Genomic DNA, 228,762 nt, shown 5'->3' with positions numbered 1-228,762 from the left:
AATTGTAAATTAACGTATGTAAATGTTATAAGCGCATGGAAAAATCCAATTTATAATGGGTCAGTTTTCATATAAATTAATTTTTTTATTGGTTTTACCTATTATGATTCCCCAGTTTGAGCAAAGTCGCTAAACCCTGACTTTTTACTCTGTGTGATTCTTCATTTCTCAACAATTTTGCAGTCTCGTCGACTATTCTTGTTTTTTCAAGAAGATCGTCAGTTATTTCACCAAGTTCTGCCAGAACCCAGAGAATTTTAGCTCTGACAGCAGCTTCCGATTCAATGGAAAATCTCTCTAAGAGTTTTGTCACTGCAACCGGCACATCTTCGGTTGCCATGCGAGTAACGGTATCAGATATTCTGACGAGCAATTGGAGAGAATCATTACCACCCTTGCATTTTTCAAGACACTCGATGAATGCCAAAGCTGAACTCCCGTCACTCCCAACTCCATTTCTGCTACTTCCACTCGACGGAAGTCGCAATAAACGCTGCCTCTTTATAGGAGGTTCACCTATAACCTGAAATTTAACAAAAACAGAAAATCACGAATTAATATTTTGTGGACTCACTTTTTTAGAAATATCTATGGTTATATTTTTTAGAAATATATATGGTTAATTCTACAATGATTATTGAATAAAAGTATGTTTAACCTACTTGTGTTTGACTGAATTCTGCTAAAACCCTTTTTTTAATGAGAGCCATTGTGCTGTAATTGTTCGTTGCTTACAATTTACAGTGCAGGGCAATTAGTATTTCATTTGGATATTTGGTTGAACGAAATATTGGAAAAACGTTTATTCAGCATAAAATAACTGAATGAAAACGTTGAGGTTATGCATGTACAACAGAGCGGGCTCGTCACTTTTACAAATAGCAAAATTAATTTCCCTCTACTGCAAAACAAACTTAGACCATCGTTAATCATGCAAAACCATTTTAATGGAAATTGGAGTGGTGGGCCGCTTTAAAAAATGCTCCAAAATGAACATGAGAAAATGTCCAATATGCGATCTGCCATCCAAAAATATTTTTTTGCTGTAATTTTACGCCATCTTCTGGTACAATCCGCAATATTACAACACCGGGTTATTTTTCAGTATCATTTTATTAAAGCGGTTATATAACCCTGCTCTATGAAACATAACATTAAAAATCAACACGATAATAAATCTCTTAAATTTAATTAAAAACTACAATTTTTATGCTAAAATTTAATGACAGTTGTTGAAATTGAAAATAATTCGGAGATAGTTTCACATGCGACATTCAAGTTTCGAGTACTACGTACTACGGGACACGCGTAAAAAATAACAGAAATTCGGCCTGTGTAACGGGGGAACGGGTTCGACGTAAACGGTCTGCGAGAGACGCGATTTTCACTGTCAAAATCAGCTGACCCTCGACAAGAAATTGACAAGTTCGAAACTCAGTGAAAATGTTTTCTATAGTGCTAAAATTGGCACGGATCAAAGGAAGATTGCGTTCCCATGTACAACGTTAAGTTACGGGGATAAAAGAAGAGAAAGTATCATTGATAAGTGACAAAACCTCGTTACATCGGCACCCGTGTTAAAATATTATAACATCAATATGGCTGCTGGGATCGATAGAAAAGTGTCACAATACCGTTTATTACGGAGACACGAGAGCACCGTGTCGAAAATACGGCACAATGTGCGACATTATTGCGGTTCGATTGTTGCATATTTATAAAAAAAAGCAGCATCAGCTCCACTCGCAATGTTGAAAGTTTGGTTGAGCGTTAGGCAGACGAAAGTCCCACACGAGGTTTTTTAAGGGTTGTGCTATAATTTTTACTCTGACAGCGTTGAGAGCAGGATTGAAGAAACAAAAAAAAATTATTGATCAAATTGAGTCAACTAAAATATGTTATGATTTCAAAAAACCGGGGGGGCTTTTTTACAACTTTTTGTGATGCTTTCATGGACAAAGGTTCCTAATTATTTTCATACTTTTTTTTGGCTTTGCCACATCCCCTGCCTATTTTAAGATTTTTGTAAACACTTTTTTGATTTTATTCATTTTTTTTCTACGCGTACTTCGTATTATTCATACACGAAAAAGAGTTTTTGTGAAATAAAACGAACGGGAAACCCAAAAAAGGTTTCCTCTCGTCATTACCTCTTTTAATATGGACTTTTTCGTGACGCTATTTTTGGCTGTGATTACCTTCGTATGTGGTATAATATGCTCTCTTGCCGTCGAATTGTACATACTGAAAAAGTATTTAGAAGCAGCACCGGAGGCCAGCCCTCCGAACAAACCCATACCTCATGGAAAAGCTGTTTTCCCTGAAGAATTGCTTGGGAAATTAAAGGATGAAAAATCCAGTCCCATGAGACAAAACCTGTCTCAGGGCAATGAAAATTTGGCCATCAACTTAACCCTCCAGTTTCTTTTTAATGAGCTTAGAAATGCCGAAAGAGTTCGGTTATGGCTGTACAGAAAATTAAACAACGAATTCAAGGAACTTCTGACTCAAACTACCACGGGCCGCTTGTTCGACAGTGTACAGGTGTGAACTTAGCACAAATCAAAATAAATAAATTATAATGTAGCTGAAATAAATCAGGAGCACAAGGTTCTCGTTCTTGATCATTTCAGAATTATAACTTTTTATTATAACTAAATTCATTATAATCTAAAATGAGAAGCAGACTTTAAAAAATTTATTGTCACAGTTAAAAACTCTGGAACAGTTATCTATTTTGGGTGGAACAAATCTTTATAAATTGGATTGCAGAAGAATATCTGCAATACAAAGCAAACAGAGAGTAATTACTGTTTTGTTTGGATGCAAATTTTGCGACAAGGAAAATTTTAGTATACAATTCACAGAAAATAAGACAAATGAAAATTCATTGATTCGTTTATGTAATATTCCAGCTTCGAGATTTGCATCTCGGGACTCAATTTCCAACGATAAAGGGCCTGGAAGTTGCGGATTCAAAAATCGATCCTGACACAGGATTACTCGAGACCCTTGATCTTTCCCTGGATCTTCATTATTCTGGAAACTTTCAGATGTCCATAGACGTTAAAATGCTATTGGGAAAGACAGCATATTTGGCTCTGCAAGGTAAGTTTTACAGATATAATTGAAAATGGCATTTGAAACACTTTCAATTGCCCTTTTCAGCTTATTTATTGATATTTGATTAAACTTCGTTTATTTTTTCAGTGAAACGAGTAACAGGAAGAGCGAGACTGCAGTTCACTCGCGTCCCGTATACTCATTGGTCCCTCAGTTTTTATTCCGAGCCGATTCTCGAACTGGAAGTACAATCACAGTTTCAGGGAAGACAACTCCAACCTCAAATCGTATCTTTGATAACTGGTCAAATAAGACGTGCTGTAAGACGGAAGCACACCCTACCGCGTTACAAAATGCGTTACAAACCATTCTTCCGTCGTCTCAATGACGAGGACATTGACTTATCCGAAGTAAGTCTCCCAAAACTCTTGAGCTTGAGTGTTTCAGGAATGAAGGCATTGCTCTCACACAAATCACTCTTCATCGTCATACGATATCTTCTGTTTTGAAAACCTTTCAATTTTCTGTAAACGCAATCTTTTTTGTGGCATCTCGTTTTATTTTTGGTACCAATTATTTCGAATTTTTTAAAATTGAGAATCGTTGATAAATATTTGTAATCGCGTTTTTATAAAGTTCGCTACCTGATAATTAAAAATAACGAAGCCAAAATCTTGCTCAAAGTGAAAATAAGAATCGATTTACTTCTGCTGAATATTTGTCAATGAAATTTGGAATGCTTTCAGGTTGCTTCGTCCCAATTAACTCCTGGTTTATTAGAAGTCATAGTAGTGGAAGTAAGTCGTCTGAATCTCGGACAAAGTGGACTTCCGTTGGAGGATCTTTCGCAAATCGAGATATACTGCACAGTGAGTGTGGATGCAACGCCTTGGGTTTATTTGACGCAATATGGTGGAGTACCATACATGGTATTGGATTTGATAATAAGTAAAACGAGTTCTCACCAATTGGGAGTGGTATTTAAGCAAGAGGTAGTCTCGGAAATTGGTCAAAATTGCGTGCTCGTAGAGACGATAGTGAACGGAAGTCCAGCGGCGATAGCAGAAATGCGAAAAGGCGACATACTCTCGGCAGTGGATGGGAAACGAGTATCGAACATGAGCCAAGTTGCAAAATTAGTGAAAAGTGCAGCGCAGCGACGGTTCATAATAAGGGTTGAAAGGAAATACTCCAAAGGGGAGACGGATAGGCAGAATTCGTTGAAGCCCGAAATTGAAAAATCAGCGATGGACAGATTGTTCGATAGAAAAACTGCGAGGAGTGACTCGACAGCGAGTCGAGGAGATCCAGGCAACCTCGAGGATAATGCCAAATCAAAATTCGAGGGGCAAATTAAATTCTCTGATTTGAGAGACTCCGAGTGCGAAACTCTAGAAAAACCGGATACCGGAATACGGCTTTTCAGAAGACGAAAAAGCAGCATTCACGTCGGGGACGGCGATTATTCCCAAGCTCCGGAAACACCATCGAGAAGAATTTCCATCGCGTCCAATCATTCCAACGCCTCGAGCAACGCTACTTCTTATTACACCGAAGACAATTGTTCAACTTGCATCTCAGATTTGTATTCGACTACGCGCGAAAAACCTTACGCCTCTCTCGTTACCTTCGAAGAAACTAAAAATTTTCATATCGACTCAGAACTTCAGTATCTCAATATCGGAGTCTGGGCGCGCGTCAAAGGTGGCGAAGTACCTCAAAAAATCATTGGATACATCAATGCACCCATGAAACTCGTTCTCGCTCAGTGCTCCACATCCACCACTGGACATTACCTCAAATTACATCCACTTCTGCCGCCTGACACTGGTAAAAAAAACAATTTTTTCACACCTTTGCACCGGCATAATTGAAATACTCTACAATTTGATCTGCGCATTGAGCAATTTGAAAAAATTTACAAATTTTGTCCCAGCTTCCCACACTGCGTCGAACGCTAAACTTCAAGGTTACTCAGGTTTCGATCCAATGCTCTGTTACGGTGACATTTTGCTCTCATACGGTTGGATCTCTAATCGTCCCAGTCCACGTCACACCAGTGATTCTGGAAAAAAAGAAAATACCGAAACAACCAGAGTCCAGCCGATAATAAGTGCGGAAAATGCTGACAAAAAGATGCACGATTTCATCAGAACGCACTTCCACAGGGCGACGCATTGCGATTTTTGCTCGAAAAAAGTACGTTCTCTATAAGTAGTAATTACACCGTTTAGTTCCATTCGAATGAATTCACACAAATTTATTCAATTCGCACGAAATAAATTTTACAATCTGAAAACGAAAACCAAAATTAATGAGTTGACAATACACTGTCAATTTTTCAGCCTAACTATTGATAGTTTCTGATACAAAAATTCTTCATTTCCAGATCTGGTTGAAAGACGCAGTGCAATGTAGAGACTGCGGAATGGTGTGTCACAAAAAGTGTGAGGCACGTTGTCAGTCCTCGGGTAGTTGTGGTGCAGAGACGTTAACAACGATGGCATACGAAGCCGACGAGATAGAAGCGAGCGTAATGGCGGGTGACACCGGTCCAGAGATATCCCTGACGGGTTGTGAGGAGAACGTTCAGGTACTGAACACGTAGTACAAGCTTCCAATATTTCATCCAAATAATCTAGAACCAAAAGAAAAGAAAATGAAAAACAAAAAAAAGCAATAACAACTAATGACTATTAATTGTACTAATCGCATTAAGAAAGAACAAGCAGAAAAATTAGCAAGCAACAATAAACAAGAGACTTCGTTGACTCTTGCTGAGTCGGAACGAAAAAAAATTCAATCTCTTGGCTAACAAAAAAGCTTTGCAGTCGACAGTTGGAGACATGTATTTGTCGAAAAATTCCTGAAAGCATGCGCTTTGCCAGTGTCTTAAACATAAATGCAATAATTATACTTCGAGAGTGAGAAAGAAAGAAAAAAAAACACGAATTACTTGGTTTCTTTCATTTCTTACTGATATATCATTGCGAATTTCTAGTCATTTATTTAATACGACCGAACGAGTATAAGGAAAGTCATATTTTACAAGAGTAGATAAAACATACATTTATATATAAATATTTAAAAAAAATACACACACACACATATCGGTGAAACAGTGGCGAACTGATGATTTTAAGATAACCATATATCAATATCATTATCCAAGAAGATACGAGATAATCGATAGAGAATGAAAGAAATGAAAAATAAAAATAACCTCAAAAAATCATCCAAAAAGAAAATTTGATGAACTTGTAAATAAATGAAGGAAGATACTATAAAAAGAATAATTGTTAAGCACGAATCACCATGTTATTTCAAATAAATGAGAAATGAACGTTCGCACTCGGGATATGGTGAAAAGGTTTATTCGTAGGTTTGCACCTCGTATATATCCTTCGATCAATTGCGTTTAATATATCTTAATCCGTATGCGTGAATTATTAACGAATGTTTGTACGTACGTGAAATTGTGATATGATTGAAACAAAAACAAAGAAGAAAACTAAACAAAATAAACAAAATAGTGAACAAAAGATAAAATTATTAATTAAATAAATATACAAAGGATATTGAAAGGAATTAACCGAATTGGAATGCGTTGATCGATCCAATTAGGGTATGATGGCCGTCAAGGCAAGTATAGCTAACACGCTGCTGGGTCTCAAGAAAGCTGGAAGTACAAGTTGCCTCGCACCCCCAGCATCCGGTGGTGGTTTGGCCTCGAGAAGTCTGCCCCCAAGTCCCTGCGCATCTCGCAAGGTACAAATAAATATCGTTGTTTTTGTTGCAGCACAATGATGAGCATTATCCAAAAGAAATTTTGAAACAGCGTTGCATCTTTTCTAAGGATTCTACTCATAGTCAAAGAAAATTTGAAAAGATCGTTGAATGTTGTTTTCGCTTTTAGTTCAGTGAGTTTCATTGTGGGATTTAAATGAAACCCACTCTGCTCAGATTTTGAATGAATTTTATGTTGAAAACATTATAAAAAGTTTTCCCACTTGGATGTTTTGCAATATCAATAACGAGTCTCTGCGTTGTTGTTTTTTGTATTATCAATTTTGATCCTAGGAAATAAGAATTACGAAATACATGTCGATAGCTTTATTTAACGATTCACCATTTAAGTAACTCTCACCACGAAATCGTTATTTGTATGCACTGTGAAATTTTTCGTCTATCTCTTTTTTTTTTTTTTTTCATTCTTCGTTGTACTCTGCATCATCTAACTTTTGGGCAGGGTCGATGTACCAATCACCGATCACTTTGAACAGCTCTTCATTAGACCTGCTGGGGAATAATTTATTGATCAATCGATACGAAAAACATTGTTGAAAATATGACAAAGAATTGGAAGAGTGATCGGTTATTGCAACGAATTTATGATCAATGGGGACGTTTCTTTGAAGTATTATTACCATAATGTGGCTTGCAATGTGCTTGGCTTGCGACACAAGAAAAAAAAACATTTCGAAGAAGAAATATATGGGGAAAACGCTTGGCAATAACGAACTTGAAAAATCGCCTCACTCTCACGCAACACACCATCTCATTTTCTCGTTGCGAAAATGAACAAATGAACATTTCTTTTTGAGTTCATTTATCGTGCTCCCAAAAAATCCCGAACAATAAACCAAGTCGTCAGTGAACGACCATCTGAAACAGAAAAGAGAGAATTAAAATGAAAAAAATGTCAAATCGATGCTTGGTAAGTGAGGCTTTTTGTAACATTTTTCCTAGAATTTTTGCAATTTTTCGAATATTGTAAATGAATTTTGTTATTAATATGAGCATGCGTCAATGATTGCTACCAGTGAAATGCTGATTGTCTTAAAATAATTTTATTCCTTCCGCATCGTCTTAATTGAACAAATTTTGATAATTTTCTTGGAGCGATTACCAAACTTTGAAATACGTTTTTTTAAAACAACAATCGTACGTAGAATTCCCTCGTCGGTGGATTGGGAATAAGTCCAGAGCTGCTCGAAGGCACGGAGCCGAGTGTCGCGGCACCGTTACTCGCTGGCGACTTGGACGACGGTTTGATGTCGAGGGCTAAGGAGACTGGAAAATTTTTGTACAATTATTTGGAGCCTCAGGAACGAGTCGACAAAATCAATTTGATGGTAACTTTATTTTGAAAGTGAAGAAAATTTCTTTTTACCTTTCAAGATGAACAAATTTTCATTGACGATATGATCTAATCGGTTCAAATTATTTGAACATTTTTTCTAAATCTCAAAAATATTGGTTAAACACTCGCTTGGAGTTGGAACGAAAAATTAATTCAATGTTTTTTCCCCAGATGACAAAACTGAAGGCATCATTGGATGGTGAAACTACCTCAAGGTTAGAGTTATCGCAAAGTGGTGAACACGACAGTGTCAAATTGATAGCCCAAAGTGATCTCCGTGTGCAAGCATTGAGCGTTCTCTTGCTGCATTATTGCGCCGGTTTGCAGCACGCTCAGGAAGCTTTAGAACGGCCTAAAAAAACCACTGAAGACTCGTAGTTCAATGTCCAAATGAGGCATATTAAACGGATAAAAAAAACACCCCAATTTTTCGACAATTTTCACATTTTTTCTGCGATTTTTTCGATCGATTTTCGCTACGATATAGTCAATATTAAGGGGATTTTTGGAAACTAGATGCCCACGGTATTAATGCGTAATAACGTTGTAGAAACTCGTATTCGTCATACGCGACAACTCTGATATCAAAAATTAAGATATATAAAAAAGTAAAAAAAAAAAACGAAACAAACCCCAAAAAAAGAATAATTCAATACGTAAACGTTGGAAATTTGAATAGTTCGCCAAATGATACTCGAAACGTGTTAGTTATCGATTTACTGTTGGAAAACACCAAACACGAATTTTATCTCAAATATAAATATTATATATTCATAGATTGTTTATTTATAGAATAAAAAAGAGTGAAGCACTTGAGTGTTTAGTGAAAATATACCGATATATTGAAAATAAATTGAAAGATAATTTAAAAAATTCATTGTTTTTGCTTGAACTGGTGTGGGGTACTAGCAATGTTAGAAAATTCGTACCATCGATTCAATGTGTCCGAAATACTTCAAAAAGTTCGCAGGGTTCGTAAAGCTATCAAAGATATTTAAATAAAAATTCAGGCGTTGAAAATATACGAAACGCCGTTTCTGCACAATTATCGTCAAATTTATTGGCGAACGTGAGATTATCTTGGAACGAAAATTCTACTCGATTACATCACCCGATATATTTATGATTGATTGTTGAAATTTGTGATTCTAGAATTTTAAGTAACAAATAAAACGTCGATTATGACGACTCGATTAATGGTCCATACATTGAATTCAATGCGACACAGAGCCTAAAACAAGTGAACGTCATAAGCGAAAATAAAAAATGAATAAATAAGCTCGAGTGAGTACATACGATCCAAGAATTTCAACGAATGTATCAACAATGTTTAATTGTTATGAAATTTCAAATATATTTGCGCCGCGTCCAAGCGTTGGTGTTTTTTCATTGTGTTTCTTTTTTTTTCATTCTACGTTGGCATATTCTTCGAAAGGAAAGAGAATTTTGTGATAAATCATTTGACGACGTCGTTTCACAAACGCTTAACCTTGAAAAAGCGCTAATTTTAGCAACGGGAAATATGAATTTCCAAATATTGGAACTGTCACACGTGAGTAATAATAATAAGAGTTTTCATACCAATAGAAAAAATACTAATCAGTCATCGGAAGTCAAAGCGATCGTGCGGAAAAAACGAGGAACGAAATAATGAATTCTCTTCTTTTCACTCGTCACAGTGGATGCGCGAAAAATGAATTTCTTCTTTTTTTTACCAACGCGAATCAACGTTTCCCGGAAAATATACGAAAATATACGCGTATCCGTTGCTCCGGGGAGAATTGGAAACGAAACGCAGAAACGTGTTTCGTACAAAGAAATTGTCCATCTGCGAACGTTAAGTCTCACACGTACAAACACACGCGTGTGCTCTCGATGTCGTCGCACCAGCCAAGGTTTTCCTATTTCCTTACGGAAATTCGTGATAAATATACAGACTCTCTCGTTGTCAACGATTTTCGTTTGTTTGTGTACGAGCCGTTTTATGCCAACTCGACCTGCGTCACGCTTTCCGAAATGCTGCTTCGCAAATTCGTGGCATCTTTTCGATCGAACGAACTTTTTTTCACAAATCACTTTTCAAACATTTTCCTCGGGATTACAGAGCCTATACGATTCCGAAAATTCATTTACGTTTATTCGCACCACAAATTCTAAGATTTGCATGAAAAAAAAAAAAAAAAATGGTCATTAAAATGTTCCTGCTTTAAAAAATGTGCTTCCAAAGCGATTTTTTGACGGAAATCCAAATTATTTTGTTCTTTCGTTCGAATCCTGAGAACAGATTGAAAAAGAATTTGATTTTCGAACGTTCCACCCATATGGAAAATGAGGAAACGTTTTGGGGGTGATTCAAGCTCGTACGAAATTGTCGATGACTTTTGAGAAGCTGGAAATCTCACTCGAGACAAATAGGACTCGGACGCTCCTCTCCATCAACGTATATATCAATCCTCCAACATCTTTTTACACTTATATCGACGACTTGCGTTTCACTTTATCGTCAGAGAGCTTCGAAAGCCAAAATGATGAAGAGGAATAAAAAGAAGAAGATGAAGAAGTCATGGGGGATTTTGGTCGCGGTTCTATTTTCGTGCTGAAAATGCACGCGCAGTATTCTCTGGCCAGCGGCCAAGCGTATACTGAACTCCCTCTGTATATATAAACATTTTGTCCCTGTTCGGAAAAAAGACCCGAATTTTCGGTCTCTCTGTTTTGCTAACCGGCAATGAAGTTTCGTTCCTTCGCTTTGCTCTCATCAGAAACAATGAATGGATCTTCGAGGCGAAGGAAACAAAAAAAATCACATTGAAATTCATTAAAATTTTTTCCTCTCTATTAAACGAATTCATGAATTAATTAAAATCAATTATTCGTTCAACTAAAATTGGCAAATTCATCGATAATGATGCACGTTACGTTTCAAACGCGAATGACTTTCAACGACACAAAGAACTGAAAAATGGCAGGAACGATTCATTCGACGTTTATTCATTTTTTTTATCGCGTGTTTCCTGTGATCGAAGGCCTAAAGTTTTGCCTGTTTAGACTGTTTGTTCCCTGTTCGATGATCGGAAGACTAGCACGAAGCGTTGATTTCGTCCTGACACCACGGAGCAAACAGAATTTTCTTTCTATCTTCAAAACGTCGCGAACGTTGGTGGGCTTCGGAACAGCGTGTGCGTATTTTTCGAGAGTTCCGTTTTATGACTGTAGAGGCGCGAGTGTTCCGCGCAACGGTAGCGTCGAGCAGAAGCTCGACTTTGAATTTCTTTGTTAGATCGTCAAGAGACGCGGCGAAAAATTTCTTTGTGTCGGTCGAAAGAGGCAGGAGTAAGGGGGGAGAGAATTTTTTGGCAATTTCGCAAAATATTCCAGAGTGTAACGTCGACCAATCCGTTGTGCGGGATTCGAAGAAGAGAAAGAGAGATCTGATTGAAAAAGCAAGAGCAGAAAGAGGAATAAGCGTAATTACCCAAAAAAACCAACGCGACTCGCGCATTAACTTCTCGTTTTTGGCATATGGCCTTAAGAAATCTCGTGACGGCTTTTCTTCGTTTTATTTACTCGGTGGAAATTTCCACGGAACACTTACCGAACGCTTACGTCGACATACGTTTTAAAGAGATTGACGTACTTTCCGAGATCATCGATATTTTCAAGCCCCTAAATAATAAACGCTGCTAAATAAATAACGAATCCATTATTCTTACGATTTCGACCAATCGCGCTGTTGCTCTGTATTTTATGTCTGCTCGAACGATTTGTTACCGGACTTCAAACTGCGAGCAATCAATTATTTACAACTCGAAACTCTCCATTTGCAAATTTCACATCGAAAATACAAACGAAATTTAAGGAAACAACTGTCAATTATGAAGGGCAAGAGCATTACCGAATGGCTCCAATCACGCCCATAAAAATGGCTCGTAATTTGACAGAAATTGAAACGAAAAAAATTTATTTTATTTTTCGTTTCAATAAAAAATCTGTTTCCAATTTGACGAATTTGTGAAAAAATGGCTCAAAATTGTTTGTGGACTGACGAATTTCGGACGTCGTACGACGAATCGAATTCCGCTCAAGAAAACTGTGTGTTACCGGGGTGCTGTAATAGAGGAAAAAAAAGAAAACATTGCGCCACGTACGCGCTGAGCCGAAATGTGGTCGAAACACGGAAAAGAATTAATTACGGTCGAATGATTAGGCGGAGCGTGCCACGCTCCTGGTTCGTGTACATAAAAGTGATTTCTATGATACTCGTTCGCGTTGAAGTTTCGCAACCCGCAGTCCGTAAAAATATTGAGGATTTTAAGCACACCTAATTACTTGCCGGTAAACACAATCATGGAAAACCGATTCGCCGCGTTTCAATTTTATCTTCACCGTCGCTTTCGAGAAATGGTGAAATTTAAATGTTCCAAAAATCTATCTTGCTCTCGCTCTCTCCCCCCTCTCTCATTCCCAAGTTTTCAGAAAATGGCGACGTTCATCGTTTGCGCATTGGGCATTGTGCCTGACTCGAAAAACACGATATTGAGAGATCCCACGTAATTTTTTTTCTAATAAAAAAACACGAGATCAACATTTTTCATCCAGAATTTCACGGTGGGAAATAATCAAGGTCGAAGTATTCGTTAGTCAAAAAAATGTTTTCTTCTGTCTGACTAAACCGAGGAATTTCCACTGACACGGTAGGCCCGAATCGACATCATTCGAAATACTTTTCGTCGATTCATCACTGAAAATTAGTCGACCCATCTGTCTCAACATTTGAAAGATTCTTATTTTTGACACATTTTCAAAAACTTCTCATCACTTCTATGAAATAAAACGTTCAAATAAAAAAAATGGCAGTGGAGAAATTTGGTGGAATTGAGGTAAAAAAAAAACTTTCCTACGACTATAAATGATCGGAATTGTGAAAAATGCTCGAAGAATTGAAACGTTTGTTTTCAAATAACGCTTAATTGATTATTATTAAAACTGATGGATGCTCATCGATAAATTCCAAAAATTCAAACACCAATTTTCAAACCATCACCAAAGAACTAAAATTCAAAAGAAACAACAAAAACAATGTCAATAGACCGTGGCGACTCGTTCATCAAATTATCAACGTTCAAAATCCACTTTTAACCTACCGCGTAATGAAAAAGTGCCCAAAAATTCGATATAATAAAATGCCGATTTGGAGCTCGATAAAGTTTTCCGTTGCGAGGAGAGCCGAGAGAGCGAAATATCTGGAGAGTAAAAAACCTTCGGCAGTATCGAGAGGAACAAAAGCACGTGGCGAGTGCGAAGATGCAGCGTATTCCTCGGCGCACTTCTACACGTCCGAGCTGTGCAGCACTCCGGTGATCTACGATTGTTTTCAAACAAAGATGGGGGGAGGGGGGCGAAACCGTCGTTTGCCGGGGCGATGTGTGCGCGGAGGAGGGAGGAGGCGAAAAATGAAACGGAGAGGAAGAGCGAAAGAGCGGAAAAGCGAGGGACGCAGAAAAGGAAGGTAACAAAGTCAGCTGATCACCGAGATGAATCTTAACAAGGTTGAGTTGTACATATAACGATAAAATACGTATATACGCTTGTAAATGATGTATACAGAGGGTTCGGACTCACATGTATGTGAAAAATGTACGTATAGAGCGAGCAAAACGGTGGAAAGAGGAGAGAGAAGGGAATGAAACTTTGTGGGGGGAGAGCGAAGGCGGTGCTGGTACACAGCTTCTTGAGTGAAGGCTTAAATAGCACCGTGTTGCTTTGTAACGGGCCAGTGCCAGACGGCGACTCTCACCGGTGTGACAATCGCCGTCGTCCTTCCCACAATTTTGACAAAAGCTCGGCAGAGCGCGTGTTCGCAACCGCGAAAACAATAACATTATAACTTCGGTAAAAGCGAGGATAAAAGAGTCCGAAAAAGGGCCCGGCGGATTTCCTGGTTTTCACTTTCCTTCTGCGGGCTGAACAATACATCGCGTGTGTGTTCGAGGACTACAAAAAAGCCTGAAATAAAGGAAGGATTGAATTGCAGAGGAATTTTGCGAGGCAGCTTGCTTCTCGGATTCTCACGCGCTCGCTCTTCATCGCACCCCGCACCCCCTCCCCGGAACCCTACGACACTTCGAACTTTATTTAACGTTCGATCGAACGCGGTGCGCTTTTTTTTTGTTAGTTCCCCTTTGTTTTCGTTTCCGAACGATTATCAGTGAGCAGACTGTGAAAGTAGTTTTTTTACTTGTGTGCGTTTGCTCCTGCCGTCATCATCGAAACGAATTGAAGTTTTTTCGCAACGAGGATTTTCAAACGAATTCATTATTTTCTGTGCTGGAGATAATATATCCGTTGTCGAACTACTCGCTCGGTGCTTCTTTTATCAAGCTACGAAAATGAAACCGCCCGCGTACAATAACGAGGGAGAGGTTCAACAAATCTCCCAGGAACAGGGAGAACGGAATGTCGCCAATGCTATTTGCGTACAACTCGCGGGAAGAGCGATCATCAGGGTCGTTTCGCGATGCGAGGAAGCGCAGGACAATTGTAACTTGGGTAAGACCGCTCGGCGTATTTTTTGCTCTCTCGTGTATTCAGCGTGTTTCAGTTTCTCTCTTAAATACTCGCGCACTCCGTAAAAGTTGATTTTTTTCGAGGTTTTCGTTCTTTTGGAACTATTCTTCACGGAACTTTCCGAAATTCCCGGGAAAAATGGGCTTGACACTTTTTTCAAGTGAATTCTCGTGTTTTTGTTTACTGAAGATAAACTCGCGTGAATATCATTTCAAAATATGACCGATTGTCTTCGGTTTTTATTGGTCTCTTCCATTTTTATGTTCAATTCGGAAAAGATCGTTCATTTCTTTTCTCCGAATTCTGTTATTGTTTTTGTTCGCCTTTCTTCTTGACGACTCTGAATAACGGTGCATCGCCCTCGAGAATGCCCTTGCGTTGTCGCGTGATTCAGTCGTCCGTGTCTCAAAGACGACCACGACAATCGTCGTACTTCTTATTTTATAGGATCTTTTATGTCTCACCCAAGATTCTTATTATTATTTTTAAATCTCGGTGAATCGAATACCCCTTAATAAAACATAAAATAAAATGCGTCTGACGAGTGTTTGCGGTTTTTTCTTCGAATCACTGACTTCGTATTTTTTTTCGAATTATTGTCTTCAAAGAAAAATAACTGAACCCATTAATTGAAAGTGAAGTTGGAATATTTATTAAAAACAATTAAAATTAAACTGACAGAGACGTGAAGTAAAATTTTTCAATTTTTTTCTATCGAACATTTTAAGATCAATTTCGAGGGAGAATGATTTCGATTTTTTTTTCATAAAAAGAAAATTTTTAGTCAAAAAAGATTTTCAGATTGACTTTAAACGAGCATCGCATTATTTGGGTTTTATTTTTAGGAGAAATAATATTCTTAAACAAATAAAAGTCCAATATTGACAGCGAAGAATGAGAGACAATAATAGAATTTGAAAAAACGCTGCGATCGATTGATAAGATAAGACGATTCGTAAAACGGGGGAGATTTCGAGATATCGGAACAATCGTTCGATTGTTCAATAAATTATAAAATTTTGCTTTTTTTATATGCAAGGTTACAAAATTGCGAATCGTTGTACCACCTTAACACAGTGTTATCGAGCGAGGCTGAAAGATCCGTCAAATCGAGAGGGTTTTCTTACACGTGCTCATCGTTATGAACGTCTGTTTGGCACGACGAATGAAGAAAAAAAACGAAGGAAGGATGCGATTATAATCTTGTGTGTGTGTGTGTGTGTGAGAGAAAGAGAGAGAAAGCGAGCGAGTTCGCGACGAAGGAACGATTGCCTGACTCAACATTGGCACAGTCTACTTACCTTTTATTAGTCGTTGTTTCTCTCCAATGTCGCAACCCTTCGTATTCACAAGTGTGTGTTTGTGTTCGTGTACGTATTTTAATTATGATCATTGAGCGATTTCTCAATTTTCATTACGAATCCTGAGACATAATTATTTGCATAATTCGTCGATTCATCAAACACTTACTAATCGTTGCTCGCGCGGCGTTTATTATCTCCGATTAGTAGGTTTTCAGGGCATTGAGTCGTAAGATTATTTGATGATTAATTCCATCCCATGAGAACAATGCTTAATCGATTATCGCTAGTGGAGAGAATCTTTCGTGCACTTGAATTGGTTTCGATCTAAAAAGATGAAGATCCAGTCCTTGAAAAATTATCGTTAGAGCTCATTTTCAAAATAATTATGATTTTCGACATACGAGTGCGTAATGTAAATTTTGGAGGACACTGTTGTCCGTTGTCCCGCGATCGCAGCGCCACTGATTCTCCGTTCCCGCGTTTCTACAAAATTGCGCAGTGCCGCAGTGCGCAGTGATCAAAAGCTATCCTAACAACGAACTTGACGGCGAGTCGAAAAACACAGAAAACACTTACGAAACGAATTTCATGGCGATCACCTTTACTTAAAAAAATGAATAACCTTCGTTCAGAGTAGTCGAAAGACCAACGAAGTGTTTCACGAAGATTTTTATCACGACGTTTATTTGATGGAAGTAAATGGAAAGTTGTGCATTCGAATGCTGATTTGATTTCAGTCTGTGACGTCACATTGGAAAAGTGTAGTTTTTTAGAGGTTAGATCGTAGCTCGGGGCTAACGAATCGTCTATTCAAAGTTTCCGATTGCTTCATCGAGTGTCCAGTGGCTTCTTTTTCAAAGGCACGTGTTAAATCTGGCGGCACGTGATACTCATTGTTCCGCTTCCAACAGTACCGTTCAATTTGAAAAAAAAAAAAAATCTGAAATACATAAAATATGGGGAGAGAAGCGTCGGTTTACGAAAAGTATTGGGATAATATTCTTTGTGTACTTTTCAGTTGATTTTCACTCTCATTGACGTAGAAAATTTCGCGTACACACGTGCACGATCGAAAATTATTTTTATATGCACGGGTCCCTCAACTCGCTGGCCGTGATACAAAAGTAACAGACGCGGGCAAGTATCCAACGTTTCAATACACGAACAGAAAAAAAAACAACGCAACAATCTAACGAGGTCTGCTGCGCGTAGTTCAGGGTCAACGATCCAAGTATACACTTTCGCGGCTAATGACAAAGATCATATTTTTCATGTTTTAACCTTCGCTCGTTTGACACTCGATTTCCGTTAATCGTGACTGAACACTTATCGTAAATCTACTTCCTATTTGTACGATCTTGCAAAGAAAAATTTAGCGAAAAATATAAGACTTTGGATTTCCTGCTCCCTATTCTTCACCCGCGACGCGCGTTCTCAAAGACCTTGCTGAAGTCTGAACGCCATTCCTGCCACTCTCCTATGTATACCATTGATGCTGCTCTTTATAAACACGCACGCATCACGAATGCTCACTGACTCACGATCCCGCGAATAAAAACTACTTGGTGAATCTCCGCGAAAGAGCATGAGGAAATGCGTCTCAACGAATTGGTTGTAAAAAATTGAGAAATGTTTACTTTCTCAAATTCCTCAACATTTTTTTGCTTGATTTTTCTATCGTCAGAATCTCGCGTTTGTTTATAAATCGCAAAAAATTATTTTTGACTCACGGAAGCAGCCACGGAAAACAGCGTTTCTCGTTCGAAACGTCCGACCCTCAATCCCCGTGGTTGCCGCAACGGCGAAAGTCTTTTCTCTAATAAAAAGAAGTCTCAAGAGAAAGAACGGATGTCTCTCGAGAGCGGAGAAAAGAAACGATCGCTTGCGGGATCAAGTGTCGTGAAGGAGTGCGCGCGTTGCGTGTGTCCGTGAAGAGCGCATCGACGACCGTGGCGCCCTCGGTCGGTGATTCATTTAAAACGCGCACGTGTTTCCGGTACTTGCCAAAGTGCGGCCGTGTGGCGTATCGAAGTAAACACGACGGGAACGACGTAGCAGATGGAAAATTGCGACTTTGGATATTTGGGAATCAAATACGTTTCTCAACTCTCTTTGGCTTCGTTTATTGCCGAGAAAAATATGATTTAAATCATTTTGTTCCCTTGCTCAACCTGCGACGTTTATTAATAATAAAAGTCGAGACAAGTTTTTCACTACGCAGTAAAAATATTTTTTTCATTTCTTTGTACCAAAAGATCGTCACTGGTTCGAGAGATGTTTTCATTACTTCATAACGTGATTTTTACCAGCCGATTTCGTTTTACGCAAAGATTGTAAAATACTCATAATTGTAGAAATAAGAGCATCAAACGGGAGCGGGGACTCGCGCTCATCAACGGAGAATAAAAGTGAAAAGTTTCTCGGTATCCTTGTCGCACACGTTTTGACGTCCTATAGATGCTGCGCTCGTTCGTAGATAATTGCCCGGATAAACATTGAGTGTTGCGTAACGCATCCGGTCTTTGTTAAACCTCTCGGCGTATTTACGTGTCTGTTCTCTTCCATCTCGCATTTGTACTATATATGAACATTGAGAAACAAAAATCTCCACCGTGAGGGACGCTAGTGTCGCCAATAATGGCCGCCAAAGATACGAAACTCGCGTCATCCTTTTTCCTTGTGTTACGAAAAGAAGGCATTGAATTTCGGGAGCGGAAACGGAAGTTTATGATTTGTTGACTTCTCGTATTCTTAGAATTAATTTTCACATCCTGACAATTTTTAATCAAAAATGTGCAAGGTTGAGAAGATTGAATAATTTTTTTCCATTTCTAACCTATCTCGTGTCTAATAGATTTTGAAAATGAATTTCTGCGTCTTTGATTTTTGACCCCGACTTCGGATCCTCGACAACACCGACCGTCGGATTATCCCGCGTTCGATCTTTGTTATTCGTGTTCCGACAAAATGGAGTTGAGAGTCACATGCACGAGTATATGAGAGAAAACTGGTCGGCTCTTGGCACGTAGTGCAGGGGGTTCTCGGAGCTGTGTATGGGCACATAACCATAAACGGCAGGTTGTTCGGTATCCTCCCAAGGCTGGAAGGATAACTCGACAATCCGTTGCAAAAAAGCATCCTCCGGTGAAAATATGCGGTCCGAGTGTCGCGTCATTTTTCGAGAATAAAAATATCGTACTTTGTTCGATGCGATCGTCAATGCGAATATAAAAAATTCGAACGGCTGTCGGTGCGGTACCGTTGATTCGTCGTGCGTAATGAGGCGTCCTTGAACGCTGTGTCATTACACATAGCCACAAGTGAACGATTTCTGGCTCGACGAGTGGAGGCAATCGTTTCCGGATGCGAGAGCGAGCGTCGCGTTTCCGGAAGTCCCGGAGAATGTATTCGAGCCTCGAGCACAGAGGTGCGTCATTTATTTTTAGGTTAAAACGAAAATAAACACAGTTCAAAAAAAAGATGGGAGAATGCAGAAAGAAAAGGAGAGGGGGAGAGAAGGAGCGACGGTGAGTTTCTCGAAAACTAAGGGAGCGTCGAACGGCGTTCGGGCACTTTCGTCGTTCTACGCGTTTACAGAGAGTCGTCGCTTTATATATAACGTTCGAGAATATGAGTCAGTCTAGCCGCAGTAAAGATGGCGAACGCCGTAACCAGGGTTATTTTACGCTGCGAGGAAGCTCAGGAAAACGAGAACCTCGGTAAATAAAAAAACAAACGAAAAATCGTTTTGCTCATCAGTAATAATAAGCAATCTCGAACTACACAAAAATACATACGAATTCAAAATAACTTGATAAAGTAACGAAATAACGACATTTGAGCTTGGAGATCGGATCGTTCGGAAGCTTTCCCCGACCTATTTCGTTCGCGTCATTATGCCGCCAAAATTCAAATGTTTTTCCGAACTCTCGTGACAGGTTAGGATTCAACGATAATAAGATTGCAAAATATCTATTCGAACGAGGGACGTTTTGATTATTTTTATAACTGACCTACTGTGTCGTTGCTTGACGCAACAGCTGATCGATCTTCGTTTACGATGCACGCGATTGTGAGAGCGTTCGGTTTCGTTGTTCGACAGTGTTACGGTAGTGCAGGAAAATATATCGATCGTGTACAATGAGTGCGTGACGTTCTCTTCGGGTCATTGACCTTTCCTACACGAACAGACGCTTTATGTTTCGAGCTTACAGCAACATATTTGTGTCCAACATAACTACGTTGATGCGCGTAGACGTAAACACGTAAATACGTTTACAACTAAAAAATATGGCGAAGCATATTGTATATATACATACTTTATCGTGTAATTAGCTTCTAGACTAAGTTACCGTATAGTAATAGTGGTTATAGTGATTCTAGATCGTGCATATAGCCAATGTGTGTTCGTATTCAAAGTCGAGGCTCTTGTAATTGCATTTCCGTGGTGGAAATCGAGCGGGAGAAAGCGTGAACTGAACGCTGCTTCACCTGGCGTCTCACTTACGCTAAATTCACTTTCCTGCAGATATATAATACGTGATTCAACTGCTCTCCAACTAGGAAATAATGAATTAAGAATTTTCTTCCGAATACGTACAGCTTTGGTTGCTGTTGAATTGAATTTTGAACAAATTTTTTTGAATATTTATTTTCAAATACAGTGTATTCCTATTGATCTTTTTTTTTTTTTTTTTTTTTTTTCAAAATCCTCGCCGTACTTTGACAAGAGAATCTTTTCACTATTCTTAATATTTGAAGGATTCATGGGCTTATTAAAAATCTTGATTTTTATTGATTTCAGATCTGTCGGAATGTCAGCTCATGCAAGTACCAGACGCGGTCTATCATCTAATGAGACACACGGAATTAAAAAGGTGCGATCTATCCGGGAATGTAATAACGAAAATACCAGCGAAATTCGCCTTCAAATTCTCACTCATAACAGGTAAATTTAACTGTCAAAAATTTGAGTTTTTCACAATCTTGTGAAATATTGCATAATTTTTGTCTACCCTCAATAATTCGGTCGAAAGTAGTGGCGGGAATTCTTATTCGATCGTGATTTTACGATTTGGTTTTTAACGAATGACTCGAATCACGTCAGTCGATAAATTTTCAAAATCTTTTCCCTCCTTGCCAGCACTTAAGTTTGGATCCACGATCCAACCGCGTCATCTTGTACGATAAATTATATTTTTCATTTGATTTTTTATAGAATTGAATCTGAGCCACAATCAAATGAGCAAACTACCTGAAGAATTGGCGGAACTCCAGGAACTGGAGAGTCTCGATATTTCTCACAACACGTTTATAGCCCTGCCAACGGTCGCATGTCGGATACCACAGCTCAAAAGACTCCTTGCGAACAACAATTCCATCATTGGTAAGCATCGGTAGACGTAACCTTTCATTAAAAAGAAAAGAAAAAAAAACTAGCGATTGTTTATCAGCAACGTGAAAACGTTGATAATGAAAATAATAATAATAATAATAATAAATCATAGTGTAAATAATTGATAATATCATCGAGGATTAAAAACCGCGATGTCTAAATAAACGAGCGATAATTTGATGGCTGTGACTCATGCGAACCTCACTTCCGTCTTTTTCGCAAATAATTATAGTAATAACTACTGAAGAACTGAATTTTCATTCTTCCACGTTTGAAATAATTTTGCTCAATTTTTTTTCGCTCAAAAAACAATTCGTTGATTATTGTTTTTTTTGTAATAATTTTCTTTCACTTAAATCGTGTACTAAAACTTGTACATTATTTTGTGAGTCTCTGAAGTTTTTGCTTTATAAATCAACTCGAATTTTCGAAATGAAATGAGTTTAATTTAAATGTGTACACTAATGAGAATTTTTGTTTTCTGCGAAGCCGTGGATATCGAGCAAGTGAGACGTTCGCCGGTGCTCGAGTTCATCGATCTCCAACAGAATCCTCTGCCACCGCGGGTGCACGATCTTCTGGGTACCCTCACAGAGATCCGAGTAGAAATAACACCTCGCGAGGTGGAAGAATGGGAGGATCTGACGGTTTGATAAGCTCCGAAAAAGTGGATTCATCGTTTGACGTCGGCCAAAAAGAAGAAAAAACGAATCGATCGTGACTTTTGACGTTCGAGGAGTCCATAATTTTTTTCCAGGAGAAAAACGCCCCGTGACGAGATCTTTTATTGAGATGGCCAGCTCATGGACTCCGTCGGGACGAAAACTGATTCAAAATCTGCAAAAAAAACAATAATGAACGGAAAGAAGTAAAAAAGGCAAAAATAGAAAAAAAAATAACACGAAAGGAATATATTGGAACGGGGCGAAATGAATTCATGATAGAATAGTATTTTGTACAGTGATAATAGACTGATGCGCCTTTGTATAAAAAAAAAAGAAAAGGAAAAACGAACTAAAAAGAAAAGCGTGCGGCGTGGTCGACGGTGAACAACGCCAAAGTGATCCTACGTATCTCTATTAATTAATTTAGGGATTAAAGTGAAAAAACGAAGCGACAAATAATCATTGGAATCGTTATATTATTATACAACGTACTTAATCGTGTGAAGGGCGACCACGAAACGAGAATTTTGCACTCCCCTATTTTTACCGCAAGCGATTAATGAAACTGTGATTGATTTTTCTTTCAACTCTGACTCGCATCGAATAAGAAAAGTTCAATTATTGAAAAGCAGGCGTAAGTTGTTGAGAGATGTTTCTTTTAAAGTTTCTAGTGGGCTCTCGAAGCACGATTCTCGCAGCAAACGTGATCCTCCGGCATGCTTAAACGCGGGCGATACAATTTTTTTTTTAATTTGTTAGTCAAGTGGAACCAAAAAATAACGAAATCCAGTTTTTCCTTTGCTACATTTTACAGGTCTCTGAAATTATTTCATTCCGTTTTCAATCTCGGATAGAAATTTTCATATTACGAAGAATTGTACAGAGTGAAATGTCAAAACATTGATTTGATTTTAAGCGCATCTCAAGCCGGTTTTAGACAAATTTTAGTGAAATTTTTGTCGATCTTTCAATTGTGCTTTTCGGTTTTCCTCAAAAAGTTTGCACCCCAAAATTCTTTAAAATTTGAATGTTGATGTATGAAATAATGAAGAAAAAGTTCGTTGCAACTTTTTCGGTGCCCCACTGACGTATGAAATCGATTAGGGCAATTTGACGCTTTTTACCTTTCCTTTTCAACTGTAAAAAAAAATCAAGCACGCCAAGAATTCTATACCTACTGCCAATATCGAACGAGAAAGAAGACTCGTCTTTTTTCCCCCTTTTTTACTGTTATAAAATGCAACAATCCGGAACGAGCATTTTTGTATCCGCGACTGGGAGTTACGATAAGCAAAGCTTGTACATTTAATAGTGATTCTCTGTTTTTCAAGGGTCTCCAGAAGCTACGGTGCGTATCTCGTGGATTTCTCAATACCGAAATCCCTGAAGATGCCTTGTATTTACCACTGTATTGTTCGATCTAGTCAATTGTCCTCGGGACGTTGCAATACACAATATACGAAAATGTTACATTTTCGTATTATAGACTCTAATGAAAACTCTTCGAAATCGGCGAAGCCAATTTTTTAATTGAAAATAAAAATACTGACGCACATCAAGGCAAAGCACATTGTGACAATTCGCAAAAATCCTACTATCCGAAAATGTAAAATAAGTTTTTTTTTCTTTCATTTCATTCGAAAAAATAGAACCTGTGAAACAGCCAATCGTTTTTTTCCTACGAAATATATTGCCGAAAAATTCGAATTCGACGAAAAAAATATTTTTAAATTTGAACCAAAAATCCGAATTTCCAAACATAATTGGAACAAAAGTTCAATGTTTCTCATTACTCGATTGGGAAATATGAAGGAGACAATTAATTGATTCACCATCTTCGTGTTTTGCTTGTAAATGAGTTATATTGGTTTAGTACCTGTATTTTCTCAATATTAATAAAATAATAATAATAATAATAATAATAATAATAATAATATGTATAATGAGTCGCAGAGTTAATTATCTACAATACTTGTCAATGGATATAAAATCACAAAATATACATAGAGTGGACACGTTCGATATCTGAGAGATATAATACAAGAATTTGTCTATCTCTCTTTTTTTCTCTTATTATTCCCTCCATCTTTCTTTTCCCTATAATCAGTCGATCCATCTCTCATCGAATTTCTGTTATTTTTTTCCTTTTTACGTATTGCAATAACGCTTTGTTTTCACTGCAATACGAGTAATCTCGTTCAGTGAGTCAATGACAAAATCGTTGCGATTCGACGTTTCAATAAATTATAAAAAAAAAAAAAAACAATTTCAATTAATAAAAAAATAATCATTCATACAACCATTGTATTTTTTTTAAATAAACAATTTTTTTCGAACAATTGATCGCAAGTATCTAGTCAGAAACATTTTGTCAACGAAGGACACACGATCCGAGTAGCTTCAAATTGGACGCCGCTAATTTGTTTGTTCTTAATGGAATGAAATAAATGGAGCTAATGGACAATCTTTTGTTCGACGAAACTAAGCATGTAGTAGAAAAATTTTCAAAAACGTAAGATTTTATTAAGAATATTCGTAAATAAACGAATTCGGTGGCAAAGGATTTTTAAACGCACGCGCAGGATGGTGTGCCTCATAAAAAAACTTCGTTTGACACTGGCTAATTATAAAAACAAAGTAATAACAACGAACTAAAAAATGGTCGTCGTGACATATAAAAGACGATGGAGATTTTCGAAAGACCAGCGATATTAGTTTTTTTTTTCTTTTAAATTAAACTCTCGGGTTCTCTCGACACATTTTCTTTATATTTCTCTTATTCTACAATCGCGTTTAAACATTTTTAGTTTAATAGGGAAAAGCTACGCTTTGACGATCGAATACTAATAATAATATGGTATATACACGGTACAGAGTTCGTACAGGTTTTGTTTTTCTTGTTTAACACACGACTAAGCGATTTATAAGCGCCTCGGGATTCGAAGCACAAAAACGGGAACGAAACAAGGCTCGTTACGCGTTTCGTTCAGGGAGGAGGGAGAAGGGAGGGAATTATACAGATGTGGGATTCCTCCCACGTGGAAAAAAAAGAATTTGGAGAGTCTTAAAATATGTGTGACCGAAATACGCAGATCGTTCTCCGTTCTGATTCGTGTCTTTCTGTTTCGATTTCTTTTCGTATTTTTTTGTCTCCATCAAACACGTGGGAAGAACCTGCATCCCGCGCGCCTTAATTTCACTTCTTCATTTTCCTTTTGTCTTCTTTTCTTTCAATCTGGCACTGCCGCGCATCTTAAGTTCTAAGTAATTTATCTCACCGCGTGCTAATCTCGCGAAATCCTGTTGACTTCCACCCGACGAATATTTACAACGACGAAACTCTAAAATAAAAACTAAATTCACAATATCGTTTTGCTATTTTGTGTGTTTTTTTTCTTCTCTATCGTTATTCCTTGTATTTTGTCCTTCCTTGTTGTCCTGGAAACGAGTGAATCTACATGCACACACACGCACACGACGTAAGCGCAAACGCGAAAAATTCTCGGGTTTCCTTGCTAATCAGTCCATTTCGCGTTTTCTTTTTTGAAGCCGCAAATCCCCTCCGCAGAACTGTCATTTCAAGCACGAAAATCTCGCGATCATTCATACCTTCTTCCTCGTTTACCAGCGACAAAACAACAAGCCGGAAACGCACGAGCTTTTACACACACGCACACGCACATATACACACATACAAGGCGTACATACACTGAGTAATTTGTTTTTGTTTTACTTTCAGCAAATATTACGATCTGTCTGAGGAAATTGACGAATATGCGTCATGACCGATCGTTGGAGTCGTGACGCCGCTTTTAAAAATTACGCGATTCGTGAGGTCGAAGAGTGTATCTAAGAGAAAGAGAGAGAAAGAGAGAGGTGAAAACGCTGCACGCAAAAATTACAGAACGCCGAGCGTCTTTTTCGCGGTGCTTTGTTTCTTTTTTTTTTTTTTATCGAAATTACGTAATTCTTCCTCCTCCCGTATACACTTGTACGTATCAAATAAAAAATAAGATTGCACAAAGTTCTTTCCGCACTTGCAACGTCGCGTTATACTCTACGTCACTCAAAAAAAGCTAAGAAATGAAAAATCTAAAATTCTCTTTTTGTTCCGAGCTGGCATTAATCAAATCGACTTGATTTTCGTAGAAAAATAAACAGGAAAAGAAGTAAATAATGTACAGTAGAGCACGTAAGTTTCTAGAGACTATTTCGTTTTTATACTTTCTTCTTCCACAACGTTTTTGGAAGAGGTTTCAAGTTTTTTCATTCGCCATTTACCCAGATTAAAGAAAACTTGAGCCCTCTACAATTTATGCTCGTGCTCACGTGTACGTTTTGTGTGTGTGTGTGTGTGTGGGTGTGTGTAGCTTTTTTTCTTGGACGCAGGACCAAAGGTTTTTTTCAAGCTTTAGTCAGCCGTTTTTTCTCAGCTGTTCGGCGTAAGTTGCTAAGTGTTGTAAAGCTGGTATTCGATGTACGATGTCGGTACGAAACCCTCTATTGGCTGCGACATTCGACGAACCCTCGTCCAACCGTCGCCCTGATCCAACTCTATCATGTACAGCTCCTCGCCATCGTACATCGGTATCGACCCTTCACTTGTAGCTGGAAAACAAATTTTAGGTTATTTTCAACTGGTCAAAATACCAGTGGTTTGATTATTCCATCAGAATGACACAATATCTTTCTAATCGTTCAAAGTCTGTCGTTGGGATTTGATACCAATGAATAATGAACAAATGAGAGAAAACTCACCATCGAACGGATAAAGTGCTCGACAAGTTCCAAGGGGAGGTTGAGCATCCAATTCATCGACATAATATTCTTCGCCAGTGCTACCAGGTAACGACGTACGTGACGTACCGAGGCCAGATTCCGGGCTGTTCGTGGAACTGTGCATGAGTATGGTAAAGCGAGCGCCATTTCTATTTGCCTACATTCGAAATTTCTAACTTGCCAAAACTACGACGAATTACTAATGCATCAACTTTTTTTTTTCGTTAAAATGGACACAAATTCATCTCTTACAAATTGTAGAAGATCTCGTGGGCATAAAAATGAAAAGTAATGTTTGAATTCCTGGCGACACATGCCAAAAGTGGAGATTAAAGTATCGAGGTGTTCAAGATTATAGAAAATTCCCATTCGAAAGCTGGGGAAAAAATACGAAACTCACTCGTGAGTCGGTTGTGGTGTTCCCGGAGCACTCTTTTTATGAACCGGTTGATTCGCATTTGCATTACTGACGCTAGAATCCGACGCCGACCTCGAGAGACTCTCTTCGCCACCCGAGTGACTCGATCTCCTCGAATTGATCGATCTCGTTGTGGATCCGTTGCTCGTAGGTTTTCGTGGCGTTTGACTTGGACTGAAACACGAGAAGCATTTTCAAATTAAGATTTGAAAATATGTTGAACTTCTTCTTGTCAACTGCGATAAAAAATTATTTTTCGAACGTAACAATCATTGGAATGTTTTCAGCAAATTTTTGCAAATTTTTTTCGATTGAAGCTAATGGTCAATGTGAAAACGGAAGTAATTTCACCTGGAAAGACTGACACCGGCTTTCATCGCCTCCTCGAGATACCCTTGGAATTTGATAAGTTCAGCTCCAAGTTTATCCAATTTGTGACTCGATTGATTTAGTTGGCCTTCTATACTCATGGGATCCCCGAGTGCTGGGTTTTGTTCGTAAACCCCCTTCATTTTCATGAGGCCGTCCCTCGCCGCTGTTTCTTGTTGTATCTTGGCCTGAATCTCGTCTAGTCTCTGCTGCAATCTTTTTCTTCTCTGATTCGGTGGTAGATCGCTACAGTCCTCCTTCGCACCGTCACCGTATCCAGGTACATTGTTCTATGGTGTACAGATAATTCTATTGAAATACTCGCAAACGTGTGCGCCGGCCCTGAACATCCCCCATACACATGACAAATACATTGAAATAAAAAAGTACAACGTTTTCAATAGACACTACCACCACCACCGTTCCTGTTAAGTAGAGCAGCTCGACGATTCATAAAGCGTGTTAGAAAAAGCACCAAGACTTTTAAGATTCCTCAGTCTCGTGAAGCTTATTTACCGTTTCTTGAATAATTTACAACGATTATGTAACTTTCGTAAATCTTGAAGACCCTTGTCGATATTTTTAAATCATTTTTGTTAGTTTTTGATTATTGAAATTATTTATCGGATTCCTGTCAATATTTTTGATTCTACATGGCTGATATTTTTCAAAGATTGCAGCAATTGAAACGTGAAGAGAGAATTTGCAACAATTGGGTAAAGTTTAGCTGCAATAAACAACGAAATTTTTGTTTATAAGAATTTTTCGTTCCTCGTCATTGTCTCTCCTGTGAAAAATGTTCATTTTTTGAAATTCGTTCAGTCAATGAATCACGAGACATTCTGGTTGAAGCGAAAGTAGGAAAGACGATCGAAAAAAAGCTTCGAAGCCATAATATTAGAAATGGAGGTAGGAGTGAAAGGTTCGAGAAGTGAATACTCATTTGATTTAAAAATTCAATGTTGAAGTTAGTTTTTAATGAAAAACGTCACAATTTCATTGCAAATTTACAGAAATGAGACTTGGACAATGAAAATATTGGAAGAAGGTGTTATGAGTGCAAGAAAAGCTGCTGTTTACATTCAAAGTTCATCAGAAAGTAACAAGTCTATAATAAAACCATATCGAATTCAAATTCGATTTCAAGAGTATATAAAATCCCGCATAAAATGAGAATATTAGAAAAAATATGGCTGCAGTAAGGACACATAAGATGAGATTGGATAAAAGAAAAATGACTCTGAAAAAATGGAAGTTACCAAAAAAAAGGAAAAATCATTGCTGCTTCGAGACAGAATCGGTGAGGTACGAAAAACAAACATGACGAATACGGCGTACAAGACACACAATCACAATTTTCATATTCGTGAATTGTTGGTTGTTTCAATATGCAAGGAGTAAAAAATTATATTTAGATAGAGAAAAAAAAGACAAAAAAATGCATAAGTAGTAAATGAGAAAAGGACAGACCTTTAAAGCTATGCACACCTCGATCAACTTCTGTCGTTTGCATGAAACAAATCACATAAGCGCGTCATTCAGCGTGTACATATATATATTTTTATATTTATATACGTACATATATATACAAGAAAGTAGGCCAGTGAGCAAAAGCTGGTTGATAGAAAAACACAAACTCGGCAGAAAAGTCGTATTTACTTGTTTTTTCTTTGCTCTGGTCATATAGAGAATGGAATTGAACACAGAGGTGATTCAACGCGATGAAAAGTTCATCAGCTCTCGCAGTCTATCGAATGAAAAAAGTACTAAGCTCTGTTTTCTTTTCCAATGGTATAATAAGCCCTTAAATTAGTGGCTGTTAATCAATATTGAGATCACGCAATACATTAAGATTTTCTAACAATCGATTTTCTACTCGATTTTTTGACATTCCAGGAATGAAATCGAGTCTGCCGAATTTGTATTTCCATCGAAATCGTTGTCCGGACCTTGTGATCGTCGTTGGATCTTTGTGAAAGGTCATTTCGCCTGGTGCTTCATTAAGCAATATTAGTTTGCATTATTTTCAGCGTATTTCGCGGAGGCTTATTTAATGGCGAACATAATACATATGGACGATGTGTGCTAATTGCGAGCAATAAAACGAGCGAGCAGAAAGCGTTCAACCGGGGATACTTACTAAAAGAAAAGGGGGAAAGGGACATAGTATCCAAAATCGAATCCGGTTGTTTGTTGATAAAACAAGAGATCGAACCATCCACCAAATTAATAGAAAGTACAAAATTACAAGTTAGATTTGTTGATTGAGAAAAGATAATGAGTTTTGATGATTGATTTATGGCTGTGTTTGCTCGGATGATCGATCAACTTTGATTTTTTTCGATTTAAGTTTTCACGATCGTTTTGAGTGTAAAATGAAGTTTGATGGAGTTTAAATATCGTTTGATGCTTCAATATATTCGGAGATTCGAATCTATCGTAAGAAATAGTGAATTTTTATCTTGGAATCTTGCATCTCCATTATGAAGAGTTAGCATCTAAAAATTGATTCGTTTTGTACGAACGTCAAGATGAATGTTTGGTTTGAGATTTAAACCAAAAAGCCTTATTTCGTTATCTTTGAACATTTGTGAGTTTTGAATCTCAAAATTTGTAAAATGACGTATTAAAATCTTTTTCAAAGTGGAAGATTGTATTTTTAATTACGAAATAAATAAGATATTAAATGAGGAATTAGAACAGGGGTGGTTTTTGGTCATGCCGAGGCTCGGTGCATCGCAAATTTTGTGGTGCATAATGTTAAAGAATTTATGTAAATAAATGAAGAAGAAAATATGGAAATCGTTCTGAATGAATGATTGAAAATAAACGAGTTTATCGAAATATTAAACAAAAATGCTGCTAGCTCGGCGATAAGAACATCGAGGGCACTAATGATGTCTGTTTCGCATGATACGATAAATGTACGTCGAGCAAATCGATCAATTGATACGATACCTTGTTGCTACTGAAAATGCCAAATATGCCGACGCGTTTTTTCATTTTCCCACCGGAAACGGTGCCCTTGACCGTTAAATGATTGTGAATCGGTTGCATAACCGGTTGTGACAATTGACTATTGCTGTCATAAGATTTGGCGACGGACAAATCCTCAAAAGGGAAATCACCGGGCGGCGTGAAACCGCTTTTGTAACGCTCGATTACCATCGATGTGTCTTCCTTCTCGTTTATTTCGTTCGCTGCTTTTTCTATGCCATCCAAACATTGAGCTATTATCGGTGCAACGGCTCGTTCTATTTCTACCGATTTCATCATGTAATTTCGCATATTTTTTATCCTCTTTTCATCCAATTCCTGCAAAAAAAATTTTACAGATTATTTTCCTTAATTTTTCTATTATCGTCGTATTTGCTACTGTTATCACAATAATTATAAGCATGACGATTTGGGAGATACAAATTTTTCACCATTTTCTCAAATTCTGTAAATTTATAATAAAACAATCAACAGACCAGAGAATAAAATTCGTTTCGAGCTTTTGTTTGGTGCATGATTGTAAAGAAGTTTTGAAAACAAAAAATAAAATGACAGTCACATAACAAGTAATAAAAGGCGAACGTACATTTGTGACGAAACGTTCTATTGTTTCTTTCTCTACAGAGCGTAAAAAGATTAAAAGAGAAATCAACATTGTACCTGTAGATGCTGAAAAACTTCCGGCATCGCCGTGTGATAATGCAACGTTTGCATTTCGTTCGTCTTTTGCAACTGATTCGCGTACTCGGTCTTGGCCTCCTCGCTCTGTTGGGTTTTCAGAGTCATGTTCATTCGTTGTTTCTCAACCTGTGAACACGATCGGACGAGAGACACATTAGGAAAGCACCATAACAAACCAGTACGGTCATTTCGGTCTTTTTTTCTAGACGATGATATAAATAGGAATTTACGTCCTCCTACAGTGAATAGCGTGAGCGTTGAAAACGTTAAAAATTCTGAATAAAAATCAGTTTCAGCTGCAGAAATTTTTGGTAAAAATAAATTTCTCGTTTTACTGTTTCTCATATTTGAATCAATTTCATAAGGAGCTAAAAATTTCGTGATAATGAAATTGGAGTGAGCACTTAATTACTGCTACCGAGTTTCACAGGGCGAGAGATGAAATTATTGGCAATTTTTAGATGGAGCTTTTCCTCGAATCTACATTTCAATTTATTTGAATATTCGATGAATCCTTGAATAAACGAATGTAGGTCAAGACTCTTCATTCCTATTCGCAATTCAAATATCTCAGTCTCGTTTGTCACAGTTACCAATAAAGATTCGATTTCCCCTGGACTGTTGTCCAATTTTGGTATAACTCCAGACAACTTTAGATATTCATTGACAAAGACTCAACACGAAGTTACAATGGCGGTTTGGTACAAAGCTAACAAACCAAAGAAAGTAATCAAAGATCAAATATTTTTTCTCGATTTTGTCTTTGGACCAGGAGCTCTTAAAATGATGGAAGAATTTTATAAAATTAAACAAATTGACTGGACGTTAATGACAGAGAAATTTTTTCGATCCCTTGTCCAGTTGTTCGTTCAAATTTCCCTGCTTTAAGAAAGATCCAAAAAAATTGATGAAGGGCGAAATGAGAGATACCTCAGCTCTCGATAGATTCAAATCGGCATCGGCTCTCTGATAATTTTCGAGTGCTTTTTCCGCCTCGCGAAATGCCTTCTCGTAGGCTTTTCTCGCCCTTTCAAGATTTCCAATTTGTGATGCAAGGTTGGTCATTAATCGGGCGCCTTCCTGCAGATGTTTTTTCCGATCTTCCTTGAAGTCCTTGACGAGAAGATTGAGCTCGCGTAGAACATTGGCCTGTAGATTTTCGGCAATAACTTCCCGTTGACCGGCTTGGTCGTTGACCTCGTTGAGCTCCAATTTGAAAGCTCGACACGGGCTGTACCTTTGGACAAAAGACAAATAACGAGTTAGAAACACAGCAAAATAATCAATTTTACAAAACGAAACTCCTTAAACATGAAACGTTGAAATAAAATGAGAAAAATATTCTATAAACATTCTTCCACGTTTATCAACGACGAAAAGTGAAACAAAAAAGGGGGTAAGGATTTTTCACATGATTTGCTTCGGGTCGTAATAGTGCGGGAGAAATTAATCCGCTCGAGAGGGTTTGCCGAGGTCAAACGGGGCAAAATTCTTCCCACATGTGGAACGAGCCTGGTAAATATATCCCGACATAGTTTTCTGACCCTCTTGTAGGCAAACGTACCCGAGAGATAATAATCGATTTTACAAAAGTGCTACTGTTTAATAAATCGCTCGAGGGTTGCTTTTTTAATGACGTTGTATTTGTAGTCCCTTTCACTCCCTCTCTCTCTCTTGCTCCTTTTCATCTGCGTATTTCTGAGGCTCTTCGTAAATTTCTGGAGTGCCTCCCACGCGTCCCGACGAGCAGAGAGCTTCTGTTTTGTGTCGACGGAAAGTGAGAGAGCGAGAGAGAGAGAATTACGAGGCGCAGTAAGTCAAGCCGCACTCGCGAATGAGCCACCCGCACTCGAGGCATTTCCTCATCTTCCTTTTTCGTCTCCCAGCTCGTAATTTTAGAACAACCAACAAACTGGGAGTTTCCAATGTCAAAATGTACCGAAACGTACGAATTTATGCCAGAATGCATTAACAAGCTTTCGGAAAAAAAAGGAATTTATCCAACACTTGAGGCATCAAATGAAAATTTGATCGGACACATTTCAACGATTCGAAATGCGTGCTGAGGGGCAAAAAATTTTTGATACGTTTCCAACGACCCGGAGTGCAAAGCCGCAGAAAAAAGTCGGGAATAATCGGATGGCACGGTGCACCACGTAGAAAAATTTGACTCCCACGAGACTCGCTTTCACCGAGCACAAACGATACGTGCATTCGTCGACGAGTTTCCCGATTCAGAAATCACTTTTTGTACTACGATCCCCTGTCTACGTAAGAATGGAATAAAGAAACTCGATTTTTTTTTCTTTCCAAGCGTCATTCATTTGCTTCAGGAGGCGCCGTGCGCGTCGTAGAGTACGTGAACTATTTACTTAATAGCGAAAAAAAGTAACGGGGCGTGCTACGCAGAATATTTTTAAATTCATCAAAATACTTTCGATTTTTATTTCAGTTTATTTTTTTCTATTTTTCATAATCAGTCGAGATTTTTTTCAATGTTCTTTCGTTCGGATTATTTCGATATGAAATTCGACAACTGATGTGACTCGGATGCGAATCTGAGCTAGAAAACTGTGTTGATTCTCTCTTGAAGAGGAACGAAAAAAATCGTCTCTTTCATGCACAAAATTCATTCAAAATTCGAGTTTCAAAACGTCAGTAAATTTGGTCTAGGAATTCGTGTACTCACTGGTGATCCTCTTCCTCCTTTTTCTTCGGTTGATAATTCTTTACTAGCCTCCTGAAATGTCAAAAAAATCATCATTATTGTGCTCACAAGAAATGCGATTGATTAAGGAGGGTGGATCGCGACGATACAATGTTGCCACGCTAAAGCATGTTAAAAATATGAAAAATTTCAAAATGATAAGAATTTCATAAAATTCGATAACCATGTGGTAAAAAAATTTGAAAAAAATTGTATTTCTATGCTTCATGCCAAAGAATGTTATCACCAAATTTTATCAAATTCTGATTATTTTTATTTCGTGATCCACCCTCCTTAAGGAGGAGCATGCGTTACTTGTGATTGAAAAAGGCAACTGAACTTTTTTCCTCTTTTCATAATCAAAGAAACGATTAAAATTTATTCTCGCAATTATCAAAATTATGTGCAACTTATTTGTTGAGATTGATCCATTTTTAATATAATGATAGCGGTTTTAATACTTTCGTAGTTAAATCGTCGAGCAAAATGTGACTACAGCCATTTTCTATTTATATGCGTATGCATGTCTATATTTTAAAGCAGCTGGCTCACGGTGTTGTCAAACCTTCCTTCGTTTATGTCGTTATTGCTCGTTAACCTCAAATAAGTGTTTTTCTTTTTCTATTTCCAAGTGATTTTCACCGGTAGCAAGAGTTTCTCAAGAAATCATAGACATTTAAAAATATTCTATTTTCTTATTCTCGTTTTTGACTCTTTAAAGTTGGAAGGATCTTATTTCGTGAAATCGAGATCGTCGCACAGGAAGACTTAAAAAATGGGATTTTCGTTAATTGTTTTCTCGACAACTGGACGAGAGATCCTATAAAAATTCCGGGAATAGATGCACGCTGTATATTTCTAACATATTTCCAAATGTCAACTCTTAAAGTTGGAATTTTCGAGTTCTATTAGATTCGCGTGATCTTCCTTAAGGTATTCGACGAGGCAGCTCGCGAATTACCGACTCTTATGACACAAAATTATCCAAAAATCGTAATTTTTCGAAGGTAACAACTCTAATGAAGTTGCAATTTGAGCCGAGTGTACAAAAAATTAAAGTGAGAAATCTCTTATCGACTGTACGTCAGTTCGTGGGTGGCTCTCGTGTTTGGGTTTACTTATTTGGTGAGTTCGCCCGAATTGAGTGAGTCTCGAGTTATTTTGTTCCGTTTATTTTTTCTTCTTTATTAAACATCGATGCCAAGACGTTTGGCGATGAAATCATCACTGCGCAGGAGGAACATTGCTGAAGTTTGCAACGTTGGAGTCCAACCAAATGGTGTAAAAAAATCCTCCAATAATTCCAGTAATTCTCCAATTTCGTTCCCTGTCGAATTCGCAATTCGTAGTTTTTCAATCTGCGTTGATGCTTTGTGAAATAAAAAATTGGTGATTTACAAATGTTTTTTTCTTTCATTTCGTTGGACTCCAACGTTGCAAACTTCAGCGAGAAAATAAAAATATTGACAATGTTGGGAACGGAAAAAATTCGAAGGAAAGTAAAAAACGTTGGAAGTGCCGACTCGCTTATTCGTTCCATTTTCATTTTTCCATTTCCCCGATTCATTTGGAGTGTTGAAGAAAAAAAATGAAGAAAAATTCAAATTTTTATGGTTTCTGTGTCATTGCAAAAGCCTTGCGATAAACCTTTTCTTTCTTCGCGTAGGTTCGAAATAATGCGAGCTAGAAAGTACGAGTTTCGATGTACGTGAGAATGCTCGGTGTTTAAACGAGCATATCGTAGTTTACTGAGTCACCGACAGAGGGATAAAGCAACGCACCGAGGAGAGAGAGAGAGAGAAAAAAAGAAGTAGTAACGAGTATAATTGGTAACAGTGCACGTTCCAACGTCGTATTCGTCGTCGAAGGTGAAAAGAAACGTGCAAGAGAGAGGGAGAAAGCGAGATAGACGATTCACTCGCGTCGTTGAACGTGCATGGAATTGTGCAATTTACGACAAATTTATAAATCTACAAGAGCTACAAAGTAGACCGGAGAATTTCGTAGTCTGATTTCTTCGATCTGAGTTCATTGGGATTCCGATAGAAGATTGAAAAGTAAAACGTATACACGCTATTGACACACAGTCATGACTCTCGAGATTCTTAATCGAAGAGTCTCCAAGATTTTCTCCAATTCGAGAATTCCAAGCATTCGACAATTTGTATGATATAATTGTGGTTCAAGAAAATGCTCGTGATTCGATAATGGAAAAAAAATTGGATTCATCGGACCCTGAAAATGGTGAAGATCCAAGAAGATTTTATTTCCGTTTTTCGAAATCTTGCTCTCCAAGTAAACGCGAAACGAATTTCATTGACAACCAACCCATCGAGCTCGGGAACGGGCCACCGTGGATAAGAAAATTTTAATAAAATCGATCGATTAAGGGGCCCATCCTAATAGACGACCAAAAAAAAGACTATTTTCACGAATTTTTTTGACCGGTATAAATTATAAATATGGATATAAAAAGTGCCAGGCCTAAAAATACACAAAACAAATTTTTTTAAACTTATTTTACTCAGTTTTCGTACGGAAAAATGGGGAAGAAGACAGGTCCAAAAAAAACATGGGTGTGCGCTGTTGATAAAATCTCCGGAATGGATGATCGGAAAAAAAAATGATTTTAGATTCAGTAAGTAAATGGCGTATCACACGATTTTTGATTTTTCCAAAAATTACAGAATGGTAGCCATTTTTCCAAAAACTACGAAAAAGCACGTTTTTTTCATAGTTTTTTGCAGAAAAAAAAAATAGTTTCACTAAAAATTTCAAAATTCCTGTGATCTGCGCTACAGCTTTAGTCACGAAGCACACGTGGTCAAATTTTGGTAAGGGTCGGTTGAATAGTTTCGGAGATTTGATCAACGAGCCGTCGAAAAACGTAATTTTGAGAAAAAAGCGTTCAAACAAAGGTAGGGAGGACGCCGTGCCGCACTGGGCGGTGCGTATCAGCGCGTTCAAACCGCCAAGTAAACATCGCTCAAAAGTACACTCGGACTGCTCAGATCTGTATAAAATTTTAGTCCGACACTTAAAAATGTATCCTTTCGAAAAATGCAATAAAAAAATCGGTTTTTCGAAAATTCTAATTACAGTAGACCCCTTAATCAAAATGAGACGAAACTTACGATCCCATCGGACACCCCAAAGACACCCGTTGCAAAGAAACGTACCGGCGCAGCTACAGTAGACGTCATTCACAAGAGACAAACAAGGGGGGCCTTTAATGCGGTATTACCGGCAGTTTGTGTCCCTGAACTCACTCGGTACATGATTATACGTATATACATTAATATACGAAAGCGCGTGTCCGTATACGGTGTGTGCTCCGACGCGGCTCAATTTCTGCACGAGCTCAATCTCCCAAAAGTCATTGATTCTCAAGAAAAATGACGTCGAGTATTCGTCGCTCAAAACAAAAGTAATTTCTGCATACCAATTCGTCGAAGTTATTTACGAAAAATTACGAGCAATTTTTCCAGACACGTTTCAGACCATTTAAATTTTCGTCAATGAAAGATTATACTAACAAGGAAAGGTACTTTAGTGTCCGCCTCCGATTTTGATAATTTTTTTCTATGTTATAGTCCATCCAAAAATAAGAGACACGTATTTTTTTTTATCGGCCGAAAGTTATTTTTAAGGGGTGAAATCAACCCTCAAAGTTCGGCATGTTTTGCGTCTGGTAGAGTGTTTCATATAGAAGCACTCAACCGATCGAAACGAAACCAATTGCAAAATGTTTGGCATGTCAAATAACCCATATGACATGTCCATCTTCTTATGCACCCTTACGGCCAAGGGATGAACCACCCCCGAATGTTCAGAATTTTTTCGTATAACAAAAACTTACAATCCGATTTTAATAAAACAAACGCCATTTTGCAGAGCAAAAAAAAATAAAATCGACGTGTTTTCGGGTTTTCCTCAGACCAAAAAAATTAAGGGGGTAAAACACCCTTAAAATATCAAATTTTGTTTTGAGCACTGGCCCCTTCCAGTTTTAGTATTCTTTTCATAGAATGTAGCTTATCAAAAAATAAGAAACACGTATTTTTTTTTATCGGCCGAAAGTTATTTTTAAGGGGTGAAATCAACCCCCAAAGTTGGGCATGTTTTGCATCTGGTAGAGTGTTTCATATGGAAGCACCCAACCGATCGAAACAAAACCCATTGCAAAATGTTCTGCATGTCAAATAACCTATATGACATGTCCAACTTCTTATGCACCCTTACTGCAAAGGGGTAAACCACCTCCGAATATTCAGAATTTTTTCGTATAATAAAAACTTACAATCCGATTTTAATAAAAGAAATGCCAATTTGCAGAACAAAAAAAAATGGACGTGTTTTTTGGTTTTCCTCGGATCAAAAAAATTAAGGGGGTAAACCAGTCCTAAAATCTTGAATTTCACTTTGCGAATCGAAATGTTTACAATCCAATTCATATGGTTCCTTTATCATTGCGTATCGACTTATATGTTGAATAATATTTATTTCACATATTCATTGGCTGACATCATAATCGTATAGGGAATCGAATACTTTGACATGCTTTACGTGAGAAGTGTTAGTTTTCGTTCTATTTATATAAGTTTCTATTTTGAATGATTTACGAAAACAAAATAAAACTCAAATATCGAGAGCCGCATTGACAATTCCCCGCCCAGAAGGCAAACAAATCTGACTCAAGCCTTGCCATATTCTTATCCATATCAAGAATCGCTATAGCGGCTCGTAGCCATGTATTCTTAAAAAAGCCAGCTCGCTCAGCCTAATGCTTGAGAGATATCCGAAAAAATAAAAAAATCTGTTTTTGTGATGATGTCAGATTAAGCCACCCACTCAAGATGAAGAAGCTAAAACTGACTTTATATTACTCCAGAAGTTTAGTTGCTGTTTAATTATTTATCTATCACTATCCTGTCCGCTATTGTGAATAACGTATTGTCATGAACATGTCTATCAACCCAATGAACGTAATAAGACTGTTGCTTCTTATATTTGAAGTAATGAACATTCCTAACAGTCCTGTTAACAATAATGAAGTGGAATTGAAAGAAAGTTTCGAGAGAATTCTGAAGGCTTCTATGGCAGAGTTCAATCGGTTAGAAATCGTGGAAGATACGACATTAGATTTTCAAGAACCGTTTAAAGATGTCATAGTAGAACCTGTAGAACGAAAACTAACACTTCTCACGTAAAGCATGTCAAAGTATTCGATTCTCTATACGATTATGATGTCAGCCAATGAATATGTGAAATAAATATTATTAAACATATAAGTCGATACGCAATGATAAAGGAACCATATGAATTGAATGTCAACATTTCGATGCGCAAAGTGAAATTCAAGATTTTAGGACTGGTTTACCCCCTTAATTTTTTTGATCCGAGGAAAACCAAAAAACACGTCCATTTTTTTTGCTCTGCAAAATGGCATTTCTTTTATTAAAATCGGATTGTAAGTTTTTATTATACGAAAAAATTCTGAATATTCGGGGGTGGTTCACCCCTTTGCAGTAAGGGTGCATAAGAAGTTGGACATGTCATATAGGTTATTTGAAATGCAGAACATTTTGCAATGGGTTTTGTTTCGATCGGTTGAGTGCTTCCATATGAAACGCTCTACCAGATGCCAAACATGCCCAACTTTGGGGGTTGATTTCACCCCTTAAAAATAACTTTCGGCCGATAAAAAAGAATACGTGTTTCTTATTTTTTGATAAGCTACATTCTATGAAAAGAATACTAAAACTGGAAGGGGCCAGTGCTCAAAACAAAATTTGATATTTTAAGGGTGTTTTACCCCCTTAATTTTTTTGATCTGAGGAAAACCCGAAAACACGTCGATTTTATTTTTTTTTGCTCTGCAAAATGGCGTTTGTTTTATTAAAATCGGATTGTAAGTTTTTGTTATACGAAAAAATTCTGAACAATCGGGGGTGGTTCACCCCTTTGCCGTAAGGGTGCATAAGAAGATGGACATGTCATATGGGTTATTTGACATGCCAAACATTTTGCAATTGGTTTCGTTTCGATCGGTTGAGTGCTTCTATATGAAACACTCTACCAGACGCAAAACATGCCGAACTTTGAGGGTTGATTTCACCCCTTAAAAATAACTTTCGGCCGATAAAAAAAAATACGTGTCTCTTATTTTTGGATGGACTATAACATAGAAAAAAATTATCAAAATCAGAGGCGGACACTAAAGTACCTTTCCTTGTAAGTGGGAGAAAATCGCCTACGACGAAGAGTCTCATGAATGGCGAGCGTAAATGAGGCTCCGATAAGATTGCGGCCATTTTCGGAGTTCGATTCATCGGTAACGCGTCGAATGAATCATGCGAAAAAAAACAGAGAGCGAGACTCTACGAAGATACGAGAGCGGAGGCTTGGCTCGGAACTGGAGTTTAAAAATTTGTCAAATTTCTGTGAAGCGTTGAATTTTAATCAAATAAATGCTCGTTTTTATCGTTGATTTCAACGGTTCAGGATTTGATGAAGATTTGGTGTTGAGCGAGCAGGGCGAGCGATGAAAATTAGGTCAAAATCGTGAGAAATTGAATCGTTGATTGAAAATGAAACTTTGTTGAAATTTTCGAACTTTGAATAGCTTCAACGAAATGTTTTGACCACGCAAGAAAATTTTGATTCGATAGAAAGGAACTGGGTCGCGATATTCGGAATTTCGATGACGAACGAAATTTCACAGAGTTCAACGAGGGTCCGGGCAACTAAAAGTTTGAGCGTTCGAACAAAGTTCCTTTTCGGTACAAACTTTGTTGTAATTTTTGAAATTTCGTTGGCTGGAGGGTGCTGAAATTTCTGTTGGGTGCTCGCGACAAAATATTCGAATATTTCAACGTTTCGTTTTCGGTGCTCGAAGTAAATAAAAAATCCTTCTGAATGGAGTTCGGACACCCGGTACGTTTGCAAAGTTGCCTCTCGTTGCACTCGTTCACCATTTCGGTCTCACGTACACGCGATACAATGTGCTTTACATATTAAAAGTGCTCGCACACAGAAGTGGGCACATTTATTTTTACAAGCCCGCTCTCGGAGCGTTCCCTTCTAACTTCGTTCCCCGGATAGCAGAGAGAATATTACTCCGAATCTCATTAATCCAATAGAATTTATAATGTTGAATTGGGCACCGATAAATCCACGAACCTAATCGATTTCGAATGGCCGATTGCTCGATGTGTCGGTTCGTTAGTTTTCGTCTCATTCTGAATGAAAAATCGGGAAAAAAATTTTATTTTCAAGGGCAAAAGAATTTTTAATTAAGCTCCATTAATCGTCGAACTTTCTGTTTGAATTTTTCTCAAACTTTCTCATTCCCACACGAAGCATCTTCATCGAGGAAATCCATTTGATATCGAGCAAGTTAAAATATAAAACTGATGCGACTGACGTTCTCTCGGTATCTTTCCAGTGATTCTAAAGGTTAAATCCCTTTAAGGAGGAGCATGCGTTACTTGTGATTGAAAAAGGCAACTGAACTTTTTTCCTCTTTTCATAATCAAAGAAACGATTAAAATTTATTCTCCCAATTATCAAAATTATGTGTAACTTATTTTTTGAGATTGATCAATTTTTAATATAATGGTAGCGGTTTTAATACTTTCGTAGTTAAATCGTCGAGCAAAATGTGACAACAGCCATTTTCTATTTACATGCGTATGCATATCTATATTTTAAAGCAGCTGGCTCACGGTGTTGTCAAACCTTCCACCGTTTATGTCGTTATTGCTCGTTAAACTCAAATAAGTGTTTTTCTTTTTTTCCATTTTCAAGTGATTTTCACCGGTAACAAAAGTTTCTCAAGACATCATTGATATTTAAAAACATTCTATTTTCTTATTCTCGTTGTTGACTCTTTAAAGTTGGACGAATCTTATTTCGTTAAATCGAGATCGTCGCACAGGAAGACTTAAAAAAATGGGATTTTCGTTAATTGTTTTCTCGACAACTGGACGGGAGATCCTATAAAAATTCCGGGAATAGATGCACGCTGTATATTTCTAGCATATTTCCAAATGTCAACTCTTAATGTTGGAATTTTCGTTTTCTGTTAGATTCGCGCAAACTTCTTTAAAACAAATGTTTTCTTTGAATCTCATGAGCTTTAAGCCATTTTTCTGGGGGCGTACAAACGTTTTCTGACAATTTTTTAAGCGAACTCTGTCAATATTTAAGCCATTACCAGCCAATTTAATGGGCGAGCAATTTTATGGTTCACTTTACCTAAGATTGCCGGCGTATTCCACTTCGATTTTACACCTGTCTCGTATGAAGTGGCCATACCTCTCGAGAAATTCTATCCCCTTCTGCGTGTGCAGCGACAAATTGTCGAACTGGTCCTGAAATCATAGAAATCGAATTCCAACGGTTATGAAATAAAATCTCAGCGTGTATTAGAATATTGTGAAAAATTTCGTTGGAATAATGATCACCGTGTCGTGTTCGGATATACTAGCAATGAAAGCAAAACTGAATACTCTGGGAATAACGAATTTTTATTCACATGTAGAAGCCTCGACAGCAGGCAGATAAAAAGTAACAAAAAATTGAAAATTCTACACTCGGAAGAGGCTTGAATTCCACTAAGAGGCTGAATTCCAAAAATCTATATTAAAACGTAGAAACGTTGAAAATGAACAAGCCAATGTCGCTGTGAGGAGAGAATTTTTCTAAACCAGGAATTGGGAAAGAGCTGCGAGGATGGAGGACAATTTTGGGAGAATCTTCGATCCCCGATCTCTCTTTGCTTCCCAGAGTCCCTCGCATTATTCTTTATTCTCATGTGTTGGGATGGCACGACGATCGGTAAAACCGGATCGTGCCAAATATGGCTCGTCGGGTCTCGTACGTCGTTTATGTATTCGTGTGCACGCACACAAAGGAGAAAGAGATATTTAACATGGAGAGTTATTCGTACAGTCACCGCGTGTGGATCGCGTCGAGAAAGTCACGCGTTTTATCCCTGCGTTATACGGCTGCGTAACAAATTGACAAAAATGAAAACACGAAGTAGACGCGGGAGACAAAATGTCAAAATAGCTGTGAAAATCGACAAAACGCGCTTCGATTCGTCATTCATTCGGTGCTCGGAGCCTCTGAAATCCTCGGAGAATGTGCGAGCGAGGAAAGTTGTTTGAAAAGCGATTGTTGCTCCACTCGTTTCGAAATTTTGTCATTTTGAGAGGATTTTATGAAATTGAAAATATAAAAAACTCGTCAATTCTTTCGTCAGAAGCTCCAAGGGCGTTCGTCTGGTTGAAGGGCCTCGAAAGATCGTGGCTTGGGTCAACGACACGGGAATGTGTGTGACACACATTTCCGAGTGCACTCTCTCACGAGACAATGAGAAATTTCGCAAGACTCGCGCGAAGTTCGCTTAAACTCTGTAACACTCACGAGCTCGTGTATCACCTCGGCAGATTCACTGCGTAACGTACCGAGTGGAAGCGTGTACGTGTGAAAAAGGGATAATAATGTTGTGGGGAGAGAAAAAAATTGAGGGTTTAGCGGCTCGGTGTGAAAAGTGAAACTGGTCGAAGAGAGTCCCCCGCAGGACCGTTAGAAAAGGAGCTGCTGCAACTACGAGCTTAAGGAGAATAAAAGTGCGAAAAAAAGAGCTCAAGCGCAAAAGAGCTTCTGTATAATCGAAGGACACCCGACCAATCGATAAGAACTTGTTTTTTACGGATATTTAAGTTACGTCATTCAATTTTATCCTTTCAAAACTTTAAGGAGTTTCGATACCTGTTAACAAATGTTAAGAAATCGATAAAACTTGGCGATAATGTTCTTCAACATAACGTGCAAAAGCTCAATTTTTTTTTTTAATTTTCTTCTACATAGTTGTCGAACAATAAAGCATTAAAGCAAAGTTCTTATGCCCGGAATGCATACTTGTGTATGCGCTATGCTTATACACGTGATCTTTCGAGTTCAATTACTCGATAACGGTGTAGAAGAAAAATCTAAAAAAAATATGTATTGTCGAACTTGGTACTAAAGAATATGTTCACCAAATTTTATAAAATTCTGAACCTTTTGAATTTTTTAATGTTCTTAACATGGCTTAGGATGACAACATTGTATCGACTGTACCGAAACTCCTTAAACGCGCTTTTCTCGAAAGCATGTTTTTGGTTGACGACAGCATAACTCTGTCAAATTTTGTCGAATCGACTTCATTCAAAAAGGATTCTCTTCAAAAAACTTATCGCTACGTCGCATCGTAGAGTTTTTTTAAAAATTGTTTACTTTTGCTTTTTATTAACAGTTTACTGCAAAATTTTCACATTTCCTGCGATGCTGCGATAACTTTACTATTGTAATTGAATAATCTTTTTGGATATTTCATTTCAGATGCTTGCTGCGGCACTTGTGTTGTCAACCGTCTGAGTTTTTTTTTTTTGAGACACCATTTTGCGAGCGCTCCTCTGCTTAATAAAATGTACTAAAAATTGAAAAAAAAGATCCTCGTATACTTCATTACTTCAATAATTAATACACAAATTTTCAAATAATTTGGTCGAGCCGTGTTTTCAAAAGAATAATCCCAAAAAATCGCATAACTTTGAAGAGATTTTGATGAAAGATTCGAATGATCAGACTTTTTGGGATCCGATCCCTAAAATTTGTACCAGTCAATGAATTCAAATGAATAATCAAAGCCCAAGAAAGTGATGGGAATTCGATGGATTAATTGGCTTCTTTTGGAGGCACGAATGGGATGAGGGAAGGCTAATAAACGGCGGTAAATCGAGGAGTGAAACTTCCATCGATTTCGATTGCCTCGAAGATATTCCACGATCGTTCCCACTTTTTGAATGGGCACGACAGCGATCTCCTGGCACCGGCTTAACGGTATAACGAACGAGGCTACGAGTTTGCTTGCAGTTTCGAGCAAAAGCACTCGAATAAAATGAGAGTTTGAACGAGCTCTCGAATGCGTGGCTTGCATATAACTATATTCGCATCCATGCTCGTTGTATCTCTCCACAAATCACTCGCCACGACCCCTGAAAAAATCGTTCGAATGATTTCTCCACAACTCAAAACCCTCACAAAAACGGAGTAAAAATTCTTCTAACCGAATTAGCGAGCCCTTTCGAAACAGCGAGTGAGATTCCGACCGAAAAACTCTCAAAAACGATTCTCCATCGAGCGAGCATCGTTCGTGCAGTCAGAATTTATCGAGTACCGAGGAAAATGGAAGTGAAACATTCACTAAAAAAAGAGAAGCAGCGCGATAGTGTCCTTTTCCTTTTTGAGACGAGCGACGAGGTCCCGGCCTTGGACGTTGGTACGAAAAGGGGCAAGATCGCGAGTGACGCATTCCCGACAGTCGCGCGTGCACACGCGCGAATGCGGGACTGAAAGATTGTTCGCAATACGTGCAAATACTTCATGTCACTTTATCATCAAGTTTTTGTTTTCACGAAAATACGCAATGAACGCGATGCGAGGAATAGTGAAGAAATCGAGAAGTCTACATACGAAATAAACGAATTTTGGGGGACGTTGAACGAGCGGAGAATTCGAGGGTTGAGAAAGCCTCGGAAGCGTTGCACGCTCGCTTTAAATCGTCTTTTTCCCTTCTGGGACTCGTCGATTCGACGAACAATCGCACTCAAATCGAATACTCGTTTTTCGTGTTGGAGAGTCGCAAGCCTGATGCAGGGGGCGGCGAATATATTCGGTAAAATCGAAACAAAAAGGGCGGAGAGACGATCCGACCAATCGCAATTTTTCCGTTTCCTGTCGACCTTACTTCGCTCACCCCGAACTCGATGGGAGGAAAATCCGCGTCATAGCCGCCTGTGCAGGAAGAAAGAGAGAGAAAACGAGGGAGACCGAGGCACCCCGGTCGCCGAGGTGAGTCACCGGAATCTCTCCTTCTCTCTTTCTCTCTCTCTCTTTCTCGGTACGCACTTTAATCCCCAAAAAAAGGTTTGTTCGTTGAACTAAGCCCGCGGTTGTATTGGACGTGAATCGCGGATCCAAAAATTTCATTTGCTTAACGCTAAATGATCTGGTCCGTTGACCTGAACGCGAAGATTTCGTGTTGATGAATCACGCCAATGGCCGCAAAGCCAGATGATGATTTTGCTCGGAAAAAACTCGTGCCATCAATTTTGCTTATGCCCACGACTTGGTTAGTTCAACGAAATGTTTGTTGGCATCTCAACGATCGAATTGGACGACGGTAATCGTGAGGAATAAATTAGAGATGGCTTGGAAGACATTTCGGAATAAATATTGTGATTTGAAGAAAAGTAATTGCTGCAAAATAATTTAAATTGTTGTTACTCAAGTGAATGATATGGAATTTATAATCAATATAATTTTCATTGTTTTGGAGTTTTTTTAATTACGATGTTTACTCAGGAATATATGAAACCAAGTATTCGTAAGCTGAGACTAAATCATTTCGATTCCAATATTGAGACGAATCGTTGGACGAACGAACCGAAATGTGGAGCAGCAACTTTAGATCTCATTTCAATAAAAAATTTGTATAACAAAAATTGTAAATTAATATAGTCGAAGAAAAACGTTCACTAAAGCGTGAATGAAAAAACCCCTTAACGAATCATAATAAAAAATGAATTCCAAACGAAAGGAACGACATTGTAACGTTGTTATTTGTTTCTCATTTTTTGACATTTACAATACAAATTTTCGTTGCTTCCGAGCGAGAATTTCTCTCAATCGAAATCCACAAATGATGTGAAAGTTTCTCGACCAATTCACTGCTTCCATGTCGGAAAAATCCGGAGTTCCGAAACGAAAAATTTCATTGTTTCGACACGATTAAATGCACGAGAAAATTGACTTAAATTTTCCACCTTTTGAAAGTGTCCAGTCTACCTACGCTGCGTTGTTCAAGCGAATCTTTGAGCTTTGTCGAGTACCTATGAAAGTAGTAACAAGCCGAGTGTATTGTCGAGCCAGTTTTTCGCTATATATATGTAACAAATGCACTTGTCCCTCTGGTCGAGCCGGGTTTTTGCCCCTGGAAGGGGGGCGAGGAGGTCGCGAAACGAATGCCACACGACAATGGGATCGTTCGTGTGTCCACAGAAAGACACACTCTCCGCGATATCTTCTTCTTTTCTCTTCTCCGTATCTCGATCTTTTATGAATAGAAACGAGTGTTCTATAGACCACTGAAACTTGGCCTACCGGAATAAATTTACTGGGACGGAGGAAAGGAGGGGGGGGGGGGGGGAGGGAGAGAAAAAAAGATCGGTGAAAATCGAGACCGCATACTTCGGAATGCAGGCTAAAGTTTCGAGTGCATTTGTCCTTGATGCACCTGTTGGGTAGAATTTACTGGAACGTGCTACGAAAGGTCGAGTAGGATCTCTGGGGAATAAACCTCTCGAGTTTATTGGGCTTCGACATTTGTTATTGTTCGGTTATTTTTATCATCGGTGTCTCGAATATTTTAGGGAATTGAGCGAAACGTCAATTGGCAGGAGTTTTTCGTTGATTAGGAAATTATTGATTTCGTCGGTGAAAGCGAAGTTTTTTTAAATGTCAAAGTATTTGAAACGCTGCATCGTTTCAACGAATTTTTATCTCAAAGTGAGAACGAAATTTCGTTGAAATACTCGAATATTTCGGTGCTCGTATTGAACAATTGACAAAAAATTTGGAACCCTTCAACATAATTTCGTCGTCGTTGTCAGGAAACTTTGTTATGAATTCATAGTATTTCAAGCTGCACCTTAGTGAAATGAAAAACTGGTGAATTACGAATGTTTTTTCCTCCATTTCGTTGGACTCCAACGCTGCAAACTTCAGCGTCGAACTTTGTTGCAACATTCGAAACTTCGTTTCGTCATAAAAACAATTTCAGTTGAACCAAAGCAGCACCAAAGCAGCTCGGGAGGTTTCTCAACCGAATTTTCGGCCTCCGACAAATTCATTTCTCGCCTAAATTTGAGATTTGAAATTCATCTCCGCCAACAATCGGCCAATTTATCCACCAAATTCATCGACACTCGGCAGATATAATTCGTCGATAAAATAAAGTTTCGTGACAACAGATATGGGAAGAGCCCTCGAGGCTCGGCGTACTTCGCTCCCGTTTAGCACCGCGAGGTACGGGAATTCCAAAGAGTTTAAGCTCCGATATCGATTGGCGAGATGCACAATCGAGGCTAAGAAGTGCAGCAGACGGAAAAAGATGAGAGTACCGAAGGACGAGGGAGGAAATTTGGTCGATGAAAAGAAAACGCGGATGAAACGGAGGGGGATTCGAGGCAGAGGCGTGGGTGGCTGACTCGAGCAAGTGTGCATTATGAGTCACGTAATCGAGTCGAGGGGGCGAGTCTCACCCTCGTCCCTCTCGCTTTCTCTCTCTCTCCCACTTTCTATCGATTTTCCGCCGTTTCTGTGTGCGCGTGAACATACAAAGACAGGAAAGGGCGTCATCGCGTGGAGCGTATGTTCGAAATAGTATTTCCAGAGAGACTGATGCGGTCACCGAGGATTTCGTGACTGAACAGTCCGTCTGTTCAACTTCCCTTTCATCCTCCTCATTTTCCTCTCTCCCACTTTCCTTCTCTTCGAGGTACTTTCACGAGATTGAGGGAAGAAAAAATCGACAGTGTGGTCTGACAAAAAAGGGTTTTCCAACAAAAATCTCTGATCGAATCAGCTCCCGATTCTTTGGAGTGAAAAATTCCTTTTTTCTCCCCGATTTTATCGCCCTCCTGAAATCCCACATTTCTGGAAAAAGTTAACCAAAAAAACAGAAGGAAACGAGGAATTTTTTGGGATAAACTCGCCCAAATCATTTTTCAATAAAATTCTATGCAGTTTCTCCCTCAAGGAAAGTGGAGAGTTGCGACGAGAAACTGTGCACCGAAAAAAAACCTTAATGACCGACAAAAACACGCGGATACTTTGACGGTGTCGCTTCGAGAGCTGCATGGTCAATGACACTCCTAAAGTGCTCGTAATGCTCACTCGAGCCTCGTGAGCTTTTTCATTGTGACTAATATCCGACGAATATAGACATACACGTAGAAAAACGCGGATCTGGTAAATCGCGTTTCGGAGTCAATTTTTATTTGCTTTTATGACACTTGGAGCCCTCCATAAGTTTCAACGCATCGATGTCCAACGAGCACTCACGTTGCTCATGAATCAAGTGCTTTTCGAACAAGTGGAAAAAATCGACGGTGGTTTCTGTCAAATTTTTCAGTGGAATTGCACTCCGTCGAATCTCAGTCGCGATCCATGCGTTAAGGTCGTCGCAGCAGCTAGTCAAGAGACACCCCCTATTATTTTGAAAACTTGAAGGTATTCCTTTCGCAAGAGCGTATTTTTTGGTGGCGCAAATCTGAGAAGTCACGGTCGTACAGGAAAGCTTCTCTTCTGCAATTTTTCCAACTTCTATCGTTAATATATTTTTCAAGAATTCGATAACCCTTTATTTTTATCAACGTTATAGATTCCTTACATTTTTTTCCATCTGTGAGACAATTTGTGTCAGGAATTTAGAATTATTTAGTATCAAGAGACTCGGTAGAGTCTCGGGACAAGTACATTGTATGAATTATTGAATAGAAATTTAGTGATGATGGAATCTCCGTAAGCTCCAGTAAAAATTTCAACGACGCTGAAGTTTGCAACGTTGGAGTCCAACGAAATGAACGAAGAAAACATCTGTAGTTCACCAATTTTTGACTTAACGAAGTATCAGTGCACATTGAAAATCTACGAATTGCGAATTCGACAGGAAATGAAATTGGAGAATTACTCGAATTATTGGAGGGATTTTTTAAATCATTTCGTTGGACTCCAACGTTGTAAACGTCAGCGTCATAAATTTCACGATTTTTGAAGCTTCAATTTTTATTAAATGTTTGGTAACCTGACCCGAAATTTCTCCAATCTACTCGCATGCACTTTTACTTTACTGTAATTTACAATAAATTATTGGTTTCGTGAGAGGAATACCTTAAATTACCTGTAAATGATGGATTTATATATTATTTAATTAGTATTACGAAAGTCCATGATTTTTAAAGTGTGTGTCGTGACGGTTTATGGAACATAATTTATTATGAAGTTTTTTAATGCCATTTTTATTTGACTGACATCGTCCAGTCAGTCGTACTCCTAACACATGTGGCAACGCTGTCTCGTTTCCTTACCATTTACCATCGTTTTGAGCGAGGAGTTTGAGCAGAAACATTTTCTTCGAAGAAGTTGATTTTTCCTGGCATTTTGTTTCTCGGATAAGAACCCTCGTCTCCACTATTCGATGAAAACAGTTTGATAGTTCACATATTCGAATCCGTTCTGTGTTATTCGAGGTTATGCAGCGCTGCCAGCTCTGCGCAGGCGAGCGTTGATAGCAGAAGACGACGAGAGACCACTCGACTAAATCGAAGATTTTTATTTTTATTGTTCGGCAAACCTCTTTTTTTTTATTCAAAATTGATCTTTATTATTCTGTTAACATTTGAGAATATTTTTTAAAAACATATGTAATCGGGAAAATTATTTATTCGGGGCTCAAATCTCCGTTGGAGCGCGGTCTTCGTAAGCTGTGTGTTAAATTTCTAAAGTTTATCGATTATTTATTGTTATGACTAGTCGACGATGGGACCAAAAATTTTGCAGGCGTTTTCCTGTGCACTTTAACAATCAAATAAAAATATAACGTTTGCGATGGGTCAACCTTAACCGGAAAGCAAAAAACGAGCATTGATATGGCGCCCTCAAAATTGGAGAAAGAGGGAATAAAATCGAATAGAAATTGAAAGGAGCGTGGCGACTGTAAAGCGAGAAATTATCATAAACCGTAACGCCATATTTTCGTGACTTACGACGTACGCCGCGTATTTATTCTTTCTTTTCAAGTAAAAAGATAAAATTATTTTGATTTATGGATACTTCGAGTCTGGAAGATATCCGCGCACAAATATTTATGTTTCGTGGAGTTTTACAGCGTTGAGGAAAGGTCTTTCGCGAGGCGAGTCGCGATCGAGACGGATCGGGGCGATCTATAAAAAAAACGCAGCTCGTAAAAGGCGCTTATCAAAATATTGAGCGATCTCGATTTGAGCGCGGTTAATCATTTTTTTTGTTAGTTCCTCGAAGCACGAGACGACGACGATTCGAAATTGGTGCGGTTTTGACGGTCAAAGTTTCATTTTTTTTTTCAGAAAACGCAAAGTAAACGAAAGTTGCTGAAGCTTCTTTGCTCATTCGAAACGAAGATGAAATCGCGCCACGACAAACCTCGATGATTGGAAAGTGAAATGAATGAAAGAAAAAAAAAAAAAAAAAAAAAGAAACGACCGCAGAACAAAACACGTTCGATGCCTTAAAATAGAATCGTGAGGGGGAGGGAGATAAATAAAAATGAAAATAAAATGTATGAAAGAAAGAGTACGAGCCAAAAATTTCTGTGGCCCTGCCCTTGGATCTTGCCACGCCTTGGTACGAGAGCCATATGAGAAGAGAGGGAGAGATCACATCTGCATTCCTCGTAAATGCGGAGGAGTACGTTATAGCTCGAGATACTACATTACGTTCACCGCCACGTTTGTATCCATAAATATATAAGTATACGAATCCCCAAGCTGCTTTGGTTTAATTCAAAGTTCCTTGTATCACGTGATTGTCCAAAAATGATATTGAAAAAATTTGTTTGAGCCACGAGCTTCATTAGTTGAGGGTTTAAAAATCTTTTCCGAAAACAGTTTTGGAGTCCGACGACGAAATGATATTAAAAAAACTCTACAATAAATTCCAGTAATTCTCCAACTTGGTTTTCGCCGAATTTGCAATTCGTAGTTTTTCAGTCTGCACCAATGATTCGTGCATGAAATAAATAATTGGTGAATTACAAATGTTTTTTTCGTTCATTTCGTTGGACTCTAACGTTGCCAACTTCAGCGTCGCATTTTTTCAAGAATTTGCTACTCATAAAAAAAGCAGTTTCTTGTTTATAAATTTTATGAAACTTCGTTTTGGATTACGGTTTTTTAGTTTCATGTAAATTATAAATTTGTTAAATTATTTTGAAATTATGAAAAAAACCGGATCGACCAGTTTTGAAATGGTTGCTTTTTATGGGGAGTGAAATACAGAAAAATGTGAAGTAAAAATTTTTTTTTTAAATATTCGAAATTGTTTTCTCCGTAGTCTGTCGAGTCGGATTTTTGATATTGTGATTAAAAAATTTTATAAACACAATTAATGCGTGACAACAAAATGCACCCTTTTTTTTTTAGATTGCCGTGAGTTGCTAAATTTTTTGAATTTCGAAAATCCGGCTCGACAGACTGTAACTACAACTTTATTTTGCAAGAATTTTTTCACGTTTTGAAAATCTATCAACATTTCATGAAGAAATAATGCAGACCGTGGAGCAACTTTTTTTTTAGTGCTTCGGGAAACGTGATTTTTTATGTTGTAATTTTTGAAAAAACAAAACGTAATAAATTTTTCTATATAGTTTAAATTCTCATAAACAATGTGTAAAAATTATTTTCATTAATTCCTACTGTTATCTCTTCTAAAAACAGTTTTTATTTTAGTGGGTTTCAGGCACTGCTGGACGTATCTAAGGCGTTAAGATTATTTTGAGAGCGTTGAATTTTTCGATTGTTTTCATTGGGAATCCAAAGTCTGCGTTATTTAATATTCCACTCCAAATGAAATCTCTGTTTAAAGATTTTGTGTGTAGCTGCACGTGCACACGAGTAAAATTGATCAAATTCGAGGTAAAGATTGATTGAATAATTAGAATGAAAGCGTGTAGTAGTTCGATTGGTATGCAAAATATGAATGTGGATTGAAAGGTTTGGTTGCCGCCTGGCTGGCGCCTGGTACATAAGCAGCCCACATGCTTTCTCGCTCGAAAGATTTGTTCTTAAAAAAGCTCGAAAGATTTCTGCTCCCCGTATCTATCTCGAGGGCTGGTGAACCTCGCGAATCTCAGAATCTTACAAACAGTGAGAGGGTAGCAGGAGCATCACAGCTCAGAGGAGCGCGGCTCCACACAACGTTTTTTCTTTATCTTTTATGTGCAGACGAGGACACGTTGTCCGGGGTCCGGGACGCGATTCGTTCTCATTTTAGTTAGAAGTCAAAGTACTATCGTCGAGAGAGAGAGAGAGAAAGGTGGTTTCCTTCGTAGCTAATTGCCCACGTACGAAGTTACACGTCGTCGCGAGCACATCTTTGTACCTCTTAAAGTATCTTACGTATGCATATTTATACGTTTAAAAACGTCTTGAGTGTCGTCGCAGTCGGTCTGTTCTCTCGAGTAACAGTGGAGACGAAAAATCTAACGAAGAGTGTAAGCACTCCAAGAATTTTGCTCTTCTTAAATTTTAATTGGTTTACATGGTGAATGAAATATTGAAAAAAGCATAAACAGTGGAATAAAAATAAAAATCGAGAATGAAAATAAACGTGGGCGAGAGAAATAATTTTGTCAATCGTTGATTTTGGGAAGGGAAAGAAATAGAAAGAATTTTTCACGAGAATGATAAAATAATAGATTTCTATAAAAATCAGAATCGAACGAGTCCAAAGATTCGAGAGGTCGAAAAGGCAGAGCCGAGGATATTTAAGAAATGTGATCGAGAGCCCGGAAGGACCGAACAGAAAAAAGGATGAACCGCAAGAGCGAATATTTCTCGCGAGGCGAAAGGAGAGACGTCGAAAAATCGGCAAAAAGTGGGTCAAAGCGAGCGCCGCGCGCGAACGAACCCGATACGCACAAGCATTCGAAAATAAGCCACGAGCGAATGTAAAGAAAAATGGAGTGTGAGGAACGGTAAATGGAAGAAGAGGAATTAATCAAAAGCTAGAAGAATAAACGCGTGTAATTATATCGAAGAAACGTGTATTTTATAAAACGAGATCGAGGAAAAAAAAGTAGCTCGCATCCGACGAATGAGAATGCAAAAAAATGTGACAGGAAAAAAAAATCAAGAAAAGTTTTAAAATAAAAAGGAAAAACAGAACAACAAAATCAAGAAAAAAACAATCAGTAAATAAAACCATGAGAAAAAAAAATGTTTCAATAAAACTACACGAAAAATAATGAGTGAAAAGAAGAAAAAAATCAAGAAAAACGGAATAAAAGAAAAGGGAAAAAAAACGAGGGAAAAGACCAGAGAGAAGAGCAGTGAAGAGACGAGATTGTTCAACTCTTTCCCTTCCTCAGACGGACAATAATGAGGACAGTGACACCGTTATAAGAATCTCGTGTACGAAGGAGCGAGTGAGAATTATATGGCCTCAGGTCCGCCCCCCCCCCCCCCGCCGTCCCTCCTGCCTTTAGGTTCTTTTCTGTAACTCTTGTGCCTGCGTCCGTAGTATTTCGCTTCGTTTGCGGGACGCTACATCGAGAGGATTCCCCTCGTTGACACGTCACACTGGTACGAAAGTAGAAAATTCAGAGAGGCTTTTAGGATAGAAAGAAAAATGATAAAATAAACGAGAATTGCGTCGGTGAGGAAACAAAGTAGTACAGCGAAATTGGCCGAGTGGCCTTTTTTTCAGTAATTTGTGTGGAAGCCCCGCTCGCGATAAGAGTGCGAAAGACCTTCGACGAATGAACTAACCGCCTCTCGCTTCGTTGAGTTTTTTTTGGACACTCGAATCCGTATCATCGACCCGGGGAATCCCAGAAAAAAGCTGCCTTCGGTCCATCATTTTCTGAGGAATTTCATCATTTCTAAGGCCCCTGGAATAGCCCCCATCGAAATAATTGAGCTGCATCGATTCTTCTTATCTACAGCGATCATTATTCAAAATCATTTAGTAATTACTGTCGTGAAAGGTTGCTCTCGAACGACTTTATTTTCTCAACTTTGCTCACTGGACAGCTCTGCGAGGGAGAAAAAATGGAGTCCCCTATCCTCGTTGTACTCGGGCGCGTAGTGATTCATCGGAGATCCTAATTTCGTTAGCGTACCGCCTCCGTGAATCACGATTCTTTGTATGTTTTTCATGTACGAGCTAAGGAATGAGTAGTTTCATGCGAGCGTGTGTACAAACGTTGGAGAGGGAGCAGGCCGGAAAATGTCGTATAAAGGAGCGCGGAGTGAGGCTCTGGAAGAAAAAGGAATGTGAAAAGTGTACGCGAGCGTGAAGTGGCCGAAAATTTTTCGACATTCTCCGTCGCTGAGGCTTCGGCAACCTCGGAAAGCACTCCCAAGCCTCGAACTTTCAGTGGGAAACTTTTGAAAAGTCCTGTCGACCGGTCGCCGGAGGAGAATTATTCTCGAACAGAGTGACGAGAGCACGACCGCGATACGGAAAAGCAGCGAGGCTACTTATCGGGAGAAAAAGAAACGAAGAAAAATCGTCGAACAAAGTGAGACGGGGAGGAACAAAAAGGAGGAAAAATTTTGGCGACAGAAAAAAACGCACTGCGAAATGGAACTCGAGCACGGGGCGTTCCAGTCCAAAAGCATCCAGCTAACGAACCTTCGAATACGATTTACTAGCTTTTAATACTAACAAACTTTCAAAGCCAGAAGCAGCCCAAATAATGATGCTGAAGTTTCCAACGTTGGAGTCCAACGAAATGATCTAAAAAATTGTTCAATAATTCCAGCAATCCTCCAATTTATTTCCTTCCGAATTTATACTTCGTAGTTTTTCAATCTACACAATTATGATTTGTGAAATAAAAAACTGATGAATGTATCATTTTGTTTTCATTCATTTCGTTGGACTCCAACGTTGGAAACTTCAGCGTCGTCCCAAATATCAGCACATGGAGAAAACGAGGCTGAAAATTTTAGAGGAATACGACCCTGGAGCTCGCAACGTTGGAGCCCAACGAAACGAACGAAAAAAATATTTGTAATTCACTATTTTTTTCACGAGTCATTGATGTGGGTTGAAAAATTACAAATTGCAAATTTGGCAAGAAACAAAATTAGAGATTTACTGGAATTATTCGACTGTTTTTTTTTACATCGTTTCGTTGGACTCCAACGTTGCAAAATCCAGCGTCATAGAGGGGACAATATACGTACTGGATTGCAGCATTAATTTGAACAGCAGTTACAAAATCGTTCTATCCACCACAGTAAAAAGACCAATACTTTTTATTCAAAAGACTCAAGAGCCTTTTTATCTCTAAGCGCATAGCAAAAAATCTTTTCAGTGCACTTCAAATGTTTATATTGTAAAGGATGTTCGGCTTTGAAAAAGTGAAAATTTGTGATTTGCAATAATTTGTGATTGCAAAGTCTGTCACGATGAATAACACTCGGAAATAAAACGAAATTCGGTTCTCACGTGCATCACTTTTTGCTGTCCACATGAAGCTGTTAAGAATTGAAGGGACGGAAAATGGACAAATTGAAAAAATACTATGCTGCTTGTAATCGGTGCGCAAATACTTTGAAAATTCTTGATGAATCATATACATTCCTCGGTATACAAAACGAATCCGTTTTGTAAATCCAACGAAGAAGCTGACTGTGAAACTCACTCGTCGATTGGAAAAGTAATTCAATTATCTCGGAAGACGATTCGATTCCGTTGAGAGAAGCCATCAAGAAAAGCGATTCCAAAGGCCTCGTTAAGTATTTTTAACAGAAATGACACTGGGCCGATTGTCAAATAAATCACCATTTGACATTGAGCCCAGTGCAGCATGCGCCAAAGATAAGAGAACAAAACGGGCAATTATCCATTTTTATTTGACCCCAAGTGACTCGTTCGTACGAGATAACAAAAATATTCTCTTGAAATGTTATATCTGCAATTGTTGAACTCTTTTTGTTTTCTACGCGGGAACAGGGAAAAAGGAGAGAGAAGATATCGTTCGAGGATGTGGTCGGGGAGAGATAAAAGCCACGGAACAAAGATACTCGAGTGTGGCGGCATCGCGAAGCTGCTCGTTCTCTCTCTCTCTCGACATTATCACTCTCATGATTGTTATTTCATTCCAATTTTTCTTCCTTTGTCAAAGTCTAACGATTCATCAACTCGATGGAACGTTCTCGTTCTCGCATCTCTGGCTGGCACTCTCCGGATGAATTTATGCAAATATCTGAGTCCCATATCCGTGTCCAATGACATTGGAGACGGATTCGCACTTTTTCATTCATCTTCGCGCGAGGAAAAATCGCAATGATGGAAATTGATTGATTTTTTGAAGGGAAAATCTTTAGTTCAAACATTTGAGATTCGATTGCTTCGACTCTGAATCGTCGCACCGAGCGATTCCGGTTGAATTTTTCGGCTGCTGCAACGAAACATTAGTCGAAATTTCAACGGCCGAATGCCTCGGGCCAAGTGAATGTGGGTCGGCGAATCGATGACTCCTTCGACCGCTGCACCGCACTTTAGTTCTTTCGACTAAAAAATTGTTGGAGGATTCCGGAATAATTGAGTTACGCGCCTGAAAATATATTGTGATCGAGGCAAAATATTGAGCTTGCGAGTTGCGAGAACTAAAATGATTCGGCTCCCACAACATAGTTTCTTCACAGCAGACGATTTCGTGCTGCACAGTTCGAATATTTAGTGGTCAGCAACATGCTTTTTAGAGCGCTCTTCTGGAATAGATTCGGAGATTGTGTGTGTGTGGGTCTATAACCAGCCGAGCTCGTCCGCTCGAACGAACGCGCAACGATCCTTTACGTAAGACCACTACGAACGTATAACAGTCTTTATAACAGAGTTACAACGCGTATACAGATATAAAACGATGACGAAAAAATTCGCCGCACACACAGCTGTCGTCTATGTGCACGATTTTTATACTTTTTCGTCTTATTAAATTCAGCCGTGCGGTAGAAAATTGGAGTTACGTGAGGGCGTGAAACTCTTTGCCACTTTCTTGTCTATCTGGTACCGCTCTCTTGATATTCGTTTATTCGAACACGCTACGAACGTGGATATTGTTGAGGAGCTGAATGGGAAGTGAGAAGAAGTGGTTCATTTTGCTGCTTAACTTCGAGCTTTTTTTTATTTCAACAACTTTTTTCTTCTTACTGTGAGCTTGGAGATTTTTACTGTAGTAGTAGCAGTAATGAGTTTTATTTGCACGACCTTTGTGGCCTTTTACTAAATTTACGTTGTTTGCATATGCCTTGATAATAAATTAAATCTCCTTCTCTTCATTTCTTTTTTTTCTACACATTAGTTTTCTATTTCTCTGAAAAACTGGCACAGTCGCACATCAAGGAGGGTGGATCGCGACGATACAGTGTTGCCATGCTAAACCATGCTAAAAACATAGAAAATTTCAAAAAGTTCAGAATTTTATAAAATTTCATGAACATACTCTTCAGTGCCAAATTTGAGAATACACATTTTTTAAGATTTTTCTTCTACACAGTTATCGAGTAATTGATCACTAAAGTTCACGCGTACAAGCATAGCGTTTCCATATATATAAGTATACATTCCGGGCATAAGAAATCTGCTTTAATGCGTAATTACTCGATAGCTAAGTAGAAGAAAATTTTGAAAAAATTTGTGCTGGCGCACTTGATGTTGAAGAACATTATCACCAAATTTGATAAATTTCTTAATATTTAGACTTCTGTACCGAAACTCCTTAAGAACTTCAAAATGATAAGAATTTAATAAAATTTTGTATTTGGTATTCTTTAAAAATATATAAGACAATAGAAATTTTTTTACATTTTTCTACCACATAGCTCTCGAGTAATGGAACACTAAAGTTAACGTGTATAAGCATAGAGTTTACATATATACAGTTATACGTCTCGTGCATGAGAAGTTCGATTTAACGCTCAATTATTCGATAACCATGTGGTAAAAAAATTTGAAAAAAATAGTATTTGTATGCTTGATGCCAAAGAATGTTATCACGAAATTTTATAAAATTCTGATTATTTTGATTTCGTGATCCACTCTCCTTAAGGTGTTCTTTTGGCATAAGTGTATTTATAGGGCACTCGAAATTTGAGTGATTTCTCAAGTGAAACGCTTCTGCTTGTGCCATTTTTCCAACTTCCATCGTTGATATATTTTTTAACCAGTGGACACAAATTTGCACCCAGGAAATTTCAAGTGTCAGGAACTCCGAAATTCCTTTCTTCAATCTCGCCATTTTTTTATAATAAAACTTTATTTCTCAATGTTTTAAATGATTGTAATCGATTACCAAGGAATTGTTACCCCTAAAAAGTCTCGCTGTAAGATTAATTCCATACGATCATAGATGAAATAAAAACGTTTTGAAAAATCCAAGTGCAAATTGCACCAGTGTGGTGAGTCCGTGACCTCAAAGGGAGTGTGGTCTCCGCGGGTTAAACATTCGGTAACAAGTTTTTCTAACTGTGAGACACTTTGTATCGGGAATGTAGAATTAATTAGTACATTAATTATTTAATAGAAATTTGGTGACGATCGAATCTCCTCAAATTCCCATATAAATTTTAAAATTTTTCAAATTTTCATTTTTTATTAAATTTTCGATAATGACCTGAAATTTCGACAATCGATTCGCATGTACTTTTAATTTACTGAAATTACAAATCAGTTATTTCTTTTCATCTTTTCTCCTTCAATATTTTTCGCCTCCCAATACTTCCGAGTTTTTTCTTCATTTTCGATTATTTTTTCCTTATTGTACGTTGAGCTTTGTATCTGTTTTTTTTTTCTGTCGCCATGGTTTTCGTTATTAAATGCTTTCAAAATTTTTACAATTGGATTATTCCATTATTTATCTATTTTCTTTCGACGATCAAATTCTCGATTTCTACTTCTCTTAGCACTCTTATGAAAGATTTTTATCGTAATAAATCGCAAAAAATTACTGAAAAAAGAAAACAAAACAATTTATTTGATAAATTTGTGGAGAAAGTAAATTCGGGAAAATCTGAACGCAAAAAAAAACGAAACGAGCCTTCAATTGTTCGTTACCAAACGTTTTTTAGCGTTCGAGAAAAATTTCGCGCCGGAATTGAGAGTGTCGTTAAAAAATTATAACCTCGAAGCATCTCGACAATGCAGATCGAACCTACTGCGTTTTTTTTTTACTATTTTGAGATAAAAGACGAAGAAGAAAAAAAATACTGGAACGTTGCATGGCCGAAGGAGCACGAGGGCGCCTGCAATCTTATCGGAAGAAAACGAGCGATGCAATCACAGTCCGTGACGGAAAGGAACTGTGTGAAAGAGCACTCGGCTCTGGAGCTTTACTTCACTGCGGTTCATTCCTCCCCGCTCGTTCCTTTTCTACGTGTACGAAAAAAATGTGTGGCTAGTCGGAATGTGTGCGTATCAGGGAAACAAAAAATAAACGAAAGAAAGGAGAAGGCGATCGTTAGTTTGGACTTCGAAAAACCGGGTTAACCCGACTATTTACGCGTTACGTGACCCGCCAACAAGTTTTCTCCAACTCTTTTTATATTTGTACGTTGTGATATATTGATATAGAAATACGATCGCGTTCCCGGTGGCGATTTCATTGGTTTTACGACGGGGAAAGAGAAAATAGAAAAATCGTTAACCGCGAAAGCGACTTTTATTTTTGTCAGCGATAATAATACCGGAGAAATTTCGTTCGGAGAGTCAGATTTGCGGCATTTTTCGAGCTCGAAGTTTCTTCGTCGCAATCGATGATCGCTTTGCCGACGAGATATTTCCGCAGCCGATAAAAATGGATCCGTTTGAAATGCATGAGTCACTGTCCTTTGATAAAAAGCTCAATTTGAGCGAACTTCGGGGAAGGGAATGAGCGATTTTTCGGAGTATTCGAGCGATAGCCAATGTGTGCACGGACGAGAAGGATCAACTCGGTTCTAAATAAACTTGGGGTCGTTTGGGACGAGCGTGCGCGCGTTACTCACGGTCAGGGAAACGAGCCATTAAACTTTTCGAGTAATTGTTCACGACGCATCGGCAAATGCGTGCGCGTTGGTGTTTGAAGAAACGAGGAAAAGAGAGCGAAAATGAGGAGAACAGGGAAGCGGCTGATGTGCGAGCCGCTCCTGCGTTTGGCTCGATGAAAAGCACTCCCACGTTTTGAAATCCCATCGATCCGAGGCGTCGACCTATTTTTAGGATCCTCATGACCTGTTTCTCCACAAATAGGTGCTTTATAATGCTTCGTCACGATGACAAAAAAATACGTTTTTACGCACAATTCTCTCGGTGAATGAAAGAAAATTTGGAGATTCGAGGCGAGTCTGGAAACTGGCTGGAAGAAGTGAGAAAAATGCTTTCCGGCTCGTCGTATGATTCGACGTCGCGTAAAAGCTGATGGCGTTGAAGTTTGCAACGTCGGAGTCCAACGAAACGGTGTAAAAAAGCCTCCAACGATTCCAGTGATTCTCCAATTTCGTTCGAATTTGCAAATTTGAGTTTTCTAACCTGAACATTTGTGAAATAAAAAATGGCTCGATTGCAAAAGTTTTTTCCTCCATTTCGTTGGACTCGAGCGTTGCAAGCTTCGCAGCGTCACAAAAGCTCGCGTTTTAAAAGCACGCCGCAGCCGATGGCCAACCGACTTTAAGGTATTACCGGATGGATAGCCCAGCCGATAAATTGTACCTGATCGGAATTTCCGTACTTCGTGATGCAATTAAAATCTGAAAAAATTCAGCAACATTTGGAAAGTTATGAACTACAACTAATTTTTTAACAATTTTACAGTAAACCCTTGTTTTTTTTTTACGAATCGAATGTGCGCATTTTTTTGAGTGCTCATGATTTTTTTCAGAATTTTCGTGGATTTTTGAAATTCCCTTTTTTAAATTTTTTAACTGACTATATTTTGTACATTTTTGATCCAGTAACCTCGAGACTTTTCAAAACTGATGGTAAATATGTCTTCTAAAACATATCCAAAATTCAAATTGTTTAAAATTTTTTTCAAAAATTTTTCAAGAAATTTCAAAAATCCACGAAAATTCGGAAAAAATTCATGAGCATTCGGAAAAATACACACATTTTATTCGTAAAAAAAAAACAATAGGTCACCGCAAAATTATTGAATAATTAATTGTTTAAACAATTTGTTATTAACTTTTGGGCAATATTATTATTGATAATTGTTGGTCATAGCTTTCCAAATGTTGTTGAATTTTTTCAGATTTTTATTTCATCACGAAGTACGGTAATTTCAATCAGATATAATTGTTGGTCGAGCTATCCATCCAGTTATACCTTAAAAATATGGTAACCCGAGAAGTGGATATTGAACGTCCAGGCGCGCGTCATCGGCTCGAGAAAAACGCGTCGTCCGTAAGAGCGCTCGTTTGGCGGGAGCGTTGGAAGAGTCGATCGCGCGAAACGAGGAAGAAAACGTGCTCGTCTATTCTCACGTACGTTTTTAAACGACGGCGACGACGTGGGTAGCCGCGAGAGCGAGAAAAACCGACGAAGAGATTGTTCAGCATGGCAAATACTCATCCCCGCACGATGATGACTCTTACGGCGGCGTTACTTATAACTGAAACACGCAATTAAAGTGCCTTTCATCATCGAGTTCTTTTCAAGATTGAGATCTTTCGTTGCGAGCATATGCGCGCGCGCGCGGCCACCGAACACTCGTTCTACACGAAGATTAAGAAAGTGCGGCGCATTAGATCACTAAAAAAGGAGAGAAAAAGAAACGAGAGACGTCGCAGAATATCAATAATCGATCGACCGTTCACACCATTTTTTTCATCTTATCGCGGGTTTAAGGGGGAACATCAGCTTCGCGTAAAGTAAGGTTATGTAAATACGAATTTCATTGTGTTTTTATCTAAATTATCTAGGTTGTGTGAACCCTCTTTGCTTTGTTTATACGGGATTAACCCCCCCAAAAACGCCATTTTTGGGTGGAATTTATGTGGTATATCAAAAAAAATGGCAGAATTAAGGAGTTTCGGTACAGAAGTCTAAATATTAAGAAATTGATCAAATTTGGTGATAATGTTCTTCAACATCAAGTGCGAAAACACAAATATTTTCAAAATTTTCTTCTACCTAGTTATCGAGTAATTACGCATTAAAGCAGATTTCTTATACCCGGAATGTATACTTATATATATGGAAAGGCTATGCTTATACACGTGAACTTCAGTGATTAATTACTCGATAACTGTGTAGAAGAAAAATCTTAAAAAATTTGTATAGTCAAATTTGGCACTAAAGAATATGTTCACCAAATTTTATAAAATTCTAAACTTTTTGAAATTTTTTATGTTTATAGCATGGTTTAGCATGGCAACATTGTATCGCCTGTACCGAAACTCCTTAAACGACCTCGAATTTTGCACACATGTTATTTAGAGTTCGAACTGTGCATGGAATAGCACTTTTTTTCTAAACTGTCACCATTTTTTATTTGTTTTTGAGTATGAAAAGATGGGGACTGTGGAGTTATTTACTATTCGTAGGTGTCAAATATTCCAAGTTTGGAAATGATTTATTAAAAAATGGCTGAATGAAATGGATTAAAAATTGGAGAGGCTATAGAAAATATATCCAAAAATGTATTCTAAAAGTTCCATTGAGCTATCACGACTTTTCTCAAGCTGATGTTAGTCCTTAAAAGTCACAATCGTTGAAGCAAAGAGCTTCGAGCTTTTTGTCGGGATTCTCGTTTTTTTAGGAATTTTTTCTCATGGTTGCTTCATTGAAACTTACGTAAAAGAAAAATAAAGCTTCGTGCTCAATTTTTTAATAAGCAGCATAAATAAAAAGCGTCGTTCTTAATTTTTTGTGTTTTCATTTGACAAAACCTTCACTCCTCTTCCCTCAAAGCTTTTTGTGGCCTTCTCTTGTCAGTGTTTTCTCGTTCAAAGTCTCCACTTTTCTCCGACTTTGCAGCTCCGTTCGATCTTTTCCAGACCCGCGGTCCAGGGCGGGCTCGGGGTGTCCGCTCGTACGTGCTGGGTCTTGGGATTTCGCACGTGACAAGAGTCCCCATTTATTACATTGTGCTCTGACGCGAACGCACTTAAAGCAGAGTCCAAAAACCGAGGTCCGGAATTCTCAAAATTCAAAAATCCTCAATTTTATTCCTCACAGTTCGATTAGGAATTGGAAAAAAAACATAAATTTAGGGATTCGATGATCACAGAATTTTCGGAAGACCAAAATTCCGAATGATTTCGCAATTTTTCTCGGACACGTTACTGCAGCTTGGGATTTAAAAAACTCCGCGAGTCTAGTTACCAGAGAAGTATAGCCAATCGGATGATCTTCGACCACAACGATGGACCGATAAAACGTTCCCATTTAAGGTCGCCTCGTTGGAACGAATGGCCACACTGACTCGTATCTTCCGGCCTCGCGATCAATGCTTCCATTGTTTTATCGTAACGTTAGAAAAATAATGTTTCTCCACACATTCTCGAGCGAGGTTCCCCTGATTTTCTTCATCAAAGGCTTTCGTACCGCCATAAAACGACGTAACGACCCGAGAGCGGAGTTCCCGAAATATTTCCAGCGAAATTGATCGACTGATGAGATACGAACGAATTTTATTGGCCATCGAGAAACCATTGGGAATAAAAAATCAACAAAATCGTACATGAGATTATTTATTACGTTGATACTCGAGAGAAAACGACGGGATACAGGTGCACCGATTAGAGAGCCGATAAGATACGTAAGTGTAAAAACGTGACTCACCGCATCGATATAATAGAGAAATTGAGTCGACGTTTTGTTCAGTTGCACGAACCCCTCGATCATTTTACCGTGGAAAAGAATTTTCGGAATCACGGATTAATAGGTTGGAAAAGTCTCGGGACTCCTTAAAAAATCAACTTCGATGATCAAGACCACCGGAATTGAAAGATTTTTTCTCAAACGAGAAATAATATTTTTCCAGAATTTCTATCGAATCGTTGAGAAGCAGATTGTCGAATGACGTGGCCATTTTCACTATTTAGACTCCTCGCCTAAAGAGAGCTGTCGAAGAAATGATCGACGGAGTGACCGCGGAAACTCGAACTCTGAGAACGTCCCGTTTCTCGATCCCTAATTTCTAAAAAAATTTGTATATTTAGAACAAATGTGTTTGATGCTCTTTCATGAGCGTTTTACGTCCACCATCATTTTTCAGTTTATTCTTCCAAACTCAAGAAACATTTTTTTTCCTAAAAACTAAAAACCCAGGCACTCCTCGACTCGAGAGCTTTAGAGCGATCTCCAAATTGATCGGTTCGTTGGTCCATCGATATTTTCATAATACCGATGAATATTAAGGAGGGTGGATCGCGACGATACAATGTTGCCATGCTAAAGCATGTTAAAAATATGAAGAATTTCAAAATGATAAGAATTCAATAAAATTTGATAAATTAATTATTTAATTTAAAATGTGGTAAAAAAATTTGAAAAAAATTGTATTTGTGTATTCGATACCAAAGAATGTTATCACCAAATTTTATCAAATTCGTGATTCACCCTCCTTAAAAAGCGGAACAAAATTTTTCAACTTTTTTTACATTCTCGTAAAAGAAAACAAAATTTTGTAAAACCACAAAAAAACGGTTTCCGATACTTCGATTCCGTAGAAATTTCATAGCACCAAATGCACCGATTTCTAATTGAGAAGCAGCCAATATTTTCAAGCGCGACTATTATTTTAAGATTCGAAAAATATTTTACCATAATCCGTTCCGTAGTTGGCGGGCAATGGTAATCGGAGAATGAATATGAAGAAGTCACGCTGTCGGAATGCACGATGGTTTACCGTATGAAATCACTGCGAACCACACACCGAACGCTGAGAAGCGCCTGTGCGATGATTTTCGAGGTGACGATTGTTGGCAGTTTTGAAAAGAGTGGAGCGCGTACATCGAGAGAGAAAAACGGAGATAAAAGTATGCCAACGACTGTTTCGTGATCGAAGTGCTCTCCGGAGGCGAGGACGACGCTGCACTCTATTTTATTCGATCGTGACGTAGCCTGCATATGATAGGCGTTGTATATTCGAAGCTCAAATTAATTTCCGCCTGCGTAAGGCAGCCGGAGAGGCTTGCGAGCGATCGTCATCGGGACGAGCGGCGATTTACAATTGGAGCGTTTAACAGGAGGCTGAATCGAGCTGAAAGTGATTTTTTTGTTGCTTTTTCTAGCGAGCTAAATTCTCAATTTTCCAAGTTTACGGATTTTTGGTTTTTGGGAAGAGGATCTCGAGCTCCCACTGATTATTATTTGAGAATAATTCTTCGGTTTGTTTGAGCGACCTTCGGGACGTGCGAGGCTTTCTTTATTTGAACTTATCCTCAGACTTTGCTCGCCGTGTTTGTCTCCGGACTTCCGGCACGCCCCGAACTCTCAGCCGAACAGAGCGAAGCGTCAACGCATCGCTGTGTATACAAACGACCGCAACGTACCCAGCGAACGGTCGCGCCGGTTCTCGTCGTTTGTTCCAAAAATGAAAACAAATCAAATCGGAGGGAAAAAAATGTAAATATGAGCACGGAGCACGTGTGGCCTTATCTTTTTACAAATGGAACTTTCACCGAGCACAGTTGAGTGAGGAGCGCGTGTTCAAACGGCGATATAATCGATGCACAATAACTCGTAGGCATAGCGCGTGGAAAATAACAAAAATAACGGCCAGAAAGTTCGTTTTGTCTTGTTGTTGTTCCGGAGGGAGCCCGAGGTCACACGGTGCGGACACGAAGCTCGAGCACAGGCCGAAACATCGGGGCGAGGGCTCACTGCAACGGAATTCAGTGGGGACTTTGAAATATTTTGTTGAGTACGTTCACAACAGAATGGTTTTAAGGACAAATAAATGTTTATCCCCACACGGAGAAAAATGTTTTTTAAAACTATATATAGAAATTCTGGATAAATTTTATGTGTTTTTGTAAAGCCAGCACGATTTTCAGGCACTATAAAAAATGTACGTAGGACAGTAAATTTGTCGATCTTCATGGCAAAGTTTCGGTAGTTTTTTTTATTTTTTACAAGAACATCGAATTTCGATAAAGAGCATTTTTTTCTGTCATACCAGAAATTTCACTGTGCTACATCATAAATATAAACATTCGAAATTTGAAATTTGTAAAATAGTTATCATTCGTCCCAATTTCGCCTGATATCTTCAACGGTAAACGCGATTTGCACTTTGTTTGCACTAATTCTTATAAAGAATTTTTCTGCGTGCACAGAGTTTCCTTCCGGTGCGGAGAGGCTTTTTCGTAATTCGAAATTTCGTTGCTTGAACAAAAGTGTAGCAACAAAGTAATCGAACGTTTCAAAAAATATTCGTTTCTGTTCGGCAGTGAGAAAAAAAAATGAGAAAAATCTTCACAGGGCTCGATTAGTCCAACGAAACGAACGAAAAAAAACATTTGTAATTCATCAATTTTTTATTTCACAAATCATTGACGTGGGTTGAAAAACTCCAAATTTGAAATTCGGCAGGCACCAAAATTGGAGGTTTACTCGAATAATTCGAGAGTTTTTTCAGACCATTTCGCTAGACTCCAACGTCGTTGCAAACTTCGGCGTCGTTAAGCCCTTGGGAATGTGAGGGAAAGAAAAAAGCGGGAAAAAAGCTTTGAAAAAAAGATTTGCCGTAAGAATGCACGGAGAGGAGGAGTGGCGTGAAAATGACGAGGGGAAAAAATGCGAGCTGGACCGCCGACGAGAACTGTGTCACGACTCCAATAAAACGGCGATCTTGAATTACACAGCTCCCGGTCGAACGCGCGTCTACACGGATGAGCTTCTCCTCGCCGCGCCGGGGCAACCGTTCTATTTCATTGACCGCAACGGGAATACACAGCGCGCGATAACAAAGTCGCAGAGAAAGAGAGAGGAAAAGAAGAAATAAAAAGTACGCTCGGTCGGTAGTAATTTTGCGTTCGACATAGTAAAACGCTAAGAATGCCTGGGCCACGGTACTAGCTACGCGAGTTCAGTGATGCAAGATGATTGTAGTTAAAGAACGAGAAGAACCGGACGCGAGTTTACCGGAAGGATCAGCGTTGGAATGCGCTTTAGCAAATTTTTTTCTCCTTCCTCTTTTCGTTATTTATACTCTTTCTTATTTTTATATTTTTTGAGCTACGCGTGTGTACGCGAATGTATAAAAGTGTTAACACAATAAATTAGCGATTGGACACGCGTGCTTAATTCTGCTTTATGCACCGGTAAATCCCGCCGGAAAAATCCATTTTTTCTCCAGAACGAGTTTTCTCATCCTCGATCATTTTATATTCTATTCCGAATTAAAAGAGGGGTTAACACGCATAACGATTAACGCGGGATTGTGTGACCACGTTCCGCGAAAGTTTTTTCTTCCCCCACTTTTCTTCACATTCCAACTCGTTCAAGGAACATTGGTTCAATACTTTTACTTGAAGGGCGCTCCATGAAGATTGCAAAGATTTAAATAAATATTTTATTTTTCCTCATAAACATAGGCACTTTGCAAAATTCACGAGAAATGGCTCTCGTCTCCAGCGACCCACGATACCCTAATCGGGTTAAGGTAGTTGAGGCATTAGAATGAACATGATGTCATCGCTTTTAAACCGATCTTATAAAGTGAAGTGTAAAAAAATCAGTTAAATTTTCAAGCGTCGTTGCTGAGAAAAATCAATAACAATTTGGGCCAAATAACATGTAACCTTATGGAAGTCAAGACACATTCGGTGATATCTCCGTTAAAAATGATGCCAAAATTATGAATTTTTTGGGCAACATGAGCAAGGCTTGCCGAATAATGTCAATTTTTTTTCAGTTTTATTAGGGGACTTGCTGAGATTATATTAATAATAATCTGTTTTACGTGCAGTTTTTTGAGGCTAGGATCGTCACCACCGTGCGTGGTTTCGACTGAGCTTTCACCAATTTTTCGTCTTTTTTTGCCAACTCTTCTTTAAAGTGTATGCAACATTGACAAACTGTAAACTGGCCTAACTTTTGTTAGGTACATAACAGGCGATAACTTTTGGGTAAAAAAAATGACTGTACGGCCTCAAGTTCCTTAATCGTCAAATATTTGTAAAAGCACGAATAATTCGATCGTTTTATAACTTTGGTGCACAAGGTGAAATTTTTCTTAATTATAACGATTACAGAAGCATTTCGAACCGTTGTTCCATCGACTATTTTAATCTGACAATTTTATAATTAAACTTCAACTTCATTGTGGTCGGATATCAAAAAAAAAAATGAAAGATTTTAATTGTGCAGTTCAATAATAACGAAAAATCTATTTCAATGACGCCGCGCGAATGCAATTTTCTTCGCTGTGAAAAAGTGCGAGTCGTAAACGCAAAAAAACTGCACGACAAGTAGAATGGAAGAAAAATAATAAATCTTGCAAAGCGACTTTCGCACTGGCTCGCGCAAAAGGTTCCAACGATGATGATCCATATCTCAATTTCGACTGTCCGATTTGCCTCAGCCGCGTCCGACACGTCCGGGTTTATAAAATACGTGAGGAGCGCGAGGGCTTTGGAAGCGCGTGATAAAAGGGGCACAAGTACAGTTGAGCGCGTGTAGGTACGCGAGCCAGTGCGCACACCGATAAATAACGCGATATGAATACGCGCGTCGGTGCCTCGGGTACGTGAGAAAAAACCCATTCGAATGTGCGATCGAATGGAACGAAATAAAAATATCAAGTGTTTTTCACACCCCGTTATTTCTCCGTGCGTCCTCGCATGTGTGTTGAGAAAATAAAATTTCCGGTTGAAATTCAACGCCAACGAAACGAAACTGCGTTTAACCTCTAGAGGACCGGAAAGCCGATATATCGGCTCGCCTTGTGATATTATGAACTTTGTATATAGTTGATACGTGATGCCGGACACTAATTTGGGCACTGAAGGGCGATTTAAACTCTCAAATTCCGGGCGTCTTAAGGCGATCTATCACTTGTTCAGTCGGTAAAAATCCTGTTGCACGGTTTATTCCAAGTAGCTTGATATTTTAAAGAAAATATGAGTTGCACGCTATTCTTATTTTATTAGAGAACGAGGTGTAACTTTTATTTTTCTCAAACAATCAAGGGTGTCTGAGCAAACCGTGCAACCATTTTGAAGCTATCGCTCTCGCACTCGCGCAAGTGATAGACCACCTTAACGATGTATGGTACGAAAGTCTAAATAATTAGAGATTTATCAAATTTGGTGATAATGTTCTTCAACATCATGTGCGGAAACACAATTTTTTTCCAAAATTTACTTCTGCTTAGTTATCGAGTAATTAATGACGCTGAAGTTTCCAACGTTGGAGTCCAACGAAATGGTCTAAAAAAAACTCAAATAATTTCAGTAAATCTCCAACATTGTTCCCTGCCGAATTTCCAATTCGTCATATTTCAAGCCACATCAATAATTCGTGAAATAAAAAAATAATGAATTATAAATCTTTTTTTCGTTCATTTCGTTGAACTCCAACGTTGCAAACTTCAGCGTCGTAGTAATTAAGCATTAATGCAGATTTCTTATACCTATATATGTATATGGAAACGCTATGCTTATAGACGTGAACTTCAGTGATCAACAACTCGATAACTGTACAGAAGAAAAATGTTAAAAAATTTGCATTGTCAAATTTGGCACTAAAGAATATGTTCACCAAATTTCATAAAATTCTTATCATTTTGAAATTTTTTACGTTTTTAGCATAGTTTAGCATGGCAACATTGTAAGCCTGTACCAAATATCCTTAAGGTAACTCCTGTACTGCATGCTAGTCAAACGAGTGCTAAATTTTCAAAACGCTTTTAGACCAAGTTTAACGTACCGATTAAATGTATTGTTAGTGAATTTGTACTACAGCATATCTCATTAAGAAGTAAAAATATTAAAAACGCTAGTTTTGCAAAACCATCAACAACTGATAAACGCAAATTTCCACGCTGACACATTTTCACTGGTATTTTTCAAAGAATTATCTGCGTTTTTTCATCGATTTTATTGCAACAAGTCTCATTTTGTTCGTCAACTGGTCCTCCGTGAATCCACCATGTAGCTGTTTTTTTAACTTGATGGTTTCACTGTTGTAGCTAATTGTTGATTAAGTGAAAATACTTTTTCATTCACAATTTAATAATACTTGCTGCAATAAAATCGGTTAAAAAATACTACAAATGATTCTTTGAAAAATACCTGTGAAAATGTGTCATCTTGGAAATTTGCATCTATCAGTTGATAGTTTTGCAAAACTATCATTTTAAATATTTTTTCACGTTAATAAGATATGCTTGAATACATATCTACTAACAATAACTTTAATCGGTTCGTTGAACTTGGTCTAAAAGCGTTTTGAAAATTTACCACTCATTTGACTAGCATGCAGTACAGGAGTTACCTTAAGTTTAACTTCTACTGAGAATACAAAAAGTTTCAAGCGTGCCGTTCAAAGTTTGCGACGTCGGAGTCCAACGAAATAAAGCAAAAAGAAATTTCTAATTTTTCGATATTCCTTCCTCCCAAAATAGCAATTCGAAATTTTTCCATTCGCACACTCGACACGTGCAATAAAAAATGTATTCAACAAAAAATCTTGCTTTTCCTTCACCCCGTTGGTCTCCGAAGTCGCAAAAAAAAAAAAAAAAAACTTCAAAATCACTAAAACGTTGCTTAAATATTCGATAGCAACGAAAGAAAAAAGTGAGACACGAATAGAAATATGATCGAGCGTCAAGTGGTTTAAAACGGACGAGATCACAAAACACCGTTTAAACATAAACGCGTCCTGTGTGTCACGATTCATGAGAGCGTCGTCGACATCCGTGTACATACGAAACGAACGAGTGTCAATGAATCGTAATGTGAATACTGTCGGTAGGTAATTAAATGCAAGGACGTGGCCCATAATAATACGATATGCCGCGACGAGAAAGAGACGAGTAGAGAAACGAAATGAAACGAAAAAAAGGGGGGGGGGGGAAGCTCACGTGAATCTCCGGAACGCCGGGTTTCGTCGTCGGCAAACCGGACGGCAAGCTTTACGGTATCCACGCGTACATGTCCATTCCATTTTGACACGCGCAATCCCGTTAATGACAGTAGTAACAGTTATTCCGAAAAGGAAAAAAAATCTTGCGCCAAAAAGGGGGAAAAAAAGATTTTTAACGAATAATCTTGCTAATGAAGATCGCCGATCATTTCCTGCTTCCAAGGTCATTAGTGGCTTCGGCGTCGTTAACAAATGGGTTTAGTTTTAGCTCTACGCTGTTGTAATTGGGATGTAAAAAGCGTCGATTTAGGCACCGGATCGACGAGCAAACTTTCTTCGATCGCCCGGACGTTTCCGAACTTTCCTTTTTTAATATTCGATAAATATTAAGCAAAAAACAAAAAGAAGGGGAAACACTTAATCAAGAAAATAACGATGATGATTCGTAGTGTTTATTGACTCTCGTTAAGAGTGACAGGAGCACACGAATAATTAATGGAGTCATTCTCCTCAATTTCTCCAGAAAAAATGGAGGAAAAAAGTACGAAACAAACGAAAAGAGAGAAAAATAAAAAATTTCACGGTTCGAACGAATTTTAGCGATACGAGCACGAATCTGTCCGTGACAGACGCTGCTGCTGCTGCTGCTGCTGCTGCTTCCAGCTCGTCCGATAATTACCGTAGACGCTTAATGAGCGAGACTCACCGAGATTAAACGCGTGCCCGTGTTTGTTAAAAACGTACGTACCTACGTAAATACGTATATACACATGTAAACAAAAACGTCACGAGGGCTCGTACAGGCGTGTGCGAATGAATTATTTATAGATGGATAAGAAGACACAACGACAATTCGAGTGTGGCAAGAGTCAAGAGAGAAACGAGGGAGAGAGGAGAGGGGGAAAAAGCAGCGGGGCAGAGTGTCGCTAATTGCGGTAGCTTCACCGAGGCAAAATACCCAGTGGCAGAAACGAGCGAGCATACGTAATTATACACAGAGTCAATTGTCCTGTGAGAATAACTTCGGGATTGAGCTAACCAAGAAACCCTCTTCGAGAGCGAGGGAGAGAGAACGTTACGAAAAATTGTTGCGTGTCGAGTGTATTGGATGAAATAATAAGCAGCATGGGATAGCATCTCGAGAAACGAGCAACGACGGGACTCGAGTATTCATAATTCAATTTACTTTGTGTTTTTATTTGTCAGTAATTAAATACAAAATTTACGTGTTAAACGAGCTTTTGACTTTCCTAATAATAAAAAGGAGGAATAATAAAAAACGTCAAAAAGTTTTTAATCAACCGACAGAATTTGTCGACTCGGACCAAAGCGACGGACAAATTTCTATAAAATATCAAGACACTCGCGGTATCAATGTTCTCGTCTCGTCGAAGTGAAATTCCTCATTTTTTCAAACGAATGGAAACATTCTCGACGAAAAGTTAGAACCAGTAGAACTTTCATTCTCATTTTACACGAGCGAAAAGCGCCTTGAAAACTATTTTTTATTTACTACTTTGAATTTTTGCGCGGAAACGCGAACAGCGGTTTGTGACGTCACTCCGTTAGTAAACAATACGACTGCGAAAGAGCAAGTAACAAGATTTGTGAAAATAATGAGTTATGGAGTGCCTGAATGCAATAATACAAGTGTAAAAACAGCACAAAAATTGTGGATTCGTCGCCACCATCGGTGTCTTTAAGGATATATTGCACAGGCGATACAATGTTGCCATGCTAAACCATGCTAAAAACATAAAAAAATTCAAAATGATCAGAATTTTATAAAATTTGGTGAACATATTCTTTAGTGCCAAATTTGACAATACAAATTTTTTAAGATTTTTCTTCTGTACAGTTATCGAGTAATTGATCACTAAAGTTCACGTGTATAAGCATAGCGTTTCCATATATATAGGTATACATTCCGGGCATAAGAAATCTGCTTTAATGCGTAATTACTTGATAACTAAGTAGAAGAAAATTTTGAAAAAATTTGTGTTTTCGCACTTGATGTTGAAGAACATTATCACCAAATTTGATCAATTTCTAATTATTTCGACTTTTGTATCATTCATCCTTAACATTGGTAGATTTGTACTTTCTGCTTCAAGGAGGGGGTGGATCTCACGAAATCAAAATAATCAGAATTTTATCAAATTTCGTGATAACATTCTTTGGCATCAAGCATACAAATACAATTTTTTTCAAATTTTTTTACCACATGGTTATCGAATGATTGAGCGTTTAATCGAAGTTTTTATGCACGAGATGTACAACTGTATATATGTAAACTCTATGCTTATACACGTTAACTTTAGTGTTCAATTACTCGAGAGCTATGTGGTAGAAAAATGTAAAAAAATGTCTATTGTCTTATATATTTTTAAAGAATACCAAATACGAAATTTTATTAAACTCTTATCATTTTGAAATTCTTAATATTTTTAACGTGGTTTAGCATGGCAACATTGTAAGGTCGCGATCCACCCTCTCCTTAACAAAAGCGTCTTCCATGAGGCGATATTAATAAAATAAATGAAAAAATTCAACAAGCGTGACGACTTGTAAAATTTGAAATTAACCCTACACCTCATGTGCCTTTTTTCATACCCTCAACCTCATGACCGGGGTTTGAACGCACCCCACTCTTTTTCTGCTTATAAATCCGGTCCTACGATGCTAAACTGACTTTATCCTACACCATTTTCTTCGTTTTTTTATAACGAAAAGAATGATGTACGATAAAACTAATTTCAATTGAATTTATATATAAAAAAATCCGTCGATAATCAGTCGATAATGTCGCTTGTTGGAACGGGAGCGTAGTTTGAAGTTCGCGTGGGGTGAGCTCACACCCCAGTCATGCGTTCTAGGGTTAATACAGAGCGCACGATAAAAATCTAGATTGTTTACAATCGGAGTGACGTCACGTTGAAATCCAATATAGCCGATGGCGTTTCAAAGATTTGAAAAATAGCTGAAAAGACGATTTTTAAAATAACGTTCCAAAATTTGCATTGCATTTTTGTGAATAAATATTAACGTTTCTCGTTCACTTTCTACGAAATCTTTCATAAACATGACGACGCTGAAGTTTCCAACGTTGGAGTCCAACGAAATGAATGAAAATAAAATGATTTATCCATCAGTTTTTTATTTCACGAATCATAGTTGTGTAGATTGAAAAAATACAAAGTACAAATTCGACTGGAAATAAATTGGAGAATTACTGGAATTATTGGACAGTTTTTTAGATCATTTCGTTGGACTCCAACGTTGGAAACTTCAGCATCGTATAAACACGCGCATTTTAATATTTTTTCTTACATCCCGTAAAGTACGCTACTAAAAAATGTGTTTTTCTTACAAATAAATTTCCTCGTCACCGAAATGTGATGCTCGTTTTTCAGTGGGACGGAGCGCCTCGAACGAATTTGAAAATAAGAGTACGCATCATGAGAAAATACGTTTCTGAAGCCCCTCGATGAAATAGAAAAACAATGCCAACGTCTTTGTCACACCACGAAAATATGATCGACAGATCCGTCGTGGTGGGCCAATGGCCAATGCGAGAGAATATCTGTCCTTAGAATCAGCCACTCCAACACTTTGTTATTCGAAAACACACACACGGACGCAGACTACGTCGGCGGACGTAGCGGGACGACAAGGAGAGACGATGAGCAACGGTGGTCCGTCGACGTTCCACGGGCGCGCACCGGAGAGCCCCGACACGTAGAGGAATTCGACCCGGCGCTCTCAACCTTGAGTGGAGGGTGTCTCTCTCGCCTTTTCGCTTCTCCATATTTTCACATACACGCGCGCACTGCGCACGAGGATTCGGAATTTTCTGCACACATTCGCGTCAGGGCCTTACTAAGAGCTTGCACATCCGCGCGCCCCCTTTGATAACTCCGTATTCTCACGTGCATCGCACATACATAGATATAAAAAACGTATGTAAATACGTATGCAATACGCGTGAGAAGAGGAACCGCTCGCTCATCGGCTCGATTTTCTCTCCCTCTCCTTCGACGCGCCCGCTCGACGGGTTACGTACCCGCATTCCCTCGGATGTGTAACGTATAACGGAAGGCGGGAGAGTGATGATGCGCGAAATTTGCAAATGAATTATTTATGCCAGGAGGAGAGCGACGGAAAAGAGAAAGGGAGAGAGATTCGAGGGAAAATCTTTCACTCGAATTCCATGGAGCATTTAACGATGTATGGTACGAAAGTCTAAATAATTAGAAATTTATCAAATTTGGTGATAATGCTCTTCAAGTGCGTAAACACAAATTTTTTCAAAATTTTCTTTTACTTAGTTATTGAGTAATTACGCATTAAAGCAGATTTCTTATGCCCGGAATGTGTATCTATCTATATACACGGAAAAAACGGATTCGTTTTGCATGGTTAGAAATATATGATTTTTCAGGAATATTCAAAGTATTTGGGCACCGATTACAAACGGCATAGTATTTTTTGAATTTTCCAATTTTTCATCCCTACAACTGTAAACAGCTTTATGTGGATAGCAAAAAGTGATGCACGTCCGAGAACTATATTTCGTTTTGTTTTCGAGTCTTATTCGTTATGTCAGACTAACACTTACTGATAAGTCGAAATTTATTGTAAGTCACAATTTGGACTGTCAGCATAGTAAATTCTATGATAAATACACGAATGTACACCGAATACGTATGACATTTTACCATACATATAGTTTTTTTTTTCAGGGTTGCCCGAGCAGCATACTTTACAATATAAACATTTCAAGTGGCTGAAAACATTTTTTACTATGCTTATAGAGAAAAACACTCTTGGGAGTTTCGGTACAGAAGTCAAAATATTAAGAAATTGATCAAATTTGGTGATAATGTTCTTCAACATCAAGTGCGAAAGCACAAATTTTTTCAAAATTTTCTTCTACTTAGTTATCGAGTAATTACGCATTAAAGTAGATTTCTCATGCCCGGAAATGTATACCTTGGAAACGCTATGCTTGTACGCGTGAACTTTAGTGATCCAATTACTCGACAACTGTGTAGAAGAAAAATCTTAAAAAATGTGTATCGTCAAATTTGGCACTAAAGAATATGTTCACGAAATTTTATTAAATTCCGAACTTTTTGAAATTTATTATGTTTTTAGCATGGCTCAGCATGGCAACACTGTATCGCCTGTACCGAAACTCCTTAAATGTAGAGAAAGAGAAAAGGAAAGAAAAAAGAATATTGGGGGAGGAATTGCAATGGATTTTGATTCAGGGAAAATGCGTTTTTTAACTACAAGAGAGAAAATTTTGTCGAGGGATGAATGTGACGTGAAAATGATTGACGAAAATATATTTTCGTTGCTTTGCTTTTTCGTTTTCAGGCGAAAAACTGAGGACTCTGATGACGGGGAGTGTGACACGTATAACGAGACGCCGAGCCTCCGGAAGACCGAGAGAAAGTCGTGAATTTTCGGGAAAGTTTTCACTCGGAGCATATCTTGATAATTACACTTGAAAAATGGCCGGGACACCGACCAACGAGTTCCATGGTGACATTGGAAATTTTAAATGTTACGAAAAAAAGAATTTCTTCATTTTCAGTCAACGTTTTTTCGGTCGACACTCGTTTGAGCATGGGAAAAAAATTCGATTTCCAAACTCATTATATTTGTGAACAAAAACTTTTGATAATTAAACAACAAAATGAAAGTAGCGGTGAGAGCACACCAAAGTCAATTTGTAAAGGCTTGTTGCACTTTAGTTGCATAAAGATCATCTGCCAAGTTACATATTGCACAGGGCTTTTGAATCATGCGGTGACCGGGAAAATGCGGTTCGAAGGTCAATTATGCGTGACGAACGTACACACCTTAGAAAAAAAAAAGTCGAGAAAAAAGAACGACCTCGCAACAAACACGAAGCGGAGATCGAAGTGAGAGGCAAAGATAAAAACCAAAAATGAGAAAAAAGAACTGTTTTTCACACGTTTTCCATACTCGAGAAAATGGAAAGCGACTAAAAGAAAGATAAAGATGAAAGATGAAGATAAAGAAAGATAAAAACACCGAATTCCGGAAAAAAGTAACAATTAATAGTTGCGACGGTTTGCGAGAACTAATGAGATAAAATATAATTGGTCACGATGAAGAAATCGACGAATTGAAAAAATATGATTCATTAAAGAAATAAAAATGATTTACACCTTTGAAAAGTCGTAATTCAACTTTATTAACAGCGAGACTGCACAGCGTACCGACATTGCGAAGAACTGTCAAACGACCATAACCTCAAATGATTGCAACACGCACCGTACCAGTGAAAAGAGGTCAAAATCATAACCTCAAAAAATGCGAGAAATTTTGTGGTTAAACGTGAAAACAATTGTGTGAAAATGCACGTTACTCGTGTACGAAACTATTCTCGGGATTGTCAGTGTCATAAAAAAAAAAAAAAGCAGTCAACTATAACCTCCAAATGGCACGAAAAAATCGTAGCTAGATGTCAAATAAAAAGACAAGACGATAATAAAAAAACGACGTGAAAAATGAAAACTCTTTCGTTAACAATTCGTGCGACGAGAGTATTCTCTCGATGTATTTTGCGAGACTAGGGGATAACGTTGAAAGCACGTTGAGAGAGAATGGTCGCGGCACGCCAGTTTGTCTTGGTCGTCGCGTCACGCAGCAATGCCATCCATACGGCCGCAGGGCGGCTCGTTCTCTCACGTACCCGGTATTACACACTATAGTCGGATACTCGAGAATATGAGAGTAGAATACGTATATACGACGTGCATACATATATCTATATATATATTTATAGTTTGATGTACGAAGAAAACGCAGGGTCTGATACTCCGTACATACTACGATGGGAGTGAGGCCGATAGGGTGAGACGTGGGCAGAGGAAAAAGGAAGACAGAAAGAGAGAGAAGAGTGGGGGGAAGTGCAAAGAGGGCGCAGACGACCGGAGCGACAATACGAAACGCAAACTTGATGTGTGTATATATATATATATACATATATGCATTTTTTGATATCTTTACGTACGTACACAAGTGGAGAAAAAAAACGTTCAAAGAAAATGGTCTCGTTGTAAAGGATCGCAAAGATGAATGGGAGGCTAAGCGAATGACACGAGATTTGATAACTCGATCATGAAATTGTGAAGCTGGGTGACTTTCATGTTGAAATTTAACGTGATTAATAAGTCTGACGTATCGTATCTGTCTCGATTCAACGATAGGAGTGTGTCGATATTTTTGTCGGGAGGAAGTTTTATGGATGAATTTTTGTTACCTTGAATACCTAGGGAAGATAGATAAGAGAAATAGAAGAGGAGGAGGAAACGTGGCTACGAAGCGAGATCAAGAGAAATCTCGAGAGAGGGAAAAAGAAAGAGAAAAAGGATGAGGGAGAGGCAAAGACGGTGGCTGCCCTGCGGCTAGCAACCGAAAAGGCAAAACTCTTGATCCCAGGAGAGGAAAGAACGGTCACCAGGAGACTCTCCTCTTTTCTCTCTGTCTCTCGCTCTCTTATTCTCTCGGCGGTATCGCGAACTGGTTTTTTTCGGGAGGTCCTTCCTTCGGCTCACTCGTCGCCTGTTACCTCTTTTGGCTCTCCCGTCTCTCCTTCTCTCTCCTCTTTCTCTCATGTCCTCACTTACTCGCGCACACGCATACGTATTTACACGCTCGGTGAAAATTTCGAGGTATGATTTTGCGAAGGGAAAATGGTTTTACATTGTTTCACATTGTAGTGTCAAATTTGATAGTTACATTTTTTTTTCTTAACTTACCCAAAGTTCGGTGCCCCAGCTCATCTTTGCAGCCGGGCTAAACCAGGCAGCCAGATATTTATGTTGTTTTACGTTTCCGTTTTAATATTTTTCTCCCCTACGTTTCCTCACTTCACTTTCCACATGTACGTCGCCGTTGCGACGCTCTGCGCGCACTTATCAACAAACAGAAGTAAAAAAACGCGACAAATCCTTGTCTCCACGACCTCTTATTTTTTTGTGACGCAAACGAAGCACGCTTAGAAATAAAAACCAAAACAAAACTATTTTATTATATACACACGGTCACACTGCTCTGGACACGTACTCGATTATGAGTATACAAACTCTCGCCGCCGCACCATTAAACGAGCGATAGATTTCAGACGAAAAAAAAAAATATACCTACAACATGTCCGCCCGTAACCACTGACTGGCCGGACCCGACTGCGCTCGAAATCTACGTTACTATAAACGCCCCGGAATGCTTGGGTGGCGCCCTGCGCAAAAGCGCGGAACGCGACGACACTTGCCGAACGGCCAACACCAACGCCAACACCGTAGAACGCTGGCGCCCCAAGTCGACCAAACCTTCAACTCATTGGATGCGCGCGCAGCATCCGTAATTTTGTCAAATCTCCCAATTTGTTATATATTTCTATGAAATTAGTATTGTTTTATTATTCATCTTACTCGTTGAAAGTACCGAGTTAATATTTCGACGATAATAATTTTTCAATACATTGATAGTTCTAACATCATACTATTGACAGTTCGCAAATCTATTCCGTTCCAATTTTCGTGCTCCAAACTCACCACCAATACGAACTTCGACTGATAGCGTATTCGACGGGCTGCGCTCGTATTTTTTATTCGTCGTTTTCTCTCATTAATATACCGACAGAATAGTTTTGTGACGTGACGCCTGTTCTTGAAACAATCATAAAAACTTATTAGGAGAAAATTATGGCGCCCGTGGATAACTCTGCAGCCACTAATATGGCAGGTTTTGAGCTCGTTTGCTCCATTAAATCGAACGATACGATACCTGTGCATAAATACAAATCTACCAATACCGGTATTAATGTGTACATCGCTGAAGTTGAAGGACCCGTCGTCGGAGGGTATTTTTGTCTCGGTACGTCAATCTTTGTTTCACAGAAACCCAAAAAACACCATGACGAAGTACAGATTTTCTCGTTTTTTCAATTTTGTAAAGATCTCGACGACAAATCATATTTTCTGACCACAAAAATTATCCATATTTCCATCGAAAAAATACGAGTGGTTTCAAATCCATCCGTTAATTCTTTTCATTTCGTATTTCGATGTTCAAAATATTGACTGAATTTATTGAATGCCCTTTATTTTGAATAATCTCTAATTTACCATTTTTATTATTCTATCGGAAACATACTTCCTGTGTATCAAAATAGCAACGGAAGCCTACGACGACGATGGATTGCCGCACACTCTCGAGCATCTTGTATTCCTTGGCAGTGAAAAATATCCATACAAAGGTGTATTGGATCTCTTGAGTAATCGGTGTCTCGCTTCGGGCACAAATGCATGGACGGACAAAGATCACACCGTCTACACAATGACAACGGTTGGCAGCGAAGGATTTTTATGTCTGATGCCGATCTACTTGGAGCACATTTTGTACCCTACTTTAACGGTACGCAGACAAGAATGATCCACTGATTGATGATTATGCATTCCTTCGTAGCAATCGACAGATGCTGAATTTCATTTTCATTGCCATCAATGTTTTTGAATAATATTTATAGCAGCATTTCAATGTCCGTAGTATCATTCAATTTATGAAAAATTTCAACTTACTTTCCAAGTTTTGAGCTGCACATGGATGGATACTAGAAATCATTTTCACCAGTAATTCGATTCAGCTATTGAATATAATCGTTATGAGACGATATGATTCAAGATATGAAAAATCATTCCTAAAAAACTAAATAAGATTGTGAGCAAGAATTATCTGACATTTCGTTGATCGAGTGTATCCTGATTTAGAGTACTTTTTGACTTTCTTCATTGAAACAAGCAAACTTTTGTATGATGACAGGATTGTGGTTACTTGACGGAAGTACACCACATAACGGGTGAAGGTGACGATGCCGGGGTTGTTTATTGCGAAATGCAAAATAAGGAAAACAACGGAGATTATTTGGCGCATAACGAAATGATCAACGCTCTTTATCCAGGAAAATGTGGTTACAAAGCCAATACCGGAGGTATTTCATTAATCCAACGTATCTTTTACTTTCTTATGATACAATATTGAAGACTCAAGGTTCGAATAGTCATTCACTTATTCTTTGATAACCATATAGCTGAAAATTCATGACAATTTCAGGAGCCTTGAAAAATCTTCGTGAGAGCACAAGCAATGAGAAAGTCAGAAATTATCACAAAGAATTTTATAGGCCAGAAAATTTGACAATTATTATCACGGGTCAAGTGAAACACACTGATGTTTTCAAAGCTCTGCGGCCGTTGGAGGAAAACATTGTTTCCAAGGTAAGCTACGTTACGAAATCATGATAATCAAGTGATTAAAATTCTTCGGAATATCGCCTGTGGTGTCATTGACTTTAGAAAATTTGTTTCCCAATATTTCATACGATTAGGCTTCATTACACCATAATTCTGTTTCCCGCAATTTCAATTTCGCAATATTTTCAAGTAAAAATATAAGACACTAGGTCATACAATTCTGGTAACAGACAAGATTCGGATTTTGCTAAAGAAAAATGATTTTTAGGGAGATCGAGGTCCGTTCACACGACCGTGGCAGAGTCCTGTGCCACCGTTGAAAGAGAGGGTGGTGAAGAATGTCTATTACCCATGCGGTGAGGAGGACAACGGTTTGGTGAACGTTGGCTGGCGAGGACCATCGGCTGTTACCGAACTGTACGATTTGACCGGTTGCTCGTTGTTGCTGAAATATCTAACGGACAATTCGGTCAGCCCGTTGCAAAAAGAATTCGTAGAAATTGACGATCCCTACGCGAGTAACGTCGCTTACTCATTGTGCGAGAACTCTATATCCATCATTTATCTGATGTTCGGCGGAGTACCCATGGATAAAATTTCTCTCATCAAAGATCGCTTGGTTAAGATTATCAAGGACGTCCACGGGTCCAAAGGAATTGACATGAAGAGAATGAAAACCGTTATCAAGCGTCATCTTCTCGAGACTCTGGGCAATCTTGAGACTATGCCGCAACACGCTGTCGCTTTCATGCTTATCGGCGACATTCTTTATGGCAACACAAAGGAAGATGTCAGTATTTTTGACAAAAAAAAATGAAAATACGAGTCGTCATTCAGGCCTTGAGTCAGTCGTACTATTTTTTTTTCAATTTTCTTTCACGCAGTTGAACCAGAGGCTAAATCAAATTGAAGACTTTAAGAAACTCGCCGAAGAACCAGAATCTTATTGGTTGAATTTGATGAATCGTTATCTCATCGAAGCTCCTATGGTCGTTATAAATGGCATACCGAGCTGCGAGAAGCAAAAGGAACTCTCGGACATCGAGAAGAAACGCGTCGCCAAGCAAATCGAGACCCTGGGCAAAGAGGGCCTTGAAAAAAAAGCTCAGGAGTTGCAAAACGCAACGATGAAAAATAAGGTACGAATTTCCAATCAAGCAAGAAAAAACAAAGGAATTTCTTTTATCAAAAATTTAAGAATTTTAAATAAAAATGGGAAATTATCGAAATCAAAAAATTGAACTGCAAAACTGACTTTCTTTCAATCAACGTAGTATGATTGAACGAAAAAATTATTGAATGCAATATTGATTGAAAAAAAGTCACCAATTTTAATCAATTCTTCAAGAAATATTAGCAAACCGAAGATTTTCAACATAAAAACAAATTTAGACTTACGACTACTGAAGGTAAATCTAAATGGCAAAAAAAAATTGAAGACTTGAAATTTTCGGAGATGCTAACTCAAATTGCTTCTTGCAAAACGTGATACCAAACTTGACATTTCAAAATAACCTTTTCCAATGCAGGCTCCAATACCGGACGAAATGTTGAGTTCGGTGCCAATCCCTGGTACTGACAGCATAAATTATCATCCGATCAAGAGTTACAACAGCGAAACATCCGAGCAACATCCTCGTTTCGACGTCAAAAAATTGCCGATCTACACTTATCTCGATCACGTCAACACGAATTTTATATACGTACGTTGATCACTTTACAGAAACGAAAAAAATGATTGTTAACACGATTCATTTTGAACGTTTTTAAACATTGCTCAACGAGTTTTAACGAACAAAATGATTAAATTTTAGATGTCTGTTTTGATGGACACGGCCCCGATCAACCGAGAATCGAGACCGTATCTTCCGCTTCTCCTCGAGGCTATGACGGAATCATCAATCATGAGAAATGGAAAAATTATTCCGTACGAAGAGGTCGTTGCTGAACTCGAAGAAGACACGATCGCTGAAAGCACAGGACTCGGACTTTTCACAGCAAATCGATTTTCTTGTGGTGATTACAGTCACACTGCACATTTGATGCTGCAGGTACAAACGCTTATACTTCAAATAATTGATTCTCCTATTTTAACGAAAATTCCTGTCACTTACAAACTGAATCATGTTCCTTTGCTTATTTCCTGATTTCATCGAAAATCCTGATCGTTTGTCCTCATTGTTTTCGTGGTCACCTATCATCTTGGCACAAACTCGGAGAAATTATAAATTTTCATCTCCACTATTTTTTTCACATTATCCTCTGTTTATCAATTCTGAAAAAATTATTTGAATGTTTTGACACGCAGCTTGAAGTTTCGAAATACTCGAAAGGCGTGCAGTGGATTAAGGAACTCTTGTACGACACGAAATTCACGGCTGATCGTTTGAAAATCATTGCATCGAAAATGATAAACGATGTAGCACAATTTAAGAAGAAGGGAAGCAAAGTTACGGGATATTTGATGAAAGGATTGTTGTACAACAAAGGTAACAATGAGACTCTTTTCCAACTTAAAAAATGTGAAATTTCGCTATTTCGAAATGAAAATCTTGGTGATTTCCGATGGAACAATTCTGAATAAAATAATTGTACGAAACTATCGCGTTAATGAGATTTTGTGCTTACAGACAGCAACCATTACAATACGAGCTTGTTGCGACAACACAAATTCCTCGTGAAAATGGTCGAGCGGTTAAATACTGAGGAAGGACAGAGAGAAGTACTCGAAGAAATAGAATCAGTGAGAAAAATGTTGACAGCACCAAAAAGTTTGACTCTAGCGATGGCGGTGAACGTGGACAAATTAACGACTCAAGTGTGTGACGTGTACGAACCTTGGAAAATCATGAAGGACTTTGACAACGAAATCAAGCAAAAGTGAGTCGTTATTTGGAGTCGACACTATTCAGATGGAAATTTTGTGAACGGTGCTCAATTTTGTGAACTAAAATTTATGTAAAATAGTTTTCCTTGTTTTCTAACAACAAGAATGGCAAAGCAGACTGTTGACACTTAAAAACGGTTGCTTCATGGTTTGAATATTTCTTTAAGGCTCCACGTAACGAGAGCGTGGGAATTGATGAACAAACCCGAGGAAGTTCCGGTTCAAGGATGCGTTTTAGGTCTCGGTGGAATAGACTCCGCTTATTTCGCTCAATGCACCAAAGCTATCAACGATTATGATCATCCCGATCTCGCGCCGTTGCTCGTTTGCTTGCAATATCTTGCACAATTGGAAGTAAGTTACACTTGAGAGAAGTACGAGGCTTTAGAAGCGATAAAAAATTCTAAATAATTCGAATTCCAGGGTCCAATGTGGAAGCAAATTCGTGGTCTGGGCTTATCCTACAGCTACGACGTTTCTTGCAAAATTGACGAAGGTCTCATGTATCTGGCCTTCTTCGGAGCTACGAACATCGTCGGCGCCTACAAGGAAGCTAAAGCCATCGTCGTAAGTTTTTATCCTTTTCATTGACTGATCTCAAAAGTCTTGAGTACATGAATTATTCAATGCAGACGAATTCTTGTAAAAAGCTTCTCCGCATCTGAATAATGAGAAAAGTTTTCTAGGAATATTTCAATTTTCATGATTTTTCCAATTGCTGCATTTATTTCTCACGATTACAAAAATTCTCTCAATTATCTCAAAGGAACATCACTTGAAAGAAAACAAGTGGGACCAACTTTTGTACGAGTCTGCGAAATCGTCTTTGATCTTCAAGATAATCGAAGATGAGAAAAGCGTGGGTGATTTAGTGTCTCAATCGTTGGCGTTTTACTTCAAGAACGTTTCTCACGACTATAATCATCAAATGGTTCAACGTGTTTATGCCGTTACGATCGACGACATGAGCCGCGTGGGTGCTAAATATCTCAAAGATCTCTTCAACCCTAAAAAATGTCACACTACGCTTGTCTGCCATCCGATGAAAGCTCCGGAAGTTGCACAAGCTCTGAAAACGTGAGTTACGTTTCAATATAACTATTCTCTATGTCATATTGTATTGAAACATGAGCAAGAGAATTGCTATTTACTCGCTGTCGAAAAGTGACGCACACGGTTGAGAAAAATCGATCATTTCTTAATCATATACACCTATGGAATTATGAAGTTGAAAATTTCAAAGTTAGACAAACTTGAATCACCCCTTAAGATGATGGATCAGTCGGTAATCACACCTCGAATTTTTGAAATTGAAACTCTTTGACATCGTTCGTCCGATTAAAATAATAAAAATGTCATCGTACGCAGCACGATCGCAAAAATCCGATGACATTTTTATTTTTTCGATCAGACGAACGATGTGGAAAAATTTCCTTTTCAAAATTTGCAGCTATCTCTCTCGCACTCACGGTTGTGATTACCGACTGATCCATCATCTTAAGAGGATCGATCAGTCGGTATATCGCAACTGTGAGTGCGAGAGAGATAGCTGTAAATTTCGAAATCGAAATTCTATATTCAAAGATCGGATACGTAGGATCTTCAGAATAGTTTTCATTGTTTCTATAATTTCACGTTTGGAGGTCACTGATCTCAGAAAAGGTTACAAATAAAGAGGAACAACTTGGCTCGAATGAAATGGAAACTTAAAATATTGATTCCTCATTATTTATTGATTATGTTGTAAATAAAACTTGTTAAATTTTTATGTTAATATTGTGTCTTATTTTTTTCAATGACAGATGCGACCACGATTTGAAAGTATTCACTGGTTTGAAAACGACTTATCTGAACGATTGGTGATTTCGAGAATTAAGACCAGCTGATAAAAGTGCAGGAGAGCAGAATAAAACAGCGACTGCCCAGTGACAATTTGAACGAAAAAAAAACTTCGAATTTTTCCATGTTTTCAATTGATATTTTATACGATTAATGGCCTTCTATTACTTCGTCATTCAAGCGAATTGCTGTCGTTGAATCCTTCTTTTTTACCGATTTAATTGTTTTAACACTCTTTAAATAAAAATATTAATCAGGACTATTGTTTCGAATAGTTCATTGCAAAAATCACGGGACCTACTGTCGAATAGTAATTGCGTAAAATCACTCTTACTAAATTACTCCATCACTTCACTCTTATTTCGCTAAATAAATAATTTATCTGACACGATCGCGATCGAATGTGTTGCAATTGTTTCCTCCTTTTTTCTACGATCTGATATACGCACATGAACGAACGAACTCCGAGCATAACATCGACAATCAATCAAAGTACGTCAATAGCAGCTTCAAAAATAACTCGCATTTCGAGATTTCGTGACAACTCTTCTTTTATGAATGGATTGAAGATTCATGAGATTCTTGACGAGAGAAGATAATTGAAGTTCGCGAGGAAATGTTCGTGTTGGTTGGATCATCAATTTAAAAAAAAAAAAAAAAACAAACGGAGACAACGGAACAGTTGCCTGCCGTTTGGAAATTTCTCGGAGTTTATTGACAGATTTCAGCGTTTTACTGCCCATTCGTCCATTTGATAATAAAGTTGGTTATTTTTAAAAATCGAACGGTTAAGATTCGGGTGAAAAAATTAATGGCCAAGCATTTCGGCGATGCGATGCAAAACTACAATTCGGAACTCGTCAAATGTCAGTTATGAACTTTTCTCATTGCTTCATAAATAATGTACAAACCATTTTGCCTGAGATAATATTTCAGAGACTCGTTGAATTCTCGATTCGATCATCTCGAAAATGATTGCTCATGTTTATCGTAACGTATCAAGGCATAGAAGAACTGAAGCTGACAAGAACGAGGATACAGGACGAGATCGAGTCCGAAGAGATCGAAAGAAACACACTGCAAAAAGAAATAGAAAGAATGTCGTACAAGATCAATCACCTTAGCGAGGGATTGGCGAAAAAAGCTGCAGTAAGAAACGATTACGATCGAACGATACAGGAGGCTGAGTCAGCTTGCACAAAGGTCAGTGAAAAAAAAATTTTTAGAAAAAATGATGAAACGTCGCTGGAGTAATAATAGAACAAAATTCATAAACCATCGTTATTGTCATGATTTGAGCGAGAAAATGAGCAAAAACGTATACAAACGACAAATAGCATTTTTATCGTTCAAATTCCATTAACACTTTTTTTTTACATATTTCCTCATTCTTCACGGCTGAAGATTCTCGAAAGTTCACAACTGTTGCTCAACATGGTGAAGAGAGAAGCGGCAGATCTCGTGGAGACTCTGCAAAGCACCGAGAGGACTGAGACCGCTTAAGCATCGTACGATGATGGCAAATTAAATAAATGACCGAAACGTGCGGAGAAAACAGTCAGGAAATGTTTTGAAAATTTCAAACGTCCCCGAATAGAAAGCTCGGAAATGAATACGGGACAAAATTAAATTAAATGTCAATTATGACAGATGATGATAGACGGCGTGATTATGCTATTTAAAAGTCAGTGAGCCACTCGTTCACCCAAATTTATACGATTTTTCTTTATTTTTTCAATAAACGAAGAAATTCATGTCAAAACTTAAACTCCGCAATTGCATTCTTTCGATTTTTCATTGGAACGAAGTAGTTTCGAAAACCGATTCTCATCATTATCAAGCAAGTATTACCAGCAGTGAGATAGCCATGTCAATTGCACAAACTGTTAGCAGCCTTCTTACTAAATTGCGCTCAGCGTAAACAGAAATAGCAAAATGTGTTTATTTATGAAAAACGAATTAAAAAATTGCTCATGCGTAAATTTTCGCAATTGCGAATCGATCGAAGTTTAAAAGTATAGAAAAATACAGAAAAAATACGTCGATTTTTATACCCATACTATTTTACGTCGAATCTAACCTAGTCGCATTTCGCGAACTCCGAGCGAAGAGAGCAAGACACCGAGAAAAGAGAGAGAATGGGTCATTCAATCACCCGAGTTGGTGGCCCTGATGTTTCTCTAGCGTGGAAACCACCTCGCGTACATTCGTTGGCCTGTTTCGATATAAAAACCATCTAATTTATATTTATAGATACATACGTAAATACACATACGGGGTGTCCTTTAATTCAATGTTTAACTGTAGAAACTTTAGTCATGGAGCCTATTTTATGTCGAAAGACTTCTTATTTATGGGGATGTGTTGATGGGGATGCTGTCGAGCATCAAATTTTCTAAAGGAATTGATGTTATTTTCATTTGATATTTGATAGAATTTTTCAGTCTGTCATCCTAACCTCGAAAGTCGATTGATAAAGGGAATTCTCAAATCTGAGAAACTCTGGGTTTTGCAGTTGTTCTCGAAGCTAAAGATGAATAAAACGGGTCGAGAAGAATCTTATTCGTAAAAAATTCGATGCTTTGCAAGATTGTGAAAGCGTTACTTCGTAAAAGTCCGTGGAACGAGCAATCTTTCGTTGCTCGCGAAATTAGATACAGAACTCGAGTCAATATTTTTGGTAGGCAAAAATGAACACGTACTGGATAGATTTGCAAAATTTCGACGCTAGTTACCGTGTAGTTTAACAGCAAATTAATTATTGAATATCGACTTTCTTCTGACACTTATCACTCTAGCATATGAAAGCCGTACACACATCAAAAGTTATTGAATTTTTTCGTTAGTTATATCCAAGATTTCGCAAAAAAAGTCGATCGTTGTATTTCATGGATATTCAAGAATACATAAGTATTTTAGTTTTTAAACCTTACCATTGAAAATCGGCTGAAATATGAAAAAATATCTGATGAAAAATCATTCGAATTACACGACAAATGGATCAGTAACGTTTGACAACGCTGCATTCAATATACGTTCGCATATGTGACGTCAGTTCGACCTTTTGGTCATATTTTGTCGTTCGTTAGCTTCGCCACATTTTTTTGTAAATTTTTACAAACCGACGATTTTTATCCTGATAAACTTTTTGATCGTTCATTTTTTCATTTTCCTCCACGGCAATACTACTTTGGACAGTAAACTCACTTCATAACCTATAAAATTTGTAAACAAAACTGACAGCGTGACATCAACAGCAGCGGCGCAGCTGCTGCACCACACTAGTCAAAATGAACTCTTCAAACGTTTTTTAAATAATAAAATTGTATAAAAATGTTGGTTCTTTATCAATTATATTTCTAAAATAATAAAATTATTGTTTTCAAGTAAGTTTCGTCTTATGAAATTTTCGAAAAATATAGTTGTTGCAAAAATCACGTAGCCGTCACCCATCAACCTTAAGATGATGGATCAGTCGGTAATCACACCTCGAATTTTTGAAATTGAAACTCTTTGACATCGTTCGTCCGATTAAAATAATAAAAATGTCATCGTACGCAGCACGATCGCAAAAATCCGATGACATTTTTATTTTTTCGATCAGACGAACGATGTGGAAAAATTTCCTTTTCAAAATTTTCAGCTATCTCTCTCGCACTCACGGTTGCATGATTACCGACTGATCCATCATCTTAAGAGTAAGGATCAGTCGACTATAACCTCACTTGGAATTTTTGAAATTGAAATTCTCTGACACGGTTTGACCGATTAAAAAAAGGCTCAGTCAGCCTACGCAGAACGATGGCAAAAATCGACTGACAGAGCCTTTTTTTAATCGGTCAAACTGTGTCAAAGAATTTCGATTTCGAAAATTCCAAGCGAGGTTACCGACTGACCCATCCTCTTAATATTCGGCCATTGAATTTGGCACACCCGGTGTTCTCAAATGAATTTTTTGCCATTTCTCGAGAATAAGTTTTTGTCCCTCCTTCTTCGATAAGTATCGTCGATGTTGTCCATTTAGTAAGCAGAAACATCAAACAGGTTTCTTCCAAAATACGTAGAGCGCGAGACAAAGTGTGAGGCGAAGAATGTCAAGGGCTCCAGTGCTTAGTTTTCCTCTGTCACGTCACGTACTGGGGCCAGTAGACTTTGGAAGCTTCGGAACGTTCTCCGCTCCCCTCGCTCCTCATTCTTCTCTCCTTTTTTTTTTCTTTTGTTAAGAGAACGAAATCTCCGGTGTTTTTCAATCTCGCTTTTCGTTGAGTTCTTCTCTTTCTTGGAACGCTTGTTTATCTGAATACCGACACAACATCACCGACTCGAATGCTTAGAAACTCTCAAAGGTGTTTGCCTTCATTTCTACGTACATAATCACAGTACGTATGAGCTCATATGTGTAACGATGACTTTAGCGCTCGCAACACACGTGCGAGGTTTTCGCACGACAGCATTTGAATGAAAAATCAATTACGGTCTCTTTACGTAATAATCTTCGCGTTACGGAATATTTCACAACGAATCGTTGAACTTAGCCTAAGTTCCGTTTTTTAATTATTCCTAAATCGAAGCCAAAAGGCATCCAGCATTACTATTTTTCTTGATCCCCTAGCCGAAAGCACGTTGAAAATTATAACTGCAAGCGTGTGTGTTTACTCTCAGTCGTGAGAGTACTCTCGCGAGAGAGCAACTTTCAGAATTTGCTCTCACGTGGACAGGCACCTTTAATGTACAAAAACACACGAGCATGCGACAACTCATGCATTTTTGACGATATTCATTTTTCTCGACAGTCTCGCGAAGTGGAGTGACGCTGTAGTTCTTGCCGGCGCGAATGGGGGGGGGGGGGTCGCCCGTCCGACTTTTGCAAGCCGAGAGACGAAGCCGAGGTTTTCCTGGTCGGGGCGGGTATTAAAAACATCAACAATATTAATATAAAAGCAATTTTATAATTTACGATTTATTTTCTTTATTACGATTACATAAAGTGATGTTGAATACACAATTGTTGAAAGCACAACTGGAAAATACTAAATGATCTTTCGTGAGTGCTGAACTTATATCGTTGTGATTTTGATTGTCCGAATTTTCATTGTTTTTTATTTCTCTTCCTGGTCTAAAATGCAGCCGAAAAGTGCGTATATACTTTCGGGTAGGGGAGCGAGAAAAATAATTTTTTGACGCTCTTCTTACACGATTGGTTCATAAAATACCGTTTTTTAATTCATGGACACGAAGCATCGCAACGATGATTGCGTACGCAATTTTTCATACTCACGTGTAGCTCACGTCTTTTTAGACATGAGACGCGTTTCAGACGGTTACAACGTACCGATAATTTTTGTTGATATACGTCATTAAATATTGGGTTTGTTCAGTTACCAAAAAGTTTCTCGTCACTGTTTCATACATCGATACACTGCTTTAGAACAAAAGTAAAAGAGCATTCGTATTGGGCAGGTATAAAAATCAATTTATTCACGTTTTTATATGGACTAGGAAGTGATAATTTGATGAAAAGTTTAAGCAACCTGGCGAGAAGTAGCGAAGTATTCACCTTGACCTGGCCAAGAAACAAACGTGACTGAAGAATGACGACAGTATTTTAATAGTACCTCAAACGTTCGTCACTGTTTCGTGTCACTCCAGTCGACCGATAATCGACGTCTTTCGGCGGAATATTTTCTCAAATATTTTCTTTGTTACATTAGCTCTTTGTATTCAGTTGTATAGAAATGACATGCCGATAAATCAACCTCAATCGACACGTTTCTGAACCGATGTAAAAAATAAAACTTGTTGAAAACTGAAGTCTTAAGGAGTTGAGGCCGTACAGTCATTTTTTTGACCCAAAAGTTATAACCTTTCAAAAGTTAGGCCAGTTTACAGTTTGGCAATGTTGCATACACTTTAAAGAAGAGTTGGGGAAATAAAGACGAAAAACTGGTGAAAGCTCAGTCGAAAACACGCACGGTGACGATCCTAGCCTCAAAAAATTGCCCGGGAAAAAAATTATTATTAATATAATTTCAGCAAATCTCCTAATAAATCTGAAAAAAAATGCTGCAAATTAAAATTAGCAAATTGCTTCTTCAAGATGGTCAAGATGCACGATGCTCAAAGCTTACTCTATGAGGTGCTATATTTTTCATTGAGGAAGCTTCGAGCATCGTGCATCTTGACCATTTTGAGGAAGCAATTTGCAAATTTTAATTTGCAGCATTTTTTTTTTGCATACAAGGAAATAATGTATTATCTCTACCTTCTTTTACGAACTTTAATTTATCTCTTTGTTTAAATTCATTTAAAAAAAACTAAATGACGAGCCATCAGAAAAAACAGTTTGCAACTTCCATTTTTCATCGTTTTTCTATTTACATTGAAATTAAATAATTCAGACAACTTTGCTGGAAAGTATAGAGGAAGTACAGACTTATACACGATATTTTACAAAATTTCCAAAAATTGAAGCGGTTAGACGATTTTTTAAAAAACCCATATTTTCGTAAAATTCAAAAAATCATAAAGTTTAAACCTCTCAACCGATATTCCCCAAATTCAATACCAACCTTCCTATTATGATAGTCTATTTATAAAAAAAAAAAAAAATTATTAATAAATCGTAAAATTTTCGAAAGTTAGAGCGTCGACACCCTTTTTATGAAAATTTCAAAACGTCGTCAGATTCGTAATTTTTTACAAATTCTGACAAAATTATCAGAGAATGAAGAGCTTGTGTAGTTTAACATCTGTGCAAAACGGTAGCCCTGTATCTTAAACCGTTTCCGAGTTATAAGCGTTTGAATTTTGCAGTGACACAACACACACACACGCACGCACACACACACACACGCACGCACACACACACACACAAGTTTTGGAACATTTTGAGAACATTGACATTGAAAACTGGAAAAAAAAAATTTTATCGTCACAAAGCTTCCTCGATGAGGAAGCAAAATTGTCATTATTCAGCAAGCCTTGCTCGTGTTGCCCAAAAAATTTCATATTTTTAGCATCATTTTTAACGGAGATATCTTGACTTCCATAAGATTACATGTTATTTGGCCCAAATTGTTATTGATTTTTCTCAGCAACGACGCTCCTAAACTGTCTGAAAATTTAACTGATTTTTTTTTTTACACTTCACTTTACAAGATTCAATCGGTTTAAAAGCGATGACATCATTTTCGTTCTAATGGCTCAACTTCCTTAAATACGAAAAATGTCGTAGCTCAGTGTCGATGGCTCGTAACTTTTTCGAGATCTCATGAATTAAAGAGAATTTCATATCAATATACAATCCTTGTGACCCCGACTATATACACTGTTGTTCGTGACTTACGTGCGTCCGACCAACAGAACGCATTTTACGATATTTAATCGTGGACTTGATATGGGACTTATTTTTCTGGAACATTTGTAACGTGATTTATCAGCAGAGATTGCAATATTCAAGCGACGACCGACATTATTATTTTGTTTAAATTTCTCTTTTTCTCGTAACTGTTTTCCGAAATATCGAATCATCAAATAAATAATACTCGAATATTTCCATTTTAAAAACTTCCGACAAACACTCTTTATCGCAATGAAAATCCTTGAAAAACCGAAATAACGAGCTTATCAAGATCGAAAATCAATGGAATTTTAAGAATTCTCATATAATATTTTCGTTCGTTGCATTTAACAATTGTGGAATCGACGATAATTCTTGCAACGCTGATTACTGGCTGCCTGTACATAAATATATAAATAAATATATTCGAAGATAGATGTGTTCATATTCGGACTCGTCAAAGACAGCCTCAATCCCGTTACCGCACTTAACAGTACGTAACGAGGTTAGCAACGAGTCCCGGAGAAAATTGCATCCTAGAAAACGCCACAATTTCTCATTCGTGGTGCTCGTCGACGAAAAGAACGGATATACGTTTTCTAATTCGTCCTTCCTGTGCGCGCTCAACATTTTTTTTTCCACGAAACTTAACATTTTTCAGCATCTCCAAATTTGCCCATTTCAACTAAAAAAACTATCAAACTTTCTCAACTTTAATCAAAGTGCGAAAAATTCAAGTGAATTTTCACAATTCTACCGATTTTCACGGCGGAACGACATTTGGCCTTCAATGGCCGAATAATCGCTGTCAAGGAATGACAAAAACATCGACAAATTCTGGATATTCTTCCCAAAATACCATGCTTCAATTTGACAGTTTTTGTCCGAAACTGTGCATCATTTTTTTACGAGTACGATACTTGAATTCAGGAAATATAAAAACCTCGTTGTATTATCGATAAATTGCAGCTTGTATATCGAAAATGAAATGTAAACTATTGAAAATTCAATGAATTAAAAAATCAGCACACTCGCAAATGATCTATTGATATTATTTTATGTTTTTTCGTACGGATTCGAAACAGCACGAACTTTGATACCAATTTCTTGTACAAACGTTGGAGGAGTAGCTTAATATATTAGATAGGAAAGAATCGAAATAACGGAGGGAGGAATGATGTTAAAGTCGCGAAGTATCTGAAGTGAGTGGTGCTCACTGCTAGCAAGTGTTTTAGTCTCGACCGAGACCCTTTCCCGGCAGTACACACGCCGTTGTGGTCTCTCGACTGGCGGTACGCGTGTTCTTCTAACTTCATAAAATATCGAACGAGAAAACGTGCTTAAAGAGATCATTAAAAATCGCCGTTTTCAAGTGCCAGTGTTCAAAGAGTGCGTAAGGCTATTGAAAAGATAAATTACATTTTCGTGCGATCTTTGGAGTTGGAAACTTCAATCGGTAATCCATTGCAATATGAGTATTTGTAAACTTGGTTCCGTGGTTTTGTAGACGAAATATTGCCAAGTAATTTATTTATTTTCACAAATTAACTGCATATTACAAGCTCGGCTGAAAAATTCGACGATTCTGCGTAGCGGCAACTGATTTGAGTTTTTGACAATTTTGACACTTTTTCGAGTATTTTAAAAAGAATTTATTAGAAAATATGGTTTTTATAAGAATGTCCGGGGAATTATTTTATTCGAATTATAAAGACTAAAAAAGTATTTTTCAATTTCAGTATTCAATTTTCAACGTTTTTCGTTCTTTTAATCTCGAACGTATTTTTATTTACGCGTTCCTGCTGATTATGATCTTGATTCGCGTAACAACGCGTGCATCTCGATGATAACAAAAAAGTTAAATGTACCGAACGGTTTTTGCATCGCCATCGTTTGAATCAGCGACTTATCAATCAACACAGGAAAAAAAGAGAAGATAATTAAGTGCTTCAAACAAAAAAAAGAGAATAATGTCGGACACTATAGCAAAAGGAGGCTCAAACAATATCACGAATGGCAATGGCGTTCCGGATAAAGCAGTCAACAAAGATCGCGTAAGTCTAAAGTTTTTGGGAATTGCTGATGAATCACTTAACTGTCACTTCACTAATATTTATTCAGTATTCACGTCCGAATGTTCCGAAAATAATAGACTGAGCATTAGTAATTTTCACGTCGTAAATTTACGGTTGAAGAGCCCACTTGATAAAATTTCATAACACACAATTTTTAACGATAATATGATAATATGCTCGTCGTGTGATACAAACAATTTCGATGGAACGTATTTCGGCGGAACAGCGGGAAGAAAACTAGAATTTTTAGGGCTGCAACTTTCACACGAGTCCGGACAATCCACGGTCGAACAGAAAGGGTTAGCATCAAAATCATTTGAAAGTATAAACCGCAGAAATATATGATGTCTAACACGAAGTTTTCTTCTCATAAGCGTGTCAGTTTTAACGCTTAGGCTACTCGGTGAAAGCTTTCTGCAGAAAAAAAGAGGGAGAGAGAGAGAGAAGGATTTTATCTCAAAAAATGTTCAGGTGCACTGAGACGTGCCGGTACTTGGCGCGCTGTTCTCTGCCCCTCCCCTCCCCCCGCCCCTCAACAAGCGCCCCCGTGCGTTGCTATAGAACACGCAGTGCGCGCCAATTTAGTTGGTCACTGGGTCGATCATTCCGCTTTCGTATTTTTTTATTTCTCTTTTCTCATCCTATCTATTAATTCTGTGAGGATGCACACATTATTCTCGGCATTCTCACTCGTTCATGCACGTTCGTATATTTCGTAGCAATCAATTGCGTGAGAACGTTTCCTGGCGCTTTTTGTTGTAAGACTTCCGGTTACGAAAACCAACGGTTGGGGACGTTCTCGGGTCGGACTTTCCGCGCGCGGAAATTGGAACGATAGATAATTGAACATAAATTAACGTTAATTGGATAGAATCCTATTGTAAGTTGATTATTATTTTCGTACTCGTAAAAGTTTCAATAAATCACACGTTTTCTAAGTATTGTGATATTGTAGGTGTATTCGAGAGTAAGAATAAAAAGTGGGGAAAAAGAAAAAGGGATAGCGCGGGAGGCTGCGTCGGAACGAGCTTCCAAAAACGCCCGCTAGTTAGCGTCGCACGTACCTCTAATATCGATTGTTCATTTTATCCCTTATTGCTTACAGTGACAGAAAATTGTAGTATACGAGGGAATATCGCGCGCGCGTCTTTTGCAACCCCGCGTGTGTCGAGTAGAAATAAAAGCAAAGAATTAACTTCAATAAAGCCACTATTGTGAGGTAATACGAATTCGTTTAATTTTTCGACCCGGAAAACTCGTGTTCAATCGCTTCAACAGAAAAAAAACGATTTTTCGAGATGAAAGAAAGTCACGATGAGATGTTGATTTCCCGTCGATTTAGAATGGTGCCGCCACCTGTTCCCCCCTCTCGGTTGAGCTAGTCGTTATTGTTTAAGCGTTGATTAACTGTTTGTGAGACCCGCGGTGGGTTTAACGCTTCAATCACGGGGTTGAAACGTATCATCCGGAAATGTGTCCTCGTCACACTTGAGTCCGCAGGTCACGTGACTAACCTTGCTGTCGTGAGTACCCCTTTTTGTTGTTTCCAATTTTCGTAGACCACGTGGTGTCCTGAAGAACGTGAAAATGGAATGAAGAATCGTATACACCAAAAATTCGATCATCTTGTTCTCACCTCAACACTCATTTTCACGCTTTCACGGCCAAAATATAATTGCAATAACCGAAATTCGAAGCCATATGAAAACACACTTTTGAGCCACAAGGTTAAATTAATACGAAAATAATTGAAAATTCAAGTAGGTTTTACATTTGAGAAAAAATAATGGATAATAGAGTCAATTACGCGTGTAGACAGTTACAAACGTGCAACAAATTGAAATAACAATCAACCATAATCGGGGTCACGATTTTTGTTCATTACAGAGGATGAAAAAAAAACAATGAGGAAGAATGCATTCAATGTGGAAAACACGCGATACCACTTGATCGTTGATCACCACCGATCGTCCCTCGCGTGTAATCAATGAAAAATTCAATAACAAGCGCGTCAACGATATACTGTCATTTTTAAGGGCCATTTTCTCAAGCAGATTCTTATTCGACGTTGACTTATGAAATTTACCTATTTAACATTAAACGAGAGTCGAAAAATAAAAAAATTACGAGCTAAAAATAAGCCCAGTGAAAAAAATCGACGCTGTCAAAAACGTCATTGACTTAGTGGTCGTTTGATCGTTATTAATAATTGGTGAGAAAAACAAAATATTTTTGCCAACGAAAAACGTTTTATCCTGCAATAAATTTTCGACTTTGTACGTAAAATTACGTGCTAGAAGTCGAGGTTGAATAAAGCGCAATCTGACGAAAAAGAGGAGAAAAAGACGAACTTTATCGAAGTCAAGTACGCGACGATGATTGGGATAATAACGAATCGCACATAAATCCAAAGTTTTATTCACGAACGTAGCAAGCGTGTACGCTCGGGAAGCGTGAAAGTGCTGCGATGTGAAAAACTGGTCGAGCAAGAGTCAAAGAGTATGCGGTTGCGTTGATTTTTTGTATTGGTTTCTTTTCATGTATGCCTTTCGTGGGTATAACATTGACGAATGATAGAGCTGGAGGAGCTACCGCGTCGCCATTTTATCGCGTGTGTGTGTCTCTTCGTGTATTGCAGGACGTTGAAAGAGGGGAGGAGAAGAAGACTAGCCGAGAAAGAAATAACCGTCGCGCATCGACGGTAACAGCCGAGACGGTTTCGTCGGTGCTCGAAAACGAACTGGAGGGGGGAACCGCCAACTCCAACAGCACAGTATTACCTGGGCCAGTACCACGTGGACGTGGCCGCCTTCAAACAGTCGCTCGTTTGCTACGAAACTTGTTCATTGCTATGTTACTCCTTGCTTTTGTCGCCGCTCTTCTCGCACTGGTATGGATCTTTATGGGACCTATGTTCGTCCTTCAACTCGGTCTTGTTGCCCTTGTCGCTTACTTCGTCGCCGGTGGACGTCTCCGATGGTTCTACGTTGCACTTCGAACAGCGCCTCGTGATTTACGGTACGTTTTATAAGTCTGTACATTCTTATACTTTTTTCCTCGTTCCAACGTCGAGGAACGTTGTTTTTTTCTTTTTTCTTTTTTCTTTTTTTTTTCAATCCTTTTTCCTTCCTTCAATTGACCTGTTTTTTCTCGTACCACTTCTCCGTTCGACGCTGTCAATATTCGTTTTCTTTTACGAGTTTTGACGTCTTTTGTTTCGATATCAGTGTACTCAATTGTTTTTGCTCTCCTCGCGCGGTCGTGCAACGAATTGACATGGATAAATACGAAGAACGTCGATAACTTCCAATAATTCGAATAACACACGGAATTTTGAATACTTCGTCTCATTCGGTGCAACGATGACTCGACTCGATCTACAAAATGCAACTGAATTGAGCTTATTAACGATGAATAATATTGACGATTAATCGGGTTCAAACTTTATTGAGATTTTTCACGAATCGAAATAATTTGTTGGGACTCGCGATCGCTGGTATGCTGTCGAAATTTATTTCTTTGCCTCCTCAGAACATTTGAAACATTGTGTCAGCACTTACGAAACGTCGAATCAGCTTCGATCTATTTATGACTTTTTTTAATTGACACTGCCATCCCGAGAATTTTTCTGAGCCCATAAATGAGGCTGCAGGTCTATCCGACTCACTGAATTTCTCATTTTCTTCATTTTAGAGAGACTTTATTTGATCCGTTGAAATTTTGACGTCATTTATTACGACGTTTCTGCAGACGATTTGTTTACGAGGGACTTTGCGAGTGTCGAAGGCTCGACGAGCAAATGAAGAATCGAACGAGAACATAATTAACGTGGAAGAAAACGATGGAGAATGCCTTTTACGTTTGACCAACTCAAACGAGACTTCAAACTCTCGACGTGAAAGTTTCCTGATAAGACACCCAGGCCAAGGTCACTGGATCTGAATTTTTAACTCCCGATCTATTTTCTACACGTGAGGGGACAGTTTTCTTAGACAGAGTTTGTTGAAATCGCTTAGAAAATTAATATTTTGAAAAACGAGCCTCCCCTCTGACAATGAGTCGGAGAATCAGCGATTTTCGAAGCATCAAAGTCCATTTACATCGATCCAATTAATAATCGAATATTCAATAAATAAAAAAATGAGCGATTAATTTTTTTCCAGGGGCTCACGAATTGCACGTACGAAGGAACAATTTTCCAACGATTCGAACATAATTTATACCGGCGTGTACGAACGAAGAAATCTCTATTTGGCTTTTCATACTTTCGTCGTTTTCAATATTTTGTTTTTACAGATTTCGTGGAATTTGTATTCTTTGCTCAATCCGAAGGAACAAACGAGCGTGTGTAAATACCGTAGCAAGCGCAGTTGGAAGTAACGGGAATGGCGTCACGTTCAAAAGAGTCACGTGTGGTTCACCGCACGCATATGACTGTACAGCATTTTTGTACCTCTTATCATTCGGCGCTCACGGACCAGGAATAACAAACACAAAAGAAGCCAGAGAAACAGTTTTCACGGAAATTCGAGAGAAATAATTTTTTGTTTTCAATTTTTTTTCTTTACACCGCGATGACACGGTTCTCTCGTGTGTATCATTAATGACGGTGGTTAGTTAATCCATCTACGCGGTGGTGAAAGTCACGGAACGAAAGTTACCTCGAGTCTAAACTCGATTCTCTTGTTTCTGTCGGTCAGGAAGCGGCTGCAGAGACACTCTCGATATCCAGTTTCTATGCTTCCTGTGTACAAATTTTTTCATTATTCTAAACCGCACAATCATTTCATTCGTTTGCCTGATTTATAAGATTAAAATATTTCTTGCCTACTCGTAGAAAGCCCTTTTGCTCTCGCGTACTTCCGGTGCGATGTCACATTTCAAAGGGCTCCCCAGAAGAAACTCCAGCCTCTTCAAAATCTAATAATCGCTCCGGAATTCAGTTCTGAGGCAATTATTGTTCTTTCCATTCACGAGCCTTCCGTATACAATTTTGAAAGATCATTTGTTCTTTTGTTGTCAATAACTCTTCCTGGTGGATAATGAAAAACACTTAAATTCACGGATATTTGTGACAACCGATAATATCAGAATATTTAGAAATTTTCGTTGTTTTTCTAAACAAATGAAACCGCCGAATTTCATTTATTGAGTGAAATTCTTTTTATTCGCTGATTTATTGATTGGTGGAACGTGTTTTGATAATTATTCGAATTTCAACTGCCCGGGCTCGTTTGGTTGTAACGAATGATTATAGATGGTGAAATGAATGTTCATAAAATGATGATTTTTCAAAATTTTCATTTTCCGATTGAATTTAATGAAACTGAGGAAAAAAATTGGTTGAAATAATTTAAATTTTGCAATGATTTATTTGTTAAATCGAATAATTTAAGAGTTTATCGACGAGAATGATGCGAGCATAGCTCGAACGAGCATTTTAAGATGAACGTTTGAATGGAAGTTCGCGCGTTTAATAGCAGGAAGTAAATAACAGCTGCGGTAGTCTAATTCGGCGGGATGCTCACGCGTGAGTTCGGAGTCTGAGCTGTGCTCGCGTTAAATCGACTCAATTCGATTACTTCGTGAGCCTTCCCCACGCATCAGACTGTATTTCCTTTCACATTAATTTTCGCTCCCGTCGCCGACACATTTTCCTCCCTCCGCTTCAATCTCATCTCTCAAGAGAATTAATCAGTCGCCCAACTCCATCTCCAATTTTCCAAGTTGAAATTCCCTCGCCACCGCGTTCGACTGATTGACACGAAAAATTTTCCCAACTCATGTTGAACGACGCCAAAAATGGGCTTCCAGAGTTCCGCATAGACAATTTTAATGAATAATTGAAACTATTTATGCAACCATTAGATTGAGTAACTCGAGCAAATCAAATGTAATTCATTAATGAGTGACGTCGGAAACAATGACTGATTAAGTTGACACGCGAAACACGTAAATCGTACAGAGTTACGCATCCGATTGCCTTTGTTCCTTTTAAATGACGTCCGTTTATTTTTTCGTTTCATTTTTCTGCCTAAATAAAAATCTCATTTTTATACTCGATCTAAATGTAAAAGTGGATTTTTATTCCAATTTTATCTCATTCGGTAAAGTGATTTTTGAAAAATTACAATATTTCCTGCTTTTTTTTTGGATTCTCATGTTTGACTGTTTTTTGTTTCAGTGCTTTGATTCGTTACGCGAGGCTCCTTCTAACGATAAAAGGTCACGAGAAAAAAAATCGCAGCGTCGCCGACATTTTCCAGCAGCATGTCGCTCGTCATCCAAACAAACCGTGTCTCATTTGCGAGGACAAGGAGTGGTCTTTTCAAGAGGTACTTCACCAGGAACGATTCATCGTTTAGACAAATGAAAATGAATTTTCGTCATTTTGAAACGAAAAAAGAAGCTGGACCGTTCTTACTTTTTCACATTTAACGCAACGCTTCCCCCCCCCCCCCCCCTTCAACCTTAATTGGCATCTTACACAGTGCACACTCTCTTTCGAACAAAATTAATTACCGTAATTTCGAAGCAGGCTTTCATTATTGGGAGAGTTGAAAAATAATTGTGTCGTTTTTCGAGCTTCCCTTTTTATCTCAAGGTCAGTGAACCTGGAATATCGCAAACTCTCTCATAGGTCGTTGAGCATCCTGTCAAGCCAAAACCGTTTCGCATTTGAGACTCATTTTTTTCCAACGCACTGTTTTACGACGTCAAACGACGCCGATGCAAAATCTTCTCTGTAATCTTCAGGCAATTCGATTTTATCCTTGAAACTCGCACTTCATGAATATTCATACACGTTGGAATACTAAAAATTAACCGACTTTCAGTTTTGTATGAATTTTTTTCTTACTTCATCCGTAAAGAAGTCAAGTAACGATACAACAAATCACATTTTATTTCGCAATGAGCAATAAAATGTTGATAAGAACTCGAGAGTATTAAAAAACAGGAGAAAAAAGCGAATTTTTAACAAGGATTTTCAAGATATACAAATACTCGTAACATTACATCTTTGCCAAGAGCCATTTACACTATTTGTTTGCACACAAAAACCGCAATATCGCTTCAACTCTGGATGCGGTGTGAATGCAGCATTGTAAAAAAGCAATCTATGAACATGTGAGAAGTTTGAAAGGCAAGAAGTTGCTGGCACATTGCGCAATGAAAAAAATTTACAAGTATCCGTGTAAATATTAATACGTACAAGAAACTACTTTCCGTCTTTATGAATAAGTGTTTGGAAAAAAATGTTGACACTGAAGCATGTCTCGACAGTAAAAAGAAGAGAGAGCGCGCCTTCGCCGATCCGATCGAACAAGACATAAAATAAAAATGTCCTCGCATATGCGCGCGTGAAGGAAAAAATCAAATCTTATTTCCTGTTCTTCAGAGCAATTGCACCGCTGCAGATTCGATTTTTCGTGAATCACAAAAATTAATTTTATTTGTTTTCTTTCACCAGGTTGAAGATTTCAGCAACAGGATCGCAACCGTTTTCAAAAATCATGGATACCGGAAAGGTGATACTGTCGCTCTCCTTATGGAGAACAAACCGGAATACGTGGCAACGTGGATCGGACTCAGTAAATTGGGAATTATCGTTCCCCTCATAAACACAAATTTGCGAAAATCTACGCTCCTCCATAGCCTCAATGTTGCTAATTGTCAGGCCCTCATTTATGGCAGCGAATTATCCGAAGGTATTTCTTCTATTTCTATCGGGAGACACAAAGATTTAAAAAACAGTGGGCAAAATTGCGGTTAAGAGAAAAATATTTTCATTGTCGAGTCTTCGCGTTTCGATATTTCGGCATTTTGGATTTAATCGACTGTAAAGATTCGCGCGGTCAATACATTCAAATATTTCATTGTAGGAATCTTTTTGAATTTTTTCAATTTTTTGCCACATCGTCTAGCCTGAGAAACAACAAATAAAAAGTACACTTGGATTAAGCATTTTCGAGATTTCAATCGAATTATTTTTGTGCCCTTTGTACCTCGAACCGTTATGATCGATGAAGTTAATCGAAACTCGAAAAAAGGTGATTCGATCGATGAGATGAAAATAGAACCTCATTCGAGTTTCCTTTTTTCGAGCTCGTTATTGTCACGCGATGGCAATCAGAAGCACTCAAAGAACTGTCCTCTCATATCTTCACGGTTATCGGTTTAATATTCTTATCTCACGATTCATGATTATTTTTCAAATCATTTGTTAACCCCTAATTAAATGCATTTTAACGATTTCACCCATTTTTCTATGCGTCATTTTCTAATGATTGCGATAATTTTTGTCCTTCGTAGGTTCGTTAACCTCCTCAAGACGATTCTTTTGTAATGAAGAAATCTCACATTTCTTCCTAATTCACTAGACACATGAGTTTTCGTGATTTTGTTTTTTCGAACTAAAACGACAAACGAAGAGCTGGAAAGGGTTTTGCACGACGCAATATTTGTTATTTTTGGTTTCGAAAGTTTTAACGATATGTATTTTTCGAATAATTGCACGCGAGATTTCGATCAGAATTTGAACTGTAAAAAATGGTGGAACTACTTTCTTATATCTCGTATTTGGAAACCAATGGGAAAAATTTGCATAAAAAGTGCTGGGAATTCGAAGCGATCTATCGGTCATTAATTTAGTTAAAATCTTAAATATGAGAGGAACTAATAAATAACTCGTTTCTAAGAAAAATCACAGTTTCATTCTTAGCTGTCTCTCTCTTGCAATGATGCACATCCCGAGCAACTGATTAATGTCCATTAAGAAGTGAGAAATAAAAGTTCGAGCTGCAGTATATTTTTTGTGATTCCTCGTCATTTTTTAAGCCCGATATTAGTGTACGAAATCTTTTCCTTTTATATTTGCAGCTATCAAAGACATCGCATCATCGTTGAATGCAAAATTAGCGTTGTACAGATATGGAAACGAGCTCGAGTCGAATTCGTCGGGCCTGAAGGAGAAGGATTTGACGTCAATGTTGGCCGAGGCGACTGCAGTTCCACCAGTTATTCAGGAGAAGGGAAATTATTGTGACAAATTGATTTATATCTACACGAGCGGTACGACGGGTCTGCCTAAGGCTGCGGTCATCACAAACTCGAGGTGATAATCAAAATCGCCTTCTACGATTAAGGAAGTGATGATAGAAAAACGCAAATATCCCTCGGACGAGTTCTGCCATGACCTTGCGCGCTCGAAATGAAACGGATGCTCCTCGTACACTATTAAATTTTCCATCGAGTCAATCTCTGGTGCTCTATTGTACTTTCCGCTCGACGTTTTTTGTCTCCTTTTTCAAGGTCTTTTATCCGAACTGCTATTAACATGGCTCCAAGCATGGGTGCGATCTCTCGTAAGCCAAGGTGGGCCAAAGTCCTGCGTGTAATTGCTCACAAAACTGTGAGCTCGTGAAAAACTGTTTACTCCAAAATCGAAAGAGTTATTGCGAGAAGCTTGGACCTTTCGTCAATTCTGAAACTGCGCCTCGTTCTTATACTCGATCAGTTTTTATATAAATTATTTGTTTCTCCAAATGATTTTGTTTTCAATACAAGTTTCAATTTTAGTTTGATGACTCTAATATGTGAATCGTATTGACCAATTACACTTTTTTTTTTGGTATTAATTTTGACTTGAAAAGAGTTTGTACGAATATTTTCAATCGGAAGGTCGAAAAACGAAGAAAAAAAACGAAATATTTCGATCCATGAGACGAAGAAATTTAATGGGAAAGTGCAATTTTTTGTCGAGATTCGATTTACGGAAATTCTGTATTAATTATTTATTTCACATATTTCAGGTTTATGTTCATCGCAAGTGCTATTCATTATCTTGCGGCTTTCCGAGACAACGACAGATTTTATACACCTCTGCCGTTATATCATACAGCTGGAGGTATTATGTCGGTTGGACAAGCGTTGCTCCACGGTTCGACGGTCGTGATTAGGAAAAAGTTTTCAGCCAGTTCATACTTTCCGGATTGTGTCAAGTACAAATGCACGGTAAGGAAAAAACAATTAAAAAATCCAGGATACCCTGGATGACGTCGCAAACGATACTTTCGTAGATTTTTCGAGGGATCGAAAACGATCAAAATTTATTCGTGAGTGAAAAATTTTTTCCATTTTTTAAACACTCTCCGTATATAATACCGAATGCTCGTTAAAAAACGAAAAGGATAAACTTTATTATTGCACACTGAAAATTAATATTGAAATATAAAAATTTTTGAAACTTGGTGCTTTTGGGCATTGGCAACGAGTGAAAATCCATTATTTTTCTTCAGGTCGCTCAGTACATCGGTGAAATGTGTCGTTACATTTTGGCAAGTCCCGTAAAGCCGGAATCAACGCAACACAATCTGCGGCTCATTTTTGGAAACGGTTTGAGACCTCAAATTTGGCGTGAATTCGTCGATCGTTTCAAAATACCCAACGTCGCTGAGTTCTATGGAGCAACTGAGGGAAACGCTAATATCGGTTAGAAATTTCGTTCGATTCGGTCGATCAAAAATCTTTTGTGCAACAATTGAATGAAATTTCGATCGTAAAATCGATTTGAAAATCCATAACTTGATTTTGCAGTGAATGTCGATAACACCGTGGGAGCGATTGGCTTTATATCGCGAATAATCTCAGCAATTTATCCAATATCTATCATCAGAGTGAATGCCGATGGTGAACCGATCCGAAATTCAAAAGGATTGTGTCAAGTTTGCAAACCAGGTTTGTTTACCAAAATATCGTCAGAATTATCGTTATGAATTCAATAAGTTCGAATGATCATTCATCTTTTCATTTTGTTTTTAGACGAACCTGGTGTATTCATTGGAAAAATTATTCGCAATAATCCTGCTCGAGCTTTCCTCGGATACGTCGATGAGAAAGCGTCAAAATCCAAAATCGTTTACGACGTTTTTACGCACGGTGATTCTGCGTTTTTATCGGGTACGCTAACACAAAAACGAATTAACTTCAATTTCTCCCGGAAATCTGTTTAAATGAGAATAAAATATAAACGCGTGTTTTCAGGTGACATCCTTGTATCTGACGAACTCGGTTACCTTTATTTCAAAGACAGAACTGGTGACACGTTCAGATGGAAAGGAGAGAACGTTTCGACTACCGAAATTGAGGCTGTTGTCAGTAATCTCGTTAATTATCGAGATTGCATTGTTTATGGAGTGGAGGTAATTTTATTAAAAATTTAAAAGTGCTGGAAAAATGAAACCAATTGATCGGGGTCGTAGAAATTTGTAGCTTCGATTTTCATTTAGCATATTTTATCCCTCGCCATTGTCAACGTTGCCGTTTCGCATTATTTATCTTGACAACAACAATAATACGTAAAAATCCTGTTGCAGATCCGGGGATCGGAGGGTCGTGCGGGAATGGCAGCGATTTACGACGAAGATAGCAGCGTTGACATGAATCGTTTGAGTTCGATGATACGAGAACAACTTCCGTCATACGCGAGACCGTTGTTCGTGAGAACACTCACGAAGATCGACATGACGGGTACGTTCAAATTGAAGAAAAAAGATCTGCAAGAAGAAGCTTACGATCCTCGAAAAATCACCGACAAACTGTACTATCTCGATCCAAAATTGGGCTACCAATTATTAACGCCGGAGATTTACGATCAGATACAAGCAGGAAAAATACGTTTCTGAGAGTTTCCAATAATCTAAGATATTTTGCACTATCGGTACAGTGAGGTTCACTCAAATTCATCTTGTCAACGACGAGATTCGAAATAAAGTTGTACAAGGCGAGACAATAACTATCAACACTTTGAATATCTTTGCACCTGGAGGCTTTCATGCGAACGGGGGGGGCCTCCCTGGCATCTTTAGCTCGTTTTCTCAATCATTGAATTCGATTCAATGATTGAATCGGAGCGGTAAACGATGAACTTTTTGCTTTCGATGAATTTTCATTTGTCCTATTCGAAATCTTTCTAAGCATCCAAAGATATTCTGTGTGATAATAATTATTACTCCACTTCTGTACTCGGGGTGTTCTCCGTGGAAAGGGGCGAATACTAAATTGTGGCTCTGATTTCGTGGATAGATATTTTCGTCTAACCTCGGCTCACAAACGTATTCACTTCCATCTTACAATGTACCAAAACTATTAGAGATAAAGGAAAAGTGCATTAGATCCGTACTATGGAACTCATATTGCCTACAATGAAGGCCTTCAACCGAATTGTCCTTTCTTCTGTATCGTTCAGCTCGAAACGTGGTTTTTCAGTGATATGCGTGTTGAAGGTCTTTCTCCAATCGGAATTCAGAACAAAAAAGTACTGAAAATTGAAGAATTCAATTGTACAGCTATTTGTAGAAATGTTGGTACCCTCAAAAATGGATTCGATGCATTTATGCTTTATTTCTGAACGTTTTAACAGAGTTCGATAGGTGCAAAAATGTACAAACAATTAGTGAATAATCCATCGAAAGGCATTCTGATAGAAAATGAAACATGGGAAACTGTTCTATTGAAAATTTCTTACGAGAACACCCTGTAAATAGTTATTATAAATCAAAATTCGAAAAATGGCGATAAAATTATTCGAGTTGATTGCTTGTTCGACGAGTATAGAGGGGTTTCGTCGAAGCCTGGAAGAGAAAAGCAGAAGTCGCTCGAGCTATTTCAGTATAAAATCTGCCAATATTTTTCTATCGCACAATCAATGAATTTAGAGGGGCTTCGGTTGAACTTTTTCATCATTATTTGTAAATAAGTTACGTCGACGTATTCCCCTCGATTGTTGAGCATTTTGTGCAAAAAGTGTTAGAAGAAAATCAGCTGCGCCATTGTTTGGGGAATAGTTCCATATGATATAGCGATCTCTTGTCTTCTCGAGTTTCTTATTTATAGCTTTGTTATTAACATTTTTTTTGCAAAAAATCGCTGTTTTTTTGGTTTTTTTGCTTATAAAATGAAAACTATCAGGGTGATCGTGATGGTGTTAATAGACAAGTTGTAGACTTTGGTAAATTGAAATCGGACCGTACCAGTCGCATTGAGGGCCGCGAGAAAATTGTATAGAAAAAAATTCAAATGGCCACAGATCCAAAACTACATCGATAGATCAGACAAATGTCTGCTTTCCACACAAATGTAGTTTATGTTAATAACTAATACTGGCCTGATGATCTACGCTACAACTCGAAAAATAACCGAGATATTAATTTTTTTAAAAACTGCATTTTCGTCGGTTTTTACCGATTTTCTCCTAAACTAACGGTCCGATCGAGTCGTTCGACCTCTCATTTTTTTCGTATTTTTATTTTCTACAATTTGTGCATTGACATCACCACGATCATCCTGATGGTTTCCATTTTATAAACAAAAAACTAAAAAAAAGCGATTTTTTGCATAAAATTGTTAATAACAAAGCTATAAATAAGAAACTCGAGTAGATAACAGATCATATGGAACTGTTCCCCGAACAATGGCGCAGGTGGTTTTCTTCTGATACTTTTTACATGAAAAAATCTTTGTAGCTCGGCCTATTTGATTAGTCGAGGAGTCTCGATCGCAGTGAACTCAAATTTTTCGTGAAAAACATTCGTTTTCATTATTTCTCGTTGAACGAGATTCCTCGAGTGAAAATCTGGGGAATATTTTTCTTTTTTTCATTCGTCGAAAAAGTTTTTTTATATCAAGTTTTGCTTCGAAGCGTAAGAGCGCGCTGGTGCTCGCGTTTGTTCTTTATTGCCGAGCTGAGGACGTCGCGGCTCCGTAAATGGAAAAATATCGCATTCGGTAGAACGAATTTGTACATTGGGTCGTTGGTGTCGATGGAGAATGTTGTCAAGTTTGTGGAAACGTTTCCTCGTGCGCTCCGTTCTTAGTAAATTCAGTTTAAATCAACGAATCGAAAATGAATTCGACGAAAAAACGAAATCAATAAATTTCGAGTATGTTTCACAACAAATCTGGCAAAAGCTCGGAAAATTCCTGAACTCGATTAAAACTGTTTTTTAAAATATACGAAAATGAATCGAAATTTCTAATAACTGGAAGTGTTACTGAAATAGAGTCCTGGGGGCTCGGAGCAGCGCTACCCTCCCTTTTGAATGCACCAAAATCATTGAAGTTTCTCCAGGGAACAGGAAATGTCAGTAAAATAAAAGAAAGTAGGAAAAAATCTTTCAAAATATTGAAATATTCGCTTTGTACGAAGCAGCGGCCATTTTTTTGAGGATTTCGAATATTTATCGGATTTTCGTATCTCAAAATCTCAGCCTAGCCCTGTAAAAAACGTTTCTGCATACGAGACTTGAATCTTTTCGCTTCCACTGAACAAACTTCAACGTTGTTATTTGTTAATGTATGTGTGTGTTTTTTTTTGGAATAAAACATTTTGCTATTTTCTAACCGTTGTTTCTTCCGATTTCCAAAACAAACAAACACCGTGTTGAAATAATAACACGAGTTCGAAATCATTTTTGTTGAATTATCTTTAGATGTTTTTCAAGTTTTTTTTTTTGCAATAGGATCGTTATATCGAACATTTTCAGTATCCAATTTTAAGGAGGGTGGATCACGAAATCAAAATAATCAGAATTTGATATAATTTCGTGATAACATTCTTTGGCATCGAGTATACAAACACAATTTTTTTCAAATTTTTTAACGCATGGTTATCGCATAATTGAGCGTTAAATCGAAGTTTTTATGCACCAGATGTATAACTGTATATATGTAAACTCTATGCTTATACACGTTAACTTTAGTGTTCAATTACTCGAGAGCTATGTGGTAGAAAAATGTAAAAAAATGTATATTGTCTTATATATTTTTAAAGAATACATTTACCAAATTTTATTAAATTCTTATCATTTTAAAATTTTTAATATTTTTAACATGGTTTAGCATGGCAACATTGTATATCGTCGCGATCCACTCTCCTTAATTGCTTCACAATATTTCTTCATTTGAGACAATTTTTTATTCACAATTACAACTCTTAAGATCCTGATTCGTTGGTAAACTCGAAGGTTGGTAAGCGTGAAAGTTATGCTAACAATGCTCGAAGTAAAAACGGTATTTGGAAGCTTTGACCTTTCTTACAGTACGAATTCTCCTATAGTTTGACATGAAAATTCTAGCTTATCGGCCGGTTGGAACTGTGCTCTGGAACGATGATCGGTAGAGTGGTAAGAAAAAAAGTTTGCAGTATCAAGAACTTCAAATAAATGAAACGCTGTTTGCGATTAAAAAAAAGTTTCATTTCGATGTTATTTCAATACTTGTTGTCGCGTAAAATTTCGTAAAAAGTTTTCGACGGCTTCATCATTTTTGCGACGACGCAACTGTACGCCCTGGAAATTATCAACTGGTGGGGGAAACGGTGAAGTCTAATTAAACGAAATAATACTATACATGAATATTCAGCTGCGCTTCCTACTTCCTACCATATGCACTGCTAGGATACAAATGGCGGACACCGACAACCTCGCCATAACTTTTCTATTTATAACCTCAGTCTCGCGTCCAGACTCTCAACACTTCGAATCACAACGGTATTTTCGCGTACTCAAGAGAACCCGGCAAATTTCTTGTCTGACAGCAACGAGAGTCACAGTAAAAGAATCTGCATTTATTTGAATGTTCTTTCGGTGTTATCAATTCCTATGATTCGTGTTTGGATTTTAACCCGTTTCATTATTGTTTTAACCCACGCGACACACGGCTTTCTAATATTTTGTAGAGTTCACGTATTATTTCTAACACACGCTCCGTTGCAAACGACGAAAAGAAAAATCCCACGTGGTCGTTAAAAGTTAGTTGGCACATGCAACCGAAAAGACGTCGAGATTGAGTTGTATGAACACGTTTCGATGGAATTTAAACTGTGTATCACGATGAGCGTCGCGGGCGTGTGATTGGAGAAACTTTCAGCAAAAAAAGTAGGGTTAAGTAACCGAAAAAATTTTAGCGACTCGAAATTTCCGTTTGAACGTAACTAACGAATGTAAATTTTCAAAGGCGGGCTCCTCTCGAAAATATTAAATTAATATTTTCGAGAGAAAAAAAAATTAAAATATTAAAGTAAAAATGATTAAAATTTCAGTGCTCAATAAACGGCAGTTTGATGAATCACGATCTGTTATTAAATAATTGCAGAGTGTGTGTATAGAAAGTACTTTTTCTGTCCTCCGGGCCGAAAGAAAAATCGTATACACACCTCGGGCAGGAAAAAGTAAAGCCTCAGACCACATGTTTGTTTTAAACATTTACATGTGATCTGAGACTTTCCTTATTTTTCTGCCCTAGGTGTGTAATATACTATTTTTGTTTAAAAGCTTTTTTTTGAATGTATACATGAAGAAAAAACAAAGCTTGTACATATGCGATAAATGTCGCCGATATGAGAGTGCAAACAAATAGCGGTATATAAAAGCCGCAACCGCCGTTCTTGATATGGCGCTACATACATCAACTGTGGCGCACTGCACTTTGCACTTCAAACCCAATGTGTCATGTTTGAAATTACGATAGACTCCAAGTTGTGTCGCTTTATCGCAACTACTAATTATTATCTGGGGACCTGCGATTCGTGGGGAACCAGCGATGAATCTCCCCCTCCTCGTATAAATATAACTTCGTTATTTTTATAAAAACTTTGATTTGTTAATGCGGTGCAAGTTTATATTAACAGAAAATAATTCACTTTGTTTTTATAAAATAGAGAGACCACGGTACGTACACACAGATATTAAAAATGAAATTTTTATTGACATGGAAGTGCGAGAATGATAGTATACTATATATTTGAATAGTGTACGGGTTTATCTACGCGCGTGTTTTCGTCGAGCGGAGAATCGTGAACGAAGTTGTAATTTCTTTCTTCTCATTTTCATCATAGGTGCACAATAAAACGTCGTAAGAAATGAAAAAAATAAAAATTTCGAAGTTTTTTCACGTGATCGAAGGATTATAAATTTTCGAAAAGGCAATTCAGTAAAAATGTTTATCGCGACATTTTCTTTTTCATGACAACCTGTCCATCACATAATGATTGGATTCTAGCATATTTCACTTGCACTCGATTTCTTTAGTAATGGAATAATAAAAAACTTCACTGGACTTTAATTTGTGTAGAGGCGCATGATGATTTTTTTTCTTTGCATGATATGCTGGAAGGGTTCGCCGCAAATCCGCCAGAGGTACGGCAAGGTGGAAGTGTACGCGAAAGGGGGTTGAGGGAGAGACACATATGCGCGAACGCCGTCTGTACGCGACCCGTAGTGTTAAGTCGCTCGTCGTCGCGGAGTAACGTATTTTTATGGTCCCGGCAGTTGTCGCAACGAATCTCGTATATCTACGTTTTATACGTACATAAAAAACAGCTTCACGGTCGTGGGAATATTTAGTTAATCCACCGCGTACGAGTAAGTTTCAATAAGATTAATATTATTTTTCATTTTTGTGATCGCATTAAAACTAATCGGGAAGGCATTGTGAGGCTACACCAAACGCTCGACCTTCGTGAAACACATTACGAAAGGTTACGCGGAAGGAACCGCGCGCGTTGAATATTAAAATCCATTTCTCGTATATCCTTATGAAGGAGGTATCTGAAGTTTTCAAAAAACGTCGCTCCAACCCGAGAAACGTGGGCAAACACACGTACACGCTTCCGTCCAAAAGTACAATTATACGAACAGAAAAAAATTTTAGAATAAATTCACAATGTATCGATAAGCAACGTCCTTTTTCGGTGAATCGGAACAGTGAACATTCGCGATGTGAATTTAACTTCGCCGTCTTAGGTCCTTTCCGTTATTTTTATTCTTTCAATTGATCCATCCGAAAATTTTCAAGGTTCTGTTTCGATCCCCGGTAACGAGGAACCGCAAACTAAGAGAAAAAATGAGTTCTATGTATCGTGAAAGTTCGTTTATGATCAAAAGTTGGTGAAGAGCGTGCAATTGCGGGCATAAAAATTCGTAATTTGTAATCATTACTAAAAAAAAAAAAATAATAATAACAAAGCAAGAAAATTTATGAAGAGTGTGGAAAGTTAAATCACATAAAGCTACTGGAGGATAATGCTGATCGTCCCGACGTTTTTTTCATGCATTCACGAAATTGACGACCCGTGGGAGACCGTGCAAGCGTGAGCTGCGATCGATATGAGGTCCTCGGCAATGCGTAACAGTTTTATGTCGCGTAGGAAAAAGTCTGCCGAATGGAAAAACGTAGGATCGTTACAAATAAGTTTTTGAAAAGAAAAAAAAATTACGAAATTAAACATCATTTCTTTTCACCGAGCGAAACGACGCGTTGCGAAAGTGCGCGCTACGAAAATTCGCAACCTTGCTTAATTCGTTTCTTGGGGAGGCTAACCGTATTCGACGTTAATAATTCGCAATTCATTATTTGCCAAAAAAACTTGGATCAAGTGACAAATTTATTCATCATTTACCCTTGTTTATGTCATTTTATTCAGGTATTCGTTTGATTGCATCATTATTATTATTTATTCAATAGATTCAAGCCTATTCCAACGGCAGGTGGCGTGTCACCCGTTTCATGAGGCCGCTCTCTGGAACTCGGTATTTTTTATTTCTCAAGATTATCTATCCTCCGAATTCCCTTTTGAAAAAATACGCGAATCGGGAACAGAATTTTGGGAACAGATGACGTTTGCCGGCGTTCGTTCCCCCTCGAGCAGACGAATTTTCGTGATTCACCGCATATACGTTCATGTATCAGTATACTAGAAAAAACTACCGGTAGAGAGCGCGCTGCTTCTCCCCCTCTGATAACTGCGCGCGCACTTCTCCAAATCGCACATATGTCCAGTAGAGAATCATCTATCTGAAAAATGCTAGCGAATCCTCGGAACAAATTCGCCTCAAAAAAATTTCAATTTTTTTCCCACCCCAAACAATTCTATTTTATTAACGAATAACACCAAAAAGCACAACTTTTTTACCGCATTTTTCGCTTTTATAATCGGGGCACCATTCTTTATTTATCGCTTGAGAAAGCGCATGCGCCGATCGTTATAGGTTGTGAAACGTTTTTTCGTATAATGTACTTATTCGCTCACGACTTCAACACGTTTTTATGCATATATATTTGTGAATATATGAAATATGTATTGAGACTGGCTGAGAAATAGTATAAATTTTGAAAATTTTCAATCGCAGCCCCATCGACGTATTTCATTTCGTCAATAAAAGTTCCGATGCCGAGGTATATAAATTTGAATTAAGAAACTGTTACAGAACCGACAAACTGTCGAGCCAAAGCGCGTTTTTACGATTATTGGAAATATGCAATAATTCCATCCATAAAAAAAAACTTGGAAATCGATGCCTCATTCTTCTTATTTGATTCGAACAGTTAAATCAATTGAAAAAAATTCTACCTCATTTACGTGCAGCATTAAAATTTATTATATCAATTCGAGGCCAAGTATTTTCTAATGAATTGAAAAAAGTTACCACTTGAGTTACGTGCAACACTACAGTTTATGATATCAATCGAAGGACAAGTAATTTATGAGTAACTCCTAATTTCAACATTATGGAATTGTTCTTAGAAGCTTTTAAATCCAAAAAAATCACATGCAAGCTATCCATTTCTTACTCTATGGTGGCAGAGACTTATAAGAAAATCGATTCTTTTCAGACTTTCAGAAGCTTCTGATATTATTCACAATATTCGACGTCGATTGGATCGATTCAAATTATGTTTAAATATGAGTTAAAAGTAGTTGTCCGGCCCATCACTATTCATTCAATAAAAAATCAATCATAAAAAACGAAATTGTACGGCAGAATCTGGTCAAAAATTTGTTGAAATGCGATTCATTATTAGTTTAATGTTCTTAATAATAGTATAGGTTAGTTCTTATTCCGAATGGAATTCGTTCGCTGGAAGTTTGATAGTTGCAGAAAAAAGGCATCCGGAAACATTTATTATGTCAGAACTCAAAGAAGCAAAAAAAACTGATAATGCTGAAGTTTGCAACGTTGGAGTTCAACAAAACGAAGGAAAAAATATTTTTAATGAACCAATTTTTTATTTCAAAAAGTATCAGTGCAGGTTGAAAAACTACGAATTGGAAATTGGACAGAAAACGAAATTGGGGAATTACTGAAATTTTTGGAGAATTTTTTTCGATCATTTTGTTGGACTCCAACGTTGCAAACTTCAGCGTCATAAAAACTGAGCGTACTTAATTCAACAGAGCAACGGAAATCAAAGACGTTTAAGGTACCTGCATTGGTTGTGGAGGAAAACAATTTCATTTCAGGATAATTTAGAAATTCAGAAATTTAGCATGGAATTTAGAAAAAGGAAAATTAAGTTAAATAGTAAAGATGAAAACTTTTGTGATGAATTTTTGAAATTACATGTTACGGTTGGAGTAAAAAATTAAAATGATTGGCACACATGCTGCGACACAAAAATATCAAAGTTTGAAGGTATTCGCTCCATACCGCAGTAATACAAACTTCAATACTGTTTGAAAAGAAACACTTTAAAACTTGCTGAATCAATTTCCATTACATATTACCATAATCAAAGATAGGAGGTGATACTTAGCATATATATTTATCCACAGAAATTTCAAAGTTCGCAGGTATCTGCTGCGATTCAATGTATCTGCGCAATGAGTTTGGAAAACAGCAATTTCAAATCCATCCATAAATGAGTAACTGAAGACTTTTCTAATGAATTTTTCACTTCATATTTATGTTACAGTGAGAGTCAAAAAGTAAAATGAATGGCAAAGTATATAAATTTTATAGTTTGCAGATTTTTGCTGTATTTCAATGATCCAAATCTATATAGTATTATAAATGACATAGCGCACATAACATTCAGAAATTCTGTAGGTTTCCATGATGTTGGCAGGCATTATACTCAATCGCATCCAAAACTGAGCAACTGTAGACTTATCGTAATGAATGTTTTCACCAATAATTCCACATTTGCAGTTTGCAGAATAGGAATACTCAACATACACGTTATTTCATAAGTATTGTTGTCAAAATTTGTGTTTGCCTACCGCATTTCGAAGATTCAACTTTTCATACTATCAGCAAAAAAAGCATCCAAAGACTTTTTGGAAGAAGTTTCAAAATTTATTACTCGACAGACCAAGTGGAAAAAGTATAACTACACTTATATCAACACCAGAAACTGTTTTGAGAATCTGATATACAAAATGTGCGATTGATGATCATAGTCGGAAACCACTTGAATCACGTTACCACAATCAGCATGAAGAAATAGTAGAAAATTAAAGGACACATATTAGGCAACCAATTAATAATATGTATCGATCCGCTGTAAACCGATGGAGTCAAAACAAGGATCGGAAAGAGCAGAGCCAAACTCAATAGGAAGCAAAATATGGGAATATTCAAAAATAATGATGACACAAGAAATAAATTAGGAAACATTTATTCGATTGGAGTTTCTCACATTATATATACTAACAGTTCCGTGTGTTCTTGTTTTATTAATTATCAACCATAATATTTCAGATCGCAAAAAGAAAATTTGACGTTATAGGTTGACGAACATTTTTCCTTACAACTTCCAGACCTATTTTTGAGAAACTGATTTGCCTTATTTATATTATTCGCTAATTATGCGAACGTTTGTTACATTTGTCCCGCACGTCGTAACGTCAAACCCCGGCCGGTTCGTTACCACACAGCTATCTAAGGGAACTCGTATATATAACCTACATTATTACACATGATATATAATCACGCAACTGATGATATATTTACACTGGCCATTATTCCGTGCACTCTAGTTTATTTGAAAGATTATCTTAGTTGACACTTATTTCCAATCGAACGAAATAATGAAATCTTGAAAAGTTTCGTTGACATATGCATCGCGCCTTTTTTTATATGTTTTATTTGCACACACAGATCACAGTCTACATTTATGCGGCCGCTTTTATACCGGTTTAGTTTAGCATTCCACAGGTTTTAGTACTGTGCACTTCGTTAGATGACGAAAGTTTTCTTTATTTATCCCACACGCATTCCGTAATGTCAAAACTCCGTTTGTTTATACGATGATCGAAAACTGACACATGGTTTATATATATATATAATATAATATTCACGGAGTCTGAGCGCGGTCGGGGTAAGACTCAAAAGTTAGAAGGCCTAAAATGGCGAACAGGCATTCTGTATAACGCATATATAGATATACTGAATGCCTGTTCGCTATTTTAGGCCTTCTAACTCTTGAGCCCCACCCGCGGTCGGCCTAGCAGCTGCTGGAGGAGCCGACATCATTGAGCCAATCAGAATGCGTAGAGGCAACAACTCTACTACCACTAACTACGTCAAAACGCGTATACGTATACGTCGAACTCGTGATGTGTCAGTAACTTTTGCATAATCTTGAGCCCGTGCAAAGTTTTTTCTCAGCAATTACGCCACCGATCGTATTGATTTTGGGCGCAATCGAAAGAGAATTTCTTAATTAGCTGAAAGTTCAATTTTCAAAGCCTCAGATGACTCATAACTTCGGTAATTCAAAAAAATCACTTGCCAATTTTACCCCCACCACGGCGAATCGTTTTATTCAGAGAAAGTATATCAGCGAGAGCCTCGGGCCAGCAGACGACAGGGCTGTCAATGTACTTGTCCCGAGACTCTATCGAGTCTCTTGATACGATTTTTGTGTTTTATCCAAACGATGCTCGCGAACGTGGCATTTTAATTACATTTTCGCAACGAATTAATTACAGCTCTAAAGTTTTTAAATATTTTACTCACGAAATGATTGTGTCAACGGCGAAGAATTCAAAATTCGTAACGTTCAAACTTTTAGAAAATATCGCTCGTCATGCTGTCCTGCACAAAGTTTATTCCTTTGAGCCAATAACTCGTGGAACCGTCAAGTCCAACCTTCGAACTCGGAAGTTCAAAGGAAAGATTTAAAAAAATCGATTTTAGCCTGTCGTGCAGCTCACAGAGAGTTGAAAAACGTAGAAAAAATTCGGCCCCCTCGGCTCGTGCAGTCTTTGTTTCGGTTATTATATTTGGTTAGAAATTTTCGTAAAAATATGAATTTTTGAAGTTGCACTATCTCAGATTCGTCTCGAGAGACAATAAATAGTCCGAATAAGGAAAATTACTCGCAATGTAAACCGCGACATCGCGAATTCTCAGCGACTTATCGAAGTTCTTCTCAACTATAAGCTTTACTGGATAAACATGCGGTAAACGTAAATATATGTGACATATACGACGAGCGGCTTTGTGGTGGGGGTAATTTTGTGAGTGGGTCGGGGTACGAAAGACCGAGTAGTAGGTGCGAGCAACACGAAACTACGGTAGCAAGGGTGTTTTAAAAAAAGGGCTGTGGGTTGGAGACTGAGGGAAATATAAAGAGCAGCAAAGTCGTGACCTCGAGTGAGGCGAGCACCGCACGATACAGATATACACAAAAATAGAACTCGCGTTAATGTGAAAAAACATGGATTCACGGGAAAGAAACGTGTTGGAAGTAAATATCCCCGAATTCAGTGGTCGCGACGTGTCCTTTCGGACTAATTTTTTTTCTGCGCTCGCGATCGATATTTTGTGTTTGGGGGCTGCCGGCGTTGCATGTAAATAAATATCGACACGCTTCTGAAGGCACACTGAGGGCAGGTGAAGCTTCACAGTGTTCTGGGAACGCGGAACAAAATACATCGGGCTCAAAAAACTTGAACGAAAATAGGTGGAAAAAAATGTGTTTTTTTTCTTAATTTCAATGCAAACGTTCTGAAACAGAGGAGGAGTGACTGAGACAGTGGAGGCGGCAGGAAATTCGGAGAAGTGATTTCTATAATTCCGATCTTGAGATAATAATTGTTCGGGTTTCTGTAATTTGAATTTTGTCCTCGTCGCGTCTCGACTCGGATTTAACCGAAATGTTGAGGAAGAAAACGACTCGAGAGTTTTTGAATCGTTTGTGGAGGAACAAAAGGCTCTTGGGTCTGCGATTCTCTCAGGTTCTCGGTAACGTGTCACGATTTCAATTCAATCGAAATCGTTCCCATTCATAAATCCAGACTCGAAAAAAACACGAATATTTTAAAGAATCCTTACAATGTGAACAAGTAAAATTCATTTTCGGTTCCGAGACGAATGAGCTCACCTCCGGACTGACGTGATGGAAAAAGTGGAAACGCGCTCGATTCGTAGAGCGGCGTACACGTAACCCGAACTTTGAAAACCAAAAAAATTCGGAATTTCGAACATACGAAACTTCCAACGCTGTTTCGACGCGTCATCGACTTTGAATCCGACCTTCGAAGTTATGGATTACGAAAAACGTGAAAATTCAATAAATTATCGGTCTTCCCCCATCAATTTGTCAATAAGCTTTCATTATTTTTGGTCCTAAATTGCAATAAATTATTCAGCAACGTCCGTTCAAACCAAAAACTGGTAAATAACAGTCCAAACAACCTTCGTCTATCGGTATAGCCACGTGAATATTGAGCGGGAAGGTTTTCCAACACTCTCGAGCCCCGAGTTAGCAAAAGTTTGGTGCCCCCTCCCGTTCAAATAGAAACGCATCGTACAAGAGCCGGATGAAACGATGACTCGGGGTACGTTGTTTCAGACGTGGTGCGCGAGCCGGTAAGGAATGGACGTCAGATTGGTCTACCTCGTACTTGGAATAGTCGTGCTCATGGCAGTCGGCGTCGGTAGCCGAATCGGTTCCTTCATGAGAATCGCTCAGATCACCGTAGCTGCACTCCTTGTACCTATAATATGTCGTTATCATCGGAGCATCTACGTCATACTGAGGACACTACCACGAGACATCAGGTTAGTATTTTTTCAAGCAAAACACGAATAATCCTTAATTTACATTTTTTTTTTTCCAGTTTAGAGTCAGTTTTTGACGTACGATTTTCTGTTTATTGCGACGATCGAATGACTTCGTTTATAATTTTTGACGGATTTAATTATCGTCAAAAAGGGAAAATTGCATGGATTTTTTCCAAGATTTTTAAGTTTTTCTGTTTGAATATTTTTGTCGCATCGAATTTTCTTGTGACGCAAACTTTCGCGAATCTTTCCTATTTTTGACATTTTTAACTTCACCGCAGTTGGGGACCGTTGTTCTGCGGAATACTTTTGAAAACTTTCCTGCTTTTTGACACTCCTCGAAGTTATTTTTTTGGGAGACTTTCTCCTATCGAATCCACAACTTTCGTTCGCCAGCCGGGCTCTCCTCGAGCTTGCAAAATAAGCTTTTGATCGGATGTAATTGACGTTTAAGCTCCTCACGAGGAACCAACTTTCGTCACTAATGCATTTACCCCAACTAGCGTCAATTCCCCTCGCGTACGACACACCAATCGATCGGAACACACCCAACACTTTGTTTCCATATTTCTCTGTCTCGCCCTCTCCACTGGCACGTTCTTTTCTGCGTTTGTTCAACAGCTACCTTCGGACAATACATTACGGTCAAGTACGGAACGATCTCGATATTTCTGAAGAGTTACAGTTGCCGATTGCAACGTTTCTTTTACGTTTGGACTCGTCGATTTTTTTTTACGAAATCTTAGAATTTTTTGCTCGAATATTCAATTCCAAAAGTAAAAATCGCTTCGATACATTAAGTTTTCTGAAAAGATTAAAATCCCTTGGAAAACGTCACACTTTTATTGTATCAATAAAAAAATAGGGTCAAACGGAACCCCATCGATTGGCTCGATTTCGTAAAAATTGTATTTACAGCTCTTCTGAGCAACTATTTCTTGTTTCAGTTGTGACGAAAGTGGGTCAAAGTTCATAAAAGTTTTACAATATTGAGGCAGTTATTACTGTTACACAACATTACGATTTAATTCGGTTACGAGTGCAACATTGTCGGATGTAAACTTTGGCCTCGTTCTATCGCCACCGGAGGAAAAAAAGCTGCAGATGCTGGACGTTGATTTACGATTGGATGATTCGAAGCATTCCCTGCGATATCTCCGTGAAAAATATCTCTTTTTTCCAAACATTTTATCTGAAATTTTTACAATTTCGAAGCAACAAATCAGAGTTTACAAGGAAACATTTGAGCTCGTGGTGCTTCCGTGAGAACGGGAATGAGCAGCAAAGCAAAATCTGAAGTTCCATGTCAGTCTCAACGCTTCGACCTTCGGACGATCGAAACCAAAAAAAAAACAGTCTAAACTGCACATTCAAAGAACAGCCTGGCCCAATTTTGTAACAGCAAAAAATTGGCAAAAATAATCAAATACAATTTGCTTGAATCTCATTAACGCGTTCTCATCTGCTCACAGATAATCAGTCGATCAATAATCAAAGATAAAACGAAGCAGTCGAGTGTAAAATCGATTTGATCGTAAATCGCTCTTATCGGTAAGCTCTTTCCCTAGTGACTGATACGAGAACGGTTCTCGACCTCTACGGTTATCGAGCGGTAGCCAGGAACGTGTCCTTTATCTGCTGCTTCATTTTTTCTCATCCCCGGAAACCCTTGTCCCCAAAACTCCCCCAAATTTGACCGACGATTAAATAGTCACGTAAATAATGCAATAGGTGAAAAATTAAAAAACAATTAATACATAATTGATGCTATTATTTGACTTTTGTTGTTGTGAGAACGATCGAGCTACGTGGATTGCACACGAAGAGGGTAGCTCAGTCATTTTTAATACGAGTTCAACACTCATACACGTTCATACATATTACGAGGCTGATCGTCCTTGGAAGTTAATAATTTAAAATCACCTGGCGCGTTCTCAATGAACGAGGCGATTCTACGAGCAGCTTCTAATTTCTCAACGCGATTCTTCTTCCCTCGTAATCTCGAAACATCGAAGAAAACGAATAATATTAAATTAAACTTTCCTCACTGCTCGACTAGGAGAAGCGGGAAAGATTATCGGTTTCTAGGCAACGGTCAAACATTTCCATCACTCTTCTGACTCTACTTTATTTCAATTTTATCGTAATATTCGGATAAATTAATTGGAGAAAACTCAGTAGAGTTCGTTTGATAATTTAACCACGTTTCTGTTCTCGTCTTTAATTAGTTTTATGAATGCTAAAGGTCCTCTGAAAGTTGAATGAGCGATCGAGAGAGATAGAGAAGGTTTTAAATAAGTCGATATCCTTTAAAGGTCGGATGGGATGGCGTTCTATTTAACGACGAACTTTGACCAACCTCTGGACAAGAATAAACTTAATTTTCTCACATTTTATGCATTTTCTCACCTCTTTTTCTCTTTCTTGCTTTAATCCTACACTGCGTTATTCGATGTGAAAAAAAAAACGAGAACTGGAGTGTCGTTACACAGTGGTTCAGAACTATCGTTGCTCGTTCTTGCAAGAAAATCAATGAATCGTAGTAACAATGCATGCTTCGTATCTTAATGAGTTTAGGGCTTTATTGGCTGCCTCTCTGTACGGAATTTCATTAATCGATCTCATCACTAATTTATTATTTTTCACTTTTTTCCCAGGTTCCTTTATCGGTACCTAAACGCCGATCGGGAAACGAAACGCTACGTCAGGAACAACACGACCGTTATGAAAATATTTCGAGAGAGAGCGAAACTCTATCCTAACAAACCATGCTTCATTTTCGAAGGCCGGATTTGGACGAACGCCGATGTGAGCATGAGCAAATCTGTTATTTATTTCTCGAAACGTCATCCCATCGAATTTTCGCGCTCGGTTCAAACTTTCTTTCTCATGGAAAAGGCTTGGGGAACGTTGATGTGCCGTGCGTTTGGGTTGTGCGTTTCATTGAATAGTCTTGATTCGTTTATGCATAGGATCGAGCTCATTTTTCGACATTTATTATCCGTTTAAATGTTTCCGTGAGAGAACGAAGTGAAAATTCACCGTTCATTTTCACGTGGCTAATGAGACTGCAATTTTAGGAAGCTTGCCGCTAATCAAAAATGATCAAATCGTAGTATTTTTTTTTTACCTTCGTCACTCTTTTGTCATTAGCAATTTAGGTAAAAATTCCATGACGTTCGGAGCTCTTAACTCAAAGGTGTGCGAAAGTTGACGAACGACGAAACCAGCTCTTATCACAAGAGTCGTACGACTGACATGCATTATCTTATTTTACAATTTTCAACGATCGTGCATTTCGTATCTCATCATACGGCGTTTATCTTTTTTGCAATTATGTAATGAATGATCCATTTGTAATCGAATGAATACGGTATTAGTTGGATGGAATTTAACGGTTTTTAAGTGTTTCTTATCGTTGGAGTTATTTTCTAGCCAATCAAGAGCGTTGAAAAATATTTTTCTAAACACTCACGAGGCGTTGCTGATTTTATTATGAGCTGGTATCGTCTTCGAACATGTTATTGAAAAAAAATAGATAGAGAATTATTGAAACTTGGTGTGATTTTTACCAGTCATCGTTATATTTATATTTTACAGATGGACAAATACAGCAATCGAATTGCGTCGGTGTTTCAAAAGGCTGGTTACGTTAAGGGCGATGCTGTTGCACTTATGATGCCGAACAAGCCCGAGTTCATAGCAACATGGCTCGGGCTTGGAAAACTCGGTGTCGTTACCGCATTAATAAATACAAATTTACGATTGCAATTGCTTACTCACTGTCTTACGATCGCCAAGGTCAAGGGTATCATCTATTCGACGGAATTGTCCTCGGGTATGAATACTATTTTCATTACAACTACAAATCTCATTCCCAATTACAATGTGTATGTCATGATTGCGAATTTTCATTTCGATTGCTACGAAAAGCTTCCATTCACATTACATTTTCTTATAATTATTAAAATTATTTCTCTTGATGAATTCATTGACATTTATTCGAAAAAAATGCACGATGGAAACACATTTTGCGTTAGAAATCGGAAAAGAAAGAAGCGTTTGTTTCGTTCTATTAATTTTGTATTAAATTTAATTCGACGATGTTGTTTTCCTCATGATCATCCGTTTTTCATATCATCCAAACGCTCAAATCTGCATGTTTGTTTTTCTTAGCCATTGACGAAATTCGTGAGCCAATGCAGGGCATCGAGTGGTACAAACATGGCGCGGGTCTCACCGACTACTGTCAGGGTTCCAAGAACCTTGACAAACTGATGTCCGAAAGCGACGATGAACAACCAGTTGTCGACCAAGAACCCGGTTACCGGGACAACTTGTTGTACATTTACACGAGTGGCACGATGGGGTTGCCAAAAGCAGTCTTGATGCCCAATTCTAGGTTTGTTTTTACTCAAATATCTCAAAAATCGCAAGAAATCAATTTAAAGTTTTTTTTTTCTTCTTCAAGACGTCACCATTCTAATCTAAAACTTATTTTCCGAGCCAACAATAGTTTAAGTGAACAAATTTTCCCATTCGAATTCTACGAGCCTTGTGATTTTTAATTTATATAAAAGAAACCGATATAGAAATGCGTATAGAAAATCAAAGCAAACCGTTGGAAAGGAAAGCTCATTGTTCCAGTTGCGATATTAAAATTTCGGACGCTCTTATCTTAGCGTATGCACAAAATGAAAAAATAAAATGATTGTCACGTTTGGTGATGTCCATCGCAAGCTACGATTAACATGAATGATTAAACACGTAACCTGCGTACGCGCCCAGCCTCCATGAAGCAACGGCGAATTACGCAATAGTGTGGAGACTGATGATGAGTATGCGCAATAGTATTACTACTCGTCCGATACTCGATATAACGAACGATGCATAATCCTGTCAGGGAGACCCCACAATTTCAGTGAAAGCGAATGAGATTATAGACAGGCGTGTACTTGACTCCACTGGGAACCTGACTCTTCCAAACGCACTTTTATATTTTTATTATTTAAATGAAACAATATGTACACGTGCTCGTTTTATTCGATCCGCAAAACTCCCAACGAGGTCGAAGAGGATCCACATTTTTTCTATGAAAAATATTTTTCACATTCGGTGAAGTACGATGTAAGCATTAGGCCTGGTTGTTTCCGACTTCGTTGCAGTTTGTCATCATTATTACACGGAGAAAAAATTTCACTAAAAACTACTATGGTGCCATAGAAGTAGGGTTCTATATCGGTAATATTTATTAATTCTTACGAACATACATAGTAATTTTTTGTGAAGCGACTCTATGAAAATTGATGAGTGATGTCAAAATAAATACATCGGTACACATGTATACCGGTATATTATCGTACAATCGCGAATGAAATTCTGTTATTTACCCATAGTACGTTTCTAAACACTTTGGCGTATGATCGATGCTTGTGTTCGATCTCCTCAAATTTTACTATGTTCAACTGTAAATTTCAATTGTGAAAACAGTACTAAGTATAGCAAAACGGCATAATAATTCTACTTGACAGTTCATCATCGAGTCAACATAAATTTTACAACGTTTCCTTGGTGAACTATGTTAGGAAAAAATAGCACAGTATAAATCTTTGTCACAGCAAAATACGGCAATTAAAAAATTTTCATTCAGAATTTACTTGCAAATTACAATATTTTTGGTAAAAACCTTCAATATGGGCGATATAGAACCCCCCAATACCATGGCAGCATAGTATACTATTTTTTTCTCTCCGTGTAGAAAACAAAGAGCATACGACTGGTTAAAATTCCCTTAAGCTTGAATTCTCGAAAAAAAATCGTCCAGGAACACCGCACTCTCGCTAAAAGGGGGAAAAAACATTTTTTTATTATTAGATTATTGCAATTGAATTATAAGCACATTGCAATAAAGTGTTTTGAAAACTTCATATTCGAGTCAATGTTATTTGTTACTTTTCAGATATTTATTAGTAACAACGGCTACTTATCACATGTTGGGGCTACGTGCGGATAGTGATATTATGTACAATCCAATACCACTTTATCACATGGCTGGTGGTTTAGTTGGAACTGGTTGTGCTCTAGTCAAGGGAATTCCAAGCGCTCTAAGAACGAAGTTCTCCGTCAGTGCATATTGGACAGATTGTATAAAGTATAATTGTACGGTAAGCAAAGAAATATGAATACTTTTACTCCGAGTATAACAACGGCGATAGCAAACATTTTATATAGTCAAGTATTATTGTTATTATTAGAGACGCGGCAGCGTATTGACGCCAAGTATTAAATTATTATTATTGTTTTTAAAGCCATTCTTGTCTTTTAGGCTTCAGAACATTTTATGTACATCCTCCTGTCTTCTCCTACATTATACAACGGTCCAAAGTTAAAAAACAAAAAACATTCATATTCCTTCTTGCTACATTCCTTAAACTCATACGTTACTATACGCTCTCCTTGCCCCACTTTCTTCTTCCTTCTCTTTCTCAACTTTATTGCCACTCTTTCTTATCCCTATTCACCCATAATATCCTCCCTCAACTCTGTTAGTTCTTTCTCCTTCGCCTTTCTTTAGACCTACAATATTCGTAAAGTACTGTTTTTATCGGACCCTTAAGTGTCTTCCTCCATCCCTCCTTTCTGTGTCCTGTCTCTTTCTCAATGATCTTCTTGATTTCCTCAGTTCACTCGACACCAGGTTTTTGAATTCTTCGCACTCCCAAATATGTGCCAGATCTTCCCTCTCATTCCCGCATAGTCTACATCCGATGTCTCGAAACCCTTTATTCCCTGCTCTGCCCACGTCCCCCATCTCATTCTAGCCCACTCTTCTTTATCATTGCTCGAGCTGCTTTTCTCCTCCCAATACTTTTCCAGTCCCATTTCTTCTTTCCACTCCTTTTACTCCGGACAATATACCTCGATTTCTGTGTCCTCCCCCAATCTTCCTGTATAGTTTGGTCTTCGATGGTTTGACACCCTCGCATTAAGGTTTTTATCAGCACCGTTGGAGAATTACTGGAATTATTGGAGAGTTTTTTCAGATCATTTTGCTGCAATTCAATGTTGCAAACTTCCGTTTCATTATGAAAAAATGGGGACGAAAAATTGAAGAAGTTCATTGCAGTTTTGATATTCCTGAAATGAAATGTCGATTAATTATTCGGTGGGATTAATAAATCGTCGTGATAAGTATTATTATTAAAATCTCGAGAACCAAAAAACATTACTCGGAAGAATTCACTCAGAACTCTTGAACAAAACAAACAAACAAACCCAAACAAAAAATGGTGCTTGCATAACGCAAATTAAAGATTTTGAACAATTTACAATTTTTTAAATAAACAATGTTATGGAAATATATTGAAACCGGGCCGAATTATGATGCCAGAAGCGATGTGCATTCGTGGATAGAGAGATATAAGATTGTATTTCAGCATGATTGATAATTATCTTTGAAAAGTGAAACTTTGAACTATTGAGAAAATAATTTTTATGCTCCGACGTTCTGTATTTAATACATGTTGTTCATTTTGTTGCTCAGCTGGCTCAGTACATCGGTGAAATGTGTCGTTATCTTTTATCGGCGCCACCACGTCCCGAAGATTCAACACATCCAATTAGGCTTATGGTAGGAAATGGAATGAGGCCACAGATATGGCAAGAGTTTGTTGATCGTTTCAGGATCGAACAAGTCACCGAAGTTTATGGCTCGAGCGAGGGAAATGCCAATATTGGTAACAAAACTATGATTATTCATGATCTCACATTGAAAGTCAGACTTGCTTGATAATTTCTTCATGTTTATTACATTTTTTTCGTTCGATTTCAGTTAACGTTGACAATCAAGTTGGTGCTGTGGGTTTCGTACCCTCTATTCTGCCGAAATCATTGCACCCCGTCGCCGTAATTCGAGTGAATCCCGAAACCTGCGAACCCATCAGAGGACCTGATGGATTTTGCATTCGTTGTGAACATAGTGAGGAACTTTAATCTAGTTTTCTCTTGGAATATACTGTATAAAAAATCTTTGTTCGTAAGTTGCTCATCGTTGGACTTTTAAATATTAATTCAATTTTTTTTTGCAGACGAACCGGGAATGTTTATAGGATTGATAAAACAAGGCAATGCCTCAAGGGAATTCAACGGTTATTTAGATAGAGAAGCATCCAGAAAAAAGACGATTGAAAACGTTTTCGTCAAAGGAGACAAAGCTTTCCTTTCAGGTACGTTTCTTCTTAAAATCATTGAGTTTTGTTTTATTTTTCTTGTGAATAGTACCATCATTACTAAAGACTCTGCTATCCAGCTGTTTTCACTGGTAACAGAGAGTTGAAATACTTTTAGATTTTTTGAAATTAATGACGCAGTCTATTGAAAAATTGGATGCTCAAAAATATAGAAACAGAAGATCTTCGCGATTCTACGATGCGAGCTTCAATAATATTCATGCTGTCTAATCATGCCAGATTTGCTTAAGTTCTGTGTGTTGTCGAGTTCGCATGACACTACGATAGTGTCCTTATTTTCGATTTTCATTGTTCGATCGTATTCTTATGTTGACGACATTGCAGGAGACATATTGGTGCAGGATGAGCTCGGTTACTTCTACTTCAAAGACAGAACGGGGGACACATTTAGGTGGAAAGGTGAAAACGTCGCGACTGCTGAAGTCGAGGGAGTCGTCAGCAACGTAGCGGGTCATCGAGAATCCACGGTTTACGGGGTTCAGGTGAATATTTCTGATTCGATTAAATAGAGAAAAAAAAGTAAGAAAGTGAAAAATCGATTTTTGTTAATCCAACGATACAATGACGTCTTCACTGCTTTTGCAGGTGCCCGGGATGGAGGGAAGGGCAGGAATGGCAGCGATCGTCGATCCTGAATGTCTGCTCGACTTCAAAGCACTCGCGGAAGGCTTGGACCGGGCTCTTCCGTCGTACGCGAGACCAATATTCCTCAGGATCGTCAAAGAACTCGAGATGACGAGCACGTTTAAGCTCAAAAAAATAAATCTTCAAAAGGAGGGTTTCGATCCAAATAAAATCCAAGACAAAGTGTACTTCAGGTCAGGTAGCAAGGAATACGTCGAAGTTACGCCGGAACTTTACGAGGAGATAATATCAGGTTCGGCCAACTTATAAAGGGCCAAAATTCGTGAATGTGGCGTTAAAACGAGTGTATTAACGCAATGAGACGATATTTGTTGCGAAAGAGTACGAGAGCGGATAACGGACAGCTGGGAAGAAACGAGGCGACAATTACGAAGAGGAAACTTTCGACGCGCGATTAAATGTAAATCCCGGAGTGATTCCGTCATTGCGATACATTTTGATCGTGCATCGAGATTTGTAGTTTAATTCGCTGCAAAAAGGACTGATTCGAGTGCCAGAGCCTCCGGCTCTGAAACAAAAATCGTGGGATATGGAAACCTGCTATGTCACGAAACAAATTGAGCAAAGAAAGAACCTGTACTGCGATCGCAATTGACGCATGTTACTTGGAGCGAGGGAGAGACAAAAAAAATAATTAGATAGGTCGCGTTACCTCACATGCTGCTGGATCAACGACGCTAGAACAAGACAAACATGGAAAATCATCATTATGCACAATTGTCGCGAAAGAGGCGCGATGTTGATTTGAAAAAAAATGCGAAGTTGTATAAAATTAAAATAAAATCACGGTCGGAACGAAGAGGAAGAAAAAAACGTGTTGGAGATCAGCAAAATCTAATTCTCCTTAATTTTCTATCAATTGGAACGTTCGTCTCGCTGTGATTTAGCCAGACGATCAACTTTCCACATAGCGATTTTTTCTTTTTCTTCACTGTTATTAGGATTTGTCACGAATTTCCGTACAATGCTTGCAAATACCAAAGAAAAGCAAAAAAAAAACAAAACACAGTAATAACAAAAAAAAGATACGACATTGAACTGCGGGCAGGGGGGCTAAAATGCGAAATGAAAAATTTAAGTCACTGTGGTAGAGAGGTAATCTACAAAAACTTCTTACCACGTTTTTGAGAATGTGAACTTTTGGTGAAGATTAGGACGTACAATTTTGATATTGTGTTACGTCGGATAGTTAAAATAAAAAAACGGAGGAAATGAAACACGAAAAAACGATACTTGACGAAACAAACAAAAAAGAACAATTAGAAAACCACTGATATACTTATTTAATCGAAACAGTTAATTTGTCGGATCCTCAATTCTGCCCAATAGGGACATTTTTGTGGGCCAGAACTACCATTAAATTTCATTCGTGTGATTTTCTTCGTTTTTCGTTCCGTTCGTTTCCAAGTGTATATAGATGTATCTGTGTATATGAATTTTTGTTTGTTTTCTGACTAAATGGGGATGCGTGAAAAACTTGAACCAAAATTTTGATGAAAAATGGAAGATAAAAAAAAACTTGAAATTGGGTGCAATGCGTGTACAAGATATATTATTGATGTTACGATTCAAGTGCTCGAGCTTCGAACGAGTTTTTGATGATCGCATGCCAAACGGAGCATCATTACTTTCAGGAGAAATGACTAATTAATTCGAAATTCATTGTGATTCGAGTGCTCGAATGATCTCTTTGTATTTAAAAGTTTAGAGAAGAAAAATTTGGAAACAAAAGAAGAAAAAAAGGTAAAAAATGATGAAAAACTCGAAAACAGAAGAAAAATCACCACCACATTTTCACTAATACGGTGATGCACCTTATTAACGTAGACTGAAGAATTTTAGGAGAGCTTTTTAAAATAATACAATAAGATAAAAAAAAAAAAAACGAAGAACAAAATACGAAAATTCTTGATGAAGCCGTGAGAATAAAGATGAGAAGATCGAGTGTGCATGATATGAGGGGTGGTGAAGGTGATTTAATGAAAAATCATTTGATTCAAATTTTTCTAACGAGGAGAATAGCGAATAAATGATTGAACATAACGATATTCGTGTGGGCATAGTTCTAGTGTTTTTTTGCTTCTCCTTCGACGTAACTGTGATGCGTACTTATTGATTATTTCCTCACAAATTTCGAATGATTTTTTATTCGAGACTTATATCGCTTTTCTTGCGAAGAAAGCTCGTTGCATAATATTTTTCATCGTCATTTTCTGTCAAATCGAACGACGGAATCACCTGAAAAATTTGTTGACTCAAAAACAGCACTGCTCAGTTAATAATTTACCAAAAATATTAACCAAAAAAAGAGTCTCGGCAAAAGCGTTGGAAAGTTCAACGCTCGAGTAGTAGAAAATGAAGAAAAGAGCAGGTCGAATATTGCCATCGTTCGAAACAACTCATGACGCTAATGAAATAACATTCTCAAATTTCAATTAGACTTGTAAGAAATAATGATTTGATTCAATATTAGCAACAACAACAAAAGCATCTTTTGTTTTCACGGTTAAAAAAAAAAAAAAAAACATGATTTATCCTTTCAACGAATAATCATTAAAAGAAGTCTTCGTAGAACGATGCCACAATTATTGGGAGAGAAAATACCAAGTCGGATTTCATTTGTCACGATCTCTTTAATTTTGAGAGACCAAAGCCCGGGTGCGCGTCTATCTCTTTGTGCGATTGAACGCGTGTATGCGAGGATCTAGTGTGTTGACTAGATTCTATTTTAAAAAATGTTGAGTGGTTTGTTCAAGATTTCGTTGGATGTAAATAAACACAGTTTCAACACATTTTTTTCAACGCGTCATTTCAACTATTATTATTATTATTATTATTGTTATTGTTATTGTTATTATCGTTATTACCATCGTTATTAGTTCAATCAAATTTAATTTTAACGTCATTGCGGCATTTCGTTCTTCACAAATCAGTGAGCAATTGTGATAAAATCTCTCTCTCTCTCTCTCTCTTTCTCTCTCTCTCTCTCTTTCTCTCTCTCTCTCTCCTCGTCCTGCCTCGGAATACGACACAAATTTCGAATGTATAAAGCGTGCAGTCGGACGCCACACTTCCTCAACCGTCTGTTTATTGAAATAAAAAAAATAGGAAAAAAAGAAAGAAAAAATTGCACTTTAACGTTATTCTGTTTTTTTCGTTCGCGGCCTGAGGAATTCGCAAAAAACGAGATATCATAGACTCTAGAGATCTTGCGGCGTGATATATTCGAGTCACGTTGGAGATTCGATAGTCATCGTTCGATGGAATCGGTTTGTAGTACTAAAAACTGCGTTTTTCTCTTCCGACAAAATTGTATCTTCTGCGTGTGTGCTTATAGCCACGAATTTGGAAAATCCTCGCGGACTATCAGCTCGGTGGTATCGCCTTTGCTGTTTGACCATTTCCCAAATTTGGTCGAGAGCCAAACCACGACATTTTCCACTCCAGTGTCTCTTGGAGGAGTCTCTCCTCCTCCGGGGAAAAATGAAGCAACGTTGCTACTGCGCGTGTCAAATGAAGAGCCTGCATGGTCAAAAAACATTCTCCTCATTCATGTTTCTTCACAAAATTTTGTTTTTCATCATTTTTTAATACGAATTATCATTTTATAATCTAAAAATTGGATCGAATTTTTTCGAATTTGGAAAAAAAGGTTTGGAACGAACCTCGTATTCTCTGCTGGTTAGGAACTTGATGAGCACGTGTTTAAGATATTTGAAATTGACATCGTCTTCTCGAGAATTCGTACTCTTGGCAGTAACTGTTTGCGATGAACTTGGGTTGAGTATTGCTGCTGTTGGCTCCGCATCACTATCCAATGACGATGATGGCACACGCAATTCACGTTGCAACGTCTTTTTCATGTCACCTAATCTTTGTTGGAGTACCTTTATCGTCTGGGATAATGAGAATTTGAATTTCAGTGAAATCGTTGAAATACCGAATATTTTGAGTTTTGGACAATTTATAAGAATTTTATTTTGTTTCGACATTTCTTTGATCCTACCCCAGGCATATAGTAGGGTGAAAAAACGTTAAAACTAGAAGGGAATTAATTGAAAAAAAATTTCATCTGATTTCCATGAAACCAAAAAAACTTACTTTGCTTTTGTCATTGAGTTGTTCTTCCATCGCGAGCAAATTATCTCTCAACGCGGTTTCGGTTTCCTGGCTGGATTTATGTTGACGTTCGATTATTTCCAATTGATCAATTCTCGCTTTGGCCTCTTCGATATTTTTCGAAGTTTTTTCAATCTCGATATCGCGTATGCGCAGCATGTCTGTGAGATTGTCAATTTTGTTTTGCAATTCGACGCTTTCAGCGTGTTGTCGAATATTATCTTGTTTAGCTAATTCGAAGTCCTGAGAAATTTGGGCATTTCTCAAAAGTGCAGAATCTTTTTCGGACTTCTCGTGATCCAAAGAAGTTCGAAGTGCAGCTCCATTTTCTTTTTCCTTTTCGAAGCTCTGTCGCAGTTGTTCGACCTCGAGATTCAATGCGGCGTTATTCCTTTTCTCAGCATCGAAGCTCGATTGAAGTTCCGCCAATTCGTTGGTAGCTTCCATCACCTTGGAGGTCGATTCTTCGAGCTTCATTTGCAGATCCTTGATTTCCTTCGACGATAATTCCTGGACAAGCCATACGAGAAAAAAAAAACGAAAAATCAAAATTATTCAACGAAGAATCAAGATTGTGCACAAACGTTTGAATTATACAAAAGTTCAGTACAAATATCAACATTTTTCGACACGTTTCAGAGGTCTCGAAGCTCTACAACAAAATAATGTAGCGCCGAGTCCTCTTCGTCCCAATTTTTCACAGTTTGTATATTACGAGAAACGGTGAAAAAAAAAAAAATCTTATCAAAATAACGTAGAACGTACCTATGAATGTAAAAACATAAATAAACGAGAATTATCCTGTGTGAAAAAATGGAAACAAACGCAGTCCCTTCTAAATACACTAAAGTTGTACTATAAGTACTAAAATAATAATTATGCGTGGTCGCGCGTGTATGTGTGAGTGTGTATACGTATGAGGAAAAAGCTGCAAAGTAGGAAAGGAAGTAGAGATGAAAGGTATATTGTTTTTTTTTTTATTGAAAATAATCAAGCGAAAAATGAAAAGAATGTTCTTTCGCGTTTTTTTTTTTTTTTTTTTTTATTTATTGGCGTAAAACAAAAATTACATACGATAAATTGTTTATTCTCTCCCTCTCTCGCTCACACGCATTCTTTCTCTCTCTCTCTTTCTCTCTCTCTCTCTTTGCCTTTGCGGTATACATAGATAAAAACGTTATTCCTACGGGAGTTTACTTACTTACCATGTAACTATGGAAGGAAATAACGTCACGAGTGATGTGTTTCGATAACTACTGTCGCGTTAAACGAGCTGTGAATCTTTCGTACGAATATACATTTAAAAAAGGGCGTTTTCGAATATATTTTTGAGCTTACAAGAAATAGTGCTCTTCGTATGGCCATGCTCGAGACGATTAATAAACAAATGCAAACAGAAAAACATAACAGTTAGAGCGAAGACAATAATAGAATCGTGGAAAACGTCAGAAAACCAAAGTTTTACGTTAACGTGCGTCAAGCAAATATAACCATCTTTACAAGCATTATTTTGATCCACTCATGCTCTCTCGTGGATTTAGCCATTCGTTGAAAAAAATTATAGTGCGAGGAGCGAGTCGGAATAACGTAGTTTTCTTTTCGATATTCAATCGCTACGTTGCTAATAAAAAATATGATCAATGGAGGCTTGCAAGTAAAAGGGACGAACTGGAATTTATTGTCAGACTACTCGTGAGGCTCTCGTGAAATAAAAGAGGCTCGATCGCGTGAACAACGTGCATTGTTCAGGTCTGATCAAGGGTTGGAGCATGAGCACATTAGTTCCATATTTCTTATTTTCCTTTTGAATAATTATTTAGTTGCTGTTTTGTTTTTGTACTGATATGAATATATAAATATATTTTTAGACTTTTTTCGTTTGGTTTTTTTTTTCAGTAATCGCGGTAACTCACAATTTGTCGTTTAAATTCTTCAACCTCGTCATCGACGCTGGCACGGAGCTCTTTAAGTTCCGTCGCCATCTCGTCAATGTCCTCGGCCATGCGTAAAAGTTTAGCGTCTTTCGTTGCCATAACAACATTGTTCACCTCAATATCGGCCTCCAATTTTTTAATTCTTTTCTCCAATTCGTTTTTCTCCTCCTCAACTCGTCGTCTCTCGAGACCCTCTTCGCCGGCTTGTCTACTCAACCTCCCAACCTGCGTCTCCAAACTCGATATTTTTCCTGACCAACTTGTCTTTATGTCTGACAAATGAAGATGCGCCTCCTCCAATTTACGCTCCAATAATGTTCTCTCCCTCATCAAATCGGCTATTCTCTCGTCCACGCTCGACTGGTCGTTCGACTCGAGGGATACTCTCTGCTCCAGCACGAATACCTTCACCATTAAATGACGCACTTGCTCCTTCGTTTGCGCTAGCTCACCCGACAATTGGGCTCTTTCTCGCTGTGTCGCGTGACGCAATGTCTCCATCTCGTCCTGAAATCATTTTCACTTTTCCGTATACACGAATCTCTCCTCTGAGTTACGCTTTTTCTATTTCAAATTCAATTCTTTTTTTTTTTATTTTTTAAGTTTGCTCTATTAAAGCCTATGCACATTCGATTTTTATTAAACGTTTTTTTTTTGCCACGTTGCTCTCGATATGTTATGATTAAGTTCCCAAAGCCTTCGCTCGGCCCATCACCCCCCTCCAACGTTTTGAAACTTTGTTTCTTTTTTTTTTTTTTTTTCATTCGTGCTTCCCAACATTTGCTCCGTCTTAAAGAACTCTGAGCCTCGAATTATTTAGAGCAGCCACCACGATTATTTTCAGTAAGTACAACTCTCATCAGGGACAACATTTTCTGGATATTATTGTGACGAGTTTTTTTTACAAATTCGTGGAAATAATTTCCACATTAAAATTAAACGAAATTCACAAGTGAAATTCGTCCCGAGTGTGTTGTACCTTCTGAACATTTTTCAAACTATGAAAGAAAAAAAAAAACCAGGTTTCCTCAGAGCGTGAATAGAAGAAGCGATAAAACAAGACAAACAAACAACAAAGAATAATCTGGTGATGTTTTGATGCGAGAGTGAACGATCGAAAGGCGAGAGAACAAATTAAAGAAGAAAACTGTAAGAAAATGAGGATGAAAGTGCCCAAAACGAAATGCGAAAACATGGTGTTTCTAGCAGATATCTCAAGCTTTTTAGTTCGTTTAATTAAGAGGAGCCCCGGGGAGAAAGGAGGAGAAATGAAAGATCGAACGAACGAGTACGAGAACTGTTGTGCTTCATTTCCATTTGATTACTCTCATTATCCCAAACGTTAAGGACCAACGATCGTGCGACGATCGTGTCTCGTAATAAAAACAAACAAATCACAAAATCAAGGTAGAAACAATGAACAGCTAACAAAATATCAGCTAAGCTTTATTTCTCTTTGCTTTTTTCGTGTTTTTTTTTTTTTTTTTCGTTTTCAAATGTAACGTACCTCTAGCCTCAGCAGCGTCGGATCGACACGATTAAACGGCGATAAAACCGTCTAATTAGTCACTCGTGATGTCTCGTGTGGCGTTTTTTTTTCTCAATCTTCATGCGTATTCGTTTTTGTTCCTCAACTTGGTGTGTGTGTGAGAGCGTGTACGAAAGCCTTTTTCATTTTTCTTTTTCACAATAACTTTTCTGTTTGTTTTGTATATTTCACTATGTTTTGGGCAAAAGAAAAATTTGTGCCTCACGAAAACTGCGGGGAAACCAGTACCCTTCTCTCCCTCTCTCTTTCATTTTATTGACCGAACGAACCAAGACTTTTTCCCCAGCGATCGAAAAGACAGAGGAAAAAGCTCGTCAAAATTCGTTTTGATCATTCGGATGTTCGTAGCTGCTTCATTCACTCGCCTCCTAATGGTAGAACCATCGTTCGATACGAAATTTGATTCCGGACTCTTTTGTATTATCGCTCAAACGCCGCGAAGCTTAAGTAATTTAAATATAATAGTAATAATGACAATTAAAATCGTACCGATACGAACCGAGGCTCGTAAACACTCAGAAAATCCAGCTGCGTAACGGCTGTTCAAAAGAATAAAAAACTTTGGTGCAAACACGAAAAATATCATTAAAAAAATTGCGAAAACGTAAAACAAAAGCGAAACGACGGAGGAATCACCAAATAAATTTCCTTCCGAAAATAAAACGTTACACAGTAAATAGCCCATGGGAGGACGGAATTTTCTTGAGGGGGCTCGGTCACCGAACGAGAGAAAGTTGAATTTTTATGAAGAATTTTTAGAAAGTTCAATTGAAACGTAGGAAACGGTCTTGCTTCACCTTTTTATCGAAATTTCTATTTTTTCTCTAGTATTTTTAGAATCAGATCAGAGTACTAATTTTAACAGAAGAACAAAGTACTAATCTTTTGAAAGAATTTCGAAGACTTTTTTAATGTTTAAATATTCAGGAAAACCGGAATTTTTTTATCGGACCTTTTAATTGTCTCGAGTATCGTTTTGAAAATATCGACCGAATCCCCTTAAGCTCGAGCACAGGATAAAGCGTGATTATTCGAAGAGGGAAAACAATCGGATTCGTAGGATATCGACGCTGGAAAAGGGGTGATAAGCGGATTGAGCACTCTATTTGCTTATTCTATTATCAATTCAGCCGTTTGATACTTTTAGCGTTTTGAAGAAAAAAGGTCCCAATTACACTCACACTATGTGTAGGTCCTAGTTTAACGCTATTTTCTTAACGTAGCGTCAAACAAAAATCAGCAAAATCTGTGTACGAAATCAAACATGTTGGCGACAGTACGCAAATAAAGGCGATACATTTGAGAGGAAATAAAAGAGATAATGAAATTGATAAATAAAACGTGAATATGACGAACGAGAATAATTGCGAGATCGACGGCTTTGATTTCTGTAATTCTCCTCGTCTTTTAGCTTCTTTTTCTGTACTCACTTGAACGCTATTTAATTCGTCCTCGTAACGTCTCAGACGCGACACTTCTGTTTTTAAGCTGTCAACTTCCGATAACGCCGTTTTCAAATGATGAGACTTTTCTTCAACTTCTTGCTCCTTTGCCAATAACTGTGAACATTTTATTTACAGTTAGTCGCCTAATTCAATATTGTAATGATGAAAAACAACACAATATTCTATTTTCAAAATTATTCATTCCAGCACTATTTAGTCGATGTTAGAATATTGATTTTCCTTTTAAAATTTGAAGAAAAAGTATCAAAAATTTTCACTAAGCTCGAAACAGAATAAACAATGACGATTATTTACGAATCGTCTTATATTTCTTCGTTTGTAAAATGATAACGTAATTCAACAGAAGACATGAGTGTTTGAAAGACAGAAAAGAAACCAAACTTGAGAGTAGTGTAAGTTAGAAAAATTTCTAAGCGATGATTGAACACTGCTTGATAAAGTTGACAAAGTTTTTTACTGAATATTTTAGTAACAATAGTCTTTCTGTTGACTTACGAGATGTTTGATCTTCGCCATCTCTTGGGTCTGAAATCCTTCCAGCTGTTCAGCATCTTCTTGAAAGGTGTAAAGCTTCTTTTTGTACTCTGAAAGACGAGCAACAGAGGATTATCAACGGGAACAGATGTGCGAACGTATATAGTTGAAAAATTCTCACTGTCTTCTGTTTTCTGTTATGTAACGATGAATTTTTATAGACACGAACATGGGATTTATTTTTTATAAACAAACTTTTGTTGATGCGGATAGATTTTTTAATCTGAGAAAATTAATTCACGAATAATTAAATCTTTATTGCCTCGGATGAACCAAAGTGACATGAAGTCAATTACAAAAAGTTGTACCACTTTTTTACTTAACTTATTTGCATGAATTTGGAAATAATTAAAAAAATTTTTATTCACCATTACTCTCGACAATTAAAGTATAATCAAGGAAGTACATAATTTTTTATAACTGATCAAACTCATCAATGTACCACGAAAAATCTAAAAATTTTTTCAAATTTTGACATTTGAGCATAGAATTAGAACAAACCTTCGGCATTTTTCAATGCAAGTTCTAGGCTGCGATTAGCATCTTCCGCCTTTTCCCATTCCTCTTCGAGTTTGGCTTTCTCTTTTTCTTGTTTCTCCATCAACTTTTTCCACTCTTTTTCCTTCTCGGCCAAACGTACTTTCCATTCTTCATCTTTTTTCTCACACTTCTTGAGAAGCTCCGCTTCTTTTTTTGCTAAACGTTTTCGCCACTCATCTTCACGATTTTCTAGTCGCTTGAGATCTTTGGCTGATAATTGTGTCCCATCGCTCAATTTCAGTTCAAAACTATTTTCCCTCTTTAAGGGTATCGGTAATGTTGGAGATGCTGCATTTTCCTCTCTCGAATCATCCAATGATAATTGCGATCCACCAATACTGCTCGTTGAACCTAACTACATTTTTACATCGTTAGTATTCTTTATAAATTTTGAGTAAAACTTTGTTGCAATATTTTTCAACCATCTAAAGAAAATTGAATTCTAATCAACGTAGCATTCCATTGGAGAGAGAAATTATGGTTCTTTTATTGTTGAATTATAAAACAGTCTAACATGATTCTTGGCACGCTATAGTCTAGGCTAATATAAATTTACAATACTTCTAATCAAATTGTTGGATTGTTGTTATTGTCGTCGATGTTACCACGTGATCAAGTTATTCGTTTTCTTTCGTGTTTGCTCATTAAACGAGAATTTTTCATGATCGAATGAAAAAATGAACGTAAGTTTGAGAACAAGACTAGTGTTACCTGAAATGGATTTTTGGAATTAATCCCACGAACAGTGCCGGCATTTCGGACTACGGTTGACACGTCGCTTCCAATTTCCTCGCGTATTTTGTTCTTCAGACTGGCAAACATGATGCTATAGAAAATTTTACACTTTTCTCGCGTAGTAAAATCTCGTAAGAAATGACAGTTCTCGCCGTGTTCTCGCTCTATCTCTCTTTCTCTTCCACCTGTCACGTTGACGTTGAACGTTAAAAAAAATGCTCAATATGACTCACGAAATAGAGTGAAAAGAAAAACATGCAAGCACACTGATAAAAAAGGATATTTATCAAACAAACACTCCACGAAATGTCGTAACGAGGACGCACGTCATTTTGACACTTTGACACTAATTCTTTTGGTCGAATATGGAGGGGGTTTTGGTCGAAAATGAATAATGACCCGAGCGATTGGATTTTTTCGATGAAGTAAATAATAAGGCGTACGAAATAGTAGACGAAGAAGCTCTGTACCAACTGTTCTCAACTAACCACATGCCCTATCTTTCTTTTCTCGGTCGAATTGAGCACTCCAACGCGTTATCGTATCCCCTCCTTTTCTCCACCATTTCGTCCCCCACTTTCTCAGCGATTTAACGTAGGACTAGAAGCTCAATTAAAAAAGCAGATATACGTTGCACTCGTAACGTGACACACGACCTCATTTTACTTTTTTTCCATTATTTATGACTTATATTTTTTTTCAAAAATACGCACGTTCCTTTTTGTGATTGAAAACGATGAAACGTTATGTTAAATTGTCATCATACTGACGACGAAATTTGCACACGCTATTATAATAAGCGCCCAAATAATTGTATACGTCAAATGGAATGTCAGTAGACTCGTCAGACTCAGAAGAGTTAGAACGAGTATTATTTTCACTGATGTTTCCACCGATTGCAGAGTTATTTTTCTCAATGGTATTTGACACGACGTCATAGTGCAACCAAATAATACTTTGCTAAATTTAATGAACTAACTAAAATTAATGAAACGCGCACTTCAGATGAATTTTGAATGATTCTCGGTAATGAACGAAACGAAAGAAGGAATAGACGAATTCGTGTTTGAAATACCCGCTATCTACGTCTTTTTTCCTCATGTTGGCAGCTCTTGAAAATATCGCGCGAACCGCCATTTGTAACTCTGGCGGAAGCATCGCGAACTATTCCTTTAAAATTTATGACGGTTTACTTGCGTCCGCGTGCAGTCGTCACATTTCATTCCCTGTATTGTGGTTTTCATTGATTGATGGATCAAGTTTAAGTGATTTGATGGGTTAAAGGATTGAGTATTTGGAAACAAAAGTAAATAGTGCTTTCACAATGAATAGATACTTGCAGTGTCCGGACGATACGGCCGTATCGATAAACTACTTTGATACGTGAGTCCCGAAATATTTTCACTTGTGCACTTTATTTTCGGCATCTTTTCTTTTTTTTTCTTTCGCACCACACTGCATATACCGCATATGACAGTTACCTTTTTTGTATTTTGTCGACGGACACATCCTTGACAAACAGGGTGATTAACCGCCAACTTTTGCTCTTAATCAATGAAAGGAAATGGTATGCAAATAATAACGTGTCGTAAACACACTAATATACTCTGTGCCGTATTAAGTGTGTACGCAAATTTTAATTCTTCAATTTCAAAACATAAACACTCTTGAAACTCGAATCATGAATGACTAAAAATTGTGATTGTTCGTCAATCGTCGTCGAATACGATTGCCCGTATTTCATAGTATTGCCATTTTCGTTGAGGTTAATAAAGTCACTTTTGTATCAAATCTAATGAGCACATTAAAAAAAAAAAAAAAAAAACAAAATCTAATAATGAGGGTATTCTGTATTGGAATTTTTCAGACGTTGAAACAAAAACGCTTTTATGAACGATGTTTTTCTCGAAATATAGGAATAATAATTTCCAGTGAGTTTTAGTCAGAATAATAAATGATTTGTAGATAAGCATCGAATAATTGGACAATTATATGACTGTAAAAAAACTTTGATTCTCCATAATTTATGCACGAGTATCGTGAAAATATACTAACCCCTATTCCAATGGTTTCACGATCGTTGTCATGTGTGAACGTATTGAAATTGGTGCTAAACACTTGGTGATAGTTAGGCAGAACGATTTTAGTGAGTGATTATATGCATCGCGGAAGACCTCGAGTGTGAGCGGGCAAGTACGGACGTGCATATCTTTCTTTAATTTGAGCTCGCATTGAACGATTGCAGTTGCGAGTGTTTCGAGTGGTCGGCGCATATCTTATGAACAGGGGTTGGCCAGGTCATTAGGATTGTCAGGGGTCATCGATGTTGCGGGTGTCTATTCTTTGTATTGTTCCGCTTGACATTTCAATAGTAATGTTTCCATTCGAACGGTTCTTTCTTTCAAGCTCCCGGCCCTTTTTACCTGTGACAGAGTTTCCCTATTTCAAAGAAGCCCTTAATCGTGTTATTGTGTACAAAATACTTGGAAATTGGCGTGTAATTTCAAAATTAGGCGAATCAACGGACTCGAATTTTCAATTTATTTTCAACGAAGAAAAACACGTTTCTTCCAACAACCTTCATGGAATTTTCGATACGACATTATTAACCACAATTCCGTGAAGGTGGCTCATTTATGACTCGGAATTCTGGACACTCGTTTCCGGGAAAAACATCCCGCAATTACAATCCGAGCGATTCGACATTTTTGTTTCCTCCAGGAAGTACCAACCCGTTCCGTGTGTATGTGTTTACTGATTAGAAATTGCAATGCAAATTAACGACTCGGATTTACAAACACTGAAAACAATGTTTATAAATGAAAATAATATATGTAAGGACTCGAAAGGGAAGATTTTTTTCCGTACTTTTGCGAAATGCTGTTTTATCGAATGACAAACTATTTGATTCAACGAAATACGATTTTCCACTGTCGTGAGGGTCGATTTTGAAAAAGGAACCGAAGCATTTTCTATTTTTCTTTATTCGTCTTATCGTTGTCTTGCATCACTCAGACGTGGAACTGCCGGTCGAACTCGATAGTTGAGCCAAGAGCAACCCAATTCTTGTAGTCGTGGCAGGGACCGACGAGCAGTTTATTTATAAGGGACCACAGAGATAAGAAAAATTTGAGATTATCTCGTTGAGAATTACCGCGTTACTTTTATTACTGTCGAAAATGGGGAATCACAGAATTTTGTGCATTTTTTGCTGGCGAGTGGTGTGTCGTCAGGAAGTGATAAAATTCTAGACGAAATGGATCGCGAAAATGAAAAATTTAATGAGAGTACTCGGATGAGAATTTTCGAAGAGTTTAAATATAAATTTGTCGAGACGCAGTTCGCAGTGGTTATAATGAAGAAAACACGTGACTAATTGGGCAAACGTTTGAGAATCACTGTTTTTTTGTCCCTCCGTGAGGTCGATATGCCCAACGATTTTTAATTCGGCAACGAAGCTTCCCCCCGCGCTCGTTTCCTCCGGTAAAAAAGGAAAGAAAATAAAAAGTGCACGGAGAGTGGAAGCTGCGTTGGAGAATCGCCTCGTAGATACCGCGCGAGTGAGGCTGTTGCGTTTTTCATGCAGCGCCACTTTCGTCCCCTCGTAAACGCAGTTGAGAACGCTTCTCGTGTGCTCACTTCGTCCACACACGACTTTCCCCCGCCCCGCCCGCCTCTCGCTACACTCTTTCTGCCCTGCTGGAGCTCCGGGAGCATCGAGATGAGCCGAATCATCCACATTTACCGAATATACCCTCAGACCCCTCACGAGGAACACGGAGCGAGTCGGGAAGGGAGAGAAAGAGAGGGGAGCGGAGCTTTGGATCTCCTGTCTCGTTTCTCGTTCGTTCGGGCTCACCGCTCACCGCGCGCTCGAACCTCGTCTTTCGTGGTGTTCAGTCGAGTTCAGCACTTCCCGCTAGATCGTCGTCCCAAGCTTTTGCGTCGCGACGCGAACCAGCATAATAAAAAGGGTCAACAGAACGCTCGTTCGAGTCTTGAGCAACGATTCGATTATCACACATCGAAATATACTTTTGTCATTGAAGGAAGAGTGCAACGATATGCAAAGTGATAAAAAGGCGCGCGAATAAAAACAGTAACGATGGGAAAAGCGAGACGGTCAGTTAAAAAACGTTTGTTCTTCGAGAAAATAATGTTCCACGAAAAAGACAGAAAGCTGTGGAAAAAGTGATTGATTTTATTTCGTTTTGATTTTTCTACGCTTTTCCACGCCCCTGCCGTGGCGTTTCGTAAAAATCTTGTTTCCGTGTTCAAAGCATTCGCAACGGACTTGCCGGGTTGTTTTCTACTTGGTTAAAATTGTGAATAAAAACATTGAGAACAAAACAGTGATTGTTTGTACTTCGTCACTTGTATGTGTGTATGCGGCGCGCGCGTGTGTGTGTGTGTTTAGTGAGTGTCCATAGTTTCGAATACCGAGGATCGGAACGTGACGAATTGGGCTCTCGAGGGTCTATCAATTCGACGCTTTTGCCTTAAAAATCTTCCATTAAATAAGAAACAAAGAAACTCTACTTCGAGGAAAATTTCCACGAACTTGAGACTGCCGATAGCTCCACGATTAATATTTGACGGGAAATAAAACGAGACGACGCCAAACTTTGTGCCAAAGACATTCAGTACAACTTAATCCAGTATTAAAAAAATACAGCCATTATTTAAATAATCCAGAGAGAAAGATAAAATATAATATATTTATGCTGATTGATCCTCTGTTATCGTTAATAAACAGTTGTTGAATTTTTCTATTCAAAGCCGAATATATCTTTGAATACGAAATCCTGATCGATATTATAAGTCTCTTAGTCTATACGAAGGTCAATAAAAACTAAAAACATTGAGTGAGGAAAAACCAGAAGAGCACAACGAAGTAAAGCACGTGGAGGAACGTTCGTTGAAAATGAAAATGTTGTTCGGTGGCTACGGTTCTTCGTATCACAGTCCAAATGGTCCAACGTCCCCGACGAGAAGCAGTGTTTGGGGGAGCGCATACAGTCCCTTCCGAAAGTAAGTTGGCGGACGCTAAAAATGGGAAAAAAGTGTTTTTTTCTTGCCCGGAAAGTCGTTTATCACGTTCGTCGATTTTTCCTCTTGTCTCTCGACTTCCCCCGCGATCATGCCGCGGTGCCCCACGAGCTTCGAGTCCGCGGGGATACGGCGAGGAAAAAGACAAATTCTCCTCGCAGAATTGAGCCAATTGGACAAGCGCGTATTGTGTCGCTGCTGTTGATCGCTTGATGAGCGTTAACGAGCTGAAAGCGTCAATTGTCGAGGCTTTGCACGCCCGAATCATCTCTTTTGACCTATGCAGTTTTATCGCATTACTCTTTTCCTCTTCTATTTATTGTTCAACGGGAAATCAACAGTTTTTTTCGCGAAAGTTGCCCCCTCAACTGCGTCAGTCGACCTAATGGATGGAAAGCTTGCTTTTTCATTATTTAGTCCCTACGAACATTGCACGATTGTTACTATTTTGAAACAACGAGACACCGCACGACGCGTTGAGACTCGAAAAGCCTCCGCCGCCGTTTTAACTTTCCACAAATCTTTTCGTCCCTCGAATTTTGTTTTCCGAGCCTCCGGACATTTGAAAACTTTCCACACAAATGTCATAAATTTTGAGCAAATAAATGATTCGATATCGCCCTTATTTGGCGATAAGAACGACGCTGAAGCTTGCAACGTTGCAGTCCAACGAAGGCAAAAAAATATTCGTAAATAAAAATGCTGAATTACTGGAATTATTGGAGAGTTTTTTTACATCATTTCGTTGGACTCGAACGTTGCGAACTTGAGCGTAATCGATAAGAACAAAAAGTACGAAAACGAAGTTGGTCCATTCGGAGGAGGCCGCCCTTTATCGGAGGCGCGCGCGACGACCCTCAACGGTATTGATCACAGACCGCGTATTTTCTTGGTATCCGCATAACGAGAGTAACACGCAGCTGTCGATGAATTTCTTATCTGCGGAAATAGTCGGACTCGTCTGTGTTCAGGAGTCTTGAAATTTGGGGGTGGGAATTGATTGTTATTGTGGGTTCGATCGTCGCTCGAGTTTGACAGAGTTACGAACGTTCGGAGGGGATCGCGATTCCAAAACGACGCTGAAGTTTCCAACGTTGGAGTCCAACGAAATGAATGAAAACAAAATGATACATTCATCAGTTTTTTATTTCACAAATCATAATTGTGTAGATTGAAAAACTACGAAGTATAAATTCGGCAGGAAATAAATTGGAGGATTGCTGGAATTATTGAACAATTTTTCAGATCATTTCGTTGGACTCCAACGTTGGAAACTTCAGCATCATATTCCAAAGGCGAGAGGGAACAATTTTTCTCGATTTAAAAAAAAAAAGAATTCTAAGAAAAAATGTTCTTCCCTCCATCGATAAACGAGTGCTAAATTTTCAAAACGCTTTTAGACCAAGTTTAACGTACCGATTAAATGTATTGTTAGTGGATTTGTATTACAGCATATCTCATTAAGATGTAAAAATATTAAAAACGCTGGTTTTACAAAACCATCAACTGATGAATGCAAATTTCCACGCTGACACATTTTCACTGGTATTTTTCAAAGAATTGTCTGCGTTTTTTCATCGATTTTATTGCAACAAGTCTCATTTTGTTCGTCAACCGGTCCTCTATGAATCCACCGTGTAGTTGTTTTTTTAACTCGATCGTTTCGCTGTTGCAGCTAATTGTTAATTGAGTGAAAAAACTTTTTCATTCATAATTTGTGAAGGAATGAGTTTAAAGAAAAATCTACGTGGTGAATTCGTAGAGGATCAGTCGAGGAACAAAATGAGACTTGGTGCAATAAAATCGGTTAAAAAATACAGATGACTGTTTGAAAAATACCTGTGAAAATGTGGCATCTTGGAAATTTGGCATCTGTCAGTTTTGCAAAACTATCATTTTAAATATTTTTTCACGTTAATAAAATATGCTTGAATACATATCTGCTAACAATAAGTTTAATCGGTACGCGTTGAACTTGGTCTAAAAGCGTTTTGAAAATTTAGCACTCACTTGACTAGCATGCAGTACATAGGAGTTACCTTAAAAGGAAAAAACTGGCTCGAGTCTCCAAGGGGATTCCGAGCGCGAAGTTTTCTCTTGCTTATGACGAGCGAAGGCGGTCCGATAAGATCAATTTAAAAAATTCATCCGTCGCTCGAATAGTGCGTTGATTAGCGGAGATAAAGAGGAACAAAGTGATGACTCGCGGGTTCATGGAACCCGCGCTGCTGCTGCGTGGCCAGACGAACAATCTCCGCCCACATAAGCGAAGTTTAAATTGTTGTAACTCAGGGACAAACGAAAATGTATTTAGGAATTTAAGTGGAGAACTTTGAAGTAGAATTTCCGGCTGGATCGAGCCATCGAATTTAAATAACGGAGCGATTCTCGTCGTAATCGACGACTCTCCTCGGCAGAACTCGCCTTAGTGTTTTCGATTCTATTTCGGCTGAGCGATCCTCGAGCAAAGTCTACGCGAAGTTTGTTTATGAACGTTGTACGTCCGAATGTACGGGATGTCTCGAGAGTCGCTGCGACGACGGACGTCCGGTCCGAGGAGACCGTGCGAGCTCCCCGCGAGAAAAGTTCTCGACTTTGCATCCCTCCGGGGCAGAGCGTCGGGAATCGATTCTCTGGAAACTTCCGCAACACTCCTTCGCCGTCCGAATCTCCTCCGCGGTTCCCGGCCCACCCCTTAAGCACCGGCGCAAAATAACAGCTCAACGCATCGAACTTTTAGTATCGTAAACGCGTGCCAAATCCCTCGATTTTTATTATTTCTCTCAACAACGCTCACTCGCCTTCGGAGCGCACGAGATTCGAATAGACTTGGCGCGAAAATTCTTAGAAGAGCATCGGAACCGTTTCAATGACGACTCTTCCTCCCTTTATCGCACGCCCGCTTTTATTTTCGACGGTTTAACAAAAGGGAACGAGAAACAAACGCTGCCAACGCCGCCGGCAGCGATGTGGGCTTGTCATTCTCCACTTTGCGCTCTCTGCCATTAAACATTACCAAAATAAGACCTTCCTCCCTCTTTTTTGGTGACCCGTACCATCATCGGACCACACAAAATACTCTTTGCTCTGCTATTTTCGTATCCCCCTCTGTGCCCTTAAAAAGAATAATCGTCCCGTGAATCTTCAAGCTCTTTCTTCCCTTTTTGTCATTTTTCTCCCAAACCTCGTTCACGTTCACTTTTACGGTGTTTTTTTGTCTCCTTCTTTTTTTTATTCGTTCGAGCTCTATTTTGTGTTCTCGGGTTCAAAGACTACGACGCTCAAGTTTGCAACGTTGGAGTCCAACGAAATTAACGAAAATGAGATTCGTAATCCACCAATTTTTTATTTCACGATCATTGGTGTAGCTCGAAAAAGTACGATTTGCTAATTCGGCGGGGAACGAAACTGGAGATTTACAGGAATTATTCGAGAGCTCTTTTACTTCATTTCATTGGACTCTAACGTTGCAAACTTCAGCGTCGTTCGAAGCCTCTGTTTGGGAACGGGGAGAGGGACTGGACCATCAAGCTTCTCGTTAGCGTCGATCCTTCGGTTTTTTTTACTCAACAAAACGCTTTTAGTACAATAATCAGTGGTCAATAATGGTGCCCAGTTGGTCCACTGTTGTGTACGTGGGCATGAAACCCATCCTCGTCGCTGTGGTACTTCACGGTTCTTACGTTTCCGCCAGGCTCGTGAATCGTGTACTCTCCGCTCACGTATTTTCCTGATAATTTTTCTTGAATCAATATTTCATTGGGAATGTGTGAGCTTTACGGTGATAAGAAAATTCTTTCGAGAATTCGCTTTTCTCTTTGTTTTTCGTTCGATTCTCATGTTGGCTTTACTTTGTTTATATTATTTTTCTCAATTCTGACGGCGATTCTTCATAATTAGCTTTTTTTCTGATACGAATCTTCGGAGATGGAAGTTTGATCCGGATTTCAAAGTTCGATTGAAAAAATCGAGGGGAAAAGCGAACTTGGGGCCCCAATAGTAAAAAAAATATATAAAAATGCATGTTTATGATAGATTTCGTAAAAACTAAACGAGAAACGTCAATATTTATTCATAAAAATGCAATGTAAATTTTATAATTCAATTTAAAAGAATCGTCCTTTTTCATCTCTTTTTCAAATGTCTAAAACGCTATCCGCCATATTGGATTCTGTTATTTTGAAATTTTACAAATTATTATGTATACGTTTGTGGACTTTTATCATTCATTTTATGAAAATCGCATCATGGAAGATAGTTTTGTGAAAGCAAAAAGTACAAATTTATCAATGATAAATATATTGATGGTGGCGATGAATCCACAATTTTTGTGGCATTTTTACACTTGTATTATCGCATTCAGGCACGAGACACCGATGATATACTATTATAACTCATTATATTCACAAATCTTGTTACTTGATCTTTTGCAATCGAATTGTTTACTAACGGAGTGACGTTACAAACCGAATCAACATGGCGGCTAGTGTTTCCGTGCGAAAATTCAAAATAATAAATAAAAAATAGTTTTTAAGACACTTTTCGGTCTTATAAAATTTAAATAAAAATTCCACTGGTTTATTACGATCTCAGGATTATTTTGAAACAGTTTTCAAAAAAAGGTGCAATACCCTATTATGACTCACCCTGACGATGTTCCTTGTGCTCGTGCATATCTTTCGTATGGTGATCGTGGACGCCGTAAGAAAATTTGTAACTCGGCTCGGCAACGTAATCGTCATGATGGTGACCGTGTTTGTCGAGCCACGTTATTTTTTGGTGGTGCCCACTCACCGGCCCGTGAAAATGTTGATAAGAGTGAGCTTTGTTGGTGGCCCAACCTTCTGAGACGATCAGGACGAGGAGGAGGATCGAAGAAAGCTTTGGGAGCTGGAAATATTGAAAAAAATATAGGAAATTATGAAAATTGAGTAAGCGAATCGAAGCTTGTGACAGAAGAGTTTTTAGAATTGGTTTTTCTTCTTATTTGTTTCTGCGTACAATTGAAAAATCGTTTTTGTACTTTACCTTAGTCATTGTAGTGTCAAATGACTTCGAAGTTGGACGAGAGACTGAGGAGTGACGAAAAGTCGGGACAACTTTTATAAGCCCTCGAAATCGTCTTGGGCAACGACGATTTCCGATTCGATTTTCGACATCTCAAAGTGGCTCGTTTGTAGCGCGCTCGTTTGTACGGTAGATTTAACATAATAGAAAGACAAAAAGCGTCACGTCGAATCCGGCGAAAATGGGAGGCGATCACTCGGTCGATCAAGCAGAACGTTGAATATTGAAACCGAGTCTCACAAATTTTCTCATTTTTTTCCTGTCGAAATATTTTTTCGACATTCTCAGGCTATTAAATGTTTGCAGTTAATTTGGAAACATTTTTCGAAATACTACGAACTTTGAGTTTGCAATTACGAAGATTAATTAGTTTGCAAAACGAAGAAAATTTTTCTTTTTTTATCTCCTTGCTTTTGTTGAAACAATCGAAATCAAAATCACAATTAGTTTAATTGTGAAGGGGAAACATCGCCCTTAAAAATCTCATTACAAATTGAAACTTTTAATCAAAATTAATTGTAGATGTTTTCATATATTTACTTCCACGAAAGTTCCAACATTCTTCATAGTCTCGAAAAAAAAAAACAATTCAGAAAAACGATCAATTAACCGTTGAAAGAAGCGAAGAAAATTTTCCGTTTTTTTATTTTCTTGCCTTTGTCGAAACGATCGAAAGATTCGAATCCATATCGCAATTAAATCTGGTGAAAAAACTCTTTAAAAATCTCACTACAAAATGAAACTTTTGATCGAAATTTTTCGTAAGTGTTTCCTAGGGTGTGCGGAAAAAAAACGATATTTTTTTTTACTTTGCATCCAGCCGAAAAAGGTGATTCAAGGTGAAAAAAAAAGAATCCCAGAAGGAGAGCTCACCAAAAAATTTTTTCGAATGGCGCTTTGCGTTTGAAGATTTTCCATAAGAATAACCCAGGAAATGATTGAGACCTCCGATCATTGTATCATAACTCTTCAGGAAAAAATCGTACAAAACCGACAATGATATGTTTTTATAGAAAATCGATTCCCCTATAAAAAAAGTCCTTATGAACATTCAGCTTGGAGCAACCATTCTCGTGCTATCACCCTTCGAAGTTGGATCGATAGAAAAAAAATTTTCATAAAACTGTCGAAATCAAATTTTTCGTTTCACAAACAAACTTCTAGGAACTTTTTCGTAGAAAATTACTTGCTCTTTTAGAAAATCGTTATTATTATTCGAATTTTATAATTTGAATAAAATTACTTATTTTTTATGATTTTCATTAAATTATTGTAAACATGTTTCGTGCTTGGTTTCCATAGGATAACAATGATTACCACTAAAAAACTCTTAAATATAAACTTTCCATCTCGTTTTCATTACAATTGGGTATGAAACGAAATAATAAAAGAAACGATAAAAGATAAAAGAAAATTTATCAATAATCGGGTTTCAAAAGTTTTTATTTTTTGCCATGATTTTTTTTCACCCGTTATCATACATAAAATTACAAATGAGGTATATATAAAATTACAAATTAACCCTTTTGCTTACACGAGGTAAGATTAAATAATACCCATTGCTATTTTTAAGTGTGCGTTTATTGCAATTGGAGCATTTTTGACGATGAGCTTGCATTATTTTCAATAAATATTGTAACTGCTCTTCGTTTTTGGTCAATGAACCGTTGTAGGCTTCTATCAAAGCGATGCCATTAGCCATGTCATTGACAATTTTCAAATTAAAAAAAAAAAATCTAAGCAGCTTAAATAACTGGTATTTTCAGGCCCTAAGTCCATATTTACCCTCAGTCATGGGGTAAATTAATTTGGTTGAAAAGGAATAAGGATTCTTGTGTGACGCAATAGCTTATATCCTTTGAAAGCAACGTTTTGTAATCACTTTTTTCAATGATTACTCGCTCTGAAGGAATTTTCGATTTTGCTCGAGATTGCAACATTTTAGCCTTCATACTAACTGGCACAGCATTGTCGAAAAGAGCATTGTTCGAATAATAATAACGATTTTCTAAAAGAGCAAGTAATTTTCTACGAAAAAGTTCCTAGAAGTATGTTTGTGAAACGAAAAATTTGATTTCGACAGTTTTATGAAAATTTTTTTTCTATCGATCCAACTTCGAAGGGTGATAGCACGAGAATGGTTGCTCCAAGCTGAATGTTCATAACGACTTTTTTTGTGGGGGAATCGATTTTCTATAAAAATATATAATTATCGTTTCTGTACGATTTTTTTCTGAAGAGTTATGATGCAATGATCGGAGGTCTCAATAATTTCCTGGGTTATTCTTATGGAAAATCTTCAAACGCGAAGCGCCATTCGAAAAAATTTTTTGGTGAGCTCTCCTTCTGAGATTCTTTTTTTTTCACCTCGAATCACCTTTTTCGGCTGGATGCAAAGTAAAAAAAAAATATCGTTTTTTTCCGCACACCCTAGTGTTTCCACATATTTACCTCCATGAAAATTCAGTCATGAAAGTTCCGAAATTCTTCACTCTCGAAAAAAAAAAACTCAGAAAAACGATCAATTAACCATTGAAAGAAGCGAAGAAAATTTTCCTTTTTATTTTCTTGCTTTTGTCAAAACGATCGAAGGATTCGAATCGATATCGCAATTAAATTTGGTGAAAAAAGCCCGTACCCTTAAAAATGTCATAACAAAATGAAATTTTTGATGAAAATTCCTTGTAAATGTTTCCATATGTTTGTCTCCATGTGGTGTTGTTTTGGTCGATGTTTTGCAAAAAAAATATAAAATTGTGGTTAAGCAGTGTAGGATTGAAGTGAGAAGAGATATGAAATCACTCCGGAGACAGTCGTAAACTCATTTGTCAAGTCCTTACGACGGATTTAGACGTTGGTTACTTGGGTGACCGCGCACTGCACTCTGACATACCTTGCACATGGGCCGTTATATCCGCGGATTATTCATTTTGTTCGTGCGACCCAAGGAGTTCATGGAAATTCGCTGACTGCGACATTCGGGCTTGATGTTCTATATTAACGCTTACTGGAAGTGCCGCGTTTCCTCGTTCGTTCTTCCCCCCTTTATCTCTTCTGTTTGTGTGTTCCTCCCTTACCTTTTTGTTGAATTTGTAACTTAGTACCGTCATTTCATGCGTGCCATGATTTAACGATTTTACTTAACCCTCGAGCATGAATGTGAAACTCGTGTGGCCAGAGTGCACGTTGCTGCTGGATTATTCGAATAATTCTTTTCTCTTTCTGTTTCAGTACAAATATGCCGCTGCAGGACATCACGATGGACCAAACGGCGGCCGTTCCGAATGGTCAGTAAAACTGTTGCTTTATTTTATGTTTTTATGAGATCCAGACCAAAGCTGGCGTTTTAAATGAGTGAAAAAAATGAGAGTTTTCGGATGTAAGGACGATCTTTTCACTCTCACCGAAATATTTGATTAGGAACATGCAATTTGAAGCAATGAAAAGTACTGAAATGTGAGCCTTTGAAAGCAACCGTAATCGATTCTTAATTCCAATTTTTTTTATTTCCAAGCCATGAATATTCGACTGCAGCCGTAAGCAAGGATTCCTCGATGAAAATTTGGAAAAACGAAAAAATGTACGTTCCCATTTTCGTACAATAATCTCGGACGATCGATGGAAGAAATTTCTTTGGATTTAGCAACGCAGTGGAGTTGAACTTCACGGAGTTTCAGAGGATTCTCAGTCTGCTCGATCCCGGGGGCCGTGAACCTCGATTTTATGAATTTAGATCAAGCTCCAATCCATTAGGGGCACAACGAAGGATGAAAATATCGTATACGTTTACATAACAGATCGTGTACGAAGGATAGTCCGTTCGGATCGTACGATCATCGTACCTCACCGGATGCTTCGAGTGTCACGCTCTACGGGCTCTCATGCCAGACAACGAAGCATCAGGACCATAACTGATATTAATAACCCGAGATAAGTGCTCGGGGGATAGATATTTCAGTCTATAGAAAGAGAGGAGCAGCCTCTCCTCCACGAGGACTGTCGTTATTATTTTTTATCGCAACTTCCATCGTGACGTTCGAAAAGAAATGATCTTTCGAGCTGCAATCGTGTTTGCTGTTCGTATGGATAGCCAGGGCGATCAAAGGTCGTTTGGGAAAACTTAGAACGCAAATGTGAAGAGCGTACGTGGCGCTGAGCTCTTTTCATTCCATGAAAATTCTCATGCATTTGTAAAATTATAAAATTTTTTAAAAAATCTTGTACCTTCGATTACTGTAAATACGACCATTTCGTTCGCGTATAACTATGTATTTTCGCTGAGAAAAGGTGCTCTAAAAACTTAATGTAGCGTGTCTAATGACCGCCGGAAGACTGACCCTTCGTTATGAGCGCTCTTCTTCTCACGATGCATCAACTCACGACTTGTATATCGATAATCGACACACCCTCGACGCTCCATTGCTCATATCCGATTCACTCGGGCTCTTTTTATCCCGAGCACGCGCGCGAATATAGGGATAATGTTTATTCCATGGTGAATCACGTGCGGTCTCTTATAAAAGTGTATGGACGACGAGAAGGAAAAAAGACTCGAGTGCAGGCTACTACTTCGTCCTGGTTTTGTTTTCACGTGAAACGAATCAAATTCATTGCTTTCTGGTTTAACAAGTTTCTGGGAAGGATTTTCCTCAATACTTGAATCTGATAATTCAGTAAGGATTAATGAAAAGAAAGGAATCATTTTTTAAACATTTTTTCAATGTATACGGGTAAAAATTGCCATGGATTTAGTGAACGTAATTTTGCTAACGAATGTTTGTGGATTTCATTTCTATTCGTGTTTTTGTAATCTGTGCTTTGGATTTGTAACCTTTTTTCATTTGGCGATAGAAGTGCGTTGAAATTTTTGAAAATTCATCAATATTTTGCACCTACAGTGAAGAGCAGATTTTTATTCGGATTCAGCAATTGATTTGCTATGATATAATCATTTAGATTGTCTCAGTTGAACTTGAAACAAGAGGAGTCATTAGGGGTTAAGGATCCTGTCGGATTCGAAATGAATACGTGTTTATGGCACTCGTGACTATCAGCAGCGAGCTCTTTATCGAGCTATTGACTTTCATAAGTGTATAAAGCAGAAGCAGACGCAAGTAAGAGCACAGTTTGGAGACTTGCAGTCGCCAAGGGTTCTTGGCGACTGCAGCCGAGACCATTTTCAACGATTTCTCTCTCTTCTCCCTCGCGTTAGATTCTCAGAAATCGTACGTTCATTTCTGTCGTCCCAAACGAGCCCCTCGGTCTCTCGTTCCTCGCTCCCATCTCTCACTCGAGACCCAAAAGACAAAACTACTTACAAGCGTCGTTCTCCTTCAAATTTCTACGCTCCAATACTGTGCTCACTCCACTATTAACGGATCGTCCACCTCGTAATATAGATCTCTCCCGGATCGTTATGTACAACCAATTTGAAACTCTTTTCTATCTTCACGTGGCACGAAGAATAGTTATTCCTAGAGAAATAAATGAAATTTTACCTGCCTTCTTAGGAGTTGACGAGGACCCCAGCTATCGTTATTTCATAAATCAGTTTTCAGGATGCTCTGCGCTCCTCCCTTGAGAAAGACATTTCAATTAGTATGTTAACGTTCGATATATTCATAAAATTATTAATATTTCAGAAATACGAATCAACGAGCCTAGATAAGGACAGGATTCAATCTACAGCAGTGGGTGTGCGGTCAGTGAACAGCTTCGCGACTATCTTCCAATATTGGAAGCTTCGAGGGAGGCTGATACTTGGATGGGTGACTGCGAGCTATGCACCGACTTGTACACCAATCACTGGGCAGTTTTTTCCCAGCTTTCGATGGCTCCAACCAGCTGAAACTCAGTGAAAATATAGTCGCTTGTAACTGCCGGGGTTTCCGCAGTCTCCCTTGGGCCTCGTTCAAACACGATACAGTGATGCATCAGGAAAGAACAGCTGAGGGCAATACTCTAGGAGGGTCACGCAGGAACGGGAATAGGAACAGTAAAGTGGGGGGAAGTGAGGCTGTAGCGATGGGAAGCCCTTTTCAAAACCTGAAAGGGTCAAAAAGAAATCGATTTCCACTATTTTTAGAATTTGGTTATCATTCTTTTAAAAATAGGATCATCAACTATTCAAACGAGAGGCAATCTATGTTGAAATTAGATTGAATATATAGCAGGATGTTGGGGAAAAAAGCCCGAATTATATTCTTTGAAAAATGAATGAAGAAAAATTCGATTTTATAAGCAGAATTAAAATGTGATCGAGTAGAATCATTCGTTTCGAGAATATTGATGAAAATACGGTGGTGTAAACACGCGTGGAGGGGGTACTCGGTACAGATATTCAGCCAAATACTAAAATCACTAAAAATGAACAAACCCAGACGAAATTAAGAGTAAAAAATCTTCTAAAAATTCTCAAATTTGGTTGCCCAAAATATACACGAGGCTCGAAAAGAAATGGAATAATAATAGGAGAAAGCGATGAGGAAGTGCAAGTTCAGCCGTGAGACAAACACACTTCCTGTTTGTCGAGCGTAGGAGATTTTTCGTCTCCCACTCGGTCTCGGGGGTGAAATATTGATACGTGTGGAAAAAGCGAAGACTGAGGAAAGGGGAAGAGGGCGAAGTAGACGGCTCGGAAAGAGAGAGAGAGAGAGGGAAGAGCGGGAGTGAGAAGAAGACGAAGAAGAAGAGAAGGAGCATACCGAAATAAAGACAGTTCGAACGGATGGTTCCGGCCTAAATGTGTCATCTATAAATACTTGGGAGCTCTGTCGACCGAGCGAGACACACGGGGAGTGAAGTTAAAGCTTACCGGCATTTTATGCTACGCCTCGTGACGTACCTCAGCACCAAAGCATTTCGCTTTGGCCCAACTTTCGAACAGGAAACAAAAAGGCATTGAATTTAATCCTATTGGAATTTACTGATCGATCAGTCTTAGTCATCAGGGTCGGAGAATACACTTGAGAGTCTCGAGAAAATACTCTTCTCCTGCCTCTTTCTCTCTCTCGAAAGGCCCATCGCCTCAAGGCCACTTCGAGTCCAATTCTCGAAATTAAATCATGTCATTCAACGAAATTGAAATTGCACGAGACCGTTCGAACCCAAACAAACTTGCTCGCGCTTGTACATCGTATCTCACGAAAGCTGCAAAATCTTGCGTCGCTGTTTGCACCAAAACTGTCCTTCTGGATCTCCCAACTACGAATATCTGAAATTTCCTGTTGCTTCGATTTCTCGATCTAAAAATTATGATTATTTTGCAAGCAACTGAAGTGCAAGTGAATCGAATGATGAAATGTGTATAAAATGTGCAATTTTACGACGAAAAAAAATCAATAACAATGAAGCATTTAAATACCGCAACAAGATGGCGATGCGGGACCTCGTGCCTTCCTGAAACAATCGAACGTCGCACATCCATTTGCAATTGACGGTTGACTTCAAGCAAAAGATTGAGCGAGAGCGTCTCTGATAGAAAATTTCAAAGGCTGGCGCCTGTCTTGCGAAAGCATTTTGCCAGAGATGATATAGGCAATCGACGTAATTTTAACTACAAGCGCTATAGTTGGCATTTTCCAAGTCTCTTTGCTCGGTGCACGACGAATTTTGGCTCAGTAGTCTAGTGGTAGCCTCACCCGTCGCGATCCTATCTTAACATACACAAAAATACAGCCACGAGAACGCATAGAGAGAGGATAAAAGTTGATTTGCAGGATTAGCGAAATGAAAACTGCAGGGGAAGGGAGGATCGATTAATATGAGTGAGAGAGATGTGATTTTATTCGGTAATCAGAGTCTCGTTGAGAGAGGTTTTTATGGGCTATGGGATGTGGTAGGTCAAGGCTATCGGACGCTGAGACCGCCGAGATCGAATCCTCGGAAATCAATCTGATCGAAGACAGCAAAGAGCCCGTCAAAGTCGAAGCGATGTTCGGTATGAAATTTTCGTTTATTTTGATTCCAAATCTTCGATCTCTACTCGATTTTTCAATTATTTTCGACACGAAAATAACGAAAAAGAAGAAAATATCGAGACGAAACGATAATAGGTCGTCGTTGCAGTCGCTGGATGGGTGGTGGCTGGTACAGTGGACTGGTTCTTTGCCAAAGGGGTCTTGGCAATTGTAGCGTCGCGAGAATTTTTTTTTCCTTCTACTATACCGCAATGTCCTCTCTACGACTGCGAAGTTGGCACGTGTGGAACAGCCAATTTGTTTTTTTGGTGTAAAAGCTTTGAAAAATATCAGCCCTTGGTCGGTGCTCGTTTCCCTCGTTCGATTTCTCCTCCCTGAAGACAGTTTATGGTCGAGAAAAAAACGACATGAGCATCTCAAAGGGTCGGCAATCTGAGGGATGAAATTCGTCAGTTTTCGTGCTAAAAATCCACGTGTGTACTGCGCATGTGCGAATATAAATTGTCAAATATCGGTTACGGTTCGGTGAGAGTTTACGCGGAAACAATTACGATTTAAAAAATTTCAAGACTTTTCATTACTTCGTTATAATGACCTTAGAATTAGACTGAAAATATCACGTTCGGACTTTGAAATAAATCCAAAACTCTGTAGCATGAAACGTAAGATGTTGGTGATACAAATTTCGTAACGGAGGCTTTAGTTTTTCAGTGAAAATGTTTGTGTACTTACTTTTTCACGCCCGAACAATTTTTTTTTACACGCTTTTATGTTTATTTTGGCAGGAAGCTCTGGCAACACGCCTGGAATCGGAACAGGCGGCAGAACCATGAAGGAATACGAGGATCAACTCGAAGCTCTCAAAAAAGAAAATTTCAATCTCAAGTTACGTATTTATTTTCTTGAAGACCGTATGGGAGTCACTGCGGCTGACGAGGATCCTGTGAAGAAAAATATAGAATTAAAGGTACGAAAAACCTTTTCTCTCCTCGAACGAATAACACAAAAGCAATCACTGAGGACAGTTTTAATTATTTTTTCTTGTCTGCTTCCTCACGAAACAAAATTGATTCTGCTCTTTCCTTTATGTTTTGGGTATGATAAAAATGGTGAAGTTTTCTTTTATAAAGAATTTTGACCCTTCTCAAAAACGATTTTGTTATGTGTTCCAGGTCGAAATCGAGTCCCTAAGGAAAGAGCAAATCGAAAAACAGGAACTCCTTACACAGGCTGCCAAAGGCTTTGAATTGATGGAGGAACAGAAGAACGCTTTGTTAAGTAATCAAACCAAGTATCAAGAATCATTGGAGAAGGAGAGAGCGAGGATAGAAGAGCTCGAAGCTGGTGAATAAATATGGTCCAAATGCTACCTCATGTAACTTCGAACGAATAATACAACAGATTTATATTTCTATTTTTAGAACTGGAAATGTGGAAAGCGAAATTGAGCGATACAACGATGTACTATCAAGAGAGTTTTGGTATAACACCTGAAGAAGCTTGTGAGCAACAAGAAAAATTGCATCAGATGGAAGAAGTTGTTGCTTCCCTTGAGGCTGAGGTAAGATCATTGTTTTCATAAAAAGAATCAACGGTCTATTTGCCCCTAAATTCGTATTTTGAAAAATTATTTAACAAAACAATTTTCCCTATTTTAAATAATCATGAGATTTTGTCTAGACGAGCCAAATCCTTGTGAATTTGACTTTGTCTTCCAAAATCACATGAGTTATTTGTCGTGCTATATTTCGACGACAAAATTACCGTCGTTTTTCATTATCGTGGAAAAATTGATTTTCAATGGCATGTACATTTACAAGAAAAGTGAAATTGCTGAATTCGTCAGTGCGTATTTATCGAGTGTTGTTTGTTCGCTAAATCGGTTTCTCGGAGTAACGCGTAAGCATAATCTCAGTCTTCGCAGACTCGATTGCCACGTCACGCGATTCTTAGTAACGTTTATGTAAGATAAGAGAGTTCAAGGCTGATAAATGGAGATCATTGAGCTTGTTTCAAGCGAAAAATAAATTTGAGACAACGTTTGCATCGGCAAAAAATTGGATAAAGATGTTGACGTTTTTGTTCTTGTCTAAATTCCTTATCATTAAGGTGATGGAGCAATCGCTATCTCGCCACCGTGAGTGGGAGAGCTGCAATTTTCGAAATTGAATATGTTCGACACGGTTCGATCAATAAAAAAAAGCCCCTGTCAGCGTATTTTTGCCATCTTTCCGCGTCCGCTGACAGAGCCTTTTTTTGATTAGTCAAACGACAGCGGAGAATTTTCATTTCGAAAATTCGAGGTGAGGTTAGTCGACTGATCCATGCTCTTTATATTCTTCAAGCCTTTGTACTTGGTCGTACATGAAATTCAGTTGGATATTTTTAACATGATCTAATTGAAGAAACAAATGAATAATTTTCCAAAAAATATGAAAAATTTCTATGCCCCATGAGAAAAATTGTTTTCTAAATGATTTTCATTGTGTTTATGCAGGTGAAGCAGATAACAGCGAGTCTGGAGGAGGAGCGAAACTGGGCCCATGAATTGGAGATCGAGAGAGATCAGTTCCGCGATCGATTGGATGCGGAAACGCGACTACGAGAAAAACTCTCGTCAGAGCATGCGAACGATATTGATGGATTGAGGGAACGAATAAGAGAACTCGAGGAAGATTTGTCGAAGAGGGAGAGCTTGGTACAGCAACAGAAAAGCGAGATTGCCGAGAAAGATCGTTTGGTTAAAGAAAAAATGTTGCTGCTCGAAGAAACTTGCCGCACGTACGAGGAAGTTAGCGCAGTCGCTGAAAAAAGAAAAAAACAGATTGTACAGCTGAGACTCTCTGTTAAGTCGAGGGACGATGCTCTCACGGATCTCAATAACAAACATCGAGCTCTTCTGAATCAGGTTATTACGCATTTTTATCCTCTACTGATATGAAAGCTGGGAGAGATATTCTGTTTTCCATTTCTCAACTGCCATCATGCTTTCGCTACAAATTACATATGCTTAATGAGAATACTATAGAACCGATTCTCAACTTCTGTAATGAAGTTCAGGTCTCAACTTTTCAATTGACTTGAAAATTTGGCAGATTCCGTTTGGAAAAACCAATAATCTGGAAGCAATAATAAGTTGAAATTTCCCCTTATGCTTTCTCTATTCGTGGATGTGGATTTTGTAACTTACAATTTACGAATGTGACATAGATGAATAAAAATCATTTCATATGTCGCATTATTTCTGATCATGAAAAAACTAATAATTATGATGCATTTTATTATTCAGTCATAGTAATAAATCGTACTTTTTTTTGAGTACGAAAAATTGATCATGAAATAATAAATCAAATTTGCATCGTAGATTCACAACTCCAAGAGAGAATTATTGTCTGATCATAATTTAACGTTTTCCAGTTTGAGCAGAGCCATTCAAAGCGTTCTTCAGCGCCCACCAGTCCAGTAGTTTCTACACCATTTCCAGGATCTTGTTCTCCAAGTTCAGGCCTGAAGAGTCCATCGAAGTATGGTCTCAGTCCATTTACATGGGAACTTCACAAATCTTCGAGTTTTGATTTACCGAATCAGGATGCTGTTTCGCCGGACGATTCTGAGATCGCTGCTTTGAGGAAGGTTAGCATTGATGATCAGTTGTTTTCAATCGAAAAGTAAATAGAAAAGTTAATCGAGATGAACTATCGTGGATATGATAATTATTTGAAATGAAATTCAGTGTAAAACAATACGAATTTCAAAAGATTGAATATTTTGAAATTAATGCGTATTTACGTCCCTTGGACAGAAAAATGAGGAATACGAAAACGAAAAGAAAGTCCAAGAGGAGGCGAAGAAGCAGTTGATATTGAAATTGTGCAATGTTAAAAAAGCGGCTAAAGTTACGGAAGAAAAGTTGAAAAAACTTGAGATCGAGCACATGAAAGCGTTGCAATCAATTCAGGGCTTGATGGAGCTCCAGGCGAATAATGAGGATAAAGTGATTCGGAAGGACCGTCAAGTCAAAGAATTGGAACAGAAGCTTCAAAAAATCTACAAAAATATGGAGAGCACGAGAACGAATCATCCAGAACGCGATCAAACGGATCAGGTTGGTTTCAGAGATCCATCGCCGCGGGCTCGAAAAAGATAACATTTTTGGGCTTAGCGATATTTACTATTCTTTTAAATTAATTTTCAATCCTCGAGGTGATTTTCATCACAGATCCGCAAAATTGTTTTGCTCAGGCTTCTGCTCGTGTGAATTGCCTGCTTGCTTGTTCGCTCGCTTTCTCTGCTTTTTTATTTTTTTTTTAAATATAGATAAGACAAAAGAGTGCTTGATCATTCATTATTTTACCCTCTGCTTGAGCGTGTCATGAATTTTTCTGTACTGTTAATGCTCCAACGAGAGAAATAACTATGCTCGTTCGAAATTGAGATAAGCATCGTATAAATCTGTATTTCGGTTGGCCGTTCAATTTTTGCCGTTGAAACGAAACGGAATTTCTCTCTACAAGCTTGAAAATTGTAGAACTTTTGAAAAGTAGCGTGATTCAAAATTGGTAAAAAGAAATTTCCGTTGTGCTCCAACCTGCAAATTTTACTACCACTATTTTCGGGCTTTTCACGATGCCAAGTGAAACTTTCAAAGTACACCAACGCTCGTTAATCTCGCTGTAATGTTTTGAGTTACGGGAAAGAGAAATCTTAGTAGGGGAGAGGGGAAAAATTTGAGAGTTTAGAGAGAGAGAGAGAACGACAGGGATCGTTTGGATTCGTGCAAACATTGCCATGGATCGCACAACGAACTCTCCTCGTCGTCCAACGGAATCCGCGGTGATCTAGACGAGAAAAGACGGCGTTTTCATGCGGCTAATAATAGAAAACGATGCCTCCGGCGCCTTGGATCCCACTAGCAAAGCATCCCTCGGGTTGTGGGCTCGCGAACGCGAATTCATTTCGACGGGTTAGCTCCGACCGCGTGCTTCTTACCATCTCTATATCGAAAAAAGAACATAATCAACGAGTTTTCGGTATAAACAGTCAAATGAAATAAATAATCGAACTTAAATTTATAACCTGTAGACTCTTGAATAACTATCTAACGACGCGATTCCATAACATTATCGAGAGTCGGCGAAATAATAAATTTAAACAAAAATACGATCAGTTCTTCATACTGAAATAACGAGAATAATAATTAAAAGAGAAAAAAAAACAATTAATATCACGTATCGAATCAATTGAATAATTGATAAATAAAATATCATTCAACGAAAATCCTAACACGAATACTTGAGAAGGAGAAGGCCCCAAACGATTAAAAAATTATCCTTATAAATCTTCGCGATATAAAAAAAATAACAAAAATCAAAGAGATCTTACGATCGATGAAAGATTTTTCAATCGAACGAAAAGCAATACGAAACTTAAAATAAAATATTATAAATCACCAATAACCGGAGAAGATTGAAAAATAATCACGAAATTCATCGTAACGAATACATTATTTCTATGAATGAAAAAAAGAAATGATAGACACGACAGGATAGAACGAAAAGAGAAATAATTCGAACGAATAATAAAACAAAGTAAAGTATTCGGCAGTGCTATTTTTATGATAGTACTCGTATCGAGTATACAAGTGTCGAACGTCAAGGAGAGAACACGATGTTGTCCTGTCTGTGCAGCTCGATGAGAATGGAGGTAGGTATAAATGCATGTCGTGAAGTTGTGCTTTCTTCGAGTTGATCGAGAATTCGGGTACTCGGGACTTTAGTTTCTTCCTCTTGCTATTCTTTCAATTCTTGAGCTATTTTTGTAAAGCGTCGTCCTCCTCTCTTCTCTCTTGCTTGGTTGATCGATAATGGCAAATTTGCACGAGTTCATTGCCCTCGTGGAATCGGGAATTTAAGTGGTTGGAACGTTACGTTTTGTTTTTAGGGACCTGCTCTCGTGACACTCGTGACTCCGAGGCGTTGGCCTAAGAAAACGAAAAATTAACGTCCCCAATCGACCGTCATCCCTCTTTCTTTCTTCCTCGTGTGCCGCATGTCTACTACCCCCACGATGAGCATGAATTTCTCACTTGTATAATAGGAATGTAACGCTCGAAGCATGTCTGAATAAAAATAAATGTATTCCAAGTATTCAATCAGAAGCGTCGACTGTCATTCATGATAAAATTCGTATTGTTTTTTTTTTCTCTGTGCGTAGCAACGGTTTGAGGAAATGGAGAGTAAGATCGATGAGCTCCGTGTACAGATCGAGAGCGTCAAGGCTGAGAAATGTCTTCTGGAGAAAAAGTCACGAGCCGATTCCGAGGTGGGTTTGTATTTCATATTTTTAAATCATCTTTCCTTTCTCTTTCTTTTATTTTTTTTTTGTAATATTGAAATTTCGCAATAGTATTAAAAAAATGAGTAAACTTGGGGCAGCTACTTGCATCTGATTCTCTTTGGAACTCTTTTCCTCGGCTTAGGGGAGTGAGCTTTATAAATAGATTGACATAAAAGCATCGGGAAGTCTAAGCGTACGAGTGTTGGCGTATATTTGAAATGAGGCTGATTCGAGCGTATTACGAGCAATATGAAGACGATTAGCTTCACGCGTGGGCTACCTCACAGCTTTTTCGATTAATTAGATTTTCTTCTTCTCGCTCTTTAATGGCTGCACATTTTCGTTGTGAAATCATGGCTCCATAATTTCGTGGAAACTGTATAAATATACACGATGCCCCAACACAAACTGTCATCAAATTAAACCGAAGTTTGATCAGATTTTGTCCTTCATCTATTTTTAATGTAGACATTTTAAGAGCATGGGTCAGTCGACTAACCACACTTGGAGTTTTCGAAATCGAAATTCTTTGACACAGCTTGACCGATTAAAAAAAGGCTCTGTCAGTCGATTTTTGCCATCATTCCGCCTAGGCTGTGTCAAAGAATTTCGATTTCGAAATTTGTCGGTACATCGCACTCACGGTTGCGATATACCGACTGATCCATCCTCTCTTAATGAAGAGGCCCATTGACAACAGTTTTTTGTTTTCTAAATACTACTTTTGAAAGCAAAACAGAAAAGATTCGAGAGCTTTTGCAAATTAGTTTGTTTTCCGAACTGTCCCAAGGACTGAATTATTACCGAGTACCGAGTCGCTTCTACGGACTTTATTCTTGAAAATTTTAACAATAATATTTAGTTCCAGTTTTCTAGTGTTCCATAAACAATATGGTTATGATTTCAGATACTTGAAGAACAGCTCCACGAAAAAGAGGCGAAGATCGAGACGTTGGAAACTGAGAAAAATGCAATACGACAAGAGTTGTGGGAAAAAATACAGCAATTGGACAGATTGAAGGAAGCTTACGAGCAAGCGAACGACAGAATTGACAAATTGGAATTCGAAGACGTGTCAGGAGAGCAGCAGAGAGTGCGAGAAGAATTGATACTCCGAAACATCGAGATCGAAGAGAAAAATCGTAGAATTGAGCAATTATCGAAAGATCTTCAAGTGAAAACGCAAAATCTTCAAAAATTGGTGAACACTGAATTGTGGAGTAAAAATAAAGAGATCGCCAAGTTACACAATCAGACAATGTCAGTGAATCAATCGCAGGACACGAGTCGCGGAAATAAATCGGAACAGGATGAACAACGTACGAATTCTCAACTGACTTTGCTTCTGAGAGAATTGAATAGTATCGGCGTCGGAGTAACATTTACGAGTGAGGTTGTGCAGCTCAACTACGTGAACGGTAACGAGCCCATCGATGTGAAAACATTGACGGAATACGTGCAAAAGCTGGTCAATCAAAAGCGGGAATTGGAGCGCGAAGTCGACTACCTTAGGTGGTTAAAATTCGTAGCCCAGCCAGATTTTACTTCCAACTCGGATGTAGAGAATCCTTCATTCACTGAGAACGAAAGAGCAAAGAAATATTGCGAAATGTTGCGCACTCACGTGAAGGATCTCTTTAAATTCATGAAAGAAATGTTAAAAAATACGCACAGTCCGTCGAGTCTGAGCGACGATCATCGTAATATCGTACTCGACGTGCTTCTCAGCTCAAAAACGCTCTACGACGATTTTGCAAAAACGCAAAAGGGTGAAGTACTTCCGTGGGAAGATATCGCTGGTTTTGGAAAATCCGCTCGTCGCAGTCAATCGACCGAGCTCATGGCTCTCAATGAACCTAGAAAATCCAACGGTTTCGAGGCACAGTCAGATTCTGAAGCTTTTTCGGAGCCCGATCGCAAAGTTTCACTGGCGCGAATCGGCCTTCAAGAAACTCTAAAAACTCACAAATCATCCAACAGACCAAGAGCCTCCAAGTACTTGAAAAACTTCAGCGACTCCGAAGACTCCATAGACTTCGTACCTCACCACAAAAATTCCCATCAGTCTGAAACTACCGGAGAAATAGACGTGCCACAACAAATACAACAGATCGTCGAAACGAATAAACTTTTGAGTATAGAATTGAGGATTTTGCGTGAAGAAATACTACCGAAAATGGAGGATACCGAGATCGTCGATAAAATCTCATCGTTGATTGAAACTCTCGAAAAATCAAAAGCATTCAACGAACGTTTGCGATCTTCGCTCGAGAGAAGTCTCGAAGAATGGAGAGAAATGAAAAACGACGGTAAAAACAACAGCTTACGAAAAGCTCAACTTGAAATGAAGATTACCGATGTTGAGATCATGGCGATTGAGATCGCTAAGCAAAAGAGCGAACTGCTCAATTACAAAGAAGATACTGACAGAAAAGCCTCCGAGATGATGATTACTCTCAACAGAGAAAACGAGGCGTTAAGAACGAGAATAAAATTACTCGAGGAAGAAAATGAACTCACGAGATCCAACGTTTCGACGCTTTCCAAAGACCTCGATCAACTCACTCTTTCACACAGTCAAGTTCTTGTCGAAAATACTAAACTTACTAACGACAAATTGAGACTGGAACAAGAACTTCGAAAAAGCGAGAACAAATATGATACCACTGTGCGATGTCTTCAAGACAAATTTAACAAAGAGGTAATGAAAACAATTATGAAAAATATTTCACCGTTTCTGATATTCATCGGACATCAATCTTCAGTACTGGAATCCATTGATGGTCTGTCGTTCGAAAAAGGATCTTTTACGTTCCACAATTTCCTCATTCAGCAAAAAAATACTTGATTCGTCAATTCGTAGATTTTAACTGTTTCTTAAAACTGGAATTATTCTTTAGGTGACTGATCTCAATCAAATGAACGATTCTCACCGGGCGAGGCTCGAAGAACTCGAAGTGACAAACAAAGAACTGAGAAGGCACGTGGTCGTTTGCGAAGCCAGTGATTCGGCGCCAAGTTCGAGCGGAGTTTCCTCCATTCCCACCGATAACGGTCACAAACAAACTTGCGAGGATTTGTTGCAAGAATATCATACGTACAATGTAAGTTTTTTTTTCCAGATTTTATTCTCTTTCTTTCGAAATCGAAACTTTGAAGATTATTCAAGAAAAAAATACAAAAATTTTAAACTAATAATGAAAATATTCAAAAATTTGCTATTGAACTACGATGATTTTAATATAGAATTGCTCCTAGGAATGAAATTTATTTTAAATCATTTTCAGGGTTCTCAATACTGGTTGCCCATAAACTATCCGACATCAACGGGACGAAGTAAATCGTCGTGTTCCCCAGATTTGGGGATTGAGAGCGATGCAGCAGTGTCGACGACGCGGCCACTGCAAGACACACTTAAAATTACAGAATCAATGACGAATTTGTTAAGCGATGAGGACTACAATTCGAACACACATCGAGGAATGCGTGACGTGGACCGGGACAGTCCGCTTCATTTAGAAGGTAAAATCATCGAGAGAGACGATTTTACAAAGAAGTTTAATGAACGCAACATCGAATTAACATTCTTCTCAGGTTTGGACGAAGTCGAGGCTCTTAAGCAGGAGAACGAGGCGTTAAAGAGAAGATTGATGAAAACGAGGCGAGCGCTTGAAGACACGTTCCAACATCTCTCTGCTTCAAACAAGAACAAGAAGAATGTAGAAAAAGCGATAACCAAACAGCTCATGATGACGAAGAGTATTCTGAAAAAAACGAGAACATATGAGGAACCATTCGATTGAGATGGAATATGTGCGACGATGAAAGAATATTAAGTTTTATCCCTTGAGTGACGACAGAAGGGAAACAATGAGAAGTGAAATTGAAAATCCGGTGAAGTTTGATGAATAATCACAAGTGAAATGATATTTACTTGACAACATGTCTCTCTGCGTTATACATTTTTGTCCAAACGATGTTTCATCGTATAATTTATACTCACAACTGTTTTTTGAACGTCTAAGCCATTTTTTTGAGTTCTGAATCTCCGTTGCATTCAGAAAAATCGATCGACTGAAGTATTTATTTTGACGAGATTGTTTGCTCTCGTCGATGCAATGGCGGCTGGTGAAGAAACGAGAGAATATTTTTCCACGCTCTAGTACTTTTTGGAAGGCAATTGAAAGAAAGAGCATGAATAACAGAGATGTGTATCTATTGTATATTGAAAAAAATCATTGTATATAAAAAAATTTACGTATGTATATTTACATAATGACGATGAGAAGATTCAGAATCTTTTTCGTTTCACTACTTTCCGTCTGGTCGATTAATCCTCGTATTTGACAAACTAAAAAAGACGTTTTTTCCCTAAAAAACTTTATATCGAGTTTCGAGTATGAGGAAACGACGACTGTCATCGCACAACGAGAAAATTCATAAAAATCGTGCAGTTCATTATGAAAACTTGAGAGATTTCGTATATCATCGCATCGACTAATTGATAGAGCATCTGTAAATAGATCCAGGAGGAATAAAGTGCCATTGATATTTGAAACGAGATATAGTCACACATTTTACCAACCACCTGAAATTTCAGTGTTTCAACAATAGTGAAAAAAAACTTGGGGTTATCGGTTATGATAAATTTTTATTATCACTTGATGACTAGATAATAATATAAAGATTCGTAATAATAACTGATTTTTTTTTTCGAGTTGCGAATATGCTGCGTCACGTGCAAGCCCATCTTCTTTTTCTTCGTTTCATAAGTACGCAGAATTTGACGACGAAGTATTAATTCCGAGGGATTGGCAGAGCGTTTTAATTTCTGATTTTCTTATTTTTATATCTTGACTTTGAAAGTCTGATAAATGACGACGTACATTTCGACACGATTCTCAAAAACTTGTGATTGCGAAACCGAGCAGACTCGCATCAAGAATTCAAAAACCATAAAAGATGCTGAAATTTTATTCGTTCTATATTCAATTGTTCGAAATAAGATCGATTGCTGGGATATAATCGATACAAATTTTTTTAATTTTGCAATATTTCTCTACCATCAAATCTCGTGTATTCTTGATGTGCAGAAACAATTTACGTAACTTTTTGTTGAGTAATTCCCACTAAAAGATTATCTTTTTTTCGTCCTCTTGCTCTCGCGATCGCCACAGCAAAATATAAAAAAATAAATAAATAATAGATTTGGCATTTCGTTAAAAACAACATGGTTCCATAGCTCATTTCATGCGTAACGCTCCGAGCGATTTTTTTTCTCAACTTATATAACAAGTACGCACTGATTGTTTTTCTCCCTCGTTCATCTTCGTCTCACAATTTTCTCGTTTTCTCCAGTTGTCACGGACGCGCAATTCGCAAATATAATATACAGCAGATACAATAAAATCTTATTATCGACTATTTACAATATGTCACTTCACATATCTAGCCTGACACAATTGTCGTTTACGACGACAATGATATCGCGATGTGCACGAAGATCGCGACTCCACCGGGCACTGTGAATCTTCCTTTTGGCTTATTTACTTTTTTCTTTTTTGTTTTTCGTTTCATTGTGTTTTCCCCACATTCGACTATTTACGAATAACGAATTGATCGCGGCAAATATACGACAGCGGGATACGAAGGAATTTCATGTTAAATCTCGAGGGTGGGACAAAGAAAAATAAAGATCCCGTGCACGACGCGACGCGACAACACTATCATCTAACGAATCCCATTGTTTCAAGTCTATGATAACGGAAAACGAGGAACTTGTACATAAATATATATATTTATATATATATTTATATATATCTATATTTAAACCGTAATATCGATGCGTTTATGGACTATGCTCGGTACGAATCGTCACTTCCCTTATTATTTTGTGATTTATTTAAATAATCATGGTAGCCTCAAACGTGCGATTCTCATTACTTCGACGACGAGACACTTCGATTTTTATCATTTCTTTTTTTCACGTTCAAATAGTCGAATGATTTCGATTGAAAATATATGAGTGATGGAAAGGAGTTTGGGGATATTTGAGTACACTGCAAAAATAATGATTTTCCGTATTAGATCGAAAAATGAGTGTTATAAAAATACTCAATTCCACAAAAAGCGATTGTTGATGAATGTGAAAAAATAAAACAAAATTTAATCAAAGTCATGAGAAATAGAGGATCGCGCGTTTCTTCGGTTTTCTTACGACGATTTTTGTTGCTTTTATTGGCATTTTAATGGCGATTTCATTCTCGGAGGGTGCGGGATGGAGGCTCGTTAATCGTTAATTATTTTTTCTTTCTTTTTTTTTCTTCTTCAGGAGGGACGGTACACTCGAGTACAGTCTTAGACCAATAACTTAGTCGTTTGCACACGTGATGTCCGAGTGTGAATTGGACGCCGGTGGAACGAGCAGTTACTTTTCTATTCGGTATTCGTACGAGGAGTATTTTTTCTGACTTTTTTCTCTTCACTGTTTTGTTTTGTTTTTTCATTTGTTTAATTTTTCGTGGCGGGTTATGTGGCGTAATGAGGATGGTGATGAGGGTGCTGGGCAGGCTCACCCAACCAAGAATCCGGAGATGGAGGAAAGTCCGGGTAACCACCGCCCGGAACACCGCCTCCTGGACCGCTTCCTCCTCCACTTCCGCCACTCACTCCTCCTGGCCCACCACCTCCGCTCGATTCGTTACTCAAATCCGAAGCCGGTCCAGCTACCATGCCGGCCGAACCACCTGAGAAAAGAAGAAGAAAAATTTTTCAAAATTTCATTTTCAAAGGAAGATTGTGTGGAATTTTACGAGGAAAATACAGTTTTGTGCACATTTAATTTTTTCCTCATCATCGCGTATAAACTTTCCTACGAGCTGTGAAATAACGATTTCGTATTATCCTTTCTTCATGGATTTCTTATTTTATTATTGGCATAATTATTTTGAATCTTCGAAAAACTAGGAAAAAGTCATCGAGGGTCGGAGAACTTTACATTTACTGAAATGTCTGCGAAATCTTTCAGCAGATTCTTTCATCTCCAAAGTCCTTGACGGAGAAACGCGAAAAAATTTGTGGAAAAATGACAAGAATTTAGACAATTTATTTTTGTAGCTTCAAAGACTTTTTTTCAAGCTCGAACTTTAGCATCGAATATTTTTTCCAGCAAGTGAAAGTTTTCAGAAATTTCTATAACACGCAACCACACAAAACAAAATTGAAAAAATATTTTCTCCCGCCGACGACAGAGCTGTCGATGTACTCGGACTCTAAGAACCTCTCGCAACCTCGATTTTTATACGGGACTGGCGAGAAGATCGGTACTCGAAGAGCACTCCAAACATTCTGACTCCTTACCTAATGTCGTGTAGACGGAAAGTCCTGTGTCCGGTGGATAAGGAAATTGAGGTGGCAACGAGGGCGATCGTGATGTCGAGAGATAAGGTGGTGTGCCAGCCCCCAAGTAGCCGCGCCCTGGTCCTCCGGGTGGGCCGGATAGGCCCGGGCCATTTCCTCCGGCTCCAGGACTCGTGCCCTCGCCGTCGAGCCCCATATTAACGACCGTGCCGTAACTGTCGTTGCTCAGATCTGCAATGGAAATTCAATGGTACGAGGTAAAGAAAAAGCTCGTGCAACAAAATCGTTAATTTTTCGTGAAATTTTGTGTCCCCCGCGAAGTTCGTTTCCAATCCACGGTGATTGGCATTTCTCGAATACTTTATCGCCAGGAGGAAGCTGCATCGAAAAATTCAACCGGAACGAAAACCCTTTTCGTGCTCTTCACAATTTTGTCCCAAAATTGAAAATCGATCCGCCGAGATCGTCTCGAAACTCAACTACTTTTCTATAAATTCAAATTTCCATACCGCGAAATTTGCTTAAATTCATAGAATGCCCGGATATTAAAAAATTCCGTCGGTTCCTTCTAAATCGATAGAAACCTTTTGCAAACACGTGAAATTGCAGTCGCGGGGGAGCGAGGCTGTTGTGGGGAGCTCGCAGGCTTTTTAGACGCACGATTAAAACGGTGTATCAGCGTAAAGAAGAATAAAATATATCGGAGGCCGAGAAAACGTCGAGAGATTTTTGGCCTCGGAGTTTCGTGCGGACGGCAATCTTTGTGAAATCTCAGGCCGCGTACGAGGCCCGGCAGTTAGCCGAGAGCAATCTCCTGAATATTTGAAGATGGTGTACGCGAAAGTGAGATGCCTTTTCGACGTAAAGCACAGTGAGCTAGACCTACGAGGGTGGAAGATCGAGAAAACGAGGGTGAATCGTGGCACAACCCTCCCCCCCTTTCATCCCATTGTTCGAAAGCTTGCACTTGTAACGTCCGCCTCTCGCTGCCCACGCCCCGATAACAAATTTCAAGGGTCTTTACCGTCTGTACGGAGGCTCTCGTGAAAAAATGATATCCAATGAAAATCCAAGCTGATCATTCTGAATTTTTCATTCGTTTATCCCGAGCGTCCGCTTCGCTAATTCAAATAATTTGCTTTTAACTCCTCGTGAAACACGAGAGCAAAATTTTGATGGGTATTTTATTCCTCGCGCGGCGTTTTTCAACAGCGTACAATTTCAGTTGAATAGTTTTTCTCGTTTTTTTTTTCTTGCCAGGTAAACAACCTTTGCCGAGCCACACATTAGATGACGCACTTTGGAGCCTAATGGGGTTGAATAATTGTTCGGAATATCTGGAGGAATTTGAAGAAAAATGGAATTACCGTGATGGCCAAAGGACGAGTCGAGATCAATCTTCAGTTCGTCCTTGTCGAGGAGCTTGTCGTGCCTCGGCGAATGTCCACCGGCACTGCCTCCTTTTATATTCCGGAAGTACTGGGACCATCTTGTTCTTCCGGCATCTTTTTTCAGCCTCTTTTCTTTCGCCCTCCTGTAATTGGCAAAGTAGATTGATTATTAAATTTCCTTTTTTTTTTTTTTCTTTTTGTCACTTGAATCTTCATCCACGAATTTTGACAAAAATATCCTGCGAGACGTTGACGAGAATTTTAAACAAAACGTTTGTAGCTCTGGATTGGAGGCTCGTAAAGTTTCGGCGCATTATGGCGAAAGCCAAGTTATTTTTGAAGGAACATCTGAAAACGCGTCCGGACCAACTTGGACGCGAACGGAGCGTCCTTCCGGTTCTCCATTGACCAGCTGATGAAGCAAAAACTCTGATTGGTTGGGGCAGCAATCTGGAAATACGGAGATCCCTCGAGCCCGGAGAACTCCAGTTTTGAAGCTTCGAATCCGCATGATGCAAAGCGTGACGTTTGCGAAACGTTGCCAACTCGCCGAAACTTTAGACGGCTTCCAACCGGAAGCTGCGAACTTTTTTAATTTTTTTAAATTACCAAAAACGCGGAGTTGATCAAAAGACTGTTCTCACGTTGATTTCCCAGCTCCCGTTTTCTCTACCTCGCTCAAATTTCATTTCGCAAGTGCTCACAGAAGCAAACTCGAAATAAATTCGTCAAACGCCCTTTTCTCTTACCTATTTTGAAACCAAACTTGCACGACGCGCATGTCGAGGCCTGTATCTTGCGAGAGTTGTTCCCTGACGTGTCTCGCGGGTTTCGGACTATTGTTGTACGCGAGCTTCAGGGTTTCTAGCTGTTTCGCCGTTATTGTTGTTCTCGGCCTTTTGTTCGGTGGCTCACCGTCTATGCTGCCACCGTCAGCCAATTCTGAGAGTCCAAACAAAAGACAAATGAGTTAACTGACTGTTCAAATAATTGCGGTTACAATATCTCGAAAAACCGACCAAAAATCAGTTGAATTTTTCAAGATTTCGTTTCAAAGTTTAATTTACAAATTAGAAGTACGAACGTTGAGCGATCGACGAAGAAAGATGCTCAATAAAAGTGAAAAATCGAAGATTCTCCTTGAAAAAATTTAATTTACACGATTTCAATGCCACGAAACGGTTTCGACCCCCCAACCATTTATTTTTCCAATAATTTCGTCAATTTTTCACCAAATAAATGCACGATCCAATTCCTACCTTTCGCTTTGGCCTCGTAATCCGGTTTGCAAACGAGTTTACGGTCCTCCATTAGGTAATACTGATCACCGGTATCGAGTTGTCGCGAGCAAAGAGCGCACGAGAAACACGTCAGATGATAAACGAGCTCTTGTGCTCTTCTCACGACCTCCGATGGCGCCAAGCCTTGGCCGCAGCCCGCACATTTTGTCCCGAAACGCCTGCCACACCAACAACACACAACATTTGACATTACATTCACAAATAAAACAATCGTTATATCGATCATTTTTAATACACCAATCAACGATTTTCATTATTTGCATCGCTACCGGTTCTCACAAAATCGAAAAACAAATGTAAAAAGTCCCTTCGAAATTTTTTTATTCGACGCTAAAACCACTGCCGAATACCTAAGAAAGTTCGAACGACCTTTTTTTGGTTAACATTCCCAAAACAGTTACGCCAATAATCGAATTTTTGGGCATCGATTTTTCTGTTTTCGTAACACTTCGATCCTTCCTCTCCGTACGAGGAAGATTATTATTTTTTTTTTTGTAATAAATTCTCTATTTTAAAATACAGTTTTTCGTTATCGTAAAAATTTTTTTGGAAGTGCCATTTTTAATAGAATTACAGAAATTTTGACCTCGATTATATTTTGTAGACTTTCGAATTATTCGATTCCTTGTCTGTCGTTAAATAGCACGGAATTTGGGAGTTTCTCGAAGTAGAAAAATCCCCTGTGACGTCAAGTTCGACGTTGTATTACACTTTTAGCGGGGTTTATCGACGAATTTGGATAACGGTGAGAGTCGGAAACTAAGAAAAGAAAAAAAGTCTTCCCAGAGCTGGTAGAGAATAAAAATATGGCGCCTCGTCGTCGTTGAGAGAACAATAAGGGCGGGGAACGATTCGTGTCTTCGACGATACGGAAAAAAAGGACAAGATGCGAACAGCGTGGAATCTTTCCAGCGACAATCAATACTGCGTTGCTGGAAAGGCGTGAAGCTTCTTTCTTGAAGAAACTTATCTGCGCGCTCGTTCCTCCGCTTTGTCTCTTCCTTCGATCCAACCGATGCCCCCGTAGCAGCCCCTACTTTACGAGCCCACCCTCTGCTCTCGAGGATCTTTCACGGAGATAAATAGGCACCGCGAATAAAAAAAAAAGCCTCGAATAAAATGATGGACAAAAATAAGCGGGCACGGACACGGGAGAATGGAGAAAAATTAACCGAAATCAGTCTTTATTTCAAAAAACTTTGTCAACATTCGTCGTGGGGGGTTGAAAAAGTGAAAAAAAATCGAAAAAAAATTCGGCGAGTGGGCTAAAAAATTGTCGAAAATCCGCAAATAAATTGGAAACGATCTTCACACAAGTTTTTAGCGCAAACATTTTATTATTTCTCTCGGAATTTTCAAGACGGTCGATCAACAGCACCGCAAATTGTCGATCGGTACGAAGAGTTGGTGAAAAAAAAAACGGAGGCAAACGTTTAAAATTGATGCTTACTTGTAAAAGTCGTCTTTGCAGAATACGTGACCGTTCTTCGCGAAACACTTGTTGGTTAACCTCGCTCCGCAATCCCTGCAGGTGAGACATCGCGCGTGCCAGCATCTCTCGAGCACCCTCAAGACGTACCTGTCCAGAATGGCTTCTTGACATCCCCCGCATTTTGGTATCGTCGCTGCGTTGTTTTCGTCGGACAGCAGCATCGAGAACATTGAGACAAAACAATATTTCTTAATAATTTATATTCGTGCGAGATTTCAATCAGAAAATTCGAAAAGATTTTAGTAAAGTTTCAAATCATTTGACTCGAGGACGTGCAACTTTGAGGACAAAAATCTTCGCAGACTTTTTTGGCCGTGAACGAACCGACGAAATTTTCAGATTTTCGCAAACTTGTTTCCAGCGTTTCGCTTTCATCGTGGATCGCAAATTCCATGAATTCATTCGGTCGTGGCTTATTTTCGAAAAAGTGCGAAATCATTTTGGAAAATTGATTTTTTGTGCACACCGCGCGCATTGGCACAGACCCGTATGGAAATCGATCCGAAAATCGTTGCTCGATCGACGAATCATAATTGCCGAGAAAAATTCAAATGTTCGCATCGAAGGAGCTTTTCCGAGGAGAGCAAAAAGGAGAAACATTTCTTCTCCACATCCAAACGAGCGCAAACGCCGTCAAACCTCAAAGAGACTGCTGTTGCAAAATTCCAACTGCGTTGGATTTCATTTTTTCCAATCACACAATAATTTATCTAAAAACTGTGCTGTGCACACTTACAAAGTAATACTTCAGGGATATTTTTCGGCAGCGTTATTTCGGCGAGCGGGTGATCAGCAAAGGGATGAAAGCCTCGGGCCGAGAGATTGACATTGCTGTTGTGGTGTGACTCCGGACTGCTTTGAGGAGGCGTTAAAACTTCGCTTCTATTATTTCTGTAAGTTCTGTCGAGCGGTAAGCCGACATTGCAGCCCAACATCTCAATACCGATCATTTCGAGAATCGACCACACGATAATTCTCCTCAGGACGATTCAACGAGAGAAAGTATCGAAAAAACCAGTCAATCACAGAATTCCTCTCATTCTCGAAAGTCCAATCTCACAATAGCGCCGACAAAAAAAGCCAAAACAATAGATTCCAGAGGATCAACGAGGATCGATCGATGATCGTTAACAACGACAATCGATGCCGCTTATCACAATAATCACAAAATATCACGCACCGCGCCTTCGTTATTGGAACGTTATCCACGAAAAAGCCTCTCGAACCAATAAATTTGCCATTTTTTCCACTAAATCATAAGCTCGCAGAACGAATATCGATTTTCCAGCGTATCGATGGAATCCCTACGCGCCTGAAGCACGCGCCTGTGTTATGAAAATGAAAGAAAAAAATATAAGAAAAAAAATGGGTAATCGCGAAGTTGACAGTTCGAGAGCACGCGCGAGACTGTCGGCTCGGTGGAGTTGTGCTCGTGCGCACGTGATTCTCTCCAAGGGTGAGGATAATATCGCGTGCGGGGGTTACCAGAATCGTGACGAGAACGAGAGAGAGGGAGGAATGAAGATCATGCTTAAGGGGTGACTGGGTGTGGTCGCAGCCCTCTGGCACCCCTGTAAATGTGCCGATTGGTTGGTACATCGACCGCCCCCAGTATGGCGCGAGCTTTTTTACCCCTTCGCACGGACACGTATATACACGTGTACATTTGTTCAGCAACCCTTTCGAGCAAGCGACTTGACGAGCTACGAGGCGACGAATTGCTGAGAAAAAAAATGCGAGAGAAATATCGCCGAGGAAACATCCGAGCACTTATCGCGCTTGTTTAACTTTATTTACACTAAATTTACGTCGAATAAATAAACAACAAACGAGCCTCGGAAAAACCGAAACTTCGTTTCCCTTGGCTTCATGGTCCTCAGAAATATGCTTATTTCAGCGAGCATTGTCGCTCGAGATAAGTTCATTTTCCTTCAAAATCGAGCGCAATCGAGGGTGGCAAAACGAACGAAAATAAACGATGGGAAAAGGTTTCTTGGAGAAGTTTCTGAACACTGGCCAGTGAGGAGTTCCAATAAACTACTTCTCGGGGTTCGTCCAAAGTGCCTCGGAAAAATAATGAAGATCGTCGTACTTTGTTTTCGCGTCATTAGTAACGTGTAATCTCGTGATTTTTCTTTCCTTCGAATTCGCCACTGAAAAGTTCTTTTCGACCGAATAAAAAATGTTTGATCGAAGCATCGCTCGAGTCACGCGACTCGATTACAGAGTTTGAAAAAAGCGATTTTTTGCTTAATTCAGGAGCGTATTTACGATATATTTATTATAATATAGTTCGAGCGCGAATAAATGCGGGATGAAAAGACATTTCCAGGATATTCCGATACAAGGGTCGGGGCCGTGCGATGGCGAATATAGAAAGGGGATGGTGCGGGGTTGCCTTGGCAGCGTTTGTGAAGAAAATTGCGACGGCGCGATGGCGGCTTGAGAAAAAAGTGTAAGAAAGAAGCGGAGGAAAAAAACGATATCTCGGAATTAAGGAAACGGGAAATTCAACTGGCAGAGGAGAGGGAACGCCATTTTCTAATCTCGCATCTTTAGAGCTTTCCATATTCCGTGCTACCTATATAAATGTACCGTCTTCTTATTTACCAGCTCCTTTGCTACGATAAATAGACTTTGTATTTGCGGAGTGAGAAAGCAAAAAAATGAATGCTTCCAGCGTATTTCCATTCTTTGCTGTCCTCTTTGCTCGTCTCTCCCGTCCAATCTCCTGTGGGTACAATCGTCATTATCATTACACTGGATGACATTAATCGTGATAAACTCGACGATATTCCAATCGCAGTATTAATCCTCTGTGGTCACCAGGGGTCAAAATGACCCGAAGAGCAAGAGTTTAGAATTTCTTAATTTTGGTGGCTGAGGAAGCTGGTCGAACCGTTGCCAGAGTTGTGATTTTTTTTACTAAAATATGCTTTTCTCTCAAACATGGCCTCGTTGATTTTTTTTCGCCTATTTTGGAAGTTGGATAAACGTTTTTTTTCTCGTGATATTCCCATTCGGAAGGGTTCGAACTAATATCTTGAATTTTTATGTGTCCTTCGGAACGACACTGGCAACTGGATCGTATTTTATGGCTGTCCAAATTGGATCGATGTTTAATTCCTAATTAAAGCTGTTGCCACTTTTTAAATTAATGTCAGAGTTGTTGATTCGATATTGCAAATGCATTTTTTCAGCTTATCTTTTGGCGAATGAAATTACAAGCCGTTAATTAAGCGGGGATCCGTCACTGACCGAACCCGAAATTTCACTCGTCCCTGGCGAAAATACTGTCATTTTTTATGTAAATAAACCGCATTAGAGAGCGCAAAGGGTAAACACAAAGGGCAATGGATGAAGAAAAAAGTATTAATAAAAAGGCAGAAGGTTATAACAGGAATGGGCCAAGCCAAGGAGAAACAAAATGTCGAAATAAGCAAATGTGAGGTTACACGAGTGCTCATTACCAATTATTTCGTTCAAACTTTGAGGTAATATATCTTCATTGCTAGTAAGACAATCGTCTCGAATTTTTCCCCAAACCTTCGTTATATACTTCGTCGTTATTGTGTACTTTTTCATAAACTTTGTAAGCAGCCTTGAACTGGCTTAAATGAAAAAAAATAAATAAATAAACAGATAATACGAAAAATATGAAAGAATTTGGAGGAAAAAATCACTGAGAAAGCAGAATTGGAAAAAAAAGTTTTCTCTTCTTTGACTGATCGATCATTTCATCGATTTTTATTAATGAAGAATCCCCTCGAAAGTGTTGCCTCAATTAAAACATCTTCAAATAAATCCTCAATCAACGTCTCTCATTCGATTTTCCTGTCACGCGTTTCTGCATAATTGACCTACACCCAGCATTAATTACGAATCTAACCGGAGCTTGTGATTCGTGAATTTTACGAGTATACGCGCGATTATGACGGAGAGCAGGTTTACGAGGATAAAAAGGATCCTTAGCGTGGCGCTCTCGTTAATAGACGTCACCATGCAAAGTTACGAACCATCTGCCGTCCCTCGCTCCGAGGATATACGTCTATATACGTACGCGTATGCAGTACACGAGAATACGAAAAGCCAGACGACACGAGGGAGGGTGTCGAATATCCGCGACAGCAGTAAAGTAGCTGGCACGAGCGCGTGATCGTCAGGTGGAAAATCGTGGCTTCTTCACGGTGCGTTAACCGATCCCTGCGCGCACGATCCACACATCCGAATCCGCGTATCCGTGTGCACGATAATTCATTGATGTACGTCAATTTCACCGCGGGGAGGGGGAGCCAAGGACCAATGATCTTGAATCTCCCGGTCGTTCGCTCCGCAGCAGGATTCGCGACGGAAAAAGCATCGAAAAATCATGCAGATGCCCAATTTTCTGTATCAATATAAACGCCAAGTTTACGAGCCACGCGAGAGACTGAGAAGGGTCACCACCGAAAAGCCCCCTTAGCATTTGAATAATCATCCAGATTGCTAGGCAAATTTTCGGCCAAGATTCTCAATGCTTTACCCAGCCAAGGGGATCGCTCGTCGAGGTCGCCCCGATTGTTCAATACATCACTCTTATCTATGGAGCTAACAAGCATAAAAATAAACATAAAACACAACGAGTTCGGGTCCTTAAGCCAGAATAAAATTGCTGCTTTTCGAGGAAATTTGACTTCCCACGTATTTCGACTATTCCAACATCGAAATTCTTCGTTCTCGGTGAACGAGTTTGTTGTATAAGTTTTTCCATAAATTCGAATCGCTAAAACGGGGCGATACTCGAGCGAAGCATTCGCGGCAAGCGAATGCCAAAAATTCCAAAAATTCTCGATTTTGTGATAATTTTCAATAAAGGTCAACGAAATTGACAGAAATATTGGAACGAATCGAGCGAAACTCCAACGAGATCGAACGTAATAAAGAAATAGCAAAATTTCATATGGGGGCGAGTAATAAATCAAACGAGTTGCCAAAATACATTTAAATGAATTCGAAGGTGGAGCGAATAGCGAAGAGCGTACACGCACATGGCGAAGAACCGTGGTCCCGTTAGGCGCCGCGAAAAAGGGCTCTTGATGGGATCCAGGCGCGCAGCGATGGAAAAGGGGCTAGAATAGCGCGCATCGAAAAATCCACCCCTCGGTCTCTATATCCATATGCAATATTGCCCATAATATTCTCTCGCAACGTGTACGAATAAAAGATCCGGTTAATGTTCCTTTGACAGTTGGCTTTGGGGCTGCCGAGCCGGGCGAAAAGCGAGAAAAAGGCCTCGACATTTTGGACTTTGTGTGGCAAAGTCATGAATGTCAAACATGTCGCTCGTCCCACTTAATAATCTATGCACAATTGTATATCGATACTCCGATTTCTTTATTCTGATAAATGCGATTCACGCAAATTTATTGAGGCTCCAGATGTTGCGCAGAATCTCCGCTCCGCACCGATCGTTTGTGGGTCGAAGTCGACTCTAAACTGAATTTTAAGGATTAAATATTGTATTATTAAAATCCACTATGCAATGGGAGTCGAGTGGTTCGAAATAGTAGAACCTGCTGGATTGCAATTCGATGCTTTTTCGTGCGTGGAACCAAAAAGGCTTTTGATTTGAAACGATGTGGGAGTCGACGTGTCGATTTTTCCATAGTTCGATAGCATTCGACGTTTTTTCTATTCGATCAAAAAATGCATTGGATGGAACGAGAGATGGTAAAAAAATGTGAGTTGGATTCGCGTTGGTTTTTGCGCTTGAAAAAAGTGATTTTTTTTCTCTCTGCGAGGAAGAGAGAGAGCAAAACTTGGTGAGTACGAAGAAGGGGAAGGTGTTGGAGTAAAACCCTACTTTTATTTGCGTCGGAAGATTAGAATGATACACACAGCGTGGGCGATAGAGGGTTAATAACGATTCGCAGATTGTTCATAATCTTTGAGGATTGCGAAATGTTCGGCTTTTGAGGAAGGAAGAGGGATAACAAAAAGCGTGTAGAAAAAGCAGGCAACGTGTGGGAGTAGAGCGTGATGACGAGTCACGCTACGATAAATCCAGTGATAAAAGTTGAAACAGTCGAGAAGCAGACAGTTTGTCGTTTGTTTTTTAATAGTCGGAGGTAAAATAGAGAACGAAAGAGACAGCCGGAGGTACAGAAAAAAAAGAAGAAAACGAATCGAGAGATACCGAAAGAGCGAAAATAGTGAGGAAGAGAGAGAGAGAGAAATTGCAATGAATAGAAAAAGAGCCGGCACGGAGGCTGGTGAAAAATATATGTTGAGCCCTTCATCGCGTCGAAACTCTTCGCTCCACATCACACACAACCCCTAAATCCGCGTCAACACCCCAACATCAATCCGAACCCCGAAGAGCTTACAATACGAAAGCACATGGACTACAAGCACGACGACGCCGACGACGACGACGACGACGACGACGACAGGTCCCACTGATTGTCGTGCCCCTCTCGCTCTCGGTCGACCCTCGGTCATCCGCGTCTACCCAAAAGCACCGACAAACAACAATTCACATATTTACGCGAAAACTCGTTCGTCTTTCTGTGTTTTCTCCTTTTTTAGTGTCTGCAAAATTCTTTCATCTTTTTTCGACTAGAAAACACGAGTGTGAACAAAACTGTTTCGATACGTCAAATAAAATACTGCAAATCTTGTTTTTTTTTTTGGGTAAAACGACATTTGTCGAATGCAACGTGATGATTGATCGATCGTTTTTTTCTTAGATCGTAAGATCACTGAATTTTTGGTGGCAACTATTTTTTGAAATAGTGGAACGAGTATTCTCGATTAAGGGGGGATTAGAAAGTCAGAAAAATCGATTGTTTTCGAGAATGTTTTTGGATAGAGGCGGAAATAACTTAGCATAGCGAACTTTTTGGTACATTTTCAAGAATATTTAAAAAGTACAGAAACATGGTTTTTATGTGAGAAATACTAATTTGTACGTGGTTTATGCACAAAGTCTGATTGTCGAAGTTTCTCAGCTGCGTACAAAAATTCCAATTTTTTTTATGATTTTTGTATATTTTTCTTCTACATGAACCTATAAGAACTCAAAAATATTGCGAAATTCAATATTTTTAGCGAGTTTGAAAAAAAAAACGCTTCTAAAGAAAAAGAATATCACTTCAATAAGGTGATTTAAATATAGAATTTTGCAATTTTCTCCGGTTTTTGTAGGTTCACATGGAAGGAAAATATATGAAAATGGAACGAAAAATTGGAATTTTTGTTGCAGACAAAAATTACCATCTCCACATTGTACGCAGCTGAGAAACTTCGACAATCAGACTTTGTGCATAAGCCATGTACAAATTAATATTTCTGACATTAAAAAAATGTTCTCGTACTTTTGAAATATCCTTGATACCGAAAAGTCCGCTATTCTAAGCTATTTCCGTCAATCCTAAAAACATTCCCGAAAACAATCGATTTTTTTGACTATCTAAAGTAGAACCCCCCCTTAAAAAAAATCATCCAATCGACGTTCGTTATAATATGAACCGAACAATAATTGTTCGAGCTTTTACATAATTCCGAGAACTGTAAAATGGGAGTAAAAGTCTTAAATTTTTGTGTCAGTTTTCATTCAAATGATGCAAAAAACGTATGTAAAATTTGTATAAAAATAGCGTTGATACGAGTGTGGTTGAAAGTGTCACGACGCGGGAACAAACGGCCTCGTAATTTTCACGATTTACCGTGCGAGTGGGTGGGAATCGAGAACGAGGAAAAGACCACGCCCAGAATCGTGTAAGCCGAACGAATTTTCTAGTATTTTTTGCATCCAAACAATCCCAACATTCGCGACAAGAATCTACGATTTTCAGTTTTTTTTTCGCACCTGACGCTCCCGTGTCGTCGCTCGAAGACTCGTGAATACCATAAACTCAGCTCAACATTCTTGTCCCCGTAATAAAATGGAGCAAACACGAAGTCCTGAACGATTTCATTCATAATTATTCTTCCTGTTTTTTTCCATCTCAGCCTCCCATTTGCAGACGCAGATTCAACGAGGAACGTAAATAAGAAGTGAAGATCGTGCCCCACAGCCAATAACGTTAATAAAATCAAATATTTTCCATTCAATAAAACGCCAACGAGGCGATACCGTCTCGTTTATGGCCTCGGTTACCAAGTGGCTTATTTTTTGTCCAAGGGGATAAAGAAGAAACATTTGGCTTTGCTTCTCGGTACATCGGCATACATTACTGTGTATTTTCGTACGTGATCCATGTTCGTGCGTGCGGGGTTACGAAAAATCAAGTGGAAATTGTGCAAATAAGTATGAAATGCGGACAATGTGCCCGCGGAACTGACTAATACGAGGACGGCTGGTCGGTGTTTTTAGGGGAGGATAAAAACTGTACATCTGTATATCTATATGTGCGCATAAATGTACATAGAAACGAGGGATCATCGCCGACCCCCTCCACGTCTGTCTGGTCCGCTTTTATCCCCTTCGCGTTCTCGCACACCAATCTTTTCACTCCTTTTCATAGGAGACGACGATTCTTTGTCCTGCACGCGACTGGCCTTCGCATAAGCATTGACGAAACACGTGAGCTGCGAATGGGAGAACCAAATGATTGTGTTTTCACGATAATTCGTTTGGAAAAGCGTCCAAAGTGAGCCAGGTAGCCACGGGTGGAATTTTTCATTCGAGAATTCGGTATTTGACAAAGAAAAACAGAAAAAATGTGCCTTCTGATAGAACTTTTGAAAAATCATTTTTTTCAAAAGCTTATCAACGACATTTGCCGGTGAGAGTTATCCCGGTGACACGAATCCGTCAGCATTTGTTGGCAAGAAAAGAGGGTACAAATGGTGACTTACGAAGGCCGAGGGGTGCGACGGATAATGCACCAGAGCCGCCCATAACGTGTTTGCTTGCAAGTGTCGATTGGAAATGAGCGAGTGGATGTGCGCACGAGAGAGGACGCGAGCGTCGGACTCGAAGCCAGGAAAATATTGGTTGGGAGCCTCGTTCGATCGTACATCAATCGCTTAGCCAAGCCATTAGCCCAACTTTTATTAGCAACAGACGACGAATCACAGTTTACACATCGCGGGGGATAAAAGAAGTTGAGAAATCTTGGGCCCAAGCTCCCCAAATTCTCAACTTTTTTTCCTCCTAGTTTTTCATTATTTATTTCAAACTCTGTTACTCCTATACGGAAAGATAAAACGGTTGAGAAATTCACCGATTTATCGAAAGTTCAATAATTGAGTAGCTGCACGGAGATTATTAAATTTGAAATCCATTACATGTCAAACACTTTTGACCATTCTTCGTTTTCGATCTGTACACGCGAGTACCATTTCTTTATTGTCTCGTACTCTATATTGATGTTTCTCGCCCACCAGTTCGATTCTTTCGGTCATGTACAAAGACCTCAGACCATTCTTCATTTTGTAAATCATGATACAAACATTGTATTTCAATCTTTGTTTTACCGACTGGAAACCTAAAACCTAATACATTTAGCGTATCTTGTACTCTTGTACATCTATTAAACTTTAAAATCTAGGGTTCAGAGTATTGTGTTACAGTATTCTAAATGTGGAGCGATAATCGTCTACTGATGTATACGAACTCACATATTCATTTAATCGATAGAACACGTTAATTTTTTTCGCTGCTTTTTTTACTACGGCTTTACCGTTTTGAAAATTCAAATTCTTACTGATTATCAATCCTAAATATTTTATTTCAACTTCTTTAATTTTAACATTTCTTATTTTTTAAATATCGCGGCAATTTTTAGTATACGGTTTTCGTGCGTCATGTTTTACTAGGAGTTTAGTTTTCTGTGTATTCGGTCTTAATGCATTGTTAAGCAGCCATGATATTATGATGTGGAAAAAATTGAATTTTCCTATGCATTAAATAATATTCATTGTTCAAAGTTTTTACCGGATTATGTCTACAAGTATGTCTAAAAGAAATGTCCGGTTAAGGAGGGTGGATAGCGACGATACAATGTTGCCATGCTAAACCATGTTAAATACATTAAAAATTTCAAAATGATAAGAAGTTAATAAAATTTGAACATATTCTTTAGTGCCAAGTTTGACAATACAATTTTTTTAAGATTTTTCTTCTGTACAGTTATCGAGTAATTGATCACTAAAGTTCACGTCTATAAGCATAGAGTTTATATAGGCATAAGAAAGGTTTCCACATATTCCGGGCATAAGAAATCTGCTTTAATTTCAAAACGCTTTTAGACCAAGTTCAACGTACCGATTAAACTTATTGTTAGTAGATATGTATTCAAGCATATCTTATTAACGTGAAAAAATATTTATAAAGATTGTTTTGCAAAACTATCAACTGATAAATGCAAATTTCCACGCTGACACATTTTCACTGGTATTTTTCAAAGAATTATCTGCGTTTTTTCATCGATTTTATTGCAACAAGTCTCATTTTGTTCGTCAACCGGTCCTCTATGAATCCACCGTGTAGTTGTTTTTTTAACTCGATCGTTTCACCGTTGCAACTAATTGTTCATTAAGTGAAAAAACTTTTTCATTCATAATTTCTCTCAGGAATGAGTTTAAAGGAAAATCTATGTGGTGAATTCGTAGAGGAACAAAATGAGATTTGGTGTAATAAAATCGGTCAAAAAATACAGATGATTCTTTGAAAAATACCTATGAAAATGTGTCATCATGAAAATTTGCATCTGTCAGTTGATAGTTTTGCAAAACAATACTTTTAAATATTTTTTCACGTTAAGATATGCTTGAATACATATCATAATATTGAATACATATAAGTTTAATCGGTACGTTGAACTTGGTCTAAAAGCGTTTTGAAAATTTAGCACTCATTTGACTAGCATGCAGTACAGGAGTTACCTCAATGCGTAATAACTCGATAACTCAGGAGAAGAAAATTTTGAAAAAAATTGTGTCTTCGCACTTGATGTTGAAGAACATTATCACCAAATTTGATAAATTTCTTATCATTTTGACGGATGTAGCCACCCTCCTTAAAGGTGCCTTAATTTTGAAGAATACTTCAATATTCATTTCGAAATATTCGGAGCAGGACGATTCGGCGCGGCCGTTTCGGTGCGGGTACGTTTCAGCGCGAGAAAGATCGAAGTAATCGAACTTTTATTTTTTTACGATAATTCTTTTTACAAAAAAAACCCATCCAACGGTTCCGCTCACACGTCAAAAGCGCTTCAATCCCGTCCAACGATTCCGCACACAAATCGAAAATGTTCCGGGAGAAGGAATTTTTCACCCCGAAATATTGCATGAGCGTCACCGTGAATTTTACTGCGCTGCACTGTTTAACATTTCCGTACGAACGTTCATGCGAGGATGCGCTATCGGTCTTTTTCTTCATTGTTCTTATAGTGCTCAGCCCTTCGTTGAAGTGGGTAAATCACCGATTTAGTGTGGTAGCGATTGATCGACACCTACATTGGTTCAAAGACATTTTACCGTGATGCACCGTGAAATTGACTAAACGTTTTGTAAATTTTAGTAAACGTACCACGAATTTCATAATCTGCGATATTTATTATTACAAAACTAAAAATTCCGCAGAATATTGAAAATTTACGGTAAATTTTACAGCGAATTTCACGTTAAATATTACCGTTTAATTATCTCCGTGATGCTTCGTTGTTGAACTATTTTTCAACGACACAAATACTCGAAAATATGAATAAATGATACCCTCGCCAACTCCTAATGCAGCAATTGCGTGCGAGAAGCAACAATTCCATTTGTTTTTATATCGAAAAGCTTGCGAGCGGGTTGGAAAGAAAGTTGAAAAGCGTGCAAAAGTGCGTATTCGCGTCGATAAATTAATGCGAAAAAAAATGAAAGCTGATACATCGTCGAGGATACTGTGACGATAATATAGTTGAAGTGTAGCGATTCGAATTGACGCACATACACAAAAGCACACATTCATACGTCTAAGGTACATAAATATGGAGAGAGAGAGAGAGAGAGAGAGAGAGATAGAGAGAGAGAGAGAGAGAGAGAGAGAGAGAGAGAGAGAGAGAGAGAGAGAGAGAGAGAGAGAGAGAGAGAGAGAGAGAGAGAGAGACTATATGAACAAAGTGGGTGCGAGGGCATTTAGCGAGTACATTAAGGAAATTGCGTGGACTCGCTTAAATCGCCACCCTGGTTGGATCCATCACCCGAGGGGTAGTTTCTCTCTCGTTCCAAGGACTACACACATGTGACGTGTCTCTCGCTTCCCGCAGCTCGAGGATTCAACCTCCCGTAATCGTTTATATATATACTCGCGAGTGCTACAAGTGTGTCTGCCTATGAATTAGCTCTATGAATGTGCGAGACGCGCGGGTGTTTTTTTCTTCTCTCAAAGCATGAAATACCTGCCCAAGTACGAGGGTGAATAAAGAGCGAAAAGAATAAAAGCCGCATCTATTGTGTACGAGCGCGGAGGAGCTGATAAGAGATAATATCGCAGTCGAAGAGATTGTCCGAGTGAAAAAACGCCTGCGGGAGGCTTATGGCCAAGAAGGTTTGCGCGAATATTTTAAGGCCTTGCGTCGAGAATTTTCAAGAAATCGATTTTTTTGCGGATTATTATTCTCTATAGTTTAGCCACATTTCTGTGAAAGTCGATTACAAAAATTCTCTATAGATTGAACGTTATTATAGAAACGTGACTGCCCAACGAGAGGGTCTGATGGGCACTTGAAACTTTAAATCCATTTTTCTTAAAACTACTTTTTCTGATACGCTCTGCTCGATAGCTCATACAGTTTTTCACATTTTTCGATGCTTTTTTTTGAATATTCAAAATTTTCTCTTTTTTTAAACTGCCGTAAATTGCTGAATTTTTCGAATTTCAAAATCAGTCTCGACAGACTACAACTACAACTTTATTTTACAAGAAATTTTTTCCGTGGAGCAACTTTTTTCATAGTGCTTCGGGAAACGTCATTTTTTATGTTGTAATTTATGAAAAAAATAAAATAAAATAAATTTTTTGACAAAGTTTAAATACTAATAAACAATAAAATAAACTTTAATATAGGGATCGAGTACGTTTCGTTGAAAATTCACGATTTTTTCACTCTCATATGTCCAACGGTGCTCGACAAACAGCCAGGAACGAATCGCATTACGAATGAAACATTAAGAGCCCGCACAACTTTTATCAATGGAAATTCCCCTTTTTAGCCCCCGCACAGCCTTCTACATGAGCATAATAAACGAACAAAAAAAAGAAACGTTTATCCACGATTCGGCTCCAGTGGGAAGGGACTTTTATCCACGGACTAATGAGAAATAAACATTGTACGAATGATATTTTGGGTTTAATGGCAAATAGTATGGAAAAAGAGATGATTTTTAAGAGAGAAAGGTTGAGTGCGTATGCTCTGCTCGAAAAATATAACGGCGCTTGAAAATATACGATGTATAAAAGTTGCGGTATTAAAGCTGTGAATAATTGTGTGCACCGAAATGTGCACCTTCGCTCCGTCCGAAATATACCCTCTGCACCAAGTTATCCAGCGAATGCTCGCTCTGTGTACATGTAAATAAATGAGAATTCAGCGTATAATGGCGGTGCTGGTATAGCACAGCGCGCGCGCGCACGAGACAAGTAGGGTCAAGTGAACTAAAGCGAAGTACTCGAAATGGGGGTGTTAAGGGGACAATATATGCTCGGCACGTCGAGGGTAGAGGATGGCTTTAATCTATTACCGCTCTGTTCGCCAAGTGGCTTCTTGTTATACCCTCGTTTCGGGGATAAAGCACTCGGGATGCATACTCTATCTTAATCTCGCCTGCGCGCTTCGCTCGCTATATATTTGTGCGTTTATTTCGTGTTCTGTGTGTACAGCTTACGATATTATTTTCAAAGTTTCATTTTCATTCGCGTTCAGTGTACACGTAAACGCGAATGAACAAATCTCGACGATGGACCTTGGTGATTTGCTGGGATTTGATTTTTTGCGCCGTCGAGGCCGCTGCGTGCTTCGTTCCCTCGCGAAGGCTGTTTTTTTAGGGGTTTCAGGCTCGAATCAATCGGACACTTTTCGAGTTTTTTCACTGAATTTTTTTGATGCGCTCAGTCTTTATTCGAAGAAATTAAAAATTCGCGCCACAAAGTGGCGACTTGCGGGCTCTCCGCAAGAGGTTTCCTGATCAAATGTACCTTTGGGATTAGCACCGAAATATCTCGGTAGCGATTGACCACTCGGTCTACGGCTCTCGTGGATCGTTTTTCAACGATTTGGACCAGAATTGAGCTGAAATATTAGTTACTTTTATCGCTGGAGTCAGTCGAGCGAAAATATTCGAGAATCGAAATTTTCGTATCAGGATTTTGGGGAAAAACGTGTTTTTTGGCTAGCTCTGGTCTGACTCCTTAAAACACTTCCTTCCTTGACGAGGAAAGCAGTTTAAAAATAAAACTCAAAAACATTTTCAAAATCATCTGCCTGATTTTTGCTTCTTTTTTGCGAAGTCAAAGGTCTGATTTTCTTACGGTCTTGATTTTTGGAAATTTCAACGGAGCAAAAACTTGAATTGAGTCTATTCCAACGGGGCAGGATCACCTGCAGCTTTTTCGAGCTTCTAAAAAAAGGCTTCGAAGGTGTTTATGATTTTTTTTGACAATACCAATTACAAAATCAGCGTCCTCGAGGTCGTTTCGAGCCAAGTGACCCGAGAAGTGCGACTGAGTCCGCGCAGAGCGAAATTACTTCCGGCAGATTCGTACGCTTATGAGGGATTCAACCAACCGGAAACCAATGACTCGAACGTCCCCGAGAGTCAGAAAAATTTGGTCCTATTGACACAATTATATTTTCGTTTCTTACACTCGAGTAAGCACCAGCTGTTTTACTGTTCCTTATGATTGACGCCGAATCAACGGTGCATGCAGTACATTGATACAAAAAAATGGACTTGAAAAAAATTTAATTTCATTCTACAATACAAAACTGCCAAAACTCATATTCATTGGGTTTATGGTAGTTCGTGCGCGAAACGATTTTGTTAAGAAAGTTTTGAAATTCACACAGAGCTTAAATGAGCAGTCGACTCACACGCATGTCAAATTTTAAAGGGTTCGTCTTATTGGTTATTGAGATAAACGTGCTTAATTATATAGAAAAATACATAGGGTTTTAAGGACTATTCGTAAAAAATCGTTTATCTTTCCATATAGCGAATGAACGCTTCTTGCACAGTTTATGAAAAAGTACACAATAACAACGAAGTATATAACGAAGGTTTGGGGAAAAATTCGAGACGATTGTCTTACTAGTAATGAAGATATATATCACCTTAAAGATTGAATGAAATTGGTAATGAGCACTCGTATAACCTCACATGTGCTTATTCCGGCATTTTGTTTCTTCTCGGCTTGGACCATATCTGTCTTTTTATTAATACTTTTTTCTTGATCCATTTTCCTTTGTGTTTTCCCTTTGCCCTCTCTAATGCGATTTTTTACATTAAAAAATACAGTATTTTCGCCAGGGACGTGTGAAATTTCGTGTTCGGTCAGTGATGGATCCTCGGTGAATTAATGGCTTGTAATTTCATTTACCAAAAGATAAGTTGAAAAAATGTATTTACAATTTCGAATTAATAACTCTGACATGAATTTAAAGTGATAACAGCTTTAATTAGGAAGTAAAAATCGACCGAATTTAGACACCCATAAAATACGATACTTCGGGCATGATCTGCCTTAAGGGTTTAAGGAACCTCCATTTTGTTGATTACCAACGAAATGTGATGACACTAAAAAAAGTTCGAATACTTTCAATCATTTTTATCCTGATCCTGTTCGATGTTCGACATCTCGATTGCGTTTCTATTTTGATATTTTTCGGAGCAGAAACTCATGCGAAAATAGTGATAATATTCTCGTTTTATCCACGTGCCATACGAGGCAGGCTCAGTTTCAGGGAACGATGCGTTCAAAGCGGGAAGGATATTGAAACGAGCAGCTGGTGGAAACCTTGCTTGTACAGGATCCTGTAAAGGGATCTCGTCAAGGGTGCATCGACGAAGGTTGTGCATGCGCCAGTCAGCCGGACGAGCTCCCCGAAACCATACTCGTTTATTTTCTTTGCCTTTTTGCTTGCACATGTAAATTTTCCGAAATATAAAATGCCGGACATTTGAACGAAGTCTGTGAACCAAGTTGTCTCAAGTGACGATTTGTTGTTGCACGTGGCTTCCCTCGTTGTCGTTGCCACCTTATTCGAGTTCCTTCGACACTTTCAATTTCTCAATTAAAAAAAAATAAAAAAAAAATAAAAAGTGATTCTCAAAGTCACGAGAATCCTAGTCCAAAACCAAAGCAACGAAAACCGAAATAGAATAAAATCAATGGAATTCCAACATTTACGTAACCATCGAACGTCAAAGTTGTCGAAAAAAACGTTTCAAGAAAATTGAATTTGAAAAAAAAAGCGAAAAGCCTTCCCCTGAAGTGCATCAGTCGCTCCCAGAGCGACTGCAACATTTTTCAAATACTTTCCGGCTTCTGAAAGTTTTGTAACATCCAACGAGCACGGAAACTCTCCCGGTAAGCGTGGCTTTTGTTTAAAGGACTAGTTGACACTGAGCAAATCGAGTTCTCACATTATATCAGTGGTCTAATTCCTCTGGGACGAGCAAAGGCAGGAGGAACATGCGTGCAGCAACACACACCGACGTAAACATCGCGAGGGATTTATGGGAACGTTGGAGTCTCGTGTGGCCCAAGTATGCACAGTTTATTGCCAGGAGTATCGAATGTACGTGGTAGCATATTGTGTCGAATGACCCATGGGGTTTTACCGTGTGAGAAGTCGTCCGAACAGCCCTTATACACGGGGACCTCGTGCACCAACCCACCAACCGCGCATCGCTTACATCACCCAAGCATTCGTTCTCTTTTGTCTTATTTTTGTATCCTTTGTCCCTGAGTACAGGCCGCCTTAAAACACTTTTTGTGCGAGCTTTATTATGGAAAAGTTTCACAGAATTTTCGGGATGAACGGATCGCTGAGACTCGGAGAAAAAAGTATTTTAATGAAAACTCTTGCGAAGGCGTTTCTGCACAGAATATTTCGAAACTTTGAGATGACTCTCAGGACTCTTTCTCAAAATTGGGGACACATCGTGCCATGGCCGAGGAATCGGAAGTCAAAGATTGCGCCAGTTTTGCGAGCGTTCTTGTGCCGAGCAGTAGAAATGTTCTCCAAAATTTAATAACTCCAAATTTCTTCCCTACGATTTATCCAGATTTTCCAGTGGTTACGAGAACTTTGGCCTCGCAGTTTCGACGGTACGACGGAGGATTTGACACTTCGAAAATTCTGCAGATTGCTTTAAACATTTTTCTCGTGTTTATCAGGTTCTCGGGAAGGGCAGCCCGCTCGATGACAAATCGTTCCACGTCAAATGATTGGAATGTTGGAAAACCTGCTTGAGAAAGATTTCGAGGAGGATTCCGTGAGTGCGACTAAAGCGAATAATGTCGCATGCGACTTTTGGGACAGCCTATAACGCGAGTTACTCGGTATCGATGCTCCCTCGTATCCCGTCGAAGAGACAACGCACTCGCAAGTGTTTTACGGACCATTGTGTCACGATCCGAGAGAGCTTCGACGTTTACGTCCTGGTCCTGGATCGCGTCATCAACCAGCGGGACCAGTAGCAGCACCGAAGCTGCAGAATATAAAGCGACGAGACTCCCGCTCCTTTCTGGATGGGACCCTTGGGTCAACTTTGCCCAAGTGGACTAAATTCTCCCGAATTTATTCCCATGCTCCTTCGAAGACGTAGCATTGCTGAATCTGAACGCGACTGCGTGGCCACTCGCGCCAAAATAATTCAGCGATTCATCAAAGAAGGTGGAGTTAATTGACGGGAATGTTGGCTCAAAAGTTTCCAAGTGTTTTTTCGTACCTTGACTTTACCACGGAGGCGTCAATCTCGGAGATTTCAGCTCACATATTTTCCGTCGCTCGCATAGAAAGCCCCACGAATGGGCGGACCAAGATGCTCGATAAACAAAAGAGCTTCATCGCACAAAACGTAATTTGCGTCATGAAAGTTTAACGCACCCCTGAATTATGGAGAGCCCAATGCAGACGGCCCAAAAAATGGTGATCGTGCATGAATTATGCAGGATATAATAGAGATCGCGAACGAAAAATGGGATTTTAAGGTAGTCGCGCCCCGCTACCCAAACTTTTTGTTGTTCAATGCGGAACGAGCAAAAAAGTATGTATTAGAGAGAAGCACGTAGATCGGGAGAGCGCGCGGTGGAAGAACGGAGAGTACTTATACATAGTAAACCAGCGATTTTGAGGCGTTCTTGCCCGAGTACTGCTGGCTCTGCCAGCGCACGAGCCGCAGACGCCGAGGAAATCTCAAGGGAAATCAGGGAGGAGCAGCCAGTAGTGTAACGTTTGCTGTGTGCGTGATCGCACGGTTGTACCATTTGTACGAGTTCCACGTGTCTGTACACATACGCGCCGCATATTTATATTTTTTTTAGCCTTCGCTCACAAGCAACCGCACACTTCAAAGCGGGCTTTTCCTGACTCTCTCTCTCTCTCTCTCTCCAATTTTCACTTTTCTAGCCGCGGTTATCCGCATGAAAACGAAAAATAAAAAAAAAACAAAAACAAACACAAACGAAGGATTTTTACAGGCGGACATTTACTTTGGTGAAAAATAAGCCTCCGAAGAAATTTTGTCGCTGTTTTTACATCTCCGAGGAAACTGCGTCAAAAGCACCAAATTCTTGGGCACTTTACATATCCGGAAAATGTCGTTTGAAGACAATTATTCAAAGACAAGTCGGCAAAAATTCATCGCTTCGGACATTCGACTGTGAATTTCGTTGGGATTCGAAGTTTTGATTCGGGGTGGGGATAAAATGTTAGAATGACTAAAATTTCGGACAGATGACATCGCGAGTTCGAATGATAACATGGAGACAGATGGATTCGACCAGAGCTTTGAATGTCGAAAATAAATAAAGTAGAAACTTCAAGGTTCGAAGCACGTTTACATCGAAAATATAGAATGTAACAATCGCCCATAGAACGACGACTAAAACATCGATTTTCCGAAAATTCGACTATCACTCTTTCCATTCATAAATTACTACAATCAACAATGCTGTGAATATTCACAATTTCGAAAATATAACGAATGACCAAACATTACTGAGATCGAAACACTGAAACTCGAATTTCAAACATCGCCATTTTGATTTTCGCCTTTTCGGGCCATCGCTATTCCGCATATCTAAGTTTTATGGGCTCGGAAAATTCTCTTTCGATTATTTGCGACTCTATATTTTGGTCTGTCTACAAAACAACTACTCTCCATTTTGAATTAGAAAATATGAACTTTTGACATTCGTATGGTCTGTCAAAATTGCATTCGCAATGAAAACTATCGAGTACATAATTTTCGAGTAAATACGAATTGAAAGAAGGAATAAACGCGCAACCTGTTAAATAATCGATCGGAAATAATAATTTCGAATTACTTATTTTTCTCCACAATCTCATATCACAACTTAAAAAATTTCGAAATATCGACCGTTCTAAAATTAGATTATTTGACGTACTCGACTTGATCGATTTTTGGAGAAAAGTACCAACGAATTCGAGAATCAATTTACGGCACAGAGGACACGTCGTCCAGTCCAATTACTCGGGGATGCTTGTTGCAATAAAAGGGTCACTTCGGTCCAACACGTGTCAGCGGATTGATCGTAATCATTTGGTCTCGCCGGTACTCGCAAATCCGAAAATTCGAGTCAGAGACACGCCGAGAGAGTTTGACGTCGAGTGTACGCACATTTTGGCTCGACGAGAACTCTGTGAGAGTTTGACATGCTCAGCAAAACGGATCATTTATTTACCCTACGTTCTTCGAAGCCGGATTTACAGAGGAGAAGAAATACACTCAACAAACATAAGCGAAGGCTGAAAATTTTAGTCTGTGTCTGTGTGTGCGTGTGTGTGTGGGAATATCAATAGAAATACATTTTTACGGAGGCACGACAAGTCGCCGGTAATTAAGGGAGAAACCACCGGCGTGCATGTTTTTCCCTAGGGATATGCGGCCCCACATATATCTGTACAAGGCGTAGTTGAATAAAATCCGGATCGTTCCCTCGCACAGCATCCCTCGAGAGTATCCCCAGACCCTCGACTTTCGGAGAGAGAGAGAAAAGGGGATGCAGTAGACTGCACCGATGACGGAGAAGAAAACTCGCAAATCCCCGTGCCCCTTTTCTTACTCGATGAGTATCCGAAGCCCGCGTGCGAATGATTGTGCGCAGATCGGAGATAAGGCGAAATTAGCAGAGCGCTATTCCATCGCGAGAGATCTTTGTCAGTGATATCCGTGGTAATTGTTATAATATTGGCGGATAAATACTCGTTTCGTGAGAAATTCGTCGAGCACGAAATCTGAAAAGATCCGTATTCCAGCTTCATTATGACAACACTTTGTCAGTTTTTTATGTTGCCATGAAACTCGCGGAATTCACTTCGCTTGTAACTGGTTCATTTACTGTAAATAGCCGGGCGATGGATTTCAATCAATTTCTAATCTTTCGTGTACCAGGGAGCCACTTTTATTCATGCAGATGCCGCAAAACCCAATTTACCTCGGGGTCGGAACCACCGCGTTCGGTGCAAGCTTTCAACGTTTCCGTCACACGTGAAAAAAGGGTTTATCAATCACTGGAATTGCGATTCGGTAATTTGATTTTTCGCGTACTTTTCGAGCTTACGAATATCGTACGTTGTATAAAAATATTTTTTTATCCTTTACAGGCAATTCAAAAACTATAATATTGTTCAACTTTCTACTGTTTTTTATGAATCCTGAGATCGTAATGAACCAGTAGAACTTTTATTTTTATTTTACGAGACCGAAAAGTTTCTTAAAAACTATTTTTTATTTATGATTTTGAATTTTCTCGCGGAAAAGCTAGCCGCTGCTTCGGTTTTTGTGACGTCGCTCCGTAAACGATACGACTGCGAAAAACCAAGCGGCAAGATTTGTGAAAATAATGAGTACATCATTGGCATCTCGTGCCTGAATGCAATAATACAAGAGTAAAAATACCACAAAAATTGTGGCTCGATCGCCACCATCGACTTATTTTATCATTGGTAGATTTGTACTTTCTGCTTCCACAAAACCACGTCTTCCATGATGCGATTTTAATAAAATAAATGATAAAAGTCCACAAACGTGATAATTAACTTTTAAAATTTCAAATTCCTTCACGTTGGAAAATTGAGTTAAAAAATGTACAATGCATTTTTACGAATTGACGTTTCTCGTTTACCTATTACGAAATCTATCACGTCGAGAAAAAAAATTGTCGTTTCAACAACAATTCACGTTATCGGAAGAGTTTTCTTCATTCAACTCCAATGTTTCCGGAGAGAATGAATCCCGCATTTTGATCAAATCAAACTTTTCTTCGTTTAATCGTTAATTTCATTGCTCCATGCCTTTTTTTCTTACTGCATAAACATGCATTTCTGTATTTTTTCTAGTATGCTCTAAAATATCTTATTACACCCCGATTACATTGAAATTTGTGTGTTTCTTCAGGTTCGATGTTTTTTTTCGCTCTCGGAAGAACGCATTAAACCAGATTCAAGAACTGGAATCGGGGTCCAGTTTCGATAAAAAAACTGATAAAAATTCCGACGTAGCGTGATGCAAAGAACACTTTTTGGTGATTTGATTCGTTGTCGTGCACCAGCAGTTACGTGATAAACAGTTTTACGTTAAGTTTAGACACATCAATAGATTTCGGGGGAAATAGTAGGACGGAAGAGGTAGGAGAATTGGCGCTCGAGTTGGGTAATCAAGCGTAATGCCTTCGTGCGCTGCACAAGCTGGCCCATTATAAATGTGTGCGTGTGTGTCTTTCCTCACGCAGGCTTCGGTATTGGTGACGTTAATGATGTCCCGGGAGAATATATAGTCCTGTACGTTCGTAATGCAGTCGCAGAGAGTAAAGCTTTCGAGGATACATCGAGTGTGTCTACACGTGCGAAAACAACGTTTCTCGTTTGTTCTCGCAGCCGGAAGATTAAGTCGTGACAACAACAACAACGACGACCAAAAATCGAGGAAATTCTAATTGGGAGCACTGGGATTATTATCGACGTTGAGATTATCGGGTTTATTGATCACGCTGCAATTATTGCACGAGTACAAATGGATTAGTTTGGTATTTCGATGGCAATCGATGCTTTCACTGATCGATGGACAATTTTGTGCGACAATAAGAGCCCAAGTGGATACGAGGCTATTCACGTTTCTTCAAAATTTCATTGATTCGTTAATAAAATCGATCTTTTCGACTCGTTTTTCAATCTGAAACGAAAAAGTCGAAAAAATGCGCGAGTCCTTTTCGATCGCCACGGAACTGTCGACGAAACTATTCGTTCGGCGATGAGCTTCACGAGAACTCGCGTCGCTCACGCCGTAACGACGGAATCTTCGTCGCCGAAGAAATTTCTTCAATTATCCCGAAAGAATCTCGAAAGATTTATTTCAGACGATTTCACAGTGAAAAGATACTCCACGGATGATGAATCTGCGAAATCATTCCAATGAGTCCATAAACACAGTGATTTCGCAATAATTACGACAGCAGCAATTAATTAGCAGATTCATATCAGCTGCATGAAAATTTCAACGCGATCGTAAAGCCCCCGTGTTCATAGGCCGAGATGGGTTGTTAGCACTTATGAAAATTCCACGATCCCGTATAATAATTTGTCTCAAGGATGAGGAATGCGCCCGACACGTGAGTGAAAAAAAGCGTGACCGCGGGCACTCGGTTACTCGCGAACGCGTGCGTTACCTTCTCTTATCGCGTTCTGCTCGAGCACGAAAGCTTTTCCTGACACATACTCGAAGCCCACACGTACGGAGCCTCGCATACACGCATGTGCATTTTTCTGTACACACATAAAGAAGCGTAGCAATAAATCATAAATTACCGCTCATTATTATAATTACACGTGAGTGGTCCTCTCTCGGTCACAAAAGAAGGCTTTTATGCTCGTGTGTCCATGTGTGTTATGAAAATGAGGAGGCTCTCGTGTTATCGGATAAGAGGGAATCGATTCTGTATGCCCGTGATGGAGGAGCTTGCCCGCACCTTTTATCGTATAAATGAATCAGACACGCAACGAAACATCGTCGCATATGTTCCTCCACGCTTCTCTTTCCATTTGTTTTTTTTTTTTTTATTTCCTCTCTTTTCTTTTTAGAATAATGGAAAGAGCTCTGCACAAAGCCGATGCGCTGTAATGCCTTTTTATGGCACGTAACACAGACTCCAAAGTGTCATAAAAATAAAGGGGGCTTCTTTATTTAAAGTTGAAGAATTATGACTGCGAAAATAGCCGGTGGAAAATCGTACCTGGAGAAAAATATTTGTGTAGAGTGTGCAGAAAGTAGGAGGGAACTCGTTCCGGTGATAACGATTGGGACGAATAATTGCATCCGGAAAAACGATCATTTTGAGATATTTGAAAGTCCAGCCAAATGGTTGATCAACGAATCATGAGAAATGAGCTTATGAATTTGAGCTTTGAAGCAACTGAAAAAGCCTGAATATCGAAGCGGCTGCGAACCGATTGAACGAAAGCCTCAGAGACAGAAATTTACAAAAATATCGACATCGGCACGAGATCGTACATCCGAATCGGTGCATCCGGTGAAAAGCATCAAAGTAGTTCGACCGTTCAATTAAGTATGGCGAAGGTCCAAAATTTTCAATTATTTCATTTACAATTTTGAGTTTTTAACACGGTACTCCGTGGGAGAACTCACAATAATATTAATTGTGAAAAAATTGTACGGTGTTCGAGCTTCGGAAAAGTTTGCGAAGAAAATTTACCACAGATTCCGTTCTTTAAAAAAAACATCACCTTACGGGACTTTTAAGAATTTCATCAAATGTTTTTTGAGACTGACTCACGTGCTTTCATTCTTCTAGTTGCTTCGCTTTTTCTTTTTTTTTTTTTTAATGAATCGACCGTCCCTTTTTCTCGGTGTCATTACACCGATATAAACTTTCTTTCGCGCAATAAAAATGTTCCCTAGATCCCTGGTATCGACTCGATCATGAACTAGTCAAATTGAGGCATAAATTTGATCTTTCATGATATTTTTAAAGCATTTTATTACATTCTTACGATCAAAATATTATCAATGTAAGTGTTTATTAATCTTATTAATAATTTAGACTTCAAATCAATCGACATAAAGTAGTTGCAAACTTGACTAGTCACAGAACGGCTGAACTATTTTCCCCTTTTTGAAGTAATTTCGCAACAATGAATAAACGAAGAACGAAGAAACAGCACTTGGCGATCAATGGGATTGTAAATGATGAAAATTGAGAGGCTTAACGAAAGACAAGAACGTTGGAAGTTGAATGGGACTGTGACAACTGCCGAGTGCTCTCGATGCATGGATTCAATGACAGCTCGAATTCCATCAAGGTTCATGGGTCCGTGGGCAAAGTGCACGGTCGGCTATGGATAAGGGCGTTCGCTTCTTTTCTTCGTTCGCGTTTGGAGGCCCTCAAGCCCGCAGTGAGCGCTCGTTCAGGCAGTTTTCAATCAGCAAATGCGTGTACCTATTAAGACTGCTTTTGGCTATTGTGCGTGGGTGTTCACTGAATACGAGGCTTTTGCTTTTTCTCCCATTCCGGGGTTCACTTCCTCGACATATGTAGGGCTATTATATAGGTATATCTGTGACGAGACTCGAAACTACCCAGAGGCATTATAACGTGTCCTGCACTGTGACACGCTTCTGGATATTCAAGAGGGCAAAATCGAGCCTGTATTTTGCCACGTCACTTGTCACGATCTTTCATCCTTTCATTTTTCTACGGTGCAACAAAAAACAACTGAGGAGGAGACATTTAAACGTCATCGTGCGCGCGCTGAGGGGCTTTGAGCCAGACTATTGTTTACAAAATGGCATCGATTTTTCGATCGAATGAAACTCAGTAACCGAAGTGATCTGAACTTTTCTGATTGGCGGACGGATCATCGCTCATTTATTCACTGATCGTAGCTCAGAGAACTGCGATTCGAAGAATTACTCAAAATTTCCGCTGCCTCGATCGAAAAGTAGAAAATTTTGTTTCACTCATTTCGCCAGAACCGTCATCGTCGTTTGTGGCATTCGATGGCTGCTGATCGGAAATAGTGACGGAAAAAGTTGGTCGGGCGCTTGAGAAAAAGTAATAAAAATTTGACAAACGAGAATTAAAATGGTCGACAACGGGCTCGAAAATTGTGATGAAACGCGTCGAGGTATCTCGAATTCTGCCAAGCTCTCGAGAGCATTTTCAGTCGAGTTTCAAGTCAAAGTGGACGTGATTAAAGTCCCAACAGCCTGTATAAAAGAGGAACAATGGAAGAGCGTTCAGCTGAGTTGATTTTCTAGAACAGCGTAGAAAGTTAAACGCCGAGTATGGCTATCTTCTTGATCGCGCATCTGCCGGGTATTTTGGTGAATCACTCGGCAATGTTGCGGCGTCCTTAGAACGCGCGCGATTCCCTCCCTCACTTAAGTCCAACAACCCTATTCTAGCACGATATGGCTTCCGTTAGTATCCGCGTAAGCGAGCGGCTGTTTCATCCTACGGATATTATACTACCGCGTGATTCCGTTAGTGGATGAACCCCTTAACTCACCTTTGCCTTGGCACAACGCCTGTGCGAGGCTCACTCCAAGTATACATATGCGGCTCTATATGGATGTGGCAGATCAGATTATTCACTAGACAATCTGCTCGACTTCTCTAACGAAGATTGGCTGATGACCGGATTGCTGCGAATGATTTCGAGAATTACGAATGTTTCCGACGAGCGAAGGAGCCTGTGGAACGTTTTTCTGTGGGTTTTCTCGCCTTTTGGATGCTTTTTTGAGAATTAAGGTAGCGTGGGGGACAGCTACGAATCTTTGGATCAACTATATTTTGCGAAAATTTCAAAAACCGAAGCTTTGAAATAATCATTTTATTATTTTAGAAATATAATTGGTAGAGAACCAACATTTTATCGTTTTATTATTAAAGAAAAGTTTGAAGAGTTCGTTTTTATTAGAGTGGTGCAACAGCTGCCGCTGCTGTTGATGCCACGCTGTCAGTTTTGTTTACTAATTTTATAGGTTATCAAGTGAATTCACTGCCCAAAGTAGTATTGCAATGGAGGAAAATTAAAAAATGAACGATCAAAAAGTTTACCGGGATACAAACGGTCGATTTGTAAAAACTTGTTAAAAAAACGTGACGAAGCAAACGAACGACAAAGTATGACCAAAAAAGATCGAACTGACGTCACATGTGAACGTATGTCGAATGCGCAGCGTTGCCAAACGTTACCGATCCATTTGTCGTGTAATCCGAATGATTCCTCATCAGATATTTTTTCATATTTCAGCAGATTTTCAACGGTAAAGTTGAAAAATTAAAATACTTATGTATTCTTGAATATCCACGAAATACAACGATCGATTTTTTTTTTTGCGAAATCTTGGATATAACTAATAAAAAAATTCAATAACTTTTCATATTTGTACGAATTTCGTGTGCCGGAGTGACAAGTGTCGCAGAGAAAAGTCGATACTCAATAACTAATTTGCTGCTAAACTACACGGTAAGTAGCGTTCAGATTTTGCGAATCTGTTCAGTCTCCGAAAGAGAATTGATGATTCGCCTCAATGATGGAACATTTTGAATTTTCCAACGGATTTTTTCCACTCCCCTGAAAATCGTCGGATTCCATTACGAGTTGACCTTCGTTAGCCCGAGTCCGGTACAGTAGTCTCGATAGGAATATGCAATGCGGAAATGCTGGCTGGATTCGGAGAGGGTTAAATGAGAAACTAGGCGCAATGAGGGCCCAGGGGAAAGGGAGCGCAACGAGAGAGCAGGGATCGCATGATCGCGAATGTGTACCGTTGCTACTGCAAACCGGACGTGTATCGTCATAATTCCCCTCTGCGTACTCTGACGGAGTATACGCCAGACAAGATTCGTTGTTTGTCCTGTCCTTCATCGAGCCTGTTTGATCTCATTATTTGACTCTGCGAAATTCAAACACTCCGCGGTTGCCAGCCTGCGGCCAATTGATATTATTTGTGGTGGGTTATATCTCGGAAATGATGGAAAGGGCTCGTTCGCAGGCGCCGCATGTTCAATGGGATCAGTAGCTCGAAGAAAAATTCCTCGATTGCACCAAATTTTGGCTGGAAAGCGCGTTCTCAAATCCCTATGAATGCGGGGATCGCGGGAGCCTCAATTTTGACGCGAGGTTTAAAAACCAGTTGAAATGCTAGCCATCAGGCTCGTGAAGTAAAGATTCGATGGCAGAATTACAGCAGGCCAAGTGTCAGGAAAGCGTCTTCCTTCGACCATTTTCCGGTAATTTGTATTTGGCCACCTTTCAAAAGTGCTTTATACGTGATCGTGAAAAACTTGGGAGTGCTTCAACTCGACACGGGAACTCGAAAAAACCATGAGAAACATGGTTCCAAATGGTACCTTTAGAAAGAGGACCAAAATGGCGACACGAGGAAAAGCAAAGTCTCAGATAAAGCCCTTGTTTGTATAGTGTCGTTGATTGGTCATTTGCCCGGCGTAAATCTGTTGGTAACGTGTAACCATCACGTCCGAGTAGCTGATGTTCAAAGCGGGGGGAGTTTGCGGGGAGGGAATGGTGCGGAGCTGTTAATTCGAGTAACGGGAGGTAAGCCGGAAAAATAAACTGATTCGTTAAGGAGGTTAGGCGCGGTTGGTGCATATAGATTCGAGTATGAGCCTAAGCAAACATTGACATGCTCGATCATGGTGGGTGGATACGGAGAGCGCGGAAAGATGTGATCCGGTGTGGCACCAGCAAGCCTCGTTAGGAATAGCTGCCAAGAAGAATGGCCTGGAACTCACTACTTTGGGATTCCATTCGTCGGGGAGTTGGGGCCTTTTGGTTGTTGGAAAATGGGGAGTTGTGTGTGTGTATACGGTGGTTTATGGGGAGCCGGGAGGGTCGGAACGGGACGAATATTCTACGAGCTCCGTTGGCCATCTGGCCAGACCAGAGTCAACTACGATCAGAAAAAAAAAGAGAGAAAGAAAGAGCGAGGAAAAGAGAAGGAATGATGGCGCTGCAGAACCCGTAGGGGTTCACCGATCACCGCTCACGTTGGCTCACCCTTGCCACCGAGCAGGGGTCCAAATTGAAATGAAAACAGGGGTGACTCCACTCTGGGCTTCGCTCTTTCTCTGTCTGTCTCTCTTTCTCTCTCTCTCTCTCTCTCTCTCTTCACCGGAGAGGATACGCTACGTCCATAAATACGTAGGCACATGTATATCGTGTACAAAGTCCAATGCTAAGACTGCCAATGAGGGCTATTAGGGGACGATATGTTTTTCCATTATTGAGATTTCCTAGCACGCTAACCGTACACGAGACTCTTCGAGCACCTATTTCCCCCTGTCGATCATTCGCACTTACATGTTTTTTTCTTTCCAGCGCGTGATCCTTTCCTCAAAGCTGGTGGATTAAAGCGCATGATATGCTCTCTGGATCCCTGGACTTGCGAGTGTGCTTTTATGCAGGGATGCTAACGTAAGGATCGATTTTTCCAAGGGTCGATTATTAGTCGAGCAATAATCGATTTTAGATCCATTCCCTCCGAGTCACACGTCGATCAAGTCCAAAAGGTCGATGAAAGCATTCAAGTTTAACAATTAATCATAAACACTTACGATCCAATGATTTTCGACTCCTGCCTCCTCTCAAAGGAACAAAAGTGCGTCGAAAAATTCGTCCATCACTGCAACGGTAACCGGGCAAGCCTCATTGTGGGTGTGACTTCGTTCAAGCCTACTCAAAGTAAGGATTTGTTTGGGCCACGTGTGTGCATGTGACGTAAGTGCTAAAAAACTGAAAGCAGGGGCTGCTCACTCGAGGGACCAAACCAATGAATGGATCTCCGCACTTTTTCGGCTCTGAAAATTTGATGGGAAGTTGCTGAAGAATTGCAAACTCCAACTAAAATTTTTCGATATTAAGATTGTCGTGATTTCTCACCTAATAATTCACGATCCCTGAAACTATCACGACGATCAATTGCATCCCAATCGTCATATTGCGTTACCGACATCGAGCTCCGGCACATCAATAATACTTGCGCATAAAACTGGGATCGAATATAACGAAAAAAAGAATTGAAAGATTCCCCCATGATAAATCGAAGGGGAATGGATGGTGCTGGAAGAAGAAACGAATGAGATAAATGGCCGAACGTTCCACGCGCCGTTGATGTATAGAAATAGTTCGAGCAAAGGATATTGCGGGAGAGACAGAAGAGCCGAGAAGTTATAATCTTAATGGAGTCGCTGACAAACCAGAAACCAAAAGTTATCGGTCCAAGCTACCGTACTTCGCCGAGGAATGGATCATAAAGCAAAAGCGAAACGAAAGGCGCGGTTAACGAATCCAACCGCGATCTGACCGCCTCGATTAACAATCCACATCGGAATTTCTATTTATTAGTCGAGATGAAGGAACTTTGATTTCGAGTGGAATTTTGGAACGAAGTTTAACCGGATCTCGTGAGTTCATCGGGAGTTTTATGAGCGTGTCGATATTTCGTGAAACCGGTTTGAGAGTTCCTAGAAAACAACATTCGAGAGCTCCGGAGGTCGCTATTGCAAGTGCGGAAAGACATTTTTTTATCCCCTTCAACGATGGAAAAAAAAACGCTCGGAAAAACCTGGAAACGCTGCTTAAAAAACGTTATTTATTTGAACTTTGTCGAAGTTTCTCTCATCTTCAATGCATCGATATAAAACACTTGGCGAAAATTATTAAAAAAACTGATAAAAGACCGTGATTTTTCTCGAGGGACGGAAAATCGAATATTTTTATTAGAAAGAATCGTAAATTGATTCGACAACGAGCTCTCGGAGCGGATTATTTGAGCTTCATTTTTCTTCATAATTTTTTAGATTTTGGTCCATTATTTTGAGTGTCGATTTTTCATGATTTTCCCACTTCACGAAAGCACTTGCGAGACACTAAATATAGTGTGATTGCAGTATTTATTGCTGAAATATTCACAGAGGACACCGCGAGAGCTCGAATTTCGTTTTTGAAAAAAAAATTCGCCGACTCAAAAATTTATGTAATTCTGCGAAAAAAAACGATCGAATAGCGAAGCTGGTGAGACTCCGGAGCGAGGAGAAAAAAGGTTTTTTCATTCGCACCGCTAGGCGGATGAATCAAGTGAAAGATGAAAAATGGCGGGCGATTCCAGGCCGCGAACATAGTGCGAGCTCTTCTCCGGTCGGCAGAGGTGCATTTGGCCGAAACAGTGGAATGAACAATCCACTCATCAGAGGTCGCGTGTCCGGGGGCACGTGTCGGCGTGTGCGTTGGACACAACTGGTGCTGCTCGAAAAATGCTCCGACCTCTCTTTCGTACAAGCACCATGTGTGTCGAGAAAAATTTCACGTGAACGACCGCACGACTCGTGCCGAAGCACACCGCCCAGCAGGTCCTGTTTTCCCCAGCTCAATCCCAACATTTTTCATTCATCGCGTGTACGTACTCAACGTTTATGTCCTAAACATTACTTTTCGATTGAGTTTGTAACAGAAGCTCGACCCAAATATCTCGACCTCTCGGGTATGACTTGAGCTTACGAGATTTCCTTTCGTTTCAAAGATTTTCATCATCCCTTATTGACGAGATCGTGTATTACGATCGTTAAAATCGAATGCAGGGCTCAGAAAATCGACAAATTTCGTCCAATTTTTTTCCAGCGATTTTCTATCGAGAATTACGATTTAAAAGACTGAAAAAGTTCATTTTTGCAGTATTTTCGCAATGCACGAAACGATTTTCTCAAAAAAGTCTTGATATTTACACAGAGTTTAAATGGGTAGTCGACTCACGAGCATATCAAATTTTAAAGGCTGCTTCGTCTTATTGGTTATTGAGACAAACGTGTTTAAATATGAAGAAAAATACACGTGGGTGTAGGGATTATGCTTAAAAATCGATTATCTTTTCATATGACGAATGAACACTTCTTACGAAGTTTATAAAAAAGTATATACAATAACAAGCATCTAATGAAAGTTTGGGAAAAAACTCGAGACAAAAAAACCAACTTCCGATTGTTGAATTCATATTTCGCCGTTCGATTGTGCGCCTACGATTAGTTTAAACGACTCTGACCCATCGTTTGCAATCTTCACTACAATGCTAACATGTATGCATCAGAAAAGTACTGCGTGTTTTGTCATTGAATGCGACAGCGTTCAGATAAGTGGATAAAAATGATAAGCTGCGAATAGCCCGCATCATGTCCACTTGAAATGTCAAGTATTCTCGAGCGGTGCTTATAAAGACCTTGAAAAGGAGTTTCAGGATCACTGTTGCACTTGAAACGAAACCATTTGTCGAGTTTCGAAAAAGTACGAGCGTATGTCAGACGAAAGAAAATGAACTTTACATTCGAACCCGCATCGACTTTTCATTTCTAACATTTTTTATAACTCTGAGAGTCACCAAAAACAGTATTTTTCATGACAAAAGGGTCCAACGGAAAGTACACAATTTGGATAATTCTAATGTGACCACTTTTCATTAGCAAAAAAGTACCGAAATGTCCACGATAATGACAAACAAATATTTCCACAAATTTGCAAACCCAGAAAACAATTGAACGAAGTTGAATCCGAGACGACGCACAATTTTTGGTTTTACGAATTTTGTACAATATTCGTTTCAACAATGAGTGAAAAAGTGTCCAATTTACAATTGTAGAAAAATGAATATTCGCAGAGAGTTTTTTCGTGTAGTTACGCTTTAAAAAAATGTTTTTTTGCTAATAATTTTGATGAATCGAACGCGCGGCCAGGAATTATAATGAGTAGAGCGTTCTAACGTCTGCGTCGAGGCTGAAACGAATAGAAACAGGATTGGAGTGCAGCGTCGTTTGAATTGGGATGAAAAGAAACTTTACGGTGGAGCGGGCGAGGATGAGATTGAAGATAATCTGTTTTGGGGGTGGTCCGCGCGCATACTTTGATCGAGTATTGTGGCCGAAAACAGAGCGTAACGTATAATATACTGTTTGACCGTTGATTATGCGATGATTATGCAACCGAAAGAGGGAGGACAGGGACAGTGGGCGTGGGCATTGAGTCACGTGGCTTCGAGTGCAGTTTTCGTATTCTGAGCCGCAAAAACAACGCCCTCTCTCGGCTCAGTACAAAATACCAAATCGGATGAAGCTGCTCGAAAAATATATACGGAAAGGAGAAAAAGCCTGGAGCTTGTAATGCAAGTGTATACACGATGTAACATAGATCGTTCCCACGAACGTTCAACGCTTCGACAAAACTCGCACGCGCTGCTTCCTTCGTTAGCGTTTCCGATTACCCTAAATACATAGGTGCGTGTATAGGGTGTCCGAAAAGAGATCTTTCGATCGAACCTTCGAATCGAATCGTCGAACGTTCGACAAATATTTTCCTTCTCTTATTCAATTTCATTTTTCCCACAGCTTCATTGACATTTGCGGGGTAAAGTTCGATGTGTCAAATAACCAAATTGTGGAACGGTCGATATTTCGAAATTCTTTAAGTCTTTGGTAAATATTTACTTTATTCACTTTTGCTCAAAATAGTCTTAAATTTTTTTCCAGCATTATTATCAATAACGAATAATACCGCGATCAATTTTAGGGAGGGGAAGGTACAAAAACCAAAAAAAAAAATTTGAAAAAGTCCGAAAGAAATTACAGTTTCTTCCCTATATTCAAACCCATCCGACGATTCCGCACACACATCCGAGCATTATTCTCAATAAAAAATATTATCGCGATTAATTTTAAGGAGGGAAAACGGGAAAAAACAACATATGATTTTTTTATTCCTTAGTTTGTAAACTGTTTTTGGCAACGCCAAAATCTGTTATTTTTATCGAGCACGGCAGGATCACTTCCCGTTCAAACACCCCGTGATTTTCCAAAAAAGTTATACTTTCAGATTCCGTTTGAAATTTAACGATTGCTTCTGTAAGCGACAAGGAACACCCGTCACACATGATTATTCCATATATACTGTTCAAATTGAAATCGTTGACATTCATACTTTGTGGCCAGACACGTGAACATTATGCCTTTATTTACTTTTTTTCATTCCATTGAATGATACTACGTAAACTTTACTATCGTCATACTATTCTATTGTATTTGTAGCAACAAACAATTGTTGTTGGGTGACTCCGGGACGCATCTTTGAATATAGCGAAGAAACTGAAGTTTCTTTCGGACTTTTTCAAAATATTTTTTTTTTGGTTTTTGTACCTTCCCCCTCCCTAAAATTGATCGCGATATTATTTTTTATTGTTAATAATGCTCGAAAAATAATTTTCCATGCTTTTTAGGAAAAGTGAATAAAGTAAATATTTACCAAGTCTTTTTATCAGATTGGAGAAAAATAAGTTATTCGAAATTCTTATTTGCGATCGACTATTTAACCGATTTGGACAAAAATTGGTATACAATAACTTTTTGGGTCGCTGAGTCAATTTTGTGAAATTAATTTTCACCTCACTACCCTTGGAAATGGGGAAAATCGAAGGTTGAGGGTGAAATTTTTCGTTTTTTCAATGGATCTTCATGCTATATGACATGAAAATTTTTAGTTTTTTATCACACTCGACTCTTTCATCGAAATCAAACAAAATTCGCTACCCCCAAAAATGTGAAAAATAAGGGTTCAGGGTGAAATTTGTTAATTTTTCACTGCGAAAATTTCATGCTTTATCAGATGAAAATGGAATCAGCAACCTCGAAAACCCTCAGAAATAAATTATCGTGATTTTCGGTAACATATTGGCTCGTACCAGTTTTGGCACGAAAACTGGAAAAAAGCTCACCAGTCAACCGGTTAACAGATTACGTATTTAACCGAATATTCCTTCTTTGAATTCGTTACTCGAAAATATATATTTCGATAGTTTTCAGGCCACACGAATGTCAAAAGTTCATATTTTCGAATTCAAAATGGAGAGTATTTGTTTTATAGACAGACCAAAATATAGAGTAGCAAAAAATTGAAAGTGAATTTTTCGAGCCTGTAAAACTTAGATTTAAAATGGGCATTAAAATGGCGATGTTTGAAATTCGAGATCATCGGTCTGAGTAAGTGAACGAGTGGGACGCGTGTACTTTGAGCTCCGCCGGCATTTCTTTATTTCGATCGGTCGACTTTTTAACGTTTCGCCATTTTGACCGTTCGACTTTTTGGCGTTTCAGCGTTTCAATCTGAGTAATATTTGGTCTTTTCTTATTATATTTTCGAAATTGTGAATATTCACAGTATTTTAGTCGTCGTTCTATGGGCGATTGTTACATTCTATTTTCGATGTAATCGTCGTGCTTCGAAACTTGAAGTTTCTACTTCATTTATTTTCGACATTCAAAGCTCTAGTCGAATTCATCTGTCCCCATATTATCATTCGAAGTTTATAAACTCGAGATTTCAGCTGTTCGAAATTTTAGTCATTCTATCCCCACCCCACTTATCGTTGCTGGTTACGCAATTGTGAATCATTTCGTAAGAGGAGAGCGAATATTTGCGGTTGCAACTGACTGCGACGCATTTATTTGTGTTCGGAGTCTAATTGAGTGTTTGCTCTTGTTATGAGAGCTTTTGAACGTTGGTTGGACTTTCCTCAAGGCCGTACATTCGAGGCAAAGATCCTAGACGAAGATTTTACTTCAGACGACAAATTCCACGCGATTTTTTGTCAGCTTTGTTGGGGAACTTTGGTCGTTCGTGTCACGGCCACAATGGAACGAACCGCGAGTCTTTATTCGCATAGAAAAACACATTTTTATACACGCATTGGCGTGCACTCGAGCACACAGGCTCCGCCAGCTCGATGCTTTATCGCCTACGCTTTCGGCTGACCTCCTTGACCCTGAAGAACTTTTGCATTCTCCATATATATTCTTCGACGATCGACGATTATTTTTACATAATTTTTATTCACGTCCCTCTTCGAATCGTCTCGTTATGACTCATTCCGAAATTCTGTGTACTCAGTACACTCGGACATCCACTGACCGCCGTTCCCTCGATTAGCCCACTTAAATGATCTGCGGAAGCTTCTAATCTTATCGACAATTTTTCGTTAATTTTTATTATTTTGTCATTTTTAATCCGAAAAATGCTTTTTTCGAATTGTCTTGAAGCTTTGTTGTGTACGCGTGAAAAAATGGAGGAGGAAATGCCGTTCCACGCTCGTTGACATTCGCACGAGTATCTCGTGCGTTTTGGTATTTTGATACGAAAATGTTGTTAAAAAACGGCAAAGTGATCGATCAAATTGATCCTGCTTCTGGTGACTGTGAAACGACCAGGATAAATTTTCACTTTCGTTTGCCTTTCTTCAACCTCGCCGAAGTGCACGGAGGAAAGAAAAGGGAAAAAAGGAGAAACGATAATACGATAATGGTCGAGGGCACGTGGTGCACGCAGGCCAAAGTCTTCATGTTCGTCACCCGATACCCACAGGCCAAAAAAAGTGCTGGGAACGCTCGCTGGTCGCGTGCCCCGGCACACAATGTTCCCTTCGCTTTCTCGTCGAACATACTCCGTAAAGCGCACACTTGTGTGCCCAACAGGTAACGCTCGATGGAGCGGCGACTCCGAAATCAATGGAGAATTAATGGATCAGCAGTTGAAACGGTGAAAAAGGTTTTTTGAGCGACTCATTCGAGGGAGTCTGTTCGCTTCGAGAAAAAAAAAAACAAAATCGAGAAAAAGAATTTTGTTTACCGAAAAGCGATCGAATTATTTCGATTTCAGCTCAAACGCAACGTTTCTCATAAAAATTCATTGCCGCGGAGCCAAAAGCTCATTCAATTCCTAACGCCATGGATCGCCCACCGAAAAGTGGAGAATACGCACTTGGATAACAGCTCAGAAAAGTTAAAAGCTCGACTTCCTCACTGAAAATCCCCCCTCGATATTCTATGGACCGTCTTCCACGAAACAGAAAACTGTGCAAGAAAAGCTGCAGCAGCATAAGCGACGGAAATGACAGCTCCGAAAAAAAATGTGTTTTTCGTCCGTTTTCCCCGAAGCGAATGTACTTTTCGCGAGTTTCGTACTGCAAACTTCACTCCGGAATGTAACCTCCGCGGTAACTGAAAAATGAAAAACACTACGGTCAAGAAAATTGGACAATAAAGTCACCGGCGTGTGGAGAAAAAAATTGACACCGCGGAGGATACTTTTGCTGCGTTTCAACGTAACAAACTCCGAGGTCGTGCACGTACAACGCGACTAGGATGACGCTCTATGTGTCGCGTAGGCGGTGTTTCGATGTTTAGGAGGATTAAACGCATCCGTTTTACCGCACCCAACGTTCGCCGTTTTCTAAGCGAGACAGTGGAGCAATACACAGCGGTATCGATCGCCAGGGAGCGAGAGAGAGAGGATTGGCGTTAAAACGCGAGAACATGAGGCCCGAATGAGCCACGAGGCCGGGCCCCCGAACACATTACATGATTAAACCAGGCCAACGAGCACTTGTGAGACATACACGATGGAGTGCGAGGGAGAGAGAAAGAGCTACACGAGTCGTCCTTGCAGCACTTACCTTATTAAAATATCCGACGGGGTTTGACAAGTCCGAGGCTGAAAACGACCCCCGTGATGGTTTTTCTATCCTCGACAAATTCTACAAGACTATCCCCCAGCTTTTTCCATCCTTCTGTATAGAAACTTCCCGATCCGTTCGCCTCGAGTTTTTATGCGACGAATATCCTCTGAGAAGAAATAGATGCGCCTCAACGTCGCTCATTTCTTGCGCCGAGATGTAAATTTCCCCTAAATTTATCATCGGAGCGTTCCAGTTTGGGGAAAACTCGAGAAAACTTTTGTCCTCGAATTTTCTAGGATTCTTCACCGACCTCATCGAGTCTGGATCAATTTTTTTTAGACGTGCACTCGAAGCACTAATTTGTCGAACAAATCGAGACTTTTTCGGCCTCCCTGAGTCCGGGAGTTGAATATTTTGTTGTGGAATACCAAAAAAAAAAAGAAAAGGGACAGCGAACGCTTGAAATGTGAATATTGAAAACGATCTTTACACGGAAAGCCCGATGTACGAGGAAAAAGTAGCGTAGAACAGGCATCAAAAAGATCAAAGGGAACGAGAGTGAAAAAACTTTGCAAGAAACGTGTCTCGTAAAAGGAGAGAGAGAGAGAGAGAAACGTAGCGGCGGGTATAAAAGTTCAGGTACGTGTGGTCATTCACGTGTGTCAAGTTTCTCGACACTCTCGGAACAAGTACTTTGTGACTGCACTTGATGTCTGTAAAAGCAAAAGAAAAAAGTAACAAAAATAAAAGATAAAAGAAAGGGAAACAGGGATTACGAGAATTTCAACGAGAACGCTCCCGAGAAACGAAGCCACGCTTATGTGTACGTCTCGAAGAACATCCCGAGATTCACTTATTCATCGTTTCAATCTCGGTGAGTGGAGCAAGGTCGAAAGGATCCTTAATTATGCACACGAGTCAAGAGACGCGAGTACGAGGCGTCTCCTAACCGAATTAATAACATCCCCGAGTCACGAATTATCGGATGAATATTCAAGCAACCAAGGACATAAAATCCCGAATAATACTCGTAGTAGTAACACCCTAGCCTGGAATCTCTATCGGAATTCCTCGCCTCGACCCACTCTCATCGCATTTATCGCGATCTCATCCGCATCTCTTCACACTTTCACGTCTCGATAACGTCTTTCTATCGAGTTTAATCCATTCATTCGATGCTTTCGTCAAACCTTTTGCTGCCAACTGCCACCGTTTACCTGACAATTTTCAAACTCTCCTGCCAATTTCTATTTTTCTCTTTCGACCATTTTCTTCTGCTTGGCGTTATCAAAGGATTTTCGGTTATTAAATGAAAGGCCCAGGAGTCATCTCGGTAGGGCAATCGAATAAAAAATTAACTAAAGCCGTCGAATCCGACAGAATTGTTTCAGTAACTACGATCTGGAATCTGATTCGTGAAATATTGAAAATCTTATTCGGTATAGGACAATATTGTCCGTCGCGAATCGGATTCTGATTTAACTGGAGGATTCTCAATCGTTTGAAATAGTTCGAGTTTGATATTTTTTAATATTTTGTATTTTTTGAACGGTAACATGATTTCTGGAGCACGAGTCGGTCGGATTTCCGGTGCTCTGCTGAATAGAAAAGTTCCCAGACTCACGCTTACGCGACAATATCGAAATGACGAATGCAGAATGAAGGCTTTTTTAGAAACCCTTATTTTTCACCTTCGAACATTCTTCGTTTGTCAAAAGATAAGCACAAAGTGTTTCCACCGAATAATTATGGACGAATAAAAAGATTCAGCGAAGCTCGGTTCACCGGGAGGTCTCAAAAATTCTGAAATCGACTGAAGTCGGTAAAAATTGTCGAGAAAGATTGTTCCAAATGTGAATTTAAGGTAGTTCATGCACGAAACGATTTTCTTAAGTCTTGAAATTTACACAGAGCTTAAATGGGTTGTCGACTCACACGCATATCAGATTTTTAAAAGATTCGTCTTATTGGTTATTGAGATAAACGTGTTTAAATATGAAAATTATGAAAAAGTACACGATAACAATGAAGTTTGTAATTAAAGTTTGGGGAAAAATTCGAGACGATTGTCTTACTAGTAATGAAGATATATTACCTTAAGGGTTGAACGAAATTGATAATGAGCACTCGTATAACCTGATATTTGCTTATTTCGACATTTTGCTTCTTCTTGGCTTGGTCCATTGCTGTCATAGCCTTCTGTCTTTTTATTAATACTTTTTTCTTCATCCATTTCCCTTTGCCTTCTCTAAGGCGATTTTTTACATAAAAAACTGTAGTATTTTAGCCAGGGACGAATGAAATTTCGGGTTCGATCAGTGATGAATCCCCCATTAATGAATGGTTTGTAATTGCATTCGCCAAAAGATGAGTTGAATGAAGTTCGAATTAATAACTCTGACATTAAGGAGGGTGGCTAGCGACGATACAATGTTACCATGCTAAACCGTGTTAAATACATAAAAAATTTCAAAATGATAAGAATTTAATAAAATTTGCCGAACATATTCTTTAGTGCCGAATTTGACAATACGAATTTTTAAAGATTTTTCTTCTGTACAGTTGTCGAGTAATTGATCACTAAAGTTCACGTGTATAAGCATAGCGTTTCCATATATATATACATAGGTTTGCATTCCGAGCATAAGAAATCTGCTTTAATGCGTAATTACTCGATAACTAAGCAGAAGAAAATTTTGAAAAAAAATTATGTCTTCGCACTTGATGTTGAAGAACATTATCACCAAATTTGATAAATTTCTTATAATTTTGACGAATGTAGCCACCCTCCTTAATTTAGAGTGATAATACCTTCAATTAGGGAGTAAAAATCGAGGCAATTTGGACACCTTGAATCTAGCTTAATAACGCTGGAAACAAAATGCAAAAAGATATTTTGGAGCGTTGAATAGAATTCGAAAAAAATGGTTTACCTTCAAGATTTTTGTTTCTGGCGAGAAGAGCGAGAAGAACATCCGGATTGGGTGGACCGTCGCCGAGATCGTTGGATTCATGGTGATGGTGGGAAGATATTAAATTTTCAGCGGCAGTGAGGCTGCCAATACCGGGTGGAAGTCCGCGGGAGGAAACGTGCAGGGAATTAACATCAGGGCCGGAAGTGACGTTTCCACTGGCTGCTGCGGCAGCAGCAGCGGCGGCGGCTGCTGCAAGGTGCAAAGAATTCAAACCCGACGGAGCGTTCGAAGGTACCGAAGAATGTACAGCGGCTGACATCGATAGATCGACACCGCCGAGCAAAACCGGCCTGCAGCCGCCGCCTGGACCGGAAGACACCGCCGGGAGGATTCCACCGCCTCCCGGCAGTGGAGCGTACGGCAAATACAGCTCCAGTATTTAGCGATCCAACTATATTTATCTCAAAATTAATCCAACTTCACAGCGCCTTTTATAATACCTTTTTACTTCACCGAGTCAGCCTATTTTTCCGAAATCAAGTTCGTCCGAAGAAGTTTAAAAGGCGACGCACTATTTGCCGATCAAGCTTACGCACGTAGAAAATTCATTTAATATCCTCCACATAAAAAATTCATTTTCGCCCTTTTTTCTTTATCAATTTTTACCTACAATTCAAGCTTTATTTTCACAAAAATTCTACACGAGTATTCCATACCAACGATTCACTTCACAAAAATGTTTATCGATCATTGATCCCTTGAAAAATCGTTCGATCGTATCGTCCTTGAGGAAAACTCACGCGAGTATTTTTCACATTTATATTTACATTTACACTTATATACACGTTTTCCCCACAGCGTTGATTCCTCCGGGTCGCAAATTCCAATGAAAATCCGATTTAATTTCCAGTTTCGCTCTTAGCTCAGCTTAGGTTTTTTTTGTCATTTCCACGAAGTTTGGGGCATCGAAAACGATGCCAGTGGCTTGATTCGTTCTCAGGTATAAGAGAACCCGCTCAAGTTTCGTTCCCCAGGCAAGTGAGAGTGGAAGAGCACAAGATTCGTTACTCTCGGTGTTTGCTTCAAAGTAATCGACGATTTTTTCGATTTGATAGAGCACGATCCGTGGCGATATTTTAAAAATGGCCAGTATGCGAGAGCTCGATTTTTCCGCGATACTGAGCTCTCCCCGGCGTCGTTTGTCACGTGCGAACGCATAACTCAACTTTCGAACGAGCGCTTTTCGTACTTTCGCATGAGCCTCGAGCCGGCGTTTATCGACGCCATTTTCCTTCCAACCGATTTATTCGAGCCCGCGATAACCCCACAATTTCCTTCGATTTTTTTCTCCCTCTTATACGAGCTCCACCTTTTATTTTATCCACCGTTTCCACACTTTTTAACGGAGATTTCTTGCTGGCTTAACTCCTCGACACTTTCTGTCACTCCCGGCCTGACCAGTGTCCATATATGACCGAGAAATCCTACTTCATATGTACACGCGTCGATACTGCACAGCCAGTTTGCCAACGTTTTGGTGCTTATCAGAGTGCTCGCCGTTGACGCTTTATCTCGACCATAACCTTGGCAATAACGTGTGTGATCGCCGGGAGAATATAAGAGAAACGAAATCGGCTGGTCAAGCACGCGAGATCATCTCGAGTCCCACGTGAAACGTACCGAATCGAGCGGTGCTCTTGATTTTACTTTTTTCGCCCCTCCAAATATCGTGACACCGAACAAAAGCCCGCTTCTCCTCTTCTGCGTTAAGAATTACCTGCTCCTTGTTTTTTTTTCTCATTCACACTTCGCGCCGGGATCGCCAAAGTTATCGTTATCGGAGCCCGGTGGAAGAATTTTCGTCAACTCAAGGTTGAATTTTTGTTCTTTTACGTCGGAGCTTCTTCGTGGCCCAATTTAAATTTCAAGTGTTTTCACGCAGGAGTCCCCCTTATCGGAGGTCTCTCCGTGATAAATCTCGGGGCCTCGGTCTCGCGAATCTCCGGAGTTACGAGTGATTTTTTCGTCGCCAGCCGCTGGCTCGTGCACGTTGGATTTTCTTACGTCGCGTACCCTCCAAAATGTTCGTTCTTGCCAAGCGACTCCGGCCCCAGGAAGGATGCTTCCGCGCTCGATTCCCCGCGGCTTTTTCGAGCCGATTTCGCTCGAAGGGTGCCCCGCTTCCAGTTCGTTTTTGGGATTAGTGTGGCGAATATAAATTTTTGCAAAGCGAATAAAGCGACGAGCGGTGCTCGATGTTTCGTGAGACGGCTCAAAAGGTACTGAACCACTTCGTCGCGCGTTGTCAAAGCCTTTGGGAATCGGTTACGACGTCTCGTTCCTCATTTATATATACGCCTTCGACGATTTCAAAGTCGACCAACATCCGATTCGCGATCGATGAGTTTTTACACGCGTGACAATGTAAATTATCCTTCGGCGAAGTGAACGCTCCGGGGATGGGGACCAAGAGCAAAAGGGGTTTAGGAAAAGGATTTATATATGTATTGGCCAGGGGGAGGGGAGCGCGAAGAAAAAGTCTTACGGTCTCGGAGTTTCGCGAGAGCGTGCCTCAACTTTTCGTGCGAGGGGATTTTGCCTCTCCGTTCGCCGGCGCTCCTTTTGAGGATCGTTCTTTTTCAATCCTCCGATCGTTTCTCCTCTCCTCTCTCGCCCAACGATATTGCCAGAATGCGCTTCGCCCGTCGTCCCTCTCACCCTCGAAAGTAACAACCAAAGAAACTCACGCCAAGATTCCTAACCGTGGAGAAGTTTGAAGGGTCCAACGAGATGCGAGGGACTCTGGTTTCTCTCTGAACAACAGTGAATTTTGTGGTTATTATATTTTCATGAAATTTCGCATATTCGGTGAGGCTCGTCGAATTCTCGGGTCTTGATGATTTTTTTCAGTGGATGGATTAACGGTCGGTTTATCAACGAGTCGCTGCGTTATTTCGTTTCTAGTCTTTTAACACACGCGCCCGCACTGTCGATTCTTTAAAACAGTACGAATATTCCGATCGATTTATTTGCAGATTCGCGCACTGGATGAACGATTGATCGCGAGGTTATAAAAATTCTACGGCGAGCGAGAAGGATCACCGCGGCGTCGCGAACATGAGAAACGGAAGCGCCAAAATTTCGTATTAAGGGGTCTCAACGGCGGAGAATTATAATCCAACGGTAACCATGAATTTTCTTCCCACAGTTCGTCCACCTCCGCGTGATCGGCGTTCGTCGAGCCGCCAGCACAAAAGTGTCGAAAAGTAATGTCGAGAGGTAAATAAGCCGGCTGTTATTCGGTCGCACTTCAGGGAGATTCGGGATTACCGAAACGTGGATTTGGAGCGCGCCCGGCGGGGCGCGGAGGGAAAGTAAAAACACGCGAGATTGAAGAAAAACGCGGATGTTCGCGGTTTCATTAAACGCCGCGCAATGGATCTGTACCGTGTGATATCCGCTGCGGTGTGTGTTGGTAGAGTTTCTCGCGGTTCTATCGGATACGGAAGCGCGGGAGTAGCGATCAGAGACAACTTCGTATGCGCGACTGTGCCAGAATGAGAGAGCGACAGAGAGAGCCTCAGAGAGAGAGAGAGAGAGAGAGAGAGAGAAATCCGAGGTGCGTTTGGATGGCGTGGGTGGTGGAGGCGGGTGTTCGAGATATATACGACGAACGAGGGAAAAATATAGCGTAGAGCAGCGAGAGGGATCGCGACTAAGGGGTAAGAGGGCGAGTGGAGGGGGCCGGGGATCGGGGAGAGAGAAATGAGGGAGAGTCAGGGTGTGCCCCTACTCGGTGTTCCTTCGCTTGTCTGCACCAACCGAACACTATACACTCCCATGTACGTGTACGTACTTCGTATATATTTACTTACCCATGTACATGCTCCCGAGTAAATATATATAGACGTAGAAATAGGTACGCGCCGGCACGAGAAGCGCCGATGTAAAAAGGGCGCGAGTGAGGATCGCTCTCGGGACAAACTCGACGCTCCATCGCCGTTCTCGGACTCGACGGCTCGTTGGTGTCTTACATTTGTATGGATATTTTATGCATGTGGGCGTTCATGTAGCGGAATAGGATGTTATGCACGGGGGTTGTCGATGGGATGCGCGCGGGTGGGGTTGTTCCAAGGAGAATCTTAAACACGCCTGCGCACCCCATCATCCTCCGGGCAATATTTAGCTCTTGTACTCCCATGCGCTTCGCCAACATCATCCACATGTCCCCGTTGCACGAGCTTTTTCGGCAATAAACTCATCTTGTCTCTCTCTCTTTTTTTCCTACGGTTTTTGTTTCTCTTTTATTCTCTTCGCTTTTTGTCGCGGCTATCGATATGGCGGAGCTCGGGGTCGAAGCTCGCGTTTTTGGGACGAGCGGACTAATGTCACGTCCTCGAAAAAGTTTTCGGGCTCACTTATTGTTGGATGACGGGCCGACGGCTTTTCGAATTTGGGCCAATCCTTCGGTTTTAAGGCGCTCGAACTCTTCGGCTTGAACGCACTCGCCGACGCTCTGCTGGAAGCCATTCTTCGAGGATATTTTCGACTCCGTTTTACAGGGTTTTACAGAGTTTTTATATATTACGAACGCTCCCCTTTCCGAATGGTGGAAAAGTGCGGAAGATTTATTTCTCGAGGCAAAATTTTCCGAGGACTCGGAGCATCGATCGAAATCGGATTTTCAGAAACGGAATGCCTCTATTTTTAACCTCGCTTCCCATCGACTTTTCCACTTTCTGTGATTAAATCAATTTTTCATTCAATCAATCCTATCAATATTTGTTTTATTGTGATTTTAAATATCATTAGCTCGGCGAGGAAGGTTTTGCTTCATTATTCAAACGAAATGTACGGAAATTCGTTTTCTCTTCGCCACGAATGGATTTGGATTAATTAAAAGTGTCAAACTCGTTTGAGCGCACGCAAATTTTCCATCGGAATATATACGCGAGGCAAAAATGAATATTCAAATTATAATAAATACAATATCGTTGGATTAATAAGAACGAGAAATATTTTATTACCCAGACTCGTTGAACAACACGCTTCCAATTCGTACGACGGTGTTTGAACAAAGTTCACGTTTCTCTAGTCGACGAACGACGAACATTTGTTAATTAATGCCCTTCGATATTTCCATCTCTCGAGTATTAATATTTATTTTTTCATTATCAAAGTGGACATCAAAGTTATAAACCCCTCGACATTTTTTTTCGACGCTTCGTTCAATTTGGTAAAAATAAGAAAATAAAAGTAATCGAGATTTCACGCTACGAAATATAACGAAAATATTCTCATTTTCATTTTCACTTTTACGTTGTAGAAAATAGATAAATAAAATTAAATAAACTCGCATGTCGCTGGGTTTATTTATTGTTATAGACGATCATGACGAGAATGACGATCAAGTTGGTGTTCCTCGATAATGGCGGACGTAGGGTGGGTGGTCGACGCCCCCGATCACTCTTCCCAACCCTCGTGTGGCTCGCCTTTCTGGTCACCGTGGTTATCACCGTCGTATCTACACCAAAACTTCGGTTCTGCTAATTCTGTGCTGTGACTTTTATCCTGACACTAAAAACTGGAGAAAAACCAAAAATTCTCAATTCAATCAAGAAAATTCGATGAAAAGTTGCTAAATTTCAGTTTTTTTTAACAAACTTTGACAGAAAACCTCACAAATATTTGTTTTCATTTACTTTTGTGACAGAAACTCGATAGGTATATTTACAAACGATAATTTGGTAGAATATTGTATCGTCAATTTCTCGACGTCGTTCGACTGAATTGAAATTTCTTTTTTTACGAAAAAACATTTCTCGGTAGCTTTGACCGACTTTTTCGTAGTCCGAAAAAATGCCAGGTTTCTAAATCGTTTTCTTTCATAAAGATGGAAAGTGGATGAACATGATTTTGTTGAAGGCTGTACCAAAGTCGACGGTGCCGAGGTGGAGGAGCGTAAAGAAAGTGTAGAGGATGAAAAATCGTCACGTCGGTCTCGGCAACGGTTATGAGCGATTCCGGCAAAATCCTGTAGCACGCGGAGGATCCAACCCTCGCACGAAGTAGTAACGGCGAGTACAGAAGCGTCGATGAAATGCGCGGCGGTGCGCTCTCATAGCGCGCTGCACTCAACGAAATTAAAGCGAGGGTTGTAAGGTCTGCAGCGTGGAAAGGCCGTTTTGTCGCGATTGCCGCGTTTCACTTATTTTTCATCTCTTTTTGTATATAATTATATAAATAAACCGGTGCACTCAAATGCGCTCGTAAATGATGAGAAATGAGCGATAAAATCGAAAATTTCAATCGATCGATGTTCGCGGCAGAAATAAAAGTGTACGTGAATCAGAAATAAAGATGAAAAGACTTGAAATCCCTTGAAATCATTTGACAAAAACGTTTTAAAGCTCCGTATAGGAAGTCTGTGCATTCAAAATTCGTTCGTACAACCGCTTGTCGTTCGCTCGAATTTTTTCCATTTTCCACGTGATGAAAATTCCTCGTAAGTCTACGAGAGCTGAGGCTATGAAGATACGTCTGCGAGAAAACGAAAAGAGGACAACGAGAAATAACGAGAAAGGAAGATGAAAGGAAAAGGGAGTAGACGGGCAGTTCGAAGATGTTCGCAGGAGAAAATGCGCAGGAGAGAAGAGGAGCAAAAGTGCGAGAAGCGTGTGTTGTAGAAGACAACGCGAATGGTGTGCGGGAGAGTAAAAGACAAAATATAAAGAGTACGAGAGAGTGAGAGGGGAGGAGAGATGCACAAAAAAATGGGGAGAGTCGAAAAGATAAGAAAAGGCAAATGAACAAAGATGGGAGGAAAAGAAATGAGATAGAAGTCGGGAGAAGAAGGAAAAAGAAGGGAAAAAAACGATGGAAATTGAAAGAGAAAAAAGGCAAGAAAAGATAGATCGAGGGAGAAAGAGACAAAAAATGTAAACATAGAGTTGGAAAAAACGAGAAGGAATAAAGCGAAAAAGAGAGGAGGCTCAAGACATGCTTGAGAAAAAAGTAAGAGAGCAAAGTTGGGAGAGAAAGAGAAGGAGCGCGGCAATAGACAAGGAAAAATGACGAAAGAGCAAGTTGAAGAAAGAGAAAAAGACTCGAGACGTAAGGGACAGAGAAGGCAAAAGAAAGAAAAAGAAAAGACGACGAGAGGAAAGAAGGACCGAAACGACGAGCGAGCGAGTGGAAGAGCAAGGGAGCAAAGGATTGAAGGAAAAAGGGACAGAACGCACAGAAAAAGAGAAATGAGAGAGAAAGAGAGAGAGAGAGAGAAAGAGGCTGAGGACATAGAGGGTAAAGAGGGTATATAGGTCTGCTTTTGCTCGATATCGAACGAAGGGGGACCACATAGGAACGACGAGAGGCGGAGTCAGTCCCGCAGTTGCTATGGGAACATGACACTCTCTTTACCCCGACTATGTGGCGGTGCTTTACGAAGCTTTTCAAGCGCACGAGGCGCCTGACCGAGCTTTCTCACCGTACCTTTTTACCCTTCCTCTTTATTTCTTATCCTTTTTACTCTTTCTCCTTCGGTTCTTCTTCTTCTTCTTCTTCTTCTTCATCTTCTTCTTGCTCGTTCTCTTCTCTTGTACACACCGAAGCTTTATATGCTGCAGATTCGTGAAAAAGTAACCACGGCGCGTTTCTTACTTGCCTCTTCCACCGTGCACCAGCTTATTCGGAGTAGTTTTCGTCATATTTTCTTTCACTTCGATATTATTTTTCATCGACTGATCCCTCGAGCTCGTACCATTATTTTTTCAGAGCACAAAAGCTGTTTCCCTCAAACAGTTATTTTTTAGTTTTTTTTTTTTTTTTATCATGAAATTATGAAGGAACAGACATTGAATGGAGAGATTTATTTTTTTTAGGAAACGGAACGAAAATTCAGGAATTCGAGCTCACTATTCCGGACATTCATAAATTCTTGATCGAGGCTCCAACACAGTTCTGAGATTTATCAATCATTCAGCGTTTCCCCGAACAAATAATGAAGGATAAACGTTATTACGGAACCCAAATTTTCTCCTCTTTTTACACGCATTCGTGCATGCGATGAGATTAATGGCGATTAATAATTTCAACGAAACCTGATTTTTCTTCGCTATTCAACACAAGTTTTAACATTTTTATCTTCAATTTATAAAAACGATTAGGATCAAAATACACTTGAATCGTTGAAGGACCATCTCGGCTTGGAAATTTCTTAGTTTAGAAACAAAAACCAGCCGTCAAAGGGTCCTCCTCGACGAGCTAACATTTTTTCACGAGTTAAGGTTACTCCTGTACTGCATGCTAGTCAAATGAGTGCTAAATCTTCAAAACGCTTTTAGACCAATTTCACCGCACCGATTAAACTTATTATTAGTGTAGATGTGTATTCAAGCATATTTTATTAACCTGAAAAAATATTTAAAATAATAGTTTTGCAAAGCTATCAACTGACAGATGCGAATTTCCATGATGACACATTTTAACAGGTATTTTTCAAAGAATCATCTGTATTTTTTAACCGATATTATTGCACCAAGTCTCTCATTTTGTTCCTAAACTGATCCTCTACGAATTCACCACGTAGATTTTCCTTTAAACTCATTCCTGAGAGAAATTATGAATGAAAAAGTTTTTTCACTTAATGAACAATTAGCTGCAACAGTGAAACGATCGAGTTAAAAAAACAATAACATGGTGGACTCATAGAGGACCAGTTGACGAACAAAATGAGACTCGTTGCAATAGAATCGATGAAAAAACGCAGATAATTCTTTGAAAAATACCAGTGAAAAACGACGCTGAAGTTTGCAACGTTGGAGTTCAACGAAATGAACGAAAAAAAGATTTATAATTCATTATTTTTTTATTTCACGAATTATTGATGTGGCTTGAAATATAACGAATTGGAAATTCGGCAGAGAACAAAATTGGAGATTTACTGAAATTATTTGAGAGTTTTTTTAGACCATTTCGTTGGACTCCAACGTTGGAAACTTCAGCGTCATGTGAAAATGTGTCAGCGTGGAAATTTGCATTTATCAGTTGATGGTTTTGCAAAACTAGCGTTTTTAATATTTTTACATCTTAATGAGATATGCTGTAATACAAATCCACTAACAATATCGGTACGTTAAACTTTGTCTAAAAGCGTTTTTGCAAATTTAGCACTCATTTGACTAGCATGCAGTACAGGAGTTACCTTAAGCGCACGAAACTTGATTGAAGTTTATTCCTGGACCGCGTGAACGCGTTGTTAAGTTAGTTTATCCACGAAACGATTTTCTTAAGAAAGCCTTGAAATTTACACAGAGCTTAAATGGGTAGTCGACTCACACGCGTATCAAATTTTAAAGGCTTCGTCTTATTGGTTATTAAGATAAACGTGCTTAATTATGAAGACAAATACACAGGGGTACAGGGACTATGCGTAAAAAATCGTTTATCTTTCCGTATAACGAATGAACGCTTCTTAGAAAGTTTATGAAAAAGTTCACAACAACAATGAAGTATATATAATGAAGGTTTGGGAAACAATTCGAGACGATTGTTTTACTATAGTAATAAATATTTATTATCTTAAAGATTGAACGAAATTGGTAATGAGCACTCGTACAACCTGATATTTGCTTATTTCGCCATTTTTCTTCTTCTTGGCTTGGTCCATATCTGTCTTTTTATTAATACTTTTTTCTTGATCCATTTCCCTTTGCGCTCTCCAATGCGATTTTTGACATAAAAAAACTATAGTACTTTCGCCAGGGGCGAATGAAATTTCGGGTTCAGTCAGTGACGGATTCCCGGTTAATTGATGGCTTGTAATTTCATTCGTCGAAAGATAAGTTGAAAAAATGTATTTACAATTTCGAATTAATAACTCTGACCTCAATTTAGAGATATTATATATCTTAAATTAGGAAGTAAAAATCGATCTAATTTAGACACCCATAAAATACGATTCTTCGCGCATGATCTACCTTAAACGTGAAATTGAGAATTTGAGTTATAAAAATAGAAGCATTGATAGAGCGTGGGAAGAACGGTTCGGAGTACGCGGCGATACGGGATTCGATATCGTGCGGAGAAATTAAAAATGTAATGTGCGCAAACCCGGCGAACTGATTTTTCACGTTACTCTAAATTTTATTTCCCGACTGTATTTTCGTCCTTTTTTCTTCTCCCTCTTTTTTCGAGCTCGCAAGTTATAGCAGACGTGTTTTCTTCTATATACATGCCTATATGTATATTTAAGAACACACGTTTTGGTAGACTCAACGTGCGAAAGAGAGAATGCGCCAGGAGAGACGAAATGACATATGCAGAATGTAGCCACCTCCGTATTTCACAGCGAGTTATATTCGCGAGAATTTACGACCTACGCTCTCTTCCTGACTTTTCCTCCCTTTCGCCGAGCGAGCTGCGCTTTTCATTCTTCCCTTTTTTCTTCCTTTTTTCCCCATTTTTATTTCCCCTGCCCCCCCCCCCCCCCCTCTCACTCGCTCTCTCTCGCTCTCTCTTCCACCCTCCGCCCCGCTGTTTTTTATCTTTTTTTCCTCGCCTGGTTATTGTGCTGCTGGAGGGGCGGTCTCCTCTGCTTCACCATTGACGTACACAAGGTGTATGCTTTTTTTCCCTCTAATGGTCAGCAACATCATGCCCTTTTAATCTCCTTTTTTCATCGTTTTTTCTTCATACTCTCGTAAACTTTTTGTCACAGAGTGTCCTTTCAACTGTGAGCTATACGGGTCAACCTTTTACGGGCTAGTGATTTGATAAATTTTCATTTTTATGCAATCTCCTTTTAAACAAATGCTGGACGGAAGGACGGAATGACCACTGGACAAGGTTTTACTTTTTTCTTCCTCTCGTCCTCTTCGACACTCCGACGTTTTTATAATCATCGTGCGATTCCTCCATCCGTCGTTCTTTATGCTCGCTATCGAAAGGCGAATTTTGCCACGGGACAAATCAACGCAGACGAGAATTGCCCAAATTTTTAATTCATCTTTGAAAATGTTAATTTTTTTGCTCTTCTCTCACAATAGATTACAAAAAACTGGAAATTTTCTTACTCCGACAAAATGCCAAGATTCTGTGGGTAAGATAAAGAAATTCGTGGATAAATTGGATGAATTTTGAAAGAGAAAATCGAAAAATTATTAGAATTTTCGAAAAATTTTGTTTTCGCGGCGAGAGTCGTTTCGTGATGATCCACTTCGTAGCTTCAGGTTTCATGCGAACGCTCTCTTCGTGTCGAGAACTGCGATCATGAGAAAACATTAGTATACCACGAGATGGCGCGTTACTGCGTCGGCTGTCTAATCAAACTAAAAAATAAGTTTCGCAATGGGTAGTGGCACTCGAAAATGAAATTCGAAATTTGAGACAAATGTGGCTGATAATCGAGGACAGTAATAAGGAAAAGGTGGAGCAGTGATAAGGAAAATATTTCGGTAAATATTAAGCGGTATAAAACGAAAGAATGACCTCAACTTTGATCGATACTTTTGGCATTCTCAGACGCTCGTTTGTTTTGTGTTTCAATAAAACTACGCTCACGATTTTCATTCGGATAGGAATAATTATTGTCATTTGCATTATTCGCTTGCCTCGAGAGCATCGCGATTCTATTGAAGCAACAAAAATAATAAGGCCATAAAAAAGGGCAGCTCAAATGAAAAGCGTGCTGGTGGATCTTTAATGAAAAGTGCGGTAAAGTACTCGTTTAACGAGATATTAGAGAGTGAAATTGGCACTGGCGGCGAGGATGCTGACTGCGATGAAAAACTTCGAGAAACCTTTTATTCACCCTTATTCCTTGCTCGTTTCATTTCTGCTATGAACCCTCCGAAAACTTTTAAAGCCTACTCGTGGTTCAGAATTTTTAACCTCGAGCTTCATAAAAAGTTGCCGACGTTCACAACGTCTGAAAATTCGCCTACGTATCATACCTCGTTTCAACATTTTTCTATTCTTATTATTTCTGTACAAACAATTGCTATGAATGCTGAGAATCGAGTACCGATGACCATTCGATTTCTCGTTTATTTTTCATCGTATTATTATCGTGACAAAATTTGCATTGATCGATTGTATTTTTTCAGAAATCTCATAATTATTTTTAAAACGCGATCGCACT

At 38.9% G+C, this 228,762-nt stretch overlaps 11 protein-coding genes and 3 long non-coding RNA genes across 42 annotated transcripts in view; 6 read left to right on the top strand and 8 right to left on the bottom strand.

Annotated features, from left to right (window-relative positions):
- The window catches only part of IntS4 (integrator complex subunit 4), a 4,167-nt gene extending 3,094 nt beyond the window's left edge, over positions 1-1,073 (bottom strand). Inside the window, exons 1-2 of the mRNA XM_043418923.1 lie at positions 663-1,073; positions 99-523 (exon numbers count right to left, since the gene is read on the bottom strand). Of these exons, the coding sequence (XP_043274858.1) occupies positions 99-523; positions 663-710 (473 nt within the window). The 5' untranslated portion in view covers positions 711-1,073. The remainder of the gene's footprint in view (positions 1-98; positions 524-662) is intronic.
- Positions 1,074-1,143: 70 nt separating this feature from the next.
- On the top strand, positions 1,144-9,578 carry Pdzd8 (PDZ domain containing 8). Of its 2 annotated transcripts, XM_043418921.1 has the most exons (9): positions 1,144-2,544; positions 2,916-3,108; positions 3,211-3,473; positions 3,810-4,893; positions 5,000-5,262; positions 5,453-5,656; positions 6,688-6,831; positions 8,016-8,198; positions 8,378-9,578. In XM_043418921.1, the coding sequence occupies exons 1-9, from the start codon at positions 2,161-2,163 to the stop codon at positions 8,582-8,584; spliced, it is 2,925 nt and encodes a 974-aa protein (XP_043274856.1). In that variant the 5' UTR covers positions 1,144-2,160; the 3' UTR covers positions 8,585-9,578. The 2 variants fall into 2 exon arrangements, with proteins under 2 accessions (XP_043274856.1, XP_043274857.1); XM_043418922.1 differs by lacking the exon at positions 6,688-6,831.
- Positions 5,298-20,341, bottom strand: LOC122410641 (uncharacterized). 9 transcript variants are annotated; one of them, XR_006260991.1, is made up of 7 exons: positions 9,788-13,306; positions 8,237-8,558; positions 8,012-8,136; positions 7,618-7,728; positions 7,211-7,362; positions 6,657-6,815; positions 5,298-5,701 (listed from the first exon to the last, which is right to left on the bottom strand). It is a non-coding gene; the product is annotated as an uncharacterized lncRNA (long non-coding RNA). The 9 variants fall into 9 exon arrangements; XR_006260990.1 differs by lacking the exon at positions 9,788-13,306 and adding an exon at positions 13,351-13,553 and having other exon boundaries at positions 6,657-7,362; XR_006260995.1 differs by having other exon boundaries at positions 6,657-7,359; positions 7,491-7,728; positions 9,788-13,313.
- LOC122410640 (leucine-rich repeat protein soc-2-like) lies at positions 13,966-24,193 on the top strand. 3 transcript variants are annotated; one of them, XM_043418931.1, is made up of 4 exons: positions 13,966-14,755; positions 20,882-21,025; positions 21,296-21,463; positions 21,962-24,193. In XM_043418931.1, the coding sequence occupies exons 1-4, from the start codon at positions 14,596-14,598 to the stop codon at positions 22,123-22,125; spliced, it is 636 nt and encodes a 211-aa protein (XP_043274866.1). In that variant the 5' UTR covers positions 13,966-14,595; the 3' UTR covers positions 22,126-24,193. The 3 variants fall into 3 exon arrangements, with proteins under 3 accessions (XP_043274866.1, XP_043274869.1, XP_043274867.1); XM_043418934.1 differs by lacking the exon at positions 13,966-14,755 and adding an exon at positions 18,513-19,504; XM_043418932.1 differs by lacking the exon at positions 13,966-14,755 and adding an exon at positions 19,643-19,796.
- Positions 24,194-24,883: 690 nt separating this feature from the next.
- Cip4 (formin-binding protein 1-like Cip4) lies at positions 24,884-80,231 on the bottom strand. 5 transcript variants are annotated; one of them, XM_043418927.1, is made up of 11 exons: positions 79,787-80,231; positions 42,348-42,463; positions 34,071-34,121; positions 32,312-32,618; positions 31,361-31,507; positions 30,662-31,018; positions 29,174-29,203; positions 27,686-27,993; positions 27,317-27,508; positions 26,896-27,032; positions 24,884-26,745 (listed from the first exon to the last, which is right to left on the bottom strand). In XM_043418927.1, exons 1-11 carry the CDS (start codon positions 79,808-79,810, stop codon positions 26,588-26,590), a joined length of 1,827 nt encoding a protein of 608 aa, XP_043274862.1. In that variant the 5' UTR covers positions 79,811-80,231; the 3' UTR covers positions 24,884-26,587. The 5 variants fall into 5 exon arrangements, with proteins under 5 accessions (XP_043274862.1, XP_043274859.1, XP_043274860.1 ...); XM_043418924.1 differs by lacking the exon at positions 79,787-80,231 and adding an exon at positions 62,436-62,534; XM_043418925.1 differs by lacking the exon at positions 79,787-80,231 and adding an exon at positions 62,436-62,534 and having other exon boundaries at positions 26,896-27,020.
- A 155-nt stretch (positions 80,232-80,386) lies between these two features.
- On the top strand, positions 80,387-87,264 carry LOC122410896 (uncharacterized protein C05D11.1-like). Its single transcript, XM_043419364.1, has 14 exons — positions 80,387-80,903; positions 81,202-81,443; positions 81,849-82,017; positions 82,140-82,303; positions 82,548-83,069; positions 83,164-83,418; positions 83,809-83,982; positions 84,094-84,330; positions 84,588-84,768; positions 84,910-85,159; positions 85,334-85,520; positions 85,590-85,733; positions 85,933-86,243; positions 86,969-87,264. Exons 1-14 carry the CDS (start codon positions 80,732-80,734, stop codon positions 87,027-87,029), a joined length of 3,069 nt encoding a protein of 1,022 aa, XP_043275299.1. The 5' UTR covers positions 80,387-80,731; the 3' UTR covers positions 87,030-87,264.
- Positions 87,265-87,692: 428 nt separating this feature from the next.
- LOC122410897 (uncharacterized) lies at positions 87,693-89,220 on the bottom strand. Its single transcript, XR_006261030.1, has 2 exons — positions 89,086-89,220; positions 87,693-88,082 (listed from the first exon to the last, which is right to left on the bottom strand). It is a non-coding gene; the product is annotated as an uncharacterized lncRNA (long non-coding RNA).
- Positions 89,221-91,934: 2,714 nt separating this feature from the next.
- Positions 91,935-92,899, bottom strand: LOC122410547 (uncharacterized). Its single transcript, XR_006260972.1, has 2 exons — positions 92,537-92,899; positions 91,935-92,424 (listed from the first exon to the last, which is right to left on the bottom strand). It is a non-coding gene; the product is annotated as an uncharacterized lncRNA (long non-coding RNA).
- A 2,753-nt stretch (positions 92,900-95,652) lies between these two features.
- Positions 95,653-110,819, top strand: Fatp1 (Fatty acid transport protein 1). Of its 4 annotated transcripts, none has more exons than XM_043418897.1 (12): positions 95,653-95,800; positions 96,084-96,398; positions 99,058-99,437; positions 102,604-102,754; positions 103,891-104,128; positions 105,300-105,534; positions 106,232-106,433; positions 106,718-106,910; positions 107,016-107,156; positions 107,241-107,378; positions 107,463-107,620; positions 107,795-110,819. In XM_043418897.1, the coding sequence occupies exons 2-12, from the start codon at positions 96,315-96,317 to the stop codon at positions 108,101-108,103; spliced, it is 2,229 nt and encodes a 742-aa protein (XP_043274832.1). In that variant the 5' UTR covers positions 95,653-95,800; positions 96,084-96,314; the 3' UTR covers positions 108,104-110,819. The 4 variants fall into 4 exon arrangements, with proteins under 4 accessions (XP_043274832.1, XP_043274833.1, XP_043274834.1 ...); XM_043418898.1 differs by having other exon boundaries at positions 95,657-95,800; positions 96,247-96,398; XM_043418899.1 differs by lacking the exons at positions 95,653-95,800; positions 96,084-96,398 and adding an exon at positions 97,613-97,942.
- A 2,866-nt stretch (positions 110,820-113,685) lies between these two features.
- LOC122411249 (long-chain fatty acid transport protein 4-like) lies at positions 113,686-132,956 on the top strand. Its single transcript, XM_043419925.1, has 11 exons — positions 113,686-113,839; positions 121,059-121,267; positions 123,928-124,078; positions 124,871-125,108; positions 125,447-125,672; positions 127,230-127,434; positions 128,814-129,006; positions 129,102-129,248; positions 129,358-129,495; positions 129,844-130,001; positions 130,105-132,956. Exons 2-11 carry the CDS (start codon positions 121,083-121,085, stop codon positions 130,411-130,413), a joined length of 1,950 nt encoding a protein of 649 aa, XP_043275860.1. The 5' UTR covers positions 113,686-113,839; positions 121,059-121,082; the 3' UTR covers positions 130,414-132,956.
- Golgin97 (Golgin 97) lies at positions 132,778-142,565 on the bottom strand. 5 transcript variants are annotated; one of them, XM_043419919.1, is made up of 9 exons: positions 142,523-142,565; positions 141,018-141,226; positions 140,268-140,661; positions 139,728-139,816; positions 139,197-139,325; positions 136,197-136,724; positions 134,266-134,793; positions 133,830-134,060; positions 132,778-133,686 (listed from the first exon to the last, which is right to left on the bottom strand). In XM_043419919.1, exons 1-9 carry the CDS (start codon positions 142,548-142,550, stop codon positions 133,531-133,533), a joined length of 2,292 nt encoding a protein of 763 aa, XP_043275854.1. In that variant the 5' UTR covers positions 142,551-142,565; the 3' UTR covers positions 132,778-133,530. The 5 variants fall into 5 exon arrangements, with proteins under 5 accessions (XP_043275854.1, XP_043275856.1, XP_043275855.1 ...); XM_043419921.1 differs by lacking the exon at positions 142,523-142,565 and adding an exon at positions 141,325-141,666; XM_043419920.1 differs by lacking the exon at positions 142,523-142,565 and adding an exon at positions 141,325-141,665 and having other exon boundaries at positions 141,018-141,233.
- cnn (centrosomin) lies at positions 142,268-169,970 on the top strand. Of its 4 annotated transcripts, none has more exons than XM_043419916.1 (13): positions 142,268-142,424; positions 154,389-154,444; positions 159,862-160,043; positions 160,249-160,420; positions 160,498-160,637; positions 161,574-161,984; positions 162,494-162,709; positions 162,879-163,181; positions 165,290-165,397; positions 166,320-168,113; positions 168,313-168,516; positions 168,700-168,934; positions 169,007-169,970. In XM_043419916.1, the coding sequence occupies exons 1-13, from the start codon at positions 142,366-142,368 to the stop codon at positions 169,213-169,215; spliced, it is 4,089 nt and encodes a 1,362-aa protein (XP_043275851.1). In that variant the 5' UTR covers positions 142,268-142,365; the 3' UTR covers positions 169,216-169,970. The 4 variants fall into 4 exon arrangements, with proteins under 4 accessions (XP_043275851.1, XP_043275850.1, XP_043275852.1 ...); XM_043419915.1 differs by lacking the exon at positions 142,268-142,424 and adding an exon at positions 144,892-146,072; XM_043419917.1 differs by lacking the exons at positions 142,268-142,424; positions 154,389-154,444 and adding an exon at positions 158,772-159,096.
- Positions 149,662-151,188, bottom strand: LOC122411251 (cuticle protein 19-like). The gene is made up of 3 exons (XM_043419930.1): positions 151,119-151,188; positions 150,737-150,980; positions 149,662-149,820 (listed from the first exon to the last, which is right to left on the bottom strand). Exons 1-3 carry the CDS (start codon positions 151,125-151,127, stop codon positions 149,690-149,692), a joined length of 384 nt encoding a protein of 127 aa, XP_043275865.1. The 5' UTR covers positions 151,128-151,188; the 3' UTR covers positions 149,662-149,689.
- Positions 169,971-170,043: 73 nt separating the features above from the next.
- Lim3 (Lim3 homeobox protein) lies at positions 170,044-220,065 on the bottom strand. 4 transcript variants are annotated; one of them, XM_043419926.1, is made up of 7 exons: positions 216,642-220,065; positions 176,914-177,088; positions 175,422-175,630; positions 174,912-175,104; positions 174,139-174,305; positions 172,772-173,002; positions 170,044-172,158 (listed from the first exon to the last, which is right to left on the bottom strand). In XM_043419926.1, exons 1-7 carry the CDS (start codon positions 216,940-216,942, stop codon positions 171,941-171,943), a joined length of 1,494 nt encoding a protein of 497 aa, XP_043275861.1. In that variant the 5' UTR covers positions 216,943-220,065; the 3' UTR covers positions 170,044-171,940. The 4 variants fall into 4 exon arrangements, with proteins under 4 accessions (XP_043275861.1, XP_043275862.1, XP_043275863.1 ...); XM_043419927.1 differs by having other exon boundaries at positions 175,422-175,621; XM_043419928.1 differs by lacking the exon at positions 216,642-220,065 and adding an exon at positions 177,692-178,341.
- Between the last annotated feature and the right edge of the window lie 8,697 nt (positions 220,066-228,762).

The sequence above is a fragment of the Venturia canescens genome, chromosome 5 (assembly GCF_019457755.1).
Source record: "Venturia canescens isolate UGA chromosome 5, ASM1945775v1, whole genome shotgun sequence".
In the NCBI taxonomy this organism is placed as follows: domain Eukaryota; kingdom Metazoa; phylum Arthropoda; class Insecta; order Hymenoptera; family Ichneumonidae; genus Venturia; species Venturia canescens.
This window is presented reverse-complemented; position numbering and strand designations above follow the sequence as displayed.

Coding starts and splice junctions, on each gene's coding strand:
- LOC122411249 (XM_043419925.1), top strand. CDS start 121,083: ATGGACGTCAGATTGGTCTACCTCGTACTTGGAATAGTCGTGCTCATG. Junction 125,673..127,229: donor GTCTTGATGCCCAATTCTAG/GTTTGTTTTTAC, acceptor GTTACTTTTCAG/ATATTTATTAGTAACAACGG. Junction 130,002..130,104: donor CCACGGTTTACGGGGTTCAG/GTGAATATTTCT, acceptor CTGCTTTTGCAG/GTGCCCGGGATGGAGGGAAG.
- cnn (XM_043419915.1), top strand. CDS start 145,966: ATGAAAATGTTGTTCGGTGGCTACGGTTCTTCGTATCACAGTCCAAAT. Junction 160,638..161,573: donor TTGCTTCCCTTGAGGCTGAG/GTAAGATCATTG, acceptor GTGTTTATGCAG/GTGAAGCAGATAACAGCGAG. Junction 161,985..162,493: donor ATCGAGCTCTTCTGAATCAG/GTTATTACGCAT, acceptor AACGTTTTCCAG/TTTGAGCAGAGCCATTCAAA.
- LOC122411251 (XM_043419930.1), bottom strand. Junction 149,821..150,736: donor GCACAAGGAACATCGTCAGG/GTGAGTCATAAT, acceptor AAAAATTATCAG/GAAAATACGTGAGCGGAGAG.
- Fatp1 (XM_043418896.1), top strand. CDS start 98,962: ATGCCTTTCGTGGGTATAACATTGACGAATGATAGAGCTGGAGGAGCT. Junction 99,438..102,603: donor ACAGCGCCTCGTGATTTACG/GTACGTTTTATA, acceptor TTTTTGTTTCAG/TGCTTTGATTCGTTACGCGA. Junction 107,157..107,240: donor GTGTCAAGTTTGCAAACCAG/GTTTGTTTACCA, acceptor TTTTGTTTTTAG/ACGAACCTGGTGTATTCATT.
- Cip4 (XM_043418924.1), bottom strand. CDS start 62,519: ATGAGTATTTGCCATGCTGAACAATCTCTTCGTCGGTTTTTCTCGCTC. Junction 32,619..34,070: donor AAGGAGGAAGAGGATCACCA/GTGAGTACACGA, acceptor TTTTGTCCAAAG/GTACAGCCCGTGTCGAGCTT. Junction 27,033..27,316: donor ACACCACAACCGACTCACGA/GTGAGTTTCGTA, acceptor ACTCATGCACAG/TTCCACGAACAGCCCGGAAT.
- Pdzd8 (XM_043418921.1), top strand. CDS start 2,161: ATGGACTTTTTCGTGACGCTATTTTTGGCTGTGATTACCTTCGTATGT. Junction 5,657..6,687: donor GTTGTGAGGAGAACGTTCAG/GTACTGAACACG, acceptor CGATCCAATTAG/GGTATGATGGCCGTCAAGGC. Junction 8,199..8,377: donor TCGACAAAATCAATTTGATG/GTAACTTTATTT, acceptor TTTTTTCCCCAG/ATGACAAAACTGAAGGCATC.
- Lim3 (XM_043419926.1), bottom strand. CDS start 216,942: ATGTCAGCCGCTGTACATTCTTCGGTACCTTCGAACGCTCCGTCGGGT. Junction 177,089..216,641: donor CAGAAACAAAAATCTTGAAG/GTAAACCATTTT, acceptor AAAACAACGCAG/CGACGATACCAAAATGCGGG. Junction 174,306..174,911: donor CAAGTTTGGTTTCAAAATAG/GTAAGAGAAAAG, acceptor TGCCAATTACAG/GAGGGCGAAAGAAAAGAGGC.
- LOC122410640 (XM_043418931.1), top strand. CDS start 14,596: ATGAAACCGCCCGCGTACAATAACGAGGGAGAGGTTCAACAAATCTCC. Junction 21,026..21,295: donor CAAATTCTCACTCATAACAG/GTAAATTTAACT, acceptor GATTTTTTATAG/AATTGAATCTGAGCCACAAT. Junction 21,464..21,961: donor GAACAACAATTCCATCATTG/GTAAGCATCGGT, acceptor TTTTCTGCGAAG/CCGTGGATATCGAGCAAGTG.
- LOC122410896 (XM_043419364.1), top strand. CDS start 80,732: ATGGCGCCCGTGGATAACTCTGCAGCCACTAATATGGCAGGTTTTGAG. Junction 83,419..83,808: donor ACGCAACGATGAAAAATAAG/GTACGAATTTCC, acceptor TTTCCAATGCAG/GCTCCAATACCGGACGAAAT. Junction 85,160..85,333: donor GACAACGAAATCAAGCAAAA/GTGAGTCGTTAT, acceptor TATTTCTTTAAG/GCTCCACGTAACGAGAGCGT.
- Golgin97 (XM_043419919.1), bottom strand. CDS start 142,550: ATGTGTCCGTCGACAAAATACAAAAAAG. Junction 134,061..134,265: donor AACTCAATGACAAAAGCAAA/GTAAGTTTTTTT, acceptor TCATTATCCCAG/ACGATAAAGGTACTCCAACA. Junction 133,687..133,829: donor TAACCAGCAGAGAATACGAG/GTTCGTTCCAAA, acceptor TTGACCATGCAG/GCTCTTCATTTGACACGCGC.